General features: G+C 46.1%; 6 protein-coding genes and 2 non-coding genes across 17 annotated transcripts; 2 read left to right on the forward strand and 6 right to left on the reverse strand.

Annotated features, from left to right (window-relative positions):
• Positions 1-4,692: 4,692 nt before the first annotated feature.
• LOC135921201 (uncharacterized) lies at positions 4,693-62,738 on the reverse strand. Of its 5 annotated transcripts, none has more exons than XM_065455518.2 (15): positions 62,600-62,738; positions 60,514-61,184; positions 58,985-59,025; positions 53,820-54,165; positions 49,674-49,872; positions 38,318-38,411; positions 29,494-29,591; positions 27,650-27,683; positions 23,436-23,572; positions 22,347-22,572; positions 19,892-20,011; positions 15,906-16,020; positions 13,453-13,525; positions 8,449-8,582; positions 4,693-4,888 (listed from the first exon to the last, which is right to left on the reverse strand). In XM_065455518.2, the coding sequence occupies exons 2-15, from the start codon at positions 61,168-61,170 to the stop codon at positions 4,781-4,783; spliced, it is 2,382 nt and encodes a 793-aa protein (XP_065311590.1). In that variant the 5' UTR covers positions 61,171-61,184; positions 62,600-62,738; the 3' UTR covers positions 4,693-4,780. The 5 variants fall into 5 exon arrangements, with proteins under 5 accessions (XP_065311590.1, XP_065311587.1, XP_065311589.1 ...); XM_065455515.2 differs by lacking the exon at positions 62,600-62,738 and adding an exon at positions 62,216-62,353; XM_065455517.1 differs by lacking the exon at positions 62,600-62,738 and adding an exon at positions 62,034-62,175 and having other exon boundaries at positions 60,514-61,178.
• Positions 62,379-110,237, forward strand: HDAC11 (Histone deacetylase 11). Of its 3 annotated transcripts, XM_065455519.2 has the most exons (10): positions 62,380-62,525; positions 67,399-67,628; positions 73,270-73,370; positions 75,024-75,140; positions 84,285-84,464; positions 85,790-85,886; positions 89,062-89,131; positions 94,981-95,089; positions 108,795-108,992; positions 110,023-110,237. In XM_065455519.2, exons 2-10 carry the CDS (start codon positions 67,439-67,441, stop codon positions 110,047-110,049), a joined length of 1,089 nt encoding a protein of 362 aa, XP_065311591.1. In that variant the 5' UTR covers positions 62,380-62,525; positions 67,399-67,438; the 3' UTR covers positions 110,050-110,237. The 3 variants fall into 3 exon arrangements, with proteins under 3 accessions (XP_065311592.1, XP_065311591.1, XP_065311593.1); XM_065455520.2 differs by lacking the exon at positions 75,024-75,140 and having other exon boundaries at positions 62,379-62,525; XM_065455521.2 differs by lacking the exon at positions 108,795-108,992.
• On the reverse strand, positions 103,250-103,321 carry TRNAW-CCA (transfer RNA tryptophan (anticodon CCA)). The gene has a single exon. It is a non-coding gene; the product is annotated as a tRNA-Trp (tRNA).
• Positions 103,793-103,864, reverse strand: TRNAW-CCA (transfer RNA tryptophan (anticodon CCA)). The gene has a single exon. It is a non-coding gene; the product is annotated as a tRNA-Trp (tRNA).
• Positions 110,238-139,682: 29,445 nt separating the features above from the next.
• On the reverse strand, positions 139,683-155,164 carry LOC135921191 (uncharacterized). Its single transcript, XM_065455505.2, has 5 exons — positions 154,883-155,164; positions 152,290-152,617; positions 147,210-147,630; positions 144,609-144,841; positions 139,683-140,489 (listed from the first exon to the last, which is right to left on the reverse strand). The coding sequence occupies exons 1-5, from the start codon at positions 155,127-155,129 to the stop codon at positions 140,120-140,122; spliced, it is 1,599 nt and encodes a 532-aa protein (XP_065311577.1). The 5' UTR covers positions 155,130-155,164; the 3' UTR covers positions 139,683-140,119.
• Positions 155,165-186,480: 31,316 nt separating this feature from the next.
• LOC135921179 (uncharacterized) lies at positions 186,481-201,387 on the reverse strand. Its single transcript, XM_065455488.2, has 5 exons — positions 200,921-201,387; positions 198,574-198,901; positions 197,398-197,818; positions 189,502-189,737; positions 186,481-187,214 (listed from the first exon to the last, which is right to left on the reverse strand). Exons 1-5 carry the CDS (start codon positions 201,180-201,182, stop codon positions 186,845-186,847), a joined length of 1,617 nt encoding a protein of 538 aa, XP_065311560.1. The 5' UTR covers positions 201,183-201,387; the 3' UTR covers positions 186,481-186,844.
• On the forward strand, positions 198,769-259,750 carry LOC135921180 (putative deoxyribonuclease TATDN2). 3 transcript variants are annotated; one of them, XM_065455489.2, is made up of 7 exons: positions 198,769-198,908; positions 207,070-207,302; positions 207,991-208,703; positions 211,619-211,831; positions 213,696-213,761; positions 250,657-250,844; positions 259,643-259,750. In XM_065455489.2, exons 4-6 carry the CDS (start codon positions 211,688-211,690, stop codon positions 250,675-250,677), a joined length of 231 nt encoding a protein of 76 aa, XP_065311561.1. In that variant the 5' UTR covers positions 198,769-198,908; positions 207,070-207,302; positions 207,991-208,703; positions 211,619-211,687; the 3' UTR covers positions 250,678-250,844; positions 259,643-259,750. The 3 variants fall into 3 exon arrangements, 1 of the variants encoding a protein (XP_065311561.1); XR_010570484.1 differs by lacking the exons at positions 250,657-250,844; positions 259,643-259,750 and having other exon boundaries at positions 207,991-208,151; positions 208,577-208,703; positions 213,696-216,764; XR_010570483.2 differs by lacking the exons at positions 198,769-198,908; positions 250,657-250,844; positions 259,643-259,750 and adding an exon at positions 204,294-204,602 and having other exon boundaries at positions 213,696-216,764.
• On the reverse strand, positions 222,320-259,861 carry LOC135921177 (disintegrin and metalloproteinase domain-containing protein 10-like). 2 transcript variants are annotated; one of them, XM_065455486.2, is made up of 14 exons: positions 259,719-259,861; positions 257,651-257,798; positions 250,709-250,827; positions 248,353-248,615; positions 244,437-244,694; positions 240,037-240,189; positions 238,639-238,831; positions 235,725-235,909; positions 232,854-233,031; positions 230,930-231,089; positions 228,176-228,274; positions 226,475-226,665; positions 223,695-223,900; positions 222,320-222,731 (listed from the first exon to the last, which is right to left on the reverse strand). In XM_065455486.2, exons 1-14 carry the CDS (start codon positions 259,807-259,809, stop codon positions 222,567-222,569), a joined length of 2,409 nt encoding a protein of 802 aa, XP_065311558.2. In that variant the 5' UTR covers positions 259,810-259,861; the 3' UTR covers positions 222,320-222,566. The 2 variants fall into 2 exon arrangements, with proteins under 2 accessions (XP_065311558.2, XP_065311557.2); XM_065455485.2 differs by having other exon boundaries at positions 240,037-240,185; positions 244,433-244,694.
• Between the last annotated feature and the right edge of the window lie 6,440 nt (positions 259,862-266,301).

Raw genomic sequence — 266,301 nt, forward strand, 5'->3', positions numbered from 1 at the left:
ACACGTAAATCAGGCTTCTCCACAACAAGAGGTTCACTGGGGGCAAGCCGGCTCGAAGATTTAGGTAACGCAGTCTGTGCAGGCGTGCGCAGCATCGGTGAAAGTGGGGTTGAATATTACTACGCATACGACAAAGATTATGTTCAATAGCCTGGAAAGGGAACAAGAATTCATGATCGCCTGTCAGCCCCTAGAGTTTGTCTAGAGTCAGCCTCTAGACTCACTGGGGAACGTACCTGATCACGAGAAGGAAATTTACAGAAGAATAGAAGTGGGTGGAGTGCATAAGACAGGCATTACCGGATCCTGACTGGGTGCTTACCACTTTCGTTGAAAAGTTAACAATCGTTGCATACTCTACCGGTGCTAACATATAGGGCAGAAACTTGAGGGTTAACAGAGAAGCTCGACAGTAAGTTAAGGCCTGCGCGGAGAGCGGTGGAACGAAAAACGTTAGACGCAACGTTAAAAAACAGGAAGAGAGCGGTGCGGATCAGACAGCAAACGGGGATAGCTGATGTTCTGTGACATTTATAGAAAGGGGGGTTGGGCAGGTCATGTAATGCCATAGACCAGTAGAGTAACAGAATGGGTGCCAAGGGAATGGAAGCGCTGTCGAGGACGGCAGAAAATTAGGTGGGGTGATAAAATGAGGAAATCGCAAGCGCTAGCTGGAATAAGGTAGTGCAAGGCAGGGGTAATCGAAGATCGCTGGAGAGCGTCAACTAATTCCTCCAATTGTCCACTTTGCTTCAAGCGGAAGTTCGCCTTGAACATAAGCTGTATCACTGTGTATTGTCCGCCCCCCCCCCACCCCGTTAAAAATAACGTATTTTATAATCGAGAGTACTCTCATCGACGTTTCCCATATCTACACAAACCGCTCCAGACTGCAGTTATACTGGGCACTTATGATCTTTGCAACCAGGCGTACAGTGGAACTTAGCAGGATCGTTCGTCCTCAATTCTGACCAGCCAAGGTGTTTCCATGATTACATGATCTTGACATCGCAGAGGACCACGCCCTTTAGACAACTATTTTGTTCTTGCCACACGCGCTGCATACGTCATCTTTCCTGGAGCTGTAATTACCTCACTGGAACTGGTTCTTTTCCGCAGATCGACGGGAAAGAAATGCGAAACCGCTCGTGCAGTTAGATTTAAGTGCATGTTAAACAATTCTGTGGATCTGATCAAAAGGCGTGCCTCGGAATGAGGTCACAGTTTTGGCACGTGAAACACAGGATTTGGGTTAGCTTTTTTTTAACTTTCGTGTTAGTAATGTGACAGTAATAGTACACACACGATAAATAGTACAGTCGAACTATTCTTTAACAGTACCACGCGAGCGTCGACTGGCCGGCCGGTTGGTGCATTCCGACGGCGTGAAGGGACGAGATCCAGCAAGAGATCAGCACCGTGCGAGCGTCGACTGGCCGGCCAATCGGTGCCTTCCGCCGGCGTGAAGCGACGAGATCCAGCATGAGATCAGCACCGTGCGAGCGTTGACTGGCCGGCCAATCGGTGCCTTCCGCCGGCGTGAAGCGACGAGATCCAGCAAGAGATCAGCACCGTGCGAGCGTTGACTGGCCGGCCAATCGGTGCCTTCCGCCGGCGTGAAGCGACGAGATCCAGCATGAGATCAGCACCGTGCGAGCGTCGACTGGCCGGCCGGTCGGTGCATTCCGACGGCGTGAAGCGACGAGATCCAGCATGAGATCAGCACCGTGCGAGCGTTGACTGGCCGGCCAATCGGTGCCTTCCGCCGGCGTGAAGCGACGAGATCCAGCATGAGATCAGCACCGTGCGAGCGTTGACTGGCCGGCCAATCGGTGCCTTCCGCCGGCGTGAAGCGACGAGATCCAGCAAGAGATCAGCACCGTGCGAGCGTTGACTGGCCGGCCAATCGGTGCCTTCCGCCGGCGTGAAGCGACGAGATCCAGCATGAGATCAGCACCGTGCGAGCGTCGACTGGCCGGCCGGTCGGTGCATTCCGACGGCGTGAAGCGACGAGATCCAGCATGAGATCAGCACCGTGCGAGCGTTGACTGGCCGGCCAATCGGTGCCTTCCGCCGGCGTGAAGCGACGAGATCCAGCATGAGATCAGCACCGTGCGATCGTCGACTGGCCGGCCAATCGGTGCCTTCCGCCGGCGTGAAGCGACGAGATCCAGCAAGAGATCAGCACCGTGCGAGCGTCGACTGGCCGGCCAATCGGTGCCTTCCGCCGGCGTGAAGCGACGAGATCCAGCAAGAGATCAGCACCGTGCGAGCGTCGACTGGCCGGCCAATCGGTGCCTTCCGCCGGCGTGAAGCGACGAGATCCAGCAAGAGATCAGCACCGTGCGAGCGTTGACTGGCCGGCCAATCGGTGCCTTCCGCCGGCGTGAAGCGACGAGATCCAGCATGAGATCAGCACCGTGCGAGCGTCGACTGGCCGGCCGGTCGGTGCATTCCGACGGCGTGAAGCGACGAGATCCAGCATGAGATCAGCACCGTGCGAGCGTTGACTGGCCGGCCAATCGGTGCCTTCCGCCGGCGTGAAGCGACGAGATCCAGCATGAGATCAGCACCGTGCGAGCGTTGACTGGCCGGCCAATCGGTGCCTTCCGCCGGCGTGAAGCGACGAGATCCAGCAAGAGATCAGCACCGTGCGAGCGTCGACTGGCCGGCCAATCGGTGCCTTCCGCCGGCGTGAAGCGACGAGATCCAGCAAGAGATCAGCACCGTGCGAGCGTCGACTGGCCGGCCAATCGGTGCCTTCCGCCGGCGTGAAGCGACGAGATCCAGCAAGAGATCAGCACCGTGCGAGCGTCGACTGGCCGGCCAATCGGTGCCTTCCGCCGGCGTGAAGCGACGAGATCCAGCAAGAGATCAGCACCGTGCGAGCGTCGACTTGCCGGCCAATCGGTGCCTTCCGCCGGCGTGAAGTGACGAGATCCAGCAAGAGATCAGCACCGTGCGAGCGTCGACTTGCCGGCCAATCGGTGCCTTCCGCCGGCGTGAAGCGATGAGATCCAGCAAGAGATCAGCACCATGCGAGCGTCGACTGGCCGGCCAGTCAGTGCCTTCGACGGCGTGAAACGACGAGATCCAGCAAGAGATCAGCACCGTGCGAGCGTCGACTGGCCGGCCAGTCAGTGCCTTCGACGGCGTGAAACGACGAGATCCAGCAAGAGATCAGCACCGTGCGAGCGTCGACTGGCCGGCCAATCGGTGCCTTCCGCCGGCGTGAAGCGACGAGATCCAGCAAGAGATCAGCACCGTGCGAGCGTCGACTGGCCGGCCAATCGGTGCCTTCCGCCGGCGTGAAGCGACGAGATCCAGCAAGAGATCAGCACCGTGCGAGCGTCGACTGGCCGGCCAATCGGTGCCTTCCGCCGGCGTGAAGCGACGAGATCCAGCAAGAGATCAGCACCGTGCGAGCGTCGACTGGCCGGCCAATCGGTGCCTTCCGCCGGCGTGAAGCGACGAGATCCAGCAAGAGATCAGCACCGTGCGAGCGTCGACTGGCCGGCCAATCGGTGCCTTCCGCCGGCGTGAAGCGACGAGATCCAGCAAGAGATCAGCACCGCGCGAGCGTATACTGGCCAGCCGGGCAGCGCCTTCTAACGGTCCTGACCGGCCAGCCAGTCGACGCTCGCGCTGTACTGCTGCAGTACTACTAAAGAATCGGTCTGCACGTAAATTGTAACGTTGAGATTAAAATGTTTTATACTTTGGCTCGCAAGGGCACAAGCAATATAGCAAAAGCGTTGGAATAAACCAGCCCAGTCACGCCAGGAGTGGGATTGGTCCAACTAGCATAACCATTCCGAGTCATTAATACATATGCAACAGAAGGCTACGTTAAAAATTTTAGCATGATAAACCTAATTTGTATGGGTGCGTGAACATTATTGTTAAGATAAATTCAAACAGCGCCAGAATCAAATCAAATATTTTTCATAAATGAGCAGCTGTTTTTACAATGACTATAATATTATGTTTACGTCCCAGTATTTATGAGCTTTGAAAATTGTGAAGCGTTCTTTATGAAAAACACAAATGGAGCCTTGGGAATAAACAAGCAGTGCATTTGGATAACACAGGACTCTTTAGACAGTGTGAATGATCACTGTGTAGCCAGTAGGGTCTGGCTTCCCGACCGATGTAGCTTGCTCCATTACATAAACTCATGTTTTATGCCTATGATACTATGTTCACAGGGATGAAATCTGTTGCACTCTGGTCTAATATTACACTTGATTGTGCACAGCCAAGATTTTTTAACATATTAGAAAAGAATTCGTATTTACTACGTGACTAGAGTTCAACGTGAAGATTGGAGCAAATATGACACTATTTGGATTTATTATTCAAAAGCGTCGAACATTTGTGCACCCCTATAAATTTCATACCAGAGCGGTGAGGGGTGAAATAATTTGCCTTTGCTCAGAGTAGCCAAAATATCTTGAAACGTAGCTGCATGTTAATATACAGAGCGGCTCTGTGTTTCAAATCATCAAGACCCTTTCGCTCTTCGGCAAACACTGGGCAGTCTAACGTGCAATGCCTTGCATCACCATGCATGTGACAGAATGAATATGCTTCTCTTGTGTAGACATGCTGGAGTGTTCATCACCAAGTGTTCGTCACTGTCTTCGTGTTCTCCTCGGGTAATCACGACACTCATGAAGTGGACACACATGCTAAATTGAAAAGTTGGCAGCCTGCCCTGCATCTTTTATTGCGTGAAGAAATTAAAGAAAAAGAAAAGAAAGCAGGATGTAACATCCCTTCAGGAGCAGGAAGCGTCGCCGTTCTGCTCCTCGTCATCGCTGCTGTGGTCTGGTTCGGACGACGCTTTAGCCACATAAGGCGCCCACCCGCACTGCAACAGCTGCGCCTGACACGGCATGGGGAACACAAAACAAATGTTAAAGGCATTTTCTCATGATGAAACGATGACAGACACTTTAACACTTTAACTGCCAAGCCCAAACTACACTCGCTCTAGCTGTTTGCACTAATACTGTAGAAGATAAGCCATACTCCTCTAGGCCACAGCTTCTTGTGCTTTCCTTGCCAGAGATGAGACGTGTTCGTCAACTCGGTTTGCGTCGTGCATTTGTGTGTCGGTGCTTGAACATGTTCTCCAATGCTTTCGAACTCTTTTGGTTAGCCTATGTCTAGATAATTTTGCACAAATCTTGCACAGGTGTGGAGCCGCTCTTTTTTTTTTTAATGAAAGATGTCTCTCATAAATTTCTCGGGTCACTATCAAAATGTTGCAGCTTTGCCCATAAGGTGAAGCACCGATTGTGATAGCAAATTATCAGACAGCTACACGAAAAAAGGATAGTAGTCTCACTGGCCGTATAAAGTCATAAACATTGTCTTTCTAACTAAATTAACCCATTAGCGCCTACTGTACTAGAACTAGTACACTTGGTTTCATATCCCTACGTCTTGAACAGCTGAGTATTTCCTTTCGGCTATTTCCATTCCTTGTACCCAGAGGGCACCCACAACACCGTGACACAGGGAAAATATACTGTTCAATTCATATCTAAAAATTTCGTGCTAATTCCAGCAAAAATGCGGACTCGTGATGAATTGTGATGTGTACTGGCTTTCAATTTATTTCTGCTCACCTGCTCTATATATTTGCGTTGTTCTTTTCAAAGTATTCAGTACATATGTTGAGCATGTTAGAAACTGTTGAATCTGTGGCTTCATTTCAAAGAACAAGACACGCATTGAAAATTTGGTTTACTTGATATAGTACCGGGGGCGTAAGCAGTTACAAATTGACACCTTTTTTTTTAGTTGTGTTCCAGCATAGGCACAGAGATTTCCTTCGAAGGAAGCCATTTTGTCGCTTGCGCAATGCTCTGGATGCATTTGAGAGGGCAACATAGAAGAGGACATTGATATTGTGATTGTGCAGCCAGAAGCAGCTCAAGATAAGGAAGAAGAAGAAAAGATAAGGACGAAGAGGAAAGTGATAACAACATAAATGCTTTCGCCGTGAACGAAATCTGTGGTTAGTGTAGGTTAGCAAAGCCTGCAACAACAGTCTGCCAAAATGGTTTCACTAAAGTATCGTTACTGAGAACACCTTAGTCGTACTGGCGTTGTTGGTGTTGCCTTTGCTGTGCCTTGTGGGTGTTGCTATATGTGTAGTGGAATGCTCATGATGGATGGTCACAGTCACTGCCCCGAAAAAAATCAGAAAACAGCTGCGATGCCCATTCTGTCATGCCTGAGCATCATGGTGATATGAGTAGCGCACAGGCTATTTGTGCCTCAAAAAAGGGTACTTCAAATATTTTATACAAGGAGGCAGGAGTGCAATGACAAGTACCTTGGCCATTTAAACTCCATTCGCCCAGTGTGCTAGATGTAGTACAGTATTGTAACTTACGAACCAATAAGTAAATATCAAAAATCTTTTGAAGACATTATAATTGTGTTATTCCTTTTTTTTCCAAACTCTGAGAAAAATCGCATGGACAGTTCCTCAAACTCATAATGGGTTAACCAGTTAGGTGCCACACTCACACAGGCAAACATGAACACGTCTCACTTGATGACTGCATATGCTGACTGTCAGAATACTCCTGTGAGGAACCATGGCAGCAGCAGTGAGTGAATTGCCCTTCTAGCTGCCTCTCACTTCAACGTGAACTAAGCACTAAGGGATGAGAACACAGCACGCACGAAGCCATCAGCCGTCGGCATGCCTGAACTCTGTACCCACTGCAGATCTCTTTCAAGATAGGGCCTGTGCGGCCACGTTCAGCCGTGCCAGTACTACAACACTATGCTATTTGTGTATACCAGTACAGGTTGGAAATTGTAAAACGAAGCTGCGTGCCCAGGCTGCGAAAATTTTTGGGTATTTCACAAATCTCGCTTACATAAACTTTTATAGGCAACTGTACACCTGACAGCCATGAATAATAGTGGACTAGCACCGCGCAAAGAGGCAACTGGTAAGGAGCACTGAAGAAGGAGTGAAAGCCTCTCGCTCCAGAGCAGGAGCCAGAAGGACAGCAATGAAGGCCTACCAACCCCCCTTCCCCTTCTCCTACCTGAAATGTGGCTGCACTTGATCAACACTGCCAAAACTGAGCGGTATTGTATACTATACAAGGGTGTGCAAACATTTACAATTTTAAATACAAATCAAATAGTACTTTCATTCTAAATAAAGGTATTGGATCAGAAAGTTCGACATCTGAATTCAAGTATATGATTAAAGCTAAATATATGGGCTCGCTGCAATTGTTGGTGCCTTGCTGCCATGGGAAAAGGGCCACGCCACGGAGGAAGGAAACTGAGGAGAGGCCCTGACGTCACTCTTTGTGAAGCGAAAGTGAAGCCGGAAGTTGGCGTTGCTCACGGCGTTGCTCCGCCTATCGGGCCAGCTCCCCTCTCTTGTTTACATTTCTCGCGAAACCACGCCGCGCTGTGCACAACCGTGCTGCTCGGAGCCACGCGCTCCGCAGCAATACTAAACAATCGTTAGCACGTTAGCATGATTCCGCCAAAGAAAGCAAAATTTCCCGCGGATATTCCTTCGTTCATTGCCATTGCCGTGGCGCGGTACATTGCCTACAGCGTTGCATGCGCGTTCATTTCACGAACTTTGGTCCTCGTGTCCCACCTGGCCACAGCAACATCCAGGAGAGCACGGTCCAGGTAACGCAGCGCAACAAAACACGGAGACCAACGCAAACCTGCCCGCACGGTGCCTTTGCCACAGTACGAAACCTACGGAGCAACACGTGTGAGCACGCAGAACAATAACAAAGCCACCATTGTGGCCCGAAAGGCGGGGCCGGTACAGCAAAGAAATAAAAAAAAACAGCAAAACAAAGGAGAACCTACTAGGTTATTTCCTTCACACTTTTCTCCTAGCGCGCAGAGGGGGTAGGGCCTCTCCTCAGTTTCCTTCCTCCATGGGCCATGCATATAGTCGATCAACCATTTCAAGTTCTCGCAGTAAGCCCCCAAAAGCTATGGTGACCTTTGACTTTTTGCTTATTTGGAAGCTGCTCTGTTGAATGGACGTCCCAACAGTGTTGTGTGTATTGAAGGAAAACATTCTTTTCTTTGTACTGCCTTTGTTCTCCAGGTTGCTTTTTATATTAAAACCAGGAAAATACTTGGTATTCAGTTTTATATATAAAATATCACTATTCAAACACTCCTTACATTACTGAATATCAAGTACCATTTTCGAAGTTGGAAGAGCACCAGGAAACAGTTTGGGTAGTAATAGATGTAATCAGATTGTAAGGGTGAAAATTGCTGCCCTGTTACACTCATAATTACTAAAAGGCTTTTACGCTCATAAACGAACAGTCAACATTACCTGATGCACCATCAAGGCGGGGGGGGGGGGGGGGGAGAGAGAGAGAGAGAGAGAGCACTTGTATCTGTTCCGCACAGCTGTACCTGAATACTGAGCAAGGACTCTGGCAAATGAATGTCGCCACGGATGAGGGCATTGACTTCTGCCAACCGCTCTGGTGGCTCAGGGGTGGCAACATAGAAGAGGTGCTCCGAGGGGTCAATGGCACGCACGAGACCTGCAATGAAAGACACTGCTGGCCTCTTCACTGAATTCACCTCTTGCATCTGCATTGAAGCTATGTACTGTATTTATTCGCGTATAACCCGCACCAAAATGTGAAAAAACGCGTTTAAAAAGTGGGGGTGCGGGTTATCTGCGAATTTTTTACTTGGGAGGGGGTCGGCTTCACCGCAATGTGCGGCGGCCTCCCCGTGCAGTCCGCCATCCCCATCGTCATCGACGCTTGTCAAGCCGATGAAGGGCCAACGAAAGGCCAGCATTGTTGAGCCTCGCGTTAGGCGCTGTTTAGTGTACTTACCCCAATTTGCACTGTTTGCCTGCTTTGTTTTGGCATCATGAGTGCGACTCGACGGCAGTGTTTCACAGCGAAAGAGAAGCTAAAGATTATAGCCGCTGCCGAAGAAATCGGCAACAGAGCTGCTGCAAGACAGCATGACGTCGACGAGTCGTGCATTCGCGACTGGAGGAAGAAAAAAGAGAGTCTCGAAGCAACGAACCGGGACAGGCGAGCGTTTCGGGGTCCGAAGACTGGCGCGTACCCCCACCTCGAGACGCAGCTTGCGAAGTTCATTGAGGAGCAGAGAAGTCGTGGCCACGCTGTTTCGACTGAGATGGCGCAAATGGAAGCCCTGAAGTTGGCCCGGGAATTGAACATTCCACGTGAGTTTCGTGCAAGCCGTGGATGGCTTCAGCGCTTCATGCGAAGACATGGATTTTCTATGCGGCGGCGAACAACCATGTGCCAGCGGCTTCCTGAAGCCTACGAGGAAAAGTTGTTGAACTTTCAACGATATGTGATCGCACTTCGGAAGGAGCACAGCTATTTGCTGTCTCAGGTAGGAAATGCTGATCAAACACCTGTGTACTTTGAGATGCCGATGGACACGACCATGGAAAAAAAGGGCTCCAAATCAGTCAGCGTGCTGACCGGCGGAAATGCCAAGCTGCGCTGCACAGTCATGCTATGCGCTTTGGCTGACGACACGAAACTGCGCCCGTATGTCATTTTCAAAAGCAAGACGCTACCTAGCATTCCACTGCCCCCAGGAATCGTTGTGCGTGCGGAAGAAAATTCGTGGATGAACAGTGGCCTAGTCGGTGACTGGCTTCGAGTAATCTGGGAGCGAAGACCAGGTGCCTTGCTGGCACGCCGGTCAATGCTCGTACTAGATTCCTTCAGAGGCCACTGCACTGATGCGGTGAAGGCTCGCCTTGCCGAGACCAGCACCGACCTCGTCATAATACCTGGCGGCATGACATCCATGCTACAGCCACTCGACGTGTGCCTGAACAAGCCGTTCAAGGCACACGTGAAGCGGCTGTATGCCCAGTGGATGGCCGACGGCATTTACGCCCTCACACCGACGGGACGCGTGCGAAGGCCTGATATTCCATTGCTGTGCCAGTGGATCGTGGATGCGTGGAAAGCGATACCGGCCGATTTGGTGCGCAAAAGCTTTAAAAAATGTGCGATCAGTAATAGTTTGGATGGTTCCGAGGACGACTACGTCTTTGAGAGTGGCGATGAAGCCTCGGATGGCAGTAGTGAGAGCGGCGACGATTAAGAATCGGATAACCAGTGACGTGGTGGCGGTCGTTTGAATAAATGTTCTTAAAACGAAATGATCACTGAGTGTGAGTTGCATCTTTCTAGCGCTCATTTTTTTTTTTTTCAGGTAAACGTGCGGGTTATACGCGAGTTTTTTTTTTTTTTTTCGCCGAGTTCAAAGTTAGGGGTGCGGGTTATACGCAGGGGCGGGTTATACGCGGGTAAATACGGTATGTTCAACTTTGTTTTGACGGAAAGCTTACCTGGAGAGCCCACAAGTTTGTACAAAAGTTGATAGACTGAACAATTGGTTCTACTACAGAGCTACTACAACAATGTATAAACGACACTAACAGCTGCAGTTGAGATTATAATTTAAGCCATCTCTAGCCCTTCAACAGCTGAAAGAAGTACCGACACAAAATTTTCTATCCCACTTTTCTTTTCTTTGCTTGAACAGATAGCTGTCAACCCCATACCTACAATGTCATGCCAGAATTGCCTGAGCATGCAACAAATCACCAATTATATCCTTTTTTAAGGTGAATACTTCAAAATGCACATGGAATGTGGCGACTTGGCACAGGGTTTGTGTACCAGTTATTTTGGCAAATCTTGAAAATTGGAGTTAGTGGTCACAAACCGGTGACACACATGCCAGCCAGGCTGGTCCTGTGGTTGCTAGCCACACAATGACCGTGTGTCGCCAAGAAAGCTGACTGCATGCTGCATAAACCATTCTTTTCTCTTTTACTGAGCATTTCTCCGCATTCCACATGGGATAACAAGTTTGGTTCCCTGTTGTCGCTTCTGGCAGAACGCACAGTACTTTTTTTCATCCTGGAGAATTCAGTTCAAGTGGATACGTCTTGCAAGCTCACCTGGTTATAATTTAGAAAATGCAATATGTGCCGTAACGTAATTAATTAGGAAGTCCATTAGTACATTTTTGTTAATTACTTTAACATGTGTTTAGATTCTTTATGCTAGTAATGTCCGCTTCTTCGAATAATATCGCTCAAGGTCGAGAACTATGCTATCTGCCATAGGCAATTTATAAAAATCCCATATAACTTAAAAATTATCCCCCTGTATGTTGTTCAATTGTGTGGTGTGGTTCCTGTGGTGCTCCTGAAACCTCTGGATGGCAAGTACGAGAGTACTTTTCATTCCCGAGGGTACTGGCAGTTATGGCACACCACAGGAACTCTCTAAAAAAGCCTGTAGTCAGCATGGTGGTCGCATGCAATGCAGCCCTTATAGTTTTGACAAAGAGCGTACAACCATGAGCAAAATATATGGACCAGAGTCCCGCAAAAAAAACTGAATTTATTTTTTAATTTAGAGCTCCAAATAGAATTTGATGAGTGCATTGGACTGCAATCCTCACTTTACATTCACAGGCAAAGAAGAAAATCGCCTTTATCACAGAATCCCTGGTCCGTATAGCTTTGCACAAGGGAGTACATTAGTACATGAGACACATGAAATACAAATAAATTTTTCTATTTCCTTTTAGAGTGCAGCTGTCAGGCACTCATTCCTGCGTTGAGCGTCGGTGTCCCTTGGCATAACTGAGCAAAAAAGCACAGTGAATGCTGAAAGAGCGAATAAGGAGTGCTGCGGGGGATGAAAGTGGAGGAGGAGGGTGCAGCGGAGCCATAAGGCTGAAAGTGAAGGAGGAGAGTATGGTGAAAGCGTGACAAGAAAAGCGTACTGCTGCGCAAGGTGGGCTCTGTGGCTACGCGATGGAGCCAGATTAGAGTGTGCCGTCTGTTCACGAATGACGTATACGGAAATAAAGCGCTGCATGAGCATGAGTCTGTCTGTGGCGGGTGCTGTAAATCGTGCCCACATGTCACCTTCGTGCTGCCTCTCGCGATCTCCTGATTAGCGAGGCGGTCGTGCCACACTTAGCTCCATTTGCAACATGCTGCCTGAGACAGATTGTCCGTGCCAGCCAATATATGGCGAAATAAATATATGTATAGAGCTGTGCTTGAATTTCGCAGTAGAAAGTATCATAATTGTTGGTGAACTTTTCTTCCTGCGAATGTTCCACTGAAATAATTGGCTAATCTGCAAAGGAGCTGCTTAGGAGACACTTCCAGAGTGAGAAAGAGATAATTTAATTACAGCAAATGAAAGAGACTGACTTGCACTATAATTTCTTCGGGCCTGCTAATCTAAATGCACTACAAAATGCACTATTCATTAAAACCACATTTTTGCTTTCAAGTCGAGCCCGATATCTGCTAGACCTTGTGGCAAATTCACTTGGTAACATTGTAGGAACTCGATGATGGCCACCATTACTTTAACGAACCAGTGCCAAGGGCTTCCTGTTAAGGGGGTATGGTAGGGTGCATGAACTATCTTGGTTTCAGCTTTATATCTGAACAACTGTTCTATATATTAGCGTGAAATTCTGCACGCTCAATATCAATAGTGTTGGCTTTAATTGGTGTAATTTTTTACTGCAGGCCTTTTTTATTTTTTGTGTATTTGAGAACCAAACTTTAAGCTATGATGTAAAATAAAATGTACCTTTCCTCAGAAACAAAAAACAGCATGACCGTGAAATTTCGCACAATAATTCTGTATAATAGTGGGTTTAACTGGAACCTTTAAAAAATGCTTTGCTACATTTACGTCACAAGAAAAAAAATATTGCCGTCACACGTCTCGTACTGTGGAGGGTCTTTCTAATAATCTTTTCTTTTTTTTTAGTTATAGCCGAGTGATTTTTTCACACATTTAGGTTCAGATTACTTGCAAGGGATGTGAGTATATTCTCGGAAAATCTCAGCGTAATGGGCTGTATAGTTTTCCAGAAAAGGTACATCAAGTTCCGAGAATATTGAAAAAAGTGATGTTGAGAAAAACGTATTTTTATGTTTGCAGCTTCACTACAACCGTTCAACATGCACCAGCAGAGTACAGAAACTTTCTGGCTTTTTTGGTGTCTTCCCCAAAGCCTTTCTTCATGTTTACGTAAACGTAAACATGAAGTAAACATAATTACGTAAACACTGAAAAAATAACGGAATACAACATGTAAACAAACCCTCGCGTCTGTCACGTTTAAATACCAGGCGGCGCGCTTTTTGGCGCCATTTTTAAATGGCTTAGAGCGCTCCTACGCGCTCGCCGCTGAACTGTTTTGCTCCCCACAGTGTGTATTATTTTTTATTGATGAAATCAAAAAATCAGTTTTTTGGTCGATTTGCCCTACTATACCCCCTTAAATGAAAAACTTCGACACCCATCTTACAAATTCATTTGGTCATCGTGCAGTCGGTGAAAAAAGACTCACCATATCCAAGGCACTCGTATGGGCCACAGCTATCGATAAACCTCGGGTAAGAGGGGTTCTCCGTTTCCAGGAGCTGTCAAGGCATGTGGAAAGAAAAAGAAAAGATATAAAAATGATACTGGCAGGTACTTCTACTACAAACAGCAGTTACAGGCTAAGTTGTTCATTATGTTTGTTCATTCATTACTCTTTTATTCAGGAGTGCTGTAATGATAAAAAACATGTCACCAAGCAGGTACTATACCTGGAATCGAACCAACAATTATGCGGTTTCAAGTCGAGTGCTCTAACTCATATGCAAAGTTTGCAGACAAGCTAAAATTCACTAATGTTTGGATTCGAGTGCCAACAGTTTTTCATTGAGCTAGTCTCATGCACCGCACCACAACATTGCTAGACATGCAGTGCTTGAAACGTTGGTGCCCATGCACTGTGGTGTGTTCTTTGTTTCGTAGACACTCCCATTGTGCTGTATGTGTACTATCTGCAAGATTTGAAGGAGTGTGAAGCAAATGCATGAAAAATGTGCCAGAAGCAATAACTCAGTCAAAGTCATCTTGTAGAAGGCTTACAAAACCAGCAATGTCTTGTTTTTCCTATTTGCCAATGAAATTGCAGACTGCGTGTTTGTGCAGCTGTGCGCAAGTAGCATGTTTTATAAAATTGCGGGGTAGTGTTCTAGCACTGTCCAGGAGTCTACAAAAGTTCCTCACATGACACAGTAGTTCTCTCAACGTTTTCTAGGAAAATTGGAGGATCATCAAGATTATGTCAGAGTCTTAAATGTATTGAGGATTCCAGGGCTCCAGGGGTTGGGATCAAAGACGAGTCATTGTCAATCTTGTCATCATTGCTGCTGATGTTGTTGCTGCCATCTGTAACCACAATGATTGCTTCCTCAGAAACCTCTTTGCAGAACCAGGCAGCACTATCTCCATTAAGAAATTCCGCCATCGAAGCAACACCTGTGTCACCGTCAGTAGCGACAAGCTCGCAGAGCTTGGTAATGTCAGCGGTTTCCACTGTCGTGGTTTTACTACCATGGGGGGGTTTCGTCTTGGTGCACAAAGCCCACTTTTCTGAAACAGTTGTTTATGGTGGAAAAGGGTCCCTAACTCTCTTTCTGTTGATTGGCGTCGCCATTGGTTCCAGCCTTCATGATCGTGGCACTCCCAGTTTTCAGAATTGTCAATATCGTCAACTGTGAATCTTTGAGTCCGATACTTTGAGCCTTGCAAAACTTGCAGCTTCATCTTAAGCGACACAGCTTTGCATTTTGTTGGCACCATCTTCTACAAACTGGGCTGTCTGTCTGCTTCTTCGGTGCTACTTCCACAGAGCATTTCTGCACTCGCGGAGAGCGAGATTTTAGAAAGGGCGAGTGCCAGCTATTGCTTCGCTTTTTTTTTATTCTCTCTTCTCTGGACACGTATAAAGGACGATAGGGGGCGACGCACAATGTGGACATGAAGCAGCTGCCACCATCTTGTGGCGCACTGTGGTAACTCACAACAGTCTCCGTGGCTTCACAATTGGTGCGCAGGCAGGATGCGCAGCATGGTAATGGCAGGAGCTATGAACTTGCATAGGCAAACTTTTGCCCCATCTTGGCATCGTTCGTCACTTAGTAACGCAAATTTCAAGCTCAGTCTGCATGGAAAACGCCGTCTATAAGGCAAAATTTTCATCACTGTATCCGACATGCAGTCAATGCATATCATTATATATGTTTATTTTTGTCATAGCTCTAATACTCTTAAAGGGCCCCTCACCAGGCCCCATAGCAAATTTCGGTTATACGCTGGAAGTTGTTACGTGTCCTCTAGGGAGCAGTCCATCACAAAAAGTTTTCAAATCAGCTCATTAATAGCCGAGATAGAAATATTTCAATGCCGCGAACCCATGATTTCAGCAGGTGGGCTTCACTGCCGTCTAGCCTTCGCAAGCAAATTCGTTCCCTGCGTTCTCCCATACCAGACCTCGAGGATTGCGTGACGCATATGTCACAGGCCCCACCTTCATTTTTTTCTCCTCACTTCTTCTTTTTTTTCCAGCATTGCCGTTGACAGCGTCGTGCACGAGTTGTTGTCTCGTTCGCATAGCGCACAATTTTGCGCGCTGTGCACAAGGAAACATGACTAGCCATATAATTCAGCGCTACATGAATACTGAGGCAGAACAAGCGGATTGTAGAGCAGGATCATGTACTGGAGCACGGTAGAGAATGGCGTAGTTTCGGTACCTACGCACGTGACCACACGACTGTGGGAACAAGCAGACGAAGTGGAAGAACATCTCTCTTGCTTCGGTGCAAAGTGAAACAAAACAACACTTGTTTCAGGTCACTCAAGACTGGATTGGGTGCCTAAGTTGGAGGGTCGTACAGAGCTAACGGCAGTGCAAAAGTGACATGACGCACAAGTTTCAGCGGGGAGACCTGTATGCTCACTCACCTTGTCAGTGGGGACGACACACAGGGCCACGATACTGCCACGGAGTGAGTACAGCAGATCCTTCTTGGGAACGGAGTTGTCGCAATCATGTACAGCCATCGCACACCATGGGACTCTGTGCCAACACATGCAAGTGCCACATGAAGGATTAGGAACACAGACCCAGCCGTCAGCACAAGCCATGCAAATTTGCCCCTGCGGCTAACGCATCGTTAAAGAAGACACCACTGCTTGACATTGACGCTTTCTCAGCCTGCACACTGGCAAGAAAGATGATGCCTGGTCATAAGCCAGGGCCCCCACGTTAATTAAACCAGTTCAATTTCAGTACTGTTCGGGTTGGTTGTCACTGACTATAACTACAGACGAATTGGGTGACTGCAGACGTGAACCTGCATCTATGGCCATCGCTGCTGCCCAGAGAAGGGTACGGCTAACTTTTGGGACAACTGATCTGAGGAGACTAACCCCCCCCCCTCCGAAAAAAAAAAAAAATATCCAAGTAAATAAATCAAATGTATTTAAGAAAAAATAAGAAAAAATAAAAATACGAAAATTAGAACAACCCAGTTAAGAGAAGCTTAGACATTGTGGAGGGCAACCTATCGCTTGTTGCTTTGCAAGTATGTGGCTAGCCAAAAAAATGTTACTCATCCTCCAGAAGCTGGCACGAGTTCCAGTGGTTATCATGATCAAGTAACAATATGGCAGCAACTAGGCCGCCTGCTTCAATCTGAAATGGTTCTCGCTACTTGTTCATGTCAACAAGAAATAAGTGATAAAATCAGCTTTCGATCAGTCTTATCTCCTATTGAGGGCAAAGCATGGATGATATTCTGTCACTACTCTTGAGATCAATTGTTTATCTTGGCTCTCTTGGGCCTAGGACACCACGGAGAGCTATGAAAGTTCTTGATTTATACTTACCAGATGGCACCACAACATTTAAGGCTGGCAACATGGACTGTTTCTTCATTGGTGAAGACAGCATATTAAAGTTAGATCTAGCACGCACTGGTCAAAAGATTGGCTTTGCAATTGCAAACACTTGTTTGAAATTTTTTTTATGGGTGTACAATAGTACTTGATGAGAAGGCAACAACAAAAATCTGTCACAACTTCACACTGTTCCGTCCATGTGGTTGCCTCACACTGATTGCAACAGTGCAACAGGCATGCCTGTCGTGTCACTTGTTGCTTGAATATTACCTGCACTTGAGCACCTCTTTAAGATGTGACATGGATGCTTTACTTCCTCTGCTAAATTTTTATCTCTTCCTATTGAGCAAATGCCTAATAAAGTTTTCAAAGAATGCTGTACAAGTCTAAACTGATATGCGCTCCCTTACCTGGCCAGCCATTAAGCTCAACAGCACTTTCAGCCATGTGCACATTTTTATTATTTTGGTAAATAAACAAACATACAAGCAGTGTGCATCAAACTGGGTTCTCTGTAGCAATGCACTTTTGTCATCTGTACCTGAGCCCCCCCCCCGAACTGCACTAAGATTCAAAATAGTTGGAGGACTGATCGTGAAACGAAATACAGTAAGAGGATTAGCCCACATTCACAAAACGTCCCTTACTTAACAGGGTTTCCTCACTGTCTATTACTAGAGCACCAATCATGCATGATGGTGATCAACATGATAAGACCATTGCAATGACCAATCATTGTTGGCACTTAATGAAGTTTCGTGAGTATGGGCCTTGAGGAGCTCCCTTTGATTGCTCCATTACAATAACTATACAGTACACCTCTGTTAATTCGACTCCAGTTAATATAATACTTCGGTTATACCGATCCCAACCAAAGGTCCTGGTCAGCACCCATGCATTTCTATGGGCCCATCCTTTCGTTATTTCAATACAAAAATTGGCCTTTGCCAGATAATTCGAACTTGACAAGTCAGCGTGCATGCGCCTGGCCCCTATGGTGACCCCAATAGCGACCCCTTCAGTGGCAGTGTCCGTCTCGGCAGAGGTTAGGGGAAAGAAAACGTGTTGAACACATGTTAAAAAAAAAAAAAAACTCAATTCGAAAACAACTATTCTCGGCCTCGGAGCTCACCGTGTCTGATTACAGTATTTATCCTATATCTTATTTTTCCAGAAAAATTAAGATGCAAATTGCCAGCGTGATGCAATCGGATAGAAAACCAAAACCGTCTTCACGGCATTTGTATGCTTTACCGCGTAGCATAAACGTATTCCGGCAAAGCTGATCTTACAAAACTGTGTTGCGTAGCTGACTTTAGGAAATCATCCACCATTGAGCAAAAAATATTAGAAGTAGCCATTCTTGTTGCTAAAAAATCTGGAACACGTTAGATTTCTGCTTTGTTTAGGAGCTTTAATAGTCACTTATATGTTGGTTTTCAACAGTGGACACATAGAAAGCGGGCACACATTTGACTCAGGGGCGAGCTAGACTTCGGCAAATACTGCCAAATGAATGAGCAGCGTGTTTTCGCATTTATTTCTGCATCTTGTTTAATTCGACCCATCAGTTAAATCGATCAGTTTCATCAGTCCCATTGGGGTCGAATTATTGGAAATCAACTCAACTTTCTTGAAAATAAACAACAAAAAGACAAAGCTTGCAATGTTTCAAGACCTGCAAGAGCGCCGAAACTTCATAACTATTTCTTTCTTTTTGTTGCCTGTGGAAAGTGTTTGTTTATCCCCAAGAAAATGTATGTCCCTTGACAGACAATGTTTTGTCAAACCCTGGATTAAATAACTATATTTCTATGGACGAGGAAAAAGGGAGTTAACCGATGGGCCCAATTTTTATTAATCATATCGTGAGAAGCCAACAAACAAGGACACCAAGGAAAACATACGGGCAATTACTTGTACTTACTAATTGAATTAAAGGAACGATAAATTAATGGCAATGAAAGTGGAAGTAAAAAAGCTTGCCGCAGGTGGGGAACGATCCCCCGTCTTCACATTACGACGCAAATCGAGCATCGCACGCGTAATGTGAAGACGTGGGATCGTTCCCCACCTGCGGCAAGTTGTTTTTTCCTTCACTTTCATTGCCATTACTTTATAATTTCTTGAATTCAATTAGTAAGTACAAGTAATTTCCCTTATGTTTTCCTTGGTATCTGTTTGTTGGCTTTTCATGATATATTTCTATGGGTGTCGCAGAATAGAAGTTAGCCCCAATGTGTGTCTTGCCGCTGGCTCAAAATTTATGGGGTACAAAGACAGGTGCACTTTGTGGTTGAAAACTGCGCTTATGAAATTCCAGAAGAGCTAGCATAGTATGAACACTTGACGCAAGAAGTTCTACCGGGGTGCCATAGGTCAGCGCAGGCTCATGCACGCTGAATAGATCGCAGCAAACAGAAGACGAGGAAGGATGAGACAAAGCAAAGTACTCCGCTTGCACTGTTCTATTCAGCAGAGTTACCAACATGCCCATTCCAGACTAGCCAAGCGTAGAAATTAAAAAACATTACAGTGGAAGCCAAAAAACATGAAATTCCTCGAAAAATGGTAAATGTTATTTGATTATTCAATATGTTTATTGTTTATTTAAAGATATGCAGACTTTGTTCTATAAAAATGCTGTGAACAGGCACTTTGCTTTATATATTCGCAGCAACAATGATCTGTGCCACAAACAAGCAGGAATGTTAATGAAGTTTATTAATGCAATATTCACGTAACTGCTGTCGAAGGTTCTGTTGCCATTATACATTGATTCTATCAGATGATGTTGCTGCCGCATGGGTACAGCCGTTGAATTAAAGGGTCTCAAAAATTGGTCCATAAAAAGTTCACTCAGCAATTGCGTCTTCCTTTCTTTGTGTTTTAAAGTTGGTTGTGCTTGAACTATAAACAAGTAAAAAATCGTAATATATTTGCTTCAATGGGATGATTGTAAACAAAGAATAGAAATCAGGAATTATGCGATAAAATCATAAAATATGGCAGGTGTGCGGTTCATATATTTACTCAGACGTACGCACCTGAGTGGTGTGTTGTTCCACAGCCAGTAAGGTGTCTCAGGCAGCTGGGCACTGTTGCCGTTGCCCTGCCGTCCCAGGTACGCAAGGACCATGGCCTCTCGCTTGGCACGTGCCCAAGACCTGCACCAGGTTATAGGGGAACAAGGGATCGGGAAGCCGCTCGATGGGTATTCATTTCACCAGGCCACCAAGTTTGGGAACTGCACTGGTGATCTGTTTAATGGATGGATGTCGCAGCTGCCGAGCTGGCATTGTGGGCATAGAACTGTCAAGGCCATGGAGCAAAAGATAGACAGGTTTGTCTGGCAAAATGTTAGTTTATTTCTGTAGAAAGGATTACACGTGGCAAGAGCATTTGAAGAAGAGGAAAAGAGGACCGAGAATTAGAGAACTGCACAGGCCGGGCTATCTGAAGCGTTTTATGGCGCGAGTCCGGCTCTGGCTCGGGCTTGAAGCCACGGGCCCGGGGCGGACTCGGGCTTGAAACCACGGGCCCGGGACGGACACAGGCCCACTCATTAAAGGGCATATGTCAGGCCTTTGACCACACTCGAATGCTATGCACTGCATGGTCCAAGGTATTCTGTGCCAAGCTGAAGTGACATGTGGAAAGAGTCTTAGTATACTCCAGCAAAGAAAATAGAAAAGCAAGTGAAGTTCTCATCTTATTTCCACAAAGACGAACGTTGTTTCCGCATAAGGAAAAATAAGGGGACGCATGCCACACATGGTGTAGTTATGCTAGACTGGCGCAGTCAGCTTGAGCAGTGGTGTAGTCAGCATAAACGGTGGCGTTCGGTGCACCTAGGAGCTGCTGGTGCAGAAATAGATGTCCTATCTCACGCCAAAGCCGCTAGGGCAGAGTGCATCGTGCAATAGCTCAACTGGCTGGCAGCATTCTGGCCTACAGTTTGGGTGCACTGAAACGAGCGTGCCAAGTTTGCACCTTTGCCAAACCCAAAATTGCTGATTCGCCACGCACATGAGCAGATGTGTCGTGGCAATTTCTGATCACCGCACTGCTGTAGGCTACATTCAATAAGCTGAACTATACAGGAGGGGCAAATTTCAGGTGATTGTGGCATCACTGGCGTGCTGTATCCATCTTCGCCGCCTGCTACGTAGCACATTGGAGACGATGAACCATATCGGCATCAAGTGATGGATGCTGCGCTCCAAACTTGCGTTGAAAGGTTTCCTCGCATTATGAGCTTTGACCATGATGGCAACGCATCTTGAAGGTTTGCAATTCGGGAAGCAGACAACCTGTTCCAGTCAGATGTTGGCACATGGGCCGGCTCACCACGCGCCTGGAGCAGTACACTCTACCTGGAGTCACGTCACCCACAGAGACCAATCAGAGCACGCAGTTCTCCTCAGTGAGCCGCAGCAAGTTCAGCGAACGTGCTCTCTGTGGCAGACCGCAGTGGCCATGGTATCTACGCAACGTAGCAGGCATAGCTACACGCAACTGTAGTGACTAACTGAAGTGTGTATGACAGGGTTGGAGTATGCACTTGGGCTCCTGTGCTACAGTCTGGCTGCGCTACGTAGTGCAGACTGGCTTTTTCTGCATCAACCTAACTGACGGATAGTAGCCAAGTCCAAATTGCACATTTGGAACGTTAGCAATAGCACACTACGAAGCGATATTTTCCGTGTCTGGCCAGGAAGGAGCGAGCACAAGCTGGCAAGCATATATATGACCTTAAGTTTCACATGGTTAGAGGTTGTTGAGTGTTCAACACTAATAGAAATTAGCAAGTCCTGACGGCTAAAACAACAATAAGCATTGTTGCTAGAGTTTCATTCCTACTTGTGGGGATGCGGTCGAGCGTGAGCAGACGATAGTTGGCTTCTTCCAGATGTAATTCTTATCAAAATTCAAAACGCAGATTTTCGCTTACATCAGCATGTTTAGTAAACTGTCAGTAACTACACACAGTAACAGCAGGAAGAAGCACACTGATCCAAAGACGCTTCTTCATTGACGTCAACTATTGGCCAATGGCAACGCTCTATGGGAGTCTGCCCACTGACATCTAGGGGCATCCATCAGCAGCCCTGAAAGGGTGAGGAGAAGGCCTCTGCTGGAAAGAGTGTATGAGAGAAAGGTCACCTCGCACTCTGCTTGTGAGCCCCACACACCACACATGAGTGTGAAATTTGGCTGACATGTTCACAGCAACATATACTATCTGTGGAATGTGTTTTTTCACCAAGCCAAAAGGGTGGTTTGGGGCCACTTCAAAAATGGGAAGAACTGCAGCTTTAAATGCACTGCAGAACATGCTGATTGCATTATGTGCCTTGCATTTCTCCTCTAGACTGCTGTCTCATTCTGAAGCAGTGCATGAAGTTTCCACCACAAATGACCGCTCACTAAACCGGAGTGGATTATGATCTTCACATGGTGCATATAGCAAATAATAATCAATCCTGTTGAATTACGCACCTTCCCCTGTAGGTGGTACCAGGCAACACATGGCATGAGAGATCTTCCAGGGGCCAGAGGCAGTCAGTGGCGCTGCGTGACGTCATCCAGCCACAAGCCGATCGCAGCAGTGTGTCGTCCAGTGGTGGAAGAGGAACGTCGCTGTTCTCTTTCTCAACGACCAGCTGCACCAGGTCCGTCGGACGCAGCCACCGGATCGTATCCACCAGAAGCGAGAGGCCCAGTCCTGCATGATCACGTAGTTCTCAAAGTGTGTTCCAAGTCTCCGCGAAAATAATTGTAGGCAACCACACTGGCATCTCAAACTAGAGAGGCATTGTCTTTGCAAGACATTAAAGACAAATACAAAATTAGGCTAGACAGGTACACACTCTTCTCTTTCACTGTTTAGTGGGCAGAAAAACTGAATGTGAGCTGTAATGCAGAAAAAAACCTACAGTTCCTAGTAGTCTAAATTGACCGGTTTCACTGCATCTAAACAGCACAAGATCTGAGAACTTCTAGCTGCAGCTAGTGATGGGAATTACTTCTGCCCAAGTTGGGAAATTGAGCTGTGCTACGAGGATGAAGAGAGGTACACAGTTCAACAACACACGTGCTGTGTGCTGCTGTCCCTATGTACCTGTCTTCGTCCTTCCAGTGCTACTCAATTCTGCGTGACGCCACACCAACAAGCACAAAACGCCACATTGGTCAATTACCCCCAACCAGTCACTTCCTTGCATCAAGAAGCAGGTTCACCCAACATACAATTCACTGTCCAGCTTTTCTCGATGTCTCTTTGCACTCATGCTGTCAACACTGGACAGCGGACAGACACAGCGGAGCAGTAAATGGAAAAAGTGGAACAGTGGACTGGAAACAGTGAACGTAAGGAAACGCTTATTGAGACTTGCCTGATTCAAAATGTAACAAGACAACTTTGGAGGAGTACATAAAACTGAAGATCAGAATAGGACAAGCACTGTCTTTCAACAGGCTTGTCCCTGTCTGCTCTTCGGTTTGTGTCTTTTTCCAACACTCCGCTGTTACATTTCGAATCACCCAGAACTAGTGGCCCAATCTCTGACATTACTAAATGAGACTTGCCATTGACCCAGCCCATAGTGTTGACGAGAAGTGGCGTTTTGGGTGCCACCTGGCGAGCATGGTCAATGAGCGCACGTACAGCCGTGCAGTAGGAATCAGGCTGGCTGGCTGGGCTCACGTGACCCAAGAAGTAGGCCCTGCACACACAATGAAGGGTAATGTAGCGTGACCAGTCATAAGGTAAATCCTAAAAAGACACTCAATGCAAAGGTAATAAAGTCATACTATGGCCATTTAAAACCTTGTCACGGGCCAGCATGATGATGAAATCGACATTTCGATGCCCGTATGGGAACCATGTTCAAATATTGGACAAGGAAAGTGCCAGCCTTTCTGGAAACACTCTTAAAATTGTGATAATAGAGGCTGCCGGACTGTTTCAGGTTTGCACTTCGTGCACTATTGTGATGCCATAAAGCATGACCGTGACTGTGCAACGCTGGCAGTTTATGCTATGCTGCACAAATTCAACTTGGCATTTTTCTTCTACATGCGAGCTTAACTCATACTGTTCTGTATGCACACAGATGAACTTGTTTTGGCACACCCACCACTTTTGCGGCCCTCAGTCTAGCCCATGTGCATGCTCTCTGGCGCGATCACCGATGAGCAGCAAGCTTCCTGTGATGGTTTGGCACCCACTGCCACGTCTGCTTTGGCTGTTAGGCCTAACCAGTGCTCCTTTACTGGGTGTCGGCAACCACAGACACGGTTTATTGCTACATTCACGTACCATGGATCAATGTTCAAATCATATAGCTGCAAAAATCAGTTGGTGACTGTAAACGAATTTGCCTTTGGCTTGTGTTGCCTATGAGCCACACAATGTGACTTGTTCACTGAAACTGAAACTGCTGATTATAGCACGTTTTTAAATTAGCATTCATTCATTTTGAATACCTCTAAAACATTGAACAATGAAATTCGAGCCGAGGTAAATACCTTTTTAATATTTGCACAAGTCTATCATTTTGGCTACCTGGTGTTCTCAAATGCACGACTATATCAAGTATCTGAGCATTTTTACATTTTGCCCCCATCGAATTGCAGGTTCTGTGGCTTGGCATCAAACCCACGACCTGGTTCTCAGCAGTAGAATGCCATAGCCAACGAGCCACCGTGGCTGGTCACATGAAATAAGACCTAGTAAGTCATCATAATCATCACCAGCCTACATTATGCACACTGCAGGACGAAGGCCTCTCCCTACAATCTCCAATTACCCGTCCTGTTCCAACTGATTACAACTAGCGCCTGCGAATTACTTAACTTTATCACCCCACCTAGTCTTCTGTCGTCCTCGACTGCGCTCCTCTTGGCGCCCATTCTGTTACCCTAATGGTCCAACGGTTATCTAACCTACGCATTACATGACCTGCCCAGCTCCATTTCTTTCTCTTAATGTCAGTTCAGTTCAGTTCAGTTTATTACCTTAAAGGTCCCTCGTAGGGGCATTACATAAGGGGTGGGTTTTTATAAGATAGCAAAACATCGTCATAAATAATTATTTAACAAAATGATCGGTTGCAAGTTCTGTGAACGAAGATGGACAAGTGGTATTAGCGATGTTGGCGGGAAGGCCATTCCAGTGTGTGGCGGTACGGAAGAAAAAGGAGGCTGCGAAGGTAGTTGTCCGTGCACGTGGGCATGCCACTTGAAGTGGATGGCTGGTGCAATGAGATATGCGTGCTGCTGCTGTTATGTAAGGCTCTTGATTAAGGGAAGAAAAGAAGAACTTGTGGTACAGTGAAAGACTGGAAATGCGACGTCGACATGAAAGTATTGACAAGCCTGATTCTGATTTCAGTGATGAAACGCTGACGTCGTATGAATATGAGGTATGAATGAATCTAACAGCACGATTTTGAACTGATTCTAATGCGTCGGTGAGATATGCTTGATGCAGGTTCCAGATAGCTGACGCGTATTCCAGTTTCGGCCTGACAAGTGACTTATATGCTAGTAATTTTAAATCTGATGGGACCTGCCGTAGGTTCCGTTTTAGAAAACCTAAGGTTTTGTTAGCTGCAGAGATAATGCTAGTGACATGTGCGCGCCAAGACAAATCGTGAGACAGGGTTACACCTAGATATTTATAGGATTGTACTGATTCTAATGGTGTGGTATTTATTTCATATGGGAAGAAGGAAGGGTTGCGACGGCGGGAGAAGGACACGAATTTACATTTCTTGGCGTTAAGGGTCATCAGCGAATTGCTGCACCATTCTAAAACACTGTTAAGATCATTTTGGAGTGTAGTATGGTCAGATGAGTTATTGATAGAATGTCGGCTATCCCTGTTTGCTCCCTGATCCATGCCGCTATCTTCCCGTCTCTTAACATTACGCCTAAAATTCTTCGTTCTATCACTCTTTGCACGGTACTTAACTTGTTTTCGAGCTTCTTTGTCAGTCTCCAAGTCTGTGCCCCATTTGTCACCACAGGTAAAATGCACTGATTGTACACCTTCCTTTTCAATGATAATGGTAAGCTTCCAGTCAGGAGCTGACAATGCCTGCTGTATGCGATCCAACCCATTTTTATCCTTCTGTGAATTTCCTTCTCAGGATCAGGGTTCCCTGTGATCATTTGACTTATGTAAACATACTCGTTCACAGACTCTACAGGCTGGCTGGTGATCCTGAACTATTGTTCCCTTGCCCGGCTATTGATCATTATCTTTGTCTTCTGGATATTAATCTTCAACCCCACTCTTATACTCTCTCTGTTAAGGTTCTCAATCATTTGTTGTAACTCGTCCCCAGTGTTGCTGAACAGGACAATGTCATTTGCAAATCGAAGGTTGCTGAGATATTCGTTGTTGAGCCTTACTCCTGAGCCTTCCCAGTTTAATAGCTTGAATACTTCTTCCAAGCACGCAGTGAACAACACTGGAGAGATTGTGTCTCTTTATCTGACCCCTTTCTTGATAGGTATCTTCCTAATTTTCTTGTGGAGAATTAAGGTAGCTGTGGAATCTCTGTAGACGGTGGTGGTTCCGATTGGTTCACGACGAAGGATTCCGGTGGCAGCCACGACGAAAATAAGCCTGGAACCGATCGGTGCAAATAGGGCCCTTTCGACAGAACTCACCGCCACTGAATTGGTTTTTGCACTGCTCTAGATGCCAAGTGTGCCAGCGTGAATGTGCTCTAAAGGCCACAGACCTAAATTTTGGGTGACTTGCTAAGAAAGCATATTTCTAAAATTATTCGTACGTTGGCCACCCCCGCATTTCCTAGCATGCACACCTTCATCCATGGCTGCGTAGTATCACCATGGTGCATAGAAGCGTATCGTACCGCATATTATTGTACTACACTTTGGTGCATTTATTTCTTCTACACTTGGCAGTTAGAAGGAAGCTCACTGAGTAGTCTTCGACGTCATGATGAAATTCTTTTCCAAGCTCTGACGGAGCGTCCTGCTGCACTTTGTCCTGCGCATCATGTTTGTGCAAAGTGTGTGGCTTTCCATAGGCAATGCGTGCTAACGTGCACCCCCCTTAGTTTAGAGACTTTCCCACGCTTCATACATACATTTGTGCATTGAGCTTTCATTCATCCCATTGCAGTTGAAGTGTATGTGGGCGCTCTCAACTACAACTTTGTTCGCACTGTGTGTGCAAGACCTCACAGTTCTTTTTCTTCGTCAAGCAACCTTACGAGCAGCGCGAAGCCCGAGCCCACGTCTGAGGATGACTTCACCGTTGAACAATGCACTTCTGGCGGACCAGATTACAGCTGCTCCAGATCCACAGTTCCGTGCCAGTAAGATATGAATAAGACAGAAAACGAAGCTAGAATGAAGGCTTCTCAAGGCTGTCGCGTACGGTGGCAGGCACATCTGTTTTTAAAGTAAGTACACGTCTCTGCTTCTAACTTGAGCGTGAGATACACCCAAAATATTCTGATCCAAATTCAAGAAGAAAAGTGTGATCCTTACATGACAACATAAGGTACTAACTCAGGTTTCCTAAATACTGTGTTTGTGAGAGACAAGTTTGTGGATGTGCCTCCCTTAATTTAAGGCCTTAACAAAGTGCGAAAATTTACGGTTGATGAAATGCTAGACAGGCTCAGAAGTTGCCTGAGCAGGAAAGCCACAGCAAAATACACGCTGCAGCTCCAATCAAGTGGAAATAAACAGTCAGATTATGTGGTATCACGAAACATAGAAGCACTGCATAAAATATAAAGCCCAGCTGAACTCACTTTTCAGGTGTCCGGACATGCGTAAACGGTGGACCTGCAAAGAGTCACACAAGCACTATGTCACATTGCTTTGAACATCCCTATTAACCTGCGACATGGGCCAATGTGACCTCCCATGCAGTGCAGACATTCATTAATTCGCAGGCAGCGTTTATGCATTCAGGGAAGCAATCCCTCCTATAAACATGAATACTTTCGCTTATGTGCATCTGAGTTACGCGGTCAACTTTATTAATAAAGGCTTAACTTTCATAAGCAGCAGTCTTTCACACGTTAAATATACTGCGGCTAATGCAAAAAGCCTGGCCATTTGGACAACATCCATTAGCAGGTTGATTATGCTCCTGTGCATCACAGTCACGAAGTAAGTGTGCATGGGAAACCATGGCCACTCGTGTTTCATGCGCTGGCGCGAGTGCCATCGTGCGATATTGGATGCCACGACGGCATCACTCTCGTTTTTTGCGCAATTGTCCACGGGGCACCATGTCCATTACGCCTGTTTCAACAATTCGAAACGACCATCTATGTCTTTCCACCACTGGAACAATGGTCGCTCAAGCGTTCCTCTCGACGAGACCAGAGTCAGCGAGATTGCTGCACCACAAGCTGCCACCGTGTAATGTTGCAAAAGATTGGTAGTTACAACGCTGCTATCATTAATCATGGATCACGAATACAGTCATGTCCCGCTGGCAATAAAATATATCATAAGCTTTCAAATACGAAATGGTGGTTGCGCTTGCAGTTTCGAAATGACAAGAAATCAGACGCAGGCGCCATTTTGAAAAAGCTATACCATGCCGCATTTCGTTCCTTAGATGGATGTTTCTAAGGGAAATTTGCATCTAGGTGCGGAAACACACCAGGAACAAAAACGATGGTGAAAATCTGGTTTTTGGACCAAAGGGCCACCGAATTGTGACTGCTGTGCCAGCTTCAATACGGTTAATTTTTGAGCATATTTAAGGGTGTGTCTGTGTATAATGAACTATTGATATAACGACCACTTTTCGCAGAACTATTGAGTTCGTTATAAACGGTTTTGACTGTAGACTCCTAAGTGTGTGCATCACCACATTTTCATGCCTTAAATTTGTAAGCATGAAACTGACATTCGATATATGACATTCAGCTTTTTTTCTTTTTCTTGATTCGATTTGATATTAAATTCGAAATCTACCATTCAGTATTTGCACAGCCCTACTAGTTAGTGGAAATTTATTACTAACTTTTTATACATTGCTATTTGCCGCACGTGTAATTACTGCCTCTTCAATATGTCCAACTGAAGAGGGGAAATCGGCCTAGTATAAGCCACAGCCAATTTTTAAAGGTCTGTGCAAACTAAAGAGCATCTTGTGTAACTGAAGACAAAGTAAACGTGGTCGTTAAAATTTGGAGGCAACCTGTAACATTAAAATCGAGTCGAATTGTGGGTTTTATTTTTCAAATTAATTAAATATTTAATTTTTAGGTTTTAAATGCTAAAACCCTGACCTGATTATGAGGCACACCAAAGTGGGTGACATCGGACCACCTGTTTATCATCGTTTTTAATGGGCACTTCAATCTAAATACACATCCCTGGCCCTTGAGCCAAAAACACCCCATGCATCATCATCATCATCTAAATACACGAGCGTTTTTGCTAACTGCCTTCATTGTAATGCGGCCATAGCAGCCGGTATCGAACCCGATGAGCAGCAGAACGCTATATCCACTGAACCACTGAGGCAGATAGCAGCTTGTTCGAAGTTGTGCGGCTTCCTTCAGGGTGAAAGCGTGAGGCTACCTCATCACCCGAGCAGTCAGCGCCACCCTAACAAACAACACTGGCTCACCTAGCAGTGGTTCAGTGACACGGGTGAGCGAGACAGTAGCTGGAGGGGTGAACTCGCACTGGCCAGGATCACAGTCCAAGTACAGCACCTCGGAGCAGCTGTTGAAACAGAATGGAGAGATGTGTGACACGAGGCTTCCCATCGGTCACTATAAAAAAACAGACAAGCCACTAGTTGGGATATTACTGCAAACAGCAGTTGCGGACACAAAAAGAGTCAGATTAATCAGATTCGTTCATCACACTTTGGTTCAGGCAAGGTGAAACATAATTTGAGATGAATGTCCCCAATACCAGTGGCTCTGATTTCCTTAAGGGCGGAAAGCTGGGCATTAAACCAAAATATTTTATACCACAGCTGTTAAGCGCCCATTCCTGTGTTGAGCGTGGCGTGCCTCGGCAACGTAACTAAGTGAACGAGCACAGTGAAAGGTGAAAGAGCGAATGCAGAGAGCAGCGGGGGATGAAATGAGCCGTGAGCAAAGAGAGCGTGATGAGGAGAAGCTACCTTGAAGCCCCTCCAGATGGCACTCACATCCGCACATCCATGGCGCTGGCCGTGCGGGGGAAAGCAAGAACATTCGGTAGCATGTTACGCTCCTGTAACACATGAAGGCAAAAGGCTGCTGCACACTTGGTAACGCACCATCTCGCAACGTCACGTTGCTGCTTACGCAGTTCCGCTTCTTTGGCTTGTTTTCGATGCTTGGCTGCAGCTTCACGCACTCGTATGGCGGCATGAGACTCGGGCCGATGACGTTTCTCTTCGACTTTACGTTGCATCCTCTCAGCAGCGGATGGAAACACACATTGTTCCGTGTTTTGTACTAGGTAATTTCAATGAATGTATGCACTGTTCACTTCACTTTGCTAAGTGCTTGTAGCCTCAGCATTACGGGGGTATGAGCCATTGCGAAGGTCACTTTTTTTTTTTTCCACTGGACTAGACGCCGTGTTTCTGCACATTGTATGCATCATTCCATTGAATGTATGCACTGTACACTTCACTTTGACGAGTGCTTGTAGCCTCCGCATTAGGAGATGGATGCGTTATTGCATTTTTTGCTTGCTTAAGGGGGGTAAAAGCCATCGCTGTTGATGATAGTTTTTGTACCATTGGACCCGATGATGCATTTCCTTTTTTCTTTTTCAAGGCCATCGGGGGTATGAGCAATTTAAGGTTCTGACTTTAAAAAAAGAACCAGAAAGCTCACCGTCATGCATAGTCTTTGCCACAAGCGTCTCCGGGTAAAGATTGCTGTTGCACAAGCTGCAGTTGCAAGGAAGCGGCAATTATGTGGCTGCTCTATATAATACAGCACCGTGTGTCGTGGCTCTGCCAGTTCGTGCAATGCCTCAATACATTGCAAAAAGAAAACACGTATACAGCTGCGCTCAAATTTTGCACTAGGGAGTATCGTAATAGTCAATGATTTTTTAAGATAGTTATTGTTTGAAGCATGGTGCCGAAAACTTGTACCTACGGTATAGTCTTGTTAAAGCTATACCATTTTGTACAATTTCACAGCACTTGCGAGCGAGATCACCAGGCACCCACCATGGCAGCATTCACGGAAATGCCCGTGCCAAGTGAAAATGCCAGCATATACATGTAGCTTTTTCTTCCAGCACCAGCAAATCTCCTTGTGCTTTGTCGCATTTACAGCTATTGCCGATCATCACCCATCTGTTTCGTGTGGCATAGCGCCGGTGGAAATGTACAGCATGCTTTTAATAGGCAATAGCCCAAACATAACACCATTTCCTGCTACAGATGGCGTTAAGAGAGTGGCAAGTTTTACTCTGGCACATCATATTTCACCATCGCCCACCAGCTCAATTATGTTTCCTATCGCTGTCTTAAAACACTACGCAATAACAAAAGGACAAAGTGCATCTCGAGTCACTCAGTTCCCTCTAGTGGGATGTGCATTAGTGTCTCATGCTGCAAAAATTCTTGCCCAGCGGGCATGTCAAATCTTCGTGCCAAAGTGGCCCGCTCAAACAAGCTACTGATCCAGGCTGCATTTGAAGAGTGCAAATGTAAGCTTGGTAAGCTTGCCGCAGCCAGAAAAAGGACAGCGCGCATCTCCAGCAACTCAGGCTCCACCAGCTTGGTGCACCTCGAGTCGCAAGGTGCAACGATTTGCACAAAGCCTTGAATTACATAGATGCGAACTACAGATGAGTTTGCCAAATTTTTTAGTGAGCTCAGGCCGTACATTTTCCCAGTTAATACATCTTTTTTCATGTGTTTAGAAAAAAATGTATGAACGAGATTCTGCTGTAGCGAGTGATGACCTCTCAGTGGATGATGACAATGATGATGCTGATAAAGAAGAGGAAGCACCGATGCAGCCTTTGTTATTGCAGGTGATGGAAGGACTCAATCGCACACAGCTGTTCTTTAGTTTTGAAGAGGATGAGGAAGATTCTCTCCAACACATTTGCGCAAGCGAAGACAAGCTTACAGAGATATCTTTCAGAGAAAAAAAGTAGAAAACGATCACGGATTTCTTTCCTAAATAAATTATGACTCCAGAGGTATTCCCACTTCTCTCATGATCAAATACAGTAGAACCTTGTTGATATGATTCCGTTATGTGCGATTTGCAAGCACCAATGTTCATATCGAGAACACAAAAAATGACCCAATAAAATTATGCTTCTTCTGTACCCGTTCACATGTTTCCAAAAAACACTCTCTTTCGGCACCAACACTCAGTACATCATCATCATCATCATCATTATCATCAGCTTGGTTACGCCCACTGCAGGGCAAAGGCCTCACCCCTACTTCTCCAACTACCCCGGTCATGTACTAATTGTGGCCATGTTGTCCCTGCAAACTCCTTAATCTCATCCGCCCACCTAACTTTCTGCCGCCCTCTGCTGCGCTTCCCTTCCCTTGGAATCCAGTCCGTAACCCTTAATGACCATCGGTTATCTTCCCTCCTCATTACATGTCCTGCCCATGCCCATTTCTTTTTCTTGATTTCAACTAAGATATCATTAACTTGCGTTTGTTCCCTCACCCAATCTGCTCTTTTCTTATCCCTTAACGTTACACCTATCATTCTTCTTTCCATAGCTCGTTGCGTCGTCCTCAATTTAAGTAGAACCCTTTTCTTAAGCCTCCGGGTTTCTGCCCCGTACGTGAGTACTGGTAAGACACAGCTGTTATAAACTTTTCTCTTGAGGGATAATGGCAATCTGCTGTTCATGATCTGAGGATGCCTGCCAAACGCACCCCAGCCCATTGTTATTCTTCTGATTATTTCAGTCTCCTGATCCGGATCCGCAGTCACTACCTGTCCTAAGTAGATGTATTCTCTTACCCCTTCCAGACTCAGGGGACCAATTGCAATGCATGCTCACTGACCTGGAGAGGCTAAGCAAAAGAGTGGGTTTAAAAATTAATCTGCAGAAAACTAAAGTAATGTTTAACAGTCTCGGAAGAGAACAGCAATTTACAATAGGCAGCGAGGCACTGGAAGTAGTAACGGAATACATCTACTTAGGGCAGGTAGTGACGGCAGATCCGGATCATGAGACAGAAATAATCAGAAGAATAAGAATGGGCTGGGGTGCGTTTGGCAGGCATTCTCAGATCATGAACAGCAGGTTGCCATTATCCCTCAAGAGGAAAGTGTATAATAGCTGCGTCTTACCAGTACTCACCTACGGGGCAGAAACCTGGAGGCTTACGAAAAGGGTTCTACTCAAATTGAGGACGACGCAACGAGCTATGGAAAGAAGAATGATAGGTGTAACGTTAAGGGATAAGAAAAGAGCAGATTGGGTGAGGGAACAAACGCGAGTTAATGATATCTTAGTTGAAATCAAGAAAAAGAAATGGGCATGGGCAGGACACGTAATGAGGAGGGAAGATAACCGAAGGTCATTAAGAGTTACGGACTGGATTCCAAGGGAAGGGAAGCGTAGCAGGGGACGGCAGAAAGTTAGGTGGGCGGATGAGATTAAGGAGTTTGCAGGGACGACATGGCCACAATTCGTACATGACCGGGGTAGTTGGAGAAGTATGGGTGAGGCCTTTGCCCTGCAGTGGCCGTAACCAGGCTGATGATGATGATGACCACTTCCAGTGCCTCACTACCTATCGTGAATTGCTGTTCTCTTCCGAGACTGTTAAACATTACTTTAGTTTGCTGCAGATTAATTTTTAGACTTTAGACCCACCCTTCGGCTTCGCCTCTCCAGGTCAGTGAGCATACATTGCAGTTGGTCCCCTGAGTTACTAAGCAAGGCAATATCATCAACGAATTGCAAGTTACTAAGGTATTCTCCATTAACTCTTGTCCCCAATTCTCCCCAATCCAGGTCTCTGAATACCTCCTGTAAACACGCTGTGAATAGCATTGGAGGGATCGTATCTCCTGGCCTGACGCCTTTCTTTATTGGGATTTTGTTGCTTTCTTTATGGAGGACTACGGTGGCTGTGGAGCCGCCATAGATATCTTTCAGTATTTTTACATATGGCTCGTCTACACCCTGATTCCGCAATGCCTCCATGACTGCTGAGGTTTCGACTGAATCAAACGCTTTCTCGTAATCAATGAAAGCTATATATAAAGGTTGGTTATATTCCGCACATTTTTTCTATCACCTGATTGATAGTGTGAATATGGTCTGTTGTTGAGTAGCCTTTACGGAATCCTGCCTGGTCCTTTGGTTGACGGAAGTCTAAGGTGTTCCTGATTCTATTTGCAATTACCTTAGTAAATACTTTGTAGGCAACGGACAGTAAGCTGATCAGTCTACAATTTTTCAAGTCTTTGGTGTCCCCTTTCTTATGGATTAGGGTTATGTTAGCGTTTTTCCAAGATTCCGGTACGCTCGAAGTCATGAGACATTGCTTATGCAGGGTGGCCAGTTTCTCTAGAACAATCTGTCCACCATCCTTCAATAAATCTGCTGTTACCTGATCCTCCCCAGCTGCCTTCCCCCTTTGCATAGCTCCCAAGGTTTTCTTTACTTCTTCCGGCGTTACCTGTGGGATTTCGAATTTCTCTAGACTACTCTTTCTTCCATTATCATCATGGGTGCTGCTGGTACTGTATAAATCTCTATAGAACTGCTCAGCCATTTGAACTATCTCATCCATATTAGTAATGATATTGCCGGCTGTGTCTCTTAACGCATACATCTGATTCTTGCCAATTCCTAGTTTCTCCTTCACTGCTTTTAGGCTTCCTCCGTTCCTGAGAGCATGTTCAATTCTATCCATATTATACTTCCTTATGTCACCTGTCTTACGCTTGTTGATTAACTTCGAAAGTTCTGCCAGTTCTATTCTAACTGTAGGGTTAGAGGCTTTCATACATTGGCATTTCTTGATCAGATCTTTCGTCTCCTGCGATAGCTTACTGGTATCTTTGTCTAACGGAGTTACCACCGAATTCTATTGCACACTCCTTAATGATGCCCACAAGAGTGTCGTTCATTGCTTCAACACTAAGGTCCTCTTCCTGAGTTAAAGCCGAAAACCTGTTATGCAGCTTGATATGGAATTCCTCTATTTTCCCTCTTACCGCTAACTCATTGATCGGCTTCTTATGTACCAGTTTCTTCCGTTCCCTCCTCAGGTCTAGGCTAATTCGAGTTCTTACCATCCTATGGTCACTGCAGCTCACCTTGCTGAGCACGTCCACATCTTGTATGATGCCAGGGTTAGCGCAGAGTATGAGGTCTATTTCATTTTTAGTCTCGCCGTTCCGGCTCCTCCACGTGCACTTTCGACTATCCCGCTTGCGAAAGAAGGTATTCATTATCCACAAGCTCTACTAATAACTCTCCCCTGCTATTTCTCGCGCCTATGCCATATTCCCCCACTGTCTTGTCTCCAGCCTGCTTTTTGCCTACCTTGGCATTGAAATCGCCCACCAGTATAGTGTATTTTGTTTTGACTTTACCCATCGCCAATTCTATGTCTTCATAGAAGCTTTCGACTTCCTGGTCATCATGACAGGATGTAGGGGCGTAGACCTGTACAACCTTCATTTAGTACCTCTTATTAAGTTTCACAAGACCTGCCACCCTCTCGTTAATGCTATAGAATTCCTGTATGTTACCAGCTATATTCTTACTAATCAGGAATCTGACTCCTAGTTCTCGTCTCTCCGCTAAGCACCAGTAGCACAGGACGTGCCCACTTTTCAGCACTGTATATGCTTCTTTTGGCCTCCTAACTTCACTGAGCCCTATTATATCCCATTTACTGCCCTCTAATTCCTCCAATAGCACTGCTAGACTCCCCTCACTAGATAACGTTCTAGCGTTAAACGTTGCCAGGTTCATATTCCAATGGCGGCCTGTCTGGAGCCAAGGAGTCTTAGCACCCTCTGCTGCGTCGCAGGTCTGTCCACCGCTGTGGTCAGTTGCTTCGCAGCTGCTGGGGACTGAGGGCTGGGGTTTGATTGTTGTGTTCATATAGGAGGTTGTGGCCAAGTACTGCACCACGGTGGCCAATCCTGCTGTGGTGAGGGAGTGCGTTACCGGTTCTGGTCACCGGGATCAGGCCACACTCCCGGCCTGTTTATGCAATTTTATCAACACGCGGATTTTTGTTCTCTTTCTTAATCCGGTGGAAAATTGCGCGGCACCGGGATTCGAACCACAGACCTCTTGCACGCGAGGCGGGTGTTTTACCTCTATGCCACCGCTGCAGTACATCGCCAAACTGCAATCGTACGATATGTCTTCCGTCTGCTAGATCCCATTTAAACAAGAAAAGGGGCGAAGCACACGGAATCGAGAACAGTAGCCGCAGCAGCTTCCCCGCAATACTCACCCACCCTTCTCACTTGAAAATGCCGGTGTGCCCTGTGTTTCTATTCCGGTACCAGAAAATCCCATCCAGGGTCATTGCATGCCGCATTCATAGCTATTGCCACCAACCCTATTGCGATAAGCACCTTCACTGACCCGTTTGACAGTGCGAGCGGTGTAATGTTGTTGGAAGCAAAGTGAACGCATTTAACAGGTACTGCCATTCACTGCTGCAGGCAGTGCGAAATGTTTAGCTCTGGCAGCATTGTAGGCATCGTATACCGGCGTTGCCCACCAGCTTGATTTAATTTTGGTTTCCTGTCGCTATCTTACAATACTATGCAACAGGGAAATGCCAATGTGAATGTCGGGTCACTCGGGCCCCACCCGCACAACGCGCGTCACCGTCTCATGCTGCAACAATTTGCACCGAATATGCGAGCCATTGGATTGGATTGGAGTGAACTTTATTTATGCCTGCAGTTGGGCGCTCGCGTGTCCCGACGAGGGCCTATGTCATCTACGAAGTTATTCAGCGCGGGTCTCTGCTCGCCGTTGCCGGCTCACCGGGTCCCTGTCTTTTGAGTGCCTCGAAGAATTGTTGGACGGCTCAGAGCTGTTCGTCTCGGTCGTAGCTCTTCGCGGCTGTCTCGAGCCGCGGTGGGAGCATTCTTGATTTTGCATCTTCTGGATCTTTAACGCAGTCCCACAAGATGTGCCTGTAGTCTGTGGTCTCCCTCCAGCAGAATCTGCACTTATTGGTCGGATATGTCTTGGGGTACATGTGATTCATCAGTCTCGGGCTCGGTAACAATCCGGTCTGGAGCTGTCTCAGTACTACCGCCTCCGCTCGACTTAGCCTCAGGTGCGGGAGTGGGAGAGTCCTGCGAGCCAGACGGTAGGCCTTCGTTTTTTTTTCATTGTAATCTGTCATGCGGTCCTTGGTTCCGAACCACGTCGGACGGTCTGTCGCCGGGGCACGGTTGGTTAGCTCTCACACCACTGCGTGTGCCGTCTCATTGTGGTTCTCACTGTGTTCCGACGCGTCGCCCGCATGCACCGGGAACCACTTGAGTCGTACTTTTCGTTCTTGTAGTTCGACCGCTCGCAGTACGCGCTCGGCCTCCCTGCAGATTTGGCCTTTGGTTAAGTTTCGTACCGCCTGTCTCAAGTCACTCAGCACCGTGTGGCAGTCTGTGTCGGCGATGGCCAGGGCGATGGCTACCTCCTCCGCTTGTTCTGCTCCGGCGCTTCTCACGCTCGCTGCCGTCCTCGTGGCGCCGGTTGACGCCTCTATGACGACCGCTGCGAAGGCATTCCGTTGGTATTCGGCCGCATCCACGTACCACGCGTGTTCGTCGTTGGCATGCTGGTCGATGAGAGCCTTGGCCTTTGCCACCAAAATTTCCTGCCAAAATGCCCCACTTGAAGAAGCTTCTGACCGACGCCGAATTTGGGGAGCGCAAACGTAAGCTTGCCGAAACCTCAAAAACGACAATGCACGTCTTGGGCCGCTCGAGTCCCTCCAGCTTGGTGCATCTCGTGCTGCAAGGCTCCGTGCATTGCTTCGCATGACGTAGCTGTCAACTACAGCTGAGTCAGGAAATTTTTTAGTGACTTCAGATCACATGTTTTCATGATTTTCTCCAAAGCTTATGAACGAGGTTCTACTGCACAGCGTTCTGTTTATCACTTTCATTTGTTCGAATGTTGTTTAATTGAATTCAGTGAGCGTCCCCGTGAAATTCAAGTTAACACGTGTCTAGTGTACAATAATCGCACTGAAGTAACTGAACTGCAAGAGCTGACCCTGCTGTAACTTGTATGCCAACTTATAACTTCAAAAAAGTAAAAACCAAACAGTTTTCAAAATGGCAAATTGTCTCAATGCACGACTAAGCATTTTCTGAATGTCGCCAGCTCCCAGCAGAATAAATGCAGCAGTAATGTGGCTATGCAGCAGTATTTCCTTCTCTGAACTCTCACTCAAACAACAAGAAAAGGACAACAGTCAAAGAGGCGGTTATAGTACTCACAAATTCAGGAGGCTGTTGACCAGTACTCGAAGCAGGGACGACTTCCCGGTGTTCTGGCGTCCACACACAACAATGCAGGGCACAGCATGGCTCTCTGTGTGAACACAACAAATTTCGTTTCGCTCGGGTACACACAAATTGCGGGCATACAAGGTCCAGCTTTGTCACTGGTAGCATTTTCACAGAGAAATTTGTGAAACAATGAGGAAGGTTTGAAAAGAAAATATCAATTATCAAGGCAGATGTGAAAGGTAAGTGCATTGAGGCAAGGGATTAAAATTAGGGGTGTGCAAATATACAAATATTCGAATACACAAATTATGTGATTTTAATATCCATAATACAAATCGTCTAGTGTTCGATTTTTCAAATATTCATTATGCTATTCGGTGAATGACCTGGCCATGGTCGGTGCCTTGATGGACGCAGCATTTCCACAGCATGCAATCTACATCAGTAAAGGGTTTGACCATGTTGACCGAACTGACCAAAATGATCAACGCTATGCGAACAGAGGGAACAACAAAAGCAGTGCACGTGGAAAGCACAAAAGCGCATATGAAAATCAGGCCGATTAGCTCCTGGAAAGCCTGCAGATTATATTGGATATCAGAGTTCAATGTTCACACATGCAAATTCATGCAGTTTGGAGCTTTGTGCTTACATGCGAGCCCACAGACGAACATGGCATGCATGCTCACGGTAGTTGCCGGCTGGTCAACTGTGGTCCAGAGCGCCGCTTAAACAGGCGTCAATCTAACCTCTATGTGTGATCTCACAATCGATTGCTCATGAGGCAACAGTAGGAATTACATATTAGCAACAAACTTTCTGTGACTGTCTGCGGCTCGTTATGACATCATCCAGCGGTGAATTTTTGTCCCGGTCACACCATTGGCCACACTGTCTACCCTATTAGGCCTAGTCGCAGCTGCGTCATCAGGTGTCAGTGACTAAAGTTACAGTTTCATTGTGAATCAATGTATATCTATTCACAGCAGTCGCACGACCCTTGGAAAACCTACAAACTGCCTTGCCAACCAAGTCAGTGTACAGGATGATCATTGTTCATGGCCACCATCTTTGCAAAACACCGTGTGGTGACCCGTTGTTCTGAACGCCATTCATAGACACACTTAACCCCTTAGCTATTTTTCTTTATACAGAAATTTTTTAATTAGAATGCTTATGTTTTTGTTACTGATTGTGAATATTGTGAATACAGCTCTATGACAGGCTACCCTAAGAAACATGAATGAACCGCCCCAACTGCGCTGCTCCCAGATTGCTCGCTGGCCCCTCATTCCACGCTGTTCTGCAACTGATTAGTCGCTCACGCTCGTCTTTGTTGGTTGCATCAAAGTTGTTCCTGGTCATGTGGATATCTCAGCCTCGTTTGACTCGCCACCGAAACGAAAGATGGCCGATCCACCCACTGATCATTGGCAATGTGCAACGTTGCCAGTGAAAAGAAAACGCACAGCCATAGATTTGGAAACTAAGTGCTTCTAACCGATTAGGTGATCGTTGTGAACATGCTTGCATGAAATAGCGATGGTGACGATGGCAGTGATGACAGAGTAGGGCAGGCTGCCTCAACATTGTCCTCAAAGTTGGCCCGGCAGATGATTCAGTCCCTCTGGGGACTCGTTTTCACAGGGAACCTTCCACTGCCCTATGAGGAGCACCTGGATGCCTTGAAGAAGGATGTTGGCTAGCTTCGCGTTAAGCAAGCAAAGACGACGGACACAGGGTTTTCTTGCGCAAGTCAGTGACAAATCCGTGGGTTGCGAGATGCTTGTTGCGATCTCGCCCCAGCAATTCTTCTGGATTTCTCAAGCAGACAGGCTGCCTCAACAACCTTCTCACATTCTAGCGCGATGCCTTGGCGGAGCTCGCTTAGTCGCTTGCTGCCCATGACCCCTCTTTGCAGCTGTTATAGCAGTGCCATTCTTGAACGCCGACGGCCGCAGCTTGTTACACATGATTGGAGTGCGCAAGAAGTAGAGCTATTAAATGAGTGAACACAATCAGCAGTCGGATGGAGGAAGGTGGTGGGGAGCAGCACTGGCGTCCCCTCCAATATACTTTGTCACAACAGCTCTGCTATCCCACTATGTTGATTTTTTTTCATGTCACCCAGTTATAACAATTATCGGTTATAACAATAGAATTTTTGTGGCACTTGAATATTGTTATAAGTAGGTTCGACTGTACTACTATTATTGCTAATATTGGGTTAAGTAAATGAAAAATATATATGTCTGTAACCTCAAAAGGAGTAAAAAAAATTCATCTTTGCCGTTCTGGTCTATACACGGCAGTTGCCATAGCTGCGTCTGCTGCGATAGGGCTCAAAGATCACAATGGCGCGCTGCGTAGTGCACACACCACAGCCACCATGGGGTGCTGTGACGAGCCCTCTCACTCGCGAGACGGTTTGAAAACCGCATGCTCCAATTAGCCTCTATGGTTGGCGTGGCTCTAGGGGTGTGGCGACATGAGGTAGCCCGAGCATCCATCCTGGGTTGAGAGAACGATGCACTAGCCTGAACTGGAAGTGGCATCACGAAGAAAAAAAAATGAAAAATAAGAAATGGCCAACTTCTGGGCGGGGCCGTGCACCCTAGCTGTTCCCTCTGTGTAGCTTTCAGTGCACTCGCAGAGACGAAAGGAGAGAAGGTCGTGCATCGACGCGATACCCACCTTTAACTTTGCCCATACATTTAGGATTTTAAATATTTTCGCAACAGGAGATTCAGGAGGCCATACCAGACTTGCACAAGCCACAGAAAAAAGTAACCGATTACAATTACAATTACGTCTTTCAAAAATGTGATGACCGCATTTACCAATTACTGCCCCACGAAAGTACTTGAGCAATTACTAAAAGGTAATCAGTTACCTTAACTTTACTTTCCTCCCTGTTTTATTAGCATTGCCCACATGCAATAAATACATCAAGCTGGCCTGGTTCTTCCAACGTGTTTTCTGCAGCCTTTCACACGCTGTTTAGCTTAACTAAGAATTCCTTTTCAGAATTTCCTTCGATAATATGTACTCCCTCATTCTTTTGTGAAGGCATCTGCAGCGACACTGAAAACTCGCTCATTGTGCATGCTTGCGAGAAGAAGTGTGTTATAACATACAAACAATTTGGTGAGAAAATTGTGGTTGCTCAATGCCGTGATGCTCAGATCTGGGTCCTTTACAAAGCAAAGCACTTCATTGTTGGTGGAGCAAGGGCAAGACACTCCTGATAGGGCCAGTAAAGAACTGAAAAATCACCTGTAGCGATTTCTTGGCATCAACATTCCAGGGTGTCTACCAAGTTGACATTTCCAAATTCCCTGAGTTTTCCAGGTTTTCCCTGAGTGCCTTTGCAAAATTCCCTGAGTGATGCAGAACTATGTTTTATGTCAAGACGCGCTGAAACCATATCGCCCTATGCTGTCACTCTCTAGTAAGCATATGAAAAAAATTTGAAAAAAAAAACCGACTTAATCCAATTTGAATACTAAGGAGTAGTGTTGATGTTATTCAAAAAAATATAAGGGAGGGGTTATTAAAATGCACAGCAAATAAAATGTCTTCGAAAAAATTTTCAAATCGAGCTGGACATTCTCTAGCACAAATAAAAAGGAGATGCATACAGAAGCAAACATTTTCGAATATGAGCTATTTCTATGAACTGATAGCATGCTCAGTGTCATGCAACTGTCCTGACATACTCTCAGCTCGCACAAGACGCCTCAGTGTTGTGTTTCACTGCTTTAAAGAGTTTATATTGGTTTGGATGAGGGACACCTGCATCTCAGCATCAGCCAACAATTTGTTCTTTGAGCGCAGGCTCCTTCAAAGAAGTGGTCGTTCATTCCTCAGTGCGTCGATCCTTTCTGTTCTCGTCCTCCTTTCGCCGCGCGTTCGCCCCACGGACCATTTGAAGAATACTCTTGGTCAATTTACAGTCAACGTCCAATTTTTCAGACCCCCTAGGGGCCGCGAAAACTTCCGAAAAATCAGGCAGTCCGAAAAAATAAATTCATGTCTTTTACTGCCCTTAAGGGCTAAAATCGACACATGTACGTCTGAAAAAGCTCTGAATGCCTGTCAGTGCACTTATTAGGTATATCGGTGCTCCTACTGTGACAGGTGAGGGCGAGTGCACACGTGTAAAATTAAGAAATGCATACAGTGTCCCGCGACAATTGCCCCTTCCTAAGCTTGTACGCGTCACCGCGTGACACGACTGTATTGAGGCGAAGCAGACTTTCGGGAAAGAGCATTATGCAATGCGCCGTGCTTTCCGAGCTTCGAAGACAAAATTATTGCTGTCAGCGGAGAAATGAAGAAACACGGCACCGAACGACAAAAAGCTTAACAGCGAACGTCGAAGCAGCTAGGCCTACCGTTGCCGCAGTGGTGGCCACGGCTGCCAGCGCATCTGCGTGTGAGAGCACCGGTTCAAGGCGGCGAGGTAATCAAAATAGCAGCGGTGGTGGTTTTCATTAATGCCGTCTCGAACCTGCGATCACGCAAAACGTTTAGAAAATCGGACAGCGAAGAGTTCTTGCGTCTGAATTTTCAGACGTTATGATACATTGACTCTTTGCGGTACGTGGTGGTGCCGCGAAGCCGTCCGAGTTATCGGGAATCCGGAAAGTCGGTCGTTGACTGTACACTGGCAACTCCTCCAGCCGACGACGATTCGTTACGAGTCCTGTCTGTTTCTCGAGCCAGCATTACCACGAATTTTGACCCTCTAAAAAAATTACAGCTAATTTTCCCTGATAGAAGCACAAATTCCCTGAGTTTTCCCTGAGTTTTTCCAGACTACTCAAAATCCCTGAGAATTCCCGGTTTTCCCGGTTTTCCCGGTTGGTAGACACCCTGCATTCAATGTGGCCGTCGCTATATAGAAGCGCCTTTTGAATTTGTCGGCCGACATCTGATGGACCTCCTAAAGTGCCCTTTACTCGTTAGCAATTTAGGCTTAAATGATTAATTATAACAGACTCCAGCAAATGCTCAGGTTCCTTGAAAAAGTGGGAAAACCGGTAAGATAATTCAGATAAAGCTGCTTATTATTCAGTCATAAAATACTGTTTGTGTGTTATAAATGCAAAAAAAAGGTGTTTTTATGCCTATTTATGTATTTTTTCAAATCTTAAACATCCCCTGTGGCCTGTAGCCAGGGATGGTAGCAGCCAAGGGAGTTTTGGAGCAGCTCTGGGAGCAGCCAATTGGGCACATCAGAGCAGGTTTGGAGCAGGAACTGTTTTAGAGCAGAAGATATGCTTGAAGAAAAAAAACAGTCACAAAAGACAAAAGAGAAGAAGAGAAGTTCACACCACGATGACTGTCTTCAACTATGTACTAAGTGGCCCAGATTTCAACCCTTCTGAGAAGATATGCATATAGGAGCATGCTAGGTAAGGATCAACATGAGTGAAATACAGATAAATCAAGAAAAGACGTTCTTTATTTGAATTTGCAGAACACTATTAGGTTATGGCGAGTTAATTCTGTGGAAGCCCACAAGATGGAGGAAAGTTCACCAAAGGAAAAGAATGTCATACACCCAGCAAAGGAAATCCATTTGTGTTCCTTGGAAACCACTATTAAGTTACATACCGGACGTGCCAACTTAATGTCGCTAAGAAAAAAAAAAAGAATTTACACCAACAGTACCCATAGTATATCGATAGGCTTTTGTTAATGCTAGTCAGGAGTTTTCCTTTTCATTGTGCACAAGCAACTACTACTTCAGTTTAATTAGCTAACATTAATAACCTCACTTATTAATAAGAATATTGGATAATGCAAATCCTAGGTTGCTTTAAAACCAGTTATATTGCTCATGTTTCAACATCCTCCACAAGTTTTCATTGACATTTCATCGATCAGGTAATTTTACAAAGTCAGATAATTATACGTATTCGTGCACAATGAACAAGAAATAGTGACTATGACAACCATGAACAATACCCATCAGCACACAGTGAATTCCATTTGCATAAAGCCCTCAATTATTTAATTCTTGGGGAGCTTGAGTTGGCATAGTAGAATATACCACAGAATAAATCTGAAGTTACTTTATTGGCCATTTCATGTTTGCCAGTATTCCACATAACTTGGCAGAAAGGAGAAAAGAAAGCAAAAACTGACATTTATGAAAAGAATAAAAACAGAAAACGTGTTCAGTGGCTTTGTGATCAGGATCGCTGACGAATATTTTGTACTACCTCGATTATTAGGGCTGCCCGATAAAGTCAACATAAAACGGTGACCGATATTTGGAATGCCAAGCAATGGCTTCTTAAAATTTTTGGACTCGATCTACGAAATTTCTATTGTTCATACGTGGTCCGAGCCTTTACAATCGCCATTCGGGTACACTACAATAGACTAAACCCGAAACCTTACATCCTCAGTCTGCGGCCGCAAAAGTCTGATTTTGTATTATGTATGGTTGTGTAGAATATAGAGTACCCGGGGTGCAAATTTGAGTCCAATTACTGTTGCTATTGAATGTTTATGGTCAAGAAGTTTCATGAAAGCAAACAGCTTGTTTGTGAAGGTGCCGAACTAACATCACGGTAATCGGAAGTGGTGCACATGCGAAATATATTTTAACGTTACACACATGGTTCGTGCCATTAAACGATGCAGATTCACCAATAGGCTTACAAGTGAGCCCTAAAAATGCATAACGACAGACCATACGAATTAGTCATTCAGCTGAGAGCACGGCTTTCTTTCTTAACTGTCCCATAAAAAGAACGCCAGTTCAGATCATCTTTAGCTGGTCTGTATATTAAGCAAATGCATAAGACTTATATAAAGCACATTCGTAACAGATTTTCGTTTTCCTGCAGCCAAGCTACAATGCACCGCCAAATAAACCCACACTCTACAGTCGCCGACACTGAAACGGATTGTTTTAGCTTGACTTCTAAGGCTAAATGCTAGCCAACACACGGCTGTGTAATTGCCACTGAACAAGAACATCTCGCAAAATTTAGCAACTTCATTTGAAGTTGGTGGTCTGGTTCAGGTTGGTGCAGCTCGGTGGTTTGGCACAAGATGTTGCAATTGGCGCAGCACTTCCAACCCCTGCCAGTGGTACAATTCTGCTTCTGGAGATAGAATACTATCAAAGGCAAACATTATTTGCTCAAGAAATGAAAATAAACATTACACTAATTAATCAGTTTTGCCAATTAACTTTCTGACAATTTGTTTTTCAACACATTATTGCAATTTATGAAGTACTGCTGGTAACTTCGAAATCCTTATCCAGTTAAGAAATCCTGAGGATGACACCAGTTTCAAGGTACATTCTCATATTTTTGCGACTAAACACATTGGTGTACCAGTAACTTCCGAGCTTCAATGCATAACAAGCTGTTGTCTTGAAGTGGAACAGTGCATTTTTACCACAATTTCGCCTGAGTATATCACAAAACTGGTGCTAGTTACAAAGTTCGTTCTAAGCGAAGGTGACTATGGAATCACCGGGTTCAATTCGTAACAGATCTTACCGCCTACGAAGGCTGCTTAAAAGCGCTTCTGGTAACGCAAGAGCGAGAAATTCATAAAAGGATTCATGGCACAAAGGCGAGTGTGTCAAAGGGGCTCGCTTTTTTTTATTGTGTATTTTATGGAGTTTTTGCATTCTTTTTTCCTTTGGCACACACACCCAGTCGCCTAATTTAATTGTTACAACTTGTACAACGGGAATATAGTAGATGTGGTTAGAACAGTAGAACATAGTAGTAAGTGGCTTGTTTTACCATGGAACATATATGAAAGTTGACGGTGCATTGGTTGCTCATTTTTATATCCAATAGTATATTGTTAAAAGCGGGTTCAACTGTACACGAACTAACTAATTTCGTTTGCTCGTTTCCCTCTACAAGCATGCGTGTGCCTGTGTTTGTACAGGGCACTACCAGACAAGGCTACAACTGCTTTTCCACACTCCTCTGGCCCACCTCTCTGCTTTTCCTCTCTCTCAGAGCTCGCCAGAGCTCTGAGAGAGAGCTCGCCAATTAATTCCCTGGATGAGCTTTTGAATGTTTTTGCAGTACCTTAAGTCTGCACTTGTAGCTCATGTGCTTCCTACTTGCTTCCGAATACTGAAACTACAGTCAAACCACTTATAGAAATATTCAAGGGCCACGAAAATTCCATTGTTATAACCGATAACTGTTATAACCGGGTTGCATGAAAAAATCAAAATAAGGGAACGGCCGAGCTGATGCTAGAAAACTGTGTAGGCGGGGAGGCCAGTGCCCCTCTCCACCACCTTCCTCCACCCAGCTGCTGATTGTGTTCATTCACTTAACTGCTTCCTGGGCGCTCTGATCGCGTGTAACAAGCCGCGGCTGACGGCGTTAAAAAATGGCACTGCTATAACAACTGCAAAGAGGTGTCACGGGTGGCAAGCGATATGCGAGCACCACTGAGGCATCGCTTTGGTGGCCCAAGGGGCCTTTTAAAAATTGTGGGAACGCTGCTGCAGCAGCCGGTCAGCTTGAGAAATCCTGAAAAAACGCTGAGGAGAGATTGCCACAAGCATCTCGCCACGTACTTCTAACTGGCTTGCACGAGAAAAGCCTATGCACGTCAGCCATGCAAGCTTTATGCGAAGCTTGCCGACATCCTTCTTCAAGGCATCCACTTGGATGCCTTGGAGTGCAGCAGAAGTGGTGCAGCAGAAGGTTCCTCACGAGAACGAAGCCCTGGAGGGGCTGAATCTTCTGCCAGGCCTCCTGTGAGGACAAAGTTGAGGCAGCCTGCCCGACCGCATCGTCACTGCCGTTGTCGCCATCGCTATCTAATGCAAGCACGTTTGCGACGATCGTCTCATTGGTTAGAAGCACTTAGTTTCCAATCTATAGCCAACCACTTTCTTTTCACCGGCAACGTCGCGCATTGCCAATGATCAGCGGGTGGATCAGCCTTCTTCCGTATCGGAGGTTATTCAAGCGAAGCTGAGAAACCGAATGGCCAGGAATTACTTCGACGCAGCCAACAAAGATGAACGCGAGCAATTAAGCTGTCCACAGAACTGCGCTGAATGAGGAGCTAGCGAGCAACATGCGGGCAATCTGCTTGCGGCACAGTTGGCGCGGTCCATTCGTGTTTCGGAGGGTGGGGCGGCGTAGAGCTACGGGCGCAGCCCATTCGTGTTCGGAGGGGTGGGAGGGCGACGCGACAGAGCTGTGCGGAGATGGCTGGAAAATTAGCGCACAGCGACTGTTGGAGTAGCAGCCCATCGTGCAGAGGCTAGAATTTCTTTTTTTTTTCTTTTCAAGGATTTCGCATTTCACTACCTTTCGGCTTGGACACCCAGCAGCCAGACTTTATCGTTATAAGCAATTATGCGACATCGGGGCATTGTAGCAAGCGGGTCATTTCACCTGTGGGGATGCGCGACCCTCGCGCCTCCCCTGATGTTTTTCCCGCATAGCGCGTCTCCTGTAGTGCGGCTTCGCCGCACACGCGGCGGTCCGAGTGGTACAGGCGCAGTGCGAGAGATGGCGCTAGTGTTGCGCGCCGTGAGGTTACTTGGGCGCCGAAAGGAAGGCGCTTGCTCTCTTGGGTTCGAGGCAGGGAGCGAGACGTGCCGCGCCGCACGTGCAGCGGCCCTCTTTCCCGGCGGGTCAGGCGTGGCGGGGGACGACTCCCGCGTGCGTGCCGACCGCCTCGCGTGGCCGCCTTCGAACGCGCCACGATTCGCGTGACTATACACGCGAACGACCAGGCGTTGGGATCCAGCATGGGGCGAACATATTCGCTCGCTTCAGGTCGCGGTAAGTCGGACTTCTAGATTGGTCGCGCGCCCATCGGCATGTTTTGTGGATAGCAACTCGGCTAGCAGGCATTGATGTATGAAAGGTGCAATAAATGCCCTTGTGATTGTTTGCACTACTGTGTTGTCGTTCCTTTGTCCCAAGAGTACGGTGTGAGATATCCCCCACCAGACCCCACACACCATGGAAAACATACAACAGTCGATGGTGCAGCAGGTTCTCATCGTTATAACCAATATATTGTTGAAACTGGTATTGTTATAAGTGGGTTTGACGGTACGTAGATGTGGCTCATAAAGTGCACTTTTCTTAATTTCTCTTTCAATCAGTGGCATTACACAGTTGTTTGGGATGTGAATATACAGATATAGTCAGAAGTAAGCACAATGCAGGGTTGGTGACTAAATGAAAATTATTTTTTCATCTGGTGCATACATGCGCTCCCTGGAAAAAAGCTGCAGTTTGCACCTTTGCAAGCCACTACATTAGTGAACCAATTGGCCCTAGACTGCAATTCAGCATCTGTTTACGTAATGCTGCGTGTGTCCGGCGAGCTTCTGGAGACAACTATGAAACGTATGCGTGCAACCTAACACCACAGCAACGTACAGCACAAACAAAATGTGCAGCACGAACAAGGTCAAAACCCATAAAAGGTAAACATGACGTGTCCTTGGAAATCTGTTCTTATCTGACATCAGGTCTAACATATCACTCATGCAAGACCCCATCCCACACTTCAAAAAGCGATAATTTGTAAAAGAAGTTCCACAAAGCTTAATGAGCATACATGCATGCTGGTTAATTTAGGCAAGTTGCTACTAGACAGAACTAGTAAATGTCCCGTTAATGATGGCATTATCGTTCCATTTATCACAGAGAGCTTAAACATTATCGGCTGTGGTACAGTTTGTTGTATAGCGGCATGATGCTTTCAGGAACATGAAGAGGGAATCTCAGCAAAATGTGTGCATGTAGATATTGAACGCACGGCATGCGGTTTTGTTCAAGACCATCTTCAAGGGTTTAAAGGGGATGGGAACCTCAAACAGTATAGATGACATTAAGGATGGCCATCTTTGGAAAGGCGCTGATGAAGTAAGCTCGTAAAACGAAGGGGACAGAGGAAGCAACGAGTACAACTGAACAAAGGCACTTATAATTGGGTGTTATGGTTGCATTATTTGCGCAGTTTGAGGCTTCAGTGAGTAGCCATGAGCCAGCCTGTTTCTTGTAAGGCCTGCACCTTGTAAAAAATAAAAAATTCTGGAAAAAAAAAAGTGCAGGCGATACACGAGTAAATACACAAGTAAATTGATAACTGCGTCATGTGCACGAAAGACAAAACAAATGCTGCTAAAGTGCTCAGCTTATCAAAGTTCACTTCAACAGTGTCTGCCTTAGAGGGGCACAACACAAACAATGCAGACTTCGTTACCCCAGCACAGCACAGCTTTGGGTGCGCTGCCGAGGCTTGCGAAGATAAGACTGTGACGACAGTTGACTGAACCATGCAACGAACTTGGGAGCAGAACCTGTCTTTGCCGTCTGCCGCTGATCTCCAAAATTGACTGCACGGGCCAGGTGCCTTGCGAGGGCGGATGCCCGCTGCCGCCATGGATCGCGTTGCGACCTGGATTGCTGGTCCATGCTCAGCTGGAATCCCAGCGACTGAAAGGGGCCCCGTACTTGGGGCATGCTTTTGACCCCAATGGGCCAGTTGCCTCCCGGCACCTGCACAATGGTTTCCTCCTTCTCACAAAGCAATCCCATGTTCCTGGCGGGTTAGAGGTCTTTCAGAGGACATTTAAAGAGAAATATTATTTGAGTTGTGTGAATAAACTACCATTCTGGAGTACAAAAATGGAAAGCAACTGCTAATGTGAGAGGAGGCTCATGAGGAGCTGAAAAAGAACCCACAAAAACAAAAGGAGGGCGGTGACGTGGCACCTTGAATATCTCACTCCAGCTAGTGGTCATGTCATGGACATTGACTGCATCTTTTTAGGCCCGGTCAATTTTTAGGCTACGAGATGGCCTGGTACACTGTATTCTAAAGGAGCCAAAGACTCAACTTGGCAAGTTTCAAGAGTTTCTACTGCGTCACGATGATCAAAACATGAGGAGATCCTCTGAAATCTGTGACGTCACAGTTATGTATCAGCACTGGGGTTCTGGAGCAAAATTCAAGAAGTGGAACTTTGACCTGTGCTTTCTCTTTTAATAATCGACCTCCTAGTGCAAAAATTAACTAAGATAGAAGTTTTAAAAAGAATACTTTATCAGCCTAAACTGATTTAATATTTATCTTTAGTGCGCACTTAAATCGTCGCAAACGTCTAACAGCTTGTGTTTTTTTTTTCTTTGTGCTCGCATCTGTTCTTGCTGGAAGCCCTTACGTTGTCTAACAGCACCAACAAATTGGCTGATTCACATGGCTAGCAGCAATGAAGATGTGACAGTGATAAATCATATTGAACTGCAGTGCAAACGGACTATGCACATGCAAGAGAATGGAGACACACACACGCACTACGGTCCTGACTGAAATTATTGATGCTATGTATCTCGACAAACGCAATGCCTCACAGTCATTAGCTATAAAAACATTTTAGAAATACTATAGCGGCTTTGTATACCCAAAGGTGCAAGCTCCTTTGAACACCTCCTGCATTCTTTTTTCTCTCTCTGTGCGTTTTGAATGCCTGGTTGATAGCAACTGCCAACATTGGGCCCCTTATTTCTAAAGCTCTCCATTATTGTCGCTTCCTCCCTGCTCTCCTTCCGATTCTTTCTATGCATTTGAAACATGCTTAATCAGGTTGTATTGCAGAATCAAATACACTGCTCACAATTTTCGACCGGTCATGAACAACCATAGACCATTTCTTTCACTTTCGCTCTCATTGATTAGTTGCTGGATGCACCTAGTTCAAACTGCAAACTGGTGGCTTTCATATTCAAGGGGATGTGCAGTGTGATGCCAAAGAGGTACAAGACATGTCCTAGAACTGAGCACTTTTGACTGTCGCAACCGGAAGCTGATTGACTGATCAATCAATTAATTGATTGATGGTGTTGAACATGATGTAAAAATGGCATAACAAAGGGTTCTAGATTAATTCTGACAACCAAGGGATCTTTATTGAGCACCTAATCTACTTAGGCATAGGAATGGGCGAACTGATGCAAGGCAAGCATAGTAGCGATCACTGGAACAGGCATTTGTCCTGCAACACATCTCAATTAGGCTGATTATGATGAATCTGCATGCACAAAGTGCTTTTTTTGGAATGCGGCTGCTGTGGTTGGGAATCAAACCCGTGACCAAGTGGGCACAGCACTGCAGCCCCAGTGCCACTGAGGAAGCATTGTACTGTCTTGAGTTTACTGCGCTACTCTGTTAGATGCCTCAATGTGCCTTGTGGCATTTACCGCAAGGTACAGTCTTTTTCAGACAGCACTGCTTCAATTCACAGACATGCCGACATCAAATGTTGAAAAATACTGCAGTTGAAGCGAAAGAATCGTAAAATTTCGTGAGGGAAAACATGGGGAAGGCGGGAGATGGAAATTCAAGACGATGAGCAAAACGAGAACAAGGTAGAAGCGGGAGCCAATGTTTCGACAAGTGGACTTGTTGAAATGTTGGCTCCTGCTTTTACCTTGTTCTCGTTTTGCTCACCATCTAAAATGCCGTGAGAAATACAAAAAAATTTTATTACTCAAGATTCTGACTGTGTTTAAAAAATATAGCAGTCTTTGTTTCGTAGGGTTAATGTGATCAAGCACTGTGCTCAATGGTCACAGCAAGAATGATCTGCGACACAAACAAACAGAAGTGCTCCTAAACTTGTTCATAACATATTCATGAAATGACAGCCAAAATATCCACTTGCTTTATGCATTGGTTCTACAAGATGTTTCGAGATGGTTCTACGAGAAACACGAGAAACATGAGGTCTGTAGAAACGAGCGGGTCTGAAAAATAAGACTGAAAAATCAGTGGGCAACAGTATTTTTATTCTTTTGAAGTGACTTGTGCAGGAGGCCAGACACAAATACAAAAAAAAAATCAGAATGATTGGTGTCAATACGACAAACATAAACAAGTTCTAAAAACAAGGCATCTTACAATAGGATCGTAAAAGGTTGTCAAGTATGGATTCATCGTCGTTTTGATTCACAAAATTTAGTTTTTGTGCATTTTCCCCTGTTGGCCCAGTGTGGCTACAGCGATTTTTAAGCTGGCAGAGAGTCTTTCAAGGAATCCAATCAAAAGTAATTTGTTTAGCCAGGGTGCACAAAATTATAGCATGAAGGACAGTGAGGATATCACTAGGTTGCAGCTTTGCTCAAGAAGTAATGCGGTGACAATAATTAGGTAGCACATTATCACGTGCCATAAGATTGCCATTGGTTTATGCATTACAGTGGCAGAAAGCATTTTGGTGCAATAAAATTCACTGGTGCACCACAGTTTTGTAGTACAGTGCATAGCGAAGAGCTTGTGTGAAAATATGACAAAAAATTTTAATGCGCTGTTCCGTGAGATTACGGATGAATATCTCGAAACTGGTAGTGGTTATGGGCACCTACTATATGGGTGTTAAGTATGAACCGACTGCTTTCAGAATGCAATAACAACTTTATGCTAATGCAGCTAATGTTTACAATACACAGGGCATTTTAGTAATTAAAGAATAAATCAGTAACTAGCACCGAATCTATGATCTACACAGGTACAAATAATGTGCCACAAGAAATATAAGGAAATAAAGAACGGCTTAATTACCTCAACTGCTCTGCAATTAAAGGCCAACAGCAACAAAATTTTGGGCAGTCCAAAAAATCTAGCTTCAAATAGTGCAGATATAGAGCCAGTCTTTGTGCAACATCTTGCTTTTGAAGTACGAGTGGATGCGTTACGAAAGACATGCAAAAGTGGACGTTTTTTTGGTACCAAAATAAAGGAAATGCCACCCTTGCTGCATACTGGAAATGACGCTTGACTTGGAACATGCCAACCCATGGCATGGCCTCCAACGTCGTGCCCACGTCTGCCTGTGGTGCAATGAAAAATCTCCGAGGCAATGTGTTTGAACTTAAGTAATATCCTCTAACCACCAGGTACATGCGTTGTCTGTTTAGGTGCCATGTGCCACGCAAAGGTTTCTAATTAAAAAAAAATGAGAAAATTACCAGCCCTGCAGCTTTGCCAAAATTACTTCCGCAGTATGTGCTACATATTCATTACCAATTCAACTGTAGAAGTTTCGTTGCTGTTGGCCTTTAAGAATTAATCCAACTGAGATAATGTCAGGATTCCTATTCTTTTCCCTAACAAGCTTCGTCAAAGGTGAGAGTGGAGCTTCACCCACATTGTCACCATGATTGGCTGGTCACGAGTGGCGGATAAGAGAATAAAATAGAGCAAAAAGAACCCTTACATTATGCTGTCCCTTGTGAACAACGCATTTCATACAAAATGGAAGAGACTGCGGTATCATGAAAATAGCGCTGGACACAAATGCACAACCTCTGCTCAAACATCCAATAACGTGCAAGTGTGAGCAAATGAAGTGACCTTGCTGGTCAAACCCTGCACGTGTTTCCCCTTTTACGCTTGTGTTTCTGCACTGCTTTATCAGTCGGTACGCATGCCTTCCATGCTGTTTCACCTTCTCCAGTAGCATGACGGCGGTCCCATGTGCGAGCAGTGGCCGCAGTTGGGTCCACGCATCGTCCATGCCCAGCCTAGCAAGGGTCCGGCGCAAGTGTGTGGCCTTGCCGCCCCCCCTGGGGACCTCCAGTGGGAGGGGCCTTATGTGCGCAGAGCCATGGGGAAAGCCCGAATGGACGACGCAGCTGTTGGGCCGGATCCTCGCAGCGACAGCCCCGCCTATCATCACGTGGCCCTCGATGTCGACAATGCCATGCAGGACGCGCAACAGCGCGCGCCCCATGAGACGCACTGCAGCTGGGTGCCGAACCACCACGACCACACGATCAGTTGCCAGGAACACCCTGCACATGTCACACCAGTTGTCGATGATCCCTAGCCCACCAAATTGAATTCATTACTTCAACTTTAAAATGCAAAGCTTTCTTTGCGGAGCAGAATGGGTATTGATGCGGCACTGGTTGGACTGAGAAGAGGAGGAAGACAGCAGAGGGGAGTGAGGCTGAGAGGAGGGTATGTGTAAGGCACAGTGCCGACTGAATCATTGCATCAGTGGTGATATCACCCCTGCCATGATGAATGCACACCTGCACTGAATCTTCATATTTAACTGAAATTAAATTCTTGGGATTTTACTAGCCAAAACCACGGTCTGATGGAGTGGGGAACACCAGATTAAGCAACGTACACACAATGCACAGGACACAGGCATTCTTGCATTTTGCCTCATCAAAATGCAGCCTCTGTGGCTGGGATTTGATCCCCTGCCTTTAAGCTTTGCGGCACAATGCTATAGCTACCACGCCATCACGGCAGATCACTTGGCCTTTCGTCCCTCCTTGAGGTTGGTGGGTTGTGTAACGCTACGGAGATGGCTGCAAATGAAGCGGCCCTTCGATTAGTGAAGAGTGATACAGCACTAGAAGCTGCTTTAGCCAAAGAAGGCGACACTCAACACTGGTGAGACCAAGCCACTCAAATAGCGAGAAGCTTGACAAACAACTTCAATGGTTTCGGCATAGTTTTTGTCAAATAAGTATTTCATAAAACGTCATGTGTGAAAAATGTGTACAGGCAAGCTGCACAGTGTGACATCCCACAGATGTGGTGGTGCTACGTGCCATAATATTCAGTGGAGGAAAAAAAAAAAAGAAACAAAACAATTAAAAAAAAACGGAAACCTCACTGCTATGATTTTTCTCAGAAGGCAAGATTATTATACCTGGCCAAGTTTTCAGAAGTTACTTGGCAATGATTACAGTTCCAAACAGCAAAAAAGAAAATCGTCATTAGCTCCTTTTGCCTGCACTATGTATCACCCTGGCCTTTTGTTCACAAATGTGAAGCTGGTCTATAGAAATATGTACTCTGTTACACTTTGACATCCTTGTACTCATTACATGTTATGAGCTTACTGAAAATGGCATTGCCATGCTACTGCAGCAATAAGGGTGGCACGGCCCACTTCTTTTTTAGCTGGGTCCTCCCCACTCCAAAGCAAGTTCTGTAAAACTGTCTGGAATAAAGTAATAAACATGTAAATGATAACACAATATTTAAAAGAAGTTTAGTATGCCATGGCTTTGGATGAAGAAGCAAAGGTAACTGAAGTGCTTAGCTGAGCCTTTTGGCATGCCAGGTTATGGAACATACAAGAAGGTAAACACCTCCCTACCCCCCTAGAAAAGGAATAAAAAAGACTAAAACAGTTGTGAACATAACGACAGCAAAAGGTTGCAAGCCCTCAAAATGTCTGTATAATACTGCAAAAGGCTTCACTTTAAACAAGCTTCTGCAAATGCATGCATCACATTGTGCTCTTAAAAAATTCCAGCTCAAAGAATTTAAAATCTGATCTGTGAGTCAAGCATGTTGGCTTTTATACATGACTCATCGAAGGTTCCAGTGTAATTGCTGGCGCCCACGTGGTTTTCAGAAAGCACTACACAATTCACTATGTGCATACAATCAGATTACAGAAAGCTTTGGTGACAACAGCCAACAGATAGAACTATCGATAACATTTGAGAAACTTCTCGTATATGCAGGTGCATTCGCGCATCAAGGGATGACATTTAACATTTGTAAGTTGGTGAAAAGCAGTCACCAGATAAAGAAGTGAGCAGACGACGCGTGGCACTCTGGCGCCATCTCGTAGCGACTGTCGCAGAACTCAATGTGTGTGGCACTACGCTTTCCTCCTCGTGCTCTCTTTGCTATCACCGACTTTCATTCCCTGCTGCGCTCCGCATTGCTCGTTCATCCTTCGTTATTGTGCTAATTCGCTCACTTATGCTGAGGCTCGCCGCAGGAGCTGGCACCCACGAGCTACGTTCTAAAAACAACAGCTCTATACAATGTTCATTAAAAAAAGAACACATGTGGGTGTTGTGCAGTAAAATTTTGCCCATATTCATTAGCAGTGTCTCTTTGATATGGCCACGACAACTTGGCCACATTCAAGTTGCGCACCCATTGCACTTCATATTAGAAACTGTGCGCCATACCGTGGTGTAGTTCAGTAACAACAGGCAGCGATCATTGTGGCATGAGTAGACGTTTGTAGCCTGAGGTGTCTGCAACTTGCTGAACTCTTTCCTTATCACTGAACAGATGACCTCCTGCAGGGTTTCAAGGTTGCTTGGAAAGCCTCCACAGAAGACATGGGCACGTGCACAGCTGGCCTCATGATTTTAATGGCGAGCCCGCTGTTCCGGCGTCTTTCAGGTGGTCGTTGCTTCAGATCTGAACTCGGCAACCGTGCACAGTGGGTTCCGCATGAGAACTGCAAAGAACTCTTGCTTTACTCCATGCATGAGATAGTGCAGCTTGTTACCTTCGCTCATGTTGGGATCAGTACGCTTGAACAGGCGGGACATGTCCTCGATGTACATTGCCACATTCTCGTTTGTGAGTTTGTTCCTTGCTTGAAGTGCAACTTCTGCCTGTTCTTTATGATCCGCGCTGGCATATGTATCTAGCAGTTGTCGTCAAAATTCCTCCCAAGAGGACAGAAAGGGTTCGTGGTTTTCATACGACGTTTTTGCAAAGTCCTCCAAAGCGAAATATCTGTGGTGGAGCTTCTGTCGCTCAATCCACTCATTAAAGTTCGCCACCCTCTCGAACAGTTTCAACCAGTCTTCAAATTCTTCGAATGAGTTACCACTGAATGTTGGCAGCTTGTGAGGTTGGCTTACAACCAGTTGTGCCAGTGTTACCTGGCTAGTCATTGTGGTGGTGTCCATTTTCCGTGTTTCCCTTGGCGTGAAGAGAAGAGGGCCGAATTCAGGTGAGTCACCTCGAAGACTGTGGCTGACCCACTGGTGCACAGGTGTCAGTTCCATGGGATAGACTTGCTGGTGGTTGGGGCTATGCTGACTTGTGTTCGTGGGGCTTCGACTCTTATCCAGCACCTCGACCAGTAATGTAGCGATGTTGAGGAACACAGGTTAATAAAAAAACGATATTTATTAAGGGCGAACCTGCGCCCACAACTTGGTCACTATTTTCATGAAAACGCCCGTCAGTCGCGTTCCAAAACTGGCGTTGAGCTGTCTTCAACCTTATCCTCACGTGATCCCTTGTTGGCGTGGCACATGCGAGCCAGGCCCAACCGGCTACTAGTGCCACAATGATTGCTGCCTGTTGTCACTGAACTACACCATGGTATGGTGCGCACAGTGTCCAATACAAAGGGTGATGGGCGCGCTACTTAAATGTGGCCAAGTTGTCATGGCAATATATTTGATCAAGGATGACTTAATATTGAAAGAATAAACTTATTTTCAGCCATACACTGGTAATTTAGGACTGAGAAGATTAAAAGCCCAAAGCTGGGTTTGATAAGATCGGTTGTGTGTCCTCTGCACCACACAGTCACCAGCCTATTTGCACTGGCCGCCCCAGCATTCCAAACTTCACGCTCACAAAATGGTTAATAAAAACATAGCTTTATCCACCAACATCACTAGGGACTGAGCTACACTCCTGTGCCAATCAATGTGTAGCTATACTCATGGATGACTTTCGGTAGCAATGAAAGGAAAGCTACAGGGGTCGGCGCTTAATTACACGTCACTGCACCAAGAAGTCTGGCAGCATTTGACAGCATTTTCAGTTTCTTGGAACAAATACTGAATCCTGAATCAGCATAGCTTCCATGCACAAAGGTTTTACATTTGTGCAAGCACGAAGAGAAGAAAAGTAAGTCAAATTTAACGCTCGGTGCTGTATTTTGTCTTATCTTGCGTTTGTATATAATATGTTTATATGTTCTCCTCCGCAGCTTCAACGCAGACGAAAATGTGGGACTTTCAAGAGTGCTCTGGCCTATGCGCGTTTTGCTTCTATAGCTTCCTCTTCATTGCCACAGAAAAATGTCCGCAAGTATAAGAGCCACGTATGCTTAACGAACTTGCGTAACACTTCTGCCTAGCAGTTGTTGGGGGGCTTCATATGCTACCCAGACCTTGAGGGTGGCATTTGTACATGTACTTAAAAGTGCATAGCTAGGAATACTGTAACGGACGAAGGTGACTTTGTGAGCACCTCGAAGAAGTTGTTTCGGAGACGATAGTGCCATTAATTGAGGGGCAAACAAAATGCCACTGTCCACAATGAAAGCCTGCTGCTATCACAGTAAATGAGTTCAGAGCTAGATGAATTTTTGAACATTGTTAACGTTTTCTTTTTTTATGCAGGTTTTATATACAGATGGACTTTGTTATAAACCAAGTTTCATCTGGCAGAAAAATATCTATGTTACAGCTGATATTCATTATAAACGTATAATCATAACATGCTGATATTAATGAGAAACATTTCATATTTACTCTGCTATATTCGATAACCAGTTATATCTGTGTTTGTTTCATTGAGGTTTGATTGTATTATGCCACACAGAATGTTAATTCATCCGAAAAGTACGCCAATTTTGTACGAGCAAGTGTAATCAACTGGCTAATGCCAACATCCTCCAATATTGACAATGGAGAGCTCATGAACATAAATAGCTGCTAAAATGCAAAAAAAAAACTTCCCCTTACATTCCATGCTGGTAAGCTGTTATGTGACATCAACAGACATGTTAGAGTTTACTAATAAAACCAAGAAAACGGTAAAGCCAATAAAACAGCCAGCTGCCTGTATGTACCAGGTGCTCACCTGAAAGTATTGTCGTCTCTGTTGTCTTCCTCGCTGTTGCCCTGAAGAACAAAAACTTCAGAATGAGACACTTCTATGTTTCGTATTTTTTAGATGCTTTGGATAAGCTGTTACCATGACAATCACAAAAACCACACTAAGGCTTTAGTTCATGGCGTGCTTAAAAGAACATTAAAGAAAAGTATTAAGTTTAGTCAGATGAATAGATAGTACATCTATAAGTCTACCATATCTTTTTCTGTGCCAATAGATGACTTTGTTGCATAGAAAATCGCCACCAAAAGTCCCACTACTGTGCCTCAATCGGAATGGATAAGTTGACGTAATTTCTATGTTTCCTCCCTCTGTGTCACCATAACATGAATCGGCAGAAGATACGCGTTTTGGAGCATCCTACGTGAGGCTCAACATGAGTGAAATACATATAAATGAAGAAGAGATGCCCTTTATTTGACTTTGCAGAACACTATTAGGTTGCGATGAATCAGTTCTGGGGAAGCCCACAAGGTGGATGCAAGTTCACGAAAGAAAGAAAAGAGTCATACACCCTACAAAGGAGGCCCATTTGCTTTCCTCGGAAACCACTATAACACTACTAAGTTACATACCAGACGTGCCAACTAAATGTGACCAAGAAAAGAAAAATAACCAAGGAATTTATGCGACCAGCACCCATTGTTATATTGATGGGCTTTTGTTACTGCTAGTCAAGAGGCATTTTTTGTTTGTGAACAAGCAACTAATATTTAAGTTTAATTAGCCAACATTATTTACCTCACTTATTAGATAAGATGTGATAATGCCAATCCTACATTGCTTTAAATCCAGTTATCGCCCTTGTTTCAACATCCACCACATTTTTTTTACTGACATCCTGTTGATTACATAAGTTCATAAATCATTGCTAATTAGACATTTTCGTGCACAATGAAAAAGAAATACTGACTGACAACCATGAACAACACACCCATCAACATAAAGTGAACGCCTTTCGTGTAATACCCTCATTTTGTTTGTTTTTTAATTCTTGGTGGCATTTAGTTGGCATAGCGGAGCACCACAGAATAAATGCGAAGTTCCTTTGTTAGTCAATAAAGGGAAAATATGTGTTTACTGGCTTTCTGACCAGCATCGACAATCAATATTTTGCACAAGCTCAATTATTAGGGCTGCCCCATAAAGTCAATGTAAAATGGTGACCGATGTTTTGAATGCCAAACAATGTTTTTTTAAATTTTTTTGATCTATCTGCGGAAATCGTGTCATAGACATCATTGCTGCAAAATTGTTTCCGTGTTCTCTGATCCTTTACGACTGCCATTCGACCGCTAAAACCAAAACTTAACATCCTCGGTTTGCATTTTGCACCCGCAAAAGTCTGATTTTGTATGGTGTGGTTGTGCAGAATATAGAGCACCCAGAGTGCAAACTTGAGTGATAAAATTATGGTATTAAATGGAACACCCATCTTTGTGGTAATGGTGACATCCAGTTAAACGAAATGCACTCGCATACAGACATGCACTGACCTGCTCATCAATGCTACCAACTGGACTGCCATCTTCACAATCCTGCAGCAAATTTTGCGATTGCAGCAGCAGTCTGTGCACTTCCCTCTGACTGCACGCATCTGCGTTATCGCTTTCATCAGATGTGGAGCTGTCGCCGCTGCCAGGTAAATCCTCATCACCAGATGCATCCTCCAGACCGGCGTTTTCACTATCACTCTCACTGTCACTACTGTCACCACCTCCCTCCGATGATTCGTATTCTTCAAAGGTAGGCTGAACTGATTTGGCGGCAGGTGTCTTGCGCCGTTCCTTCAGTTTCTTCCGCGGAGACAAACCTTCATCCCATTCTTGACTGTCTTCAGAAACATCCCGGCCTTCTTCGAAATCCCCGTCCATGGTGGTTTTCTCTCGAGACTCCCCTCCGCTCGCTGTCGGGAACAGGCTGCCCTGCCTTGCTACACGTGCTGAAACGCTGCCACTGGATCTGGATGTCACCGAGAGGGTGCCAACGGCACTTGACTCCATCAGTGTTACAGTCCATGGATGTGGGTCACGTAACGGCTTGACTATCCGACCGGCTTGCAAAGCTCGCCTGAGTCGGGGCATCAGTTTCCGACCGAGCATCTTTCTTCGCCGCCGCTGCTGCGAGATCTTCCGCCGCGTTAGCGCCCGCATTTGACCACCTGCAGCTGGCAAAGGAAAACAGCCCTTGTTACAACGAGTGGGTGGTTCGATCAGTGGCAACAGCTTCTTGTTAACCATTTTGCAATCTAATAAAGTGACACTTGTGCTGAAACAAATTTGTAAAATTTCTAAATAATTTGCAATGCGTAATCTATCGTCGTTAATATGATGGGTGTTTGAGCAGGAGCGTGGTGCATAGTCCATTCTGAGAATGTCGTCGTTTCCACCTGGAAATCTGTTATCACTCGGTGAATCTGCATGCGGTGGCGAGTATTGAGATAAAAACATGATTAATTCTCGAAGCGACAAATTTCACGATCTTAGCCGTAGGCATCAACAAACCACGACCACAGTGGACATGCGGTTCAAGGGATACCGAGGTAAGGCAGTAATTCAAGCTAATATATGTCATGCTGGCACTAAGCACAAGGGCCAATAAATAATCACTAACCCGCCCAGCATTCTGCATATACTAGGAATCTGAGCGGCGCTATAATGACAAGGACGCAGTACTGTGTGTTGTATCTTAAGTCCGTCCTTGTCACTTTTGCGCCACTCTGGGGCTAAATTCATAAAGCTCTTCCTTCGTAAGTTCGCTTTACCATAGGCCGGCCGCCTTCGCTAACCACCGGGAACAGATGTAATTTTCTTTTTCGAATAAATGTAATAAAATCGTATCTTGTGGAAGGATGCAGATGTGTTCTGCCGTGTCCGCTTCGCACAAAACGCATAAAACATGCGCTGTCCATGTGCACCTTACTTTCTCTCCGGTTTTCACTAGGAAGCATGCTTCTCCATCTTTGCGTGTTACGAGGCGTCCCACGAATGCTTACATTGTTCAATTGTCTACTCACCGCAAACCACGTTGCTTACTAAATCTACTAAAGCAAACTTTTAGATGCGTTGCCGCGATCAAGCGTGATTATCTCCCTTTCTACACTACTTTCACACTGTACTTGGACGAAAGTTGCTTCTGACCGCCATGCGCAACGCGTGATGATAATACCGATGAAACTGAGAAGGAAACCATACAAACCTAGCCGAACTGATAGGAAGAGTTGTCTATACGGCTACTAAAAACAACATAAAAGTTTCATTTCATCTGGCGCAATTTCATGAAGCAACATTTATCCAACTAGACCTTTAGCTGCACAACAATGCACACTGTAGCTCCAAACTGCATATGTAAAGTGGCAACGCTGAACTAAGATACAAATAAAAACGGCAATCAAATAGCAGCAGAAGACGAATGCTTGCCGCTGTGTTCGTGTGCTCTGTCGAGACTTCCTTATCGGGGAGCCGATGTCGCAGCTGTGCGTAGCGCTCCGTCTGCGGGTCTGAAAGCCGTGAGTTTGTCCCCGGTTATCCCTCATCGCCTGCGGTTTTCGCGCGAAAGCAACCGAGCTGTGTCGAGACGCACCAGCGTGCGCGGTAGGAGTGGTTTCGGTTTTGGCGCCAGTACAGCGAGTCTTCGCGGCTGCGTCCTAGAATAAGGATACATGCAATATTTCGGAGTGCTACCCGCTTTCGGTCAGTCTAGTTGTCATTTACAACCGACCGTCGCCGGCCAACGCAACTCGCCTTCTAAAATCATACCGTTTGCGCTCTAGCTGCGTTCGACGCGCACGCGTACGTTGTGACATGCGCGTCTAGCTGATTTTATTAATTTATATTTTTGAGCACATTGGCAGTTGTGACATGCTTATTGTTTTCGTTAAAACTGGAGCCAGGTTAAAAAAAAAATTTTGTCCAGTAATGCGCTGCGCCAGTCTCGGCTCCGTTTTTTCACTATTATTAGCATGCTCGGTTGTCAAGATCAGCGAAGCGGTGCAAAATAATTTAATTATAGGAACAAAAGGATCGATAGATCCCTTAGCTGAGTCCTTTTTTTCCTCGAATTCGTGCGATGAATGCGATGACATGAGTGTTGTTTCTCATTAGAGGCTGCATGAATTAAGTGTGCATCAATTGATCCGCAACGTCTCTCTGCATGAATTCGTCTCATTTAGATGAATGTTACATATTCATACTTTTATTCCGTGATGCTTAGGTATTTTTGTTCTTAGTCTAAACAATTTTCCGTGTATGATTATTAGGCGTTTGAGGATAAAATATACTTTCCGCGCCTGCGCCGGCATATGACACACGAAGTTTACAAAATTTTGTATGGCTTTCAGAAGCACATATTTGCCTTCTTGCATAGTATCCGTTCCATACAATATACTTGTACCACAGATGGGTAGGGCTGGAATAAACTATACATAGCAGAAGGGTTGAAATCTGAGCCAGTTGGTACATATATACTTGAACGAAAAAACCAGTCAAAAACACAAAGGACAAGAGGAGAAGTTCACATCACAACGACTGGTTAGAAAGACGCCCAGGGAAGAAGAAATGCTTTGCAGAAGGGTTGAAATCTGGGCCAGTTGGTACATACTTGAACGAAAAAACCAGTCAAAAACACAAAGGACAAGAGGAGAAGTTCTCATCACAACGACTGTTTTTTTTTTTTTTTTAGAAAGACGCCCAGAAGAAGTCGTTGTGATGTGAACTTCTCCTCTTGTCCTTTGTGTTTTTGACTGGTTTTTTCGTTTAACCTATACATGCCAGTACTCACGTCCTGAATAAATGATCTTGAGGAAAATGAAGGTGCAAAGAGATCTGTAGCACACAAAAATATTGTGAGGAGGCAGGCCAAGTGCACATCTCTTAGTAGAAGTACTAGTTGTTGAAAAACTTTATTATATACAGAAACTGGATGGGCTGCTACCCCAGTTCCCCAGTGAAAATTATCCTGTATACTCGGCTAGCACAAAAGATATATACAAGACTACTTAATTCTATACTGACTCACCAAAACACACAATTTAAAGACGCACTGAAAGATCCATTTAGTTATATTATAGGGTAAAAATCTCCTACATCTCTGCTGATGTCCGGTTCACACATGTTTATTCCAAGGAGTTCTATAATCTTTCTCAAAGTGGGTTAGGGAAACCTTGTCTTGATTAGGGCTATCAAAATGTATGTACTCTACCAAGTACTCTATCATATTTTAGGCATAGGAACAGATATAAAGGTTTTAGGCAGATGTTTCTATCCGCTCTTATGCTGTTGTACCCTTTGCCGCTCTTCCTCATGCTCTTCTTTTCCTTGTCTCTGCATTTCAGCCTACACGTCTTGGCTTGTGGAATGGAGGTTCACTCTTTCTTAACACAGAAATGACAGCTATGACAGCAACAACAAAATTTTCTTGTAAACGTTCAAGCGATCTGAATGTTTAGGCGCACATGCATGGGCAAAGTTCCAGTGCACTGTTTTGCAGAAGAGACGACACTTTACAGAACGAGAATACAATCAAATATTATTTGAAATGTCAAGATTGGAACACATGATTATCTGTACATGTACATTCTTTGTCAAAAGTATACGAAGTATACTATGTTGCCTGTGTTTGCTAGGCTGTTTAAGAGAGTTCCTGTGGTATGCCGTAAGTTCCAACAGCCTGGGGGAAAAGAACTCTTGTATTCGCAATCCGGCTGGCTGAATGGTTAGGAGCACCACAGGAACCACACCACACAGCTGAACATCATATACAGTGAGGGAACAGAGTAGTCCATATATTTTTGCATAAGGCTGTATCTGCAGCATGGGCCCAATGATTCGTGAAGTAGACTGGTTATTTCTTGGTTAATCCACAGTTAGCTCACTTCTAGCTTGCGTCTGACGCACACGCAAGCAGTGCTACGCCATGTACCCATTGGTGGTTTTCATGCATACACTTTTCTCCATGCATGCTCTTCTCGGCACACTGCAATGGAGAGCTGTTGGACATTTTGCTTCAAGTTGAAGAAACAAGTGCTGCACGCGTACATCCAACAGCACTGATGAATGCAACAAGACAACGAAGAAGAAAAGGAGATTCCATCATGCTGTCGATTTCATCCAGTGGCATCGATGTCTTAATTAGAAGTCCTTCCGTGGCACGTGCTGCCAAAGCATTAGCTAGTGCAATCATGAAAAAAAGAAAAAAGCAAACACACCATAGCATAAGCGAGAGCACACATGAGGGCAGACAACACTATGCACAGAGGTTTGCTGCTTGGGCACCTGTCAAATGCAAGTGTAAGCTGATATAACTGTCTGCGATAGCACCACCAGCCTTGTAACAATGAGTAAAAACATTAATGATCTGCAGGAAGTGGGAGCCTAAAACATCCCGTATTAATGTTAAGTTAGTGGTAATCATTGGTATCTGCATAACACCCAATGGTTATCACTAAATTAACTATACATAATTATGCTGCAGACATTGGACATTCTTGTCTTTGACTCAAAAGCTCTAGGGCTGCACAGATTTGAAAGTTCTAGACAGGCATCTCCTGACATATTGACACATTACAATGCGTAGTTACCATATATATGTGTAATCGCTGCACTTTGTTTTTATAGAATCTTGGCTGATTGCAGCCCCTACAGAAATCAGGCCAATGGCAGCCTGCTAAAGGTTCATACTGTTTGTGCAACTGTAGCAGAGTGTAAGAGAGGCACAAGTGACATGTTATAAACATTTCTTTATTATCACTCAATTTTGCTTTTGCTTTTGTCACTCCCGGAAGAGCCCCTGGAATGTCACCGATCTGACTGGAAATACTGCCAACACAGCCGAGACAATGTGCCACACAAATAAATAATGGTGTTGTGGCGTTGACGGAAAAGCAGCTAGCGTCATCTAATGGCAACTGAACTAACTTCGCTTTCCATTGGCACATTTTGAATTTTTTCCCTAAATTTTGCCCTCCAAAGGGGGGTGCAACCCTTACATGAGGGTGCCCCTCATACTAGTATATAGGGTATTTTCAACCATATTTTACTAAGCACTGGACAATCAACTGAAATTCAGATGCCAGGAAGTCAGAACGTGTTAGACTGTGCCTTTCTGTTTCTGTGTTAGCTAGTGTGTATGACACTGGCCTGATTTATTCCCTGGGGTCTAGTTTTGGGCTAGTGATGGGACACCACAGATTCATGTAATATTATGTAAGAAATGTTCTAGTTTTGTTTGCACTCCAGTTCACACTATTCATGTTGCTTGAGATATCTGAACAAAGAAGACTCTTTGCTATAGAATCAGCAACAACATTAAAAAAACGTTCATATACAGTAGGCACATCTTGTTTTAAGTTACAAATCGATATCGGTGACAATCTGGTGAAATACAATCACTGACAAAAACAAGTATATGTTTGTCTGTCACTATACAGCTGCATGAATATCAAACATAGGTGCATTTTTACTACTGGAGGTTTATAAATCACAGCTGTTTCTGACCATCTCACTATGCTCTGGAAGGTTTAAATTATGAAATCATTGAAATACCCAAAAGGATTGTTTGAGTGAATGAATTTGTCTTCAAGATGCACTCTAACGTGGCAGGCCAGCCAAAAACTGGAGATTTGTTTGAATCGTTCAGAATTTTGAATTATCACACATTGCACAATTACTGTTCGACTGCATCAGAAAGCTTAGGTATCTCAATACCATTCATGCCTGCCGCATGCACAGGTGAAAAAAACAGCAGTTACTGGCTGGCACTGGTACAGTGTTCTCATAATCTTAGTGGGGTTGGTGCGTGAATTTTGTACAAGTGTCAGGGAGCAATGGTCAGGAATGAGCGAAGTGTGTTTTCACTTCTTTCTGTGCTGACATTATTTTGTTTTGAATTTCTGTAATCCCCCTGTGGGCTAGCAGTAAGCTGCTGCTGCTGGTGATGATGATTAAGCTCTAGTGTTTGCATAATGAGGAAGTTCCAGACCTTTGAGTGTGTTCTGTGACGTAGCCCTTGCCAGAAAAACATAACTATAATCAACAGGAAGAAAAGCAGGTGGCATACAAGAGCACAAATTAGCAGTGTTTTTTAAAGGTTAATAAGCATTCATCACACAAAACAAAGTAAGAAAATGGCTGCCCAGAAATTAGCAGTCTGATATCACTGAATGTTGGTCGAAGCTGAAAAATAAGATGTGTGATGCCGTTTGTGTCCTAAAGCTTATTATGCGAGTTTCACCACAGTGCAGAACACAGGGAAGGTGATGTGCACAAACCATCAAATTTGTATCACTTATGACCGTACAACATTTCTTATATATCTCACTATGCCAAAAGAGTTGTGATTAGTGAGAGCTCTGCAATTTAACTCTGCTGTGTCTCCTAACGCAGGAAGCTACAGCGGCTGGATTGTGGGTCTGGCCAAGTGGCAATGCGCAGCTCCTCCCAGACTTCTTCGCAGCAAAGCCCGGGGGGCACGGAGTACCATCCTGAAGGCTACGGCGAGCACGACCAGCTGCCCATCGTGTACAGTGATGCTTACAACATCTCCTTCTATGGCCTGGAGAAGGTGCACCCCTTTGACGCAGGAAAATGGGGCAAGGTGTTCACTGCACTCAGGCGTGAGTATCCTGCACATGTATGATGTAACATCATGAATAAATCAAACGTAAGCATAAAAGTTAACAAATATGTAATTATCAATGCACTTGTCAGAATCTATTTGAAGCAAAGCTTTTGTGAAGTGGTTAATTAAACATTATATATAAAACTAAATGTGATCTTAATAAAACTTCTTCTTGGGGAAGTTGTATATGTGTGTATTTCTCCCTCATGCATGTCTTTATAGTGCCTCAAAATCATGTTTTCTAAATGTGATGTGTACACTCGCCTTTATTATCATCCCATGCAACATGCAATCTTATTCAGTAGTTCATGCAATGCACAGGTCACAATTTTAATATTGTGCAATGTTTATGAAAACGTTAAAACACAACCGGACACAGATGAAAAAGGCACATAATACACAAATACAGGTACTATATATATATATATATATATATATATATATATATATATATATATATGTATGTATATATATATGATGATGTCACAGTCGGTAATGTGGGAAGAATAGGATGCTTATGGTGGCCTTGGAGACGACGAAGAAGAGTTTAGTATTATCGCTGCTCTACGCTTGTGGGCTCGGCCATTAAAAGCCATCTGTGAATAGATGCCCACTTCCTCCTTCCCGTGACATCACACACACACACACACACACACACACACACACACACACACACACACACAAATATATATATATATATATAGTTGCAGACGTCACATATGAAGAAGAGAGACAATGCTGCACAAACAAGATGGCTGTCATGACTGATTCCACCTCCACATGTCAAATCGCCTTTTTCTGACTGGCGCCACTCTTGGTTGCGCTGCAACATAACCCCGCTTGAAAAAGTGCTGTCTTGGTGCTAAATATATAGGAGGTGAACTTGTGGCAAAGTAAGGCTTCAGCCGGGACACATGCACAACGTCCATGGGGACATGCGAGTCCAGGGGAGTATCTCATAGTTCACATCGTCAAGCTGATGCACTATTGTGTAGGGCCCTGTGTAGCGCAGCAGCAGCTTTTCAGACAAGCCGACGTGGCAACGTGGTGACCATTGGAGGACAACGAATTAAGGAAGAAATCAAACAACTCGATGTCTACTGTCAAACCAGATCTTCTGCGCGCCATGAGACTCAGTGAGCCATGATCTGGCAATCTGGCATGCTGCGTGAGCCCGGGCGAAGACGTCTTGGGCATATTCAATGGGAGTGTTCGTCGAGGAAGGAAGCAGTGTGTCAAAGGGCAAAGAAGGGTGGCAGCTGAACAGAAGGTAAAAGGGTGAAAAGTCAGCGGTCTTGTGACGGGATGAATTATAGGCGAAGTTCACCAAGGGTAACATGCTGTCCCAATCACTGTGATTGTCAATAATGTACATAGAGAGCATTTCTGTCAACATGTGATTGAGCCGCTCCGTCAGTCTGTTTGTCTGCAGGTGTTGGGCAATGGAAAGCTTGTGCTCAACAAAACAGGAGCGATGTAGGTCTTCAACTGCTCTGGACAAGAAGGTGCAGTCGTGATCAGTAAGGAGCTGCCGTGGTGCAACGTGATGAAGGATGGCGTCATGTAAAAGGAAATCTGCCACCTCACTGTCACAACTTGTGCGCAAAGCTGGCGTGATCATGTACCAGGTCGCATAATCAGTCACGACGATGACCCACTTATTGCCAGATTTCGATGTCAAGAAAGGGCCGAGAAGATCCAGACTGATGCGAAAGAATAGTTCTGAGGGCACATTGATGGGGCGAAGGCGTCCAGCGGGCAGCACAGCAGGTTTTTTACAGCGCTGACAGGGCACACAGGCTGCAACGTAGTGGTGTACAGAGCAGTACAGGCCTGGCCAGTAGAAACGGCGCCGTACGCGGTCGTAAGTACGCGAAACACCGAGGATGGACTGCAGTGGGGGCTTCATGCAACGGCTCAAGAACGGATGTCTGGAGATGGCGTGGTACAACAAGTGAAAATTCTGGTCCTTCAGGGCATAAGCTTCAATGTTTATGAAAATGTTAAAGAAGTACAAACCAGACACAGATGAAAAAAGCACATAATACACAAATACAGGTACTATGCGCAGCATGGGCTTCGAATGTCCAGAGTTGAGACGATCGATGAGAACACGTAAGCAGTCATCTTGTTGTTCAGTGCCGACGTCGTGCAGATCAGAAATGGATAGGACGTAAGAGTCGGTGTCATGCACGTAATATTAAAGGTGGTCGGCAGGATGACGGGAGAGGCTGTCTGCGTCCTTGTCAGCCGAACAGCCTAACTTGTATAAAAGAGGAAATGAATATTCTTGGAGCCGTAGCGCCCATCTATCCACTCGTCCAGTGGGGTCTATAAGTTATGAGGTCCAGCACAAGGCGGGGTGGTGATTGGCAACCATGGAAAATGTGCGGCCGTACAAGTAGGAGCACAGAGCCAGCATGTCCTGGATGTAAGAGAAGTATGATTCTGTGTATGTCTGGGCATGGGTCGCTAGGTCTTTCTTAGTTTGGCTCTTCCGCACGGCGGGACAGCCAAACAAGTCCCTCAGCTTCTGTTTTCATGTGTCCCAGTCATTAAGCTTTTCTTCCTGGTTGTCACACCACACCTTTGCCGTGCCTTGCAGGTACAAAACAAGTTAGCCAACGTAATCATTGGATCCCATTTGTTGTGGGCACTTACACGCTCATGCGTGGTGATCCAGTCTTCCATGTCGAGGTGGTTGGTGCTGCAGAATGATCCAGGATTTCGCGGCTGAGCTAGCCCAACCATCGGGGTTGTAGGCATTATATGAACAGCGCTATGCCGGGTCCTGATTCATCCATCATATTGTCCAGACCGAGGGGACGATCACTGCAGAGCACCATTGTTGTTTCTCTTGGGCACCCCGCACCTCTCACCAATTTGTTTTGTTGCAGAAGTCACATACAAGGTGTATTTACTATATTTACAAGAGAGACAACAATGCGCAAACAAAGTGGCTGTCGAAACTGATTCTATCTCCACATGTCAAATTTTCTGACCTGGCACCACTCCTAGTTGTACCATAACATTATATATATATATATAACACCTGTGTGTGTGTGTGCCTTTTTCGTCCATTTCCACATGCGCATTTCTTTAACTTCCTTATGGATTGCCAAAGTTCCCAAACTGCTACTCTGGTGAGCAATGTGTATGTTTATGCACATTTCACACTTGAGCTATGCTATAATGTAAGCAGCCATTCATGCGAGTACACGCTGAGATACAGATTCAGGGCAGTCATGAGGATGTAGATGATGTTTCATTTCCGTTAGAGTGAAATTTGCTCAGGAGAGCAGCATGCAGAGAGAAATACGATGCAGAAGACAGTGATAATGTTGACGGTTATTCACCCATTTCATCCCTACATCTTTTGTGTAATGGAAACCGGCACGTGCACATGCTTTTGCAAACATGGGCTTTATTTGGGTAGATACCAGCAGTTGCAGTCAGCAAAGTCCAAAAGAGGTTTGCAAGGAAAGCTTCACTTTAAAGATAGAACATCCCTCATGAGTAGTGAGTCAAGTGTGACTCTAATCTATGTTAAGTTTTTTATGAGTGAAATTAGCGTACTTATAAACCTTATTGCTACACGAAGTCGGCAAGCTTTGCTCTGTCAGGATAGCTTAGTAGTGTCAATGAAGTCAGTCCAGCATTTTGAGACTGACTTTAGTGCAAAATTAAAATACTTGCAATGTTTTGTAATTGCAAAGTGGGATCAATATATATATAAGAAGCACTTGGTAGAATTCTTCCAACTTCAGCAATATCTGTCAGTACTCCTTCATACTACAGGCATTCATTCTTTGTTCAGGATAGTGCAACAGTAAGTCTGATGCAAGGTCTACATTTTCTCATAAACTAGCAGCCACAAATTGAATGAATGCTTGGTATACCTTACTGCTTTGTGCACCAAGCTTTATGTTGCACCACAATTTTTTTTGTCTCTTCGTTTCTGGTGTAATGTTGAAAAAGACGAAAGCCAACGTCGACGAGGATGGACAGTAAGTTATGAATATGGTATGAATGTTGAATGTTCTTTTATTGCCTCTTATCATTTTCTGCACAGCATTATGCTACATAAAAACAACATCACATGTCATAGCTAAAGTGCTGATTTCAGTCTGTTATGAAGTATGACCGATTGGTGAAATTTTCATGCTTCTGTATTTTCACTCAGAACAGGAGTGTTAAATTTCCAGAAAAGGTTTAACTCTGTGCATCTGTTTGATGGCTTACATACTTGTGATCTGGCTGCATATTGTGGCTGGCAAGGCGCTTTGGCTCTTTGGTAGATAAAGGCTGACTGCAACAAAACTTTGGACCATGCAAGAAGCTTTGTTTAAGGTAGCATACATAGAGAGGAGCCTCCGTGCAAAATATTAGGTTTGAAATATGAGTAAAAACATTGTGAAAAGCTAGCAAAACTAGCCGTTCTTGATCCTGAAACTGGAGGGGAATTCCGCCTCTATTACACCCTTTGAAATTGGATGTACAGAGAAGCTGCTGCCGACATTACGCAAACACCACCATCACAAGGCATCACACCGTCGAGATCAATGTAGCGTGTTCGACCACATTCGTGCCCTTTTCATATGTGCATCAACACTGCGTTCCATGTTCGCAGCATCCATACGCGTAATCCATGTTCACGAAGTGAAACATCACTGTAGCTTTTTTAACACTGTTTACCTTAATGTTGATTACGGTCACAGCACAGGCTCTGCAACTGATGCAAAGGGCAGAGCGCCCATGCATCAAGGACAGAGTGCTTAGAAAAAGTTTATTTCAACCAGATACTATACGAACACTGAGTCACAATCACGGCACCAATCCTCGTTCTAGTAGGCTCTCCACCTGGCGCAAGTACATTATTGAAATAATTCTATTTTTCAAAGTAAAATGTCAGAAAATTTGTTAAGTATGACTTACACACAACCTATAGACATGATAGCATCTGATTGTAATTTGAATATACGAGGAAACATAATTCTCTTATGTGGAAACTCAAAAGAGCCCTTTTCCAGCTGCCGTTTCTCCTTTGGGGAGCGCGGATCAAGAACTTCCGACCAACTACAGGCTAACAGCTTTGCTGTCAAAAAGAAACACCATCATTACTGCACACCAGAAGTCACACATGACTTGGAATGGGTGGCTCTTTGGCATGACCTCTGAGATCAGGTAGCAGCTGCTGCAACCCACGGCACACTGAAAACTCTCTGAGGTGACGTGCTGGGACTTAGTCACAGCTGCTAACCACAAGGTGCATGTGTCATCTACTTAAGTGCTCTTTAGAGGCTTCTAATAAAATAATTGCACAATTGCCACCTTGGCAGCTGTGCTAAGATTGGTTCATTGGTACGTGCTACTCACTTGAAACCTGTTTAGCCAAGTGAAGTTTCGTTGCACTTGGCATTTAAGGCCAACTTGCGCCTATTTATATTCATACATTCATATTCACATTCATTGCTTCTATTTCTATTCAAGGATTAAAGATTGTTTGACCTCCATGTATACGAGAGGCAAATCTTGCATGCCAGAATGTTAAGAAAAGGTGCTTGTAAGGTCTGTAAATCTTTATGACAGACTGAGTTACGAATAGTAAACAAATGTTGAACAAATATTTTGTGCAGGTGCTGGTCTTTTGACAGATGGCAACTTTTACCAGCCTCATGAGGCGACTGACGAGGAGCTGTTGGTCGTGCACACACCCTCCTACATCAGCAAGCTTAAAGTCAGTGCCTGCACTTCTAATAATGACCTGTGAAAGTGTACGATACTAGCAGTTAAGGTAATGCGTTGTGATTTCATTGAAGTGTCTCTGACTGAACTCAGTCCAGCTTAAGGTAATCTCTTAGCACATATAATTGGTATGCTGACATGGGTGATACGTTATGCCAATGTTGAATAATTGATGAAGGAAACAGTGAAGCATGTCATGTAAAGAGAAAGTGGACAATCTGAGTTATGTAGCCCTCAGTATACGGTTCCAGTGAGAAAGCGTTCATAGATTTTTGTGTGGAATGGCATTCATGTGCTTCACCGTTTCTGATGATGTTTTTGTCAGTCCATTTTAGGCATATTGACAGATATTTCTAGCACTTTTTATGTTTTTGTTCACATGTGCTTATGTGCTATATTCTGCTTTCCCATGCTTCAAAAAATAAATCTTTGGTTGGTTTATCTTGGGAACATGAAAAAAGTTCTTCCTTTCAGCTGTGTCACTGATGAGATAAATGCAGCTTGATATTTTGGTGTGACCCAAGAGCATAAAGCATTTCCCAGTCATGTGTGTAGGTCTAACATTACTAGAGATAAATGTTTCTCTTTCCCTCCCTTTGACTTCTTTATTGAGTACTCGGGGCTGTTACTATTTCAGGTTCAGTGCTGATTTCCCTTGTGCATTTCTTTTTTTTCATTTTATTTTACCACGTAGTGTGAGTGGCATCTTAATTTTAAGTGCAGTATCTTTGCACTTTTGCTTGACTCCTTGCGTGCCATGCTAATAACCCCAAACCTGACCAAAAATGGCCAAACTATTTTGAGACACCATAGTTGCCATCATCAGCAAGAATAAATTTGCTCCTGCTTGTACTGCCTGATTGTGTGCTGCCATCTACCAGAAAGATAAACCACTGAGACGAAACCAGCTCGTCCATGAGACTGTAAGAAAATAAAAAGTACCATGATGGGCTGAGCTCATCCTTGGCTGCTTTTACCAGAAGCAAGTGGATGAACCCAGCTTGTCCACGGCAAGAAAGGGGTTAATCTTACGTTTTAAAATAACTTACACCCATTAAACTTCATTGAATGGAATACAGCATAGAGTGCCTCAAAATTGAATGTAGTAATGCCTGATGCAGTGTAATGCAATGTAATCAATATAATGCCAGGCCCACTTGTTCACAGACTTTGGGCGATCTGCCAAAATTATGAGTGTCCACTCCTTGAGACAACTAAGCCATTTACGCCATCCACATCCAAGCAAAAGTTAAAACCCAGTAGGCATGCAATTTTATTGGGGAAATAAACATCTTTTCCATGGGAAGCAATAAATGGAACCTGCTGCCATACAAAACGGAGCTAAAGAGACAAGGACCGACATAAGAACAACACTGTTGTATTTTTGGCGCTATTTAGTGTCCCAGTATGACAGACGAACTAGCCCGAATTAACACTTTTGCGTAGAATGTGGTAGCTGGGAACACATTACATGTATTGTCATGGAGACTAGGCCTTAGCAGCACTATAATCGGGGAAATACATCACTAAGGAACATATTAGCAACGCTCTACCATTTATTGCTTGCAGGAGGGAAGAACAACTCACAACATCAAAAAAGAAAGTTTGCCAATGTGTTATGCAGCCTTTTCTGTTTGGTGTGCAGTGGAGTGCATACGTTGCCACGGTGACGGAGGTGCCTTTCATGGCCATGCTTCCCAACTGCGTGGTTCAGAGACGGGTGCTCAAGCCCTTTCGCTTCCAGACTGCTGGCACTGTTCTGGTCCGTATGGTGCCCCACTACCCGCCCATCTAGCATGACTGTACATCCTGAATAGTGTCATGCATCTCATAGAAGCTGTTAAACATTTTGTTAACACTACCTGTCAGCGTTGTCGCAACTGGAAACTTTGTTGATGGCTATGGAATGAGAAACTGATGTTTCGGCATCTTACAGACATTGTGATTGAAATGCGGGATGTTTTCAGGATGAATGTGAAGAGGGAAGTGTATGGAGGTTAAGCAGAATAGTGTCAAGGTTGCTACCCTGCTCAAGGGAAGGAGAAGGGGGGAATAGAAAGCTGAGAAAGAAAGACAAGGTTCTTTGAACACACGCGCATTAACCCTTTGAGGGTAAATTTTTTGTGCCAAATGCAACACTACACAGAGTCAATTTTTTTTATTGCAGATTTAAAATCTTCAAGCTGACCTATTTTGAAAAACATTTACCACAATTTTTTAGGAGTGACCACCCAGGTGAAAATAATTTCCATTCCCAGCTGGATTATGAAACCGGAAATGTTTCCCAGCTGGGAAAATTCCAGCTGGAAGCGACGCAATTTCCAGCTGGACAGAATTTTATTCCCAGCTGGAAAGCATGCAGATTCCAGCTGGAAACCATATGATTTCCAGCTGGAAACCACATAATTCCCAGCTGGAAAGCGTGCAGATTCCATCTGGAAACCACATAATTTACAGCTAGAATCTGCTGTATTCCCAGCTGCGACCAGTAGACATTCCAGCTGGAAATGGAAGAATCTACCAGCTGGAAGGCTCAGTGGTTCCAGCTGGAGCCAGAAAATGTTCCTACTACATTTCCAGCTTTAAAACATTGACCAGCCGCTTTGGTGTAGAGTCATGCCCAAGTGAAATCCCAGGGTGTAAGTTCGCATAAAGCAGGATACAAACTGGCCAGAGCTCGCATGGATCTTAGCTCGCTGTCGCAAGTCGCAGTTAGTTGCTAATGTAATTGGCCGCAGGACCAGCCGGTCCAGTGAAAATACACACAGCCGACGCAGCACAGTGCTGGAACTTTAAATCATTTATTTGAACACCTGCAGCAAGGATCGCGGAAGCATATCTTGCATCTCCCTCAAGATGTGGAATACACTTGCGCATCTCCTTGTACACCATCTGAAAGACATTCAAACACAGTGAGTGAAATTTAAAACAATCATGACTTTAATCCACTCAGTTCTAGTAAACAGTGACCTTTACCAAAATCAGATGGATTGTATCAACAGCTTTTGGACAGTACCATAGTGTACCTTCATCACAGCCCCTTCTACAGTTTATGTGGCGCTAGGCCTCAACCTGAGCTCTCGCAAGGCTCTCAACCTGAGCTGCAGAAGCGATGCAGTGATTGTTAAATTGCTTAGCACCGTTGACTGTAGCTTTAGTCTAAATGGAGTTCAAATGAGCTCACTTGTATTTTGAACTAGGCGTGTGATGTAACTCAACAGCCTCCCAAGAAGCATTTATCTTCTGAATAACGCAGGAGCTTCAGGGCCAGTCTTTTTATGTTATCGTTGTTTTGCACCAATTTAAATGCCTGTTTGCAAACACGCACTTGCAGAGAAAGCACGCCATAATTGTGCTTATATTGTGTTGCGCAGATTGACACATACACACTAGTATTTCATAGGTGTATGTGCAACATTGGGCACAAACATTGCATGGCACTATTTCCAAGTGGACTATTGGAGACAAAAGGGGCTTACGCAAACTGGCAAGCACTTTGCATATACAGGATAATTTTTAGTTTTTATACAATTTTTAAAAATCACCTGTTGAAGATACCATAATTCTAGTGCTTGAGCTGGACCCTTCAGAGAGGTGGAGATTACTTGCACGAAAAATCGAAACACATATTCAACTAATTGTAAAGAATGAAACAACTTCCTAATTTATTACATTACGGCACATATAGCAATCTACGAATTGTAGCCGATGAGATTGCCAGGCGTATCCACTTGGACTTAACTTCCGGAATGACACCAGTTGAAAATATGTGTCATCAAATTCGCCGTAAATGTGCACTGTTGATTTACTTACTTTTTTATCAAAACACTCTTTTATGCATTGGAGCACAAAAGTAATTTGAACGCCTATTTATTTCGTCTCACACTTTGCAAAAATAATATCTCGAAACTGGCGCAATTCTGGAAATTCATTTAAAGTGGATGCATTTTGCAAACTCACAGGCTACAACTCGTTAATTGCAATGTATACAGCAAGGTAATTGTTAAGAAGTTCATTTGTCAATTTTTGATAATTAGTTGAAGATTTGTTGCGATTTTGCGTGCTGATAATCGTGTACCTCTTCGAATAATTCAGCTCAGCGACATTAATTATGCTATCTGCCACAGGTGAATTCTACAAATTCCGTAAAACAAAGATGATCACCTTGCATACGAACATCACGTACAGCACGGACCTATGATATCATGCTCGAGCGTGCCAACTTTCAGGATAAAAATGAAGATTAATTACGTTAAAAACATAAACAAGTGAAATAATTACCTCGATATGGTAGAATCAGGGCTGGGGAAAACGGTGCACGCTGTTCGATCCGCACTGGTGAATCCACAACACCACAAATTACAGCAATAAAAACCGTTGACACCCGCTTGCCTGTACTTGTAACGCCGTCCAGAGAAGAAACTGTTTAAAAAGAATTACTTCATGTGCAAGATCATGCAGGTTCCTCATAAAAACTTGTTCATCAATCACTAACGCACACGCGAGAGTCTCACGTTGTCTTACTGCCCGGCTGTGTGACAGTGGCCGCCATGTGCTGTACGAAACTGGCGGCACTGTGGCGTCGTCATATTTTATATATTCGGCCTGCATCTGTAATGCTGCTGTTTGCTTCGAATAAAATCCGAGCTTCTCTGCCAACTACTAATATTGCAATACCAGCCTATTATTTTATTATTAGTGTCAAAAGAGCACATCAAGACAAGATACGAGACTAAAGCTCCTAAGCATTCAACAAAAATGGCGGCGATTGTAGCGGCGTTGTGCAGGAAGGAAAAGATAGGAGCAGCGGTCACTGCAGCCTGATAACTGCTGAAAGTGCCACATGTTAGGGCTCTTTTTTTGGTAGCCAGGGAAGGAATTGCTATGCTGTAAACACTAGCCATTTGTGCAACGGCTCATCATGACCAATCGGGCAAGCTCCTCGCTAGACGACGTCGGCAGTGTAGCAAGATAACAGTGTCGATCAGGAGCGCGTCGCTTTTGTCTGCTACAAGTAAGGTTCAATAAAAGTGGCGGTTTTCCTGGTGATATGTTCTTTTTTGGGGAACTCGATTACACAGGGCACTTTTGATTGGAATCGATCCGGATCAGGCCCGATCGCGATCAAAGGTACCCTGAGTGATGAGCATTTCCATGCAGTTCATGCAATTAATTACAATTGCTGTCACAACACAAACGAAGAAAAACAAAACTTTTGCCGCTGCAAGAGTAAAGCTTTCGTTCCGATACAAACGTACACCACCTAGGACTAAATATGGGCATGTTGCAGATATAAAAAAATGTCTTAATGCAAGTGGGAAGCATCCCGCTATTCTACGCCTGCCACTTTCCAGTCGGTAGATTCTACTTCCAGCTGGAAAAGGCTCTACCCAGTTGTTTCCAGCTGGAAGCGCTGTTTCCAGCTGAAAAATGCTGTATCCGGTTGTTTCCAGCTGGAGCTGGAAAACTTCCAGCTGGAAGTGCTGCTTCCAGCTGGAAGACCAGCTGAGGTGGATTCCACTTCCAGCTGGAAAGTGCCATTTCCAGCTATTTCCAGCTGGCTCTGGAAAATTTCCAGCTGGAAGGGCTAATTCCAGTTGGAAACCTGGCTGGAAAGACCATTTCCAGCTGGAAATTCAGAGCCCATTTTCATGTGGGCATAAAGGGACAAAAAAATATTTACTCTAGGTAAATAGGCATTATTTATTAATAAATACAGGTGTGCTTGCATAAATACTAAAAATAAAATAAAAAAGTAGATACACTGAAACAGATGTACAGTCTATCCTGGATATATCACATTCGGATATGTCAAGTTGTCTACATCTAACAGCTGTAAAATCCCATGCGAAAGTTTACTAATGTATGATGCATACATTGAACTTCCGTTCACCGACACATTCGCTATACATATTTATTGCTGTGCCGTGCCTCTCATCATCACAAGGTGCCAACAGAACAAGTTCTGGCATGGGACTGCAGCGACGACAACATGCTGCTTTCATATTTTGATTAGAAAAGCCAATTCAAAAAGTATTTGCAGTTCAAAGTTCAAAAGTTATTTTAAGTGCTAAACTAGCCAGCAGTCACGTCAGGTGTCCTTGGCATTTACAAGAATTGCATGTGTTGCAGGACAAATTCCTTTCAGGGAAGTGGTTTGCGATCCTGTTTGCGATTGTTGCAAAGTCATTCAATGCAATTGATTTGCAGAGGCGTTCAAGTAATTTGACCAATTTCGTTGGTCCTATCAGAACTCGTCTAACGGAAGTCGACTGCCTAAGCCTTGCCGTGCTCAGGGCATGTCCACTTAATATGAATCCTGAGACCAACCCCACTTTCATGGTTTCAGTCCCGGGACCTCGGCAAAAATAAATTGCTATTTTACTTACCATTCTCCCCCAAAGCATTCCTTAACCATTTCAGTGTCACTGACGTACTGGTATATTTCCGCATTTCTGTCCTGCCATGTCACTGACGTACCTGAAAATTCTCCACTCTTTCCACTCAGACGTGCACAGTAACACGAAGTTGGCGAACGCAGAGCAGGCTTTGCCTCCTGTGTGCTGATGTATATTTCTAGAAGCACATTTCCTCCTCTCTCTGTGTTTGCTCAGTCTGGTTTTTGTTAGTGCTGTGGAACATGCCCCTTCATGGGCGTGGTTGGGCTGCACAGAAAACACATTTCAGCAGATGGGAGAAGTGACTCTCGGATTGTAGATGCGTGTAGTAGAGTGTAATGCTCGTTCAAGGAGCTAAGGGCAATACTCCAGCATCCCGCATCATTTCGGAGGAATGCAAACATTGGGAGATTGACCAAATAAAAGATTTGTTTGGCGAATTCGTAGGCTGCCTATATTGAGACATGCTTACTTGATGGCTGTTAAATATTGTGTATAAGTGACTTCCTCCATGTGTTTGTTTGGAAATGGGATGCTCTACACCACAGCTGGGGTTCTCCAGAACCAAATACATTCGTACAAGTCTCCGTTTGCATCAGTCTTTCACACTGCGGACTTCAAAAACTGTTGTTCTTTATACATTTAAACCTCAATGTAAAGAAGTTTGTATAATTGGCACTTTGCTTCACTAAATAGAAATTTCATTATATTGAAATTCAACCTGTTATGCCATGTTGCAGACTGATTTTTCTTGCATGAAAGGAGCTGTACAACTTTCCAAGCTATCGAGCAATCAGAAAAGAGCGAATTTCAGTGATTAGGAGATTTCATTTTGTGGAACTTGAGAGTCGATGAATAAAGCTATGGTTTCATGCTGTGTCGAAGATCGCTTCACTTTGGCAGTACGAAGTGAATCCGGCAAAGCTTTCACATCCACTCAGCCACCACAGCTGATAGTGTTGCCCGCTGTGGGACGACATTATCACATAAGATTGCAGGCAGAGGGAAGCAAGTGCTTTGTGTCTGCCTTTTGCTTCAGTGTGTCTCCGTCCGAAACTCGAGATTATGTGACCTCCAACACTAAACATGTGGAAAGACAGTGCACATAAAGCCATGGCCATCTCGGCTCGCCGAACGTTTGCACTTGCTGCAGATCACCTCCAAAATAGGACACGCATGCGCATGTGTGCTCAGCTGCACTGACACCCATATGCAGCAATATAAGATGCAGTGCCCTTGATTGTTGCCTCACCAGATTTTTTTTTAGAGAGAAGAATAGCAATTTCTTCTTAGTTGGCAAGAGAAAGTTTATTACATCCAAGACACAGTTGACCGAGCATCGCTCATCATCGTTGTCCAAGGCCTCCTTATCATTGTCTACTGTGTAGAACATGTCATGTTCAGTTTAGTGCATGGCTTTTGACATCTTGCATTTTTTAAATGCCCTGCATACTGGATTATGGCATGGGATCCTGACAACACATATTACAGTTTTGGTTTCATGCTCGACTCTAGCATGCATATCATAGTTCAGTGAATTCTTCAGGAACATATGTGTGCACTAGAATGAAGTAAATACAGCATGTTGAAATTGAGGACATCTTCGGCGTTGTGGTTCATGCGCAAAATTCAAAACAGGAAACATTTCCCTCAATTTTGCTTGCTATTAACCGATCTTTTATTGCTATAGCAATTATATGGACGCTCCAGGTGGATTTCTGCCATCGCCATCATCGTGAGGACCGTATGTGTGAAAGCGTGAGAGGGTGAACTGGCGAATGTGGTTGAATCTCGTGTGTGAGTGAGGAAAGCAATCCAGGTGCGTGCCCTCTCCTGTGGTGCGCGAGGCAGGAGGTGAGGCAAGGCGAGGGAGGAGGGGCGTCTTTCTCCGGCAGCTGCTACAGTGCCTTGATGTCCTCCTTGCCTGCTGCTCCATACAGAGTGGACACAACCGCGTTGTCTACTGTGGCGTTGGCCACGCGAATCGTGGACGCCGTAGTAGATGCCTTTGGCGTACGCCATAGGGACGCGTTGCTGGCGCTCGTGTTTCTTCAAAGTGGTCTGCGATGTGGCTAGAGTGCACGCCCATGTGGGCCTCATCTTCAGAGTAATCTGTCATGTTGGCAGAGTGCATTTAGTGCTGGTAGCTCCATATGAGCTGTGCTTTCTATGTTTCGTATGCGTCGAAGCGACAGGTGCACGGAGATCAATTGGCTCGCAGCTCCTGCCACGATTCCTAACTCCAGCGTTTTCACAGGCAGTTTCCGCTGTCATCAAGCATTGTGTGTTCATGTTTGCCTGTGCGCACATGACACCATGCTCGTTAATTTAGTTTAAAAATGTTGACGGACTAGTTGGCTTGAATCCATGATTGAATGTGTAAGCATGACTGAACAAGGACATAGAAAGAAGCAGACACACAAAGACAGCACCGTCTCCATGTGTCTGTTTCTACGTCCTTGTTCAGTCATGCTTACGCATTCTGTTATTGTTAATTCAGTTAGTAAGCAAATGTTTACAAGTTTATACGACCGATAAAGCTGCTATCCTTACTTTGCACAGCTATCCTCCACTAATTTGCCATCGCAATCGGTGCTTCGCCTTTCCGGCGGAACTGCGAATTTTTTGCACCATTTAAATGCACATCAGTTTTCGAAGGGATACCTTACAATACCAAACTAATAATAATGTCGTTCTTTAGTCGGTATCCTTTCGTTAATAGCTCCCTCATAGTCCAGCTATTAATTTCACATGTATGCATCAATAAATGAATCTCATGGACAGCTTTTGAGCAAGAAGAACCAGGATAACTGAGAAGCTTTATTTTTTGTTAGTAACAACCATATGAAGCCAAGGGAACTGTAAGCGATGCTTTTCCTTCAAGGGCCCCTGAAACGGTTCGGACAAATTTTGTAGACGCGTAGGGTACAGCTTAAGTAGAACATTCGCACCACAATTTAAGTGAAGCATTACGTATTAAAGGAGCTACAACCGATTAGAAGTTACCCTCCTCCCCAGCCATGCTTTTCCTCCTCAACTCGTTCGCTGAGCGAGTGCGGCTAAGCTCCGCCTTCACTGGTCCTGCGTCACGATGCGACGTCATATTGTCCACTTCCGGTGGTTTTGGAGCTCGCCCCCGCCCGCGCGAAACCTCTCCGCTAGACGCTTGGCTGTCGACCCCAAGCGAGAGCTATCGAAGCAGCTTGCATTGCGAGCATTCTGTCGTAGCGCCGAACGTGTCTGGTATTCCGTTAACCACAGGCAAGCTGGTCATTTTGGCAAATGACTGGAGGCATAAAGTCACGCTGATGAAGGAACTTTGGCGTAGACGTACGTGAGCGGCCTGATCGGTCTGCACGGTCCAGACACTTGTTGGCGCAGCGCTTAACCAGCCAAACAAAGCGCTAATATTGCTCTAACCAAGTGTAAAACATTTTAAACATTTATAAAAACAACGTGTTGATGATTACACTCCTGCGAAAAATACGCACCAGCAGCAAAGAAGAATACGCTTTGTTGCTGCTACTGTGTATGGTTGAGCTCTATGCCACCAGGTGGCTGCACCATGCAGACCATTCACATTTGCCCTTCTGTTCATCTCGGCTCGTCCCGTTACGGCACAGTCAAGCGGCCAGACCCTGTCTTCTTGCGCTTACGGTTGCCCTAATACGGGACTCGCGAAACGCTTTTGCGTTAGTAATCTTCCGGTGTAAAGTGACGGCCACAAACGCACAAATCCTGGCGCCGATCGGATAGCGGCAGTCCGATGCGCAGCAGCCAGTTCGCTCGTACGCTGCCTTGCAGAGGGACACGATGTCGCAGCTTGGTCGCTACGTTTGCAGTCCACAAGGCAACAAAGTCGAATCATAGTGCTCGCTAAAAGACTGAGACCAACTCTGACCGTGGAGCTCTCATCGAAACGGAGTACGTTGTAACACAAGCAGACAACACTTGCTGTGTGCCGGAAGTGCTTAAAAGTACTAAAACATTGTTCTTGTGCATTCTCTTTATGTTACATTCTTCTTTATAAAAACAAATTAGCTAACATTCCAACTATTACGAAGATAATTTGTTTACCATAAAGTTGGAAAAATTATCGATCACGCGCCCTGGTCAGCCAATCGGGTAGCTCGCCCCACTGACGTCATATGGGTGATTTCGGTCATATGGGTAGGGGCGACTTAAAATTCCGCCAAGCAGTGCGCTGCGATCGGCAGCGATGTGTATTTTTAAAACCTTATAATAAATTACACGCTTTACGCAGAGCACTTAGATGTGTCAATTAATGATCAGAAGGACCTACTCTAACGACTCAGTACGGTTGTGGAAAATCGTCAAAAGTGTTTCAGGGCCCCTTTCACTTCATTGTCTGTGGCATTTATTTGGCAGTTACAAACAGCTTTTGCAAATCAAGAGGGTGAGGACTTCTACAAGGATGGAAACTTGCAGTGCGCTGCCCTACAAAAGCACAGTTGCAGTGTGGCTAGATGAATGAGCACAAATTGCAGGCTGCACGGCTTGCCCTGGATCATGGCTGGGCAATCCACCTCGGCGGTGGATTTCACCACGCAAGTGCCCGCCGGGGTGGCGGCTTCTGCTGCTACGCCGACATCACCCTTGCTGTACGCGAGCTACAGCGGCATGGCAACATCAAGCACGTCATTGTGGTTGACTTGGATGCACACCAGGTGCGTCTTGTTTGATGAGACAGCTGCGTAAATGGACGGACAAAATAATTATTTAGGTGCTGGTGTTTTGCCGAAGCAAAAATATAATTTCGAAGTAACACATTAGCAGGCTCTAAATTCAAATGCTATTAGCAATGTGTTGCTCAACATCTTACAATATTTGTATTCTGAAAATTCAAAAAGAAAATTGGGACTTTTGCTAATGAATAACTTTAATTAGTATAATTAGTGTTCCTCCGGCAATAACGCCTCTTCGTCCCTGTAATTGTCCCTTAACAGCACCTCACAATCAACACCGATGTCCTCTGAATGAGAGTTGATAAGCACTTTTGGAATTTCTGCATCATCCAAAAAACATGTGGGCCATGCAGCAGTTCCTTCATGTTGGAAAACAAGGAATTGCGACAGTTGATACAGTCACTGAGTTGCCTTTTTAAACTGGCAAGCTCTGTCGTACCATCTGTACTGTAAAAAACAGAACCTACCATAAAATTTAATTTGACCAAACCCTGAGTAGGTGGCACAACTATTCTATGAATGTTTCATATTCATTACTTGTCTCAGGCAAGGCCAAAGGTGTGCATTGGGGGCCAGATAATATACTCAGGCACGGCACTTAAAGGCTAAATGAGCTGACTCACTCTCATTAAGACCCACGTAAGAGTCTGTGCCATGGATGAGCTCTTGTGACTCCACGGGAGTTTTTTAGGAGAGTTTGCAGTTGGGCTAGTTGGTACAGTCTCACTTTCTTGCCCCATTCTTTGTGCTCTGTTTGTTTTTAGAGTCCAAGGAAGTGTCAGTGTGAGCATGAGTGGGTGCGAGGAAGTCTTAACTTGGTGTGAGTCACGCTTTGAGTAGGTAAAAAATATGCCTTGTGAGTAAATCTGTGCAAATTCTGTTCATTGTGCCGATCTGTGCACAGCCATGCCCTTATATGCCAAGTGATTGATCAATTTATCTTTTCAAGCAGCAGCTGTGGTTGTAAATCGATTATATTTTCAACAATTGCTTATGAGCTAGGTTAGACATCTTCATTGTCCAGCAAACAGTACACAAAGAGCTCAACAAACTCTTTCATATTTGTGAAATCTTACAACAAAAAAGAATAGTGAAGGGAAAGTAACATAAAAGAAATTGATTGATATAGTACGTTTTCTTTTGTAAATGCTTGATTATTCTTCCGAGGCTGTAATTAATAAATGGAATGAATTACCTTTCTGAGCAATGCAAGTGTGCTAATAACCAGTCACATTTATTCTTCAATGTGTATGAGAACAGTGGCTTGAGCTGATGGTTGGGACTAAATTCTAAAACATACAATGCAGGGCAATGGATATGCACGTGACTTCCTGGGTGACAAAGATGTGTATATAATGGATGTCTACAACAGAGCGATCTACCCAGGTGACGAGTATGCCAAAGGTATGCAGAAAAGGACAGCTGTAGGATTTTCAGCTTTTGGTACCTGGTGCAGGTTGCTGCCTTCCCCAGATTAGTGTGAAAAAAATACTAAGGGCAAGAAAGCAGTGACGGCTTTTTTTCATTGTGGTGATTGCTCTCTTGTCCTGTATCTTTTTTTCGATGCATCTTTTCAACACCTCTGTAACATGAGTGCACATGTCACGCGGTGCACATTCGATTGCGATCTAGACTGATTGGGATCGAATTTCACAGTTGCAACTGCCTCCTTTGCACAAGCTACAGGATGAAGGCAATCGTGGTTGACAATTCCTGCCTGAATCAGGCTAAGTCATCATCAGAAGTACTCATGTGACACCGGCATCAGTTGCCTGTCCTGCACTTTTGCATTCACAGTCGAACCTCATTACAGAAAAGTCACAACTAGCACAGAAATGCCTTCATTATATCCAATATTCATTTCATAATGATACAGGCAATAAAAATTTAGGATTTATTTTAGTATATCCAAGAAGTCATTGTCTGTGTTCATTACATCAGAATTTGGCTGTATAGTTGAAAGCAAAAGATAGATACTATCTCTCGTTGCATAGCTTGCTGCTTATGCTTTTAACTCTGCACCATCGCTGGCTGCTTTGAATGTCTCCTATTGCGTTGCGGGGAGGGGTCAGCCTTTGAAATGGAAATACATTAGGACCTCATTATAATGAAGTCCCGTCTGACATGAAAATGCCTTCATTGTATTTAATATATATATTCATTATAAGTATACATTTGTTGCACTTTATATTGGCAAGAAACATTTTAGATGTACTTCATTAAATCTGATAATTTCTTACGTTCTTGTTTGTTACTGGTATAGCTGCTACCTTGTTCTGGATATCTGGTGCAAGCAAGTGCCATAAACTGAGCCACAAAAGTGCCAAATTTCCTAGAATTGCACACAGAGAACACGGAAGAGTTAATGGCAAGCACAGAAGGCTTTACCCAGAGCGCTTTATGCTTGAGGCAGGAATGTAGTTTGTGAACAGGAGTTTGGTGAGGTCTGTTAAGCTTTCAATATGGCTGCCAACCTAAGGTGATGTAAAAAAGTTTTGACTGAATTTAGCGGACAATGGCCTAGTGCTGTGATATAGTAAATCACTCAAAAAGAGAGTGATGTTATGCATAGAAAGCAGCTCTGCTAGCAAAGTATCTGTGGTGCTACCAAGCTTAAGCATGATTCTGCAAAATTAAAGATGGATAAAAATGGATAACAGTAAGATGGTTAAACCAAATAGAACCTGATTTTCTCTTCAGTTACTGATCTAGTAATTAGTCTCTTAACTTGCTTGGTTTGTTAGTTGTACCTTAGGTTTGTTGGTTGTATCTTTACTTATGCTTGCAAATGTTTCAGGATTTTAATACCATGTGGTCTTAATTAGTCAGCTTGGCGATAAAGTACCCTCACCAAGGTTATGAAGAAGTGATGCAGTAGAAGCCAGCAAACAGATAACATAATTTACTGCCCTCCCAAGAAAAAGAAGGCACTACTATGCAGCCAAACCTCAATATGATGAACACAGATACTATGTTGAATTGTTGCATGTAATCAAGTAAATCAAACTTTTTTCTCGCTGGTATTAGCATGTAATGAGTATACATTGATATAACTGCAGGGTTTGTCTGTAAAGTAATCAGACTGCCTGCCACGCGACGCTGCAGTCACCAGGGAGCATTCAGTGGAGCATTCAGTAAGCGATTAAATTTTGCTTTCACCTGGGCAAAACTGCTTCTGAGATGCCTGCCTTGGTTAAGGAGCCTTACAAGGACAACGCCCTGTCAAGGGTACAGGTTTTCCGGTGGTTCAGTGAGTTCAGGAACAGATGGGAGACCGTTGAAGATGCGGAGCGATCTGGGTGCCCTTCAACAAGTGGTTTAGATGAAAAGGTGGCAAACATAAATATCTCCCGGACTCTCACCATCATTTGAGTATTAGATTAATCATGGAAGACCTCAACATGTGCAAAGCAACTGTTCACAGAATTATTTCTGAAAACTTGAACACGTGGAGTGTTTGTTTGAAATTGGTGCCAAAAGGGTTGAGTGATGAAAAAAAACCATGACGAGTTGACTTCCTGCGAGTTGTTGGTGCAGTTAGAAAGTGAATGGGACTTTTTAGACTGCGTAATAACAGTTGACGAATCATGGGTGTGCCAATATGACATTGAAATGAAGTGCCAAAGTTCAGAGTGGCACACCGTGAACTCCCTGTGCCCCAAGAAATCCAGAATATCAAACTTCAAGGCAAAGACAATGTTCATAGTCTTTTTTGACAGCGTGGGGTGATCCACAAAGAATTTGTACCTCTGGGACGAACTGTCAATGCAGTGTTCTACAAAGAAGTTCTTGAGTGCCTTCACAGAGCCGTCAATAGAAAACTAACCAGAAATTGCTGATCGCTAGAAGCTCCCCCACAGCAACGCTTCAGTCCACACCGCCTTCGCTGTGACCGCCTGCCTGGCCCAGATAGGGGCTGCAACCTTGCCGCAGCCAACCGCACAACCTCGATTTGAGACCAGCAGACTTTTTCCTGTTCCCGAAGCTCAAGAGAAGGCTGAAAGGTTACTGTTTGGACAATGTTCCCGCCATTCAGTGGGCTGTCACAGAGTCTTTGAAAGAGGCTATGGCAGCTGACTTCAGAGGGAGCCTTTTCAGCATGGGAATTGCACTGACAGTGGTGTACCGGTGCCCAAGGAGGCTATGTTGAAGGATTACAGAATGTGTACCGATTGGGTCAATAAATTCTTTGTACCAGGCCCTGTCACATTAATTTATAGACAAACCCTGTAGTTCTGACTGTGTTTAGAATCGAGAGACTCCTGTTTTTTGACAAACATATTATTAAATGGTGTGAATAGACATCGAGAATACTTACAATAATTAACAAATAAATTGAGAGCGCTTAGGTAGTTGTTATAATTTGGATGCTTGTTGGGTAAATGTAGCCATCAGAGAATTCTTAAAAAGGTCTCAGCTTTGCAGGTTAAACGGATTAAAAAGTTAAGAGAGCAAAATCTTGCTTTGTGATATCGGTGGGATATGCATGTGTATAGAAACTGTGTATTCTCTTCCACTGTGGAGCTTAACTTTGTCATGGCGCTCGCTTTTACTAACGCATACGGAATGCCCATTGCAGGGGCCATACGGCGCAAGGTGGAGTTGCGGCCGGGCACTTCAGATGAGGCCTACCTAAAACTGGTGGACGAGTGAGTGACTGAAGCGTGCCATGTGCTTTGTCCAGTGCATGCTTTTCGCTCACTCTTTTGTGCTTGCACTCTATTTTAATCAAAAGCGACTTGCTTCAACCCTTTAGGGGAATCTGACGACTTTAACTCATCATAGGATTTTTTATTTTTGATGAACCCATCGTATCATGGGCATTTTACCACTTCCCGAATGGCTTGTTGCTTATGGAAAATGTTCCAACAGTGTGTTGTTGTTGCTATTTTGTTCTTCAATGCGTTAGAGTTAAGAACAAAGTGGAAAGAACTGCATGTGAAGTGTGGAAAGTCAGTCACATGGTCTAATGTATATATATATATATATATATATATATATATATATATATATATATATATATATATATATATATATATATATATATATTAAAATGGCTGAAGTAGGCAAAACCTCTCTCCTTCTTTCTTTTTCTCCCCAATTCCCTTCCCCACGCAGAGTAGCATGTCAGCGATGTCTATGTGCCAGCTAAAATTTCTGTCTTTCATTAAAGGGCCCTCTCTCTCTCTGAAGTAAGCAAAGAACACTAATAGCCGTAACAGTGAAGTCTGTATAATATATTCCGCAACTTGGATATAGCTAAACCTTGATATAACGAAGTAGGTAAGATAAGAAATTTGCTTTGTTATATAAAAAGTATGTTGTACAGAAAATCGTCACTTTATGCAAGTATTTTCAGTCCCATACCGATTTTTCTTGCATGGAAAGGGGCCGCGGAATTTCCAAATTATCGGACAATCCAAAAAAACAAATTTCAATAAGAGAAAAATTTCTTTTGATGAATTTGGGAATCGGCGACGAATAATATGGTTTCATGCCATGTCAACGATATCTTCACATCGGTGGTACGAATTAAGCAAAGCCAGCCACGCTTTTGAGCACAGTTTGCCCGAACGACTGATAGCGTCACTCGCTCTGGCATGACGCTATCATGAAAAGTGCCGGCAGCAGACAGCAAATGCTTCATCTGCCTCTCGCTCCAACAAGTCACCGAGACTCGACATTACGCAACCTCCAATGCTAAATGCGGGAAGATAGCTTACATGATGCCATGCCATCTCGGCATGCCCACTTTTTGCACACGCAGCACATTACCTCTAAAGCAGGGTGTGTGGCTATGTATGTGTTCAGCTGCGCTTACAGCCATGTGCGGCCATGGCCAAAACGAGCATCAGAAACCAACATGTACGCCACCTTGTCCCCTCCCTCCGCCCCATCGCTTGCACTTGCACGCGTTACTGCGAGCTCGCTCCCCTCCCCTCTTTCCCTTTTCTCGTGCAGGAAAGCGGCACTCATGAAGACCACCACCTTTCTTGTCTCACCCTTGCATGCTTTCACTGGAACCTAAAGCACACAGCACGCAGGGTGCCATAGAATCTTATCATAGTTGGACTTCATGCAGAACATGATGCCACTTCGGCAGTCGCTCATGTCACGTGGCATGCAATTTTTGAGAGGTGCATTTACGAACAGCCACTTTTAATTAAATCCTTTGACCATATGCATCCGCAGAAGTTTCCGTTTATTGTCTCAGTATTAGTTTGCGGTAGCATTGAAGTTTCATTATATTGAAATCGCATACAAACACACTTCGTTATATTGAAAGCCAACTGCAACGAAATTTGGGCCACCTAAAAAGTATAGTTTAGATAATGTAAATATAGAGGAGCGTCTGTTCAAAATTTTACATTTGAAATACAAGCAAGATTGTCACAAAAATCTTGCAAAAATAGCTCATTCTGATGCTGAAACTGAAAAAAAAAACACTGCCATTATCGCTTGCCCGAAGTGACCTTTAGCTCTGCGATCACCACAGATGGCATGCATTTCTGATTTGGTTGCGAAGGTATACACAGGTGTTAATTGGCTCACAAGGCTGCCTTTCTAAACATTACATGATAATGCAGGACTGTATTTGCTCTGAAGAGCCCCAAGCTTGCTAACAACCTGCTTAGTGGTTCCTAATACTCCGTTTGGGATTTTAATAGTTAAATGATGCTATATAATGTGCAATGTAATGACATAAATTTCCTAATATTGTAAATACTAGAATGTGAAAATTGTTTATATTCTTTTATTCATAATAAACACAATACACACACAATATTAATATTAATGCACAGTATTAATAGTGAGTTTAGAATAACGCCTGTACAGTATTTCAGTATTCAATATTCGATTCGCTTCACTTATGGTGCTGTTCGATTCATATTTGATTTGGTCTCAAAAACTACTACAGGTTTTCCCGCTCGATTTAATCCAAGCGCCAGTCAATTTAATCCGAGCGCCAGTCAATTTAATCTAAGTGCCAGTCAATTTAATTCAAGTGCCAGTGATTTTAATCCGAGCGCCACTCAATTTAATCCAAACGCCACTCAATTTAATCCGAATGCCAGCCGAAATAATCCAAATGCCAGTGAATTTAATCCAGGCACAACGGAATTCAATAACCTTTGGATTTCAAGACTTCTGAAAATTTGTGAACATATTATGAGTTAACACCTTGAAAATGAAAGAGCGAGGTGATAGACCAGTAGCTATCCTGCCACGGGACTAACGGCAACTTTTGGAGGTTTCGAAGCGAAAAACTTCAGCCGGCGTATGCCTGAATTGGCTCCGTAAGCATGTTCGGAGTTGAATTGGCTCCGTAAGCATGTTCGTAGTTGAATTGGCTCCGTAAGCGTGTTCGGAGGCGGCGCAGGTGGCCACTGCCGCGCGCTTGGCGTCATCGTTTGACGTTCGCCGCAAGCGCGTGTTTATCGCAGAGGGCGACTTATAACCGCTTGCCGGAGAATAGACGTGCGCATTCAACATGAAAGAAAAAGAGAGTGATACTACCGATACAGAACGCTATGTTTGTGGCTGTACAGAAATCGCAAGACAATGTGCCCAACAATGAAGAATAAAGAAGTTTATTAATCCTGCAAAACTTATGGTATATATCATTGATAAGCAATTTGCATAACTAAACAAGGCACATGTATAGCATAAACATAAGCTAACCAAAGCATATCCATAAGTGAAACCGTGAGCATAACCATAGGCTAAATCATAAAGCATTACCATAAGCTAAACCGTAAGCATATGCATAACTTAAGCCATGAGCATATTCATAAGTTAAACCGTAAGCATATCCATAGGCTAAATCATAAAGCATAACCATAAGCTAAACCTTTAGCATAAAGGCTAAATCATAAAGCATAACCGTAAGCTAAATCATTAGCATCACCGAACCTTTTCCCTTTGAGATATCCAGGCTTAACCTTAGCTAAGCCCCAGCCAATTTTTTTATTTTCTACTTCGTTATGAGAGCGACACAGCAGATGAGAATTCTCGAAATTAATTGAGAGGAAACGTCAGCATGAGTACGTCGAGCAAAACCCCAAGAACCTCGAACTGCGCATTGTATTTCACTTGTGATTACTAGTGACTCGACCATATCAGTTATGCAATTAAATGGTATTCATGACTGTTTTAGCGGTACTGATGACAAGGTCTTTGATTGGAGGCTGCGGACACCACAGTAGAATAGAGAATCATATTCGCTAGCGACCGAAGCCTCCTGGCCAGGGCCTAGTGATTATCATCGAATCAACCTTTATTGTTTCGTTTGATAGCCATGACCAAATCGCATGTGTACCCTTAACTCGACGTACTCATGCTGACGTTTCCTCTCAATTAATTTCGAGAATTCTCATTTGCTGTGTCGCTCTCATAACGAAGTAGAAAATAAAGAAAAAAATTGGCGGGGGCTTAGCTAAGGTTAAGCCTGGATATCTCAAAGGGAAAAGGTTCGGTGGTGCTAATGATTTAGCTTACGGTTATGCTTTATGATTTAGCCTTTATGCTAAAGGTTTAGCTTATGGTTATGCTTTGTGATTTAGCCTATGGATATGCTTACGGTTTAACTTATGAATATGCTCATGGCTTAACTTATGGATATGCTTACGGTTTAGCTTATGGTTATGCTTTATGATTTATCCTATGGTTATGCTCACGGTTTCACTTATGGATATGCTTTGGTTAGCTTATGTTTATGCTATACATGTGCCTTGTTTAGTTATGCAAATTGCTTATCAATGATATATACCATAAGTTATGCAGGATTAATAAACTTCTTTATTCTTCATTGTTGGGCACATTGTCTTGCGATTTCTGTACAGCCACAAACATAGCGTTCTGTATCGGTAGTATCACTCTCTTTTTCTTTCATGTTGAATGCGCACGTCTATTCTCCGGCAAGCGGTTATAAGTCGCCCTCTGCGATAAACACGCGCTTGCGGCGAACGTCAAACGATGACGCCAAGCGCGCGGCAGTGGCCACCTGCGCCGCCTCCGAACACGCTTACGGAGCCAATTCGACTCCGAACATGCTTACGGAGCCAATTCCGACATACGCCAGCTGAAGCTTTTCGCTTCGAAACCTCCAAAAGTTGCCGTTAGTCCCGTGGCAGGATAGCTACTGGTCTACCACCTCGCTCTTTCATTTTCAAGGTGTTAACTCATAATATGTTCACAAATTTTCAGAGGTCTTGAAATCCAAAGGTTCTCGAATTCCGTTGTGTCTGGATTAAATTCACTGGCGTTTGGATTATTTCGGCTGGCGTTCGGATTAAATTGAGTGGCGTTTGGATTAAATTGAGTGGCGCTCGGATTAAATTGAGTGGCGCTCGGATTAAATTGACTGGCACTTAGATTAAATTGACTGGCGCACGGATTAAATTGACTGGCGCTTGGATTAAATTGAGCAGGAAAACCTGTAGTATTTGTGCACCCCTATCTTACTGTTTCTACATTTCAATTAAGTCTAACAATTAACATCTCCTCTGCTTTCTCTGGCTTTATTGTCTTTTTTTTTTCCGTATGATTGGGACAGATAGGCCTTCTTATAATATATATATCTCCGCCCCCCCCCCCTTTTTTTTTCATGCAATCTGATAGAATTCTTGGGCTAATTCAGCACTATCATTTACATTCCTATGTACAAGCTATTGCTTCAGAAAAAGGGGACATACAGAGTCCCTGTCAGTACCTTTTCAACACGTTAGAGACCCATTTTTTATAACACAACAGTACCAAAATGGTCCATTTTTTAATGATGAGAAATGCTTCAATAAGATGTTTAGAATGTAAAAATAACTCTGCCAAGCATTGTACAGCAAATAATAATTTATGAATTTGTGTTGCCCACTTCACTTCTGGAACTCCAAAAAAAGAGAGAGAAAAAGAAAAGATTGTTTCGACTAGAAGTAGTTTATTGAATTGTTTTGAAATGCACTGTTCTACTATTGATGCCATCCAAACTAATAAAGACTATCAACAGGGCCCATACAAGGCCCGGTGACCATCTCATCCATACTTTAATCGTCTGTGGAGTCGCTGCCACCTAGAGTCTTCTTCTTCACTGCCGTCTTCTTCACTTATCACTGTCTTCTTCACTTGAAGGATCAAACACCAAGTCGACATCCTCGTCACTCTCGCTATCATCACCGAACGGATAGAAATCTACCGTACTAACACGCTGCACTATGATGCCAAGTTTGTTTGAAAGTGCAGGAAAATCTCACGCAGGCAGGGTGACCTCAACACAAAAGGAACGCCTGCTGCCATCTAGTGTGAAAACTGTATTCAATAAAACCGTGGAATTTGAAATTCCTACTGCAATTATGTTGTAAATGGTAAAACACCATTTGATGACGTCCATTTGTCAAAAGCCATTCAGAAAGTGGCATGAAGAGATGGGCTCATCATGGGCATTGACGAGCTGAGGTCGTCAATGCTCATTAAAAAAAGTTAATTCCTGCCTTTATGTGTGCAGCCACTTGCAGATGGCCCTGGCCGAATTTGACGCTGACTTGGTTGTCTACAATGCCGGCACGGATGTCCTCAGTGGCGACATGCTCGGCCACCTCAACATTTCGGAGAAGGTACGCAGGCGTCAGATCAAGAAGATTACGTGATGCTGCCATCATTTTCAGTGCACACATGAAAGATATTCCTTGACACGTATGTACATGATGTACCGTATTTACTTGCATATTGATCGCACTTCTTTGTAAAAAAAATCGACTCGAATTCAGGGGTGCGATTATTATGCGGGTTAAATTTCCCGCTAAAAGGAATTTTTTTTTTTTCATCCCGCATTTGCTGTGGGGGGACAACAGGTCAATAAACAGGCGGCTTCTGCTGTAACAGCATGGGACACCAAAACAAAAATGGCGGCCGACGGGGCAAGACGAACGCACCGAACGAGATTTTTTTCTTTTCATGAGTGCATTATGCGCATTGAAACAGTTTCTTTTGTATCAGTAATGAATAATATCGTTAATATTGGCAAGTCTGTGGCAATAACATTGCCATGCCCACTATGAGGGGACAGAAACAGAGATGGACGTGCTTAGCTGCTAGTGACATAGAAATACATGGCAGGTATGCTGTGGAAACTGTGGCATTTGTCTTCACTGCTATCCTAATATGGCACGTTAACGCTAAGGGTGGGCGAATATCTTAGCTGTGTTCCAAGCGTTGGTATTCGTATAGGGTACACTTCTGACGTATCAGTGTAAACGTACAGTACACTGGCTGTAGGTGGCTACTATTGTCTCCGCTCATGATTTGTTGTGTGCCCCGCAAGTGCAGACGAGAAGAATCGAAAGGCTGCTTTTTTTGTTGTTTTTGACCACAACCATTATAAAGCCTACAAATAATAAAGCTAAGCCAAGCCAAGGCAAGTTTGTTTGTAGCTTTTTTTTTCTCCTTCATGGAAGTGTGAAAAGTCATGAAAGGAATAAAATGAGGCATCTGCTTAAGAATGCTTGTTGCGTGCAGACCGCTTGGTATGTCTCGGAAGAGTCGTTCACGTAGCATTCGACAGATAATAAGTGCGATCATCATTACCCAGGTGAAAATATTTTTACTTCCAGCTGGATTATGGAACTGGAAATTTCACCCAGCTGGATACTTTTCTAGCTGCGAAGGCAGCTGGAAAAAATCCAGCTGGGTGAAATTTCCGGTTCCATAATCCAGCTGGAATATGTCCCAACTGGAAGGCCTTCCAGCTGGATCCAGCTGCAAGAAATGCCAGCTGGATCCAGCTGCAAGAAATGCCAGCTGTAATTCAGCTGGAAGAGGTTCCAGCTAGAATCTCCAGCCCGGCCTGTGGGTCTACAGACCCACAGACCAGGCTGGCACACAGCACCGGTCGCCATGGTGTTGAGCCTTGGCAACAACACCATGGTGTTGAGCCATGCCCATGTGAAATCCCAGGGTGTAAGCTCGCATCAAGCAGGATACAAACTGGCCATGAACTCGCATGGATCTTAGCTTGCTGTCGCAAGTCACAGTTAGTTCCTAATGTGACTGGCCGCAAGACCAACTGGTCCGGTGAAAATACATGCAGCCAAAACAGCACGGTGCTGAAACTTGCAACCATTTATTTGAACACTTGCAGCAAGAATTGCGGAAGCATATCTTGCATCTCCCTCAAGATGTGGAATACACTTGCACTTCTTGTTATGTTGCTGCGTGGGTCGTATCGCGAGGCACCATCGCGACAAGGCGTATCGGCAATAACCTTTTATTGCCGTCACGAAACAAACACAGAACAGTGGGAACTTGATAACTGCTACAATATATACATTCTTGAGGCCGGGAGAGGGCGCTCTTCAACACAGGGGTTAACTGATGCAGATACGTCATCCGCTGAACTCAGCGGCCAGAATCAGTACACAACACTCCTTCCCCCTTAGTTGGTACTCAACACTCAGCCAATGCCAGCACAAAGTCCCGAAGATGTTGTGGTGTCTTCCGGGAACGCTGCGAACGGCGTGGGCCCGGCAATTCTACACTTTGCTCTGTTGGTGCTGGCTGAGGTGCTGCTATGTCGTCCGAAGGAAGCATCACTGTTGGTTGCGCCTCGGGAGGTAGCATGGCTGTCGGGTGCTCCTCGGTTTCACTGGGATCTGGTGTCTTGCTGCTGCTCATTCCGCCAGGTGAAGGGCTTGACGAAGGCTGAACCTCAGGCTGTCCTTCAGGTACAGTTTCGGCTAACCTCATGGGAATGCTGCTCCGCCGACGAAGCTGGTCCACGTGCCGGCGACACACACGACCATCCGGAAGAGCAACCTCATAAGAGATCGGGCCAGTTGCTCTGGAAATCACAGCAGATACCCATGGTGGGCCCTGGCCGTAGTTACGTGCAAATACAGGGTCGTCGGGCTGGAATATGCGTGGTGTCGGCAGAACTTCTGCCAACCGGGAGGACTTGTCAGGGGCCCGGTCTGGATGCAGCCGATCCAGCATGGTAGACAGTCGGCGGCCCATCAACAACTCGCACGGGGCGCGCCCCGTGACTGTGTGCGGAGTTACATGCTGCTGTAGAGTGAAGTCTACCAAGCGCTTTGCCCAGCTTCCTCGGATTATTCGAGCTAATGCCTCTTTGGTGGTCCGTACCATCATTTCGGCCTGCCCGTTCGTGGATGGATGGAACGGTGCAGATGTCACTTGGCGGATGAGGTTGGCATCCAGGAACCCTCGAAATTCTGTGGATGTGAATTGCGGGCCGTTGTCTGAAACAAGTGTATCTGGCAGGCCATGAGTTGCGAACAATCTTTGTAAGGTAGTGATTACAGCACTCGATGTCATTGACGACATTAGTATGACCTCCAGCCATTTGGAATAAGAGTCCACCACAATCAAGAAAGTCTGTCCTTGGAAGGGACCAGCGAAATCAATGTGCAGGCGTGACCATGGTGTCCGGGTAGTCTCCCATGGGTGCACAGGTGCCCGAGGCATCTCGGGCCGTGTTTCCTGGCAAGGAAAACATCGCCGGACCCATTCCTCAATGGCCGCATCCATGCCGGGCCACCATACATAACTGCGGGCAAGCGCTTTCATTCTGACGATTCCAGGGTGTCCGACATGCAGAGCTTCGAGGACCCGGAAACGCAACTTCTGTGGAATCACCACACGGTCACCCCACAGTAAACATCCCTTGTGGGCGGACAGTTCATGTTGCCTGGACATGAAAGGTGTGAACTCGGAACTCGGAGCGCACCTTGGCCACCCCTTCCACACCCAGTTGAGGACACGGGAGAGGAGAACATCCTCGGCGGTGTCTTGCTCGCCATCATCGTTCGTCGTCGTCCCTTGATGCACGGGCTCGAAACGTGGCGCGTTGGTGGTTTGAAACGAGGCTAGGCTGGCTTCCCGGGCAATGGCCTCAGCGGCGACTGCTTCCTCGACAGCACTAGTGAAAGACACCTCTTTTTTCGCCAGTAGTCGCCGCTTCACCGTGTCGTTCTGCAGTCCGAACACGAATCGATCCCGTAGCACGGTGTCGAGGTCGTTGAAGTTGCAGTGCTGTGCCGTCGTTCGAAGAGCAGCGAGGTAGGCGGCGGCAGACTCACTTGGTGCCTGGTCGCGGCGATGGAATTCATATCGTCTGGCAAGCTCCGGTGGTTTCGGCGCTAGGTGGTCACGCAGAACGGCGAGGATTGTTTCGAACGGTGTATCCTTCAGCTGGGCCAGTGCTACGAGCGCCCTGGCTAATTGAAAAGTGGCGGGACCGCAGCGGCTGAGGAATATCGATCTCTTCTTGCTGGCGTCCGTAACGTCCTGCGCCTCGAGGAAGAACTGGAAACGTTCTGCATAGTCCTCCCACTCTTCAGGGTGGGTGATGTCGAAAGGCTCGAGCCCCTCCGTTGTGGTGGCCGTCATTGTGAACGAGTACGGACAGGAGCTAGCTTCCTATTGCGGCGGTCTCGTTCAGTCCCACCCTCGTTGCCAGTGTTATGTTGCTGCGTGGGTCGTATCGCGAGGCACCATCGCGACAAGGCGTATCGGCAATAACCTTTTATTGCCGTCACGAAACAAACACAGAACAGTGGGAACTTGATAACTGCTACAATATATACATTCTTGAGGCCGGGAGAGGGCGCTCTTCAACACAGGGGTTAACTGATGCAGATACGTCATCCGCTGAACTCAGCGGCCAGAATCAGTACACAACACTTCTCCTTGTACCCCATCTGAAAAAAATATTTAGACATAGTGAGTGAACTTTAAAACAATCATCACTTTAATCCACTCAGTTCTAGTAAACAGTGACCTTTACCAAAATCACGTGGATTGTATCAACAGCCTTTGGACAGTACCACAGTTTACCTTCATCACAGACCCTTCTACAGTTTATGTGGGGTAAGGCCTCAACCTGAGCTCTCAAGAGGCTCTCAACTTGAGCTGCAGAAGCTATGCAATGATCGTTAAATTGTTTAGCGCCATTGACTGTGGCTTTAGTGCAAATAGAATTCAAATGAGCTCATTTGTATTTTGAACTAGGCGTGTGATGTAACTCAACAGCCCCCCAAGAAGCATTTCTCTGCTGAATAACACAGGAGCTTGAGGGCCAATCTTTTTATGTTATTGTTGTTTTGCAGCAATTCAAATGCCTGCCATTCGAGGCAACGTGTTTGCGAGCACGCACTTGCAGTGAAAGCACGCCATAAATGTGCTTCTATTGCGTTGGGCAGATTGACATATACGCACTAGTATTTAATAGACGTACGTATGTGCAACATTGGGCACAAACACTGCACGGCAATATATTCAAGTGGGCTATTGGAGACAAAAGGGGCTTACGCAAACTGGCAAGCACTTCACATATGCTGCGTGATAATTTAAAGTTTTATGCAATTTTTAACAAATCGCCTGTTGAAGATACCGTAATTCTAGTCCTTGAGCTGGATCCTTCAGAGGAGGAGATTACTTGCACGAAAAATCGGAACACATATTGAACTAATTTTAAAAAATTCAGTAATGAACGTCCTAATTTATTACATTACAGCACATATCGCAATCTACGAATTGTAGCCATCGAGATTGCCGGGCATATCCACTTGGACTTACTTTCCAGAATGACACCAGTTAGAAATATGTGTCATCAAACTCGCCGTAAAAGTGCACTGTTGGTCTACATACTTTTTTAACAAAACGCTCTTTTATGTATTGGAGCACAAAAGTAACTGGAACGCCCACTTATTCGTCTCACGCTTTAGAAAATAATATATCGAAACTGATGTAATTCTGGAAATTCATTTAAGGTGGATCCATTTTGCAAACTCACAGGCTACAATTCGTACATTGTAATATGTGCAGCAAGGTAATAAGTTAATTTGTCAATTTTTGCTAATTACTTGAAGATTTCTTTCGATTTCACATGCTAATAATGTCCACCTCTTCGAATAATTCCGCCCAGCGACAAGAATTATGATATCTGCCACAGGCCATTTCTACCAAATTCCGCAAAACATAAAAATGATCAACCTGTATACGAACATCACGTACAGCAGGGACCTATTATATCATGCTCAAGCGTGCCAACATACAGGATAAAAATAAACATTAACTTATGCTCAAAACATAAGCAAGTGAAATAATTACCTCCAAATTGTAGAATCAGGGCTGGAGAAAACGGTGCTCTTCGATCCGCACTGGTGAATCACAACACCACAAAGTACAGCAATAAGAACCGTTGATAGCCGCTTGCCTGTACTTGTAACACCGTCCAGAGAAGGAACTGTCCAAAAATAATTACTTCATGCGCAAGATCATGCAGGTTCCTCACAAAAACTTGATCACACGCACACCCGAGAGACTCTCGTTGTCTCGCAAAATTGCCTCGCCGTGACAGTTTCCGCCATGTGCTGTACGAAACTAGGGCCCCTGTGGCGTCGTCACATTTTTTATGTTCGGCCTGCCTTTGTAATGCTGCTGTTTGCTGTGAATAAAAACCCGAGCTTTTCTGAGAAATACTGATATTGCAATAACACGCTATTATATTATTATTAGTGTCAAAAGAGCAGATCAAGACAAGATACGAGACTAAAGCTCCTAAGTATTCAACAAATATGGCGGCGATTGTAGTGGCGTCGTGCAGACAGGAAAAAATAGGAGCAGCGGTCATTGCAGCCTGAACTGCTGAAGGTGCCACGTGTTAAGGCTCTTTTTTTGTTAGAGAAGGAATTGTTATGCTGTAAACACTAGCCGTTTGCGCAACGGCTCATCATGACCAATCGGGCAAGCTCCTCGCTAGACGACGTCGACAATGTAGCAAGATAACACAGTGTTGACCAAGAGCGCGTCGCTTTTGTTTACTACAAGCAAGGTTCAATAAAAGTGGCAGTTTTTCCTGGAGATATTTTTTTTTTGGCAACTCGATCACACAGTACACTTTAGATTGCTATCGATCCCGATCGCGATCAAAGGTACCCGGAGTGACGAGCATTTCCATGCAGTTCATGCAATTACGATTGTTGTCACAACACGAACGAATAAAAATATATTTTTTTTTTTGCTGCTGTAAGAGTAAAAGCTCTTCGTTCTTATACAAACACCACCTAGGGCTAAATATGGGCATGTTGCTGATACAAAAAATGTCTTAATGCAAGTGGGAATTAAGCTCCACTTTCCAGTCGATAGATTCTACTTCCGGCTGGAAAATGCTCCACCAGTTGTTTCCAGTTGGAAGCGCTGTTTCCAGCTAAAAAATGCTGTATCCAGTTGTTTCCAGCTGAAGCTGGAAAACTTCCAGCTGGCAGTGCTGCTTCTAGCTGAAAAACCAGCTGAGGTGGATCCCACTTCAAGCTGGAAAGTGCCATTTCCAGCTGGCTCTGGAAAATTTCTAGCTGGAAGGGCTGATTCCAGTTGGAAACCTGGCTGGAAAGACCATTTCCAGCTAGAAATTCAGAGCCCATTTTCATGTGGGTAGCTAGACTTGGCACACGACATATCCTTGTGGCAAGGTCGGGGTGCGATTATCACACTAGAATGAAAAAAAAATCGAATTTTGCCGACAAAGTTCAGGGGTGTGGTCATTACGCGAGTGCGATCATCATGCAAGTAAATACAGTGTGATCTGATTATGTGGCACGCTGTATATAGGGGGACTCCGGATCAATTTCGACCACCCAGTGTTCCTTGACGTACACTCAATGCACAGTACGCGAGCACTTTTACATTATTAAGCCGCCATCGGAATGTGGCCACCATGGCAGGGACCGAACCCACAACCTCGTGCTAAGCTGTCCAGCACCATAGCCACTGATCTACAATGCCAGGTTGTATGCAGTGCACTCCACCGAGTCTTTAGAGAATGCTTTGCAGTGTATATGCAGCAGGTTTCTTCATCCAGAACGCATTCTTGAATAAGGAGCCATTGTGGAGTTGCAGGTGCAGCACATTTATTGTGTCTTTGCTTATTCCTTTAATTTAAAATTCATGGCTGTGCAGCCATCATGCTGAGTCACCGCTGACTGAGCCAAACCTCGTGCCCTTTTTTTTATTTCGTATGTATTTTCGGAAGGCATCAATAAATTATATTTTATTTGATCACCGTTCTCTTTTTACACTGATGATTGTTCCGTGTTGTTTTGGCCTTTGATGTCTCCGCTCGCTTTTTGAAAAGACAATCATGGTTTCAAACTGCCAAGTTTAAGAAATGAAAGTTGGGCGCATTGGTACTGATTCATTTTTCGCATCACTTTACTGTCGCTACCATTGAATTTCTCACGCGGTTCTAAAACGTATCATGTCACCATGGTAGCAGTAATTAAAATAAACAAAGATTGGACAAAATAAAGGCCCTATGTGGATTCAGGTGCAAGCCTTACTGAGGTAAATGTCATCATTGAGCCAACCAACATTCTCATGTGTAACACTAAATGATTACTAGCTCACTGCATAGTTTTTTTTTTTTTTTCTTGGGACATAGATATATAGTTTTGTGGCCGGTTGTACCAAAGGATGCTGAACAAAGGAATTACTTTTATTGTGGCACATGATTTCTATAAGTTGAATACTGCATCAGTGTTTACTTTCCGAGCCCATCTCATGCTCATCAGCACAGTGAAATAGTTGTTAGTTTTAACCTTGGCATACAGAAACATTTGTCCGGTTTGTCTACATGTTAAAAGAGAAAAAGAATTGTGACGGGAAATTTTAAAAAGCGAGGCTAGTTTGTAAGAAAATAAAAGGTTTAGGTCAAACATAAAAAAAAATCAATATGGACACGGCTATAAAAGAACATTCCGTGACCCGGACGTGATTCGAACACGCAACCTTCTGATCTGGAGTCAGACGCGCTACCGTTGCGCCACCGAGTCGCTGACTTTAGGTTCGTTTTTAGACAAACCGCGGGTAGGCAGGCACGCGCATACTTTGGTGGGGTTCTACGTGCCAAACAGGTGTTGGCAGTACCCACGATCTCCTAAATTATAGCAGGCAAAAGGTGTCCGCGGATCGACGTTTCAACGACTATTTTAAACATGTAACACACTAGTCCAAGGCGTTATTTTAGCACGGAAACATAAATAAGGAGCGCACAAGACGGATATGGCATGGGTAGAGTAGAGTGCATGTAACGTTGGTGTAGAAATAGCCACTGTAGTTAAAAACTGTTGCCGCTCGATCATAGTGCATCGTGAATATGCGGTCATGGCCACCGACTCGTGAAATGGAAGAAATCGTCGTCCACTCGACTGTAGCACTACAGTGTGATGAATGAGAAACTGCCAGCGTAACGCGTTTACGACGGCAAAAAAAAAATTATAATAATAAAGTAAAAAAAAAAACGTTGACCCGGACGTGATTCGAACACGCAACCTTCTGATCTGGAGTCAGACGCGCTACCGTTGCGCCACCGAGTCAGGCACTAGAACGCTGCCTATACGACGGCTTACTGGTCGTGGTGGAGGGCAGCGCATTTTGTGTTTCCACCGCTTCGTTTTGATTAGCGTGCGAGTTCACCGCAGTGCCCGTCCTTTCACTATTAACGTGTAATATTCTTGCTCTATCGACCTGCCGGCTTGCGCTGTTAGCAACTTCGTTCACTTGACACTCGATTGTCACTGCTGCCATAGAGAAAAGAGAGTTTTAGAATTGGGGGCGCAAGGCTCTGGGCCCCCAAGCCGCGTTGCGTCGGTTGCTCTTGGGTTTATGTGAGCAGCAGAGTTTGAGGATTGGGTCGAACGCAGACAGCGTTGGGTTGAGCGCTCGGGGCGTCGCAGTGTGGAAAATAGAAAGGTGCTTGAAAGAAAAAAAAAATGAACCTCTTTTGTTACAAGTGAAAACAAACAGAATGCATTTTTGAGCAAAAAGAACGAACAATAAAATGTAAGAAACTGTGTTAGTACCAGTTAGCATTACGAATTAAGTGTGCGGTTCTAAGCCAAGCAAAGCCAATCGAAGCCAAGTGCTCTTAGTTGGTGTTTTCTTGTGACGCGCTGCGAAAATCTGCGAGTTCACCCGTGTGAAATGGCGAAAATCAGTCGAAGTAAATAAAGTTTGCTCTGCGACCATCTGCTGTACGCCATCGCTGTCACCCGCGAGGGCGGCCCAAGACGGCTTGGGGGCCCACGCTAGTTTTCGATTCTTGGGTCTTGGGTTAACGCGAACGCAAGAACGCAAGACTGGCTTGGGTTCTGCGCATGCGCACTTGTCGCGCGCAATTTTCTTGGGTCCCCAAGCCGCTTGGGGCCCCAATTCTAAAACTCTCTAAAGAAATGGCGCTGCGCCTGTGACTAGAAAACGTTTACGACAACAGCATAATAGCGCCGGACTTTCCAACACATGCTTGTGTGAGCTGCGCTTTTAATTATCTTTACCCAGAGCACTAGTGCTGGCGCGAGGTACGTTCAGGCTTGGCGTTCACCACCCACTCCGGCTTTTCCCCTCGCCCACGTAGCAGCGCAGTTGTACACACGCAAGTCGCCAGCTGTCCTAGACAGGCCGGCCATTTGAACACCTTCGAAAATGCTTGTCCACGTGCTCCTGTATTAGTTATGCTTGATATTGAAGGTTAGGCATATGTAGTTAGCAGTTGGAATGTCCAACGGCTGCTCGTTTTGCGTGGCCGGTGCAACTTTCGCGCGCAGCTCACGGGATCGCTGTGGAACGCAGACCGCGAAAAACGAGAACAGAAGAGGGAGAGAGAGTAAAGGAATAATCATTAACCAACATCGTTTACAATAGTATTATTCCCAAATATGTGTAATATTAAATGTAATCGAATGTGTGATCTAGAAATGCACATTCATGCTTTGTTGCATAAATGGAGAGCTTATCGTGCACCTTCTAATATGAAATGCTCCAGCTATCTCGCGTGTACGCTGGCCCTTCCTGACGATGCGTCGATTTGGAGAATGTGTATTTGACATAGCCAAGAAATTCATGTCGATTCCAACAACGTCAGATCGCTTATTCTCGCGTGCTGGTTGTGTGGGCATTCAAAATTGCCACGCTACTGGCCGCTCGAGGCTTTGCGTGTATTCGCGGCCTACTTTCGCGCTCGGGAAAACACTTTTATGTAGCACGTAGAACAACATAAAGCCGTATCGCGAGTTTTTCATGTTGCTCTACAATTCTCTCATTGGCACTTTTCGTCTAACTATAATATTTCAGAAGTTGATCAATTGATTAGAAGCAATGTAATTATAGGCGGAATGCAAAAAATAACCCGAGTATCTTCAAGCGACGTTAAAGGGACACTAAAGGGAAACAATAAATCAGTTTAGACTAATGAGGCATTGTTTGAGAACCCTGCAGGCAGTCATTTCAAAAAGATAGTTTGATTATTAAATGAGAAAATGAAGGTCCAAGTATCAGTATTTGAATTTCGCGCCGAAACGCCAGCGCCGGTACGTCAGCGTGACGTCAGGGATTCCAAAGTTTGTTTTCGCATTTGGGCCGCGTTGGCTAAATAAAGGTTCCCGAAACTTGGCATGTCTAATATTTGGTTCCTTTAGAACACAATGTAGTCAATCTGTACCGCTATATATAATTAGTAGGCCCTAGAAGATGCCATCAAAATCCAAGACGTCACAGCCCCCAGGTGCGGGAACTCAAGTAGGCGTCGCCACCCGCATTTCGTTCTTGCGCTTTTTCTGGCTTACCAAACGCCTTATCGTTGTAAGGGTGGTGTTTTTGGTGTTGTAGAACGGTGATTTACTGATGCAAAAGAAATCACTTTTCACTTTAGTGTCCCTTTAAGCATTACCTTGGTTCTGACGAGCTATGTGGCATTTGAATATTTTTAAAGTTTGACTAAAGTTACGTGGGACACCTTGCATATAGTGAGGTTGCTACAGCAGTTAAGCTTCTCAGTTAAAGAACCAGTAGACCGATCAACAGCGCGAATAGTAGTGTCATCAGCGTGCAAAAACGGTTGACAGATCTTTTGGCATTTGGGAAGATTATTAATATAAATTAAAGATAAAATAGACCGCGGCTATTGATCCTTATTGAGCCTTCGTAATTCATTATGAAATTAGATGGGACTAAACTTAGAAATCAAGACCGCTTGCTTTCGGTAAGATAAGTAATTTTCAATTAGCGGTAATGAGATTACGAAATCAAATGGTATCTGGTATTGCATTATATGCTTTATATTAGTGAGATCAATTAAAAGCGCGCCAGTGGTATTTTCAGTGTCAATTCCGTGCTTGCTTTTTTTTTCATAATGCGATGTTTATACGCGGTGATAATTTTTTAAGCTTTCCGAAACTTTTAAAAATTGACTGAGGCAGATAGCGTAATTCTTATCCTTGAGCTGGATTATTCTAAGAGGCAGACATTACTAGCAGAAGAAATAAAAACGCACGTTCAACTAATTTATGAAAATGAACTAATTTACGCATTAATCAATTAACTTTATGGCACGTATTGTAGTTTACCAATTGTAGCCGGTGAGTTTACAAGACGGTGTACCCACTTGAAATGAATCACCAGGATGACACCAGTTTCGAGATATTATTTCCCAAAAGTGTGGGACGGAATACAGGTGCGTTCCAGTTACTTTTTTGTACTTCACTGCATAAAAGAGAATATAATATTCACCAGCAATAAAGAAGAGGACAGGGGAAGAAAACACAAGACGACGACGCGGGTGGTCGTTTTTGTGTTTTCTTCCCCTGTCCTTGTTTTTATTAGCGGTCGATACGATACGCACTAAACACAAAAGCTATTCTGAAGCATAGCGTTTTGTTACAAAAGTAAGTGGAACAACAGCGCATTTGTACGGCGACTTTGATGGCGCATATCGCCAAACTGTTGTCGTTCTGGAAATTCATTCCAAGTAGATAAGCCTTGCAAACTCACCGGCTACCATTCGTAAATTGCGATATGTGCCGTAAAGTAATTAGGAAGTTAGTAATTTTTAAAATTTAGCTGAATATGTGTTTCGATTTCACGTGGTGGTAATGTCCGCTTCTCTGGATAATCCAGTTCAAGGACTAGAATTATATGTTATCGGCAACAGACGATTTTTGGAAATTCCGGGAAAGAAAAAAAAAAAAGATCGCCTCACAAGGTTGAGAATTTTGACATGCGGTTTTTTACTCGTTTCTCATTACATTTCTCGATAGCATGGCTCTGGTTGATAAAATTTTGATAAGTCGAAAGTTTTAGAGGGGTATTCTCCAAACCTGATATCATTTGCGGAATGAGCTTTTGCTCATTTTATTTTTATTTCTTAATGTTTTTAAAGCTTAGATGGGACATCCGAGGTCTGCCTGAAATATGTCCTACCATGCTTCCCGGAAAAAAAGGAGGTGTCACCTTGTGTATGCTTTGTACTAATACGCTTCAGGGTAGTTCCCTCCTGCTTCCACACACTGAGTCTCGCGATCCCCGGCATATATTAAAGCAGTCATGGCAGCTATCATCGGGAAGTATTTTTAGGGGAGCCGTTGTGTTATACTCGATGTCCTCTCGGGTCTGAAAGTGCGCATTCATTTCGGATGCCTTTCGATTTTCGGGGACATCCAAAAGTCGCGCGAGGTCACGCGCGGACAGTAAAAAACTTTAACGACCGAAAAACACCATGGGCCACACAAACAGTGGTGTTATCCAGGGTTGCAGTTGCCAGGTCTTCGAACTCCACTGTGAGTAACCCTAGGAGAGAGAGAGAGAGAGAGAGCAAATAATAAATGAAAGGTAGGGCTAGAAGTTAACCAGGACTGAGTCCAGTTGGCTACCCTACACAGGGGAAAGGGAGAAGGGGAGGGAAAGATTAAGAGAAGAGAAAGTCCACTGGGGATATCATTCGGTCACTCAGTTCGGATCACAGACGGTGACTCCATCCGGCAGCTTTCAAACATCGCAGCAGCGCTTTTGTGACTTTTTGTAGCTGCGATGTGCGAGGCCATGGTCCCAAGATCTTGTTCAAGGTGAACAGTTTTCTGTCTAACTGACTGAGAGCTGTGCAGAGGTCATGTCTCTCATTTGCAAAATATGGGCAGTAGCACAGTAGATGTTCTATAGTATCAGTAACCCTATGGAACGGCCCACTGCATAGCCATGGCAATGAGGCTGCGCTGCTGGGCACGGGGTCGTGGGAGCGATCCCGGTCGCATTTCGACGTGGGTATAATGCGTTGAGTGCTCCCTAAAGAACCACCAAGTGGCCGAAATCAACCCGGAGTCCCCTACTACGCCGCGCCTCAGGCATAATCGTGTCGGGGTTCCGGCACGTAAAACTTTAGGTTTGAATCTCTTAACGCTCTGGCTGATGCATCCTCCTCCCCCCTCCACGCACACACACGCACGCACCTTCCTTCGTTCTCCGACGTCGTGCTTGCAGGGCGTAGTGCAGCGCGACGAGCTGGTATTCCGGCGAGTCCGCAAGCAGGGCCTGCCGGTGGTGATGCTGACCAGCGGCGGCTACCAGCGCCAGTCGGCGCGCGTCATCGCCCGCTCGGTGCTGAACCTGTGTCGCCGGGGCCTGCTGGCCAGGCGGCCGCCGCCGCGCCGCACGACAAGCAGCGCCGCCGCGCACGAGGTGGTAATCCGTGTGCCACACTGGTCGCACACTGGCCGATTCATACGAAGATGAGAAACGGGCATTGTATCTGCAGAATGTTATCTTACGTACACGTACGGTCTGAAGTAGGAGATAAAGGCAGAGGAGAAAATTTACCTGCGGAATCAAGGGCATACAGTGTTTCAGAAGTATTAACGTACTCCAACGTACACCGAGGACGTTGCGCACGTGCATAACTATATCTTGGCATTTCTTGTGCGCAGGTAGTGTGTTAGGGCATTGCGCATGCGCAGAGCCCTCGATGCTCTTGTCTTTCCTTTTTTTTTTTCGTTAAGCATGACCGATATCCGCTAGCTTTGGGTTTCTTGCCAATGTTCGTTCGAATGCCCTGTATTGGGGGAGAAGAAACAGTAGAGGGGAAATGGGGAACCGAAGATCTGCGCACGAATGGCGAAAGGTCTGACAACGTCGGCAGTCTGTCGCACAGTGCCGATGCTTTCGGAGAACGCAGCCTTGCTTTTAAAGCCCCTTAGGACGTCCTTCGTCGGCACTAGCAGAGTCATTCGTGCTAAGCTCCAGGAATCGCGTGTTGCATGAATGGGCTTGCCGAGTTTGTCATGCGCACGGTCATCAGTTCTACGGGTTAGTCAGCACCGCAGTGTTCGTCTACGAGAGACTAGGCATGCGAGCGCTTACCAATCAGAAAACGCTATTTCGATGACCGTCCATAGAATCGGAAATCACATTAGCTCCTCGTTCTGCGCCGTGCTCGACACTCGCGCAAAACTCATCGTATATCCATGAACTGCTAACCAACAACAACGCGCCGATCGCGCTCGCAGGTGAAGTGCGTGTTTAACATGCACTGCTACGGGAAACAGCTACACTGGCGCCAATCATGACCTCATCGGCGTCGTGCGATCACTAATCTTGCCATTTTTTTTTTCGCTGAATTTGATTCAGGCTGCTCTATATTGGCTCGCACTCTGGCCTACACGCCTCTTAAATGTGTATTGCCGTTATTTACCTTCTATGTTCTTCGTTTCAGGACAAGAGCTCAGAAGAAGGGAAGTGATGAGGAACTCTCTGACTGGCGACGCAATACACCGGCGACCGTAGCCACGGCTTTTCGCATTTATCAGAGAATATACGCGATCCCGCCTATACGATCTTCCTTCACCGATCTGTCTTAATTCCTCTGGCCACTATCTACTCGTTCTTTTGTTCACCGACGCTTGTTGGTTATATATATATATATATATATATATATATATATATATATATATATATATATAAACTGCATCGTTATTTCTTGCGCAACTTCTATTTAACTGTACATAAAATGTAGATTGACACACATACATAGTTGTTGTTAATAAACGCTATGTTGCTAGTCCGAGTGCGTATCGTCCTGTTTTGCTCCTTTGCTGCTCCCTGCAACTGTACTATACGGCTGCAGTTGCTGCACGACACGATTGACCGGTGACAACAGGCAATGTTCTACAGGGCCTTAGCGCACAAGCTCTCCAGCAAAGAAAAAAAAAAAAGGATTAAGGCACGCCATATGTTGCTTTCTTTTAGAGTTCTGTTTACTCTGAAGATCGATTCATTTTCAGTGAATAAGTTGCACCTTCTTTGCGTAAGAGCTGTGCAGACACGGTCTCTAACAAGTATACATGGACTGCAAAAAAAGAAAAAAGAACTATTACGACAGAGACCAGCCTCGATGATTAGCTAAGCAAACGCGAAGCATTTCCCCCTGCACGCGTGGCCAAAACCCGAACGAACTCGCGTCCTTCCGGGGAAACGCTCGCTCCAGGACCGCCGCATGTGCAGGCAGCGACACCCTGACGACGTATACGATCGGAACTAGACGCGGTCGCAGCTAGACGCTACACGCTGCACCAAATTCGTCTTCGGCAAAGTGCTTTTGGAAGCACGCGTCTGCGTCCCGCAGGTGGCTGTCCTCAAATCGGCACTCGGCGGCCTGTTCAGCGGCCGAACGTGCACCGGTGTTCTTCGGCCGCGCGTCACTTGTTGCTGATACGGCCGTTCGTATCTCGTGGGCCCGTTGCTTCGCCTCCTGCCTCGATACTTTTGTACGCGTCACATACCACTGTATTCTCTGCGGAGCGTCTGCAATCTTCCCTACTTACTATCCCAGCTTTGGCCAAAGTATTGTGCCGTCTGCCGATCCAATGCTCACGTGGTGGTCGAAATAGCGGCCTTGTGAGCCCTGCCTGCAGCCATCGTCTGGCCACGGTAAACTCGCGGGCAGGCGCCGGCGAGAGAGCGCTCAATGGCGGCAGCTGTCACTTGAGCAAATATGGCAGCGCCCATGGTATGGAGCTGTAAACAGCTTATAATTGCTGTATACGGTTCCAGTAACTCTAGGACACTGCTGGTCTCACACTGCGCGCTTCGGAACTTAGGAACATGCTGGTCCGCGCGCAGAGAGTAGCTTCGGAGGTTGTTTGCTCACGTTATCGCGTGATTAGTTAACAAGGAAACCTCCGCGCCTTCTTCGCACTAGCAAACGATTGTACCTTTCGCTATCGTTGATATATCCTTAGACGTATTTCCAACATCCGCGCCACTTCCCGTTACATATCCTACTGCCGTTCTATTTTTTTTTCTATGTGCGTGCGGGAAGATATTCTTTTAAAAAAATTAAGTTATGGGATTTAACGTTCCAAAACCACTTTCTGATTAGGCACGCCGTAGTGGAAGACTCCGGAAATTTTGACCACGTGGGGTTCTTCAACGTGCACCTAAATCTAAGTACACGGGTGTTTTCGCATTTCGCCCCTATCGAAATGCGGGCGCCGTGTCCGGGATTCGATCCCGCGACCTCGTGCTCAGCAACCCAAGACCATAGCCATTGAGCAACCACGGCGGATGGGAAGATATTCTTGCCTTGCGCGATGGCAGTTTGGCAGTGTGCTGTCGCCGAGTTGCATTTGTGCGCAAATGTTCCGTTGCGGAGTTCCGTCTTGAGCGCTGATTTCTCCGCAAGGGCATGGACGCATCGTGAGCACAGCACATCTATGCCATTTACGTCAGGAGCTATGCACCGTTACAACATCTGTGGAAAGCTGGTCGCACCATGTGTCAATGATTCTTGTGAAACCGGGTTTTAGGTATAAATACGGAGATTGTAGGATGTGATACTTGCACTGCTCGAGCTGTGACGCTCCATCAGCCCTCCATCATGCCATCATCGTCACATGCATACAATTTGATTCATGAGGTTTTTCTCGAAGCGACACTGCAGGGTTTATGAGAAACCCCGTGATAGCAGGGCGTTGAACCGAAACGCTTCTGGCCAGCTCGGCTCGGGCTCAGGCTTCTGCGTGTTTTCGGGCTCAGCTACGGAGCAAAGAAATAACGGTTTGAACCGGTTAATTCATACGGGTTCATATCGGTTCGTAACTTGGCCAGAAATTGGCGAGAAAGGGCACGTAAACTGTGCGTTGCAGCAAACCTGAAAAACATATTTTACCTCTCGGCAACACATTATTCGAGATTGCCGGCATCAAGGAACGTGTGTTTGCTTTTTTAATACATAACCATTTCACTCCATTTGCGTCAATATACGCAAAAGCTTGCATCATTAACTTTTATGTTTGCATAGCACTTGTTTTTATATTAGCACACTTGACACAGACTCTCGCATATGCGTGGGATCTGCCCAATTTTCGTATGACTGGACGTCACTATTGGCGCACTGTAATTGGGGCTCTGCGTAACAAATATGCAACTAGCATGTGAGAGCGTTACGGGGTAGCATGGTAACACGCGTAACCCTGCTTAGCTTGTAGCACAGGGCCATCTTCCTGTTTCAGCGTTAGTGGTACTTCACCCTGATGGCCGTGATTGCGTGTGGCGGGATCATTGCTCTGCTTGTGAAGCTGTGCGCCGTACACACACCGAGCAGCAACCCGCTCCTCAAACGACCACGCAAGGTCATCGACACCGTGCTGAGTCCAATGAGCTTGCTGCGCGCTTGACACACCCAACCGCGAACGCAGTGGGTGCAGCTGTGATTGTTCCACGCCTGTGCGTGGAACGACGAAGTTACGGACACTCCTTGAAGATAGGCTACCATGTTATCATCGCAATTACAGGCTGTGCGAACAACGATGGTACCAGAAACTGTTTGTCACGGAACACGACTCCAATACACACAAACGAAAGACAATTCCTTCTGCTCGATTTCGGAACGGTCTGACAGCGTATTATCCACGTATCAATAGAATATTCATGAGATTGTTACTCCAGCTCCTGAATTTTGTTCCGCTCGCATTGCCCTCATCTCACATTCATTTGTACAAACGAGAAGAAGAGAAACAGCGGGGCTCGAGTTGTGTTAATCACGACCATATTAAGCCAGCAGGCAACCAAGCCAAGGAAAGCGTAGGGGGTTGATTTCCTTGGGGTTGACATTGAAATGCCGTTGCCTATCTTTACCACAAGGCTAAGATTGCTGGGCCTTGCATCACGTTCCACCGGATACCTGGCAGTGCCGGTATTTCGGGAAACGAAAAAGCGGATGAAGCAGCCCGAAATGGAGTACAATACCGAAATTTCAGATGAATATTTTTTTTACCAAAGCCGACGTTTCGAAAATGGCAAAAAAAGTATGCCTATCAAGAAAAAGACCGCCTCTGGAATCTGCCGCTTCACCAGGATAACTTTCTGCGTTATATTGAACCAGAAGTGAGATAGAAAATTCCACGACCTCGACAATTAGAGACTGTACCGACTACGGGGAAGAGGGGAGCGGATGACTACGGAGCCCGAGGCCCCTCCGGAGCTTTCCGAGAACCCCCCCCCCCCCCCCCCCCCACTCCCACCGATGCCGAAGCCTATATATGTATACCCTCCCCTTTAAAGTGTCATTACCAGAGTTCTGTTACCCACATCATTTGAAGTTTCTGTTGAGTTGTCTCTACCTTATCAGTTAAAATTTTATGGCGGCTAAAAGATTTCTGCATCATTGTTGGCGCGGATGTGCACAGCTGTTAATTCATGACTTAAGAACAAAGGGTGCGGGGCTATGCAGACGAGGACTACCTGAGACACAAATGACATACGGGCGCCCACATATGTCGTTTGTATATCTCACTTCGTCCTCGTCCGCTTAGCGCCGTAGCCTTTGCTCTTAATCATGAACATACTAGCTAAGCAACCAGTTTTGTAGCCAGAACGCACGGATTCGCTTGCAGTGTGGCTCCATTACGGCAACACATTCTGATTTAACATAAGCCCTTCGTTTTCATGTCTGCAATAAAGCTTACAGAGTTCTGCGGACTGCGTTAGAGGATACAGACCCAGGTTGACAGTTGGTCAAGGGTAAAGTAGGCCTCTCAACAGACTTCGAGAGAGAGAGAGAGAGAGAGAAAATAATGTAGAGAAAGGCAGGGAGGTTAACCAGAGGTAGTTCCGGTTGGCTACCCTGCGCAGGGGGAAGGGTTAAGAGGGATAAAAAGAGAAACAGAGTAGAAGGGGGAGATAGAAAGAAAGGGAGACAAGCACGAACAAAGCGCGTACACTACAGAGCGGTAGGGGGCGGCATTCTTAGAGTCTGTCGTGAAGCCCCGTGGACCGCAAGAACCTTACTAGCGCGAGTAATGGTACGTTCACACTGAGGAATCCGGCGTCTACAGCGAATGGAATTCTCCTGCCGCCGAAAATCGCGTAGTTCACACTGCTTGCGGACCGCGCCGCCGGAAAGACATACAGCGCCATCTGCCCCATAAAATGCTAACCTCCAATCAAGCGCGGGATGTCCCGGATGTTCACGCGGCTCGAAATTGCGCAGCAGTTGTCTCCGCTCGCGTCCAGTTCGTGTGTTTATGTTGCGCGTCTCCACCATTGCTTGGAAAGACAACGATGAACCCCGAGCAAGAAGAGGGAGTACTGCTCGGCCTGTTGGCAAGCACCTTTCTGGCGATGCATGACGCGCGAAGCATTCGCCGATGAGACGGCGGCAGCGGCGTTGGTGGGTTCGCCCACCAATCTCGCGACCGATGTTGTGCCACAAGTCGTCCTTCTGCACGTTGTCTTTGTGCTTCAAGTGGCGCTTATCGTAGAGGACTGGGTGGTTGCGCACCAGTTCGATCAGCATTTCGGATGTGGATGTCGCGGCGGACTTTGATGACTGCGACGACTGCGACATGACGCGAGACTCGGCCGCTATCTTTGGAAGTTCTGTTTCGCGCTCCCCGATTGGTCAGCGCCGCGCGGCGGCGAGGCAATCCGGCGGCAGATGCCGCAAAAATCGGTACGGGAGCGATCGGCGCGGAAGGGGCTATTCCGGCGGATCTCGCCGCCGCCGAACTGGGTTCCGCCGAACTGGGCGCCGCTCCAGACGCCGAATGTCTCATCAGTGTGAACGGGGCATAAGGCCTTCAACGCGGATGTTCTTTCGGAGCATTGGCCTAAAGCTTTTAGTTCTGAAAGTGGACGATTGTCCAACTGGTCCCGCACTCTGCACATCACTTGTCTCGCAGCACTGTATCGCGGGCAGACACAGATAATGTGTGCGAGCGTCTCGTCGATGTTACATGTGTCGCACGTGGGGCTGTTGGCCATTCCTATGAGGAAAGCATAGGCGTTTGTAAAGGCAACGCCTAGCCACAGACGGTAGAGCATAGTCTGTTCACGTCGGGGGAATCCAGGCGGGAGGTGCATCCGTATGTCCGGAGACAACGAACGCAACCGACACATTGTGAAAACATTCGAGTCCCACAGGGGCAAAGTACACTCACGGGTCATCAATCGCAGCTGAGCCGCAGCGTCTGTTCGCGAAAGCGGAATGAAGACTCGTTGACCACTTTCATGTGCAGAACGGGCGGCTTCGTCGGCGTGGTCATTCCCGCTGATGTTACAATGTCCTGGAAGCCACTGAAAGATTATGTTGTGTCCCTTGTCATAGCTTTGGTGATATATGTGCCGAATTTCTGAGGCCAGTTGTTCATTGGGTCCGTGGCGCATTGGGCTTCGTATGCACTGAAGGGCTGCCTTGGAGTCACTAAAGACTGTCCATTGTTGCGGTGGCTTCTGCTTAATGAAATCAAGTGCAGCACGGAGCGCCGCGAGTTCTGCACCCGTCGATGTGGTCACACATGAAGTTCTTAATTTGATTTCCTCAGATTGTACTGGGAATATGACTGCAGCAGCAGAGCTGTTGAGTTTTACTGAACCGTCTGTGTATACATGTTGGTGGAATCTGTGCACGTTGTGAATGTGCTCCAAAGTTGCTTGTTTCAAAGCTTGCAATGGCGCTCCAGCTTTCTTTCTGATTCCTGGAATTGTCAGTTCAACTTGCGGCCGGTGCAGACACCACAATGGATCTGACAATCGTGCAGCGGGCGTAAATCCTGATGGCAAGTACGATTGATGTCTTTGAATAGTTTTAGCAAAGGTTGAAAGTGGCCTCTTTGCTGGCAAGCAAGCAAGATGGTGTGAGGGAATCCGAGTCAGGTGTCGGATGTGCGCTCTCAGGACATCTGTATCAATGTATACTGTCAAAGGAGCGTCTCTGGCTATGGCCACTTCGACTTCGAGAAATGACCAGTCGTTGTGGTGTGAACCTCTCCTCTTGTCCTTTGTGTTTTTTGACTGGTTTTTTCCTTCAAGTATGTACCAACTGGCCCAGATTTCAAACCTTCTGCGAAACAAGGGACTCCATGTGATAATTATTAATCTATTAATTGCTTGAAACATGTTTTAAATCAACCGGCTATGTGTTTACGGGCTATTCTGGAGTCAACTTCTGTTTGGTTCAAAGGATGTCACGGCTGGCTTTCGGAGCGCCGTCAGAAGGGGCACCAATTCGCTATAATCGCATGAACTTGTAATCTTAGACGCGCACTCTTTTTACTGTGACTCCATCTAAGTGCTCGAAAACTTGGTTTACCTTGTCCGTCTCTTTCGCGCTCACGACTTGAACTAAAATAAGGTATCTCCACAACCGCCTTCATTGGGGTTGTGGAGTGAAGTAATGACAAAGTTGGAGTGGATAGCACTAACCATTCATCTAGCGCTTCATTTTCTCACGGTATATATGTATATATATATATATATATATATATATATATATATATATATATATATATATATATTTCAAGTATAGAAGCTACATGCGTAAGGTACTTATATAGCGGTCAAAAGAGTCATAGCCGCCTCTACAACCACGAAACAAACACTTCACTGTACAATTATTCTAGGAAACAGTTCTCTAAAATACTACTGAGCTATAGGGCCACAAGAGTTCCGGGCCATTAACGCAACCTCTTGCGCTGCAGATAAGTGGAATCTGTACGTGCATTTCGGAGGCCAGAACAAGCAAAATTGTTGCCAACGAGGATTCAATCATGATAGTGTATTGCCTCCCGCAGGTATTGAACGTGAGTACATCAATAAAAGGACGCACAGGACAACGCTTGGCTTACAGCAGAAGCTCATTCCCATCAAATTCTATACATCGCGGACACGCATGCATAAGAAACCAGCAGCAATAAACAGCCAAAGAAACCTTGCCCGGCGTTAAAAACTGGTTTAATCCCGACGATTCATTAAACGATGGCTTGGTAGGCCGCTGGATCCTCGGTACGCACTTACTGCTTACGCTCGGCTGCACGAGCCTCTTCTTGAGCCCGGGCTGCAGCATCGACACGGCGTAAACGAGCTCGTTCCCGGTTCTGATCGTGACGTTGCTGATCGAAAGCTGCCTGCTCCTCAGGGGCCGTATAACGTAAAACTATTCCAATGTGTTTTTGTTCCAATCTCCTGACGTCAGATTTGCGTAACCGCCGACGCAAGCATCGGTCGGTCACCCGCAGGGTTATCTGAACAAACCAGTCAAACGCTCCCCTCGTGCATAGGAGGTCTCTTTTGTTTGCTTATAAAATGAATGTCATTTCCTGCACTGAGCGGCTTGTCTTATCTAATTGGCTCACAAGAGGCGAGGAGCATGCTCAAGTGGAGAGGGATTCGATGGGGAGACCCAATGCACCGAATATCGATAACAGGATAAAGAGGGTGGTGCCGGCATCTGCGATTGGTCCGCTTTCTCTTACTTAGGTTGCGCTGTCTCGTCGACAATCACGGTGGCATGCAACGGAAGCTTAAGAATGACGCTAAAACGGATCCCCCGCAAAGAAGAGTTGGCAGAACTAGGTCGTAAATGTGCCGAAAATTATCGGAAACGTTACGCGGCCACGTAAAAAAATTAGACTCAAGTAAACCCATGCTCTCCGGCAGGGGCGAGTAGCCAGTGCCGGAGCGATCGGTGGCAGCCAACTTTTATTCCTTTCGGTACGGGACAGCCTGTGGCTTTTCAGAAGAATATTCACTTTTGTTCGACATATTAATGAATCTTTAACGCGTACACGTCACACTGACGCGGTGAGTTTTTGCGGTTTTGTGATGTCGCGTGAGAGGCAGGTGAAGTGGGTGCAGCCAGAAAACTCTTGACCAATAACCGAGGGCTAATGGCGAAAAGGCGTCGAATCAGAAATGACTGTTTTTCTTTTGTTAGGTCAAATTATGCATAAGTGTGTATACGTCATATCAGATGGGGAGCCATCGCGGCTTTCGTCACGTCGCGTGACAGACAGGTGAAGGGGGGGGGGGAGGTTCCAAAAAAGTTTTTGACTAATCGCGGTGGGCTGATTGCAGAATTGTTATATAAAAGTTTGGAATAGTTTTACGTTATAGCGCCCCAGGAGTACGTTTGACGGGTGGCCTACCCATTTCGGAGCCGGAGGGAAACTGGTGCGCGCCCGCTCCTCGGCGACGGAGAACAACGACGTCGATACTGGCGCAGCTAATCGCGTGCTTCTCTTCCTTTCATTTTTTTTTTTTGCGCATGCGCATGGGGTTGCGCCGAAGGAGTTTTCGGCGCACAGGCGACATACGGATGGATAGGCTAGCCATATACAGCTTCGCTGTAATATTGACCTTGATTATGTTAGAACTGTTCAGACGGCTACAGTGCTGTCTAATTGGCACAGCATCTGCTACAGAGGTATTCCAGGTAACACAGCATACGAGGTAAGATTCCTAATTAATAAGAACGTAGTAGGCAACATTGATGAATACTACAGCAATAATGAGAGGGACGCAGTCATCATAAAGTTAAATAGGCGATATAAATTGCAGGTACTACAAGCCTCCACTCTAACCTCCCGTCATAATGAAGAACAGTTATATGAAGATGTTGAATTAGCAATGAGAAACGTGAAAACTCGGTATTGTGTAGTCATGGGGCTATTATCGCAGAAATGGTAAAGAAAGCAGACTGGGGAATAAGCAAATGGCAACTACGGCATAGGTTCTAGGAATAGTAGAGGAGAGATGTTGGTGGAATTGGCCCAAAATGAGTAGACTCGGAACCGAGAAGATCTTCTACAGAGAACGCATTAACAGGAAGGGGACCTTCGTGCTGTGCATTTTTTCACCGTACACTCAGCGCGGAGATCGCACAGGAAGCACAAAGCTACGAGCCGTTGACGCACCTAGACTCTGCCCATAACGAACACCGCTCTCAAGATGCGATAACGCGCAGCCACCACATACGCAGTTTCCACCGGAGTAGAATGCCGCACCCTCTCCCTTTTACACTAGCCCCCACACCCACCCCCCGGTGCCTTGAAATGTTGGTTGCCTCGCGCGCGACGGGATACGGCGCCCTTCCTCCCCTGTGTCGCCTGTTTTGGCGGAGAAAGAGTCGTGCCCTCTCTGCACAGCGATGCGTTAAACACAAACAAGGCATTCAGAAAAGCGGGCTTCTCCTCACAAACACTCATCAGGAGGAAAAGCCTGCCTTTAAGGAGAGAGAGAGAGAGTAAACTTTAATTTCAAATCAGCAAGATTTGAGTCCGGCGTCTTTTAGTGGGTCTGGGCACCCGCCGCGGACGTGGTTCCGAGACCTTGTTTCGAAGCGGCTTCCTCGGCTCGCTGGACGGCCCAGAGTTGTGCTGTCAGGTCAGAGCTGAGCAGTGCGGTCATCCAGCGTGACTGGAGGCTGGCGGTGGAAGATACGGAGGGGTCGGCACTGCCCGACTTGTTTGTTAGGTCCCGACACTCCCATAGCATGTGATTTAGTGTGGCAACCTCGCCACACGATGTGCATCTGTTTGTAGTGTACATGTCTGGATACATGGCATGCATGAGTCTGGGGTTTCTGTAAGAGTCTGTTTGTAATTGTCTGAAGTGTACTGCTTGCGTCCTGTCTAACATAGCGTGAGGGAATGGGTATATGCGTCTTTGTAATTGGTAGTGTGCCGTGATGTCGTGAAAAGTGGTCATACGATCCTCCCATGCCCAGACGTTTGCAGTACCCCGCGGGGGCTCTTCCTCCGATGCTGCTCGGTGAGTCAGGCCTCGAGCAACGCCGTGAGCCGCTTCGTTGGGGGTGCTCATTCCAGTGTGTGCCGGGATCCACAGCAAATGCCTTCGGGTATCAACGTCGGCCTCTCCCTGGTGTATGGGATGTCGCTGGAGTATCTGATACGCCTCTTGCGAGATGCGCCCATTTGCAAAATTGCGAATTGCCGTTTGCGAGTCACAGATCACGTATGTAGCTTTGGTTTGTGTGAGGGCCAGTGCTATGGCCGCTTCCTCTGCCGCTTCGGCATGTGCCGTGTTCACGGTGACGCTCGTGAGGTGGTTGACTCAAGAGTAAGCGGCTAACGGCAAAGAAATCGACGAATCTACTTGACAACGTGAGCGTGTGTTTCCATGTAACGTCATTGTTTAAGCAGCTGTAGAAGCCCCAACTGCACCCACAGTAGTGTGGCACATCAGACCAGTGCACGACGTTATTTATACAGCATTTGAGTCTCACGTGATGGCATTTAATACGCAAGCCCACTGTACAAGAAAGTCATGAGAACCCGCGGCAACGTCTCTATGGATTACGACAAGACGATCAAAGTCTGCATTTTGTGCAAAATGGTATGAAGTGCGGAAGCGAAATCATCAGTATGAAAAAAAAGAAAAGCTTGAAACGATATTAGTGAGTTTCACGTAAAAAAATCACGTAAAAAAAAACTGCCCACAACCAGGTTTCGCTACGAGTGAATATCGGATGCTTTTAAAGCTGCATACGGACCAGAACACGGAGGTAAGATTGATTGTATAAGCTTTATTGGTGATGAAAACGCTATCGAAATTAAACAAATTTACATAGTAAGAATTTGTTTTTTAAACTTCGCGATTCGTAGGATCGCCCACGGATTTTTGATGTGGATAAACGACGGTTTCTTCTCCGTAAGAGGTGGTCAGAGAGGCCGCGTGTTTTCAGTGAAAGGTAACTTCAGTCGGCTCTTCCATGCACCACGTAGACATAGCCAAAGCCAGGGCATCGGCTTCATAGTCCTGGAGTCGAAGAAGACTGTGAACGATTTTAAGTGTATATAGTTGTGTTGGGTTTTATGCACAAGCATGCGTATAAAAAAATTGGATAAATATTTTGAAATACCCGTTCACAAGCACTCAGGTGTTAAGATATTGAAAAAAAAATACCACAGCAATGTTATTAGGCTTAACAAATGACAACAAAAATAATATTTCTTGCAGCAGTTAACGCCAGCATCCCTAAAATTCTTCGATTAGTCCTCGGTTATTGTGAAAAAACGTAGAAAAGATGCACAACCACCACCTTTTCTTTACGATGCATCGTAAAGCTTAGGCTAAATCTAAGAGGTTGTTTATGGGAAAATATAAATTATTTGTACCTCATATATGACAGATTTCAGCAGTCATAAACGCCTTTGTAGAGAAAAAAATATTCTACCCTATGTATATATATAATTGTTTCGCCGTATAAACGTACAGAGTTCTGCTGCATTCCTCGGAAGGTGAAAGGAAGGTATCGTGCAACCCATTTCCCAGCAAGTGCAAATATATATGGAAGTGCAATACATTGTTGGCATTATAGACGAACAGCAAATGGTCACTTTCTCAAATCAGACGCTCTGATGAATAATATAAATGTAACTAAACATTAAAACATCATACCTCCTTGCATATCGTCGTGATGGTGCTTGGCCTCCGGTACACAAGGCAACTTTCCCAGATGTGCGTTTCAAATAAGTGCTGGGAGCGTCATAATGAAACGGAACTCGAAGCAAAAAGGTAGATCTGTCTCGCATATATGCTTCAGGACTCTTATTTTCCCTTTCACGGCCCCGCAAGGACATTGGCAAGTGCTTTTTCCACGTATGCCACGCAAGAACAGGACGGGTTTTGACGTTCGAAATGCCGTAGACTGTACGCCAATCTCTGCTGTCATGCACAGCCACGTAGGATTTGTTCGTAGGATTGTTCGTCGAACCGGACTGCAGCCAACCAGGGAAGCCGCTGAGCATAAGCAGGACGTTTCGATAATTGCTTAAGACGTGTACGAGTTTACACCGAAACAAGAAAGGATAAGTACTGTCATTTAGAACGAAAGAAAGCTGAGCTAGATGGTAAGAATTCATTATGCAAAAAAAAAGAGGTGAGGCGTGCAGACAGGACACAAGAGTAGAGAAGTGGACAACACTTTTTTTTGTAAGTACTATCGGTTGCTCGTAAACACCAACAATAACCTATTATTATCATTATCTCACGTATTATTTCCACGTACCTTGTAGGTGATTGTTTCAAAACTTTATCCATGTATAACAGCAAAGAAAATGTTCAAGTGTGCTCTCGATTCCACTTGAAAACTACCCACTAAACAATATTAGTGACGGCATTTGTCCGCGACATACTGTTATCGTTCTCTTCTTTTTGAAAAAAAAAAAGACACATGAAGAGCACTATGGTGACCTCGAAAAAGGTACACCTAAATAATAGTCCGTGGTCAGCTACACAGGAGATACAGTGTCTTTTTATTTTCTTGTTTTGTTATTTTATGTTCACTGGCAGAGGAACAGTCGTGCCCTCTCGGTACTGCGGCGCAGAAAATAGCAACAAGACATTCGGAAAAGCGTGCTTCTCCTCACAAATACGCGCAAGGAGAAAGAAGCCTGTCATCAAGGAGCATTCAAGTGGGAAACGGCGAACAGTAACCAAATCAGTAAATTGGCTTCACAGCGTACGCGCATAATTCCGTGTAACGTCGACATTTATTACTGCAGTGGTTGGCGTCGCGACGGTGGCCACATGCGTATGGCACATCAGACAGGTGACGTCACTGGCTGCGTCAGCATTTGAGGCTCACGTGATGGCATATAAAACACAAGCCCACTGCGCAAGAATGTCACGGGAACCCACGCCAACGTCTTTATGGATTACGGCGAGACGGAGTTTGCGTCTTGTGCAAAGTTGTATGAAGTGCGAAAGCGCAATCATCAGTATGAAAAAACTTTAAACGATATTAGTGAGAATTTCACGTAAACTAAAGCTCTCAATACCTAGGCTTGGCTGCGTGGGAATACCGGATGCTTTTAGAACTGCGTACGGACCAGAACAGCTACGTTAGATTGGTTCTATATAATTTATTTGAGATGAAGAGACTATGGAAATGAAAGATTGACTTTGCAAAGTGAATAGAAATTTTTTATTTAGATTTCGCGACAGGTGAGATTGTCTGTGGATTTTCGTGCACCGGTAGAGGCCCCAATTTTGCGGCGTCTTTCTTCTCCGGATGAAGTGGCCCGACAGGCCGCGTGCTTTCGCTGGAAAGTAACTTCAGCCGGCTCGTCATTCATGCAATACGTGGACATAGCTGCAGCCCGGGCATCGGCTTCAGCGTCCTGCAGTCGAAGAAGAACGTAAGAGGTTGAGCACTGTGAGCTTTGATGTATATGCACGCGAGAAGGTAATTTGAATATATACTTGGATATGCACGTTCACAAAAACTCAGGTGTTAACATCAAGCGAAAGAACAAAGTACTACAGTAAGCCTATTAGGTTTAACAAACGACAATATAATATAATATTGCTAGGGGAAGTTAAGGTAAACACCACAGGAATTCTTCGATAAGTCTTCGGTTATTACGAAAAAGAAAGAGATGCAGAACCACGACATCTCTTTTATAATGCATCGAAAAAGTCAAGTCTACTATAACAGGTAGCTTATGAAAAATTATGAACACCTTTTTAATGACAGATTTCCGCATTTGCAAACGCGTATGCAGAGAAAAATATACTACAGTATGTATATGGGCACCTGTTTCACCGTGTAAATGTACGGTGGAAGTCCTGCCCCATTTTTCGGGAAATGAAAGGAAGATACCGAGCAACAATGTTCCTAGCACGTGCAATCAGGCAAAATGCGCACCAAATTGATATCATTACAGACGCGCAGTAAATTGTAATTTTCTTAACATTGATGCTCTGAGGATTACACAACTACATTTAGATACCTAGAAGAAAAAAAAAGATAACCGAGCAAAGTCCGAGAAGTGCTATGTGCAAATGCAGAACCGATGACGTTGTCGAGTGAATCGATAATGAAGCGGGAAGAAAAAATACCCGTCCGTGCCGTTTCCTAAATAGAGATGTGAACAAAAAGTTGCGGCAGATGCCCGCCATTCTCTTTGGCCATGCCTTAGGATAAGGAGGGCCGACGATACAGGATTCATCAGCTTGAAGTTAAGAAATGGCCAACCTGATGGCTACTAGCGATGACTAATGGTCAGTGCCATTCACGAGTTGCTGCTGCAGTATCTCTATGAAACTGATTACACACAGTTTTTTCCGATGTTACTCCACGTAACAAACAAAGCGAGTACAAATATGCGAGCATGAATGACGGGAAACATTACGTCGCGTAGCAGCCCGTATGAGTAAAATAATGTACTAGCATGCATTGCAGGGAACTTGGAAGATCCTACCTCCTTAAAGAGCGTCGTGTAGACGCTTGGACCGCGGTAGACAAGGCAGCTTTCCGAGATGTACCGTTGAAGTGCTGGTAGCATTATTAACGAATCCACCTCAAAGCTGGAAGGTAGATGATGAACTGTCTCGTCTCGGCTGCATGGTTTCTCTTCTTCCTCTGGAGGGCCCGCAAGGACATTGACGAATACTTTTTCCTCGCGAGCCACGCAAGGACAGGGTGGGTGCCGGCATTCCGAAGGCAGCAGGCTGTACGTCAAATCGTCCTGTGACGCGCAGCGACGCAAGATTTTGTCATCGACGTCCGAACAGTCCGAGTCGTAGGCCAGACGGTAGTCATCCAGAGAAGCCGCTGGGCCCATGCAGGATCCTTCGATCATTGCTGAAGACCTGCGCAAGTGTACACCGAAAAATTAAACTATTATAACTATCGCATGTATTATTTCCACATATTTAGCCTGTGAATGTTTCGAAACTTTACTCGTGCATAACGGAACAGCAACTGTTAAATTACGTTTTTGATTACGCTCGAAAACCAGCCACTAAACAATATTTCTGACGGCATTTGTTCACGGCAGATTGTTATTGATATCCTCTTTTCTACAAGACAGTCTCTGATGATCGCTGTGGTCACCTCCAAAAAGGGCCATCTAAATAATAATCCGCAATCAATGGCACATTAAATGCAGGGAGCTTCTTTTATTATTATTTTTGTTATTTTGAAGCTGTCGATAAAAACAAACTCGCCATCCGTGCCCTGAGAAAGCGCATGTGCACCGACGCTGTTGAAAACCACCACTACAATTGCTGAGTGCGCTGTGCATTGCTTTAAAGTAATGATAATTTAGAGTAATGGTCCTAACAATAATTTTCAAAGCACTCTGCCGGCCCATAGCAATGCCGCAAGAACATTGAGATAACTTGCTAGGCTGGTTCTTTTATGTACGAGTCTAGAGCATCACCTAACACCTCCCCCCCCCCCCCCCCCCCCCCGGCACGTCGCAAGCTACCGTCGCCACCGCTGGTTGGGCAACAGAAATATTTACCGGGAAACATGCGGGAAGTACTACGTGCTTCGCAATGTTATCGGGAGCACATTATCATTAAATATTTTGTTCTAATGCTTGTTTTGTTTCTTATTGAAGTGGGGTTGTTCTGTATAGGTTGTGTGCGCGATTCCAAAAAATGTATGCTCTTTAAGCATCACTTTGCTAAGTGCTTGAAGCCGCTTCCATACGGGTGAACGAGCCGCCTCTCCTGTACCGCCGCCGGGATCGGCCCACATTTTTGTTGACGTACACGTACACAAAGAATCCCGACCACCCAGAGGCGCACACCTTCGCTGTAAAAGAAACCTTGCAAATTTTACTCGAACTATCTCAGTATAGGTCAATTATTATAGAGAAGCTTTCTTTGCCGCTTCCTTACACATTCCCGCTGCTGCTGTCAGGCACACCGTGTCGGAGGGGGTGGTACACAGCGTGTGTTTACATGACAGGGTCGAGTTGATGACAGGAAAGGCTATGCTAGAAACTCGTTTTCAGGCCACCGCGTCGAATGTGCAGAATGCCCTCTGGAGCTCCCTGGCGGTCTCCACGTTAGTCTCTTGACAGCTGTAATTATCCGTGACTCCCCCCAGAAGCATTGCAGAAACTGCAGCGCTTCCCTTTCTACTAACATGCGAGGCCAGAGGGGACGTAGATAGAACTGTAGAGAGGAATGAGGAGAAGAGCCAGTTACCATACAAAGGGGGGAGGGGGGGGGGATGAAGGTGACGTGAGACGGCAGGGAAACCCTACTACAACGACAGCGGTTGCGGGGAAACAGGATAAGCTTAAGTTCAAGATACGGTAGAGTACGTTGCTGCTATTTCTGAAAAATAAACACCATGCAAATATGTCAAGCGGACAAACTATGCAGAAGTACAGCCGCATTAATTGAAGGGCACCACAATTTACAGGCGACACCACGGCAGCGGTCGACCGTCAAATCAACACTTCTGTGCCAGCCGCGTTAGCTTTGCGGCTATGGCATTTCTCGAGGTCGCGGGATTGATCCCAATCGCGGCTTTTCGACGGAGGTGAAATAGAAAACGCACGTGCACTTAGATTTTGGGGCACGTTCAATAACATCAAGGTGTGAAAATTAATCCGGAGACCCCCACTACCTCGTACCTCATAATCCGATTGTGATTCTGGCGTGTACACTACCGTAATCCAATTCAAGTTTAATACTACTGCCACAATGCGATGCGCCACGTGAGGCAATGACTATGTTCAGCCCTTTCAGAGGCTATGAAATATGGCGCACAACAACGCCTCAAGCAAACACCTCTCCCTGCGTGTTCTGGGTACTACGTAGGCAAACAGCAGTGGTGCCCGCAAGGCAACGTTTAACATCAACTCACCTCTCTCGTGTTAGACTAAACGTTGAATAAATTAAGCTTTAGCCGTCATCACCGCTAATTATCGGTAATCAAAGCATCTAGCCTCGAAAGCTTCGCTTGCGTCGATTCCCACAGTGCGTGGGATCTCCACAATTTTTTTTTTTTGCCTGAGCGAACATCGATCGCAAGAAAAACAGACCGAATTCATTCACCAAATAAACTAGTTATAATAATTAATTTCTGCGGTGTAAACATTGTGCCACGTCTTTTAAATGGGAAAGTTGAAGGAAATGGTCATAATAAATGAGCATTTCCTGGTTACTGCAGTTATTTACAGCAAGTTAGATCGAAATGACTGCTTCAAATGATCTGTTAGGTCCACCTTATTACGAACGCCGAACCTCTGCTTACGCTGAAGCCACTAACTGTTGTTTTGCGTAGCCGCATGATAAAGCCGTAAAGCAGGCCGATTCGACGCTGCAGTTGATTGCGTCACAGAACGACTCGAATGGCTAGCTGAGCTTCGCGAATCAGGCATGTAATAAAGTAAATTGAACGAATTACTTGACGCCAGTTATCTAGGCCTCCATGGACGTTTTCAATGTAAGAACAGGGAAAAGAATTATACGAATATTTTCCTTAAATATTTTCAGTATAAGCATTACCCGTAAGGATGGCAACTCGATGCGCTACTAGCCTAATTAGTTTATTTAGTTTTCGAATTGATTTGAATTTTCTTGCAAATGACATCCGCATGGGTATATAATTTTTCTGTAGTGGTCATAGTCGGCTAAATTTTGTAGGTTTTAATAAAATTTGTCTGAAGCAAAACAAACACTGTACGCAATTATGGCAACTATTTTGGCGCATAGATCTCGGCCTGGTGCAGTCAACTAATTTACCAGGATGCAGTCAAAGGAATGTTTTCTGTAGAATGCCTTTAAGACCAGTTGGGTGTCCCATTACGTGAGCAACGAACAAGGTGCTCGAACTCAAATGCAGTAGGAGTGCACCATTACATCGGACAAGACAATAGAACGAAGAAATATGTATCATATTAAAAAAAGTTCGATAGATAAAGAAAAAGAATGTGGCGCGCACTCACGGGTAAAAGCAAGCTACGACTTGCAACAGGTAGTCACCGGAATTCGGAAGATGGGCTGGCGGAGTCGAACCTCGATTTGGGAACCGAAAAATAGGGAATCACTGGAAGACTTCGAGAACACGCGTGCTAGTCAGACCATCGGGCTCGCCAGTAGAACTCTGCTGAGTGTGTTCCAACACAGAGTATCGAAGTGAGTGAGTGAAACGAAGAGGGAAAGGCAAGGAGGTTAACCAAGGACGCGCGCGGTTGGCTGGCGTATACTTGGGGAGGGGAAAAAGGAAAGAGAGTAGACCACTGAGGAAAGAGACCGCTGAAAGGAGAGTAGTCGCCTTTCTTTGATCTTTACTTCTGCTAAGGGTAATTGAATGCGGCCGTTCAAGATTGACGCAGGTGTTGATCCACGAAACCGAAATGTCGCTTCAATGAAAACTGGCGTGACCTATTGTACCACGCACAAATTATCTGCGGTGCATGGGTGCACGGGAAGAAAAAGAGGATTAGCTCCTTTTCTATCACCAACAAGTGTGGCGAAATCGGGTCGTTGGTAGTAGTTGAGCACATTGTAAAGACGGGGAAAAGAAGGAGGCACATGGACGCTACTGTCAACAATGAAGTTTCTTGACAGAGTCGAACAAAAGTGCTTTCGAACACATCACCGACCACGTGAACGATGTTGCCCCCGGGGAGCAAGATGAAAAGATAGAGCGTTTCAAACATGGAAAAGAGCCCTGTGTAATGCGAATGCATTGCAAAAGGATATATAGGTGGTCTAGTTGGTAATGCATTATTATAAAACCTAAAAGCACTCTAAACACACAGGACGTAGAAAAATCATAAGAAGACAACAAACACTGACACCAAGGACAACATAGGGGAAAGTACTTATGCTTAATAAATGTAATAAAGAAACGGTAAATTAAAAAAAAACGCGATCGTTTATCACAAATGGTGAAGTAGAAAAAGAAACACACCCCACGCGATAGAGATAGAGCGTCCTTGCACGCCACCCAATATACATCACCGAGCACGTGGTCCGGGTGGTTGGTGACGTGTATTCGAAGACACTTTTGTTCGGCTGTGTCGAGGAATTAAACTGCAGTGTTGTTGAGCAGCGCCCGTATATCAGTGTGTCTCCTTTTTTTTTTGTCCTCGTCTTTAATGATCGCACAAATACTGCAATTTTTCTGTCTAACTGACTGCGTCTAGCATGAAATGCGACGCGGAGCCCGCAGTTGAGTTCTTTGAAAAAAGCTCAACCTCCGAAACATTCGTTCTTTAGCATGAGAGAAAAAAAAGAAATGGGGGTAGGGGTGGTTATAATTGACAAACCTGACACTCGCCAGTAACCACAAGAAATAGAAAAGAATGAGGGTGCGCCACAATGGACCCGTCCTTTCAGAGTCTGTATGGTTCACAAACACTTTTTAGAAATACGTGGCTGCTAACGTCTGTGCACTTCCAGTTGATTTCTTTTGTCGGAAACATCGCCAGACATGAACATTAATTTCACGAACTCTCCACATTTGACGATGAGGATGTCATCCACGCTTAGCTGGACTTCCTGAATTTATATATAACAAAGGCGGCAGCAATGACGAGACAATTTTACTGGGGACGATGCTCAGGTATACAGTGGCCACTTACTGAATGATTCCTGAATGACTATGGTCATGTTTTCAAATTATTAGGGACGTTATTTCGAGCACAAGTGAACCGTGCACATTATTGTTGTCATCAGACCCCCCCCCCCCCATCCTTTATTATTGATTGCGGGTAATGAAATGTCCTTCTTACTGCTGTCTAATCTCATTTACCGATAATACAGACATAGCAGTTGGAGGCATTCAGCTTTAAACCTCTTGCGGAGGACCCCATGCTATTCACATACCCAGTGTCCTTCACCATGGCTAGTTCCCCGGCACGTTTATTAATGCCAGAGAGAGACTAAGAGAGCTTTTCTCCTTTTTCGATATACCCACAGATAGCGAGGATGCTTCGTCTGGTGTGGCTTGCTTTAGTGGCCGGAAGCTTCACGACGACAGCGTGGTTCGCTGTCGTCGTGCGGCCTTTTCGCCCTTCTCCGCATGCAACACGAGTTAAGTCTCGTCCCCACTAACGCTTACTCTGAGCACTCAGCGACCCCTTCCGCTCAACTTCCCGGAAGACTAGCACTGCGCCGGTCCGAACGACCTTCGATTGAGTGGTCTGTGCGATCAGGTGATCAAGACTCTTGATAAATCAGTACGTAAATAGATTGATCCACAGTCTGTTAGATGATACAACTCAAATAAAGATTTGAGAAATGCAGTCGTCATTAGGCTGGTAATACATTCGCAAAAACTTCCTGATTATGCCAGAGGAAACAAAGTTATCTTCTAAGCTTGCCACCACATAAAACTAAAATGATATATTGTTTCCATTCATACACTTCGATTTTACACCTGTCGAACGTGGCACATTTGTCGGCATTGCTAAGGCTCTGTGCTCCTAAAGGACCTTCTATTAGCCCCGAGAATTAGGAGTTGCGCCCTCTCGCGAGTGACGTCACGCCCAGGACGCCGCTCGCTCCGGCTCGCTCGGCTGCCGCGAGCGCTCGTTCCCTTCGTGTATGCTTGGGGTATGGGTGGCTCGAGCCGTACGTATTGAATAATACGTCGGCTTCTTTCAGCTGCCATACCTTAACCACAGTTTCTTCTTCAAAAGCGTGTGAGTCGAGAAACTTTGCGGCTTGGATATCGCAAGCTAAGTAGCGTTAAAGGAGTCTCCTAGGTTTTGCAATGCATATATGCGCCGTGTCTATCGGTAAATTTTGACTAAAAAAAGAATATCTGCAAATTCAACGCGCGAAGTTGTGTATAATGCTTCGCTAAACATTTAACATTCCTTTAGTATTTAGCTATGAGAGGCATTGCATTTTACGTGGAAGAAAAAATTGGTAATTGGCGTCAACATGTTATCTGATTTTAAAAAGACACTGCCCAGCGAAGCTCTCATCATGATTCCTATTACTCTGGTGTGTTGTTCTATTCAAATATGGCCATTCATTAATGCGTAAAAAAATAGTTAGGCGCGCATTTCGTATGAAAAAGTTTGCTGCTGCTTTCATCCCCCTCTGAAACAGGCCTTCAAAAAAAACGAATTGCTCATGGCTGCTAACACGACGGCGCGTCATGTAGAGTATTTACATAGTTAATTCACAAACACCATAGTAGCAATCACCTGAGAGAAAAGTTTCGTTGTTAAGATCGAGAGCCACTCAATTGAAAGTGATGAAATGTTTCATAGTGTCCCTCAGTAGCCTTTATCGACAATATGGCACACCCCTGATCACGTAACGGTAGCAATCGACTGTCCGTATGGCGAGGCACGCTATGTTCGCGAAACCCATCAGTTCACTACAACTTCGAATTAAAACCATAAAGCATGTTTTTTACAGCGCCAACTTGAATGGCTAAAGTATTCTCGAGCTACTACACCGCAGCTTAGATTTCCTGTATACAAAAGGAAAATTCAAGGACCTTCTGTCTCACCATGTCTCGATCCAGCGTTATTCAATTATACAAACGGATAACTATTCGCTTCTTCGGTACATAAAAGAGAACCTTGCAGGCAAATTAAGTTTGCTCCAATTCAATCGCAAACATTCATAAAGAAAGCACCACAAGCCTTGCATATACTTTCACTTGATTTCTGACCCTCCACCGGGGGAAATTCGATATCTTCAATATGTCCCATACTACTAATCATTGACGCTTCGACTTCTTTCTGGCTGCAGCGATGCGGTCCAGTAGGCATACTTCACTAAAAAAATTGGGCCGAGCAGCCTGTGTTAGTTCGCCAAACAGATTCGTCATGTATATTCCTCAAGCAGCAAGCACCAGTAAATTTCTCAAGTGAGTTTGATTTGATTTAATAATTTCCATTTACACACACACACATGTACAGAGGAGTGGTAAGTGGAGGTGGATGAGGGAAAAAAGTCGCACAGACGCGGCTTGAGGTAACCTCACCCCCTTAGGTACAATATGGCTGCATGGGGTAACACATCAAGCGCCATATAAATTACATTTATATAGTGGCCATAAAACATTGCAGTTATACAATATATGAAAGAACAGTGAAATATTTCCACAATAACAATGCAAAACACACTGCGGCATTGAAATAAATAAATGATATACACTAGGTAACATAGACAAAAAAAGAGGAACATAACATACATTATTAATCATTAACAAACGCGCTCTAAAGAGGTGAGTTTAACGTGTAGCACGGAAAAGGGAATATATATTGGTACATTCCTATTTGTACTGTGTAAATAGCTGTAAGCCTTCATTAACTTTACTTCAAGTTTCCGCCGCTTAAAAAAAATGAACACGTGAAGAACCGCCTAATGTTGACAAGCAGTTAAAGAAGCAAGTGAGGCGTGTGGAATCTAAGCTCCAGTATTAGTTAAGTCCCCGTGCTACTGCCGAGCGTTTCTGTGAGGAAATGCAAAAATTCGATATTATACCATGAACTACTCGTCGTGAGCAAACCTGTTTTAGCGGAATAAAATCAACGTAACTGCTGTAGAAGTCATATATAGCCAGCTTTGTGACATACTTGTTGCACCGCGGCAGGTATGGTATCATAACTGGATTCCTATAGGCTATGCTTTTGCGATTGTCTATCCGCGTATGAAAAACCCGCAATGGGCTGGTCTGCGTCGCTTCGGCTGGCACTGTAGCGTTGCCTTCGAGAGCTGCATTGTTGTCTAAGAAATTAGCTCTTTGAATAAATGTTCGCAAAGGAAGACGTCGTAAAAATATATTTGAGACGACCACCATAAGTATACAAGCAGAGAGAACGAGGGCGAACAAACGAAAACACCGCAGAAAGCGCCCGGACAACGCCCGAACTGTAGCAGATGACAGGCGCGAGTCCGTGCCCTGACGTCACGCGAGCGGCGCTCGCAGCGCCGCTCGTGTTCGTTCTCGGGGCTAATAGCAGCAATATATTCTTTCTCAATGGGAACCTGCAGCGGTTTGGGAACTATAACCATTATAACGACAGGAAATGTTCTGAGTAATTATCGGAATCATTTTGTACTCGCGCTTCCTTCATGGTGGTCATTGTAGTTAGGAGTGAGGAGCAGGGAGGAGGACGACACCCGAATTATATATCTAGGCTGCATATAGAGGCGGTGTTCATTTTCAGAAAAAAAAAAAACATTTCGACGGCCACCGAGTTATCAGTTTTAGCAAACGGATCCTACACGATGAACGGAATGGTGACAAGTCATACGGGACAAGGATAGAATTTGCCTCAATTAGCAAAGAAACAACTTGCGTAACTGTAGCGAATGAAAACGCTTAAACGATTCTACAAGTGATCCAGCTGTCACGGAGTTTGTTGCTTTGGACGCTTATCGCTTGTTCTCCAATCACGCAGCGAAGTATCAGGCGCTGAAGGTTGCTCCGGATTTCTCAAATTTTCCGTTACGGCTAAACCCGTTTGCTATACCTTATACAAACATGGGGAGTCAATCATCTCTCTAGCACTATAACTTGCTTTCAAAAAGCGCGATACTCAGCCACTTCGCAATACACCGGAGCGCAATCGGAACGCGTTATTCGCCTCATTGAGAATGCTTCGCGAAAATATAGCACCAAATAAAGAGTACATTCTCTATCCTGAAGAAAAAGCTTGCCAACGTTTTCAGTTTTTATTACCGCCTATCTGTTCGGCATTGTTCTCCGCCCAATCAGTGTTGAATAGAGCGTAAGCGTCGTACACTTCTTGCCGACATCACTGACCTTCCAATTATTAACCTCTACATCTTTCTGCCGCTCAAAAAGCCTTTGAACTGGTCCCGCCGAAAATTTTGGTTTAGACCAACAATTGTAAAGAAAAATGCCACCTGAATCATTACGCCATATTTAATATGGTCCTGGAGAGACGCAAATGAAATGATATGCGTGAAGGCGAAGACATCCTCCTCCGTCAGATACTTTCTGTGTACGCCTAAAGCGACATTCCTTTACTGCCTTCAATGTTAGGTATACTTTGTGGCGCAAAATACATTCTTGAAGAAGAACAGAACGGCGCTTCACTGTCTTCCTTTGTTCTGTCCCTTTTCAAGAATGTATTTTGCGCTACGAAGTATACCTAGGAAATCTAAGCACCAACTTGCCCAAGAAGAGGTCCTTTTTGAATGCCTTCAATCGTCTCCTTTCTGGTTCTTTTGTGAAGACCCTTCAATTGCCACCTGCTTTCTTTTGTTAGTCTTCAGTCACTGCTTGGTGGGGCTTCTACAAAGGCAGAAGCAGCCCCACGCACGGGCATCCCAGACTTGTTCGCGCTGCAGCTGACAGTATTCGTGACATACAGATGCAATGCTTGTGAGGCCACCGCGAATTGGTTTGTGAGGTCGCTCACTCGCCGTTTGAGTCTCTTAGACAAGAGCACTTGAAATTGCTTTACCATTTTCAGATGGTTGCTGTGCATACATCGTTAATGTACGTTGCAGATAAATCGCCAGCTCCTGAGATAAGCATTCCATTTGCCTGCTTTATATGCCCAGACATAGGGAGGGCCTCGTTATATACGCATAATTTAAATCAGCCTCCCACCCTCGTAACAACAATGTCAAAATTCTTCGATAATCTTAAGGCCCAACGCATGAACCAACAATTATTATTATTATTTGTTTTGAACACATATACACATATACACAGGTAACAGGGAAGAGAAAGCGAGGAGCAGGCTGGCAACTGCCACCGGAAGGGGCAAACGCCTGCCTACTCTTCTGAAGGTAGGTGACAGCAACACAGAAACGGAAGATAGGAAGGAGGGGTGGAAAAAGGAAAGAGCCAAGGAGAGCAACAGGACAAATCTATAGACTAAAGTAGAACTCTGCAGCCGGAATTAAAGTGACGCCGCGTCGAACAGCCTCCACAATTATCAACCACATCCATGGCTAGTTCGGTATGCGGCTAATTGTGTTCTCCACCATGAGACACCAAGTAAAGCTGCACGTGATCACCGTTTCACGTAATCACCTGCACGTAATCACCCGTTCACAATATACACTACAAGGTGTTTGAACCCGCCACCTTAACAACAACATCGGTGGGAAAAAACACAAAGCTTTGGGGGAGCTAATTTCAGTTAATTACACTAGACGGGAACATTTAACGATGACGGGCACACCGCAAATGCAAGAAGCAAAAAAAAAAGAAAAGAAAGGCTTCGGTGTTGTCACTATCGTCATGAGCGCTTGTGCTTTCGTCGTGTGCGCATATTAACGGACGCTATTTGTCTCTGGCTTCCCGCTATATCTCCGAACTGCGCTGCAAAAAAAAAAAAGAAAGAGAAAGGAATTTACGCGATAGAAATAAACATCGGTGAACAGTATGAGTCTCATTATACTTATACTGAAACGCTCCTTTTATTTCTTTTGATGTGTGACCATTTCACAATTTCGCCACGCAAATTACGTTCGGGTCAGATACATTTCCTGTTTCTTGTCAGAGATCTGACGAGCAGCTCTTCACGATCTCTACAATCACGTGCAAGGGTGCAGCGCCTCTTTCTCCTCTCCACATTCCAGGAATTCGATAGGCTAACGGAAAGGCGAGGTGAGGATACCTCGCTAAGCGCCATCCCCTCTCCAATTCGCCTCTCTCTCTTTCCTGCCTGTCACATCCGGTTTAGCTCAGGGCAGCGCGTTAGGCCCTGTGCTCTTCCTATTGTGTATTAATGATATTGTTCGCCCTGGTGTAGAAATAATATTGTTTGCTGATGATTGTGTTTTGTTTAAAGAAATTAGTTACACTAACGATTACAACGATCTCAACGCTAGCCTGGGCAATACGCATGCAATGGTGCGTAAAATGGGGAATAGCCCTTAACACGAACAAATGTGCCTGCCTTCCAGTAACTCGCCGAAAAATGCGCTGTCATATACCTACATTTTAGGGTCTTCACCATCACGAGAAGTGAGTTGCTCTAAATATATCGGTGTAACAATCTTTTCAAACCTGTATTGCAATCCTAATAGTGATAATGTTTGTTCATTCGCCTTCCGCAAGCTTTGTGTTCTTAAACATAAACTTAAAAGTGCTCCCACTAATGTTAAGCTGCTCTGCTATACAGGTCTTGTGAGGCCAAGACTCTGGAATATGTGTGCATTATATGGGATCCTCATACTAAGCGCAACATTGATTGTCTTGAACGTATTCAGAGAAAGGCCGTAAGGTTTATTTTTATTAAATTCTCACCATTAGACTCACCTTCTCATTTAATGCAAGCAAATGGCATTCACCTATTACAGGGACGAAGGCAAAAATTTAGATTCGTATTTCTTTTCCAACACTTGGAAAACAAACTAGCGCTAGATGCGTCAAGATATTCGTCACCCTTAACTGGAGGCCCACCCGACGCCACAATAAAAACGCCCTAACACCATATTTTGCTCGCACAGACATATTTAAGTTTTCTTATTTTCCTAGAACCATTAGTGAATGGAACTGCCTTATCAAAGCAAGTGATCAAACTATGAAGTAACCTTTCTGAGCCTGTATTATTGTTTTTTTTTCGTTGCTGTTTTTTTGTATTTCTTTTCTATTTGTATCGACTACCCTGCTTAGACCACGAGCCCGCCAGTGTCGTATAAATAAATAAAATAAAATAAAAATACTCTCTGTCTTCTCCTTGAGGTTACATTCGCTCCCAGCTGTTTGGACGCGCACTGTCGAGAGTGCACGACCCAGTAGCACTTGTTTTTTGGAGACACCTCTGACTCGTGGAGGTTCCGCAATCGAGCTACCCAGTTATTCAAAGTTTAGTGTTACCTTTCTGATGAATGCCAGACGCGAATGTAAATAATCCGAACAGTTGAGTTCGATCGTTAGATTGTGCAAAGGCGCGAAGGCTAGAAGAGGATGAATGTCATTTAATGATGCGTGCTTTTTCTTTCAGATTTCACTTTTTATGTCGATATGTAGAAACTTAATTTGACAGGAAAAGTTTTTAAGGACGGATAGAAAACACGTTGGCGGGTTTGGAATTTCATTGCGAAGACGTTAGCAGATCGATACCCAGCACTAAGCGGTTAGTATAATAATAATGGTGATTGGCAACATTATTTAAGTTTTTCTGAACTTCTTTTTTGTCATAGATTGCAGTGCTTAAGTTCATATGGTTGAGGACTAGGCGCATTCTTGTAGTCTACTATAAGTTGGATTGTGCAGCATCTATTGTGTTCTCTGCCTTGTTTTCCTTTTAATTTGCATTGCTGTTATTCAACATTTGATATAAGGCTGTTCTTCCGTTTACACACTTACCCTGTAATACAACAATCTTCTTGTAATATTGCAAACATCAATCCATGCGTACTCCAGTGTACTTTTTGTATTAACTGTTTTTATTTTGCGTACTATTGTTATCGGTGACCAATGTCTTTTTTTTACTTTCATATATTTTTTAACAACGCTTGCTTTACGTCGATGTAACCGGAGTTTCCCGCCTTCTTGACGGCCTGTCAAGCATCCCTTAGTACCTAGATCAACACCTGCGGCAGTGGTGATATCCAAGTATCCCGTTTCATTCAAACATATGTGCCTCAGAAATGAATAACGATATTTTACTTTATTTATTTTTGTTACTTGTACATGAAACAAGAGAGTAACTAAGCCAGTGTGTATATCGTAAGAAGCCAACAAACACCTACACTAAAGACAACATAGTCTATTTAACTTGTGCTTAATAAATGAAATCAAGAAACGACAAATTAATGGAAATTAAAGTGCATGAAAAAACTACTTGACGCAGGTGGGGAACGATCCCACCACCTTCGCATTTCGCGTACGATGCTCTACCTATTGAGCTACCGCAGCGCCGTTTCCCCAGCCACATTCTTGGGTATTTATGTTTTTAAGTAGAACCCTGGGAGTGTTAGCCAGCGCCATCACTCAAAGAACTTGGCGGCAGATGTGGAACATTGTTTGTGCCGCATGCGTCACGAGAACGTGAGTGAGTGAGTGAAGAAACTTTATTGCAGGCCCGGCGAGGACGCGAACTCGTCGCGAAACCGGCTAGTCCCACGTCGGGACCGGCAGGTCTAGCCCACCGTCCCTGTCGCGGGCACGCCGGACGGCCAGGATTTGCTTTTCTAGAGCGGGGCTACGCAGAAATGAGTCCCCCTCCTCCTTGATGAACTAGGGGTATGTCGACCCGCACTCCCAGAGCACGTGAGGTAGAGTGGAGGTCTGGCCGCAGGACGGGCAGGCGTCGTCGCGATACACGTCGGGGTAAGCCTCGTGGAGAGCGGACAGACAAGGATATGTGCTGGTCTGTAGAAGCCTAAGCGAAACGGCTTGCGCCCTATTCAACTTGAGGCGAGGTGGTCGAAAATCCTTTCTGGACATGTAGAAATATTTAATAATCTCGTTGTGAGTAGCGGGAGCGTCCCTGTGACCGTAGAGAGGAGGGGAGTCAGTGCTCCTTATAGAGGAAGCGCGGTCGGTGAGGTCACGCGCAGCCTCGTGGGCAGACTCAGTGAGGTTCGGGGGAGCACCCTCGACCGATCCTAAGCCAGCGGGAAACCAGTGAATTGAATGGTTTGGGAGAGGATGTGCACTCGATCCGCTAAGAAGACGAACAGCTTCCTTGGCGATGCAACCCTTTTGAAAAGCCCTAACTGCCGTTTTGGAATCACTATAGATTTCGGACCCACGATCGTCTAGCAGGGCGAGGGCGATGGCGACTTGCTCGGCGACTCCGGGGTCTGAAGTGCGAATCGAGGCGCTATTGGAAATGTTTCCGCTCTAGTCGACCACAACGACGGCAAAGGTCTTCCCGTCACTGTACTCCGCAGCGTCGACGAAGCTTGCGCTAATGTCGTGTCGCTTGATCTGTTTGAGGATGGCTGCTGCTCTGGCCTTGCGTCTGCCCTCGTTGAGGACGGTATGGGCACAGGGGCCACTACGAACTTGGATAGAACTCGAGAAACTGCACGTCACGCAGGCGCAGAACGTCTCAAAACGATCCTCGGTTTGGCACGGGAAGAGTATGCGTGCAATTGCAATCAGCAAAGACAAAAAAGTGCGATATTATGGTCTAGTCTCTGTAGTATTTGGTCACTGCGCTCGAAGGCTATAGGTTTGATTCTACTGTCGGCCATGCATTTCTTAATACAGGAGTCTAAGTGCGGCGATGCAGAAAGTGTCTACTAGGCAAAGAATGATCTGTATTAAAGCATTTTTTAAAAAAGCTGTCATTACCGAGGGTGGGGGGGGGGGGGGGTCGCTCAAGATCAGCACACGCTCGAGGACTTGAGATCTGCGCCATACCTGCTTACCCAAAGGCCTTCGCGCCGTCTGTTAAGGTACTGCTTAAAGGCTGTTATTAAAAAAACAAGAAAGTAAAGCCTCCACGCATATTTTTTTCTTTCTACGTTTGTTTCGATTTTACACATCAAAGCGATATTTTGTTGTTATTGCCCTTTCGTACTTGACACTTTTACAGATACCGCCAGGAGAGTAGTTCTGAAAGGAAAAACTGAGCTTTTGTCGCAGTGGGGCTCTATCGTACCTTTAGTTTATTGTCAATCCTCTAAATGGGTTCAACAAGTATATATACCAACTGCATTCGTACGTAGCGCTTCTAAACGCCGTACATTTGGGGGCATTTCCAGCCCGACCTTTCGCTAACACAAATGACCACAAGCGCACCGATTGAGACGATAGAGGGATGCTAAGCAGCGGAAACGAGATAAGCGCAATTAATTTTCAAGACAACATTTCTGTATTGCTCGCGCTCGGGCGCTTCCTATGAACTAGCGCGCACACAGCGCCTCTGGCATGCCTCCAGCGTTGGGAACTTGTTGGCACCGGCCAGGCAGCGATGCAGTTTGGATTCGCCGCCGGCGGAAGGCAGCTGGCGGCAGCGCCTGGCACCGGAACCACGCGGAGACGCCTCTGCTACGTAGCCGAAGCGCAGCTGCGTGATGTTGCAGGCCACGCCCATCGGGGCAATGCACGGCGGCTGGCTGCCCTTGGCGTCGACGCATCTGCGGACGCACTCCAAGGACGTCGGGAAGACGTTTCCTTCCGTGGACGGGCAACGACCCCGAGGAAACCGCCAGTGGCGACAGCCCTTGCCTTCCAGGTACCACCACCACGTGTCCACGACGTCCCGACTGCAGCGACCGGTTAAGAATCAACGGTGGAAATGCGCAGGTGCCCAAAGTGGCGCTTTGTCGCGCTGGCCACTAAAACGTAGATAAAATGGGTCCCGGTGAGCCAACTGACGCAGTGGCGCCGCCGTGAGCCATTTTACCACGAATTACAGGAGGCGTATTCACACACAAAAAGCTCTTACGCCAGAATTGTTCGTAAGAGCCAACTCCATCCAATCGTTATGCTGTACATATCATTAGCGAAGGTGGCCAGCCCATCGCGGAGAACACTTACGAAGGAAAAGCTTTGCGAATTTGGTCCCAGAGCCCGTATTCACATATTGCCCTTCAGCTAGAATTGCCGTGTTAGAGCAAATTACAGCCTATACTGATGTGTATGGGACATATCATTAACAAAGGCGGCCAGATATTTGCCAAAATCACTCGCGAATGACAAGCATTGTGAATTCTGCCAGAGTTTTACAGGAGCGCAAGCGGCTAGCCGCATTTCTCTAGTGCTTGGACGGACGGCAAACCTGGCTTCAGCGAGATTATAATATGAGAGGAGCAACAACGAATTGGTTTTAAGCAACTATTGCTCGTGACGTGTGGAGGCTAATCAGACATTGTCAATCAATCAAACTTTGCCGTTGAACATTTTTAGACTCATTGAATAGTTTTCTGCGGAGCAACTGTGATGAGCCACTTTGGTTTTTTGAAAATAACTTGTTATGTTCGGTCTCAAATTTGCTCGATACTGCTCACTTGCTCAGGAATATTTCATAGCGCGGCACGCCAGGAAAAAGCCTACTTGTTTCTTACGTTTTCGAGCCATTCTTCTTGTTTATGATAGCGCACTTTGTTTATCAAAGTCTAGTATTAGTTCTGTAATAATTACAGTTATTTTTTCAACGTTGAAAAAGCTGCAAGCGTATAGAACTCTGTCTCTCGTTTACCGTGAGGCGTGTTCACTGCCCGAAACATACAAAGCAAAGGTCTTGGAAGTGGATTCTACCCCCCCCCCCCTCCCAATTAAGAAACGCGCCTTAACTCAAAGTATATGCTTCACTTGCTCTAGTTGACGCTTGACGTGGACGCGCCGAAGGAAACGCAATGAGCGTATCGGGAACGCTCTCTCCAGGCGTCATCTAGATCAAGAGAAGCATGGGATTCAATTTAGAACGCATTTCTGAACAGAGGGGTAAGTTTTCAAAGCATCTCGCTATATTTAATTTTGGTACAGAGTTCACGTACTCTTCTTCCGTGCAGACGAATTCGTATCATATGGGCAAGTGTCAACCATAAATGATTTAAGAATAGCCCTCGTAACACTTTCCTTTTTGAGAGCATTTTACTCATCACGTGTCTTGATTTCTTGGGGTCTGCTACCACCTCCCTTCGGCGCGAAATTTTTAAAGTCCGAGGAATTCAAGATGGCAGACCCCATAGTAAATCGATATAGCAACCCAAATGGTGATTGGTTGGTGACGTACGCCATTAGTATATCGAATTGGCTATTATTTGGTGATGTCGCTGATGTATTCAAGATGGCCGCCGATTGATGACGTCACCGATAAATTAAATATGGCGGCCCCCATAGTAAATCGATAGCAACCCAATTGGTGATTGGTGATGTCACGTGACTGTGACGTCATAATCCGTGATGGCGGCGAAATTATGGTGTCAAAGATGACGACGTAATCCAATATGGTGGAGAGCAGTGAATCCACGTGATTATGACGTCATAATCAAAGATGGCGGCATAGTTTAGGAATCTCAATTCCAAGATGGCGGCTAACTTTGGGTGCCAATGATGACGTCATAATCCAATGTGGCGGAGAGAAGTGAAACCATGTGATTATGACGTCATTATCAAAGATGGCGGTATCGTTTTGGAATATGTAACCGAAGATGGCGGCCACATTCGATAGCCAATGATGACGTAACGGTCCAAATGGCAGATAGAGGTAGAACCACGTGATTATGAAGTCGTGGGACGAAACGGCGCCATAGATTCGGTTTCCCAAATCCAAGATGGCGGCTCTCGGTGTGACGTAATAGCCAAGATGGAGGCCACAACTATTAGTTGTGCCCGTGTTTGTGCTAATATTAATTATGCATGGTTTTTGTGCTGATTAGGACCAGCCGACCAGAAGAATGTGAATCCATGCATAATGACAAAGTGTTGTTCGTCTAACCACTCAATTCAAGAATTTGATGACGGTTCCAGTGAAGACGATGTTGAGCAGTGATGTGGGTGACAGTTGGTTGCAATATGTAGAAGTGAAATGTTTGAGCCTGTTTATCATGTGGGGAAAAAAACGCATAAACTCGTATTTCAATTGGTGTACCTCACTTTAATCTCGTCCATATCAATTCTAGTAAACCAAACACCTAACGCTCGTTACTGGAACGTCTTCTAGACGGAAGTGGCATTTTTGCATATGTACAGGCGTCCCTACGTCAGTATGAAGCGCACGAATGTTGCGCTGCAGAAAATGGGGAGAGTAATACCAAGACAACTGTGAGCTTTATGGCATAAAATTGCATACTTAAATCATCCGTGAAATACCTCGCTTCACATTTCTCACAGCAATCTTGTGTGGGAATTTCAAGTCGCTTACGTTTGTCAGAGCCGTCGCTCAATGCTATTATCACCTTATCAAAACGGTCATCTCATGCCGTTATTAATGGGGAAGACTGCTGGCTCTCCCGTAATCGAGAGTAGATGTAAGCATGAAATGGCAACCGGCAATATGTATTAGTTAGAGATGATACTAGACTATCTCAGAATCGGTGTAGTGCACCACGCCGTACTGGCTACTGGTCTATATGGACGCTGCCCAGCTAGAAGAAAGACCCCGGCCGAAGACGTCATGAATGGCAGCGAAAGACGCCAGGGAGGCAGAACGCACTTCCTACTTTCAAGACGAATGAGTTGAATCGATTTGATTATGAAGCACGCCCTAATGGGAAACTGCGGATTAATTTTGACCACCAAGGGATCGTTACCGTGCGCTGAATGCACGGGACATGGGCGTTTTTGCATTTCACCTCCATCGAAATGCGGCCGCCGCAGCCGGGGTTACCGTGACCTCGTGCCTCAGCAGCGCAACACCACAACCGCTCAACCACCACGGTGTGTAGCAGCCACTGAAGCTGCATGGCGCCATCTCTCGTGGCGACGCAAAACTCGCGCCGCGGAACTCACGGACCGCTGGCCAAAAGCTCACAATGAAGTGCATGGTGCCCTGTATCTGCCTTTTGAACATCGCTATTGGAAATGACAAATAAAACTTCAGCGTACTAGAAGTTACAGCTTGAGTGACATTGTGAACAAACATTAGGAATAACTTGGAAGCGATATTTTTTATTACTTGTTTGAATAGTGACTTGCGTATGTGATACGGTGCAGTACAAAGACTTGGGGGCCAGAGATCGCATTTTCTTAAGTTTTGACTGGTTGCGCGAATTAATCTCGTTTTATTTTCTCACCTATAACAGCTCTGGCTTTTTGCTCGAGGTCAGTTGAAGGTCGCCGACAACGGGAACTACAAGCACTTCGTACTTAAAGCCACCGCGCATGCTATAGGGCACAGTGTAGTTTTGAATTCTGACTCGCGGCCATTCTGTTTCTGATGGGCAAAAGATAATTTACTAATGCGCTCCCTTCTAAAGGCGCCACGGCGGCCGCATTTCGATGGGGGCGAAATGCGAAAACACCCGTGTACTTAGATTTAGGTGCACGTTAAAGAACCCCAGGTGGTCTGAATTTCCGGAGTCCTCCACTACGGCGTGCCTCATAATCATAAAGCGGTTTTGGCACGTAAAACCCCATAATCTAATTTTTTTCCACTTCTAAAGGTCATAGGTCAGGATTTGTCTAGAATGTGACACTGATATCTCTGATCAGTTGTCGGTGGTCTTTGTCTCGGTTTTGATGCATACTATAGTCCCACCCTTGCCCGCCGTGGTGGGGTAGTGGCTTTACCGCTGTAAACGACAAGTGACGCACAAAATTATCGTGTTATTTCTTTGCAGTGCGCCATCCAAGCAATCCCGACATCTTCACTGTATATAACGAGCAGCCGCCAAGTGCTTGTTCCTCTAAGTAAACATGGCAAGCCGAAGGTGACTCACGCCTCGCATTGCGCCAGCACAGCCTTGTGGTAGCATTCGTGAGCCAGGGTGTCGCCGTCCACGCACTGTTGCCGGCAGCTCTCCATGGACGTGAAGCGATTGCGACCACGGTTGCAGAGGCCAGGTCCGTCTGGTGTCAGCATCATGCATGCCTGCCTGGTGCCGTTGTAGTAGAATTCCGCCTGTCCCCCCGAGCAGAACCTGAAGGCTGGCCGTCCGCATGTCTCATGCACCTTTTACGGAAGAACCAACACACCAAACTTATCAGTCACGATGTTGGAAGAACCGCGTGAGGGGTACTTATCGTACGAACTCGTGATGTTGCACTGCGCGTTAACCGGAATCTTCCATGTACTGGCCTGCTGCGTCTTCGTTTTCGAGATCGCGGGCCACATTCGCAAAGCTTTTCTTTCGTAAGTGTTCTTTGTAATTAGCTGCCCCGCTTCCTTAATTATATGTCCAGCATCAAAGTTGACTGGAACTTTCTCTAAGGAACAATTCCAGCGCAACGATTTTTCGGGAACGCTGGCTCAGGCTCATGCAGGAAGCCCTCACATTGCTGTCAACTGTTTTCATTGCTTTACTCTTTAAATGTTTCGTGTGTTATCTTTGCAATGCAGTTGAAGAAATAATGAAGATAATTTTAATATATATATATATATATATATAATTTGTGGTTTGCTTCCCCGCCTTAACAAATAGTTGATACGTGACTGGTCCCACAGCATGCACGAGGAATAGTAATTGAATATTATTGATAAAGAAACGAGTTTCGTCACTCATGACGGGCTGAATATTCTTGTTAATGATCGTTGTTATTCTGCTTCTTCATACGCTTCCGATTATTTTTCATTTTTTTTAATAATTAGCATTGCCTTTAACTTATGTATCCAATTTCCTGTTACAGATAGTCAACGTCCCTAATTATTCTAGTGATTGTTGCCATGACTATACTTCTTTGCTGTTCTTGTATAATAACCCTATTTATGTAATCATAGGAGGTGCCCCTGGCAGTTTTTTCTAAGCTCTGAGACCTCCCTCTATAATACTATTACCATGTAACCGGCACGTTATTGCAGCGCTGTGGAATGAAATTACGAACGCCTGTACATATTGCGGCAAATAGTTGGTGGCCGAAACTGCTGGGAAAAGTCCAGTAAAAGAAACAGCGTATTTTTCTTTTACAATGTAGGAACTGTTATAAACATGCGTTATAACATGCTCGAACTGATAACAGTTCGAGAAAGACGGCTGCCTGTAATCGGCAACAGTGCGTCTCAGTCAACCGAGAGCTATCATCACCCATGAAAGTTAAAAATGGGGTACCTCAAGGAAGCATATTAGGACCCCTGTTATTTAATATTTTTATTAACGATATTGTACAGATTGACAGCTCTGTAGATTATGTAATCTACGCGGATGACACCAGTCTATTTTTTTCTGGTGAAATGGCTGATGACCTCATCGTGTCTGCAAATGCAGTGCTAAATAAAATATATGCGTGGACTATAGCAAATTCACTACATATTAACTGCTCTAAAACCAAGGCTGTACTGTACCGTGCGAAATCCAAATTATACGAAGCGACTCTCAAGCTAACCCTTAATAATAACGAAATTGAATTTTCCCAAACTGTTAAAGCTCGGTGTTCTCTTCTATGAACATATGGCATGGAATCACCATACGGAACACATTAGCCGTAAGCTTTGCAGAGTTTTAGGCGTGTTGCGTCGGTGTCACAATATATTACCTGTAAAACAAAAACTATTATTATACAACGCTCTTTTTTCTTCGCATTTACTCTATTGTCACCTGGTTTGGTCCACAGGCTCTAAAGCATCATTAAATAATCTGGTCGTACTGCAAAAAAATGCCCTGAGGTGTATTGAAGGTGTATCGTATAACGCACACACCGCTTCATTATTTGTAAAGTATAGAATTTTTAGAGTGAACAGTTATTACGAATACAAGCGCTTGACAACTTTTAAATCAGAAATACGCAGAGGAGGTACCCTCTTACATACGTTGGCCGATTTGCAATCAAATCCGGCCAGTCGCCTCACCCGACATACAGAGAATTGGTATGTACCATGTCCTCGTACTAATTATGGACTGCAAACATTACATTTCCGCCTTCCGAGCTTACTGAACAAATGGAAATTAACAATTGAAAGTTTACGTAATTTGTCCAATACTGATATACTACATAGAATGTCCTGAATGTCCTATTCATGTAATATCAGGTCACTTTTGTGATGGTTAATAAATGTCATGCAATTGTCTCTTGCGTTGTTGTTTAATGTTTCCTTTATATATTTCAGAGTTTTATTTCGCTTTTGCTGTGACGTGCCACATGTGTGTTCCTTTTGTATTGTCGCTCTCCGCTGCCTGTAATGAAATGTTGTTTTCCGGGTGATGGGGCCAGTCAAGCTGTCAAATGCAGCTTTTTTCCCATAACACCTAACCACGTTCATGTGCACTTTCATGTACCTGCCATGTGGTTGAATAAACTCAAACTCAAACTCAAACACGGGCTTTATATCTCGGTGTATCGCCCTGTTACGGTGTGTAGTCGCTCTTGCACACGACCGCAGAGCTCACCGATGTGTTGGAACCCGCGAAGCCGTTTCTTTTGTAGGCTTCGCCAGCAGCACTGTGCATCTGCTCGGCGTCTCCATTCGGCATCGGCTCTTCGACTCCGCTCGCCGTCACCTCTTCCACTTCGTGGGGCCGTGTGGTGTTGACGTCTTCCGGGGTGGTCGCCTCTTTGTCTCGTTTGCTCTCGCGTTTCGGGATCGGCATCGGGAAGTCTCCGTGGCTCACGTTGGTGCCTTCGCCCGGGGCTGCCGCAGAATCGTCGCCCGGTGCGGCGGCGTCAGCACCTCGGGCTCGGGACCCAGGCAGCGCGACGTGGAACTCGTCGACCACCGCGGACAGCAGCATGGCGAGCAGGGCGCCGGTCATGACGGCCACGACCGCTACAAGCGCGGGTCGGGGATTGTGGCACCATTTTGCGCGCCACCTGGAAGGCGCGAGTGCATCGTACGGATTGAGGGATGCCCGAGGTATATCGTACAAGTTCTACGTCGAGTTTGACACCTCGAATGACTGATCCAGGAAAAGGAAGCTGAACGCAAGGCCAGAAGTGTCGTTTATGACATGGTGGAGTGATGTTTCAGCTGTGGGTAGTTCAAGAAACAAAATTACTAAATAATTATGTAATGTACAGATTAAGTTCTAACTCCAATTATTTCATTACTTTTCACATTTACAAAAGTACTCTCCATGACAGAAATAACGGCGAACAAGTTCTTCTTTTGGATGTGAAACCGTGTTTGGGAATTTGAGGGCCAGAGTTGCTGGCGACGACGGGTCAAGTACATCCGTCGCTAGCATCCTGGTAGGCTTACCTGCGTTTCTTATTTTACAATCAAAAAGGAAACAAAATGCACATACGTTTGCTCAAATTTTGCAACAAGGTCGCATCCTGCCTAAACTTGACACTATATTTTGTCACATATATCAGGGGAAGAAAAATCATTGGCCATCGTCTACACCCCTTAGGGTTTCATCAATGGGCTCTCTCCTATGAGTAATTCGAGCAATTATTTAAGGTCACGCTTTGCCGGTATTGAAGACGCCAAAATTGCCCTGGGGAAGTCATATACGGTGACATTTTGGATAGCACATATCGCGATGGGCGGAGACTGCCATGACTTCCGCATTTCTTTTCTCTTTTTTTTGAGACCAGGCAAGGAGCTGCATCAATTGTAATATCGTACAATAAGCACAATGAAATTTCATGTCACTTCGAAATTTTAGCCAATGTCACTGCATACCTGCACTGCTAATTTGCGAATTGCACCGTAGCCGTTCAACACGTGAATATGATTCAAGCTCATCTAACAGTTCAATATGTCAAAATAGCCTACAGTTAGGGCACGGGTAAATACTTCTCAGCCTGAAGAAGCACGCGTTTTGCTCGCGCGCCAGGTGATCGCGTTTTAGCGCGCCTGTTTGTTTGGCCTTCCTTGTTTATTTTCTTTAATTGGGACGAATAAATTGGTTAGTTTCCTTTATTGGGGCAATCTAATCACCAACCACGGTAGCTCAGTGGCTACGGCGTTGCTTTGCTGAGCATGAGGTCGCTGGTTCGATTCCAAATGTGGCGGTCGCATTCCATTGGGTGCAAAATGCAAGAAACCATGGACATCCGTGGTACGTCCGCCACTAGTCCCGATCTACATGCATCTACACATTCATCACGGACGTTCATAGGACGTACAAGAAATGTCCATATACCGTACTGATGTCCGGTGGGCATTCTCTTTTGAACTTCCTCTGGCTGTACATAAATGGTACGTCCGGACAGTACATAAGCCTAGTACATAAATTAGGACATGGATCAATCTGCTAGTATGAAAAAAGAATAGTTGAAAGTTCTAAATATTCGTAATTCATTTTAGATTTCCTTTTCATCTTTCCGCATTCTATCAAACACATAACCGAGTTATTTTTGCAAGGTAAAACGAGTAGCTGACACATCCTTGCAACTTAAGACGACTCTCAAAGTGTAACAAATCTCAAAGGCTATGCATTCACTCACTGCATGAACGATTACAGATGCAAAAAAGGATACGTCATAAATGCCATGCAGTGTTAGACAATCTTTAAGGCTATGCTTTTGCTACAGCTTTTCTATTTGAATTCTATTTGAACTGAGTTAGTAGGTTTATGATAATGGGTAGGTGGAACTGGAACTGCTTGCTGCATTCACTGAGCCCGGATTTCGAAGTCTGTGTGGTGCCTCCATGTGCGTAAAACACTCAGGCTTCTGCTACCCTGTAGGGTGCATAAGTCGCATGTTTTTATTTCATTTATGACCGTTGATGGGTAGCAAAAGTGATAGAATGAGATTTGGCAGGGATAGCTAAATGTGTGTTTTTGTGCAATGTTACATGCTAACCTGGTAACCTGGAAAACCTGAAAGGAATTGTGGGAATGCTATTATACTGGGACCGTACTTTACCTTAAATGTCAGGATGACAGGGTGAATACACTGAGGACATCTGACTGAGCACATGCTCCGGACTCTGTGATCGGCATGCATCAGCGACACTACAAATTGAGGAGAGATGACGTATAAACAATGATACAAATTGTAGAGATTTACAGATAGTGGGTCTATACTATTTTAGTGCAGTCTGATACCTGAACAAAGCCTAGAATCCAAGTATTTTTGTAATCTAGTTCGCGGTGCATTTCATTCAAGGCATATGCAAAATTCTTCGCGCGGTTTGCCTTGTACACAGGGAAACCTGTGGCGCACTGCGGCATTGGGCAAGAAGAGTCTACCCATGCAAGAAACTGTTTCCAGCAGCAACACTCGCACAGCGGAAGACACTTCTTCCCCGCTGTCTACGTCAGCCATTTTTGTTGGAAATCTTTTCTCGTGATGTGCGTACAATGGGCTCAAGCAAAGACTGTACTGCTGTGCAGTAATCCTTAGCATGCACGTGAGGCGATAAGTCTTCAGTGTGGAGGGATTTCACGATGATGCGATTTAGAGATTGGATGGGTTGTTAGCATTAAAAGCGGTCTTAAGGCTAATGACAACTGGTAGAAAAAACGTAAAAGCAAGGAACTTTTGGATCGCAAACTTCAAAAAGGAGATCCTAGACTAATCCATCAATCCATGCTTCAGGTTACTGGTAAACACGCATCATGATCAGAGAGCACAAGCGTTCTTCAGCGAACTGCCGCTTTGGATCCACCCGAAATCTATCTTGTTCGCTTTCTACTCGTTCCTCGCCACTCCTCGATTCCTCCCCAGTTAGCTACTGTGCAAGTAGTTGTTAAGGGGTGGCGAGTTGACACATATAAAATTATTGCATGTGCATTCAACGGAGTGAAGGTTCAATAGAAACATACGAGTTCAGAACATGCTGTTTCACGGAGAGAAATGGGGTAGTAAGGGAAAATGAATTGTGTAAAAAACAACTTGTTCTGCTTTTCCCAATGCAACAAACCGGCCCTGAAGCGTCCAGCTCGTATTTTTGAAGATATTCTCCATAGTAGAAGAAATCGAACCACGGACTTTTCAATGCTTAGAGCAACAGCCAACCACCGAAACCATAAGCCTTTTCGAGATTGTCGCAATTTTCTGTCCAGAAACTTCTTCTTGGTTTTAACAATTAGCGAAATGGTGGCCATATATACGGATGTCAAACATAAGATGTCGTATATCACAGCGTTCTTGGGCATGTTGAGGCAAGCTCATTGTTGAAGCTATAACGCTCCCAAGATGCAATGGCGTTCACTGGCAGAAAAGCAGCAGTTATTTGGCTCAGTTGTATTTTATTAAGTCATGTTCAGTTGGCAAAGATATTGAGAAATTCATAGCACAATTAACAGGACATAAACCTCATGCCTACTTTAAAAGAAAGGCGAACTGGTAGACATTCCGAGTGCGCCGCTTTCTTCCAGTGCCGTAAGGAGTACGCAAAATGTCATACCCACCATTGCTTAAAGATGAATACAGAAAGGACGTTAAGACATTCTCAACCAAAGCGGGAACGATTTGCCTACCAGCAGCTTTAAACCTGCATTATTATGGGTGATAAAATTATTGCGCACGCAAAGATGAAAGGCAGCACATGTTTCGAAATACATCTGCATGTTTGCTCCTTGTTTTAGTCGTGCTTCAATCACAGCCTTCTTTGTTCAAGTCGCCGACAGTTTATTTCTGAACAGCTGTTGCTTCCGACCACCGCGAACCCTGCGAATTGATAATTGAAGGAATACCCGTAGCATCTTGCCGTCTGGAATGGACGGCTGCCGAGAGCAGCGCGCATTCTGTTTAACTGTTTCCTTCTTGTCTTCGCAATCGACGCAGCGTCGTTTCGACTGAAGCTTTTGCACACCATATATCACTATCATACTCGAATTCCGCGTGACGTGTAAATAAGCCAGCCTCACTACACATCAGCACGAAAAGATCATGAGCAGAAGATAAGAGAATACAAATGTAATACATCGGCCTTTAGCAGCTCGTTTTTCCCAAGGACCATCAGTCAGTGGAACCGACTTCCTTCCTCAATTGTACGAATTTCTTGTCCTAAGAAGTTCTTTTCTGCATTAAAAGCAATAGAATCTTTTGATCCCTAAGGCTTGGTAAATATCCCGCGTACGCCTAGCAATCATGACCTATAAACAATCCCAGCTGCAAATGACATTTTCTTTTAGTGCCTCTTTTTCCTTTTTCTCTTTTTTTTCTTTTTCTTCCACCTTGTCGCACTGTATCTTAATCACTGCATTGTTTTTTTTTCCAACTTATTATTCGATTTGTTTCTTTTTTTGCTTTTTCATTATGAGTCTCTGTAATCATTGTGTTTTATGTACTCTATTTTTTTTTTCAAATGTGACATGTGACATCTGCAACGTGCCTGTTTCCGATATGGCTGTGTGCAACTTAGCTGTGTGCTTTTCTTTTTTTTTCTTTTTTGTCGGCCTATAATAATGTGTTGTTGACTTACACAAATTTATGCAAACCTGCAATTTTGATGCTTGTTTTTCATTTGTACCCCCCCCCCCCCCCACTGTAATGCCTGAATGGGCGCTGTGGGTACCAAATAAATAAATAAATAAATAAATAAATAAATAAATAAATAAATAAACTCACCCGGACCAGTCGCTGTCGTCGATCGCCGGCAGCTCCCTCTCGCGGCCGATTTCGCGCAGCGCCACGTCCGTCTTTCCGCTGCTGTCCTCCTCCCAGTGGCGGTGGCGGAAGTAGTGCCTGATCTCGTCCGGCATCCAGTACGGCGCCAGGCTGCTGCACTCGGACGCGTGGGTGTCCGAGCGGCCGCTCTGCCCAGCACCGAGTGACGACACGGGGCCCACGGTCAGCGAGAGGCCGGACGCCGTGTCCGCTTCGGACGCGCCCTTCTCGACGGTTTCAGGAATCGTGAGAATGGCAAACGGTGGCTCACTCTTCCCACTGCCACGTCCTGTGAGGTGGGAGATTTTTTTTGTCTTTTTGACTTACAAGAAATAAGTTTAGCTTATCATTGATGTTCTCTGAAACTAATATGGTATACCCCTGAAGAAAACCACGGTTAATACCGCGTTTAAGATCGCACGGAACTACAGATGCAGCATAGGAAGAACCTGACGCCCTTTGTCTTGTTCCTTTAGCATTCAAAGAGTCAGCTAGCTCGCGATCTAAATAGTGTGAGCGCACCCATATGAGGCACATGAAAAGTGGGATAATTGTAGGGGCGCACTTAAACCTCGTGGGGGTGATCTAGCGGATGACATTTTTTTTCTAGTTGTGCATATTTCTTCAAATTACCAAAGTGTGTATATATCGGCTGGGAATCAGATTGGCTGGGAATCACATGGGCTTACAAGTTTGGTCATAATCTCCAGGCGTGGAGCCACTAAGCCATTCGAGCAGTGTTTTGCAATATACTTTGGTAACTACGTAATATTTCTGTGGAAACCCGCAAGATGGAGAGAATTAATTAAGGGAAAATGATACATCAGAGACGTAATTAAGAGAAATTGAGACATGCACCTTAGGAGGATGTCTCATTTTCCCTTAATTACTTCTCTCCACCTTGAGGGTTTCCGCAGAAATATTACTACGAAACCATGCCTTTGCCTACAGTTGACAGATTCGACTTCGCCCTCCTATATGATATTGCATATAGCTAGCCAGGCGGCTATATGGCTGACCAGGCGGCTATAGCTAACAGGCGGCTATATAGCCGCCTGGTTAGCTTAGAAAGTAGAGCGGCTGCCCCGGTAAAGTGGTGGTTCCGGACCAGGTCAAATTTTTCTTCAACTGCCAGGCTTTTCTGTCGAGGAACGCGTAATGGTTTCCTTTTATCAATTGCTACGATTAGGTGAACTTCTCATTTTCCCTTAATTATTCTGGGAACAACTACGTCACTATTGGTGGTAGCACACTAATGTCCGGCCTTGAAAGCCAGACTGAAAAAAAAAAATGTTTGCGAAGTAGATTTAACTGGATATAGCATATCGAAGTGTCTTGCTTGCAACTTTAGGAGAGTAACTTTTTGGTTAGTGCAAGAACACGGCTGAGTATCATAATGATTGCATTGGTAAACGTGGCAGAAAAAGAAAATATGCGGATCCCATGCGCTGTGAGAAACTTTTCTTTCCTTTTTACGGGTAACATTTTTCTTGTGTAGCAACTGAATTCAACACGTCTTCACCGAGCAACGCCTTGCTCAAGGTGAACTCGTGGCGTTTCATCATCAAGCAAACGTCAGAGGGGAACTAGTCCATTGCTCCCTCTACATACCGGACCAAACGCGTTCTGAACGTACTACTTCTCAAAATGCTTGTTGGCATCCGTAAAGCCCGATATATACGCTCTAGTCGCCAGGCACCGCAAGCCGCACCGCACGCGTGTGGTCGTGCCAAAATAGTCGCAGTTTCGTCCGAGAGGCGAAGCGTCGATTGCGATAGCTACTTAGTAGACAGTTATACGAAGTAAGGATAGTAGTTTCATCGGCCGTATAAACTTGGAAACATTCGCTTACTAATAAATTGACAAGCATGGTGTCATCGTCGACAGGAAAAAATGAACTCATCACACTCGATGGCCGCTGACACCCGCTGTGAGTACGCGCGGTCGCGGCTCCCCCCCCCCCCCCCTCCCTCCCGGGGAGCCGCGATTGTCCATGCTCTTTGCGCGCGGTCGCGAAATACGCGGATGCTGGCGGAGAACAACGCCGCCCTCCCTGCCTCCCAGTCCACCACGCCCTTTTGCGCGACGGAATACAGCGCACTTCCTCTCAGCTCTCAGCAGCTATCGTCGGCTTCCCGCGTGTGTCATTTCACTCGACACATACAGCATACGGCGCGCGATGACGGTGTTATCACCCCTGGACTTTATACGGAACACCAGGGTTACGGCGACGACTAAAATGCGCCTGTAGTGCACATACAATAGATGCTGCGATAAAATCGCACATGCCGAACACTTGAGCACAAATTTTGGTTTGCACCGTCTATACAGTGCAAACTATCACTATCATAAGGCCAAGGAGGCCCCTGACCGTTTGTGACCAAATGTGCAAGGTAGCAGGAAGCACACTTGAAATAGGTGTCACTTACAAAGTTCACAAGAAACTGCGAGTCCTCATCTGCAACTTCTCTTCCAGCTGTGCTTTGCGACCTAACAAGACGCGCAACGAAGAAATCGCCAAGTTTATAAACAACCATGAAAAGAGAAGTCTTACCTTTCCGGCCATCGGCGACCCATTCTTTCACGTGCGCTTTAGTAGCTATCGCCGCACCAGGCCGTGGCAAGTCCATTCTGAAAGTATCAGCCCCAGCCGAGTCACGGTCTTGGACTCGCGGCTGGTCCTCTCGAGACATGCCAGGGTGCGGCTCCTCCCTGCTGGCTACGGGATTCGGTTCTTCGGGGTTAAAGAAATACGCGTACCAAAAAGCGAGAGGCCCTCCTGCCTGCCAAAGAAACGCCATTGCTGATTTCTACTCACTTCTTCTGCCTCTTTACGATTTGCACGTTCTACGCAACAAGGGGCTCGTGCTGAGCTATTCCTGGACAACAACAACAAAAAAAAGAGAATCGCGTGATTGGCTGCGCAAGTAGCGACGTCGTTGTTCTCCGTCGCCTATAGCAGCGCGCACACAAGTTTCTCACCGAGTACGAAATTTGTAGGCCACGCGTCAAACGCACTCCTGAAGAGCAGGCAGCTTTCGATCAGCAACGCCACGATCAGAATCGGGAACGAGCTCGTTTACACACAGTTTACATACATAAAAAAACACAAACACACATACTGTTTACCCCCACAGTATGTTCGGATTCAGGGCGAAGCTGTCGACCCAAGACGTACTATTACAGATCAATGAAGAAGTCTTAAGCAACGTTCCCAGGAACGGAGAGAACGTGATAATGGCATTGGACATTAAAGGAGCATTTGACAACGTGAGCCACGAAGCCATCCTAGCGGGCCTGGACGACCTAAACTGCGGCAGGAGGGTTTTCGGCTACGTCAAAGCTTTCCTCTCCAACAGAACAGCTACGATAGGGCTAGGAGAACTCCGCTCGGAGAAGTTCCATACCCCCAACAAAGGAACCCCCCAGGGATCGGTCGTTTCACCAACGCTATTTAACATAGCAATGATCGGCCTTGCGAAACAACTCAAAGAGATCGAGGGCATACACCATGCCATGTATGCCGACGACATAACCATTTGGACCAACACGGGATCACTTAAAGAAAAAGAAGAAAGACAAGAGGCTGCGACCTGCGTAGAGAACTACGTGAGGGCAAGAGTGCTAGCCTGCTCCACCGAGAAATCTGAGCTGCTCAGAGTCTGGAGAGGGAAACAGAATCGCACGGTCCAGACTAGCGACGAAATCAAGCTTGGCGTCTACCTCGAGGGAAAACTAATACCGAAGAAAACGCTCATAAGAATTTTGGGCATGTGGATACAGTCGAATCAACGCTGCTCACACATTCTCGCTCTACTCAAGACATCAACTCTACAAGTCGTTCACATGATAACGCGCATCTCCCACAGACGCTCAGGCATGCGAGAGGAAGACACGCTAAAGCTGGTTAGGAGTCTGGTGATCAGCCGGGTTACCTACAGTCTCCCGTACTACAACCCAATCTAGAGCGAGGTTCAACAGATAGACGCGATCATACGCAAGGCATACAAAACCGCGCTCCACCTACCACAATGCACATCCACGGTGAAGCTCTTGGCACTAGTACTTCATAACACTTTCGAAGAACTCAGAGAAGCACAACATGTTGCTCTGCTGCGCAGACTACAACAGACTCCGTCTGGCAGCGAGCTTCTGCAGAAGTTGGGATGCAGCGAACAGATGCAAGAAACCCAAAGAACCGCGACTATCCCGGACAAAATACGAAACACAATCAAGGTGACTCCCATTCCCAAGAACATGGACCCCAATCTACACGAAGAACGCAGGAAGGCGAAAGCCGAATACATCCAAAAGTCACTAGCTTTCCAGGCAACAACGGTATACGTGGACGCAGCCACATACACCACAAGGACGAGACAGACCAACCAGGGGCGTAGCCAGGGGGGGGGGGGGCTTATGGGGCTTCAGCCCCCCCACCCGAAATTTTTTCGTGCTGTCCATGCACCGCCGACCAAAGCGACCCCCGGCGCCGGAAGTCACTCTGGATTTTGTCTAGAATGTCTTTTTGATGCTCGAAAAGACATTTAACCGCGAAGATTGCGAACTCGGGCTGGATTTCGTGGCAACGCCCATACATCGGCAGTCATATAATGCCAAGCAGTCCCATCTGAGCACAAAGTTTCAAGGGCGCTTTGATGGTGAGCGGGCTCGCCGCGGCATCTCACTGAGGCCACGGAATCTATGGAGCGCATGGATATCAATTGCGAAACTTTATGGGTATAAATATCATAAGCTCTTGATGTGAAACGTGCCTCGACATTTCCAAAGTTGTGCTTTAAATTTTCAATTGCGGAACTTTGTGGGTTTAAAGTTGTTATAAACATTTGACGCCAAAGGTTCATTGACTTTTCTAAAGTCTTACATCGGAACATACAACGAGATAAGACAAAATCAACATACTAGCAGACCAGTTGACAAAGCACGCAGCGAGGTCCAATGAGACGATGCGTTGGGGTGGTTCATTTGTGCCGTCATGTCACATAAAAAAAATATCAACATTTTTTTTAACCTAAGCCAGAACATCCATGTCAAGACACTAAAGCCAGCCAAAGTAACTACGTTCTTATTTATTTTTTCTGCTTTGACTTTTATTCGCCGAGGACACATTGAGCCTCTTCAATATTTTTTTGTTCTCGCTACCCTACCCGCGGGCTGCCAGAGCGAGCCAGAGCGCATATGTTTTTCTCGTATGGCACCGACCACTGCATGCGCGGTGCACTTCGGTGGGCGTTCGGTTTGCTCTGGCCGAGTGGATTTTCACCTGACAGAGTTTTGGAAGCGTTCTGGCTAGCAGACGAAAAAAAAAAAAAGGTCGCTCACCGCCATCACTGCGGGGACTCGAAGGATTGCACCGCGTTCCTTGAGCGGAACCTTTCTGGAAAGTCTTGTTTCGCCGGTGTAGGATACTGAGCAGTATGCGTATGGTTCTCAGTGGGCCAATCGTCTCATGTTTTCTTCGGTATTAATTCCGTAGCCCCATTAGGTGCCCGATGTAGGCATTCGATTCTGGCCAACATAGTTTCCTATGCGTTCTTTTTTCATTTCGGTGCCTCCGCCCCACAGAAAAAAAATACATTGTTGCGGCGCAGCGAATTGTCGCATGGTGAAAGTTCGATTTTGATACTTCTTTTGCGGAAAGTAATGGGCGACGGGACGCTTCAGTTGCCGGATACATTTATTATATTATTGCGAAAGCAATTATATGGACACTCCAGGCGCATTCCTGCCATCGCCCTCATGTTTCGTATAAAGTCCAAGGGTGATAAAATCGTGACCATGCGCTGCATGCTGTATGTGCGAGTGAAAGCGTAGGAGGGGAGGTGGAATGGGTGAGCCGACGATGGTGGCTCAGTCTTGTGTGCGCAAAGGACAAAAGCGGGGAGCAAGCGTGCCGCCTTCCGTCGCTCGCAATACATCGGGGGGAGTGGGTGGAATGGGGGCGGAATCTAGGATTCTGTGAATCTATGATTGTGCAACATGTTTATTCGCCTTGTTTGACGCATTACATACAGTTACTTTTTCTTACATACATAGATTCATTGGAGACTTATACGTATACTTAAATATCTTGTTGCGAGGTTTTGTGTATACATGCAGTGAACTTTGTTTCCAGTGACACTTTTTTGTCCTTTATCAAGCCGTATTTTCGGATTTGTATATCCCATTGTATCTTTGCATTTCTAATGTACGAGAGCGAGTCAAATGAAAGTGCGCCTACCCTAACCGCGCAATAATGGTTCGGTTCATTATCTGCGAGGCATGCACGTAGGACAACCGCATGTCTTATTTACAAAAGTGACACGCAGGTGTGAAGATAACTGTTCTTTAATGCTCTCATACACTGGGTTGAATATGGTTGCGTCGCATAATGGACACTTCAAAAGGTGAACAGCTCGGTGTCGCGAAGTGTTTGACAGCTAAAGGTGTTTCCAAAACAGAAATTAATCGCCGTATGGCTGCCGTTTACGTTGAACACGGCATTTCATTGACCACTGTGAAGCGTTGGAGCAAACGGTTTAAAGGACGTTGTAAAGACATTCCAAGACCGGGCCAAAACCATCGTGCAATCACCCCCCACACAATTTCAAAGGTTCATGAGCTAATGAAACAAGAAGGGAGCATAAGCATCGATGAACTGGCAGACCATCTGAACATCAGTCACGGTTCGGTTCACGCCATAATTCATGAGCTTCTCGGTTATTGGCACTTTGGTGCGCAATGGTTCCCCAAGATTTTGATCCATCGCGAGAAGACGGACAAGTTTCGCGCTGCCTTGACTCATCTGATCGGGTATCACAATGAGGATGACGACTTCTTGTTTGCATTTGTGATCGGAGACGAACCTTGATGCCACTACTAGGAGCCTGAAACACGACGGCAAAGCTTACAGTTGAAACATTCGAATTTACCACGCCCAATGAACGCAAAGGCCATCATTTCCGCTGGAAAGGTGTTGTTGACTTTTTTCGGTCGTCAGGGTCCATTACTGATAGAATTTGCTAAATCTTGAGAGGCTATCAATTGTTTCCGATATTGTGAAACGCCAGAACGGCAGTGTGTCGCAATCAAGAACGAACAACGTGGAAAATTGACGAATGGGGTCATCTTGTTCCACGACAATGCCTGTCCCCACGTCGCTTATGCGGTTAATACAAAACTGGCAAAATTCAAGTGGGAAACGCTGCAGCATCCGCCATACAGCTCAGACCTGTCACCTTGCGACTTCTACATTTTGGGACAGCCGAAAAAACAGCTCAAGGGAACCAGATACAGACTTTTTAAAGCAGCAACCCAAGGAGTTTTATAAGACGGGAATCACGCGACTCGTTAGTCAATGGGACAAATGTCTAAATTCTCATGAAGACTACTTTTAAATAAAGTACCCCGTTGTTGGCTCATATTCATTTGACTTGCCCTCGTATATCTTGCAGAATTCCTGCTTTTTATACGTGCCCTCTGTTGCGACTATGATTTCGGTGCAATTACTCACTATACACGACCAGTGACAGCTGCTCCTGCGTAATACATTAAAACAAATTACAGCGTCATTGAGATTTTTCACTGGCCATTGCATATATACAAGAATGTAAGCACGGTTCTTGAATGACAAAGTTTCGTTAACATATTTGTCCTCAACTTGTTCAGTTCATTGCCTTTTAATTATTCATATCAGTGGCATGCACTGCTTTCCTGGTTTCGAACTGATATTGTTCTAAAGTTCGTGTGATATTTTCTTTACTTAAATAGACAAAAATATGGAAGCATTGATGCCAGTTATTTTGGGCAAAATTTTTTGGACATACGAGTGTATGCTTTTATGAAAAAATACATATTTTATTGTTTTGACTGTGCGTAGCGTTCAAGAATTCGTTTGCAGCATCTTTGGCAATGACAATGCAGTTATTGTTCATGGATTTGATCCCTTGACAAATTGTTTAAGAGGAAGCTTTAGCTCGGGCCCAATCCGACGCGGCCTATTCAAATACTTGTAAAACGCAGAAAAGCTCTTCTTAGATAATCTTGCTAATCGCTTTTGTTGAGATTCGTTGCATTTGAGAGAGAAAGTTAAATCCTAGTTCTGTTGGAAACACAACTTCGATTTAGGGCCTGAATTTTGTTTAAAATATTTTGAAAAATTCGAAAGTTTGAAAAAATAGAAGCACGACGTTTACAAACTAATAGCTATGCATGAAGAACAGACATTGTGGTTCTGTAAACGGCATCGATTATAACAGTCAAAGCGGACAAGTTTGCTATGTCAATTTGTATCTTACGTGAATTGGTTACGTTGTGTACAAGGGTTCTGCACAAGCCGTATTTCCACAATACTAAATTTTTTTTAGATTCATGTGTAACATATCCATTTTGTCCGCTGTAGATGTACTATTAGATGCAATTCACAGAATTGTGATATCATTTTTCATTGTTGAGTCACGGAGTTTTAAACTTGATAGTTTCGTTTTCTGAAAATTTTCGATTTGGCCAATTTTGAATAAATAATTGACCACCTCAATGAAAAATTCGAAACGAGTAGTCACTAGAATTAAACTTTTGCTTATAAATGCAACAAACTTCCTCAAATTTGGTGAAGTGGTTGCAGGGAAAAACGAATTCCCCTTCTACATGTATTTAAATAGGAGCACCCGAGCTAAAGCTTCCTCGAACAAAATTTCTGGCTACGCCGCTGGCCCCATGTATATATATATATATATATATATATATATATATATATATATATATATATATATATATATATATATATATATATATATATATATATATATATATATATATATATATATATATACACATGGGGCCAGTGGCGTAGCCCCCCCCGAACAAAATTTCTGGCTACGCCACTGCGACCAACCCCAATGCAGTAGCGGTGGTGATAAACTCGGATATGCGAGAAATCGTCAGCGCATCTCTGCGGGACTGCATGGTAGTCGAGGCTGAAGAAGCGACCGTCGCTCTAGCGGCAGCGGAGGGCTATCGGACTAGGCGGTCCTTAACAATCCTAACCGACTCCCAAACAGCATGCCGAAACTACATGTTCGGCAGAATAGGTCACAGAGCGCTCCGCTTACTCCGCTCTGAAGATCCCCACACACAAAACCGAGAAAAAGAACAACCAATTAGACACACGATAATGTGGACGCCGGGTCACACCGACGTAGAAGGCAACCGTGAGGTCGACAGGCTAGCTCGAGGATACACTGCATACCCTCCGCGAATGACCTCGAGGAAACCGAGCCAGTCCCCAGAGAATACTCGGCTATCCTGAACCACTATAAGGGCAGCAGGAAGCGGCACCCCTCGCCGCATAGCTCTCTCACTAGAGAGGACTCCGTAGCTTGGAGGCTGCTACAGACGGATGCATATCCGAACTTAAACACCCTCAGCGAAATACAACGCACACAGTGCACTGACAAATGCCCATGGTGCCAGGAAACACCCACGCTCTACCATATAACGTGGGCCTGCCAGAAAACAAATGCGGCACCAATAATACCAAACCCGAGTGCGGAGCAATGGGAAGGAATGCTTTCCAGCGACCGTCAGGACGTCCAACTAGGGCTGATCCGACGGGCCCAGCTGGCAGCGGCATCCAGCGGAGCCCTAGACTAGGGGCAGACGGCCATTGCCAACAGGATGGAAGACACCATCTGACTCCGCGAAATTCATAAATTTTCTAGAGCTCAATAAACGTTTTTCCTCCTCCTCCTCGTTTACGCCGTGCCGATGCGTCAGCCCGGGCACGAGAACAGCCTCGTGCAGCCGAGCGCAAGCAGCAAGTGCGTACCGAGGATCCGGCGGCCTACCAAGCCGTCGTTTAATGAATCCTCAGGACTAACCCAGTTTTTAACGCCGGGGCCACGCGTTTCAGCTTCGCCGGTTAACCGTGTGTACGGACTGCTTGGGCAGTGACTTCTTGTGCCAGGCAATGCCTGATAATTCCTGGAAGAGCCACGCTAAGCACGACTCAGTTGAGAGGGTTCGCGTGTTTAACGTTTCCAGGTTCAGGTGGCATCCTGTCCGGATCCAGAGATTGTTAGCACCCTTTGCCGCACAGCCGGTCTGACGGACGCCTTGGTCAGTTGCTACTCAGACGCTGGGTATTCAGGGCCACGCGTTAATCACAACTGCACTAACCGAAATAAGTGCCGATACCTGGCAATAGGAATGCTAATTCGTCTTCTGGTGGGAGATTGTCTTTGTTGAAGCTCGATGGACTACCTCGGCCGTTGCAGAACGATGGAGAACTCTGGGATTGCCATTGCGGCTGTTCTCGCAGCCTTCATTTCCTATACGATGAATTTTCTGACGCATTTCGCATTGAGAAATTCAATTACTTCAGTAACGCCTTCTGCGTCACGTGGAGGGCCTGCGTTTATCGGGATGTGTGGTCCGGGATGACGTTTCTCATGCGGACATCGCCGCCGGTTTTTCTGAGAGATGGGGCCCTTAACTCTGTCGGGTTAATGCCCTTTACTGTCTTTATTGTTAAATGGTGGTCGTAATGGCTGGTGCGCGAAGGCTCATCCTGACAACAGCAACCAGGCAGGGAACTTCCCCTTGGCTTGCCAGAAGTGCGGCTGCAGCACAGACTTTGCGAGTGTTTCGATAGTTGGGAGAATGCGCGGTAAACTTGAAAAGAGGCGTACGAAGCTTTCTATACATAACAAAGGTGGGCACACAATTATATATGAGTAAGACATCGGTCCTGCTCACCGATAAGGACGTTGAATTTTTATCTCATTCTCTAAAGACACCGCTCTAAGTACTTGTTCAGGGCCTCAGGGAGGGTGGAGGTGGGGGGGGGAGGTGGCAAGGTTTCTTTAGCTGCTGATTGTTGCTGGTTTCTTCATGCGTGCCGGCCATGTACAGAATTTGATCGGAATGAGCTTCTGCTGTAAGTCCAGCGTTGTCCTATGTGTCCTTTTATTGATGTACTCGCGTTCAATACCTGCAGGAGACATTACGCTATCATGATGTAATCCTCGTTCGCAAAAATTTTGCTTGTTCTGGCCTCCGAAATGCACGTACAGATTCCACTGCCCTCCGAGTCTGTGTGCAGCGCAAGAGGTTGCATTAATTGCCCGCAACTCTTGTGGCGCTATAGCTCAGTGGTATTTCAGAGAACTGGTTCCTGGAATAATTGTGCAGTGAAATGTTTGTTTTGCGTTTGTACATCCGGCTATGACTGTTTTGACCGCTATATGAGCACCTTACGCATGTTTGTTTTATATATGTAAAAAATACCGTGAAGAAATGAAGCGCTAGCTGAGTGGTTAGGGCTATCCACTCCCACTGTGTCATTACTTCACTGGCTTGGGTTCAAACCCCAATGAAGGCGGTTGTGGAGAAACCTTATTTTAGTTCACGTCGTGAGCGCGAAGGAGACGGACAAGGTAAACCAAGTTTTCGAGCACTTAGACGGAGTCACAGTAAAAAGAGTGCGCGTCTAAGATTACAAGTTCATGCGATTATAGCGAATTGGTGCCCCTTCTGACGACGCTCCGAAAGGCAGCCGTGCCATCCTTCGAACCAAAGAGAAGTGGACTGTAGGATTGCGCCTGGACACTGCTTGATTGATTGAAAACAGGTTTAAAGCAATGAATAAATTAATAATTATCACGTGGAGTCCCTTGTTTCATTTTATTGTTTCTCGAAGTCGGATGAGGGGCCTACTATACCCTTAACCAACTGTGAACCTGGCCCTGCATCCTCAAGCGCAGTCCGCAGATTTCTGTAAACATTATTGCAGACATGAAAACGAAGGGCTTATGCATGTTAAATCAGAATGTGTTGCCATAATGGAGCCACATTGTAAGTGAATCCGTGCGTTCTTGACACATAGGAACACGGGCAATACGCTGATCACGGTGGGTAGGCCTGGATGGGACATGGGTGATGACTTAGCATTCCATGTTGCTTAGGTACTGCGTCGTGGGCGCGTCTGTTATAAATTGTGTCGCATCTTCACTGGCAGAGGAGCAGTCGCGCCCTGTCTGCGCTGCGGTGCAGAAAATAGCAGCAAGGCATTCAGAAAAGCGTGCTTCTCCTCACGAAGATGCATGAGAAGAAAAATCCTGACTTCAAGGAGGGCTCAAGGGGAAACGGCGAACAGTAATGAATTTCAGTCAACCGACTTCACAATGTATAAGCGCGTAATCCTCTGTAACGTTTATATGTATTACCGTGGTGGTTGGCGCCGTGACAGCAGGAGTATGGCACATCAGACTTACCCACCATTTGAGGCTGACCCGCTCACTTGACGGCGTATGAAACGCAAGCCCACTTCGCAAGAATGTCACGGGAACCCGCGCCAACGTGTTTATGGATTACGGCGAGACGAAGTTTGCGTCTTGTGCAAAGTTGTATGAAGTGCGAAAGTGCAACCACCAATATGAAAAAAAAAGTTTAAACGGTATTAGTCAGTTTCACGTAAACTAAAGCTCCGCACACCTAGGCTTGGATGCGTCGGAATACCGGATGCTTCTTGAACTGCGTACGTACCGGAACGCGTGCGTTAGATTGCTTCTTTAAGATTTATTCGAGATGAAAAGACTATCGAAATGAAAGATTGGCTCTGCAAAGTAAAGATAAATTTTTTTTATTTAGACTTGGCGACAGGTGGGACTCTCTGCGGATTTTCGTACACCGGTAGAGGCGCCGATTTTGCGGCGTCTGTCTTCTCTGGATGAAGTGGCCCGACAGGCCGCGTGCTTTCGCTGGAAGGTAACTTCAGCCGGCTCGTCGTTGATGCAACACGCGGACATAGCCGCAGCCCGGGCATCGGCTTCAGCGTCCTGCAGTCGAAGAGGAACGCGAGAGATTTAGCACTGTGTGTTTTGATGTATATGCACGCGAGAAGGTAATTTGAATATATACTTGGATATGCACGTTCACAAAAACTGAGGTGTTAACGTAAAGCGAAAGAACAAAATACCACAGTAAGCCAATTAGGTTTAACAAGCAACAATATAATGTGACATTACTCGAGGGAATTAAGGTAAACATCACAGGAATTCTTCGATGAGTCTTCGGGTGTTACGAAAAAAACATGCAGACATTTCGACGCGACGTTTCGTAGCAGGTAGCTTATGAAAAATTATGAACACCTTAAGTTTGTAGAGCAAAATGTACTACACTATGTGCATGGACAGCTGTTTCACGGTATAAATGTACAAAGTCCTGCTCCAGTTTTCGGAAAGTTAAAGGAAGATAGCGTGCAACAATGTTCCGAGTACGTGCAATCAGGCAAGATGGGCAACAAATTGATAGCATTACAGACGTGTAGTAAATTGTAATTTTCTTAATATTGATGTTCTGAGGATTACACAACTACAATTAGATATCTAAAAGAGAAAAAAAGAAAACCGAGCGAAGCCCGAAAAGTGCTATGTGCCAATGCTTAACCAAGATGACGTTGTCGAGTGAATCGATAATGAAGCCGCAAGAAAGAATACGCGTCCCAGCCGTTTCCTAAATAGAGCTCTGTACAATGAGCTTGTGGGAGATGCCCGCCATTCTCTTTGGCCATGCCCTAGGATAAGGAAGACCCACAGTACTGGATTCATCAGCGTGAAGTTAGAAATGACCAACCTGATGGCTACTAGCGATGACTCACGGTAAATGCCATTCACCGAGTTGCTTCTGCAGTATCTCTATGAAACTGATTACACACAGTTTATTCCAATATTATGCCGCGTAACAAACAAAGCGAGAAAAAAATTTGCGAGCATGAATGACAGGAAACATTACGTCGCATAGGAACCCTTGTGAGTAAAATAGAGTAGAGGCACGCATGGCGGGGAACTTGGACGATCCTACCTCCTTGAAGAGCATCGTGTAGATGCTTGGACCACGATAGACAAGGCAACTTTTAGAGATGTACCCTTCAAGAGCTGGTAACATTATTAAGGAATCCAACTCAAAGCTGGAGGGTAGATGACGAACTGTCTCGTCTCGGCTCCATGGTTTCTCTTCTTCCTCTGGCGGGCCCGCAAGGACATTGACGAATAATTTTCCTCGCGAGCCACGCAAGGACAGGGTGGGTCCCGGCATTCTAAAGGCAGCAGGCTGTACGTCAAATCATCCTGTGACGCGCAGCGACGCAAGATTTTGTCATCGACGTCCGAACAGTCCGAGTCGTAGGCCAGACCGTAGTCATCCAGGGAAGCCGCTGGGCTCATGCAGGATCCTTCGATCATTGCTGACGACCTGCGCAAGTGTACGCCGAAAAATTAAACGGCATACCTACGGTTGGTTTATCGTAATTACCAGCAGTAACATGCTATTATAATTATCACGTGTATTATTTACACATATCTGGCCTGTGATTGCTTCAAAACTTCACTCGTGCATAACGGAACAGCAACTGTTAAACTATGATTTTGGTTACGCTCGAAAACCAGCCATTAAACAATATTGCCGACGGCATTTGTTCACGGCAGATTGTTATTGGTATCTGTTTTTCTACAAGACGGCATCTGCTGATCGCTATGGTCACTTAAGTAATACTTATCGATCAATTACACATTATAGAAGCAATGAGCTTCGTTCTTTTTTTTTTCCATACTTTGAAGCTGTCGATAAAAACAAACTCGCCATGGCAGCCCTGGGAAAGTGGATGTCCACCGAAGCTGTTGAAAACCACCACTACAACTGCTGAGGGGGGTCTGCATTGCTTTAAAGTAATGATAATTTAGAGTAACGGTAGTGACAGTAATTTTGAAAGCACTCCGCCGCCCATAGCAATGCTGCAACAACATTGAAATCACTTGCTAGGCTGGTTCTCTTATATAGGAGTCTAGGGACGGGGTCACCCCGCACCCCCCGTCGCAAGCTACCGTCGACGTCGCTGGTTGGGCAACAGAAATATTTAACGGGAAACATATGCGGGGAGCGCTTCGTGCTTCGCAATGTTATCAGGAGCTCATTATCATTAAATACGTTGTTCTAATGCTTGTTTCGTTTTTTGTTGAAGTAGGCGTGTTCTGTATAAGTTGTATGTGCGATTCCAAAGAATGTGTGCTCTTTAAGCTTCACTTTGCTAAGGGCTTGAAGCCACTTGCACATGGGTGAGCGAGCCACCCCTCCTGTACCGCCGCCGAGATCGGCCCACATTTTTGTTATCGGACGCGTACACAAAGAATCCCAACCACCCACAGGCGCAGAGCTTCACTGTAAAAGAAACCTTGCAAATTTCACTCGAAATATCTTAGTAGAGGTAAATTATTAAAGAGAAGCTTTCTTTGCCTCTTCCTTGTTCCCACTGCTGCTGTAGCTGTTGCTGCCAGGCACACAGCGTCGGAAGGGGGAGGGGGTGGTTCACAGCGTGTGTATACATGACAGGGGCGAGTTGATGACAGGAAAGGCTATGCTAAAATGTCGTTTTCACGCCACCGCGTCGAATGTGCACAGTGCCCTCTGGAGCTCCCTGGGTGTCGCCACGTTAGCCTCTTGACAGGTGTAATTATCCATGACTCCACTCAGAAGCATTGCAGAAACTGCAGCGCTTCCCTTTCTACTAACGTGTCACTCCAGAGGGGACGTACACAGAACTGTAGCGAGGAGAAGAGGCAGTTACCATACAAAGGGGGAGTGGGGGTGAAGATGACTTGAGAGGGCAAGGAAACCCTAATACTACAAAAGTGGTTGCGGTGAAACTGGATAAGCTTAAGCTCAAGATACTGTAGAGTACGTAGCTGCTATTTCTGAAAAATAAACACCATGCAAATATGTCAAGCGGACAAACTGCGCAGAAGCAGAGCCGCAATAGTTGAAGCGCACCGCAATATCCAGGGGACACTACGGAAGCGGTCGACCGTTCAATCACCACTTCTGTGCCCGCCGCAGGTAGCTTTGCGGTTATGGCATTGCGAGAGGTTGGGGATTTAATCCCAATTGTTCCAACCGCATTTCGACGGAGGAGAAATAGAAAACGCACGGGCACATAGATTTTGGGACACGTTAAAGGCTATCACGGCGGCAAAATTAATCCGGAGTCCGCCACTACGGCGTGCCTTGTAATCCGATTGTGGTTCTGGCGCGTACAGCGCCATAATCCAATTCAAGTTTAATACTTCTGCCACAATGCGATGTGCCACGTGAGGCAATGACTATGCTCAACGCTCTCAGGGGTTATGAAAATAGCGCACAACAACGCCTCAAGCAAACACTTCTCTCTGCGTGTTCTGTGCACTACGCAGACAAACAGCACTGGTGCCCGCAAGGTAACGTTTAACATCAACTCACCACTCTCGTGTTAGACTAAACGTTGAAGAAATTAAGCTTAAGCCGTCATCACCGCTAATTATCGTCCATCAAAGCATCCAGCACCGAATGCTTCGCTTACATTGATTCCGACAGTGCGTGGGATGTGCACCTTTTTTCTTTTTTTTTGCCTATGCGAACATCCATCGCAAGAAAAACAGACCCAATTCGTTCACCGAATAAACTTAACTTGTATTGTATTGTATTGTATAAAATTAACTTGTACGGTGTACATTGTGCCACGTCTTCTAAACTAGAAAGTTGAAGGAAATGGCCATAATAAACAAGCATTTCCTGGTTACTGCAGTTATTTGTAGCAACTTCGATCGAAATGACTGCTTCAAATGATCTGTTAGGTTCACCTTATTACGGACGCCGAACCGCTGCTTACGGTGAAGCCGCAAATTGATTTACGTAGCCGCACGATAAAGCCATAAAGCAGGCCGATTCGACGCTGCTGTTAATTACGTCACAGAACGGGTCGAATGGATAGCTGAGCTTCGCGAACCAGGTATGTAATAAAGCAAATTGAACAAATTACTTGACGCCAGTTAGTTAGGCGTCCATGGAAGTTTTGAATGTAAGAACACGGAAAAAGAATTATACGAATATTTTCAATTTCTTTCACTGTAAACATTACCTGTAAGGCTGGTAACTCAATGCGTTACTAACGTAATTAGTTTATTTAGTGTTTGAATTGATTTGAATTTTCTTGCAAATGACGTCCGCATGAGGAGGTAATTTTTCTGCATTGGTCATAGTCGGCTAAATTTTGTAGGTTTTAATAAAATTTGTCTGAAGCAAAACAAACACTGTACGCAATTATTGCAACTATTTTGGCGCATAGATCTCGGCCTGGTGCAGTCAAAGGATGCAGTCAAAGGAATGTTATCTTTAGAATGCCTTTAAGACCAGTTGGGTGTCCCATTACGTGAGCAACGAACAAGGTGCTCGAACTCACATGCAGTAGGAGTGCACGATTACATCGGACAACAAGACAATAGAACGCAGAAATATGTATCGTGTTAAGAAGTTCGAGAGATAAAGAAAAATAATGTGGGTGCACTCACGCTTAAAAGCAAACGACGACTTGCAGCAGATAGTCACCGGAATTCGGAAGATGGGCTGGCGGAGTCGAACCTCGATTTGGGAACCGAAAAATAGGGAACCACTGGAAGACTTCGAGAACACGCGTGTTGGTCAGACCATCGGGCTCGCCAGTAGAACTCTGCTGAGTGTGTTCCAACGCCGAGTATCGAAGTGAGTGAGTGAAACGAAGAGGGAAAGGTAAGGAGGTTAACCAAGGGCGTGCGCGGATGGCTACTGTAAACAAGGGCAAGGGGAAAAGGAAAAAGAGTAAATGAAAACTCAGGAGAGTAAAGGGTGGCGGTAGAGACCGCTGAATGGAAAGTGGTCGCCTTTGTTTGCTCTTTACTTCTGCTAGGGGTAATTGAATGCGGCCATTTAAGATTGACGCAGGTGTTGATCCACGAAACCAAAATGTCACTTCAATGAAAACTGGCGTGACCTATTGTCGCACGCACAAATTAAGTGCGGTGCAGTGGTTTAGGGAGCGGTGCATGGGATACACAGGTGAGTTTTTTCTTCGAAGAAAAAGAGGATTTGCTTCTTTTCTGTCTCCACGAAGTGTGGCGAAATCGACTCGTTGGTGGGCACTTTGTAAAGACTGGGACAAAGAAGGAGACACACGGACGCTACTCTCAACAATGAAGTTTCTTGACAGAGTCGAAGAAAAGTGCCTTCGAACGCATCACCGACCACGTGAACGATGTTGCCACCGGGGAGCAAGATGAAAAGATAGAGCGTTTGAAACACGGAAAAGAGCTCTGTGTAATATAAATATATTGCAAAAGATTGGATAAGTGGGCTAGTTGCTAATGCGTCATTATAAAAAACTTGGACCACTATAAACACAGGACGTATACATAAAAATAAACACACACCACACGCGATTGAGATACACATCACCGACTACGTGGTTCATGTTGTTGGTAACGTGTATTCGAAGATAGTTTTGTTCGGCTCTGTGGAGTAATTAAACTGTATTGTTGTGAGCAGCGCCCGTATATCCGTGTGCCTCATTTTTTCTCCTCGTCTTTAATAAGCGCTCAAATACTGCCATCTTTCTGTCTCGTTGACGGCGTCTAGTATGAAAGGCGACGCAGGGCCCGCAGTTGAGTTCTTCGAAAAGAGCCCAGCCTCTGGAACGTTCGTTCTTTGACATGAAAAAAGAAAAAAAGAAAAGGGTGTTATGGTGCTTATGATCGAAAAACGTGACACAGAGAAGAAAAAGGGTGCGCCACAATTGACCCGTCCTTTCAGCGTCTGTATAGTTCACAGACACTTTTTAGAAATGCGTGGCTGCTAACGTCTATGCACTTGCAGTTGATTTCCTTTGTTAGAAACATTGCAAAAGATGAATAATAGATTGAAGAATGTTCTCCATCTGACTACGAGGACGTAATCGACGCTTAGCTTCATTTCATCGATTTATATATAGCAAAGGTGGCAGCATTGACGAGGCAATTTTACAGGGGACGACGCTCAGATAGGGGCCACTTACCTGAATGATTCTTATATGGCTGTGGTGATGCTTTTAAGTTATAGGGGATGTTATTTCGATCACAAGGGAACCGTGCCCATTATTGTTGTAATCACTTCCAACCCCTATCTTTTATTATTGATTGCGGGTAATAAAATGACCTTCTTACTGCTGTCTAACCTTATTTACCGATAATACAAACGTAGAAGTTGGAGGCATTCAGCTTTAAACCTTTTACGGAGGACCCCCATGCTATTCACGCACCCTGTGTCCTTTACCAGGTTAGTTCCCCGGCACGTTTATTAATATCAGAGTCAGATTGAAGCAGCTTTTCCCCTTTTTCAATATACCCACAAATAGCGAGGACGCTTCGTCTGAGGTGGCTCGCTTTAGTGGCCGGAAGCCGCACGACGACCACGTGGACAAATTTGAGTGTGCCTCTCATCAGTGCCAATTTTCGCCTCCAATTCGCCCTTCTGCGCATAAAACGCGAGTTAAGCCTCGTCCGCACTGACGCTTATCCTGAGCACTGAGCGCCCCCGTCCGCTCAGCTTTCCGGAAGATTAGCACTGCACCGGTTTGAACAACCTGCGATTGAGTGGTCTGTGGAATCAGGTGATCAGTACTCTTGATAAATGAGTACGTAAATAAATTGATCCACCTTTTCTTAGATGATACAACTCAAAGAAAGATTTCGGAAATGCCGTCATCATTAGGCTTATTATAGTGCATTTGCGAAAACTGCCTGATCATGCCAGAGAAAATAGTTATCTTCTACTTGATACCTTCTACAACGTACAAGTAGAACGATCTATTTTTTCAATTCATCCACTTCGTTTTTACACCTGTCGAAAGCGGCACATTTGTGTGCATTACTAAGGTTCTGTGCTCCTAAAGGCCCTTCAATAGCAGCAATACTCTCTACATCAATGGCCACCTGCAGGGGTTTCGGAACTATTTATGACCACTATAGCGACAGGAAATGATCTGAGTAATTCTTGGAAACCTTTTGTACTCGCGCTATCTTCATGGTGATGATTGTAGTTATGATTAAGATGGAGGGAGGAGGACCGCACCCGAATTATAAATCTAGGCTGCATATAGATACGGTTTCGTTCTCGAGAAAAAAAAACGTTTCAATGGCCACCGACTCTACAGTTTTCGCACACAGATTCTGCACGATAAATGGAATTGTGACAGATCATGTGGGACGAGGATAGCATTTTCCTCAATTAGCACAGAAAGAACTTGCGTAACTGTAGCGAATGAAAACGCTCAAACGACGCTAAAAGTGCTCCAGCTGTCACGCAGTTGGTTGCTTTGGACGCTTATCGTGGGGGGCACTTGTTCTCCAACCACGCAGCGAATTATCAGGCGCTGAAGGTTGCTCCGAAATTCTAAAATTTTCCGTTACGGCTAAAGCCGTTTGCTACCATAAGAAAACCTGTGGAGTCAATCATCTCTCTATAACTTGCTTTCAAAAAGTGCGATACTCAGTCACTTTGCAATACACCGGAGCGCAATCGGAACGCGCTATTAACTTCATTGAGGATGTTTCGTTATAATATAGCACCAAATAAAGAGTACATTCTCCATCATGATGAAAAAGCTTGCCAACGTTTTCAGTTTTGATTAACGCTTATCTGTCCGGCACTCTTCTCCGTCTACTCCGTGTTGAATAGAGTGTAAGCGTCGTACACTTCCTGCCGACATCACTGACCATCCATTTATTAACCCTTACATCTTTCTGTGACTCAAAACGCCTTCGAACTGGTCCCACCGAAAATATTGGTTTAGACCAATAGTTGTAAAGAAAAATGCCACCTGAATCTTTATACACCAGATTTATTATCGTTCAGGAGAGACGCAAATTAAGTGACATGCGTGAAGGCGAAGACACCCCCTCTTCCGTCAGATAGTTTCCAGGTACGCCCTAAAGCGACATTCCTTTACTGTCATCAATCGGCTCATTTCTGGTTCTTTTGTGAAGACCCTTCAGTGGGCATTAGCTCTCTTTTGTTAGCCTTCAATCACTCCTGGGTAGGACGTTTACAAAAGCATAAGCAGTCCCACACACGAGCATTCCATAGTTGTTCGCGATCTAGGTGACAGTATTCCAGACCTACAGCATCAGTGCTTGTGAGGCCACCGCGAATTGGTTTGTGACGTCAGTCACTCGCCGTTTGCACTTAAAATTATATTTCCATTTTCAGATGGTTGCTCTGCATACATTGTTAATATACGTTGCAGATAAATCTGCCATCTTCTGAGATAACCCTTTTATTTGCCTACTTTTTATGCCCAGACAATGGGAGGGCCTCGTTATATGCGCATAATTTAATTCAGCCGTCCACCCTCGTAACGACAACGTCAAGATTCTTCGATAATCCGAAGGCCCAACGCATGAATCAACAACATAGGTGAAAAAAAAAACACACACACACACACCAAGCTTTATTTGAGGTCATTTCAGTTAACTACACTAGACGGGAACATTTAACGATAACGAGCACACCGCAAATGCAAGAAGAAGAGAGAGAAAAAAAAGGCTGCGGTGTTGTCACTGCCGTCATGAGCGTTTGTGCTTCCGTCGTGTGAGCATATTGACGGACGCCACTTGTCTCTGGCTTCCCGTTGTATCTCCGAACTGGGCGGCTGAAAAAAAAAAAAGAAGAGGAATCTGTACCCTAGAAATAAACATCGTTGAACGGTATGAGTTTTATTAGACTTATACTGAAACGCTACTTTTTTATTTTGATGTGTGAACCAGGCACGTACCCAGGGGGGGGGGGGCGGGGAGGCCCGGCCCCCCCCCCCCCGCAATCAAGCGGCATACCCCCCCCCCCCCAACCCCTCCACGCCCACGCCACCACTCCTCACACATTCCTAAAGCGCCGCCAGATCAATGTTGAGACTTGGCAGCTGTTCATCGCTCAGCATTATGCTGCCTTTTTCACTCCTTTTAGATGGCGGTAGTTATCGGCATCTCTTGTAATGTGAAGGACAGTTTTCTCATAGATTCCGCACCCGCGCGATTAACTCGAGATGCGTTCAATTGTCACCATCTATTCAACCGTCACGCGCATAGCTGTTGCTTTTGTTAGTTCAACCTTCTTTGTTTAGGCTGGTCCTGGGACCAGGAGAGGGATGCGGCTGTTACTCAGCTGGTCTGTACTCTCATGAAACGAGTTGCGGCCGGAGAAAACGCTAATTGCGTTTAACTTATCCCTTTGCTTCATTATTTCCTTGAGTTACGGCTCGCTGCGACGCTGGCAGATGCCCGGAACCATATACACTTGATATGGGTTAGATAAGGTGGGAAATAAAATAATGTGAAAGAGCGTCCATCATGAAACCCTGCAATAACCCTTAAACCCATAAGTAAAATGACTGTCGCCCGTTACCTCGTCTGTTTTTCCCTAATTGTATAGCACTTTTCGTGCAAAATTGGCAACTGGAAACAAAAATCGCAAGGAGTTAAGAAATTAAGCGATCTACTAAGGGAGAGAGCCAAGGTAACAACCAAACTGCAAGCAAACGCGAATAATAAATAAGTTAACCGTTGTTTATGAGAATATTTATGGATCAGCATCTTTTTATTGAAAAAGGAAGTAGAGAAAACGCCGCCGGAAGTGGAGAACAATTACTTGTTTGGAACCGCCTCACGTAGCCACTTCTCTGCTGTGCTTATGTGGGTGTTTTTCTAACCTTTCGCGGTGAGCGCAGTACGTCTAGAATCGCAGAGTCCTGCGCTTTACGCGGTTGTATGGGAATGGAGGCCGTACAGCGTTACGCAATTCGCGGAGCTGTCAAAACTGATCAACAAGGCAAAACAAATAACTGATATTCGAAACTATAACATGAGAAAGACTGAAGAAGCCGTAAAAAATGAACGCAGCCTGAAATCAGTAAAAAAGAAACCTGGCATAGGACAAACAATGATGTATGCACTAAAAGATAAGAAGGATAATATCATCAGCAATCTAGAAGATATAGTAAAAGCAGCGGAAAAATTCTAAGCTGACCTGTATACAGCACCCAGAGGAGTCACGATACCTCACTTAGAAACAGTAATAAACAGGATACAGAAACTCTCCTATAACTAGCCATGAGGTCAGAAGGGCCCTGCAAGACATGAAACGATGAAGAGCGGGAGGAGAAAGTGGAATAACAGTCGATTCAATCAAAGGTGGAGGAGACATAATGCTTGGAAAACTGGCGGCTCTTTATACGAAGTGTATATCGACTGCAAGGGTCCCAGAAAACTGGAAGAATGCAGATATTATACTAATCCACAAAAAAAGGAGACGTTAAAGAATTGAACAATTATGGGACCATTAGCTTGCTCCCAGTATTATATAAAATATTAACCAAAATAATCTCCAATAGAATAAGGGCAACACTGGATTTTGTCAACCAAGGGAACAGGCTGGCTTCAGGAAGAGATAGGTGGTGGTGGTGGTGGTGAATTGTAGCAACAGGCGGGTTTAGCCTGGCGAACAAGGCCGGCAATTCAGGAAGAGATACTTTTCAGGAAGAGATACTTTACACTGGATCACATCCATGTCATCAATCAGGTTATCGCGAAATTAGCAGAGTACAATAAGCCTCGCTATGTGGCTTATATATAGATTACGAAAAGGCATTTGATTCAGTAGAGATACCAGCAATCGTAAACGCACTACGTAATCAAGGAGTACAGAACGCTTACGTAAAAAGCTTGGAAAATATTGCTACATGCGTGTGGTATTTGTTTACTTGAACGAGGCGCGTAGGCGTCATAACTCCAGAAAAGAGGAGGAAGAACGAACTGGGCTCGCGCTGTGAATCTAACCGGTCAGCGCTGCAACGTTTTTGTAAATATAATCTGTAAATAGTTTCTCGTCTTACTGACTCGTCCTTCGCGAAATAATATCTACAGAGGTTCTACAGCTACCTTAGTTCTACAAAAGAAAAGCAGGGAGGTACCTATAGAGAAAGGGGTCAGACAGGGAGACACAATTTCTCCAAAGTTATTCATTGCGCGCTTAGAAGAATTCAAGCTATTAAACTGGGAAGGCTTAGGAGTAAAGATCGACGGCAAATATTTCAGCAACCTTCGGTTTGCCGATGATATTGTTCTATTCAACAACAATGCAGACGAGTTACAACAAATAATTGGAGACCTTAACAGAGAGAGTGTAAGAGTGGGGTTGAATATTAACATGCAGAAGACGAAGATAATGATAAATAGCCGGGCAAAGGAACAAGAGATCAGGATCGCCAGTCGGCCATTATAGACTGTGAAGGAGTATGTTTACCTATAGGTCAATTAATCACAGGTAACCCTGATCATAGGAAGGAAATTCATAGAAGAATAAAAATAGGTTGGATCGCATACGGCAGACATTGCCAGCTCCTGACTGGAAGCTTTCCATTATTATTGAAAAGTAAGGTGTGCAATCAGTGCATTTTGCCAGTGCTGACATATGGGGCAGAGACTTGAGAGCAAGTTAAGGACCGCGCAAAGAGCGATCGAACGAAGATTGCTAGGCATAACGTTAAGAGAGAAAGAGAGTGGTTTGGATCAGAGAGCGAACGGGTATAGACGATCTTCTAATTGACATAAAGAGGAAAAAACTGTAGCTGGGCAGGTCATGTAATGCGCCGGTTAGATAACCGTTCGACCATTGGGGTTACAGAATGGGTACCAAGAGAAGGGAAACGCAATCGAGGACGACAAAACACTATGTGGAGCGATGAAATTAGGAAATTCGCGGGCGCTAGTTGGAATCGGTTGGCGCAGGACAGGGGTAATTGGAGATCGCAGGGAGAGGCCTTCTTCCTGCAGTGGACATAAAACAGGCTGATGATGATGATGATGACGACGATGACGACGACAATGATGATGATGATGGAGGTGGTTGGGCCCCCCCCCCGAAAAAAAATCCTGGGTACGTGCCTGGTGTGAACATTTCACAATTTCGCCACGAAAATTACGTTTGGGTCAGATACATTTCGTATTCTTTGTCAGAGACCTGACAAGCAGGTCTTCACGCTCTCTACAATGACGTGGAAAGGTGCAGCGCCTTCTTTCTCCTCTCCACATTCCAGGCAATCGATGAGCTGACGGAAAGGCGAGGTAAGGATACCTCGCTAAGCTCCACCCCCTCCCCATTCGCCTCTCTCTCTTTCCTGCCGTTCACATCCGGTGCACCTCAGGGCAGCGTGTTAGGCCCTTTGCTCTTCATATTGTATATTAATGATATTGTTGATGTTGTTCGTCCTGGTGTAGAAATAAGATTGTTTGTTGATGATTGTGTGTTGTTTAAAGAAATTAGTTCCACTAACGATTACAAAGATCTCAACACTAGTCTGGGCAATATACATCAATGGTGCGTAAAATGGGGCACGGCCCTTATCACGAGCAATTGTGTCTGCCTTCTAGTAACTCTCCAAAAAATCCGCTGTCATATACCTACATATTAGGGTCTTAACCATTACAAGAACTAAATTGCTATAAATATCTCGGTGTAACATTCACTTCAAAGCTGTCTTGGAATCTTCATATTGATAATGTTTGTTTATCCGCCTTCCGCAAGCTTTGTGTCCTTAAACATAAACTTAAAAGTGAAGCTGCTTTGCTATTCAGGCCTTGTGCGGCCAAGACTGAATATACAAGCATTATATGAATCCTCATACTAAGCGCAACTTTGATTGTCTTGAACGTATTCAGAGAAAGGCCGCAAGGTTTATTTTTAATGAATTTTCGCCATTAGACTCACCTTCTGATTTAATGCAAGCAAATGGCATTCCCCTATTAAAGGCACGAAGGCAAAAATTTAGATTAAAATTTCTTTCCCAACTCTTGGATAACAAACTAGTGCTAGATGCATCAACCTATTTGCCACCCTTAACTAGCAGGTCCACCCGACACCACAGTGAAAACACCCTAACCCCATATTTTGTTCGCACACACCTATGTAAGTTTTCTTGTTTCCCGAGAACCATTAGTGAATGGAACTGCCTTCTCAAAGCAAGTAATCAAACTGTGAAGTAACCTATCTGAGCCTGTATTATTGTTGCTTTCTTTTCGTTGCTGTTTTTTTTTGTATTTCGTTAGTATTTGTGTCGTCCACCCTACTTTGACCACGAGTCCACAGTGTTGTATAAATAAATAAAATAAAAATATTCGCTGTCTTCTCCTTGAAGTGACATTCGCTCCCAGCCGTTTGGACGCGCATTGTCGAGAGTGCGCTACCGACTAGCACGTGTTTTTGGGAGACGCCACCGACTCGTGGAGGTTGTGCAATTGAGCTTGCAGCGGTACGCTGACGCCGCCCGTGAGTGCTACCCAGTTATTCAAAGGTTAGTCTTACGTTTCTGATGAATGCCAATCTCGAATGTAAATAATCTGAACAGTAGAATGCGATCGTCATATTGTGCAACGGTTGGCGTGTTGGGAATTTCATTGCAAAGACGTTAGCAGATCGATGTCCAACGCTAAGCGGTTAATATAATAATAATGGGGATCGGAAACATTATTTCACTATCTCTGAACTTATAGTTTACCATAGATTGCAGTGTTTTAAGTTTGTATGGTTGAAGACTCGGCGCGTTCGTGTAGCCTACTATAAGTTGGATTGCGCAAAATCTATCGTACTGTCCGCCTTTTTTTTCTTTCATTTGGCAATGCTGTTATTGAACATTTCATATGACGTTTCTGCCGTTTACACGCGTACCCTGTAATGCAACGATCTTCGTGTAATACTGCAAGAATCTCTCCACGTGTACTTTCCCCTCTTTTTCGTTCTGATTTCAAGTGTACTTCTTGTATTTTTTTATGATGCGTGCTATTCTTATCTGTGACGAATGTCTTTTTTTTTTATACTTTTATAGATGTTGAACAACGCTTACTCTACGTCGATGTAACCGGAGTTTCCCGCCTTCTTGACGGCCTGTAAGGCGTTCCTTAATAATTAGATCAACACATACGGTAGTGGTTATTTCCAAGTATCCCGTTTCATTCAAACATCTGTGTCGCAGAGGTTAGTAAGGCTATATTACTGTAATTATTTTTGTTACTTGTACATGAAACACAAGAGTAACTAAGCCAGTGCATATCATAAGAAGCCAACAAGCGTTTATACCAAGGACAACATAGGGGAAATAACTTAGGCTTAATAAATGAAATAAAGAAACGATAAATTAATGGAAATGAAAGTGGATGAAAAAACAACATGCCGCAGGTGAGGAACGATCCCACAACCTTCGCATTTCGCGTGCGATGCTCTACCTATTGAGCTCCCGCGGCGCCGTTGCCCCAGCCACTTTCTTGGGTATTTGTTTCCTTGTAGGACCTTGGGAGTGTTAGCCAGCGCCACCACTCAAAGACCTTGGCGGCAGATATGAAATATTGTTTCTGCCGCATGCGTCGCGAGAACGTGAGTGAGTGAGTGAGTGAAGAAACTTTATTGCAGGCCCGGCGAGGACGCGAACTCGTCGCGCACCCGGCTAGTCCCACGTCGGGACCGGCAGGTCTAGCCCACCGGCCCGGTCGCGGGCACGCCGGACGGCCAGGATTTGCTTTTCTAGAGTGGGGCTACGCAGAAGTGAGTCCCCCTCCTCCTTGGGGTATGTCGACCCGCACTCCCAGAGCATGTGAGCTAGAGTGGAGGTCCGGCCGCAGGACAGGCAGGCGTCGTCGCGATACACGTCCGGGTAAGCTTCGTGGAGAGCGGACAGACAAGGATATGTGCTGGTCTGTAGAAGGCTAAGCGAAACGGCTTGCGCCCTATTCAACTTGAGGCGAGGAGGTGGAAAAACCTTTCTGGGCATGTAGAAATATTTAATAATCTCATTGTGAGTAACGGGAGCGTCCCTCTGACCGTAGAGAGGAGGGGAGTCAGTGGTTCTTATAGAGGAAGCGAGGTCGGTGAGGTGGAGCACCCTCGACCGATCCTACGTGAGCGAAAAACCAGGGAATTGAATGGTTTGTGAGAGCATGTGGACTCGAGCCGCTAAGAAGACGAACAGCTTCCTTGGCGATGCAACCCTTTTGAAAAGCCCTCACTGCCGTTTTGGAATCACTATAGATTTCGGACCCACGACCGTCTAGCAGGGCGAGGCCGATGGCGACTTGCTCGGCGACTCCGGGGTGTGAAGTGCGAATCGAGGCGCTATTGGAAATGTTTCCGCTCGAGTCGACCACAACGACGGCAAAGGTCTTCCCGTCACTGTACTCCGCAGCGTCGACGAAGCTTGCGCTAATGCCGTGTCGCTTGATCTGTTTGAGGATGGCTGCTGCTCTGGCCTTGCGTCTGCCCTCGTTGTGGACGGGATGGACGTTTCGAGGCACAGGGGCCACTACGAACTTGTCTCGAATGCACCTAGGGATCGGGGTACTGACCATCGAGAATTCCGCAGGGTGGTAACCCAGCTCTTCTAGGATGCGTTTACCTGCCGCTGTGGTGGCCAGGCGACTGAGGTGCGTGCGTTCTTGGGCTTCGGCAATCTCCTCGGCGGTGTTATGTACCCCCAGCTTCAAGAGATCCTCGGTATGGGTCCTGATGGGTAGCCTGAGAGCCCTCTTGACTATTTTGCGGATAAGAACGTTGAGCTTGTCTCGCTCCGCTCTGAGCCAGTTATGCATAGAAATCGTGTACGTGAGGTGGCAGAGTACGAAGGCATTGATCAGCCTGGGAAGATTGCTTTCCTTCATGCCTCGATGCCGGTTTGCGATTCTGCGAACGAGGCGGAAAGCGTTGTCCGTCTTTGCGATAATCTTGCGGAGAGCACTTCCGTTTCCGCCGTCGAATTCGACAAACATGCCCAGGACCCGAATAACGTCGACCCTGGGTATCACCCCCCGTCACAAGTGAGAACATAAGAACACAAGTCACAAGTCACGTGAGAACGTTAGTGAGTGAGTGAGTGAGTGAGTGAGTGAGTGAGTGAGTGAGTGAGTGAGTGAGTGAGTGAGTGAGTGAGTGAGTGAGTGAGTGAGTGAGTGAGTGAGTGAGTGAGTGAGTGAGTGAGTGAGTGAGTGAGTGAGTGAGTGAGTGAGTGAGTGAGTGAGTGAGTGAGTGAGTGAGTGAGTGAGTGAGTGAGTGAGTGAGTGAGTGAGCCTTTATTGGGTCCAGCAAAACGGGATAGAACGCGCACCCGGCTAATCCCACGACGTGACTGACAGATCTAGTCTGCTGGACGGCCAGGATTTGGTCCTCAAAGACGGGACTTCGCAGGAGCGCGTCCCACTCTTCCTTGGTGAACTTCGGCATATAAGGCAGAGGTGAGGTGAGGCAGAGCATATAAGGCAGAGGTGAGGTTGCTACTTAGTCACGAGAACGTGAGTGAGTGAGTGAGTGAAGAATCTCACTTCGCATGTCCGGCGAGTACGCGAACTCGTCGCGCACCCGGCTAGTCTAACGTCGGGACCGGTAGGTCTCGAGCTCCTCCACTGGAAAAGCTGGCGCCACCGTCGGTGTGACGTGCTAGGAGGGATCACGTGGACATAGCGGCCGCGTCGGCTGCTTCGGGCGCGCCGAAGCGAGCTGAAAACGAGTTTAAATTCCCTCGTACGCTGCGGTGCTCATTTAGTGGCGAAATTTTGCCACTTAGAGTGTCTCCTTTACAACGCTTGAAAGCACTACAATAGGTAGTGGCTGCCTTTGAAGGCGCTCAACATGGTCGGCTACTGCTCGGTGCCGCAGGGCCGGACGCACGTAACGGAGGCCGGTGTCGGCCTTATTCACACGTAGCCGCAGGACAAGAAGCTGCGTGAAGCTTGGCTCGCGAAACATAAAACCGGCAAACAGTCACCGGCTACCACTCGGGTATGCAGCAAACACAGACGCGAGGAAGATTTCTGCTACGGCGCCCGGTCTGTGATTTTCTGAAAACACGCACTGAGACGCTCGCCCGAGTCCGCTGCCCGACTAATGTCATGACGGTTTGGTCTATGAACTTGTCGATGCTATAGATACTGGCAAGTTCAGTGGAGTGGAAAGGCAGCGGTTAGAAGCACATTTAAATAAAGCATGGCATATGGTCATGTTTGTGTTATGAATTAATGCACTGGATTACAAAAAAGGAGCAGCGGTAAATTGCACGCTGAGAACACCGATAAACATACAGTGCGACGCAACTCGAGAAATAGTATTAAAAGGTCAAAGAATTTAGAAGAAAAAAAAGATTGCATCGTCGCGACGGCACATCGCAGTCCCCGTAGGCGTCGAAGTCTGTACAATGAAATTATTTTTGAACAGCTCTGATAACGCCCACGCAACAATGGTTGCTTGTATACTGTCAAATGCTCATATTCTGCGGCCTAAAGCTCATGGCACGGAGCGAAAACGCGCGCGGAGAAAGCGGAACAGTGCGCGGACAAGCATGCAGACGCGCAGTCGGTCGCTGCGAATCTGCGCGATCGCTGCATTGAGGCTTCGTTCTATTACGCTCCATTTAGTTATACAAACACTGTAAGAACATATTTCACATAGTTTGCTCTGAGCGTTTACCTACCTTTCACGCAAGAAGCCGTTTCGGGAGACTCCATCGCGGCGACCGCGCGCAGTGGCATTCACTGTACGTATTCGGTAAAGAGATAGCGTCTGTAAACGATTGTGTGCTTTCAGTTTGCCCAAGATTATTATTTAGACAGTAAGAAACTTCTCTCGTTTCGAAAGTACTTACAGAAATGTCCGGGAGAGCTCGCGCGTGGTGTTTTCAGTGAGCGCTGACAGCAAAACCTATGAGGAGCGCGCCACGTGATCCCTCATACTACGCCAGCGAGGCGCTTCCGATAGATGGCGACTCCGTAACTCCTCGCCGCCAATAGCCCACCGACCCGGTCGCGGGCACTCCGGAGGGCGAGGATTTGCTTTTCTAGAGCGGGGCTACGCAGAAGCGATAGATAGATAGATAGATAGATAGATAGATAGATAGATAGATAGATAGATAGATAGATAGATAGATAGATAGATAGATAGATAGATAGATAGATAGATAGATAGATAGATAGATAGATAGATAGATAGATAGATGGGATGGATGGATGGATGGATGGATGGATGGATGGATGGATGGATGGATGGATGGATGGATGGATAGATAGATAGATAGATAGATAGATAGATAGATAGATAGATAGATAGATAGATAGATAGATAGATAGATAGATAGATAGATAGATAGATAGATAGATAGATGGATGGATGGATGGATGGATGGATGGATGGATGGATGGATAGATAGATAAACTTTATTAAAATAATAATTAAAAAACACAGCTAATGGTCGGGGCCCTTAGTCCAGGGCTCCGCTGGCTCTTGCCATCTTCTCAGCTCTCTTTATCAGCTTGAGCTGGTCGTCGAGGGCCGAGCTGTACAGCAGTGCCTCCCATTGCTCCCTCGTGGTGTTCGTGTCTGGGTGTTCTATGTTGTGTAGTGCGCACTCCCACGTAATGTGGTAAAAGGTTGGTGTGCCCCACACCATGGGCATTCATCCCTGTAGGCTGTGGGGTGTATCCTATGTAATATGTGTGAGTTCGTGTAAGTGCCTGTCTGGAGCCTACGCCAGGAAGCGGTATCTTCTGTGTTTAGATTTCGATGGGGTGGTGGATATCGCAAGCGACGCCCTCTGTGGTAGTTCACGATGGCTGAACACTCGAGGTCGACAGGGTCCAGGTCTTCTGCAGCCGGCGTGTTGAGTGCTCGGTTATGTACGAATCCTCGAGCTGCTCTGTCGGCCTGCAGGTTGCCCGTGATGCCAGTGTGGCCCGGTATCCAGATGATGGTTCGGGTGGTGAAGTCCTCAGGGTCCTCCTTGAGTATTCCGGCTAGGACTTGTGCAGCAGGTCTTCCAATTCTTCCCTGTAGGAAGTTGCGGCAGGCCTGCTGGGAATCCGCGAGGATCGTCAGTGGTTGGTTTGCGTGTAGGCCCTCGCGGATGGCTAACGCGATGGCCAGCTCCTCGGCTACCGTAATCGTGCAGGGGCGGGTCGATGCAGCGGAGGTAACGTGGCCTAGGTAGTTGCATGCCACTGCAACTGCACCCTTGTTGTTCGTGCAATACATGGCAGCGTCCGTAAAACGGGCCGTGGTATTGAATCTGAACGCTTTCTCCATGTACTGGGCCCTTGCTCTCCTCCTGTCGGACTGTAGGTTAGGGTCCATGTTGCGTGGTATCGGGGCAACGTGAAACCTGTCCTGGACGTGACGAGGTATGGAACAGGTTTCTTGGTTTCGTGCTGTTATTGCTGGGAACCCCAAGGTTTGTAGGACCTGCCGGCCCGTGCGAGTCCGCGCAAGTATCTGTTGTTGCGAGACGTAATGGGCCTCTGCCAGTTCGCTGAGGATGTTGTGCAACCCTAGCGCCAATAATTTTTCAATCGATGTACTCGTCGGCAGGCGGAGAGCGGTCTTCAAAGCCATCCTTAAAAGTGTGTCGGCCTGCTTCGTCTCGGACTGTGTGAGGTGGTAGTAAGGCAGGCTCTATGTGATTCTGCTCACCACCAGGCTACTGACCAGTCGCAGGGTGTCGCTTTTCTTCATGCCTCTGTTCTTGGATGTTACGCGGGAGATCATGCGTGATATCGCCTTGACACTGGTTTTGAGGAGTGTAAGGGTGTGTGTGGCCCGCTGGTTGGACTGCAGCCACATGCCCAGCACCCTCAGCAATGGCTTCTCTGGTATGAGGCCCCCGTTGAGGCGTTGGGTCTGTGGGGACTGTGTGGTTACTCCGGCCTCGCCAGTCTCGTAGGAGCTCAGATTTCTCGGGGCAGCATTGTAGTCCCCGTTGGCTGACGTATTCCTTGATATCTGCTGCAATTTGAAGCCATTCTTCTTTTTCAACGAGGGACCCTGTTCTGGTCCAGAGTGTTATATCATCTGCGTAGATTGCGTGCCGAAGACCTGCTACGTCCTGCAGTTTGCTAACGAGTCCCACTTGATGAACTTGTGGTATGTCAACCCGCACTCCCAGAGCATGTGCGTGATCTCTTTGGGTGAAGGCAACCGATCAATAAACCCACCCATGCTACCTGAAGGCATTAATGTTGCCGGATTCGGGACCCTCCTTATGTAATAAACGAGAAGAAAGGGGGCTAACCGAGAGGCCGGATTTTTATTAGTCATATCATAAGAAGCCAACAAACACTGACACCAAGGTGAACATTTATATATATATATATATATATATATATATATATATATATATATATATATATATATATATATATATATATATATGCGAATCAATATTATGCGAAACATTTTGCTGGGAACACATGTTTCGCATAATATTGATTCGCATATATATATGCGTCGTTAAGGATGATGCAAAGCGTTACCAGCTGGACAAACATGTTGTTGTAGGACGAACAGCTATGTGTATGGCGCGAGCGTGTGTGTGTCGACAGCAGCAAGACGACGGTGACGACGGTCATGTGACGCCAATAGCACGATTTCTACTCTGTCCGTTCGTCGCGAGCTTACGACATGACGACTGTTGGGTTGTGCTTAGCTACACGACGAGGCGTGGGCGAGAGGGACACCGATTTTGACGTCATCGGCGACTACGTGTTATACACTCGTACCTACATATGCTTACGCCAAATAATGTTAAAAAACACTAACTTCAAAATGGCATTTGCATTGCAGCGATGAACCGTTGAAACCCTTTCGACCTGCACAGATCGAGAAGATGGCACACCGTTGCAAGGTTTCTACGTAGCGTTAGCTGCTACGAGGAAAGTGCTGGCGAATGGGGGCCTATCGCGCACATAGTTAAGTATATAGTTAAGTATAACTCGTCGTCTTAATACGCGAGCTGTCACGTGTAGAGAACTCTAGAAACTGCACGTCACACAGTCGCCGCACGTCTCAAAACGATCGTCGGCCTCGGCCCGAGAGTATGCGTGCAATTGCAGTCAGTAATGACATAAAAGTGCGATGATATGGTGTAGTGTCTATAGGGCATTCGGTTGCTGTGTTCGAAGGCTATACGTTCGATTGTACCGTCGGTCAGGCATTTCTTTTCAATTCAGGGATCTAAGTGCGGCGAGGCAGAAAGTATCTGCTAGGTACCACGAACTGGCTGGAATGAGGCAAAGAATGATCTGCATTAAAGCACTTCTTTTTAAGAACGCCATCAATAGCGGCGCGGCATCAAGATCAGCACACGCTCGAGGCCTTGAGATCTGTGCCATACCTGCTTACCCTCAGGCGTTCGCCCCTTCTCTTAAGATACTATTTAAAATCTATTATTAAAAATACAAGAAAGTAAAGCCGCCACGCATATTTTTTTTTCTTTCTAAGTTTGTTTCGATTCTGTATATCAAAGCGACATTTTGTTGTTATTTCCCTTTCGTACCTGAAACTTCTACAGATATGAAAGAAAAAATTGAGCTTTCGTTGCAGTGTGGTTCTAGCGTACTTTCAATTTATTGTCAATCCTCTAAATGGGTTCAAGAAATTGATATGCCTACTGCATTCGTACGTAGCGCTTCTAGATGCCGTACATTCGAAGGCATTTCTAGCCCGACCTTTCGCTAACACAAATTGCCACAAGCGCACCAGTTGAGACGATAGAGGGATGCCATGGAGCGGAAACGAGATGAGCGCAATTAATTTTGAAGACAACGATTCTGTATTGCGCGCGCTCAGGTGTTTCCTATGGACGAGCGCGCACACAGCGCCTCTGGCATGCCTCCAGCGTTGGGAACTTGTTGGCACCGACCAGGCAGCGCTGCAGTTTGGATTCGCCGTCGGCGGAAGGCAGCTGGCGGCAGCGCCTGGCACCGGAACCACGCGGAGACGCCTCTGCTACGTAGCCGAAGCGCAGCTGCTTGACGTTGCAGGCCACGCCCATCGGGGCAATGCACGGCGGCTGGCTGCCATTGGCGTCGACGCATCTGCGGACGCACTCCAAGGACGTCGGGAAGATGTTTCCTTCCGTGGACGGGCAACGACCCCGAGGAAACCGCCAGTGGCGACAGCCCTTGCCTTCCAGGTACCACCACCACGTGTCCACGACGTCCCGACTGCAGCGACCAGTTGACGTAGTGGCGCCGCGGTGAGCCACTTGAGCACGAATTACAGAAGGCGTGCACACACACACACACACACACACACACACACACACACACACACACACACACACACACACACACACACACACACACACACACACACACACACACACACACACACACACACACACACACACACACACACACACACACACACACACACACACACACACACACACACACACACACACACACACACACACACACACACACACACACACACACACACACACACACACACACACACACACACACACACACACACACACACACACACACACACACACACACACACACACACACACACACACACACACACACACACACACACACACACACACACACACACACACACACACACACACACACACACACACACACACACACACACACACACACACACACACACACACACACACACACACACACACACACACACACACACACACACACACACACACACACACACACACACACACACACACACACACACACACACACACACACACACACACACAAACACACACACACACACACACGCACACACGCACGCACGCACGCACACGCACACACACACACACACACACACACACACACACACGCACACACCAAACTGGCTACTAGTCCACATGGACGCTGCTCAGCTCTAAGGAAACCGGCCGAAGACGGCACGACAGGGCGCGAAAGACGCCAGGGAGACAGAACGCACTGCCTAGCTACAAGAAGAATGAATTGAAATATGGGGTTTTACAAGCCCAAAACACGATTTGGTTACGACGCACGCCGTAATGGGGAACTCCAAATTAATTTTGACCACCAGGTGACCTTTAACGTGCGCTTAATTCACGGGGCACGGGTATTCTTGCATTTCGCCTCCATTGAAATGCGGTCGCGGCAGCCGGGTTTATATCCCGCGAACTCGTGCTGAGCAGCGCAACACCATAAGCGCTGAGTCACTGCGGTGGGTAGCAGCACTTGAAGGAGGCGCTACGCAGCGTGGTGCCATCTCTCGAGACGATGCGAAACCCACGGCGCGGAACTCGCGGACCGCTGGTTTCAGAGTAGGGCTCAGTGCCAAAAGGTTACAATTAAGTGTAAGGTACCCTTTATCTGAACGTTGATATTGTAAATGACAAATAGAACTTCAGCGCACTAGAAGTTACCAGCTCGAGTGATACTGTAAACCAACATTAGGAAGAACTCGGAAGCAATATTTTTTATAGCTTGTTTGGACAGTGACTGGCGTATGTAATACGCTCCTGTACAAAGGCTTGGCGGCCAGTGACCGCATTTTCTTAAGTATTGAGTGGTTCCCCGTATGATCTCGTTCTGTCCTCGCGGCTTGCCCGGATTACGGCGCTGGCTTTTCGCTCGAGGTCACTTGAAGGTCACAGAAAATGGTAGCTACAAGCACTTCATACTTAAAACCACTGTGCATGCTATAAGGTACAGTGTAGTGTAATTTAAGATTGTGACTCACGGCGCCATTGCGTTCCTCATTGGCAAAGGTAATTTATTAATGCTCTCCCTCCTTAAAGTCATAGGTTAGTACTTGTGTCTGGAATATTACGTGACACCAATATCTCTAATCAGTTGTCGATGACGGTCTTTGTCTCGGTTCTGATATACTTTTATCGTTTATTGCACTGTTACAAAACAGACAACAGTAGGCAAACTCATACAATCACAAGTTACTCCGCTATTCGGGACTGCTTTACATCGGCACAAAATATTGATACCCCATATTTATTGCCTCTTTTCTTTTAAATTTCCTTGGTCGGTATTCGTTCTTTTTTGTGTACGGCGCTGCAAATGGTAAATGAGTTACGTATTTATGAACGTACAATTGAACTTCGTGCTTCATTAGTTTAGTTATGTGCTTTGTATGTGCGTAAGTTGGTCTTCGCATTTTTTTACTGGCGCCGCAGTAGTTTTCTGGGCATGTGTATTGTTACTATCGTTACTTTTGTTATTATTATTATTATTATTATTATTATTATTATTATTATTATTATTATTATTATTATTATTATTATTATTATTATTATACGTCTGTGAGGTCCGTGCACTCAGCTGCGATGGCGAGCGTTACCGCTGTAAATAGGAATTGACTCACGAAAGTGTCATGTTATTTCTTTACAGTGCGGCATCCAGGCAATCCCGACATCTTCACTGTATAACGAGCAGCCGCCAAGTGCTTGTTCCTCTAAGTAAATATGGCAAGCCGAAGGTGACTCACGCCTCGCATTGCGCCAGCACAGCCTTCTGGTAGCATTCCGGAGCCAGGGTGTCGCCGTCCACGCACTGTTGCCGGCAGCTCTCCATGGACGTGAAGCGATTGCGACCACGGTTGCAGAGACCGGGTCCGTCAGGTGTCAGCATCATGCATGCCTGCCTGGTGGCGTTGTAGTAAAATTCTGCCTGTCCCCCCGAGCAGAATCTGAAGGCTGGTCGTCCGCATGTCTCATGCACCTTCTAAAGAATAACCAACACAGCAAACAGAACAGTCACGATGTTGGAAGAATCATATGAGGGGTACTTATCATACGAACTCGTGATGTCATACTGCGTGTTAACCGGAATCTTTCATGCAGAGGCCTGCTACGCCTTCGTTTTCGAGATCATGGGCCATATTCGCAGAGCTTTTCAGAACCCACAATCAAACCTCTGTCAATAGCTCGCTTGATTTCTTCTGTTAATGTAATAAGTGCCAGTTCGGTTTAATTTCCTTGGTTAAATCCGAATTGCTGAGGAGGCAAAAGGTTAAATTTCTTTAGGTAGCGCGTTAGTCGAGTGTGCAATAGCTTTTCAGTCACTTTACCAAAAAAAGTAAGGATACGAATTGGCCTGTAATTCCCTACTGAAGTCTGGTCACCTTTCCTGAAAACGGGAAATATTCCACCAGCTTTATGACAGCTCGAAAACACCGCTGCAGAGGACAGTTTGTCAATGATTAGTGCTAAAACTGGCAATATTTCATACGAAATTATGTTTAATTTACAATTATCCATGCGGCCTAAGTCAGCGCTTGTAGTCTTTCGATCATGTGATGACCTGGTTATGCAGTCGTCGAATGCAGATAAAAGGAATGACTACACCGAGTTATATCAGGTAGAGGACCCGCCGGTTTTAATATTTCATGTATAATAATCGCACAGGGTGAATTGTGGTGGACCAAAAATGATTTGCATATGTTCCCTAAAGTTATATAAAATCTCTCGATGACGCATGACAATGGGCAGTTATTGTCTGACAGAAGTCTCTGACTCCGCACAGTTGTAGCAGTATACCACGCTTATAAAAACAGACATTTGCTACAATTATAATATTTCAACAAATAAAGCTATATGTCTACTTAAAACGTAATCGCTATCAAAGAGCATACTGGATTATCTTGACTTTAGTCTTAGCGGTTTTGGGGGACATGACACCGTTCAACTTCGGGATGAATTTATGAATATTTGTACGCACTGTATTGACAACTTTATTCCAAATAAAACCAAGCGAACATATAGAGCTACTCCCTGGATGACGCGCGACATAGTGCACATAAAGAGAAAGGTTAAACGACTAAGACGACAGGGTCTTTCTCGTGACATAGTAGAACCTTACCAAGCAAAATTAAATGAGGCTATCAGTGTTGCTAAACTTCGCTATTACCAGTTCACCCTTCCTAACTTCATCAGAACTGCTCCTTCCAAGTTTTGGGGTTATCTTAGTAAAAAAAGTAAATCAGTTGACCATATTATGCATGAGGGAAATCCTGTCTTCGCTAAACAAGATATCGCTGTTCCCTTCAATGCTTATTTTAACAGTGTCTTTTCGAACTCGCCCGTTTCCCCTCGTGTAAATGGCGTAGCACACAATGATTTTAGTTTTATTTCTTTGTCTGGCGTCTTTTCTATGCTTCTGAATTTAAAAACAAAATCATCTCCTGGGCCTGATAACCTACCAAACGTGTTTCTTCACAGGTACGCTGAAATGCTATCTCGCTTTCTCGTAATCATCTTTCGTGCATCCCTTTCATCGGCGGTGCTTCCTAACGACTGGCTTTCTGCTCGTATTGTTCCGATACTAAAAACAGGCGATCCATCACTAGTGGCAAACTATCGTCCCATTTCACTAACCTCATCTTGTTGCAAACTTTTAGAACACATTATTGCTTCTGAAATCAATAAATTTCTCGACGATAGAGCCATTCTATCTCCTATGCAGCATGGTTTCCGAAAGGGCCTCTCCACTGTAACCTAATTAACCACTGTAGTTCACAGTCTCGCTAGCACTATCGACAAATCAGGGCAAACTGACATCATATTCTTGGACTTCAGGAAAGCATTTGATCTTGTATCACACGCAAAGCTAATAGAAAAACTTGAACATTTGAACATTCCTTCCCATCTCGTAAATTGGATTCGCGCTTATATTTCTAACCGTACGCAATTCGTAGTAGTTGATGATTGCTCTTCAAGCACCCTTCCTGTCACTTCTGGTGTTCCCCAGGGTAGTGTTCTTGGACCATTATTATTTAACATTTATATTAATGACATTGTCGACACTGTTATTCAACCCGTACAAATAAAACTGTTTGCTGATGATTGCCTCCTCTTTAATGAGATCACTTGCCGACAAGATCAAGTTATTCTAAACTCTAACCTTCAAGACATACTAGCTTGGTGTGCGCGCTGGGACATGCAGCTTAACATTGATAAAACAGTATTTATGAAAATAACTAGGAAAATTAATAAATTGTCGTTTACCTATAGCCTAGCATCCAAACCTCTTACGGAGGTGAATGAATATAAATACCTCGGTGTTACAATAGCCAGTAACCTTAGTTGGAACTCACACATCTCCCATCTTTGCGACTCGGCTTTTAAGAAGCTTTGCTACCTCAGGCATAAATTAAAACACGCTCCTTCTGAAACCCGTCTTATCGCCTACACCTCTCTTGTCCGTCCTAAACTCGAGTATGCAGCTATTGTATGGGATCCCTATACTAAAACTAACATCGATGCGCTAGAAATGATACAACGTAAAGCAATAAGGTTCATCTTCTCTAAATATCGCACAAGTGATTCCCCAACTCAGTTAATGGCTGAACACAATATTCAGTCTTTGCAACTAAGAAGAAAAATTCACAGGCTTAAATTTCTCTTCTTGCTGAGTAACAATAAACTATCTCTTTCTCCCGAACCTTACATAACACCCCTTACTGCCCGCCGAACAAGACATCGCCACGCTGCATCATTAACGCCTTATAATGGTAGAACCAATGTCTTTATGTCTTCCTTTTTCCCTCGAACAGTAACGGAATGGAACAGCCTACCCTATAACAAACTTCTCAGCACTGACTCAATAGCCTCTGTTACTATCTAATTTTAGTGCTTGTTCTTACGAAATCTCGTTTCAATTTGTATCGTTGTGCAATATTTATTCATTTGCGCGTTGTAGTAATATTGAATTATGCATTCCTCCTTTTTTTTCTGTTACATTTCCTGTGCTTTGAAACTTTGCTTGTGAAACAGTGTTTCAATTTGTACCTGCCACTCTCTATGCATTATTTAGAGGTGCTTTACTCATTGTGCGATTGTATTTTCTAATACATTTTTTCCGGAGCTTTCTTTTTTTTACTCCTTTGTCAATCTATTGTTATCTTTTTTTGTATGTACCTTTCCCCTCCTGCCTGGGCCTTCTAAGGCCTGCAGTATTCCTAAATAAATAAATAAATAAATAAATAAATAAATAAATAAATAAATAAATAAATAAATAAATAAATAAAAGTAATCTCATTCTCGAGGCTATACGCATAAAAGCACAGGCAACATAAAATACAATAGTTATAAGAAAAACAAAGAACACATCAGAGGTTTGCGACCTCGAAGAATCGCAAACTGATTTCCAGCAAAGCTGTTTCTTTCGAACTGCAGAAGTAAGAGTTTTAGTTTCCTGTAATTACACCTTAAAAGGTTGCTCGTATCCGTTTGAAACGCTGATCGCATGTAAGGCCTTCGAGCACTTAGTGTTAGAAATTTTCGCCAGCCAGTAGTAATTCATCAATACACATAGCAAGCTAGCCTTATGTTTTTGAATATATGTTCGGGCGGTCCCTGAAACTGGGCATGATGGAAGAAGCAGCGCAACATGAAATTTGTTATGGCGAGAACTGCCCAGTACCAGCCTTCTCTACAATGCCAGCATATATGGCGCACCCCGTTCGTCGTCGACTACAGCTCTTCGTGGTGAGTCACGCAAGATAATCCTCACTGCCCAAACAGGGTATACATAATACAGAAAGGCATTACTTAAGGGGCTATAATGCATTCGCAATTGCCCTCAGGTGTTGTTGGATTTCCGAATGTGTGGCCAAAAGCGCCCGCTTTTAAAGGTCTATGTTTAGAAAGGGGGAGGCAAATAGCACACTTCGCCCCTCGATTTCTGACAGTTGGGGGACGTGCCCACCTGCTGTTGCCCCGGTAAATAGGCCCATGTGTAGGACCCGACAAATGTAATCTTAGTGCCAAGAAAGAGCAATAAGCTAAACCTTTCGTTACCACGTGGTTCCGATTTATTGCTAGAGACATTACACATCGTTATTAATGAGTACTTGGACACTAGGCCGAACCTTTACTCGGCCAAAACGTCAAGTCGTCATGGGGTCGGGCAAGCGTGCTCGTCCCGCACCTCGGAGGTCCGGGTTCGATTCTCACCCAGAGAGAAATGTGCAAAATTTCCCTTCCAAGCCATTAACTTACCTTGCTGTAGTTGTAAAGCGCCTCAAATTGAAGTATTTTTTGTTGAGCTAACATTTGCCTGCTTGTTTTAGCCGAGAAATAAAAAGCCACGAAATACGAAAAAAAGAAAACGTGACGGGGCGCTTGTGCGGCTGCTCTTGTGTTGCGCTCAAGGGTACAATGGTTAGTATTAATACTTAGCGGTAGAAAAATACCGGTTGTAAGTGCACGCGACTAGTACTTCTAATATGCAGCTGGTAAGATTTCTCTAGAGCTCCTTTTTTTTCGTAATCGTGGTTCAAGTTGGCTGGAGCAACCGGTATATTTTTATGAATTTCAACGATTTCTATGAAGGCTTTGCTGAAAACTTTGGTGATGGTGGAAAAAAATCCATCTCTAGGACTACATGTAGAGCCGACATGGAGCATTGTAGACATCAGGAAAATTTCGATTTTGCGAAAATTTAATTTCCAAGGCGTCACATGACCGATGCGTTACGCTGGTCGCACGATGCGCATACTGTTGGGGCATTCACCGACCCAAATGCCACTGATATCTGAGGGCTTATGCTCCTTCACGTCGCGTAACACAGACAGATATGCAGTCAATGAGTTGAAAAGGGTGATAAGGTGTGATGAGGGGTCATATGGGTTTAATCACGGTTGATATCACGGTTGATAATGGTTTGACGCGGACGGATAATGTGCGAAAGAACGATAAGGGCTTATATTGGTCGGAGCGATTCCGATAGTGTTAATTGGCACCGATAAGAGTTAATAAGGGACGGAACAATTCCGCTAAGGACTGCTAAAAGCTGATAAGGATCGGATCATATCCGATAACGTTGACAAGGACAGATAAAGGCTGGTAAGGACTGAATCGATTGCGCAGAAGTTTATGCCAACCCATAAGGGTCGATAAGGCTGGGATCGAGTTCGATAAGGTTGATAAGGATCGTATCTGGTCCCATAATGTTGATAACAACCGATAAGTGTTAAGGGTTTCCATTCCTCGGATCCAGTTTCATAACATTATATAATGACACCGGGCTGCGTGGAGATGAGCAAGTGGCAGAATACGTACGCATATTTAAACAACTCCCTATGGAGTTCCTGCGTGAATTCTTTTTCTATCGATTTTTCTCGTTTACTTGGTTAGACTGCTTCCATTATTCTTTATTGCGTTACAGGGATTTCCAACATACTTCTAATAAGGGCTAACATACTTTGATATTGGCTTCCCCTGTTGGTTTGGTTGGATTTCCAGCCACCTCTATCGGACGGTCCTTCTTTCAATTTGACTGGCTTCAGATACAATGTATACCTAAGAAACTATAATGTAACTTGTGCCTGGCAAAGCAGGCAGACTCTACACCAAGTGTTATAAAGGACACTTGTCACTTTTTGAGTGAATGCATCATAACGACGATGAATTATAAATGTACCAGGGTCGTTTTTATTGATAAGCACCGTACGAGAATTTACAAAACTGCTAGTTGTAAATATAACATGTCATTGTGGCGCCATGCAATGAAGATACAGAAGCCAATATTGTTTACGGGCAGCTTCTGTAAATATGACCGCCTTTTACTGCGGTGTCACGGAATAAGATTACAGCCTTCTCTATCTTTTAGGATCATCATCATCATCATCATCGTCATAATCAATCATCATCAGCCTGGTTACGCCCACTGCAGGGCAAAGCCCTCTCGCATACTTCTCCAACTGCATCGGTCATGTACTAATTGTGGCCATGTTGTCCCTGCAAACTTCTTAATCTCATCCACCCACCTAACTTCCCTTCCCTTGGTATCCATTCCGTAACCCTTAATGAACATCGGTTATCTTCCCTCCTCATTACATGTTTTGCCCATGCCCATTTCTTTTTCTTGATTTCAACTAAGATGTCATTAACTCGCGTTTGTTCCCTCACCCGATCTGCTCTTTTCTTATACCTTAACGTTACACCTACTATTCCATAGCTCGTTGCGTCGTCCTCAATTTAAATAGAACCATTTTCGTAAGCCTCCAGGTTTCTGCCCCGTACGTGAGAACTGTTAAAACACAGCTGTTATACACATTTCTCTTGAGGGATAATGGCAACCTTCTGTTCATGATCTGAGAATGCCTGCCAAACGTACCCCAACCCATTCTTATTCTTCTCATTATTTCCGTCTCATGATACGGATCTGCGGTCACTTCCTGTCCAAAGTAGATGATTTCCTTACTACTTCCAGTGCCTCGCTACCTATCGTAAACTGCTGTTCTCTTCTGAGACTGTTAAACATTAGTTTTCTGCAGATTAATTTTTAGACCCAGCCTTCTGCTTTGCCTCTCCAGGTCAGTGAGCCTGCATTGCAATTGGTCCCCTAGTTACTAAGCAAGGCAATATCATCAGCGAATCGCAAGTTACTAATGTTTTCTTCATTAACTTTTATGTCGAATTCTTTCCAATGCAGGTCTCTGAATACTTCCTGTAAACACGCTGTGAATAGCATTGGAGAGATCGTATCTCCCTGCCTGACGCCTTTCTTTATTGTGATGTCGTTGCTTTCTTTATGGAGGACTACGGTGGCTGTGGAGCCGCTATAGATATCATTCAGTATTTTTACATACGGCTCGTCTACACCTTGATGCCGTAATGCCTCCATGCATGACTGCTGAGGTAACGACTGAATCAAACGCTTTCTCGTAATCAATGAAAGCTATATATATATATATATATATATATATATATATATGTGTGTACAGTGTTAAGGGATAAGAAAAGAGCAGATTGGGTGAGGCAACAAACGCGGGTAAATGACATCTTAGTTGCAATCAAGGAAAAGAAATGGGCATGGGCCGGACATGTAATGAGGAGGGAAGATAACCGATGGTCATTAAGGGTTACGGACTGGATTCCAAGGGAAGGAAAGCGTAGCAGGAGGCGGCAGAAAGTTAGGTGGGCGGATGACATTAAGACGTTTGCAGGGACAACATGGCCACAATTAGTACATGACCGGGGTAGTTGGAGAAGTATGGGAGAGGCCTTTGCCCTGCAGTGGGCGTAACTAGGCTGATGATGATGATGATGATGATGATGATGATGATGATGATGATGATATATATATACATACGTCTTTATTTTATTAGGGCAAATTGGTGTAAACATGCCGGCGCGTTATTGCTGCACAGTGGAATGAAATCACGATCGCCTGTACATTTTAGAGGAAATAGTTGGTGGTCGAAATTTCCAGGAAAAGTCCAGTAAAAAAAAACGGCGGATTTTTTTTTTCTACCATGTAGGAACTGTTATAAACATGCGTGTCTTTCCCGAACTGCTATCAAAATGAGCCTTATATCCTGGAGTGTAGCACTGTTAGGGTGTGTATAATCGCTCTTGCACACGACCACAGAACTCACCGATGTGTTGGAACCCGCGAAGCCGTTCCTTCTGTCGCTTTCGCCAGCAGCGCTGTGCATCTGCTCGGCGTCTCCATTCGGCATCGGCTCTTCGACTCCGCTCGCCGTCGCCTCTTCCACTTCGTGGTGCCGTGTGGTGTTGACGTCTTCCGGGGTGGTCTCCTCCTTGTCTCGTTTGCTGTCGCGTTTCGGGATCGGCATCGGGAAGTCTCCGTGGCTCACGTTGGTGCCTTCGCCCGGGGCTGCCGCAGAATCGTCGCCCGGTGCGGCGGCGTCAGCGCCTCGGGCTCGGGACCCCGGCAGTGCGACGTGGAACTCGTCGACCACCGCGGACAGCAGCATGCCTAGCAGGGCGCCGGTCAAGACTGCCACGACCACGACGAGCGCGGGTCGGGAATTGTGGCACCATTTTGCGCGCCACCTGAAAGGCGCGAGCGCATCATACGGATGAGTGATTGAGTGATGATTGAGTGCATCATACGGATGCCGTATGACGCATACGACATTTAAAATGTCGTATGCCACAGGGTTCCTGGGAATGTCAAGGCAAGCTCATTGTTGAAGCAATAACGCTCCCCTGATGCAATGGCGTTCAGTGGCAGAAGAAGAGCAGTTATTTCGCTCAGTTGTATTTTATTAGGAGATGTTCAAGTGCGAAATATTTTGAGAAATTCACAGCACAACTATAGGGACATGAATGCCATGCCTCCTTTAAAGGAAATGCACGCTGTTAGACATTCCGAGTGCGCCGCTTTTTTCCAGTGCCATAAGGAGTGCACAAAATGTCATACCCACCATTGCTTCAAGATGGACATACAAAGAATGTTAAGACATTCTCACCCAAAACGGGAATGATTTGCCTACTAGTAGCTTTAATTCAGCATTATTATGGGTGATAACATTATTGCGCACACAAAGATGAAAGGCAGCACATGTTTCGAAATACATCTGCATGTTTGCTCCTTGTTTTAGTCGTGCTTCAATCACAACCTTCTTTGTTCAAGTCGCCGACAGTTTATTTCTGAACAGCTGTTGCTTCCGACCACCGCGAACCACGCGAATTGAAAATTGAAGGAATACCCGTAGCATCTTGCTGTCTGGAATGGACGGCTGCTGAGCGCGGCGTGCATTCTTTTTTGTTGTTTTCTTCTTGTCTTTGCAATCGACGCAACTCACCCGGACCAGTCGCTGTCGTCGATCGCCGGCAGCTCCCTCTCGCGGCCAATTTCGCGCAGCGCCACGTCCGTCTTTCCGCTGCTGTCCTCCTCCGAGTGGCGGTGGCGGAAGTAGTGCTTGATCTCGTCCGGCATCCAGTACGGCGCCAGGCTGCTGCACTCGGACGCGTGGGTGTCCGAGCGGCCGCTCTGCCCAGCACCGAGTGACGACACGGGGCCCACGGTCAGCGAGAGGCCGGACGCCGTGTCCGCTTCGGACGCGCCGTTCTCGACGGTTTCAGGAATCGTGAGAATGGCAAACGGTGGCTCACTCTTCCCACTGCCACGTCCTGTGAGGTGGGAGATTTTTTTGTCTTTTTGACTTACAAGAAATAAGTTTAGCTTATCATTGATGTTCTCTGAAACTAATATGGTATACCCCTGAAGAAAACCACGGTTAATACCGCGTTTAAGATCGCACGGAAGCACAGATGCAGTGAAGGAAGTGACGCCCTTCCTCTTGTTCCTGTAACCTTCAAACAGTCAGCTAGATCGCTATCTAAATATTGTGAGCGCACCCATATAAGGCACATGAAAGGTGGGATAATTGTAGGGGTGCATTTAAACCTCGTGGGGATCGGAGACTCTAGCGGCTGGCCTTTTTTTTTTCTAATTGTGCATATTTCTTCAAAGTAACAAAGTGTGTATATATTGGCACGGAATCACGGATTCTCATTCTGCGACATGCATATTTGCAATGCAACTGCAGCCAAGACATGGGCTTACAATTTTGGTCACAATTTCTAGGCGTGAAGCCACTAAGCCTTTCGAGCAATGCTTTGCAAAATACTCTGGGAACAACTACGTAACTATTGATAGTAGCACAGTAATGTGTGGCCTTGAAAGCCAGACGGAAATAAAGAGTTTCCAAGTAGGTTTAACTGGATATAGCATATCGAATGTGTCCTGCCTACAACTTTAGGTGAGTAACTTTTTCGCGAGTACAAAAACATGGCCGAGTATCATAGTGATTGCATCAGCAAGCGTAGTAGAAAGAAGTATGCGAATCCCACGCGCTGTGAGAATGTGTTCAAGGGAAGATTTCTTTCCTTTTCACGGGTAACGTTTTTCTTGTGTAGCGACTGAATTCAAGATGTCTTCACAGAGCAACGCTTCGCTCAAGGTGAACTTGTGGCGTTTCATCAAGCAAACGTCAGAGGGAGACCAGTCCATTGCTCACTCTACATACCGGACCAAACTCGTGCTGCACCTACTACTTCTCGAAATGTTTGTTGGCATCCGTTAAGCCCGATGTATACGCTCTAGTCGCCAGGCACCGCAAGCCGCACCGCACGCGTGCGGTCGTGCCGAAATAGTCGCAGTTTCGTTCGAAAGGCGAAGCGTCGATTGCGATAGCTACTTAGTAGACAGCTATACGAAGTAAGGATAGTAGTTTCATCGGCCGTGTAAACTTGGAAACATTCGCTTACTAATAAATTGACAAGCATGGTGTCATTGTCGACAGGAAAAAATGAACTCGTCGCACTCGATGACCGCAGACACCCGCTGTCAAAACGCTGGCGTGAGCAAGCGCGGCAGCAGCAGCGAGGAAATGACATTCGTGCGGTCTATCGCTTCAACGCTAACGGAGCGGCGAGAACACAGCGCACCAAGTTATGAGCCTTCTGCAGATCGCTTCAAAGATAAGGAGCGCGCGACAGCCCAAAGTAAGCAGTTGCTGCCGGAGTAGAACGCCCCCCGTCCTCGCCCCCCCCCCCCGTCCCTCTCGGGGAGCCGCGATTGTCCATTCTCTTTGTACGCGGTCGCGAAATACGCAGATGCTGGCCGAGAACAACGCCGCCCTCCCTGCCTCCCAATCCACCACGCCCTTTTGCGCGACGGAATACAGCGCACTTCCTCTCAGCTCTCAGCAGCTATCGTCGGCTCCCCTTCGGGCCCTTTCACTCGCACATACAGCATACGGCGCGCGATGACGGTGTTATCACCCCTGGACTTTTTACGGAACATCAAGGTGACGGCGACGTAGTGCGCCTGTAGTGCACATACAATAGATACTGCGATGAAATCGCACATGCCGAACACTTGAGCACAAATTTCGGTTGGAACCTTGTATACAGTGCAAACCATCACCACCACAAGGCCGAGGAGGCTAGTTCGGCTGCTGACCGTTTGTGACCAAATGTGCAAGATAGCAGCAAGCACCGTTGAACTAGGTGTCACTTACAAAGATCACAAGAAATGGGAGTCCTCATCTGCAAGTTCTCTTCCAGCTGTGCTTTGCGACCTAGCAAGACATGCAACAAAGAAATCGCCAAGCTTATAAACTACGCTTAAAACAGAAGTCTTACCTTTCCGGCCATCGGCGTTTCCGTCCAAGAGCGCGACCCGTTCTTTCACGTGCCCTTTAGTAACCATCGCCGCACCAGGCCGTGGCAAGTCTACTCTGAACGTATCAGTACTAACGGACTCACGGTCTTGGACTCGCGGCTGGTCCTCTCGAGACACGCCAGGGTGTGGCTCCTCCCTGCTGGCTACGGTATTTTCTTCGGGGTTGAAAAAAAGCGCGTACCCGAAGGCGAGAGGTTGTCCTGCCTGCCAACGAAACGCCATTGCTGAATCCTACTGACTTCTTCTGCCTCTTTACGATTTGCACGTTCTGCGCCACAAGGGGCTCGTGCTGAGCTATTCCTGGACAATATAAATGGAACAAACATTGCGGGGATAGATCAACACTTTCGCACATGTTCTGGGGATGTATCTCTATAGCAAGCCCCGACCTCAGCTCAGCTAGGTGGGAGGCGGCCCTCCGCAACCCACTCCTGGCTGAGCAACGTTGGGCTGTCCAGCAGGCCCACGATGCGGCTGGCAGGCTAGGCCTGTCGGTCCCGACTTGGGAGCGGCCCGCGACGTGCTAATACGCATTCTGCAGGACTGTAAAATAAGTTACTCAATCAATCAATCAATCAATTGCATATAAATAAACGGATAACATTCTCTAGTTATAGCGCGCCCTTCCTGCAAGAACAATAGCTATATTTACAACCTGCGCAACAACATTGACTGGTTGCATAAGCGCGAAACATAAATGCTCTTAATAGCAAATTACACATTGAAATGCCTTCTACAAGATATATAGTCTCAGAAGAGGAAGTATCTCACACGTACGGTCTCCTCCTTTGCCGGACCCCTATGATCATGTAAACGTCTGTGAAACCGCGTCGTGGCTATCTTGTCTTACAGTCCCCGTATAGTGACGGATCTATTAAATACTCTTCGCTTAACGGAAGAGGAGCGTCGAGCACACCGATGTCGAATGTTGTCGTGAAGCGGAGGCCTTTTGTGCCAGTACGCAATTTAACGCTAGCGCTGACACTACCAGAAGAAAATACGGTGCCACAATATTAAAGCACGTTGAGAACTATAGTTATTCCATGGACATATCTATGACTAAGCACGGCTTCGTTATTAAAGCATAATGCACGTTGATTCTGTAGTTTTTTATTATTTTTCATAGGCTGTTCCCCCTGGTTACTGTGGTTGGCGCTAGCCTGGCGAGAGTTTTCTGAGTCGACTAACCGCTTTACATCTGCAACCAACTCATTTCCCCTATGTTGTCCTTGGTGTCAATGTTTGTTGGCTTCTTACATTATGCTTAATAAAAATCGGGCCCCTCGGTTAACCCCCTTTCTTCGGCCGTGGTGTTTATCACTGGGTTAATCCTGACGGTTCACTAAACGACGGCTTCTTAGACTGCCGGATCCTGGGTACGCATTTACTGCTTGCGCTCGGCTGCACGAGCCCGGGGGGGTATTCTTTAATAGTCCACCTTGTGGACTGTCCATTTCGACCGCTGCTGATTGGCTAGGACCGCTCGTATCCGCCTCTCTCGTACAGCTGCATCCAATCCGCAGCAGCCGAAATGGACAGTCCGCTAGGTGGACTTTCACAGAACCCCCCTCCCCCCTCCCCCGTTCTTGTTCCCGGACGGCAGCATCGGCAGGGACTAGAAGAGCTCGTTCTCGGTTCTGCTCGCGGCGTTGTTGATTGAAAGCTGCACGCTCCTCAGCAGTACGTATGACGCGTGGCCTACCCATTGTAGAGCCAGAGAGAAACTGCTGCACGCGCCCTACGCAGCGACGTAGATCAACAACATCTCTACTGGCGCAGCCAATCGCGCGCCTGTCTTTCTTTTTTCGCGCATGCGCATGTGTTTGAGCCGGAGGAGTTTTGGGCGTACGGGCGACAGATGGACGGACGGACTAATCGACTAGCCATATACAGCTTGACTGTAAAAAGGCATCTAGCAGATTCTAAGGCCTTCCGCTCCATATTATTGTTTACGCGTGCCCTTGTAGAGCACTAACGTGGGTTTTGTAAGTTCGTATACTGACTATACTATGCCGGACATCTGCACTATTTTTATGGTTAGCATCCCATGCGCCACTGAAAGAACGGGCACATAATTAGAGCACAGCGTCTTCAGAGTTCCTGTATTCAAGCCAAAAGCGAAACGCGAGCGTCACAAATATAGCGGTATTGTGGCAGTCCAGAAAAGTATATGCGACAGACGCCTTCTGCTCGCCTGTAGCCCAACGTATGCCACGATGCCACCAGGTGAGGCGGTTATTGAGTTCTCTCTGGATCGGGGACCAGGAGATCGCCTGGAGGAAAGGAAGGAAATGCTAAGCCGGGCGTTCGCATGGCTTACGGATGTCATTGCACTGTGAAGTGATGTATAAAGGCCGGAATACATGGAGCGTTCTTACGGCGGCAAGTCTGCGATTTTCGCCCGGCGGCGCGCATTCGACGCCCGGCGTCGAGAGAAACGCCCGCCGGCGCCGATCAGGACCCGCCAGATATTTGACGTGCGTCGTCGGGCGCTGCCGTAAGCGGCCAGCAAGGGCAGCCAATCATGGCTCCCTGGCCAACACCTGCGTCACTTCCGTCTTCCTCGCCGGCACATGCTTTCCGCGCGCGCTTTTGTCTGTTTCCGGCCTTGGCACTTTGTGTTAGCGACATGTCCATGACTTCAAAGGCAGATCGCGTAGAATTTAACGATAAGCTTATCTGTGTGGTGCAGAAGCGTCCCATATTGTGGGATAGTATAGAAGGGTCGATTATAAAGATTATGAACGTGGAGACAGGTCTGTACGTCAATCTTTGCCGATTACGCACAGCGCGACCATACCGCTTATTTAGAACGCAATCTCTCCACTGAACAAGCACGACATATACTGATACATTGTGAAATGCAACTGAAGGAGCTTTACACGACGTTTTGGGGGTTTTCTTGTGTTTTTTGTTGTTGTAAAGAAATAGCAAGAGTATATAAACTTTATTTGTGCATTTCCTGCTGACTAAAGCAGTTTTGATTTGTCTGGCCACACTGAGGCGGCACCCGCCGGTTTTTGACTCCATCTATCCCCAGCCAGAGGAAGTTGGGAGTCACACCAACGCGACGTTTTCTGCTGTGCGAAATTCGTCGAGGAAAACGCTCCATGTATCCCGGCCACAACTCGGCAGACGGTCCCTCTTTCCACGAAGCTTTCACCCGCGCTTTTAGATAAAGCACCGGGCAACAGTATTGCTTCTTTTTTATTGTTTATCTATCCGTTGTCGAAATGGTGACGACACTGTCAGTAGTAAAAAATAAAATCTGTTCCGCGTACTTGGTGAATTCGACGTCATATTATACATTCAGTCGTATACACGCGCGCCGCATCGAGTCCAGCAAGCTGATTTGTTTTTTATTCACTCTCAGCAAATAACAGTGCGGTATGCGGGGACACGGGGTGCTCCCGTGGTCCACGTCAGCCTACGCGTCACATGACAGCCCTCGTAAGTGTATAAATGCTGCAATGGGGGCGGCGCTGCGCTATTCGCCGGCGCTTTTGCAGCCGACCTACTGCTAACGTGTGCTCGCCCTGCAAGTCCAAGTCGTTGACACTCGTTACCGAGTCTGACCTAGAGAGCCTCATGGAAACCTGCTCTAATAACGTCTTCTCTTCCAATACTACCGCCCCTGTAATGGTAAGCCAGATTGTGCACTTGCAGGTTAGGCATAGCTTAGACTTCGCTTCAGGACTTGGCTGACCGCAGTCGTTTCGCGTAAGGAAGTAGTGCGTATAAGCGTAACTTGAACAATGACTGGAAGCGTATAACCATGTCGTGTCATATGTACCGCCGTAATTTTGTTTATTTTTTAGCAAAGCGTGCCGGTGTGCAGTAGCGTCTTATGGAATTAACGAGACGCTCCAGAGTGCCTCTTGGCACCAGCTTCCAGTGGCTGGTGTCAGCGGTACTAACCCTACTCACGTGATGCGGCTTGCGGACGTTCATTGAAGTGTGTTTTTCTCGATCAACTTTAATAGCGGGTTTCACGGGATATTTTAAATGAATACTGGTTATTTTTTATTCGAACTTTATACTTTATTTTTACGGTTCTTGCCTCGCGACATGGGGAACCTTTATGCGCTACAATGCCGACAACTCTAGCCTGTACATTCTTCCCCTGATACGTTGTCGGAGCTACTTTCCTGATTGTAACTAAATAAGACGTATGGCCAGTATTTACCTTTGCCCGTGCTGCTCACGCTACTTCTGTACGTAGCGTATCACGACACCTTCCGTACAGAGGGCCAGAAGAACGGCAAACGAAGTCGTTGATTAAATAATACGGACGCGCGGCCCCAGCGTGAGTCATACCACGTGGGCGTCCACAAGCAAACTCAACGGCGCAAACCCTTCGGAAAAAAGGAAGCGAGAAAATTGCGCTCGCAAATTATTAGATTACTATAGGTAAGATTCAATCGGTTATCGCGCGTCTCGCAAAAGAAAAAAAATGCACGCGTGGCAGTCTCGCTGGTTTGTTTAGCGCCCGTCTGTGAACGAAGTAATAGCATGCGTACATAACGGGCCATGAGGGCGAGCGCTTCAAGTGATAAGTGGCGGCAAGTTGTGCCGAGGAATGGAACTCGCGACGAGTGCGCTAGTGCGGCTGTGAGCACATGCCGCAGTGAACTATAGAAGTCTGTCTCAACTATAGGGCAAACTACTACGCAGGCCGCCAGCATAAAGCTTCCGCGAAAAAAAAAAAATCGGTTTTCGCGGAAGCGAAGGCACGGTCGCACATTCAGAATTCTTATCTAAAAGTGAAGCTTGCAGCGCCTCCGGAGGGGCGCTTCGTTTAAAATGGCATTTCTTTTCTACCCCCCCCCCCCGCTTTTTTTTTTGTGTTAAGACGTTCGCTCGCCACCGCACATATGTGTACGGCCATGACCATTTGCGATTTGCTTCCATCGCTGTTCATGTACGGCAGTTACCCTCCAAGGGCTTACCCAGCCTAGGAACTCGTGACTTCTCTCTATGCGCGTGATTTTCCGCAGACACACAAGGGGAACACGCGAGCAGTGCATTACGCCTTCTCCTAGACTCCCGCACGTTCTGGTGCGCAGGTTGTTTCCGTACTCGTTCCTCGAAGCACTCAGACATTACGGAATGCTATAGCGTAAGCGTCCGTGTACACTTCACCGTGATTATTTCGTCTCATCACACACAGCGTCGATCACCTGTACGCTGCGCAGCTGAGAGCGCAGCCGCGGTGCTGGTTGTTGCGAAATGGCGCATTTAACCTTCCCTGCATAGTGCGTCACTTTTCACTCACTTTGTGCCAGCACTGCCTGCGTGTGAGACGTTGCGATTTCGTCAATGCCCATTTATTTCAGACGCGTCGTTTCAGCATGCGATAAAGCTTTTGGAGACTGACGCGGTATTCCTGTGCGCTAGATTTATGGCACATTGGCGCAATTCTTACTTGCGCTTCCTCCCTAGTTTGGTACTGCACTTTCAATTGCTGTGGTCTGCGAGCAGAGAAATACAATACGCTATGTTTGAATTGCGTTGTCCAGCATTAGTTTTTGCATCTTTGGCGGCGCTGTGACCCACTTCAACTGGTACTTAACCTGGTAGATCGAATCCCGTTCTCCAAAGTTGGACTGAAGCGCAAGATGGCTAGTTATTGTCTGCGTTTTTAAACCGAATGTGACTACTGAATCTCAACCTGTCGCTTTTGCGCCATTCCAGCAAAACGCTACCACGCCCGCTGAACATTCGCGGGTCTCGCTTGTGTTCTGCAGGAACACGCCGACATACGGTTGGCATGCGAAGGCACGGCGGTTCACATTTATTGCAGCTCGATGCCATAGCAAATCCTGATTTTTCAACAATACTTGCTTTACGTCGATGTAAGCCGAGTTTCCCATCTTCTTGACAGCCTGTAAGGTATTCCTTAATACCTAGATCAACACATGCCGCAGTGCTTATTTCGAAGTATCCCGTTTCATTCAAACGTCTGTGCCTCAAAAGTTACTAACGCTATTTTACTTTATTTTTGTTTTTTGTACATGAAACACAAGAGTGTGTAAGACAGTATATCTGTCTCAAACCCTTCCTAAGTAACATGAGAAATAAATTAAGGTATTTTTTGCTTTGCCTACAGGGCACCAACTCCCGTGCTCAGCGACAGTCATTCCAGGATCTCTCACCCACGCTGACGCCACGCACTCTCCTCCAAAGTAGGCCTAATTGATAGATTGCCACCTGGACTTCCTTTTCTGGAAAACAGGACACCGTGGATCTTACGCCCAGTTTCGGAGGAAGAATCGGTCCACATTCGCCAAATGCTACAATGGATGCGCGGCCATCTTCTGCGACCCAACCGCTTTCAAGAAGGTACTACTTTTTTAAACATTTTATAGGGAAAGTCTTCCTTTATATGGTGAGGGCACGTTATCCCTACCACCGACCTCTTATCGCCAATCAAGTGGTGATAACGTGCTCACTTGAAGAGATGTCGGAAGTTCCTGTGTTGGCCATTGCCACGTAAACAGTAGCCATAATACGAAAGTTCCTTGTGCCGATTTATTCTTCTGGCACGTAGTTTTACGATTCTGAACGGTGGTAATGACTATTTAAACTACACGTATAAATCGTTGCCACACATTACAAGGAGAATATTACCTAACTTGCAGGATATGTTCGATATGTGCCTCCATCTTTCTCTATTTTTCATCATTGTAGAACAAGATGATAAGTGTGCGTGTGCGTGTGCGTGTCCAAGAAAGTAAATGCGTAGGAAAAGTCCGCCGCAGTAGTCCAATTGGTAGAACATCGCACCTGCGGCAAATTTTTTTTTTAATCCGCTTGAATTTCCAATGCTTTACCATTTCTTTAATTCATTTAGTAAGTACAAGTAATTTCCCTTATGTTGTCCTTGGTGCCAACGTTTGTTGGCTTCTTGTGATATGCTTAATGAAAATCGGGCCCTTCGGTTAGTCGCCTTTCTCCTTGTTTCGCACATTTCTTATATTCGCACATCTCCGTAGTTGTGTTCGACACCGTTGTTTTGCACTCTGCGCAGCCCCACCTGTGGCAGGGACTCCTATGCGAGGAAGGAGCGTGCGGACCCTTTGGATGCCACCCGCACGTGGCCCAACTCTACGACGAGGAGGACATGATCGCGACGCTCGAACAGCGAAGCGTCGTCGCCTTGGGAGAAATAGGCCTCGACTTCTCCACCAAGTGAATGCTCTCCGTCATACATTTACCATAGGCGGCAATTACGGAGATGAACGTATGCACGGAAGTGGTTTTTTCCCTTTAGTTTGTCTTAGCAGCCAATGAAATTCATTTTATAGAATATTACGACATTCGGAGGTTAGGGAAGCGTTATTCAATCCCTTGTCGAAGCTTTTATATTATTGTATGCCTGTGAGCGCATTTGATTTGGCTTCAGAATGCTAAATTGCGTTCGCACTTGTTGTTTTTTCTTTTTAGGAGACCAATTAGTGAATGTTCTCCAAGCGTTTTTCAATGATCGCGCTCATTGGGTTGCATTGAAGTGCATCAGAGACCACGAAAAATAAAAACAAACGGTATTTATTAATTAAAAGGGGGTGCATCTTTCACGTGAGTCGGTCGCCTACCTTAATCTTTGGTCGTTGCAGGCAGTGCGATCATCAGATGCAATAACGCATCTTACGGTGGCAGCTACAGCTTGCAAGGAATGATCGTCTGCCCCTTGTAATCTACTTGAGGGATTCCTCACTGGACACCCTGCGAATCCTGAAGGAGGTAAGATGGACTCTTTGTAACACTGTTTATCAGCTTCACTTAATCACAAGGACCTTCTAGACTGCTGCAGAAGTCCTTCAAAAATAACCTTATTTTCACTCTTGTGTAGAGTTCATGTCAATACACAACCGACAGTGTAACTTCGAGTTCTTAGCCGTGAAGTTTTCACTTGACGTCAGGGGTCTCAACGGGCCTCCTCGTGTTTCGTTATATTGTGTAGATAATCTGCAGAAGCTCAACCCAATAAAAATGGCGCCTAAATGTCTCTCCCTCTTTCGTTTTAACAAAACATACACAACAATGGGGTTCATTATTGCTGTTGCATGTAGCGTTACTCGGATCTAGTGATTGAGAGAGAGAGAAACTTTATTGTGATTCTAAAGATTTGAAGGAGGGGTGGTCGGAGCCTCTCAGTCCAGGGCCCCACTGGCCTCTGCCGCCTGCCTGACCTGGCTAATTAAGGACTTTTGTCCTGCCAGGTCGGAGCGGGCGAGCTGTGCCTCCCACTGCTCCATTGTCCTAATGGTATTTGGCCTATGAGGGTGCTTAGTGCACTCCCAGGTTATGTGCATTAGGGTAGGTATGCCACCGCACCAAGGACAGTTGGCCCTATAACGAGTGGGATACATGGCGTTTAGCAATTTTAAATGGGGGAACACCCCGGTCTGTATTTTACGCCAATCGGCGGCCTCTTCCCCGTTAAGTTGTGGGTGAGGCGGCGGGTATTTTCTTCGGACTCCACGCTGATGAGCAAGGATGTCTTTGGCATTTAAATTGATGGAATTTTGTGATGGGTAGTGCGGGTGGTTGGGGTTAGAAGAGGACGCCGTCGCTCGGTTAGTGAACCCTCGAGCTAACGCGTTAGCCTTTTCGTTCCCCTGTACCCCCGCGTGGCCCGGGCACCAGAGTAGGCGATGATGGTGGTTGAAGGATTTCGGGATTATCGCGAGGCTAGCCGCAGTCACGTGCCCCTTGAGAAACATGCGACATGTCTCCTGGGAGTCCGTGACCACGACCGAGTCCCTTTGCGAACGCTCCGCGTGAGCGAGTGCGATCGCCACTGCTAATATTTCAGCCGAGGCTGGGGATCCCGCCGTGGCCGACGCGGTAATTTGCTGTTGGCTGACAGCGTTCACGACTGCCAGGGCGTACCTCCTTTGGTAGCGCTGCCCGGTCGTGTCTGCATACAGAGCTGCGTCCGTGTAGTACGTGTTGTACCTATGGTTGTTAGAGTAGGCTGATTGAATGTGTTGTGCACGTGCTTTGCGCCTTTCTTTGTTGTACTCTGGATGCATATTCTTTGGAATTGGGGCTACTGTAATTTTGGATCTCATCGAAGGAGGGAGAGGTACGGCCTGCTCTGTGAGATAAATGGGGTATGCTGGGATATTGAGTCTAGCCAATATGGCCCTACCAGTTTTTGTGAAGCTGAGGCGCTCCCTCTGTCGCATCAGGGTGGCTTGCCTCAGTTCGTCGAAAGTATTGTGCACTCCCAAAGCTAACATGCGCTCCGTTGAAGTACATTTAGGCAGGCCCAGAGCAGCTTTGAAAGCGGTTCGAATTATTGTGTCAGCCTGCTTTTCCTCCTCCCTGTTCAGGATTTGGTACGGTAAGCCATAGGTTATTCGACTAACCACTAAGGCCTGTACGAGCCTTAGGGTATCGTCTTCTCGCATTCCCGCTTTTCGATACGTCACGCGACGTATCATTTGGGCTATGTTGTTGGCTGTGGATTTGAGGGTCTTGAGTGTCTGTAGTGCTCTCCCGTCGCTCTGAAGCCACAAACCCAGGACTCGCATCGTGGGTACCTCTCGGACTGATTGGCCCTCAACCACGATGTTAATCGATCCTCTGGATTTGTAGCCTTTCGCGTGTATCCGGATAACCTCAGATTTTTCGGGTGCGCACTTCAGGCCTCTCCATCTAGAAAATTTCTCCACCGCTAATACTGCACTTTGGAGCGTATATTCCTTATCCCCTAGTGAACCTCTGCTCGTCCACAGCGCGATGTCGTCTGCGTAGAGCGTGTAACCTAGGTCGGGTATCCGATCCAGATCGCGCGCGAGTCGACACATCGCAATGTTGAAGAGAAGAGGAGATAATATAGCTCCTTGAGGTGTTCCTTTGTCAGGCATTTTAAATAAATCCGAAGTGATTTGGCCAATACTGATGCTCGCCTCGCGGTTGGAAAGAAACGCTCTTAAGTAATTGTATGTGCGCTCACCACAACCCGCGAGTTCGAGTTCTTCCAATATTGCGGCGTGAGAGACGTTGTCAAATGCTCCTTTAAGGTCTAGTGCTAGGACTAGTCTCTCGTCGCCGTACGGTATATTAGTTAGAATTTCATCTCTAAGTAGGAGGAACGCGTCCTGGCAAGATAAACCCGCGCGAAATCCTATCATGGAGTCCGGGAACCAGCTCCGCTCTTCCAGGTATCGCTGCAATCTGCTATGGATAACCCTTTCATAGAGCTTACCTAGGCAGGACGTGAGCGACACCGGCCGTAGTGTATCAATCGAGGGATTCTTTTTTGGTTTGGGGATCATGATTATTTTAGCCAATTTCCACTCTTGGGGCAAGTCTCCCTTGGCCCAGCACTCGCTATTAAATACCTTTGTGATTTTCGCTAGGGCTACCGAATCCATGTTTCGAATCATTGCATTTGTGATTAATTAATTAATTTGTGATTAGTTAACGGTGGGTTTGGTGCTGGTTTTACGCAGGCCTCCGTTCTGCTTAAATATAACCGGGGCCAGTTCTCTTTAATGCAACAAAGCAAGAAGCTCATTCTTTTACATGCGTATCCTCAGCAGCAATTTCATCTTCACGATGGATTCTGTCACGTGACACCCACGCGAGCGTAGCGTCATTCGTGTCAGTGCAAGCTCACTCTTGCTGTGTTCTCACAAAATCAGGTGGTGCCTGCTGACTGGCCCATCCATCGCCACTGCTTCACGGGAGACTGGACCGAGGCGCAGCTGTGGATGGACACGTTCCCCAACCTGTGCCTCGGGGTGACTCCTCTTCTGGAGTTTTCCAATGCTAGTGCTGTTGCTGAGGTCGGCCCCAAGGTTCTCCTCGATCGTCTGCTGCTGGAGACGGACGCTCCGTACTTCCTCCCGAAAAGCGTACGCGTGAATTGTATCATCACCAACTATTCTTATCGGCTAACTAAAGCGGCCCTGTGTACACGGGGTGTCACAACTTCGCTGTTGCAAGAAGTTCTTTTTATGCGAAGCATATTACGAGAGCTCAACCCAGCTCCTCAGGCGCGGCGGTGTCGCCATGAAATCACGTGACACCGTGACATCACGATAGAGGAGAAGTGGCTTTGGCTCAACTCTTGCAAGACGGGCTGGGTGGGAATCGAACCAGGGTCTCCGGAGTGTGGGACGGAGACGCTACCACTGAGCCACGAGTACGATGCTTCAAAGCGGTACAAAATCGCCTCTAGTGAATGCGGTGTTGCCTTAGAAACGAGCTGTTTCAAAGGCGTGCGTCTCTTGCTCAGGCGCACATTTCGTTGCCGCGCCGAACGCTGCGTTGCTCGACGCTCACCGCGTCCAATGCGGGGCGCGTAGTCGCTGCGCCGTAGCCCATTGTCGTCTTACACCCCTTGGCGGGCCGACGGGAACGCTGTCGCGTTCCACTCTTGAAGGCGAAGCAGAGTAACGCATGAGTTGTTTCTTCGTCTAGCCGAACCAAATATAGCCAAGCAACAGCAGTTCACCAGGCTAAACAGTGGTTCAACAACTAAAATAAAGGCTAGTATGCTTCGCATCCTGGGCTTAACCTTACCTAAGCCACAGCCATTTTTTCTATTCCTCGAACTCCAGTCGTGGTTATTTCGGTAATGAGAACCTACTGACGAATGTAGGTTGTTCCTAGCTTTGTAGCAATGTTTACCTGCCACCACATAGCTTTTGTTGCAGCTTATTATAGGTAGAGCTACGAGATCACTTGCTCAATAAAATTTGGCTGCTTTCACATCACGTTTACGATAACTCATTATAACAAGTTAGTGCGCCGTTGCGCTACTACATATCGCGAATTTATTCGCTTATCGTACCCCATTCTTCCTGAAGAGTTAATTGTGGTGCGACCTACGCGTTATGTTGGAGTACAAAACAAAAATTTTGATAGATGGGGTATCGCAGCTACAAAAGGGCACAAAAGCGCTGCTTTGATAAAGCTACCCGAGTGAGTAACCGTTTGTAATCCGGACTGAGTGAATGAGCGATGGATATCCCCAGTGGAATTTCTCTTCTTTTAATCTTTCCCTCTCCTTTCCCTTTCCGCTGTGTAGGGTAGCCAACCGGGCTCAGTCCTGGTTAACATCCCTGCATTTTTATATTTGCTGTCTCTCCCTTACTAGATGTTGCTCAGATTCTCCCTTTGAAACTCGAAGGTGCTACGCTAATGCCCGAGGCTCCTAGACGCAGGAAGTGCTTCACCTGCAGACAATACCCAGAGCTAATGTCCAGCTTCGCTAATGATGTGTCACGCATAATGATTCGCTAAAATTCTCTTGCCACCAATTCTAGCGCAAGAAGTTTTAGTGAATGCTAGTCCCGAGTCATTTTATTTCAATGACTTGCACGGGCAATTTCTGGCAGAGGTGAAAAGCAGATATGCGTCACAATCAAGTAACAATGACATTTCAGTGTGGAGGGGGAAATCTTCAAAGGCAAGAAAGATGGGGACATGGACGGCGCACTAAGAGATACTTACAACGGAAGATTGTGTGTTACGTGTAATTTGAAAAGGGGGGGGGGGGGGGACCGTGGTTGCACCTAGGCGGCCCGTCACTTTTATCCGATGGTTCGCCACGACTATAGAGCGTATAGTCTATCGGTGATATAATTTTATGTATTCATGTCTGAAGTCTACTAATCTGATAATTGCACTCCTCTGCTGTTATACTGCGTGGAAACTGAAAAAATGCATCCGAAGTGGAGTAACCTTTTGCGTACACTTGCTTCCATTCTGCAGGAGTCTGACCACCTCACGCAGTCACATCCAGGGATGGTCATCCACGTGGCCACCACTCTGTCCAAAGTGAGCAGGTTCCCATTTGAAGACATCCTCGTCACTGTCCGGCAAAATTCGCGGAAGATCTACCGCATTTAAAGCGACGGCGAATGAGCAAGTCTTTTAGCTTCTTTCATGTGCAATTTCCATTGAAGCAACGCCCGCAAAAATTTGCTGGGCCATATCCAGAGTACATTTCTTTTATTTGAGAACAGGGATGCGACTTGTTGTGATCATATCTCTGCTAGAAAGCCTTCTAGCACATTTCTAGAAAGACTTCTTGACTCATTTTGAGCCTCTTGTGGTTAGGCGTGACCTCACGTTGAATAGCCAAACGCCTTGGCCAGTCATTTTTCGCGTTGAGCAGGTTATCGGATACAAGCTTCAACCTCAACCTGATTGGGAGCCGGTGTCTTAATCGTTATGTGCCTATGTAATACGGCTGTGATTCTGTCAGCGCTGTTGCAGACTCGCGACTAACAATTTATGTTTTAAGGTAGTATTCTGCAAAATGTTCAAAGCCGGTGAATGTTAGCTAGCAACCTTGGTAGTGCTAGGGAAGACCAGCGAATAAAGTGCGTATTGACATTTACCTGTTTATATTTCTCCGGTGATCACTTCTCATCGGCTAACAAATGCTAAATGTCGTCGCTTGGAGCAGCACGCGCCTGGATATTGGAAGCTTCGCGAAAGTTTTGGAGGGTTCTATCAGTTGTTTGTTGTTATCAAACCCTGTGTACTCTGATTGCATACGCGACGCGAATTGTGTAGTACTTTCTGGAAGTAGCGCGGGAACCAGCGATTAGGCTGGAACCATCATGTATAAAAGCCGACGCGCTTGACCCATGGATCAGATTTTTCGACGATCGCCTTCTGTGCTCGCCGCAATCGTTGTGCTTGACTGTTGCTTGTTTTTCTGGACACAGATTCGCCCAATAAAGAGTTAATTTCGTGAGTCACAGATTTCGCTATTGTGTTGTTCTCCGTCACTACAACATGGCTTCTGGTGGAGGTGATTTGCGTTCACGTACCGGACTCCTCCGCAAAGCCGTGATCCAAGCCCGAACCACGAATGCAGCGCCAACGTTGCCGCAGACCTGCGAGCTAGCCGGAGGCCGCAAGAATTGCTAACGGAGCATGGACCTCTTCTCAAGAAGGCCATTGAAGTCAAGGCCATGTCAACAACCACAATTGCAACCCCAGTGTCCTCCATCCTCCTACAACGGCCCAGGGAGCCACCGGCCTCCCTCCGAGCATCGTTTTAACAGCCGGAATACTGGTACTAAACGGCCGCTACATACAACAGCTTGAACTCCGAGCAAGCTGTGGCATGTATACTTCTCCTTGGAAGAAGCCACCAGGACGTGGTTATAGAAACACGAGTTCAGCCAGACAACGTGAGATCTCTTCCGCAGCGCCTTCCTAAACACCTTCATGAGCATCACCCGGAAAGAGAGGGTGTAAGCGATACTGGAATCGCGTAGGCAGCTTCCGAACGACAACACTACGAATTAAACCGGAGAGATGACCGCCTGTTCGCCGTGCCGACCCGAACATGTGTGAGGACAAGAAATTTCGCATACTCGTGCATGCTGTGAAGCAAAAACTTTTCACCGGGTTGATTCGGCGCGCAGCCTCAGTGGCTAACATCATCAGAGAGGAGATCCAGTACTCATTTAAAGTTCCTGTACCGAGGGCAGCTTGCTTCTTCTGTAGTCGTTCCATGGCGCTTTCGATGTCAGCAGGCGAAGTATTCCCGGGTTTCGGCACCAAAAAATGTAAATGAATGCTCGCGCCTTTGGGCTGACTCTAATTGCTGTCGCTCTTTGACGACTCCGCTAACTTTTGCTGCGCGTTAACTAAGGTGGACGGCGTCGGCCGTGCACGCAGGAGCCTCGAAGGAAGGAACTTCACTCGTTGGGATCCGTTTTGAGACTGGTTTATTTACAAAAGATAGATCGAAGAAAGGAGAAGGGAAAGGGAGAAGTTACACAAAGTCCACGTTCTCTTTGGCCGCACCGAGGCCTTCGTCCTTGTGAGTTTTGCTCGGACTGTCGATGAGAGAGGTCACGCAGCCTTTCGCTCCGACGACCTCGCCTCGCCAGCCGCACCCGACTCCACGTGGGCGGACGTGCTTGCACATCGTTCCGGCGTGTGCTGCATGAGCCGCGTGGCCACCGCCATCGCGTGCTGCCACGCATGCTCTGCGCGACCTCCTACGCCTACCTCGCTGCATCGTGCCTGCCTTAGGATCCCTCCCCTTGCCCGGCGTCCACACTTCGAGTGTCGAGACACCGAGACGACACGGCATGAAGCGATGACCTTCTCCACCGTAGCCTACCGTCACGTCGCCCTCCGCGCTCCCGACCACCGGCCGCTCTGCTATCACTCCGGAGAAGCGGGTCACGTCTACCGCCGATGCTCATATTGTCATATGGGACTACGAGGCTTCGCCATCAACATCCACAGCTTGGTGAACGACCACTTGACATCACCGCAATGCAATGGAGGCCCCGATGTCTTTTTCGTTCACCTTCGCCAGGACGCTACCTGTCGCTACAGCGCCCACCGTACACAGGACCAGCCCGTGGCCGGTCCGTAAGCCCACATCCGGAAAATCAAAGGCGGCAACCGATAGAGGTACGGTTGCTGTTCGTCGAAATGCCCAAGGCCCTCCCCCGCCAACGACGACGTTGCAAGAACCACATCGACGATGCCGCAACGAAACTGAACTTGCCGTCTTTGCAATATGACAATACTTTGTCGGCAATATTCCGTAAATCTGCAAGTGTAGTACGCCGGTGAATGTTACAGGCGACAGGCGAGTAAACGTGCTTTCTCTACATGTTGTAAACGCGCGAGTGTTGTACACCGGTGAATGTTCAAGCGCCGGCGGCAAGGAAGCTACTTACTTGTTTTAAATCAATAATTTAGGGTTGTAATATGTCATCTTCGTACGTTTGCTGCAATTTTCCCTTTGATGCAGTGCTTGTGGTGTACACATCTCCAATATATGTTTTACGAACAGTGTCAAGTTTATGTTACTATTCGACGGATGCGACGTCCATTTGGAGCATCTGGGCAGAGTTCCTTCGATCGATGGATCTCTTTGCACAGCGTTAATCCATTAACATTTGATTTTTTTAAAATATAGGCACACTATTCGCGGCCAGGACTTAAGGAGTCGCCATCTGTCCGAAACGCTCGACTTGCATAGTGAGAAGGATAACGCGGCGCGTTTCTCATAGGTTTGGCTATCGGCGTGCTTAATCGGCGGAGCAAAGGCAGACCACAGGGATTTTATTCTACAGATCGTCAGTTCGAATTGTCGTCTATTCCATTACAGCCAGGGGGGCTACTATAGCCCAGGTGCAGCCAAATTAGGAAGGCCCACTAAGCTTCAACGAAGGCTTCAACAAAACCAGAACAGGAGCTCGTCTCGCTGGTGCATTATCCCCCACTACCTCTCTCATCAATCTTTCCCTTAACCCGTGGTCTTCACTCCCCAACGGCTGAAGGAATACCTGACCAAGGCGGCAGTGAGACCTGCTACGCGGCAAAGGGTTCTAAGGATCTTTGGATTGGGAAAGGCCTCCACTTGGCACAGAACATGCCAACATTTAGCACGCAAACCATCTTAAGTGCGACTAGCTTAGCAGGGTTCTTTGAAGAATTATTATGCATTGCCTGGGATAATATACGCAGACTGGGCAACAAGCAATCGACAACTACGGCATCAGTTCTAAGAACATTAGAGAACAAGTGTTGGTAAAATTCGAAGAAAGAAATAAGCTCCGAATAATGGAAACCTTTTTCAGGAAGCGTAGCAACAGGAAGCAAACCTTGAAAAGCCCTAATAGAGAAACAAGTGAAATAGATGTCGTACTTTGTGCCGATCCCAGCATAGTGCAGGAAAAAAATGTTAGGTAGGGTAAAAGGTAGTGATCATAGGACTGGGTCTAAGATTGCTCTCAATTTAAAGAGAGGAAGAGCAAAATGAGTCCGGGAGAGACGGGCCAACCTAGACGCAGTACGAGAAAAACCACAATGATTCAGGATGGTGATCGCGAACAAATATTCAGCTTTAGAACATCAAGATGAGAATAACCTAGAAGTAATGAATGAAACCGTAACTATACTGATTGCAGTAGTAGTGGTTGAAATGGGAGGCAAGGCAACCAGTAGGTAGGCTCTCCCAAGTAACAAAGCATCTAAGAAAGAAACAAAGCATGGAAGTGTATAACTAAAGAGGTCAAACAGAATTCGCTTAACTGTCAAAAGTTATCAAGAAAAAAAAATAAGCAATATTTGATATTATAACGTCGAAAATATTGAAGAAGCACTTTTTAATGGTCACAGCTTCAAATCTGTAAGAAGAAAACTTGATGTAGGACAGTGCAAGATGTACGCAGCGAGAAATAAGCAGGCTAAGGTCATGAACATCTTCGACGGTATAATAAAAACAGCAGAATAATTTTATGCTGACCTCTACAGAACCCAGTGCAGCCAGGTTCAAGTAGTGGTGAGCCAGATACAGAGGCTCCTTATATAGCTAGCGATGAAATTAAAAGGGCCTTTCAAGCCATGTCACGGGGAAATGTAGCAGGAGAAGATGGAATAACAGTCGATTTTTTTTTCAAGGATGGAGGAGATATTACGCTTGAAATGCTTGCGGCCCTTTATACGCATTGCCCCACGACGTCAAGTGTGATAGAGATTTGGAATAATTCCAACATTATCCTAATCAATAAGACGGGAGACGCTAAAGAACAGAATTATACGACCACTCGCTTGCTTTCAGTTTAGTGTAACTTATTCACCAAGATAATTTGCAATAGTCGGGACATTTAACACCAGTCAACCAGGAGAACAGCCAGGATTCAGGGAGAGATATTCTGCAGCGGATCATGGGATATCATGGAATCATTTTCCATGATATGAGAAATATCTACAAAAATTCCACAGCTACCGTGTTTCTCCACAAGTTCAAAGCTACCTACGAAGAAATGCATCAGGCAAGGAGACAATATCTCGAATGATATTCACTGCGTGCTTAGAAGTGTTCAAGTTATTAGACTGGGAAGGCTCAGGATTAAAGCTCAACGGTGAATATCTCAACAAACTTCGGTTTGTGGGTGGCATTTTCCTGTTCAGCAGCACTGAGGATAAATTGCAAAAAAAAAATGATTGAGGGCCTTAACCGAGAAAGTTTGAGTAGGTTTCAAGAATAGTGTGCGGAAGACAAGGGTAATTTTTAACAGTGTGGTAAGGAAACAGGAATTCATGAACGCCTCTCAGCCTCTAGATCTCTCTGCAATAGCACGTTAACGAAGGCGAATAATCACAGGGGACCCTGATCATGAGAAGGAAATTTACAGAATAAAAATGAATTCGAGTGTATATGGCCTACATTGTCAGATCCTGGCTAGCAGCTTACCGCTATCATTGAAAAGAAAGGTCTACAATCGCTGCATTCTACCGGTGCTAACACATGGGGCCGAAATTTGGAGGCTGAATAAGAAGGTCGAGAACAAGTTAAGGACCTTGCAAAGACCGATGGAACAAAGAATCTTAGGCGTAACGCCATGAGACAGGAATAGAGTGGTGGGGATCAGAGAGCAAATGCGAATAGCCGATAATCTTCAACTTCAAGCGCGAATAGAGCAAGTGGGATAGCAGCGCCATTAAGTTCTTCATTTGTGTCCAGCACTTAGCGTAATACGAAGCTGTGTGGATGAGCTCAAGAATTCGCGGATGCGGTGATGTGAATGCACGCGACTTCTGCCAAACCGTCAAAGGTGAAACGGCGGCCATAGAGTTTTATACACCTGTCGTGAATTCTCTATCTGTGAATACCGCTACGATCACATAATATCAGGCGGAAACTCCCTGTGACGAAAAGCGCGACGAAGTTCGAAGCCGAACGTCGTGGCTAGGAGCGGCAGGTACCGATGCGGCACGTTTCCTGGCAAACAGCTGCCGTGACTTGCCGTGTCAGTATTTACCCAGGCTTGCCGTCATTCAAACTTCGGCAGACGCTTCCCCACGAGGCGTTTGCGTATGACGTATCAGCAGGGTGCTTTCGCTTTCGACATTCCCTGGAATGAGCGCTGAATTTCGTTGATGAACGCCTATAATCAGGTGCGATTTTCAAGTTTCTTTCTTTTCTTTTGAGAAGACGGGCTTGCATTAGGTTTCGACTGCATCCAAATTGCAGGGACAACATGGCCACAATTAGCACGTGACCAGAGAAGTTGAAGAAATATGGGAGAGGCCTTTGCCCTGCAGTGGGCGTAGCCAGGCTGATTATTATTATTATTATTATTATTATTCCTCCGAATTTGCTTTAAAGCAACTGCCCCCAAGGCTCTAAGCAAAGCGAATTAGAGTGGGCGAATGTTCGAGTTTTGTATACGAATCTAATATTACTACTATTCGTACTTAAAAATGAACTATTCGTTTTCTTCGAATACGGCTATTAACATATATTTTGCAACAACTGACTGGTAAAGTCGAGTTATTATTTTCCGTCGGAGAAACAAAGCATCACAACTCACCAACAAGCAGGACGACAAAAGTTTGCGGAGCAATGTAGTAACAAAATGGACAATGCAAGCTTTGTTTTTGGTTTTGCGGCGGGCCCTTGACTGACAACTTCCGGTTTTTACTTGTAGTCTATCACTTAGTGTTTATGGCAGTCTAGTGATGTAACATTTTCTTTTAAGCTACATCCTTTTACGCCTTATTTTTGGAACGTGCACTTTTATTTACGGGGTGTTCCAGTTAACGTTAGCCAATTATTCAACGAAAAATATATATTCAGAAAGCTGGTTGCCCGATGCGATCTTAAGGTCTACGGTGTTTCGTCGCCAGACCATTGACGACCAAATATTGTAGGTTATATAATTGTATCTTGCACTACGCTTTTTACAGCGAAGCTGTATACTTCTACCGCCCAAGGAAATTTTCGCGTCGTTGTAAGCAAAAAACTCCCCATACGTGGGCCGATCTCGAAGATAGTGCAATGCCGGCCCGACCCGCGATGGAGTTGAAACAGGCGTCAAACGCTCCCATACGTGGGCCGATCCCGAAGAGTGTGCAATGCCGGGCTGACCCGCGGCGAGTGGCGTAGCTAGGCCGTCTGGCCCCCGAGACCCATAGGTCTTCTGTCACCCCCCCCCCCCCCTCCACGGTTGTAGCCGGCGGAAAAAGGGGTGTCTCCAGACGTATATGACACGCCCCCTCCCCCCCCCCCCACTGGCCCCTTGCACCCGGGGCCCACAGCCGCCTCCCCCCCCCCCCCCCCTGTTGCTACGCCACTGCCCACGGCGGAGGTGCAGTTCGCCATTAAAGGGCCCACACACACACAGCTACGCTAGTCATCCTTCTTCACAGAATGGAAGGGCACCGAGATCTTTAAGCATACTTCTTTTTTTGCGTTAAACAGCTTGGCTAAAGTTAGCTAGGACACCCTGTATGTCTACGTATGGCCTGCAAGTCCTTCAGATATCTTTTTTTTTTTTCACGAACTCCTTATATATTTTAGGCCACCATATATTTCGCCTCTTTCGTTAGCTAGTCATACACCAGCCATTCTTTCTTCGAAAGGAAGGCTGTTTGCAACCAGGCTCTCAAGTTGTTAGGGTCTATTTGCGGACTTCCATTTTGCACATTAGTGATCTTGTGATTCAATAGACCCCAACTGTCCATGACAGTTGTCTTTATCTCACTAGCCAGTGCAAGCATGGTATCTAATTATAAGTAAATAAATATTCCTGCTACAAATATGTGTGTCTGTGTCCGATTATTCAATATTCGACAGTCAATACTAATTATTCGTATTCCATTAGTAATGAGAACATGTTATAATTGTCCACATCTACTAATTAGCAAAATTCCGTTAATTGCTGTTCTGAAACCAACATCACCAGCGAATAAGTATGTCTTCCTAACTACGAACTCGCCCGAGAAACTGCCATTCTCGCTTACCCCCATAGCCTTTTTATGAAGGTCTGCATATTCTGAAACAAGAAAAAACCCTACATTTGGTCACACTGCTTAAGTCAAAGGTTCTGGGTTCAGCCTCCACCACAAGTTATCTTTCCGTCCACTTGCATTTTTTCTTCTTTATCTTGTACATTTCAATCACAACCACAGCCAATTACGCATACGCTTTTCTTGGCTTCGTTGCTTGCTGGCTTTATATCGCCGTGATTAGCATAACTAGAGCCCCTCTGTTTCTCTTCTTCTCGTTTGTACAAATGAATGTGAGATGAGGGCAATGCAAACGGAACAAAATTCAGGAGCTGGGGTGACAATCCCATGAAGATTCTATTGATAAGTGGATAATACACTGTCAGACCATTACGAACTCACCCGCCATGGTTGCTCAGTGGCTGTGGTGTTGGGCTGCTGAGCACGAGATCGCGGGATCGAATCCCGGCCGCAGCGGCCGCATTTCGATGGGGGCGAAATGCGAAAACACCCGTGCACTTAGATTTAGGTGCACATTAAAGAACCCCAGGTGGTCCAAATTTCCGGAGTATTCCACTGCGGCGTGCCTCATAATCAGAAAGTGCTTTTGAAATGTAAAACCCATGATTTAATTCAAATATTTAATTCTGAAATCGAGCTGAAGCAGTTGACTTTGGTTTATGTGTATTGGAGTCATGTTCCGCGACAAATAGTTTCTGGTACCATCGTTGTTCGCACATCCTGCAGTTGCCGTGACAACGTGGCGGCCTATCTTCAAGGAGTGCCTGCAACTTCGTCGTTCCACGCACAGGTGTGGAACAATCACACCTGCAGCCAATGAGTTCGCGGTTGGGTGTGTCAAGCGCGCAACAAGCTCATTGGCCTCAGCACGGTGTCGACGACCTTCTGTGGTCGTTTGAGGAGCGGGTTGCTGCTCGGTGTGTGTACGGCGCACAGCTTCACAAGCAGAGCCGTGACCCCGCCACACGCAGTCACGGCCATCAGGGTGAAGTACCAGTAGCGCTGAAACATGAAGACGAGCCCGTATTACAAGCCAAGCAGGATTACGCGTGTTAGCATGTTACCTCGTAGCGCTTTTGCGTACTAGTCGCATATTCATTGCACAGAGCTGCAATTGTAGTGCGCCAATAATGACGTACAGACGGTCCAGTCATAAGGATCCCACGCATATGTGAGAGTCAGTGTTAAGCGCGCCAATATTTTTAAAATATGCTATGCAAACATAAAGGTAATATTGTAAACTTTACTGTGCATTGACGCATATAGAATTATATGGTTATGTATGAAATCTATTATAAGCAATCGTCACACTTTCTTTGAGGCCGGCAAGCTCGAATAATGTGTCGCAGAGAGAGAAAGATATTTGGTTTTCAGATTTGCTGCAACACACCGTTTACGTGCCCTTTCTCGCCATATGCTGGCCAAGTTGCAAATATGCTCATCTTCAAAGCATCACAGTGAAGAAATGGCGAGTGAAAATATTGCCGAGTGTTTTTTTTTTCTTCTGCGACAGCTGTTCTACATGCACGTAAAGCAATTTCATGGCATGTGCGTACTTGCAGTCTGTTGTTTTGATTGATTGATTGATTGATTGATTGATTGATTGATTGATTGATTGATTGATTGATTGATTGATTGATTGATTGATTTCGACGGCCCACAGCAAGAACGGGGCTATGACGAAAGTCGTAGTGGAGAGCTTGGGAATAATTCTGACCGCCTGAGGCTGTTTAACGTGCAGCGAAATCTAAGCACACGAGTGTTCTTGCATTTCGCCTCATCGAAGCCGCGGATGGGAACTGAACCCCGCGACCTCGTGCTGGGAACCTGAACGTTACAGCCGCTACGCCAACACGGTAAGTGCCGTCTGCTGTTCCTAAAGGAGGCACAGTGCAAGATAATGCGGAGTTCAGCACCTCATACGCTGCCGAGCAGGAATGGGGTGAAGCAAAAGGACGCTCTTACCACGAGCAAATTCTTCAGGCCCCGCCCGCCGAACACAAGCGAGTGCAGACGGGCGAGGGGGCCCTCGGCGTCCACCAGGCGGCACCGCTGGAAGACGTCGCAGTAGCCGCGCATATTGTCGCACGGCGCTCCCGGCTCCATCTTCTTGTTGCAGAAGTCCTTCATCCGCTCGAAGTGACACGCCTCCATGCACGCGCTGCCGGTCACTGCACGGCCAAAGGGATCATGGCAATGAACGGAACGCCTGTCACTCCACTGAAGCGTCGTGTTGGCCATTACGTCGTACAAAGAAGAAAGCATCCCCGAAAGGGATCTACCTTAACCCTATGTTAGAAAGGACGCACGAAAGTGATGAAGGATCAACTTTGTCAAGCCGGTGGTCTGACAAAGCTGGACGCTGCACCAATTGCAGAAGTCTTGTGATGGCTGTCCACGCGACTGGCGCGTTGCGGTGACGCTGCTCCGCCAGCGTCCGCAACGCCGTATTTTGACCACCAAAGGTTCCCCAAAGTGCACCGATGCGTGCGCACAAAAACTTTCTGGCATTCCATCATCGTCAGTGACCGCGGAGGGCGGGTATTGAGCCCGCGGCCTTATGCTCCAGCAGAAATATTCCCTTACTGAGTAAAGTATGCTAAATGTAATAGTAATCGGATAACAATAGAAGAACCAGACAAAAGCCTCACCCAGGCTGACGCTCTCATTTCGGTTAATCCTTTTTATTAGAAGAGCGCTTGAATTAGTGTATGGCGTCACTCATGCGGATGCCATAACGAAGTGTCGTTACTCTATGGAAAAGCAGTGTGCAACAATGTGCTGTCATACTTTGTGATACAGGAAATGATTGAATTAACTCCGTGTTTATGTGCCCCTTAGTTCGTATTGCATAGTACGTATTACTGCCAAGTGTCTACACAATAAGATGTCACAGTTATTCCACTTGCTGTACTTCGCCAACGGGGTCAGAGAACGTAAATCAAGACCCCCACGTTACCGCAGCAATGAAGACCACGCGGAAAGGTATTACGTGGTGCGCAAATGTGAATTGAACCATCAGATTTGCAGTAATTACGCTCGTTGTGCTTCTAGTTCTTCCGATGAAATCGGAAATGTGTAGCGAGACCACTTTTTCATCCCAATAGCTGTGTAGAACATGTGAGAGAAAGTGGAGTGCAAACTTGTATGCTGTAATCACTGTTCGAGATCGAGTGGTCGCTTTGATATTGGTGCGGAGCAACAACAGCAGGGAGTCCCCACAAGTTGCTTGCGACGGCAGGATGGCAGAACGGTAACATAACCAATGACTATCCAACATCGAAGTTCATTTAGACAAACCCATATACACAAACAAAAAGAAAGGTTCTGCCGACGCTAGAGACGCGGTCGACATACAGGGCGGTTAAAATTCGGTGATTAAATAGTAAATATATTCTCGTTACTGTCTCTTTTTCATATTCGTTTTTCCCTCATTCTCTATGCTGTTGTGGTCGCATTTCGCGCGCAGTTATGTAGACCTGGTCTTTAGCGTCGACACTTGGTTGACCGTTTCACTTTTTGAGCAAGATGCCATGTGGATTGATCCCGGACAAAGTGAAATTTATGTGTGATACTGGCGCCTATTACGCTCGTACCGTTAATTTTACCTAGTCAGGGGGTAATGCTTAATTCTTGTGGGCACTACCGAAGCTGCCTACCAGACACCGTGACCTCGCGCAATCCCTGCTTAGTCCAAATGAACTCGATCAATTTACCAAATGTGGGCCGTACGGCGGCTTCGCCTTATCACGCTAGCATCTACGGCGGTGCACCCTTTACAGGGGCATACGGCAATTTAATCATTTTCGACTGCATTGGTACTCTTTACACCCTTACCTATATATTTACATCTTCTGCAGCCAGTTCTCGCTACAACGTTCTGGAGGCACGAAAGGTCTGTTTCATTTCTGAAAATGGTTACAACATAGGTGGATTCTGTATACGCCGAACCCGTGTGAAGCCAGCTAAGAAGACTTCGTCTTCAAGAAACTGGAGTTTACAAGCGGAAGGAACTCGTCATAAACAATTCGCTATAAATGAAACATGGGATGTATCCGCAGCATTGGCGTGACCAATCGGAAAGCAACTGCGGCCCACTGCACTCGGCTCCTCTGCAGGTCGTCGCAAGTGGTACTTCGCTTATGCCATAGCAGAGAACCATGGAGCAGCCTTCGAATAAACAATGCCCTCACCAGGCGCAGCAAAACATTTTGAAGCCCGAAAACTGAAGGCTGCGGCGCCATCCGGTCGATAGAAACCGAAACACTATTGTGACAAAGGTGGAACCTTTGGTTCGGCTTAACAGCGGTTAATTACAAGTACCAGGTAGCGCAAATTTTCTTTTCCGCAGCTGCTTCACATGCGACAGCTACAGATACAACGGAAAGCGGGTTCCCCGGGTTCGACCATGCTTCTAGACAAAACCAGCTAGTGAGAACATGCACGCCATGCTACAGTGTACTAAATTCTAGTACACTGTATTCAATGCTAATTCCCGCAGGTATCGCGTGTCCTTCGTGCCCACTCTTCCTGTGTATAAGCAGGAGTTCTGCGTGCGCTGTTCTAAACGGCCATCAGTATATCACGTGAGAAACAAATCCCGGCGACTTTAATTAAAAGAGAGCGCACGCGGAACACCGCCGTTCCTTTTTTGCATTTGCGGTCATCGTCGGTGAGCGAAACGGTCACTTCACTGGCATGTACACGGCAAACAGCGTGGTAGCAGGTACGAGGTACGCGCATACCATTCTCCCGGCAGGCGACGAGGCACAGTTCGTCCGGCGTGCGCTGCGATCCGGTGAGGTAGCACTCCTCCAGGTCGTGCAGGTGACACAGGGAGCCCGTGCATTCGCCGGCCCGACACACCTGGCTGTGGTGGTTGCACAGAACGCCGTCGCGCTTGTTCTCAGAAGGAGGGCACTTGTCACCCGAACCGCTGACGTCGTAGCGTCAAGGCGCGAACCTTTGGGGCAGTGAAACACTACCAAGCGGGTTCACGAGCGGTTGAAGTCGAATGCTCCGCATAACAATATCGTCGGCGCCTGATGCCGAATTGGTACAAGTGCTTTTTTTATTCCTTCAAAAAGACGCTTTAAAAAGTGCATGCTGTCATCTATTTAGACGTTTGCGAATATGTATAATTTTCAGCTATTCAGAGAAACAAGCACTTCCCCTGCCAAGGTGGGGCTGGAATCTGATGAAGGTCGCGGTCAAGTACGCCTCCCCCACCCCCAGCCCCTGACTGCACTGTTAGCAACCCACTGCCTTTTCTCATCCTGTCTGCGGTCCTTCGCCAGCCTTCAAGCGCTTAGAAAACCGACCATGCATTGCTTACATCAACGTGGATAATATGGACGATCTTTCGAATAACGAAACTTGTGCAAAGAAGGCTGTCCCGTCGGCCAGGAGCGATCATTTTCAATCTGAATGGGAAACAGGGAAGAGGTACTGCACGAACGTTCATGATTAAGCGCATTCCTTTTCAAAGTGGTGATCGCCGTGACGACTAAACAATGCACGGAGAAGGAAGCACACACCCTTCAGCGGAGAACAAAAGTAGTCGTGCGTTGTCCAAGGACGCAGTTGAAACGAGGAAGGAAGTAAGGAAAAACTTTAATGCTCTACTTACAGTTTTCCGCAGCTAACAGAGGTCTTCATGTTTTACTGAAGTCTCCGTCATCTTGAGTGGTCGGTGCCCCTATTCTAGAGCACCGCTGAGCCTGGCCACTTTGAGAGCGTGTTGCAGCAATCCTTTTTGGACTCTGAGCACGCCGCTGGTGAGCAGGCCCTCCCACTGTTCCGCACTGGGTTTGTTTTCTTTGTGGAAAGAGAAGTTATTTCTGCACTCCCATGTGATGTGATATAGTGTTGGGATGGCCCCACACCATGGGCATGCGTCCCTGTATTGACTGGGAAACATTTTATGTAGGATGTGTAGATTGGAGAATGTGACGAGGACTGCTTACATGGGGACAGCCATTGGATGGCTTCGAAGGCAACTGAACCAGCATGACTGGAATTAATAACACGGAAAGAAACGTTAGGAGAATACGAGTCGAGTGTGAGATTTGAAGCTGTTCCAGGGTTTCGGTGCGGTGATGTAATTCGGAGAATCAAGCTGAGCTTCTAGAACTGAAACATTATTGAAACGTGGATTCTCACATGAGCACGTGCGCGAGCGGTGTGTCTTGCAATGCACAACGCTATCGTAAATACGAGTGGCACAATAAGCGATTGAGGCTCAACGAATGGCCGACTATAGCGGTTCCGTAAAGCAAATAACTAAATGCCTGCACTTCAGCACCTAGATGAATGCAAGCTCGTCACCACTTTGTCAATCGAAGCATCGTTAACTAACATCACTGTAGCTTTCCCGATCACATGCGCCACTATGATCCTTTGGAGAACGCGGTATAATCACGTAGCCACGTCAGCGGCAAGGATACTCGCAGTAGGCCTCGAACTGGCAGTCGTCGTCGTTCCTGCAGACCCAGGTAGAGTTGCGGTACTGGCAGGAGTCGCTGCAGCAGGCGCTGTTCGACGGGCTGCGGCACAACAATACGAGTGAGCGCTGTAGTCACGAGCCGGGGGTATACGTTACGCAGACGGGAGAGCTGGGCAACCAACGCGCATGGTCTTTCCATGCAATAATGCACATTATTTAGCTCACATTATCATTGCTCATTCTCGCACTGTAAGCCTCACCACGGAGAATTGGCTTGGCTAAAAGTAATTTACGGTTTCTCTTTGTTCAATTGAAGCGCGCGCTCGCTTGTCTTTGCTAGATCTGTATATGTACTGCCTATATTGCCTATAGTGCTGTTGGCTCGCACCCGAGTTCCCTCCGTCGGAGGGAACGGTAACGAGACACGCTCCGGCTGCGGAAGAAAGCGCGGTCCTCCACTGTTTCTTCAGAGCCCTGTAAATCGTGCAGTGCTAAAATGGAAAGGAGCGTGAGTGCTTGGGTCAGGGGCGAGCCAAAGCGGTCGACTACAGTCGCACCGACCGCTGGCGTAGGTTACGAGGTGAAGACACATAGGTCCTAGTGATGGGCCGTTGGAATGTGCCCGACTGAGCAGGCGGAGTTGTTTGAGGCTTGAGAGATAACGGACTACTTTCCAAGTGACCAATCGGGGCGAAGGATTGCCCTGACGCTTTTGCTCAGCTGCCTTAATTTGTGTATTCGCTTTCCTTGTTCGTTTACACGATTAAAATCACTTTTACTTATTTTCATCGAAGATCGTTGAGTGCCTAACGTCGCAGTATGAGAGCAGTCCAGTAGCTCCAAAAAAAGCCGACCGAAATCAACTAAACATTCAAGTAAGAAGAACAGTGGTCGAAAGAAAAGCCTGCTTGTACATTATAAAGAGCTTTCCGTTGTTGCATACAAGATGAACATACTTTGAATAGCTGAAGGATGAGTATAGAGCTTCTATTTGAGGCCTGAGAACAGCAGTACCACAAGTCCTACACTACAGTAAGGATTGTCAGATGCGTTTGTGATCCCATTGTCCTTGTAAAACTCGCTGTTCTGCCGAAAAAGGGCACCTATAGTAGTTAGGTAATCGGGAAGTTTCGGATGGAGAGGATTACGCTAGTCACTCTTTCTTGCGTTTTCGTGATGCTGTGTTAAGTGATGTCAATGAACATAAAAACACGCAAGAGGTTTTGTTCGCCGCAGGAAAAAAACTAAGTGGAGACGCACCAAATGCTAAAATAAGGATTCTGAGACGAATGCGTGGGGCGTAACCAATTGTAGAAACCTTTTTGAGAAGCGTGCGGAGCCATCCGTATACGATGACAAATGCTCCAGACGCCTTTCAGAGATTTATCAACGCAGCCGCCTAATCATGCGCGAGATCTTAAAATCCTTCACCTGTCACATGTGGGATCCGCCAGGAAACATTGAGGAATAAATTAGGAAAGCACCGCGTGGCACCGAAATTTGTGTCTGTCTACTCTGGACAAAATAAAATTAACATCAAGTGTATACACAGCTGAGCACGGATGAGATTAACGAACCAGCTCGCAAATCACAAGCAACTTATCTCGATCATCCAAGGCAGCCGTCAACACACCATTACAAAATCACACTATGTGATTGGAACCGCTTATCCACGTCATCACACATTTCCAAACGACTCGTATGTCTACTAGAGGCTCCCTCGTGCGGGGAGCAGAGTAGCAGTCTCCCGCAAAGCTACACTTACAACATAAATGAGATGAGCTGTATTAGCAAATTACTCTCCTGCAATAGCAAAAAAAAAAGCCACTCTTACCGTGCAAGGTTTCTTGATATAAACCAGAAAAGAAGAAAACAATCGCGAGATAGGTAGCGACGCCGCTTCCAAGTTCCCGCACCAGTAATTCGTGACGTCATGAATTCTTACGGTATCTGCCCGGCCGTAGTAAACGTTTTGACAGATAAAGTCAGGTTACGTTGTATAATAAAATAACGAAAGCGTGAACTTGACAAGTTTTCAGAACGTTTACTGCCCTACAACGACCAAATTATGAAAAAGCACATTGAAAACAATGGTGTGACAGTGACATACTGACACTGGAGTTATGGCACAAAATCAAAAAGAAAGGAAGTTTGGCCTTAGCTTTCTCTTCTATCAATGCACTTAAAAACGAAATTAAGGAAAATAGCACTTTGAACGAATACTTTATCGGTGTGAAATAATTGAATGCTTCTTTCCGGCAACCTTTTAAAAAAGGCCGTACGGTACCGGTATTTATGAACATGTGCCCCTTCGTCCAACTACTTACTTTGCTGTTATGAAACTAATAGTAGCACTCTTTAAAAAAACGCTAACAGGAAGAGCAATGCATTTTGCCGCACATCTTAACGACGTACATCTCTCTAAACTGGTGCTATATAGAGCCTCAAAATTTGTGCGAATGTTTTCATGGCTTTGCCTCAGTTTACCTCTTGTAATATACCAATAAACTAGTTACTTCAAAAAAGATAACCATTTTTACACAGAACCTGACGTCCACAGCCACGAATGACCCACCGGCTAAAAAAAAGAAGAAAAAAAAACGTACATTTAGTTTTGTTGTGCTGCTTAGTAACTTAAATATCTTATCCTGAAGCATAATGCATACTTCTTCGAGTCAATACCTTATGCACAACATTGCGACGCTCGTTGCACGTAAAGAACTTCGTTCAAAAGTTCCAAAGCGGGCTCGCTCACCTGCACTTGGCGTTTGGTCGCAGCGTGCAGCCCTTGCGGTTTAGCTGGCCGTGCTCGCGCGGGTAGCAGCACATCTCGCGGCACTCGCGCCAGTCGAACCCACAGTCGCATTCTTCGTCCTCTTCCCGTATAGCGTTGCCGCAGAAGGGACCGTGGAGCTCTGCGCCGTGGGGAAGGAACGAAAGAAAGAAGCCCACTCACCCTGATCTCCCCGGCATGTGCCTACCCTCGAAGATGTAGGCTTATTACTTCGACAGCGCATATTAACGCGCTCCGGCATCAGATTGTGTGCGACGGTGGCGCCCATTCATATCGCTAACGATATGAAATAATCAGTCGTAGGGGAGTGCCATGCACGCCTTGGCTACATGTCTCGGGGTGACCGAAACAAGTGCACTGCATAGTAGCAAACTGCAAATTATGGGAAATTATGCTATTGTGGCTGAAGAACTGTACTAGGCACCACGGACCTCGTGTTATGCCATTTAGCAGTTTTGTCTATGCTAAATAAATTTCTGGAGTTATACTTCCCGGAAGACATCTAAAAGCCTCTCCGGCATTCGGCCGTCCCGAGGGATGAATCCACGCACGTGAAGACTGCGGCCGCGGTTCCGTATAGACAACGTCTTCTGCTAGTCGGCGAACAGAAGTCCAGAGCACTCCAAGATAAGGTACTTCAGGTTAGAACGGCATCACACCCACGGCTGCTCCGCAAAGATCATGGTACCTCTCCCGCAATAACAGTGTCTAGGCAGCGCCACGACCTTATCGCCGCAGATCCGCGTCCCGACGAAACCTCGGACCATCGCAAATCAGACACGTCGCCGGCATGACGCGTCGCTAACACGAAAAGTGCACTTCGCTTTGCGGAGGTTGGTGGCTCAATTGTAATGAATGGAGTGCCGCTGATTCCTTGTGCCTACAGCTTCCGAAACGCGAGCAGTCTGACATGTAGCACCTAACGGTGCGCGTCGGTACGAACTTTTCCAGGGCCCCAGCCCCTGTGCGAAGATCATGAAGAGCACGACTGCGTGAGCTTTATTCTCTAGCACGACGAGTGTCAACGCGCCTATCGCCTGGAGCCGGTGAAGAAGAAGACGGCCTCACGTGAAGGTAGCGCGAGAATAGAACACGCTGTCCACGCTCGATCTGAGCTGCCGCGTTAGCCGCCGCTCCCAAGATCCCGCGGCACCATGGCTGGCCGGCCTAAATAAACAGTGGCTACGGCGGCTAGCTACCTCTTCCCGCTGCCTACCTCAGATTCCTCCTACCCGCCTACACGTATGGCGGTATCGAGTCACAGCTACAGCAGACGCATTTCGATCAGGTTTATGGCTTACACACTAACGGGTCATTTCTGTGCACGTTAGGCAGCCTCGATCTGGCGGTCAAGATTTATTCGCAGCTCTTCGCTGCGGCGTCCAAGTTACCCACGGCATTGCTTCGGTATATGGGAAGCTGCTACGTTTACTGATGACCGAGAATAATAAGGCTATCCGAGGGTCTCGATTTCTTCTTAGTCGCAACCACTTAAAAATGAAAGAAAAAAGCACAGACAATTGATGGGGGAATGACCAATGCGTAATGCGGCAGATACGGGTTCGGTTCCCACCTGCGGCAAGTTATCTTTCCGTCCACCTTCATCGTACTTCACGTAATTATTTCTAAGTCTCAATTAAACATTGTTCTTTTCCCCTAGCCTTGCCCAGCTTTCCTCGTTTGTTTCTTAGCACATATTGTAGCTACATTTCGTGTAGGCCCTTTTGGAAATAGTAGTACCAATGTCAAAGGACGCTTTCACGTACACACACGCACGCAAAGAATGTGCCTTCTGCCTGTCAGAGCGACAATCGTTGCTGAAGCCTCTCTGCTCGATCGCTGACGGTGCCCGAAACGGGAGGTCTGTCCCCTGGGAGACACTCACCCTGGAGGCAGTTTGCGCGGGCACCCTGTCCGGAGAACATCTGCGCAAGGACGGCCGAGATTTTGCGGATGCTGCACACGGAGAAGCGCCTGTTGTTGGGCAAAGTGCCGTGAGTGGCGCTGTCAAACATCAGGAAGTTGCCCACATTGCCACCGGGTACGCACTCGGGAGGGTCGTGCTGCAGCGAACGGGTTGGACACGCGCATTCGGAATCTCACGCGGTCGCAATCACGGTGCATAGTCGAGCAGCATCTCATGCTTCAAGCACTAGGCATTCGCAGGCCCGACGGTGATGAACATTACTTCTTTCTATCTTCTACTCTCTTCTTTTCCTCTTTCTTTCTTTTCTTATTTCTCTAAAAAAACATTTTGGATATCTTCCCTCATTTTTGATATTAAATTCGGCTTTCTCTTCACACCTGCGATACACTAGTGGTGCAGGTCGAGGCATCTCTCCTTTGTGCCTCTCTCACTTTCTGTGATTGCAACACTCCATTGGCCGTCACGCTTAAGGAAATTGTACAGTACATCACGGAAAGGCTAATCTATAGTTGTAATGGACTTGTGGCGGCTGAATATATGAGGCCATTTGTCTTGAGTGAATGTTGCGTAGAACTCGCGATTAACTGCTGCGTTTCCACTGGACTACTGTCCAAAAAGAGGTGGGATATCCACCCAACCGTAGCAACTGATACAAAGGAAACTCATACGGTTTCCTCGAAAGAAGAGCCTCTTAGCTGAAGAAAAATTCGTCCTGGTCCGGGACACGAGCTTGGGACCACCGCCTTTCCGGGGCAGCCGCTCTACCATCTGAACTAACCAGACGGATAGCAGATGGCAGGGCGAAGTCGAACTCATCAACAACTCGAAAAAAAGGCAAGAGTTTCACAGAATAGTTATGTGGAAACCCACAAGGTGGAGAGAATTAAAGGGAAAGTGAGATATCCACCCAACCGTAGCAACTGCTACAGAGGGTGGATCACTGGGCCACTGTCTATAATGCAAAGACGAAATAATTTTCGCTGCCGACAGCTTACGAAATCTCGGGATAGAACGGACGACAATCAATGCGCAGTCCTGTCAATGCACCGAAAATTATGCGACGTTACAAAAAGTCGCAGTTTGGCCTGAAAAGCGAAGCATTGACAGCGATAGCAATGTATTAGACAACTACACGATGTAAAGTACGCAGTTTTATCGGCCGTATACACTGCAGCGAATATTCGCCTACTAAATAAATTCACATACATGGTCTCACGCGCGAAAGCGCAAATTGCCATGCACAAATGTCACTCGATGGCCGCGAACACTCGTTGTCAAAACGCTTGCGGGATGAAGAGCGGCAGCAGCAGTGAGCTAATTGCTCTTCGTACTTCCTTTCGCTTCAACGCGAACAAAGCGTGCGAGAACACAGGGCACATGAGCCCATCATGACATATCGCCTCGCCTAGCTTTTGCATCAACCGCAGATTACGTCAAGATAGCACGGGCACGCAAGCTTGCGCAGCCGAGGACACCTTACTCACGTTTTTCCAAACCATAAGTTCCGCAGTAAAATCTGGGGACTTTGTGCTGGGCACTCTTGCCTCCAAATGTGCATTTCCCTGGGTACTATGGAGAACTACACCCTTTGCGCCCGCTTACCAGCCGCTTAAACTTCCGTCCGAATGGCACCATAGCAGCCGATACAGAGTCCGTAGTGGCGAAACGGCAGTTTTTTGGCGTTATTGGTTGGCCCGTGTCACTATAAGGCGCGCGTAACATAATGCTTGCAACTTCGCAGTGCGCCTTCGGCGCTCTGACTGTGCCAGGCTCGTCGGTGAAAGGTTATGTGCCACATTGGCACGCATTCCGTATGCGCCGCTCAGCCATGAACAAGGGCTTATGCATAGCCTGTAAATGAATATTTGACAATAAAAGGAATTCGCAGTAACAACGTGTCATTATTCACTGGTCTGCCGCCGCTAAGACGGCATCTACCTAAACGTCCCTTCTCCCCCTCACCTTGCGCTTCGCGCCCTGTTGCTTCGCTTCCCTTGGCGGGAACCCACTTTCTCGGGCCTGGCGGTTATGCATAGCTAAAGAACTACTGCAGAAGTCAAAGGGGAAACTTATATAGTAATGCATATTAAACTAAAAAAAAAGCATAAAGAGCTGCCGAATTGCGGATCTCTCAATCACGAGCGCAGTGATGTGACCGCTACGTCACGAAACACGAGATTGCAGCGAGATTATCCAGAAGTATTTAACCGCGGTCGCGCAGTGCAGCTCGGCTAGGGACAAACTGAGAAAAACGCGTCTGCCTCCGTGGTACTGTAGTACCTAGGCAAGGGCAGATTCCGAGAAGCGAAAGTCCCCAGACGTCTCTCACGCAACTCGCGTATGCGAAAGAAGGGTCGGGCAAACGCGAGAAATGAGGTTTCGTTGCGGAGCCGCGGCCGAACTAAAAGAGAAGACACGTGCTAACCTGACCCACATACCCCCCCCCCCCCCCCCACTCGTAGCGCGTGCTCACGCCCTCCCCTCCCCCCTATCTTGCACGACAAAACATCTCGCACCAAGCCACGTATATCATTCTCGGTCTATCGTCCGCGCGTTTTCACTCGCACCTACAGCATAGGGCGCGCGGACGCAATATTATCGCACTTGGATTTTCTGAGGAACCTCACCGTGATGGCGACGGCGGAATTTCGCCTGGAGCGTCCATATAATCATTATTGCAATAAAGAGCTACTGGAAATGAGTGTCATATCCTTCGGCACTTCAATTTCCGCCGGCATAGCCAATCAAATTATGCTGAAAATGTTATAACGATAGAGTGTGAGCACGTATTCGGCCCCACGTGCGAACCGCCCGTCTGCTGCCACGTACCTGGGCGCCGAAGCTGTGTCCCAGTTCGTGGGCGAAGGTGACCTCGGAGACCCTGTGGGGCACGCGCACATTCTTGTTGACGAAGGTGACGACGCCCGTGTTCAGGCTGACCTGGCCCGTGAAGTCAGTGGACAACTGCAGCGACACGTCCGACTGGAACTTATCGCACAAGCCGCCTGCGTTGCCTGTGAGCAGCGGAGTTCGAAGCGCGTTACGTTCACCGCACAGTTGCTGCTCGGTACAATGCATTTCGCGAAGTGTCGTCACTTCGGCTGTGCCTGTGGTCACCAGAGGTCACAACCACAGTCAAAGCGTCTGTGCTCTCCTACGGTTCGTGTCTGGGTTTGATCCAAACGATGTGTTTTGAGTACGTCTTTGAGAATGAGAGTAGTGCAGCGCGGGCCCAACCAAAGGCTGTTAGGGAATTTTAAAAATAGACGGCTTTAGAAAGAGCGTCCCCGAGCGAATTTTGTATACGCAGAAGCTCAGACTTTTTCGTGCGCATTTTGTGTTGCTTTGTCCGCCTGGCTCATAGCGTCCTGTAACTTTGGGTGTACCCTGTTTAACATCTCCCTATTATTTGCCGTTACGCGCGCTTCTAAGTATCCTTGCAATATAGGCGCCAAAAACTCACGGGACGCGCGATCTGACAAAATATTATTGGGATCCCACGTACTGCGGGAATCGATCTAAGCGATGGTTTCTGTGTTGTTTGCACTCATTAAAGATAATTGGCGGTGCTGAGTGTGTAAGTTCATCAGCGTTTAGTGCAATATTAGTGTGTTGAGTTGATGTTAAATGTTACTTGGGTGCATCACTTTCATTTGTATATGTAGTACACAGAACACACAACGAGTTGTGTGTGCTTGAGGCGTTCTTGTGCGCCATTGTTCATAGCATGTGAGAAGGTTTGCACTGTCATTGCTTCACACGGCGTAACACACCGTGACAGAGGCGTTAAACTTTAATTAAATTGTGAGGCTTTACATATAGAGCCCACAATATGATTATGAGTCACGTGACAGTGGGGGACACCGTTTTAATTCCAAAGCGAAATTTTTTTTTGGCTCTTCAACTTTACCATTGCTGTTGCTGCTGTGGCTGCTGCTGTCTGGCACACCGCGTCGGGGTGTGGTTCAAAGGGTGTGTATACATCACAGGAGCGAGTCAGAGAGTAAAGACGACGCGAGAAACTCGTTTAGAGCCCACCGCGTTGAATGTGCCCAATGCCTTATGAAGATCCCTGGACGTCGCCACATTAGCCTCTTAAACAGCTGTAATTATCCGTGACCCCCCTCAAAAGCACTGCAGAAACTGCAACGCTTCCCTTTCTACTAAAGTGCGAGTCCAGATGGGACTTAGATAGAACTGTAGAGAGTAGGGAGGGGAAAAGGCAGTTATCATACAGGGGGGTGAGGTGACGTGAGAAGGCAAGCAAACGCTACTACGGCGGTCGTGGGGAAACTGGATTAGCGTAAGTTCAAGGTACGGTACAGTACGTTGCTGCTATTTCAGAAAAATAAAAACCATGCAAATATGTCAAGCGGACAAATTACGCAGGGCGTGTACAAGTACAGCCACATTCATTAAAGGGATTCTCAAGGTCCAGGCGACACTACGGAAGTAGTCGACCGTCAAATCAACACTTCTGTGCCCGCCGCGGTAGCTTTGTAGCTATGGCTTTGCTAGAGGTCGCGCGCGCATTTGATCCCGATCGCGACAGCCGCATTTCGACGGGGGCGAAATAGAAAACGCACGTGCACGCAGATTTTGGGACACGTTAAAGAACATCCCGGCGTGACAGCAACTAACGGAATCAAGTCCTGGCATTCAACCTGTCGATAACGTTTGTCCACCGTTTTCAAGGGTCATGCAAGTGTAACCTCACTTTGCGAAATTTCATTTGACACACTCGAAGCGAAAACCCAGCGCGAACAGAACCACCTCATTTCTGATTAGTTGCGCACTTAAAGCGTTATAACCCTCTTCGACGAATAGCACTACTACCAGAACAACTTTTCATACGCGACACGTTTTCTGAAGGGTGCAACAAATCTGGGGCATTGTATTACGATTCAAGGTAGTTCTAGAAGCTTGCCATGAAAACTAAGGAACAAATGAGCCATTTTTGAAAGCACTTATTTCGGTTTTGAAGCGCACATCGCCGCAAGGAGAGGGTCGGTATAAGTTTCGTTTACAAAATTTTCCGCCTCTTGTGAATGCCGTCGGGACAAATACTGTCCGACTTGGCTTCATTGATTCGTGGCAGCACAGCGAAGTTGGCTGTTCGTTGTTTGCTCGACGACAAAAGTGATTGCTGCACTTTAAAGTCCTGAATAGCTGCATGGCGACGATCGCCGGGCCTTGCGATGCACAGCCGGTCTCGCAACTGCACCCTGAACAAGATGGCGTATACATGGCATGTGTTACCAGATGTGTGTGCATATTGAATATTCCCTGTTCAGATTAGGGCATGTCAGCCAAAATTGTCTTGCCGCTTTAGGTCTATGGAGCTCTCGTGTCGACAACCGACCTCGGAAAGGGCGGTCGTTTTTGGCTTAATTTTGGTCATTTACACGAGGTGAGAGAAAGAGACAGCCTGCATCAGCGCTTGTTTCTTACGAACGTTTCGTGTTTCTGATAAACCTGATCACACTTGGCAGAGGGCGCGAGCCGATCGCTTCGGCGGGTGCCGCCATTTTTGTTTACACGCAGAGCTCAGCGGCGCACCACGTGGGCGAGCGTGAAGCCAATGAAGCGGTTATCGTCCAGCGCATACTTAGTGGCGCGACACTGTTAGCTATAGGAGCACCCTGGCTTATGGTGCCCCTGTTCTAAATCTGCCTGTCGTTATGGTGGAGCAGAAGTAAATTCGTACGGCTGCAGTAACTTGACGTGCCGGTTGGACGCATACCGTTGGTCTCAGCGACGTAGGCCAGGCCCAGCGTGCCTTTGAGAAAGTTGCGGTACGTCCACAGGTACGACAGGCAGTACATGTTGTGGTCGCTTTTGGACAGTTCGGCCAGCGTGTGCGCTGCGTCCAGCGTGTCGCTGCAGTATGGGTTCGTGTCCCGTACCGAGCCTTCGCAGTGGCTGGAATCGTTGATCTGTGGAGGGGAAAACGACGACCAGCAAATCGCGATAAGTGCGCGGGACCAAGCAAATGTTTACTAAACAGTGCTTGCCAGCCCATTGACAGCGCGCAGCTTCGTTTCTCCTTCTGCGAGCCCTCGGTGCATCGGGATTTATCAGTCTGAGAGAAGAGCCTCCTCGCACCCCTTCGTACCCATAGGTATGCTTGGTTACGGGTGTAAATTAAGGAGGCGATGTCCGCGTTGGAGCTTTTTGCAGAACCTTAGATATACGTCATGTAACTACGTCATGTAATTAAAACGGCATGTTTTATGTATTGTGTATTATGTCAGCTGGAGCGCTTTTCCGCGGGTGTCTGCTAGCGCGTTCAATGTCTTTTGAACTGTCTGCTGGAATGCCTGCTAGTAGGTATAGTGTCTGAGGCAACTTAAAGCCGAACCCTCGAATGTGCAGGAAAATATCGATAGAACGAATGTTTGGTCGACTTGGTTATTCACTTCCAGTGACTAGCGCACAGACAATGAAAGCGACAAGGAGCTGGATTATTTTACAAAGCTCTAGTAAAAACATGTACAGTGCGGCCCACTGTTAGCGGAAACACACAGAATGTAGAGAAAGTGCCAAGTTTTTCGACAAGCGCTCCATTTTGCAGCATAGGTGTCTTGTGGTTGGCGGCAGTGGCATCTTTCTACACGCATGCGCACTGCGCTGACATTGCATCAGCCGGCCATTGCATCATTGCGTCTCCCGCTAGTTACAGCTTAAGCGCCAGCAAAGTGAGAAGCGCGCACCACAGTGCGCCCTTTAACGGTGGACTGCGAAGCATATACTTATAGTATACGTAGTGCAACACGTACACCCGGCCTCAAAATATTACGGACCATGAAATCTGAAAAAAAGCTGAATATCTCGGCAACCTCACAACGCAGCGTGGTATTTGCATTTCAGGCCTCGAGTATAATATGCTAACAACATTGTCGTATACAGTTTTACTGGCTACTGCTACAGGCTGCTTTGGAATTAAACGTTTTCTGAGCTGCCGTGGTCCGTAAACTTTTGTGACCGGGTGTACACGCTACGCATGGGCAATGGCATACCTATCTAGGTCAATAGTGAGGCAAAAAAAGGGACAATCAAACGAAAGGACGACTTTACACTTATAAAAGTACTGTCTCGCTGAGCATTTTTTGGGGTGTCTAGCTTGGTTACAACTGCACACCTGCAAGCGTTGCACGACGAACGAGATGTCTGTGATGCCGTGGAAGTTTGTGCGCCCGAAGATTTCAGTGGCTGACGCCACGTGCGTGAACACCATCTCCGTGATGGCGGCGCGCACTTTGGTCGCGTCGCCGTTGAGATCCGAAGACACTACCTGCGTAATGAAATGCAGTGAACCACACCACAATAAGAAAGTGATATTAACCTTATCTATTGATGCACCGTATGGGACTGGGATTCAGCAGCGGTTTTGATAAACTGAAGGCTTCAACGTGCGCATGAAAAAATAGAGGGACAGCTACGCTAATTCTGAAGTGAACTTACCTGAGCAATCTGCTGCTCCTTCAAAGAGATAAAAAGAGTGGGGGTGCATAGGCGGAGAGAGATAAGAGGTATCCACGCTGGTCGGCGGATTAGCAATAAGTCAAAAACAAACAGGGCTCACATTTTACATAGGCGGTGCCTGCGCAGCACGTAGTCATTGTATCAACTATCTTAAATTCAAATAATTAAATTCTCATTCCAGGACTCCTGCGGCTTTGGCTGCCTATCGGGCCCGCAACACCAGCTTTTGCTGGTCGCGCGGGTTCCAACTGGACATCTCGGCTTCCCACTGTTTGGATGAGGTGTTGAAGATGAGTGTTGGGTCCAGGTAGCATGCATCGTACAGTGACGCGTACGCCTTGCAGTAGGTTTTCTTTTAAGCATTAGGTTTACAAATTAATAACTCTCCTTCAAGAAAAGATATCGCGGTTCCGTAAACGGCACCCATTACATCATTCAAAGCGGACAAATTCAATATGTCATTTTATATATTACGTTAATTTGTTACGTTGTGTACAAGGGTTCCGCAAAAGCTGTATTTCCATATTACTGAACTTCTTTAGATTCATGTGTAACATATAAATTTGGTCCGCTTTAGATGTACTATCGGATGCAATTTACAGAATTGTGATATCATTTTTCCTTGTTGAGTTAGAGAGTTGTAAACTTGATGGCTTCGTTTTCCGAAAATTTTCGATTTCTGCCGATTCTTAATAAAAAAATTGACGACCTAAGTCAAAAATGCGGAACCAACGGTCAATAGATTTTAAGTTTCTTTTTTTTAATACAACGAACCTCGTTAAATTTGGTGCAGCGGTTGCCGAGAAACACGAATTCTCCTTTTACATGTATTTAGATTGGAGCACCCGAGCTAAAGCTTCCTCTTAAGACCTGAGTACGAACGCTGCTAGGCAAAGAAATCCATTGTTGCAAACGTGCCCTCTGACCAAGTCGCTGTTGCCGTATAGTCGAGCGATAAAACTTCCTTACAGTCGCACTGCCTTGAGAAATGTCAGTCTCGATTGGACTACCACAGGCAGCCATATATTTTGCCGATACAGCGCGGTATAGGATATATCGCAAATTAAAAACTTAATTTGTCCATTATATCTGCAATAGCCTGAATGATTGTGTTAGCTAAATTGGCTGTTGTTTGTTTGCTTGGACCTATGTGTTTGCGAGAATTCCTGAATAAAGCAATCTACACGCAACGTTACTTCAGTTTGTGAGAGCCGGTGTCGTCTAATCAGCTTGAAGACCAGATCTGAGCTCCCTTTAACAAAAATTTAATGTGTTCAAACAAATTCATCTAAGCTACAAATTGGCCACTTGCTTAATTGCGGCTGTATAGGAAATGCTGCGATAGCGTAGATTTAAGTAAACTTCACTTTAAATGGGTCCTACCGCGTTTCAATTTGTACATACTAGGTGGCGCCACAGCGTTCTCTATATTCAGGAGGGAAAATCTGCACAATACCAGTGGGCAGTGCCTTGAGGCTTAAGATCATTGCCTAAGGGCAAATACATACCGGAGGAAATATTCGCGTATTCGCAACTAGATGAGGCATGTGTATGCTGCACCAAAATTTCGGAGACCACTCAGCACATCTTAATGGAATGCGAAGATATTCAACCAGCCAGACCCCTAGGTAACGTACACCTGCCAGAAGCACTTGGATTTAAAGTGGACGGAAGCATCAACCGGTCAGCAGTAGAGACAGGCAAGATACGTTTAGAGTCATCATCATCATCAGCCTGGTTACGCCCACTGCAGGGCAAAGGCCTCTCCCATACTTCTCCAACAACCCCTGTCATGTACTAATTGTGGCCATGTTGTCCCTGCAAACTTCTTAATCTCATCCGCCCACCTAACTTTCTGCCGCCCCCTGCTACGCTTACCTTCCCTTGGAATCCAGTCCGTAACCCTTAATGACCATCGGTTATCTTCCCTCCTCATTAAGTGTCCTGCCCATGCCCATTTCTTTTTCTTGATTTCAACTATGATGTCATTTACTCGCGTTTGTTCCCTCACCCAATCTGCTCTTTTCTTATCCCTTAACGTTACACCCATCATTCTTCTTTCCATAGCCCGTTGCGTCGTCCTCAATTTAAGTAGAACCCTTTTCATAAGCCTCCAGGTTTCTGCCCCGTACGTGAGTACTGGTAAGACACAGCTGTTATACGCTTTTCTCTTGAAAGATAATGGCAACCTGCTGTTCATGATCTGAGAATGCCTGCCAAACGCACCCCAGCCCATTCTTATTCTTCTGATTATTTAAGCCTCATCATCCTGATCCGCGGTCACTACCTGCCCTAAGTAGATGTATTCCCTTACCACTTCCAGTGCCTCGCTACCCATCGTAAACTGCTGTTCTCTTCCGAGACTGTTAAGCATTACTTTAGTTTCCTGCAGATTAATTTTTAGACCCACCCTTCTGCTTTGCCACACCAGGCCAGTGAGCATGCATTGCAGTTGGTCCCCTGAGTTACTAAGCAAGGCAATATCATCAGCGAATCGCAAGTTACTAAGGTATTCTTCCTTAACTCTTATCCCCGATTCTTCCCACTCCAGGTCTCTGAATACCTCCTGTAAACACGCTGTGAATAGCATTGGAGAGATCGTATCTCTCTGCCTGACGCCTTTCTTTATTGGGATTTTGTTGCTTTCGTTATGGAGAACTACGGTGGCTGTGGAGCCGCTATAGATATCTTTCAGTATTTTTACATATGGCTCGCCTACCTATATGGCTCGTCTAATGTAAGGAAATTTATGCAAAAATGCTAGAATTAAAAGCATGTACGGCATACCTGAGTAAGTCAAGCAGGCGCCACCAAAGGGTATGCCAGTAAATCATCATCGTCATCATCATCATCATCATATTGATGTTTAATAAGGTACCTCAATGTGCACGCCATCAAGGTAACCTAGTCATTTGCCCTAACTAAAACGTAAAGAAAACCATTTTATCATAATTCAAAAAGCATCGCGGTACAGCTTTACCACTCATGCGCTGCGTTTTCGAAGAGCGCCGGAATTATTGATCATACTTTGTTAGCATGCCGCATTGTCCATACAGATATAAATCTGAACGTATAATTGCTTTGCCCTGGTCCGGGGGCTTGTATTGAACATAGAAGGGGAAAGATCAATTAATCTGAAGTGGCCAATAATTCTTAAAAGACGGCTGGAATATTGGTGGTGTGATAGTAGAGAATAGTAATAACGAGAAAAACATTTCATTTTAGGGCAACAATTACCTAAAAGCTCAATGGTTTGTAACCGTAGGGTCTTGAGGGGAAAGGATAAACGCAGCAGGAGGTCAAGTGCAACGTGCTCAATGACACCAGCCTTTTCCACCCGACTTCAGAACGGAAGCTCAACAATATCCAACCCGCCATAGCGCCGACGACGCAGAATCGGTATTGAGGCATTTTTTTTATAAATATTTCCCTGTCAGACAGGGCACAAACGATAGCTCTCAAGCGCGATCAGGATCAAATTTATCGACAGTCATTGGCTCATTTCCGGAGCTTCCGCGAAGGAATAAATCGTGATCGAGAAATCCCAATTGAGTAATTCCAAAGTCAATCCCGATCAAGGTCGATCGTCGAAAGAACCAGTGTTACTAGGGTATTACAAGCTCTAAAGATGACGTAAGAAAAGCACACTATATATGGCTTGAATTTTTACTTGAACTCCTGCGTGCGTCTCGGTGTCATATAGCGTCATTTTTGAACTAGCTAAAATTTTCTCGTTCCTGTATGACTCCTCTTAGGTTAACTCACCGTCTTAAACTTCTCTTATTTCTAGCTTGTTATTTCCTTCTCTGGTAACATTATACTAGCGTTCTATAGCCTACTGTCTCGTGTTCTTATATCTGTATCTTTCCCCTGCTACTTGGGCCACAAGGCATCCAGTAGGTTGCTAATTGAATGACAATAAATAAATACTCTTCTCTCACTGCCATGCCGAACGTCCTCCCAGGAAGCGCGTGCAATCGGCGTGGCGAGACGCAGCCGTATTGCGCTGAAACTTCCTCGACAATGGCAAAGCCCCACATATGTGCCAGCACCCACCCCGTAGAAGGTGTGGTCCACTTTGATCTCCAGGTTGCACACCCTCTGTACGCCGCTGCGTAGCTGCCAGTGCGCGCCGCCCGACAGATCTCCGGCGCCGACGACCGTCCTCCGGTTGGACCACCGGGGTTCGGCCTCGGGCGTCACGTGACCTGGGGCACTGCCGTTGGTGCGGCGTGTCTGTGGCGCCGGGGTCTCCACAGAAGGTGACGCTCCGGCACACGGCATGGAGGGTTCGGCTCGTCTCATCTTGGTCGTCTGCCACACATAGATCATACACGCAATTGATAGAATGCGATGAATATGCGACTGTGGCGCCTCTCGCTCAAATATGATTTATTCAATCGTTTATAATTAACAATAATCTCATTGCTAGAGGGCGCTACAGACAATGGATTGAGGAAAGAAGAAAAAGTGCGCATGCGCTGAATTTAACAAAAGCACTGGTAAGCTGCAGGTTTTCAGTCTTTCTTTTTTCAGTTCGGGGTAAAAGCGATGGTACCAGTAAGGTGGTTCCAGTTGACGTTTGCCCTATATAGAGGTGAAAAACTCACTAAACGACCACTGTAATAAAGGAGTCTAAAGAAAATTTTAATTTCAAATTGATTTCTCCTTCTGTCGTAACAACAAAACAATAGAAACCAATGTTTTACTAGACAATGATGCTTCCCTTTATCATCATCATCATCGTTAGCAGCAGCAGCAGCATATTTTTATGTCCACTGCAGGACGAAGGCCTCTGCCAGCGATCTCCAAAACCCGTCTTGCGGAAGCCTATTTCAACCTGTGCCTGCAAATTACCTAATTTCATCACCCCACCTAATTTCCTGCCGTCCTCGACTGAACTTCCCTTCCTTTGGCACTCGTTCCTGCGCTTCGCGCCACAGTCAGCCCTCGGCGTCCTCCCTCGGCGTAACCGAGCGAACGATCACAGCGAAGGAGGAAAGAGCGAACGCGGAGCACAGCGGGAGATAAAAACCGCGATAGTGAAGAGAGAGCGAGGAGGAAAGCGGAGGAGGAGGAGGATGCAGCGGCACCATGAGGCGGATAGCGGAGAAGCAGGGTATGGTGAAAGCGTGAGAAGGAAAGCGTAGTGCAGCGCAAGACTGGCTCTACGGCGACCACCGCTATACGAGATGGCACCAGAGTTGCGCGCCGCGGCGAGCGCGTTGAGCGATACCTTATGTGGAAACAAAGCGCTGCATGAGCGGAGGTCTGCCTGCGCCAGCTGCTGTGAATCGCGCCCACTCGTCACCCACGCGCTACCTCTCTCTATCTCCCGATTAGCGAGGCATGTCGCGCCCATCTTCGCTCCGTTTGCAATGTGCCGCACGAGAGAGATTAGAGACCTTTAGCTTGTGCGCTATTCCGGTAAACGGGTGCGGTTTGGGCGGATTCCCGGATGGTCGGGGCGTAAACGTGAGCGGTGAAGCCGCCTGGTGTTGTAGAGCTCAACCAGACAAACGCATAGCTAAAACTGCAGTAACTCACCATATCCTGCTTCGCCACCCGTGTAAATTTTTGGCAGCGGCGTAATTGTGAACACGATTACGCCACTGTCGAAAATTTACGCCAGCAGCTAAGCAAAATATAGTAATTAGCTCTGTGTTTGTGTGGTTGAGCTTTGCGCCACCAGCTGGCGCCACCAATCTGGCCACTCAGGTTGGCGCCCCCGCTAAACCGGAAAACCGCCCGCGCTTGCCCGAATACCGGACACGCTAAACGTCTCTATTGTCGGTGCCAGCCAATATATCGCGAAATGAAAATACGCATAGAGCTGCGCTCAAATTTCGCATAGGGCGTATCGTAATCATCTGTTATTTTTTTTTCTCTTGATGTCAACTAGAATATGGGATATCCGTTTGTGGTCTGATCCACGCCACTCTCTTCCGGTCTCTTAACGTTCCACCTACCATTCATCGTTCCATCCCTCTTTGCGCGGTCCTTAACTTGTTCTCGAGCTGCTTGTTTAACCTCCAGGTTTCTGCCCCGTATGTTAGCAAAAGTAAAATGCAGTGATTCTACACTTTTCAACGGCATCGGAAAGCCCCCCGTCCGGATTTGGTAATGAGTGCCGTATGCACTGCAGTCCATTTTATTCTTCTGCAAAATTCATTCTCGTGAGCAGGTTCCCTTCTGAGTAAATGACCTAGATAAACGTGCTCCTGCACAGACTCTGGAGGCAGGTCATCAATCATTCGTTGCAATTCATCCCCAGTGTTGCTGAACGTGACAATGTCAATTGCAAACCGAAACTTGTTGAGATATTCACCGTTTATCTTCACTCTTAAGCCTCTGGTCTAATTGCTCGACTACTTCTTCTAAGCAGGCAGTTAATAGCATTGGAGAGATTGTGTCTTCTTGATAAGTAATTTTCTTGATTTCTCGTGGGGAATCAAGCTAGCTGTGGAACCTTTGTAGGTATTTCAGAAGATACCCACGTATATCTCCTGTACTCCTTGATTAAGCAACGCCTCCATGATTGCTTCTATCTTTACTGAATCAAATGCTATTTCATAATCTATAAAGCCATTAGAGAGGTTAGTAATACTCCTCAAATTTATCAGTTAACTGATTCATGGCATGGAGCAGTCAGGTAATTGAGAAATCTGCTTCCCTTCTAAGAGGCCTAAAATATTATATAGTGCATGTGAATTGTCCACGGTAGAGCCCGAGGGCCAGCTGTATTGTCTAAAAATCCGAGAGTCACTGAACCAAGAATATATATAATAGTGTTACTCAGTTGCCCTTTCTTCCAAAAGTGTACAGGTAAGTTTTCTGCAATGCATGACAGTTTGTTGTCCGGTCACTGAGGCAGAGGAAAGCACACCCGATAAACGAAGCGCATTTAAACAACGAGAACAACACTTACGTCTATTTCAGAATGAAGACATCTCCCGAGAGATCTCCAATTATCTCGGCGTATGCGTCATGAAGTTCGTTCATAATGTGTAAATAAAAAAGCGCATCAATGCGCAACATGTCGCGTCACTTTGCCTTCAAGCTAATTATTAACACACTTCACTATGTTAACTTGCGGCCGTAGCAGTGAATGTTGCCGGTTTGACGCAGTTTCGTTTAGTGCTAATTTGTATTCTTTACTGAGTGTGTTGTACTTTGTATTTTCTTCCTTGTAACTGTGTTGCTCTGCCCGGGCAGAGATTTTGTTTTTGGACACTGTAATATATCCGCCCCACCCCTCTTGTAATGATCCCTACATGGCGACGCAGGTATGAAAAATAGAAATAAACGCATTGCAGGTAAAATAATTAGGTGCCTTTAAGGTACGCATTTCCCTAAACATGGAAATTACCTGTCGGCGCTTTAAGACAGTTGCAGTTGCACGAACAACGAGTGCCACCACTTCTTTGCTCGAGCACGGCAGTCCAACGATCGAAACTTTCCGAACTACCCCATATAGGAACACGAGGATCCGTGGCCAGATTTGTGTCCGGAATCGTGGATGGAAGCTGATGTATTTCCGCCGCCACCCCACTTAATTGGTACTCTGGGTCTTGGAACTTTACAATATCTCAAGGCATCATTGCCACGGCAAGGTCTAAACAGACTGAAGAGCAGTTGGCGCGGAACATGAAACAGGAGAACTCGCACTCGGGCGAGTTGGTAGAGGTTTTTGGTCGTCTTGCGTGATAAATGTGCGAACATGAAGGGCCCCCCCCCCCCCCCCCGCGTAGTTTTTGCCATATAACAAACCTGACGAGAAGGTTACTTTGCTCACGCACATGGAGGTGTTATGCTTTTGTCACCTAACCGTAGCACTTACAACAAAAACAATGAGCTTTTTTTTTCTTTTTTTACGCTCGTAATATAGCAGTTGCTAATCGAATGGACTTTAAGAGCGATTGCGTTTTCAAGCTGTCCTCGAATCTCGGCAGGGCGATATGGAGACTCTCACTCCGGCAGATGCGCGCCGATGTCGAGCGTCGTCCAGGCTGTCCTGCGCGTGTCCGTGCACTCCGCATCCGGCGCCGTCGAAGCTCACGTCCCTCGCGGCGTAGATGAGCGAGTGGTAGAGAGCCGTCGGCGAGGAGGACGAGGACAGGTAAGGGCCGGCCCGCTCCACGTAGAAGTCCCCGTCGTCGTCGCCCGGCGTCAGCGAGATGCGCCCGCTGAACACGCCGTCCATCATGGCGCCCACCACGCGGCTGCCGGGGGCGCCTGCGAGAGGCGACGGCACTTCGAAACCTCGTTGCGCTGAAGAACGGAGACCCGCGCTAGGCAGTGTGTAGTACAGCAATCTGCGCGTGTGTATTGCGAATGTAACTTGAAAATTACTTCTAGTTCGTCACGGAGGCGTAAGCGTTTAGATCTTGCGTGGAGATCTTGTGTTTCCACGATTTATCTTGTACAACAACTCATCTGGCACAGAAACATTTCTGCTTCGTCCTGCACATATTAAGAAGTAAAATCCTAGATGCTTATTCGCAGTGCCGTGCGAATGGCTTGCAAGCGAAACACGTAAACAACTTCTATAAGTGTGCCACGTTTGTCTGATTTCGCGTTTGGTCCGCAGGCCAGCTAGTTGATCCTAATCCTTATTGAAAGCCCAGCAATAGCGCAATGCCCCTCAACAGTGACCATTTTTCTGACTGAGCAGTACGTTTGATGATAATACACGGCCTCTGTTGTCGCAAAACTGATCTGCGTATTTGTCTGTCTGATTCACTCTTTCCTGCGACGACCGCTTGCATTGGTGTGACTATAAAGATCGAGTCGGCAAAGCAGGACAGCTACTCTTGTCCATCCATGGTCTTCCGACGATAGCGGGAGCTCACACCAGCTGTGCGTCCATACACGGTTGCTCCGTGCCCTTACTCAACATCGTCAAGTCTGTCCACCATTTACGCTTGTCTTTCATCTCCGAGTGATATGTCGCACCGCGCTCGGAAAAGCAATTCGCAAATCGAACTAGCGCTCGAGTGTCTACTGTAGGAACAAAGCACAGCGCTTTTGGGCCTACCACGACGCTGTATGTGCCCAAAAGGGCTTGAGACTGGAGGAGGCGAGGCGCAAAACATGACCTCAAAATGTGTGGAAGGGCTGTCGTCGGTTTTGATGCAGGCGGATATGGTGGGCGCCCCGTTTAACTGGCATGTAGATACGACCTTGCAGAGTAGTTGACGCCACTAAACTCTACAGGTGCGAATATATCTCAGAGGCAACATTTGAGAACAAAGCGTTCTACTACGTACAAATAGTTCATTCAACTGCCTTTTTGGCTGAAAGTATTTTTTTATTGCGATAGCAATTATACGGACACGCGAAGTGTGATCACGCCATCGGCGCCGCCACCATCGTGCTGTCGTGGTATCAACGGCACATACGCGGCCTGCACGTGCAGGGTTACGACGTTTCCAGAGACCCGCGCTGCAGTGGGCGTTTGACTGCGAAAACGGCGAATCAAGCTGGACGCACCGTAACGCTATACTCAATCAGTCCCGCCGGAGCCAGGGTGGCGTTCTGACAGCGGGAGACCGCCCCGCTCCAAAAGAAATAGAGGATGTCTACCCGCTGATCGCAATGGCACAGGTACTAGGAGCTGCCCGGGAGAATGAGTTTATTTGCGCGTAAACAAACAAACAAAATTGTTTTTCGTGGCAACATAACGTCGTCGAGCTACTGGCACGTACGGCATCACTCTGCCAACTCTCGTTCGCTGAGGCTCCGCCTTAGCGGCATTATTGGCCTTCCGTTGCACGCCGCCGCGATTTACGACCAACCACCGCAAGCTATATACGCAAGGGTAAACGGGCCAATCGCAGACGCCGGCACCACCCTCATGATCAGGTTTTCTACTTTCACTGTGCTAGCTCGGCCCCACCGAAACCCTCTCCACTACCGCCTGCTTCTCTCCTCTTGTCAGCCAATTAGACAAGAAAAACCTGTGAATTCCACTCGCTCTGAAAGTAAATAAAAGTGACCTTCTATAAATGAGGAGAGCGTTTGGCGGTTCAAACAACGCTGTTCGTCACTGCCCCGTTCCTGCGCCGTTGGTTACGTAAATTTGACGTCGTGAGATAAGAATTAAAACATAGTGGAATAGTTTTACGTCTTAGGGTCCTAGTTGTGCTACGTTGCGCCACGCCGCATCGTATTGTTAGAACGTTGTGCGGGGAGCTCTGACGTGCGCAACGCCCAACCATGCTGCCAATGCTTGGTCTTCGGGCGAAGTAACTGCCCATTAATATTTTCCCCACAGATCGGACTTATTGGCACGTGACAGTAGCGAGTGGTGAGCAGCACATGCGCACCTGCGACGTGTCCGGAATATATGTGGTCGAGGCTGGCCTGGACACGCCCTCTGCTCGTCACCAGGGAGAAGTCTTCCGAGAAGGCGGACCGATCCTGGGTCAACTGCAGACGGAACTCCCTGCGATGCCACCACGCGTAAGGGAACGCCCCGCTGTCACACGATGCGAAGTTGAGCACGTATGTCAAGTTGGATTAATAAAGTGCACTTGTAGGACGCCGCCGAAAATGACACCGTTACTGTGCGCCGCACTCTAAAAAAAAAAAAAGCTATACACCCTGCGCAGAATATATACCGAAACAATAATCGTCATTTGTCTGACTTCCGCTTCCTTGGTTGAAAACTCTGCGCACTAGTTTCTTGTCAAGAATGCTATGTCCCGCTGATAACACGCTTGCCTGTCGTGACCTAGAAGTACCGGGCGCGCAGCATTAAAGCACGGTAGATTACGAATATTATTGTGGAGCGGAAATTCCCCATAAAGAGTGTCAACTGTTTTTAGAGTGTGGAACTTGGTAAGCAGAAGAAAAACCATGCAATAAGGAAAAGGAAGTGGTGACGCCGCACTGAAGTCCCAGATCCCAATGACGTCATTGCTATTGATATCTGCTCCGCCAAGCACGGGGCTATATAGGTAACAAGGCGAGTGAATACTTTTGCCTAGATAGTGTTGACGCCGGTACGTGCGAATTAACACGGACAACCTGAGACCTATCTCGCTCACATCGTGCGTGGGCAAACTAATGGAGACGATGGTGCAATATAGGCTCTCAGAATATTAGGAAAATCGTAACACTTTTGCAGACACCATGTTCGGCTTCCGCCCACACAAGTCGGCACAAAACATATTATTACAACTCAATCACGATATACTATACAGCCAACGGAGCACCCTCACAACGACAAAGTTGCCCTGGCCTAAGACCTAAAGGGAGCTTTCGACAACGTTAAACACAGCACTACCTTAGCACACCTCAGTGAAACCCACTGTGGCAAAAACACATTTAAGTATATCAAGGATTTCTTGGTGGATCGAGCCGCACTCGTCAGAATCCAAGGCACTGAATATGGACCCTACGAAATGGGTACTAGGGAGACGCCACAAGGCGCTGTGCTTTTCCCGCTGCTATTTAACCTTGCGATGCTGCATCTCCCGGCCCACCTAAACGGTATTGAAGGCGTGCGGTACGCCGACGATATCACCATCTGGGCCACAGAGGGAAACAGGGCATATGGAGGAAAACCTGCAAGCAGCCGCCCACGTAGTAGATCGCAACGCAGAGCGCTGCGGACTCCAGTGTACGCCAAACAAATCAGAATTTGTGCACCTTAGACCCAAACCTAAGGACACTACACAAATACGTCTCTCTTTGGCTAGTGGTCCCATACATGAGGCCAAGGAGCTTCGAATTCTCGTACTCTTTATCCACAATCAAAGAAGAGTAGACACAACACTAGAAAAGCTCCGCAAGGTTGGGGACCAAGTGGGCCGAATGGTACGGCACTTCTCGAACAAGAGAGGGGGATTACGAAGCAGGGACGCTGTGCGGCTAGCTCATGCTTTCGTAACCAGTCGAATTCTATATTCGGTCCCCTATCTCCATCTGCGGAAACATGATGAAACCAAACTCGATGTCATCCTCCGCAAAGTGATGAAGAAGGCCCTTGACCTCCCTGTCGCAACTTCGAACTCGAGACATCTCGCTCTGGGAGTAGTGAACATCTTTCAGGAGCTCAAGGAAGCCCACCTTACTAGCCAATACACATGCCTATAGCCCAGACAAAATCGGGACGGCATTTGCTGGACCGGCTCCACTTGTAACACATCTTTCACATTCAGGAGCGGATTCGAGTGCCCGAACTCGGGAGGCGCGCCATCAGAGTTCGACCCCTCCCCACAAAGATGGATAGGGAAGACCACAGTGGTCGTCGCCAGGCGAGGGCGGACGCCTTGCAACGCCACTATGGCAACAAACGCGGAGTCTTCTACGTGGATGTGGCCGGTCATGCCGCGGGGGCTGGTATACGGCAGCGGTCATCCACGAGGAAAAGCAAGTAGATTGGCTCACCTTCAAAGCCTCGGGCTCAACACATGCAGAAGAAGTAGCTATTGCCATAGCTGCCTCTGATCTCCGGTCTCAATATATCATAACCGACTCGCGCGGGGCTTGTCGAAATTATAAAGCTGGTTAGGTCACCTCACTTGCGGAATGAATATTGGAGAACTATAGCAACGGGAGAATCGGTTTTACCCCCCATTGCCTAGTCTGGACTCCGAGCCACCAGGGCCTATAGCAGCGAATGAAGCCGCGAACTCGGCGGCCCGAGCATTCATCTACCGGACGTCCCAGTTAGACCATGAGTACCTGGAATCCGAAGGCAGCTATCTTCTTACATTCAAAGATATCACTACCTTTTACAAAGATAGGCATCACCATTACCCAACTCCTGCAAAAGAGCTTGGCAAGGCTAATGAACGAATCTTGATCCGACTTTTCACTAACACATTATTGTGCCCGGCACTGTTGAAACATTTTGATTGCTCCTTCACTGGCAAGTGCCAATACTGTGGGGAAGTGGCTGACACCTATCACATGGTTTGGGCTTGTCAGCTAAATTCAGCTCTTTCCCTCAACCCTAACCCAACCCGATAGGAGTGGGAGGCGACGCTGCTCGGTTGCTCGGACCTTCAGGCCCAGAAGGCCTTGGTCCAGAGGGCTAAGCTGGCGGCTCGTACCAGTGGGGTCCCGCAATAGGGACTCCACCCATTGCGGAGCCCCTTAAGGGCTCCACCTCTTTGTTTTCAATAAAGGCTTTCAAGCAAGCAAGCTACGTGCGTCCGTGTAACTGCTGTCGCAATAAAAGCGAATAGCTTTCCACAAACGTTCGGCCGTTCGTTTGCATTGACAGTCATCGTCGGCGGTTTCTGCACGGTTTTATTTCTACACTGTAAATCAAAGAATAATTTATTTCTCCCGTGCTTTTACTGGCTTCATGGTCCCTTGACTTCCCGACTGGCAAAATATCGAGCCCGTCAATCCCCTTTATTCTTTTTACTGAAGAGAGCTGGAAGACACAGGGAGAAGTTTAGACGACTCCGTCACATGCCGTGCTGGCGTCGCCCCGCAGATACTATTGCATGCTTCCTTGTAGTAACCTTAGCAATAGAGGTGTACGTACATCCCTCTTCCTCGCCAAGCCTTCAGCAAATGCGTAAATAATTGAATAAACGGATGTCTCTTAGGCCTACTTTGGCAAATGGGAGCGAGTGAAGAGCAATATTATGCGCAGTTGATATCAGCTCGGTTTCAGTGACGAAGACCACCGGTGACTGCAGCACAGCCTTGCGTCAGGCCGGGTCGACAGCCGGGCGAACCCAATTCTCCTAATGAGCATGGTGACAGTTGTCGTCTTAGTGTGTAATTTGTCGTCTTAGTGGGCAATTGCGATGTAAACCTTCGAGGGTTTACAGCGCAATTGTTGTAACATGCGAAGTAACGGTTACACACAACCTATCGACATGATAGCTCTCAGATTGTAATTTGCATATACGAGGAAACATAATTCTGCTACGCGAAAACTCAAAGAAACCCCTTTTCCAGCGGGCTGCGGTGTCCGCCATTTGCGCGCGCCTGCGCGTGGGTAGGCGTCTTGGGGGGCCAGAGAGTGGCGCGCCAGGTTCCTTGCAACACCTACAGCCGGCGCTCGCCTCCACCGCATCGCTAGAGTCACTGGAAAAAATTTTTTCCAGTGACTTTACCGCATCGCGGCCGCGTTTGTACCACAAAGCCCGCCTTCGCGCATAGCGTTCGCGGCCAGCGTTTCCCGGTAAACATTACGGTTGCATACGCTCCAGTTGCCGGGAAGCGTGACAAGCAGTCAGGGATCTTTGAATGCTATCGCGCTCTACTCTTAAAGGGACACTAAAGTGAAAAGTAATTTCTTCAGCATCAGTAAATTACCGTTCTACAACACCAAAAACACCACTCTTACAACGATAGAACGTTTGGTAAACCAGAAAAAGCGCAAGAACGAAATACGGGTGGCGACGCCTACTTAAGTTCCCGCACCTGGGGTCTCTGACGTCTTGGATTTTAACGCGATAGCGTTAAGGAGCTCGTGTCGCAGAAAAGCCGGTGTCGTCGGCGTCGGTGTCGGCGTTTGCGGCGTTGACCGTGAGCGATAAATCACGGCAGGCGCTTCATGAATAAAAAGGAGCTTCGAAGATTGGCTCGGTGGGAATCGAATCAGGGTCTCTGGAGTGTGAGACGGAGACGCTACCACTCAGCCACGAGTTCGATGCTTCCAAGCGGTGCAAACGCGCCTCTAGTGAATGCGGTGTTGCCTTCGAAAAGAGCCGTGGAAAGTTATACTGCGGTGTATATCGGTAATTATGAACATGTAACTTATAGAAGTCGCAATTACACGAGTTACGAAGTGCGTTTCCGCTGCATTTCTTCTGCGCTTTCCGCACACGCAGAGCCATCTTGCGGCAAACACAGAAGACCCCCTCCACTCAATGTACGGCGCTGCCCCGACAGGAGGCGCGCCGCGCGCGCATTGGGACCGGTGCCAGGCGCGTCGCGGTCCCGACTCCCTCTTTCCTGACGACACTTCTCCGTGCTTCCGGCTGCAGAATCAAGCGCCGTTCCTTTTATGCGAAGCATATTACGAGAGCTCAACCCAGCTCCTCAGGCGCGGCGGTGTCGCCTTGAAACCACGTGACACCATGACGTCACGACAGAGGAGAAGTGGCTTTGGCTCAACTCTTGCAAGACGGGCTGGGTGGGAATCGAACCAGGGTCTCCGGAGTGTGGGACGGAGACGCTACCACTGAGCCACGAGTACGATGCTTCAAAGCGGTACAAAAGCGCCTCTAGTGAATGCGGTGTTGCCTTAGAAACGAGCTGTTTCTAAGGCGTGCGTCTCTTGCTCAGGCGCACATTTCGTTGCCGCGCCGAACGCTGTTTTGCTCGACGCTCACCGCGTCCAATGCGGGGCGCGTAGTCGCTGCCCTGTAGCCCATTGTCTTACACCCCTTGGCGGGTCGACGGGAACGCTGTCGCGTTCCACTCTTGAAGGCGAAGCAGTAATGCATGAGTTGTTTCTTCGTCTAGCCGAACCAAATATAGCCAAGCAACAGCAGTTCACCAGGCTAAACAGTGGTTCAACAACTAAAATAAAGGCTAGTATGCTTCGCATCCTGGGCTTAATCTTACCTAAGCCACAGCCATTTTTTTTAGATTACTATCTATCTATCTCTCTGCCCGTGCCGATCACGACGTTTGGCTGGCGTAGATCGTTTCCCCTCCGAGACATCGAGTTCTTTGGTTCGTTTCGTTCGCTCAGGCGCACGTTTCGTTGCCGCGCCGAACGCTGCGTTGCTCGACGCTCACCGCGTGATAGGTGGGCGCTAAGTCCGATGCGGGGCGCCTCGTAAGTGATCGCTGTGCCGTAGCGCATTGTCTTACACCCCTTGGCGGGTCGACGGGAACGCTGTCGCGTTCCACTCTTGAAGGCGAAGCTTAAGGGTCCTCCAATTTTTGATGGCATCTTCTACGGCCTACTAATTATATATAGCGGTACAGATTGACTACATTGTGTTCTAAAGGAACGAAATATTAAACATGGCAAGTTTCGGGAAGCGTTATTTAGCCAACGCAGCGCAAATGCGAAAACATGCTTTGGAATCCCTGACGTCACGCTGACGTACCGGCGCTGGGGTTTCGGCGCGAAATTCGAATACTACTGATACTTGGACCTTAATAATTATGTGGTTTTACGTGCCAAAACCACTTTCTGATTATGAGGCACGCCGTAGTGGAGGACTCCGGAAATTTGGACCACCTGGGGTTCTTTAACGTGCACCTAAATCTAAGTACACGGGTGTTTTCGCATTTCGCCCCCATCGAAATGCGGCCGCCGTGGCCGGGATTCGATCCCGCGACCTCGTGCTTAGCAGCCCAACACCATAGCCACTAAGCAACCACGGCGGGTACTTGGACCTTCATTTTCTCATCTAATAACCAAACTATTCTTTTGAAATGACTGCCTGCAGGGTTCTCAAACAATGCTTCATTAGTCTAAACTGATTTATTGTTTCGCTTTAGTGTCCCTTTAAAGGCGAAGCTTAAGCGTCCTCTCAATTTTTCTGCCTAGTTCTCTTTCTTCTTTCCCCTCCCCTTTTTTCTTCTGTTTTATTCGGTGAGTATATATTTTCTCCTGCTAGGGTGCGTTAAAGCAACCCCCGTTACAAAGGGATTAGCCACAATGCATCATCATCATCATCATCACACCACCCTTTTCAAATATTATTATTATTATTTATTATTTATTACATACTGCCAACTGCCTCTTGGCAGTCCAGGCAGGAGTGAGTGTATACAAAGTCGGCACTGCAAGTCAAAAACAACAAAAACTTAGGTTACGAGGAACCATAAAAAAAGAATGCTTAATGATACAGACTATTGCGTCGGGAAGGGCAGCATGTACAAAATTACAAAAATATGAAAATGGTGATTCTAAAACGAACACGCTTCATTGCAAAGATTGTACGGCAGCCACAAATGAATCAACCGAGGACATACAAGCGACTTCTTGCGGTAGAGCATTCCACTCTGCTATAGTTCGAGGGAAAAACGAGAAGCGATAAGCAGTAGTTTTAGTCGGTGGCATCACAATCGTTCACACTGTACCTATGGCGATAGAGCCAGGCGAGGTAGAGTTACTGTATATACAGAACAGCACACAAAGTAACTCAAAGGCGAGATAAGGCGAGATTAAGGTGAAGTGCACAGCAGCGCCATCTCTTCTCAGAATCCACTTCTACCAAGCGCGGCTAGTTCCTCCTTCTTCCCCTTTATTGACATGCAAACCCATTTTATTCCTTGTTATACTAGAGAAACACATGGACTCGCACACGCAGTAAACAAAGCCTACTCGCCTTCCGTGGGCCTTGAAGGCCACCTGCACCGTGCGTGGCCCGCTGCTGTCGTGTTGATGACCGGTGGCCGATCGCTTCCAGCGTCGCATACCAACGGGTTCGTACGACAGCGGCTCGTAGTGGCGCACGAAACGGTTCAGCACTCGGGCTGCGCGAGCAGTCGCTGCTATGAGTGACAAGCATGCATATCTCACTCTTCCTGCTAAAGGTGTCGAGTATCCACGCGTCTTAACGTCTATTGAATTGACCCTTGTGCCTGCGATTGCGAGAGTTAATCTTGCGCACTTGTTAAAAGCGTGCCATAGGTACACGTATGAAAAAAATGAAAGTAATAAAAAGACATGTTGGAGGTGGAGTGATCAGGAACTATTGAAAGGTTTAGAATGATTTAGACTGGTGGGTCATATATTATTTCAATGCCAAGCTTCGCTTTTTGAATTTCGTCCTCAAACCGCAGAACCAATGACTTCTCTACGACGTCAAGGATTTCGCTGTTTTAGCGTGTTTCGTTTCTTTGTTTGCGAAGAAAAAGAATACATTTTGAGCTTGCAGCTCTTATGCTCTTAAACGCCGTGTAACATCGATAGGCATACTCTCCAGGTAACGATGTCTCTATCCCCAGCTCTCCCCATGCATCCACCCTCAATTTCTGAAATGTAGTATATTATAGCAAGAACCCCACTTTTACGTTTTGGTTCTCCACGTCAACCTCGTGTGGTCAAATGACTTTAACTTGCCAAGGGACTATCACTCCTCTATCGATTTAAATCTGGCTCCGGGTATACACGTAGGCGTGGTCATTTAAGACTGTAGACGATCAACTTCTCCGCTTTGCATCTTGCGTTGCGTGATTGGACGTGTGGAACACAGGCGTCTATTTGTGCCCGCTGTTACAAGAGGGAAATAGAGATGTCACTTCACGCGGTCTTCCAACACACAGCTTTTCAAGACGTTGCTTTCCCGGAAGGGCCTGGAGTATAATAGGGATAAGAATTCCACGCCTATTTTACCACCTTCTTCCGATACACCGAGGTAACGAATGCTCAGTGAAACATCTTCGCTAGCATATAGTGTAAAGCGGTGGTAAGCTGAAACATTCACCGCTCAAGCGTGCCGACCTATAGCTCAGTTCATTGCAATACCACGAAAACCGCAACCGCCTCTGTTACGCCTCTACTCGTGTGCGCCTTTAGGCCGGAAACGCCCATACGCAAACAGCTATTTATTCGGTAGTAAGTGTCCCTTATATATAAGGGACACTTACCCGAAATTCATAGGCATCCGTCCTGCCGAATGAAGCCGACTTGTACCATTGGAACGCAAGCAGGGAATAACAAATTATTTTTCTGATCTATATAATAGGCGTTCTAATCTAGAGATCAGTACGCCTATTACGCGTAATTTCACGCAATTTATACGTGTAATCGCCCTGTAGCCAAACATGGAGTAGTCTGAAGTACGCGTTTTGGAGTCGGAATTAAGCCACAGTTACAAACGCAGGTGAAAGTGGAAACGGAAACAACGCACTAGAGTCGTTCTCGACTAGTTCTCGTTTGAATTTATGCTGATAGTACAATTCTGTGCATAGAATGAAGAGCGCGCGATGTAGAGTAGCGCTATACAGTATACAAGCTCGAATGCGTCTACAGTAGCTATGACAGCTCAGGCGGTCAAAGGATCCTTTACATTTCTTGCCGTGGCCATGAGTTTTCGCCCGCGTTATGGAGTGAAATCAGTCAGCCGCGAACGGCGAACGGTAAGAGTTGCATATAACTAAATGGAAGGCATTGCTATACAAACTCGCCGTCCAGCCGTCAAAGTAGCTCAAATGGTAGAGCATTGAGGAATGTGTGGGTTCGACTCCCATCGCTGGCAAGTTTTGGTCGCTCTTTTTCAATTCATTTTTCCCAGTCATTTCTGCTTGTTAAGTAAAGTCCACAAATAATTTCTCCCCTCGATTTCCTTGCCTTTCATGTCCGCTGGCTGGATCAGGTAGTATCCACTGGAAGCGGAGCAGCGGCGCGCCGCATACGAAGCTAAACAACGTCGTGAAGCCTCACTCACTTACCGGCCTGTATCTCTTGACTGAGGAGAGCCACGGTGGTAAGAAGAGAAGCAGCGAGACTTCTTGGTGACCGCCCCACCGGCACTTCCATCATGAGCGACCCTTCAGAAGAATACGACGACGACGACGATGATGGTGCGCCTTTAAAAAAACATGGCACGCACCCACAATATGGGATATGTGGAAAGGATCGGGTGGAGGTAAGAGCACTTAGAAGGTTTCAGAAAGCTGAACATGAAACGGAAAAACTAGGAATAAAGCGTATTCTGTAAATGAGAAATGAAACCAGACGAATGGATTAATGTATTTTAAAAGAAATAAGAATGAAGATTCGCGTAAGAACTTAGAAGAAATTTACAAGAAGATATAATAGAAATAGTAAGGAAAGTAAGAATTAGCGTGTTATATCTTTTGTTGCTTGAATGAAATACCACACAGCGTCAAACACGTCCCTGTGCCTAAAACAAAGTCGGTGACGAAGCCCAAAGGGTGTGTAACACACGAACATTTCAAGCCACGTTTACTAAACGATATTTCAAAAAGTGCTTTTTTTTCTTCTCTTAGCCACAAATCGGCAAACGATTAAAATGTAGTGGTTAGCGCAATTGGTGACCAATTCTTCGCTCATATATTCTGCCTTCTGAGAACGCAGCCGGTTTACAGCAGTGGAATACTAGGTGGGCGCTGTTGCTTCTTCTCATCATCACTCCATTTTTTTTTCTTGAAGACCAAAAAACGGGGTTCCAGGCACGAGCGACATCTTTATCTCTTGAACAATTACTAGAGGGAACTCTTGCGCTGCAATCGATCGTTCAGCCAGCACGAAAACGATGGTTAGTACATTTATTTGTCTGAGCTTCATGCTCGTGGCTTCAGACTGTCAGGATTGGGGGCTCAATCCCATCGCTCGTGATTCGTTGTCAAGATTGGAGTTGGGCATGAATTAGAAGGTAGCTGGCCCATGCCGTCGTCCAACTTATCCCCGCTGAGGACGTTGATGAAATCCTCGAGCGAGCGCTCGGGTTTCGCAAATCCGAATCGGCCAGCGGAGCGCAAAAACGCTCCGCGGCGGATCACACAGCAAGTCTGCGTACACGTCGCACGAACCGGTTCCGAAAACCATGCCCGACTTCCGTTCTGTACGTTTCCACGGCAACCAAACTCGCCATCCCCCGTGTGTAATTTGACCATGACAGTCGCATAGTCCGTCATTTCCATGTCGCGCCCGCAAGGATTGTGCATGGACAACGTGCATAGAAAGCTTCGTACAGCATCTGCGTCACTTCGTAATCGCTGTCGTCCGAGCTCTCATCGCTAAACGCGAGCGCTGCAGCAGCACCGAAAGCAGCCATTTTGCGAAGCGGCACAATGTTGTGCGTACCAACCGAGCACCGATTTCGCTTGAAGACGGAAGTGACGCGAGCTATTTCCGCCCGAATCCGCGCCTCGGCGGCGGAGCAAGTGAGAGCGATCCGGCGCGGAGCGAGTTGATCCGAAACGACCAGTGGAACGCGCGAACCCGCTCCAGATCGACCAGTGAAATTCGGATTCCTTGCCGCGGAGCAAGAAATCCTGCTCCGAATCGACCAGTGAAAAACGCCATAACATGAATGCTTGAGAGAAAGTGTGTCGAGCATCCGCACAACAGCAGTTTTTAAACACTCGGTCCTCCCGCGAACAAGGTGATGCGAACGTTCGTTTAGTCATCACAAACTAGCCGCCTCCCCGCAGGACGGTCTACGCACACAAATGCACACACGTTCGAATGTCCGGAGCCGACGTCAGAGGGGCCCCGTAGAACTCGGAGCCGTTCCGGGTAGCGCGTTGGTGAGTTTGAGAACAATAGTTGGCCCGCCGAACTCATTCCGTCACAAAGTCGATTTAGTCACGCTGTGGCTAGAAGTTGGCGGCGACGCTCCCGGAATGTTGCCGTCATAGTCGTAAGTGGGTGGCACTCTTGCACTGCAGCTGGCCATTCTTAACAGCGCCGGGATGTTACCGTCATAGTCGTGAGTGGGTGGCAATCTTGCACTGCAGCTGGCCATTCTTAACAAGACCTTCTTGTGTCTTTGTCTACTACGCTTCATCTCTCTCTATCGGCCTAAATTTCGAAGCAATCCTACATTTCTAAATGCTGAAGGCAATGAGACTCTGCGAACTTGTAAATTGACTACGAATTGTTCCAGGTGTAAAGCAATATTTTGTTCAAAATTTACAACATTTAAAGCATCAAGGCCGTTCGAAATCAGAACGGTGAAGCTTAGACATCCATGTATACATATATATCATGCATATGTATCTGGAAGTATATACGTCTTAGGTATACTTTTCAAGCGTATGCGCGTGAATGTATGGTATAAAAGGCGCATACGCCTTATGGTGCCTCAAACTTACTCGTCACACATAAAGTGCGGGATACTCTAAGTCCCCAATGGCGGAGTTCACACACGCACTATTTTTTTCGCAATGCAAGATCAAAAAAGAACAACCTAGATAAGTTCACTGCTTACTTGGAAGTGTAGAGTTTTCTTTTAATATCGTAATTATTTCAGAAACATAGTTTAATGATAACGATGATTTTCAGCTGCATTCTTACACAAAAACTGGCGACAAAACCGGCATGCTCGCTGCGTTGCAGTGAAGCACGTCTTATACTCTGCAGGCGCGCGTTTCGGCGGTGTGCGGGGCGCACCGTGGACTGATTTTTGAGCTAGCAGCAATACGGGTAGGGCGCTTCGTCTATAAATGGATACTTTTAGCGTGTCCGCAATTCCGGCAAACCGGTGCGGTTTGGGCGGCAGGGCCGATTTACGCTCGAGCCGCCCATTGCCGCAAGCCGCACCGCACGCTTGCGGTCGCGCGAGAAATTGCCCTTATCGAACACTTGTGCACAAATTGCCGTTTACACCATGTACACGGTGTAAACCACACATATTGTAAACTGAAATTTGTGCAGAAATGTTCGATATCTGCAATTTTTCGCGCGAGCGCACGCGTGCGGTGTGGCTTGCGGCGATGGGCGGCTCGAGCGTAAACAGTTACCGGATGGTCGGGGGCGTAAACGTGAGCGGCCGGAGCAGTGCAGCCGCCTGGTGTTATAGAGCTCAATCAGAGAAGCACAGAGCTAAAATTGCAGTAACCTACTTTATTCTGCTTCGCTGCTGGTGGAAATTTTCGGTAGCGGCGTAATTGTGTTCACAGTTACGCCATTGTCGAAAGCTTACACCCCAGCTAAGAAGAATATAGTAATTGGCTCTGTGTTTAGGTGGTTGAGCTTTGCACCACCAGCTGGCGCCACCAATCTGGCCGCTCACGTTTACGCCCCCGACCATGCGGTAATCCGCCCAAACCGCCCCGGTTTGCCGGAATAGCGGACGCGCTAAAAGTCTCTAATAATCGCGACTGCTATGTGGCGCCGCCTCGCGGCTCCGAATGGCCGTCGTTTCGTCGGGTTTGCGGTGAAACGGGGATCGAGAATTGCCGCATCGCACCCCAAATCTTCCAATTAACCGGGTTGGCCTAGGCCGCCGGATTGAATTATCCGGTCAGATTTACGTTGGAAAACACGGGAACGCAGGAAACCTTCGAATTATCCGGGATTTCGAATTAACCGAGTTCGAATTAACGGTTTGACAGTACGTACATAAGCTATCTATGATAACAGCTACTTTCCCTTCGAAAACGCTAGTGGCAGGGGTTTTTATCGTTTATAAAGAAGAGAATGAACACCAATAAGTGTTCTTTAATTTCTAAGCCATAGAAGAAGTTCATTCTTATTCGGCTTAAGTAATTCTCAGAAATAGCGCACACTTACCGATGTTCAGTATGGTTTTGGGCGAAACTGATCTACAGAACTTGCTCTTCTGCATCAACACGAGTACAAATTCCGCAATTTTGATCAGAAAAACCTTGCATTAGGCGTATTCTTATATTTCACAGAGGTGCTCGATCACATATGTTATATTATTTTTCAGAAACTTGAGCTTGCAGGTAATAGAGATAAAGCACTGAAATCTGGTCGTATTTATCATGCAGACAGCAGTACGTCCAAATTAATGAATTGAAATCCACTGAATTGAATTCTCTCGCGTGCGACAAGGCAGCTTTCCTTGTCCCGTTTTAATTATTACGTATATTAACGACATTGTAAGCATAACTTCTAACTTCTATATTTTATCATTTATGCGGATACTACTATAGTATACTTTCCGCAAGAAATGTCACTCTTAATTTGTTTTGCAACGCAAATGTCTTGCTAAAGAAAGCCAGAAGTGTGGTCAGACACCAAATTCTGTCAATGTCACCAAATCAAAGGACGTACTTTTCCAACCTAGAAATTAGAAATGTCAAGAAATTATCACCTTGCCTTACAATTATGAAACTATATAATTAGTTCGGCCATTCAATCTCTTGGCATCACATTCTCCGAAAATATGACCTTGAATGAACACACTAACCATACAACAAAAAATATCGAAAGCCATAGGTGTCTTATCCCACCACAGAGATGTTCTCCTGCGCAAAGCAAAACTGAAGTTGTACTCAAAAGAACTGTAGTTTCTTGCACATGTGCCTTGACAACATTTAGGGCAACATTCTCTCTTACTATCACTTTTTTAATACATTCTGTAACCCTTCATAAATTTCAATTGGAAGTAGCAGCATGCTTGTCTTGCATGTTTCTTTGTTTAAGTTCCATCAGTAATGCACTTAGGCAAGTTCAAAAATGCCAAAGGATTAATGCATGGTATTTACTTCATTTTTTGGCATGTAAAAGCGTGGTATCGGCGAAATGTTACACATGCAGACCATAGATAGCGAAATTGTGGCACATGGACCTTCCCGCACTGCAGTTGCCACCAATCACAATGTCAAAACATGGTAGTCATGACACGTTTCCTGCTCCCATAGCTTCTAGCAATTCCACATTGTCGTCATGGATGACGACGTGCTTTATGGCCCTTCTGTATCTGACATGGCTAGTGTGTTGACAGTCATGAGGGCATTCACAGAGAAGTGGGGACTGATGGAGAAACTGGCTCGCGACCTTGTGAGGATGCCATCACCCCTGCAAGGCCTCCATGACGGAAGTGAAAATTGCAGATTTTTTTGCTACCTGCCCGCAATAATACTTGTCTACACGTGTGTTTGAGTGAGAATGAACAGATTTTTTTGGCTGGTAAGTCTATAGCTACACATCTGCCATGGTCAGTTCATTGAACGATTAGTGCGTACCCGATCCATGCTCCCTGCCAACTACATTATTAACGAGGTTTAGTTGTGATAGCGCCCACAACAGATTTCAATGTCCTGTACACTTTTCTGGCCGTGTTGCAACCTTGTCAACGAGGTTAGGGAATGTACCCACGTACCCTGAAAGTGCCCACTGTGTCTGCAAACATCGCCTCTGTGAGCATCACTTGCATGGTGCTGTGAACCTCAGCAGCACCACCTAACTAGCTGGTGCAGAGGTTCCCTGCAAAGCAGCGGCACCTCACCTGCACCATGCCACAGTCGAGAACCGTGGTGCAGCAGCACTCTCTTGCTCCAAAAAAATTGAGGGCTATGGTATAGCACACCATGAGCTGAGCATGAATCAGACACACCTTAATTGGTAGACCAATCAGTTGTCTTCACCATGCCTAATGTACAAGCATGTGCAATACAGCCCCCGGTCTGCAATCAGCCACGTCGGTGCACATCACTGCACGACACTCTACGATAAGGCTATAAAAGCGGTCAGCGCACTTTTTTCAGTAGCTATAGAGTGTGCATTCAATGGTAGACAAGCCGAATTAAAGTTTGTTCAGGAGCTTTGGCTCATGTTTCTCACCAATGGTAGCAGAAAGGCATATATGCACTACAATGTTCAGAAATCAATTAGCACAGACCTTTCACATTTTGACATGGAAAAGATCTGCTCCATCTGCAACTGCACATGTGGCGGCCGTATCTTGAGAGCAATCTGCATTGGGGGCAGAGTCTAGGTGCATAGACGGCTCGTAGCTTTGTGCATGCTGTGTGCTCTTGGTGCTCAGTTTGCATTGAAGTGCTAGACAGCACAACGGTCACTTCGCATGCTGCTGCTGCCACTCTTGCTCACACCAATGTTTCAAAAGCGAGTGCCCGGAGTCATCAAGTGTGTACGTTGGCTGAGCGGACTGACACCATGCTTGTTCATTTAGTTGGCAAGCGAATGTTTACAATTGTATATGGGTGATAAAAGTGCTATCCTTACTTAGTATGCCTGCCTGCTAATTTGTAATCGCAATCGATGCTTCGCCTTTTTTGTGAAACTGACCTTTCTTTTGGGGGAGGGGGGCTGTAAAAAGATTTTTCCCGCACATGCAATGAGGCCGCAAAGCAATCATTCAGCGACTTCATTCACTACCGCTCTTAGCCGGCGGATGGCAGATCTGAACCGTGCATCATAAACCTTGCGCTTGCATTAGTAAATAAAAGATAACACTTATTTAGGCTAAACAAGTGCACCTATATGCCACACTTGGCTCATCTGCCATTTACAAATTCTGCCACATAGCAGCACCGTAGCCAGGTAATGTTAAACAAGTCGGAAAGGCTCTTA

This window comes from Dermacentor albipictus, chromosome 5, assembly GCF_038994185.2.
Source record: "Dermacentor albipictus isolate Rhodes 1998 colony chromosome 5, USDA_Dalb.pri_finalv2, whole genome shotgun sequence".
Taxonomy (NCBI): domain Eukaryota; kingdom Metazoa; phylum Arthropoda; class Arachnida; order Ixodida; family Ixodidae; genus Dermacentor; species Dermacentor albipictus.

Coding starts and splice junctions, on each gene's coding strand:
- LOC135921179 (XM_065455488.2), bottom strand. CDS start 201,182: ATGGCGTTTCGTTGGCAGGCAGGACAACCTCTCGCCTTCGGGTACGCG. Junction 197,819..198,573: donor GACGACAGCGACTGGTCCGG/GTGAGTTGCGTC, acceptor CGCGCCTTTCAG/GTGGCGCGCAAAATGGTGCC. Junction 189,738..197,397: donor TCGCGGGTTCCAACACATCG/GTGAGTTCTGTG, acceptor GTTATTCTTTAG/AAGGTGCATGAGACATGCGG.
- LOC135921191 (XM_065455505.2), bottom strand. CDS start 155,129: ATGGCGTTTCTTTGGCAGGCAGGAGGGCCTCTCGCTTTTTGGTACGCG. Junction 144,842..147,209: donor TCGCGGGTTCCAACACATCG/GTGAGCTCTGCG, acceptor CTTCCGTAAAAG/GTGCATGAGACATGCGGACG. Junction 140,490..144,608: donor GTGCTGGCGCAATGCGAGGC/GTGAGTCACCTT, acceptor CGGTCGCTGCAG/TCGGGACGTCGTGGACACGT.
- LOC135921201 (XM_065455513.1), bottom strand. CDS start 61,967: ATGCTTCCTAGTGAAAACCGGAGAGAAA. Junction 22,573..23,435: donor CACTATGGGCTGGGTCAATG/GCAAGTCTCATT, acceptor GTGATCATGCAG/GACTGGGCCTCTCGCTTCTG. Junction 13,526..15,905: donor GTGTCGTCCCCACTGACAAG/GTGAGTGAGCAT, acceptor ATGCCTTGACAG/CTCCTGGAAACGGAGAACCC.
- LOC135921180 (XM_065455489.2), top strand. CDS start 211,688: ATGGACACGTTCCCCAACCTGTGCCTCGGGGTGACTCCTCTTCTGGAG. Junction 211,832..213,695: donor CGTACTTCCTCCCGAAAAGC/GTACGCGTGAAT, acceptor TCCATTCTGCAG/GAGTCTGACCACCTCACGCA. Junction 213,762..250,656: donor TGGCCACCACTCTGTCCAAA/GTGAGCAGGTTC, acceptor TTTTCCCCACAG/ATCGGACTTATTGGCACGTG.
- LOC135921177 (XM_065455486.2), bottom strand. CDS start 259,809: ATGATGGAAGTGCCGGTGGGGCGGTCACCAAGAAGTCTCGCTGCTTCT. Junction 233,032..235,724: donor GACACAGCTTCGGCGCCCAG/GTACGTGGCAGC, acceptor CGTTCGCTGCAG/CACGACCCTCCCGAGTGCGT. Junction 231,090..232,853: donor CCGCGCAAACTGCCTCCAGG/GTGAGTGTCTCC, acceptor CCCACGGCGCAG/AGCTCCACGGTCCCTTCTGC.
- HDAC11 (XM_065455519.2), top strand. CDS start 67,439: ATGCGCAGCTCCTCCCAGACTTCTTCGCAGCAAAGCCCGGGGGGCACG. Junction 67,629..73,269: donor GGTGTTCACTGCACTCAGGC/GTGAGTATCCTG, acceptor TATTTTGTGCAG/GTGCTGGTCTTTTGACAGAT. Junction 85,887..89,061: donor AGGTGACGAGTATGCCAAAG/GTATGCAGAAAA, acceptor TGCCCATTGCAG/GGGCCATACGGCGCAAGGTG.